Below are 257,704 nucleotides of genomic sequence, written 5' to 3' on the forward strand. Positions count from 1 at the left end.
CCATCTTCAACCAACTCACTTCATTTATTACACACTCCATCATCTCACTCCACCATTTCATTTCATTTATTGTACATTCCACCTCTCACTTCATTAGTTACACACTTCACCAATTCTTTAAAATCCGTGCCATAACTAAATGTGACTATAAATCTGGGACGGAGGAAGTAATTTCTTAAAACCCGCACCGGGTCAAATTGGGACAAGCTTTAAGGGCGAAGGGAGTAGTATTACCGGTACTAAAAATAAATACATGAAAGTACACAAATTTTAAGTTTTATACATATAAAACTAGCTCAAAAAAAATAAAATCAAATAAATACCCAATAAAAAAGCACAAACATCCAAATAAACATTAATTATTCCCCCCAAAAAAAGGAAAATTTCATTCAACCTTTTGTTCCACTAGGGACACAATCGCCATTTAAACCCACACACAAGGACAAAACAGTCCACCCACTCAAAAAGCAAGACCCACTTTCCCTATGGTCTTCCTACACCGCGTTTGCATCTAACAAGAATCCCCAAACTCTTTTATTTGACCTTTTACTATTATTTTATAAACATGAAAATTCTTAATAAATCATTAAAAGAATAAAATCAAGTTTTTAGTAATTTTTTCTGCATGTGGTCATATCTAAGAAAATTAAAAACGTGTGGCCGGTGAGATTGTTTCTTCATCATTTTATGCGTGTATCTATGTGTATATATACCACCATAAATGCAGAGAGAGAGAGAAAACACCATCGATTTCTTGAATCAAACCTCCAATTCTCGCTTCTCGAGCAAAAGGGTCACTCAAACAAGCATAAAGATTCAACCTTTTCGAATCAATGGCGCTAGCTAGGGAGCTCATGGGCTTGTCTCTGATGGAGAAATCGTCGTTCTTCGCTTCTGCTTCGTCGACGAGGCTGGTTCTGAAGCAGAATCGGAGCCGGTCTTTTCTGCCCCTGGAGGGGAGGAGAGTACAAGTGGTGATACGGAGGAGTACAACCACCACCCCTGTTGCGGCGATCAGTGAGGATTTGGATTTGGATTTGGTGAAAGTGCTGCCGGAAAAGGCTGTGAAATTCAAGGTTAGGGCGGTTGTGACTGTGAGGAACAAGAGCAAGGAGGATTTTAAGGAGACTTTGGTTAAGCATTTGGATGCTTTCACTGATAAGATTGGGAGGAATGTTGTTTTGGAGCTGATCAGCACTGATTTTGATCCCAGTAAGTTCCATGTGTTTGATGAAATGCCTCAATGAATACTTGCCTGAATTCATACCTTCACTTGATGATTAATTATTGTATTTATTGTGACATTGATTAGAAACAAAGGCTCCAAAGAAGAGCAAAGAAGCTGTGTTGAAGGACTGGTCCAAGAAATCAAACCTCAAGACTGAGAGAGTGAATTACACAGCAGAGTTTGAGGTGGATTCAAATTTTGGGACTCCTGGTGCAATTACAGTTAACAATAAACACCAAAAGGAATTCTTTCTGGAGAGTATCACAATTGAAGGATTTGCAAGTGGCCCTGTGCATTTTCCCTGCAATTCTTGGGTTCAGCCCAGGAAAGATCATCCTACAAAGAGAATTTTCTTCACTAATAAGGTATAAATTAGTTTATGCTTTTAATTAGTTGTTTTTGAATTTTCTGTTAGATTCTGGTGGTATGTGTTTAGATGAGTTAAAGTTGGTTTTAAAACTGTTGATTTGATGATTATTGTTATGATTATCTGCTGATTTTGCAAATTGAATGAAATGTGATGTTTTGCTTTCAACAGCCATATTTGCCACATGAAACACCTGAGGGACTAAAGGCTCTTAGAGAGAAGGAGCTGAGAGAATTGAGGGGTGATGGACAAGGAGAAAGAAAACTGTGTGATAGAGTGTATGACTTTGATGTGTACAATGATCTCGGAAATCCAGACAAGGGGATCGACTTTGCTCGACCGCTTCTTGGTGGCGACAAGATTCCTTATCCTAGGCGCTGTCGAACAGGGCGCGCTCCCATGGATACTGGTCAGTGATCAATCTCAGCGATATGTTTCCATTATATGCTCGTTTTCTGATTTGTGTGCCTGAAAATCAGATATGAAGTCTGAGAGCAGAGTAGAGAAGCCTCTGCCTACGTATGTGCCTAGAGACGAGCAATTTGAGGAGTCGAAGATGAATGCCTTTTCAACCGGGAGGCTGAAGGCGGTCCTTCATAACCTCATACCGTCTCTGATGGCTAGCATATCAGCGAATAACCAAGATTTCAAGGGATTCTCGGACATTGACAGCCTGTACAGTGAAGGCCTTCTCCTCAAACTCGGCCTCCACGACGAGATCATGAACAAGATCCAATTGCCTAAAGCTGTCACCACAATTCAAGAAGGTGGTCTGCTCAAATATGACCTTCCAAAGATTGTATCAAGTAAGTAGCTCTGTTCTCTTTTCTCGATTCAGAGACGTAGTGTAGTACACGTATGATAGCAATAGTCTCTGTTTGGTGGGAAACATGAGACTAGAAATACGGGTTTCGGGTATAGACATGAAGAAAATTCTGTTGGCTATCACTTTCGACTAGTGGGGGTCCCTCCCCTTAGTCGATATTTAGATTATTATCGACTGTCGTTTGGTTTAATTAGAACGCAATTTGTAGCTCTTAAAGATGTCGAAGTGCTAATGTGAACTGTGCTTGTGGCTTGCAGAGGACAAATATGCATGGTTGAGGGATGACGAGTTTGCTCGTCAAGCCATAGCCGGGGTGAACCCTGTCTCCATTGAGAGGCTTCAGTCGTTTCCCCCAGTGAGTAAACTTGACCCCGAAGTCTATGGACCTCTGGAATCAGCTCTCAAGGAAGAACACATTGCTGGACAACTCAATGGCATGACCATACAAGAGGTAGTTATTTGGGCCTTTTGGAAAGTACGAAAAATCAATGGGTGGTCGTAGTAGAATATGATATCTACCGTTCATCTAATGTAACTATTTTCACAGGCTTTGGATGCGAACAAGCTCTTTATCATTGATTACCATGACATTTACTTGCCATTCATCGACAAAATCAATGCCCTTGATGGCCGGAAATCATACGCAACACGAACTGTTTACTTCTTGACCGATGCTGGAACCCTCAAGCCCATAGCTATAGAGCTCAGTCTTGCGCCAAGCTCTACGAAGCCAAACCGTGTAGTCACACCGCCGGTGGATGCCACCACCTATTGGATGTGGCAGCTGGCTAAAGCCCATGTTTGCTCTAATGATGCCGGAGTTCATCAGCTTGTCCACCATTGGTACGTATTCCTCTGTTTCGTGAGCACGATGAATGTAGCTTGATCTTGAAGTGTCGTTTCTGATGGTTTAATGTTGGTTGTATAGGCTACGAACCCACGCAACACTGGAGCCGTTCATCTTGGCAGCGCATAGGCAGATGAGCGCTATGCACCCGATTTTTAAGCTCTTGGATCCTCACATGAGGTACACGCTGGAGATCAATGGGCTAGCTCGCCAAAGCTTGCTCAGTGTGGACGGTGTGATTGAGTCTTGCTTCACCCCCGGCCGTTACTGTATGGAGATGAGCGCGGCTGCCTATTCGAGCTTCTGGCGCTTTGATCAAGAAAGCCTCCCTGCCGATCTCATCAGAAGGTATATATCTATTGCCAAATATCAGTTTGAATTTTGAAACAAACAAATGTTGAATCAAATCTTGAAGTCTAATGGATTTTACTTGTTTCAATCATTTCAGAGGAATGGCCGTGCCGGACCCCACACAGCCGCACGGGCTGAAATTGGTTGTCGAAGACTATCCGTACGCGTCGGACGGGCTAATGATATGGGGCGCTATCGAGAATTGGGTCCGACATTACGTGAACCACTACTACCCCGACTCGGCCCGAGTCTGCAACGACAAGGAGTTGCAGGCTTGGTACGCCGAGTCCATCAATGTGGGCCACGCAGATCTACGTCACGCAGACTGGTGGCCCACATTGGCAACTCCTGAGGACTTGAGTTCGATTCTCACCACCTTAATATGGCTAGCATCGGCCCAACACGCGGCCCTAAACTTCGGCCAGTACCCCTACGGAGGGTATGTCCCGAACCGGCCGCCGCTCATGCGGCGGCTCATCCCCGACGAGAACGACCCGGAGTACGCCATTTTCCTCTCCGACCCGCAAAAGTACTTCTTTTGCGCGCTCCCGAGCTTGCTACAAGCCACGAAGTTCATGGCGGTGGTCGACACGTTGTCGACTCACTCGCCCGACGAGGAGTACCTCGGCGAGAGGCATCACCAGTCCATATGGTCCGGTGATGCCGAGGTCATCGAGGCGTTTTACGAGTTCTCGGCCGAGATAAGGCAGATCGAGAAGGAAATCGAGAAGAGAAACTCGGACCCGAGCCTTCGGAACCGGTGCGGCGCCGGAGTCTTGCCGTATGAGCTTCTCGTGCCGAGTTCGGAACCAGGAGTGACATGTAGAGGTGTACCTAATAGTGTGTCCATATAAGTTGACAATAATGCTAGAAAAGAGAGTTGGTAATTAGGTTTGTATGTATGTATTTATGTATATTTGTATCTAAGATTAATGTTGTAGTGCTCAAAAGTTCAACGTAGGCTTAAATATGTAATTTATAGAAATTAGCCTTTATAATTGCTGTTTTAAGTGCATAGATGAGTCAATGATATGCAAGATTAGGCTTGGAATCATTTTTCAATTATTGGGCCTCATAAAATACATTTCTCTACTTTTTGTTTATTTTTTTGCATTGAAATAAAAAAATTAGCCCATTTAAAAAAAGATCCAACTTTATGAAATAGAAAATCACTAGATGAAAATCTGCCTAACATAATGAGTTTGATTCAAATTAAGTGTGCCTGCACTTGGCACATTTTAGATCTCTAAATCTAAAAAATATCACCTTATATTTTTGAAAATATATTAATCGCATTTCAGACCCTTTTTTACGAGTCTTAGGCCTATTTTTCTTCCATTTATTCTCCTTAGGGGTTAAGGAGCAAATTCAAAGAAAAATAAGTCATATAGTGAAAATGATCTGAAAATGATCAATGTTTTTTCGAGAGATGTGATGTTATTTGTTTAACTTTAGAGACCTAAAATATATAAAATCATAGATTAAATTCGAAGTTAAATCTCGAAAAAACAATTGCAACAAGTAGTAATGGGGCAATAATGAATTTGTCTAGTTGGTGACACTGACGATACATATCATTCATATTTTACATTGCATCTTGATGATGATAAAATTTAAGTGAGCTCGTATGTTTTGATGGAAATATCAATATCGATCATATATTCAATTAATCAAGAGAATGTGACAGGTATGGGTATGGCCCTCTGCCTTTGCTTACTACTACTATAGAAGAATTTAGTTTTTTTATTTCAATTATTAGTATTCAATTATTATGAAGATTTTTTATTTTTTCATTTTGAGTTATATAAGCTGGAGATTTAGATTTCATAACACCTACATATGATGTCAAATTATCATGATCAATAAAATCCCAATTTATTCACACCCCCCTATCTATATACGAGTACTATCATTACTCCTCATGCTCACTGTAAGTTACATTACACATCCTAAAAAAATACTTGGCCCGAAACCATGGCCCGTGATAGGCAATCTCAACTTAATCAGGCCGCTCCCTCCACAACCTCTCCCAAAAATACGGCCTGGTAGTGCTCCTCAAATTTGGCTCATTTCTGGTGGTCGATGCAGCCAAGCCTTCCTTAAGTAGAGGCCATTGTCAAGGAAACTATGAGCTGAGGTTCAAATGGAGTTTGCAAGATGAACTGAAACCTGAAGAGTTGCATAAATATATCTTTTTTACTATATTTTTAAACTCGTGTCAAATCAAATGTTGCTAATTAATGGGGACAGAAGAAGGAGTACAATAAATTAAGCTTACATTATCATTATTATGTGAAATAGTTAAAATCTCATGTTATAAACAAGTCTATCTCAAAGAAAGTCTAGTTCACAGCTATAAATAATGAATAGTACAGCCATATTTGTATATGTTTTTTATTTGGATTTTGATGTTGAAATCCCAAGAAAGTGCCAAGAAAAGCTTGGGTTATTTTTTTTTAAGTCCAGTAAGCAGGCTAAAAAAAGTACTCCTACTTTGTCTAATCTTCTTGTCATAACATAACCCATCAGTATTCGACATAACCAATCTGTATAATTAACAAATATTATAAATACGGACGACTCATCAAAATTTGACTTTTCAGATTAAAATAAATATCCCCCGTCCCATAGTAATTATCACTCTTTTCCATTTCGATCCATCCCATAATATTGTCACACTTCATTTTCACCATAAATGTTAAGTAGATCTCACGTTCTACTAACTCACTTCACTGACATTTTATTATATGACTAATATAAAGAGTGGGTCCCACACTTATTTTTCCAATCAACTTTTCTTTACATTTCTTAAAACTCGGATCCACAATAAGAGTGACAATTATTATGAGACGGAGGGAGTAAAATACTACCTCCGTCCTGTATTAAATGTCACATTTACTTTTCTGCACTCGTTTTGTAAAAATTGCAGTTAATCTGGGACGGAGGTAGTATTATTGCTAATCATCATAGGCGTGCTACTCTCGACTTCGCAGCTTCGTAAGCATCACATTGTAAATGTGCAAAATGAACGACTTAATTATCCTAAACCACCACTTAATCCCAATTTATTCCAAACCTCCTATCTATATAAGTATACATAATACAGTAATACACCTAATCAACATTCGCTCCCTTTCATCAAAATATTCCCAATGGAAAACCAAATCATAGCAATATCATCACTCCTCATACTCACCTTACTAACATTACACATCCTAAAAAAAATATTCCCACAAAAAAAACTAAACCTCCCACCCGGCCCGAAACCATGGCCCGTGATAGGCAATCTCAACCTAATCGGGCCGCTCCCACACCGCTCCATCCACCAACTCTCCCTACAATACGGCCCGGTAATGCTCCTCAAACTCGGCTCGTTTCCCGTCGTCGTCGGCTCCTCGGCCGACGCCGCCAAGATCATCCTCAAAACAATGGACCTCACCTTCGCCTCGCGCCCCAAAACCTCCGCCGGAAAATACCTCACCTACAACTACACCGACGTAGTCTGGTCCGACTACGGCCCGTACTGGCGCCAGGCCCGAAAAATCTTCTTGATGGAGCTCTTCAGCGTGAGGCGGCTCGAGTCGTACGAGTACATTCGGGCCGAGGAAATGGGCTCTCTAGTGAAGGAGATTTTCGGGATTTCGGGCCGGCCGTTTGTGCTCAAGGACAGCTTGTCGACGATGAGCTTGAACGTGATATGCAGGATGGTTTTGGGGCGGCGGTATTTGGACGGCGGCGGCGGCGTGGCGGTGGAGGAGTTCAAGGAGATGTTGGATGAGCTTTTCCTTCTGACTGGGGTGTTGAATGTTGGGGATATGATTCCGTGGATTAATTTCTTGGATTTGCAAGGGTATGTGAAGAGGATGAAGGTGTTGAGAGAGAAATTTGATAGGTTTTTGGAGAATGTGCTCGACGAGCACGAGGCGAGGAGGCGGGAGACGGCGGGTTATGCGAGCCGGGACATGGTGGACGTGCTTCTCGAGCTCGCCGAAGATCCGATGCTAGATGTGAAGGTTCAGAGAGACGGCGTCAAAGCGTTTACTCTGGTATGTATGATCATTGTCGTAAAAATTCAATATTCCATCTTTAAATTAATTGATGATAAGTGGAGTAACACGTGAGCCTTAATATATTTATGAGTGGCGTGACATAGCATTTTGTTGTTAATTTAGGATTTGTTAGCGGGTGGGACCGAGAGTTCATCTGTGGTAGTGGAGTGGGCGATGTCAGAATTATTAAAAAAACCCGAAATTTTTAAAAAGGCGACAGAGGAGCTTGATCAAGTTATTGGCAAAAATAGGTGGGTGATGGAGAATGATATACCTAGCCTCCCCTATGTGAAGGCTATTGTGAAGGAAACCATGAGATTGCACCCAGTGGCGCCTATGTTGGCGCCACGTTTAGCGCGGGAAGACTGTAAGGTAGTACTCCCTCCATTCTATAGTAATTGAGTCATTTGGTTATTTTGGTACGTTTCATAGTAGTAGAATCATTTTCCTTTCTAATAAAAGTCAACATATTTCTTCTCACTTACTTTATTCTCTTTTCATCTCTCTATCTTTTCCCTTTCCTATTTTATTCTTCCTTTACTTAATTCATTTAACACAATTTTTATTAATCTTCGTATTGAAAAGAAATGTCTCCACTGCTATGGAACGGAGAGAGTAGTTAATAAATGCAAAACATACAATTGGTATTTAATTATAATAGTCCTTATATGTGCTTCATTATTAGTTATTCTTTTGACATCATTTGACTTAACACAAGTTCAGAAATATAGTGAAAAGTGGACAAAAAATGTAAGTGAAGTATGAATTCTTACCTTTATATACTCCGTAATAATATTATAAAATGTGATGTAATGAGTTAGTAAAATATGCCATCTCCATTACTAAAAGGAGTTAGTTAATTGAATATGTAGTCCATTACTAAAAGAAAAAAAAATAGTGATAGATAGTTAATTGGGAACAGATTGAAAAAGGAAAATTGATTAGAATTAATATAGAACTAAAAAGTATATTAAAAGCCAATAAATTTAAATTAAATTGACATATTTGCAGGTAGGTGAGTATGATATCAAGAAAGGCACCCAAGTTCTTATTAATACGTGGACAATCCATACAGATCCATTGTTATGGGAAAATCCCAATGAATTTAATCCAGACAGATTTATTGGAAAGGATATTGATGTCAAGGGACAAGATTTTGAGCTTTTGCCGTTCGGATCAGGCCGTAGAATGTGCCCGGGCTATACATTGGGTTTGAAGGTAATTCACTCAAGCTTAGCGAATCTATTGCACGGATTCAATTGGAGTTTACCCAGTGAAATGAATCCCGAAGAGTTGAATATGGATGAGATTTACGGGCTTTCAACGCCAAGAAAGTTCCCACTTGTTACTGTTGCCGAGCCCAGACTTCCACATAACCTCTATAATTCAATGATTTGAATAACCTCTATAATTCAATGATTTGAATGCATTATATTAGTGGGCCTGAATTAGCCAATATATTAAATGGGCTTAATCTAATTATGGTTATGTGTTGTCAATAATTTGATCGTCATTATCTGTCGAAAAAGAGATTTTCATTGTTTGTATATATTAATTTTAAGGTGTTTTATTATTGTAGATTGTCTTACTAGCTACTACTATTAAATACTCTATCGTTGAGTTTATACTAGTATTATTTAGGGTTTCCTTTAATGAATTGATTGCAATGTTCCTGTTTTTATTGTGGTGAATTGTTAGTGTGTTTATGACTTCTGGATGGTGAACTTTGATTTTTGTTTTGTTTTGGTTGGATGTGAAATTTAGCCACTTTGATTCAATACTACATATATAGATTATTAGATTTACAGTAATCAAGGAATCATGCAAATTGTCAAGTTGTCTTATACATTGTCACATACGCATGATTGATTTAAGAAATACTCCACTACACATTGTTACAAAAGATGCTTGCAACATCTAATGTAGTTAACAAAAACTACACATTCAAAATCACCATTCTTTGACTCTTAATTGCACATAGTTTATAAGTAGAAATCATTATCCAAAAATAATAAAATAATTAGCAGTGCAAATTCATATTTACTACTTGGTATTAATTTTTTTTTTAATTTAATCCTCTATTTGTATGTATATGTATAGTGGTTCGTAAATATAGTATTTATATGAGTTTATAGTAGTCCTCCAAATTAATATTTTTCTAACAACTTCTCCAAGTAAGTGGAAATTTACATTTTTATCAAGAGAAGTAACAACATGAGTCCCAATCTTTAAAAGCATCTAAAGAATGTGGTTTGGTCTTGGATTCAATTTCTTTAAATTTTATTTATTTGCCAATCAAAAATACTCCATATGAGTCTATTTTTAGCAATAATTTAGAGTTGAATTATTTTATTATTATATGGAGTGTTTCTTTTGAATTAGTAATAGGATATACGAACCACCAATGATTCAGTCAAAGTTTTACTTCTTGTAGACTAAAACAAAAATTATTTATCTCATCATTAAATATTAAACTACTATTTTCTTTAAATATTTTAATAGTAGTATAATATTTTACAATTATTCCAACCCTCCTATCTATATAAGTATACATAATACACCTAATCAACATTCTCTTTCATAAAATTATTCCCAATGGAAAACCAAATCATAGCAATATCCTTACTCCTCATACTCACCTTGCTAACATTACACATCCTAAAAAAATTATTCCCACAAAAAAAACTAAACCCACCGCCCGGCCCGAAACCATGGCCCGTGATAGGCAATCTCAACCTAATCGGGCCGCTCCCACACCGCTCCATCCACCAACTCTCCCTACAATACGGCCCGGTAATGCTCCTCAAATTCGGCTCCTTTCCGGTCGTCGTTGGCTCCTCAGTCGATGCAGCCAAGATCTTCCTCAAAACAATGGACCTCACCTTCGCCTCGCGCCCCAAAACCTCCGCCGGAAAATACCTCACCTACAACTACTCCGACATCACGTGGTCCGACTACGGCCCGCACTGGCGGCAGGCCCGAAAAATGTGCTTGATGGAGCTCTTCAGCGCGCGGCGGATCGACTCATACGAGTACATTCGGGCCGAAGAAACGGGCTCTCTCGTGAAGGAGATTTTCGGGCTTTCGGGCCGGGCTTTTTTGGTTAAGGATAGCTTGTCGACTCTGAGCTTGAACGTGATCAGCAGGATGGTTTTGGGGCGGCGCTATATGGACGGCAGGGAGAGCGCCGCCGTCTCGCCGGAGGAGTTCAAGAAGATGTTGGATGAGCTTTTCTTTCTTGGTGGGGTGTTTAATATTGGTGATATGATTCCGTATATCAATTTCTTGGATTTGCAAGGGTATGTGAAGAGGATGAAGGTGTTGAGCGAGAAATTCGACCGGTTTTTGGAGCGCGTGCTCAACGAGCACGAGGTGAGGAGGCAGGATGCGACGGATCACCCGAGCCGGGATATGGTCGACGTGCTTCTCGAGTTCGCTGAGGATCCGACGTTGGAGGTGAAGCTTGAGAGACACATGGTCAAAGCGTTTACTCAGGTATATATGATCATTGTCGTAGTAATTTATGAAATTCCATCTTAAAATCAATTGATGATAATTGTAGTAGTTCATTAAATAGGTGTCACTTTTGTTATTGTTATGAGTTGTGTGGTGCAACATTTTGTTTTGTTTTTTTTTTTATTTTTTATTTAGGATATGTTGGCCGGTGGGACTGAGAGTTCAGCTGTGACTGTGGAATGGGCAATGTCGGAATTGCTAAAAAAACATGAGTTTTTTAAGAAGGCGACTGAGGAGCTCGATCGAGTCATAGGTCAAAATAGGTGGGTGACGGAGAAAGATATACCTAGCCTCCCTTATGTGGAGGCCATTGTCAAGGAAATCATGAGACTGCACCCGGTGGCACCAATGTTGGTGCCCCGTCTAGCAAGGGAAGACTGTAAGGTATATTATTTATTTATTATTGTGTTTCATAAAATTGGCATTTAACTATAGTTAATGGTTGGTGTTGGTTAGTAATTATAGAAAATTCAATGAATTTGTTATTAAAATATCATATATGCAGGTGGGTGAGTATGATATCAAGAAGGGGACCCAAGTGTTTGTTAATACATGGACAATCCATAGAGATCCATCCATATGGGAAAATCCCAATGAATTTTATCCGGATAGATTTCTTCGAAAGAATATTGATGTTAAGGGACAAGATTTCGAGCTTTTGCCATTTGGATCGGGCCGAAGAATGTGCCCGGGCTATGCACTAGGCCTAAAGGTGATCCAATCAAGCTTGGCGAATCTATTGCATGGGTTCAATTGGAGTTTGCCGGGTGACATGAAGCCCGAAGAGTTGAACATGGAGGAGACTTTCGGACTTTCTACGCCAAAAAAATTCCCACTTATTACTATTGCTCAGCCTAGACTTCCACTTCACCTCTATAATTCCATGTAAATATTTGCTTCGCATTTCAGACTTATTGCAATGCATGGTGCTATAAGTTATGTGTTATAATAAAATGTTGCACTTAATTTTAATGATCCGTTTCAGGCAATTTTCCAACAACTTTCGATGACCAAAATTAGACACTATCCGAGGCAGTTTTCCGGCCCCACAGGCGCCCCGAGATGTGTGTTGACATGGTCGGCGAAAAATTGTCTTTCCATCGAGCCCATCTGGAGCTCGTTGACCATGTCGATCTATATCTTTGGGGGCCCGGGTGCCAGGCAATGAGCTCTTATATTGTGAATACGGGCTGGGTCCATTATGCTGAAAGGCCCAAATTCAGGCCCATCATCCAGATCCATTTGACAATATTTTGAAATCTTTTTGCTGCTTCATGCCAAAATTAAGAGCATGTAGTGTAGGGTCATCTTATCGACAAATCTTATCTTTGGGGTAATAAAGTGGAAAGGCATAAAAAAGCATTTCACAAATAATTGATCTCAATAATGCTGCACCTTTGGAAAGTTGTAAATCTCAATTGTGAAATCAGAATGGTTTATTTCATCTTTGAGTATTAATTAAACTGTGTAACAGATTCGTTGTATTTCTTTCATTGAAAGAGTTAAGCATGGCGGCTTACGGAGCTCTAGTTTCTCTTATGCATATCTTAGATACCCTTCACAAACATCCTTCTCCTCCCATTTCTATCGACACAAAACAAGTTGAATCTCTCACTCAAATTGTTACCTTCTTGCTGGAGTTTCTTGATGCTTATATTTCCCCTGTTGTTGTTGATGGCCGTGAAGCTGATCCATTGGAGTGTCGCATTGCTAATGCAGTTTATGCAGCTGAGGACGTTATCAAATCCCAGATTGTGGTTCAGATTGACAAACGATCACCAATCGTTGAGGGTCATGGCTTCTATCAAGATCTGCAGAAAGTGATAGAAGATATGAATTTGATCAAGAAAGAGGTGGAGAAGATTGCAGTGGAAGCTCATCTGCAACAAAAGCCAGTTGCTGCCTTGACGTCTTCTTCCACTGTGAAGGAAAACGTGATGGTGGGCTCTGAGGAAGTGTTTCTTGAAGTTTTGGATAAGCTCACTAGAGATCAACTCAACCGCCAAATCATCCTCATCACAGGGATAGGCGGAATTGGTAATTGATAGAATTTTGAATCCTATCGATCAGCAATAGAGCACTCGAACGATTACGAAGAACAAGATAAACCCTAGTTGAGGTGCGGGGGGCGATTTCCGCCAGAACCGGAGGAATGAGAACAAGTAATTAACTTTATTTCTCAATAAATGAAAATACGATAGAATTCTATTATATAGAATTCTAAACCTAACATATGTCTTGCTAATCAAGAAACATAATTAAAATAGAAGATTTCAAAAAGATATGGAAATTAAATAAAGATAACCAACACAAATAAAAGATACTAAAAAATATTGAAGATGATCTTGGGCGAGATTTGCTAGATCGAGGACCCTATCAACTCTCCCGCCGTTGAAAACCACCTTGCCCTCAAGGTGGGCCATGAGAATTAGAATAGCAATGGTCCACGTCATTGCCTTCCATGATATGAAAATGCGCCTTCTAATCCTTCTGTGATGGATTGTAATCACGAATACAAATATCCAAGCTTTTGTTGGCATGTACTCATATATCAACATCTTCCCTTCTTTCTCCATACAATCTCCCCTCAACTTAATTGAAATTATGGTTCGTAGTATGAAAATCACCAAGTGCTGCTCATAATTCGTGTACTTTTGAATTCTTTGTCCACATGCTACGGATAGCCTCTTCATCACTATTTCTTTTCCAAGAAAATTGTTGTCAAGAAACTGATATATGGCATTTGCAGCAGACTCAAACCCAAACAATGACAACTGGTGCATCTGACTGAGTACCATTTCAGCTGAATTTACAGAAAATATTTGCTCTGCTTTGAAGACTCTACTCCATTCTGAATTATCTCCTTGTTCCATTACCATCCAAGGCCAAGCAATGCATATCATAACAGATATGCGCACTGAACCAACCACCACTGAAATCATGGCATACCTCTCTGTTGGATCGTTGGCACTAGAATTTCTCTTTGTTTTTGATTGAGATAATGGTTGTATAGTCTCTGTTTTAGGAGTTGTTATGGAGGTGAGTTTTCAGGGAGAAAATGTGATACTTAGATAGATGAAAATGGTTCAACTTACAAAAGACTCTCCATCTCTACTAATTAAAGATGGAATACGAGACACCTTTTCTAGGAAATGAAAACACATACTAGAGAATTAATGACTAGTGTCATAATCAGCCAACCTACTAATGACACTCCAAACAAAAAGCATAATTAAACTTTTTCTGCTGCACATTAACTACAGTTCTCCCTCTTAATGTGCTGCTCCATGACACCAAGAAGTTCTCTGAACTTGAAAAACTTTTCCTTTGGAAGTGCTTTGGTGAAGATGTCTGCCACTTGATCTTCGGACTTGCAAAATGTGAGCTGAACTTCACCTTCTTCAATGGCTTCTCGGATGAAATGATATTTGATGTTGATGTGTCGAGTGCGGCTATGAAAAACAGGATTCTTGCTCATAGCAATTGCTGATTGGTTGTCGCAAAACAGCTCGGTAGCCTCCTTCTGCTTCATTCCAATATCGCCAAGAATCTTTCTCAGCCAATACACCTGTGATGTTGCCATAGCAGCTGCAACATATTCAGCTTCGGCAGTTGACTGTGCCACACTCTCCTGCTTCTTTGAACTCCAAGAAAACACACTTGAACCAAGAGAAAATGAGTAACCCGTAGTACTCTTCATATCATCCAAACATCCGGCCCAATCGCTATCGCAATAGCCTTGCAAATTAATTTGGGCACCTTTGACATACTTGATCCCAAAATTTGTTGTGCCTTTGATGTATCTAAGAACTCTCTTGGCTGCACCAATATGGATTTGACTTGGACTATTCATGAATCTTGACAACATACTAGAAGCAAACATAATGTCCGGTCTTGTCGCACAAAGATACAACAAACTTCCAACCATACTTCGATAGATAGAAGCATCAATCTTCTTTTCACCATCTTCTTTCTTCATTTTCTCATTCACCACCAATGGAATCAAAGTTGGGTTGCAATCACCCATTCCAAATTTTTTCAGAATATTATTTGCATACTTTATCTGACAAATAAACACCCCATCATTTTCTTGGTATATCTCCATACCCAAGAAATGATGTAGCAGCCCCATATCACTCATTTCATATCTCTTCATCATCTCAATTTTAAAATCATGTATCATCTTCTCATCATCCCCACAAAACAACAAATCATCAACATATAAAGCAACAATGAGAGTAGATGTACCCTGAGTCTTCACGTACAAAGTAGACTCACTTTTGCTCCTTTCAAATCCATGCTCAATGAAATATGCATCGATTTGGCTGTACCAAGCTCTTGATGCTTGCTTCAATCCGTACAATGCTTTCTTCAACCGATAAACTTTATCTTCGGCACCTTCGATTACAAAACCTTGAGGTTGCTCCACATAAATTTCATTGGTCAATTCTCCATTCAAGAAGGCTGATTTGATGTCAAGTTGGTATAATAACCACCCCTTTTGAGCTGCAAGAGCAATGAGCATCCGGATTGTATCCAAACGTGAAACCGGCGAAAATGTTTCGTCGTAGTCAATTCCGGGCTGTTGTGTGTAGCCTTTTGCTACAAGTCTTGCCTTGTTTCTTTGAAATGATCCATCTTCATTTACTTTAACTTTGTAGACCCATTTCACTCCAATGATTTCTTTTTCTCGTGGGCGTTCGACCAACTCCCATGTCTTGTTCTTTTCGATCACATCAATTTCTTCTTGCATAGCTTTTCTCCAAGCTTCTTGCTCCATTGCTTCATCAAAATTTTCAGGTTCTATGAGGCAAACATTGCATCTCTCATAGACATCTTGCAAGCTTTTCATTCTAGGAGCAGGACTTGATGATAATGTGGACGAACTTGGATCTGAATTGGAGCTTGAATCATTTGGGGATGAAAAGTCAGTACCTTCATCACCATCTCCCTCATCTTCGACAGTTGAAACTTGCTTTGTTTCATCAATGATTGATCCATTCTTCTGCACTTCATTTACTTCCCAATTCCAACTTGCATTTTCGTCGAATATCACATCTCGACTTGTGATAACACTTCTTGTCTTCAAGTTGTAAAGTCTATAGCCTTTGGACATGTTGCTATAGCCAACAAGTATACATTTCACACTTGTTTCATCAAGCTTTTGCCTTTTTTATTTTGGAATTTGGGCATAGCAGACTGACCCAAAAACTCTCAAATGCTTCACTGATGGCTTTCTTCCACTCCATGCTTCAGTTGGAGTTCTATCCATCACAGCTTTTGTTGGACATCGATTCAGCAAGTATACTGCTTAATGAACGGCATCTGCCCAAAAACTTTTAAGCAATCACTTGGCATGTATCATTGATTTTGCCATCTCCATCACCGTCCTATTCTTGCGTTCGGATACACCATTTTGTTGTGGTGTGTATCCAACACTTAGTTGTCTTCCAATGCCTTCTTCCTCGCAATACTTGGTGAATTGATTTGAAGTGTACTCCTTTCCATTGTCACTTCTAAGCACTTTGATGGTACGACCACTTTGATTCTCCACAAGGAGCTTGAATTTCCGAAAGACTTCAAACACTTCGGATTTTTGCTTCAAGAAGTAAACCCACGTCATACGAGTAAAATCATCAATGAAGAGAATGCAGTACCTGTTTCCACCATTAGAATTTATCGACATTGGTCCGCACACATCGGTGTGTACAAGCTCTAGAGGTTCCTTTGCTCTCCAAGCAACTCCTTTTGGAAACGGTAGTCGGTGATTCTTTCCAAGTGCGCAACCTTCACAGACATATTTTTGGCAGACCATGGACCATATTTTTGTTGTGCAGTAGCTTGAGACTATTGAAGTTCAAGTGGCCAAGTCTCAAATGCCATAACCATGATTCATCTATTACTTGAGCTTTCATTGCCATATTTTCAGCATACTTGAATGTGAGAGGAAAACTGCGACTCTTCTCCATTTGAATTTTTGCCACAATTTGCTTCGCCCCCTCTTTATCTAGTATGACACATGAATTTCCTTCGAAATGGACAGTGTATCCATGTTCAATAAGTTGTCCAACACTCAACAAATTCTGCCTCAAATCTGGTACAAGTAGCACATCACTTATGCGCTTCATCCCTTTCTTCGTGTCAATACTTATCGTCCCTTTTCCCTGGGCTTTGACAAGAGCACCATTTCCCATCTTAACTTGAGAATTTACAGATGTATCAATGCTCACAAAGATGGACTCATCGCCTGTCATGTGGTTACTACAGCCACTGTCAATGTACCACACAAATTCATCTTTTTGTTTTTTGCTTTGTGAAGCATAAAACATATATTCTTCACTCTGCCTTTCTTCCAAAAAATTTGCATACTGCTGCTGTTGTGGTTGATTGTTGGCGTAGCAATCCTTTTGAAGATGACCAAACCGACTACATTTGTGGCATTTCGGCTTGTCCTTGAACCAACAATCCTTGTACTCATGGTTACTCTTTCCACAGTGAGTACACTTCTTCCCATTTTCAGCTTTGTGAAAACCTCTACCACCATGTTTGGTTTTCTCTTGACCTCTTCCACCACCATAGGTTCCACTACGATTTTGTTGGCCACCACTAAACGAAGATTCACCAACACTTTTAACATTCAAATGCAGTTTTGATTGAAATGCACTCTCAATCGGCTTTTCCGATTGCCTTAACAGCCTTTCTTTATATGATTTCAAAGAACCTATCAACTCATGAATGCTCATTTGAGAAATGTCTTTAGTTTGCTCAATAACAGCAACTATAGCATTAAACCTTTTTGGAAGACATATCAAAATCTTTTCTATCATTCTCTGATCTGAAAGCTCTTCACCATACACTCTCATTTGATTTTTGAGCTCAATAAAACTTGAATGAAACTGATTTAAGGTTTCATTGTCTTTCATTTTTGTATTCTCAAAATCTCTTCGTAGAGTTTGGAGTTTAATGGCTCTAACCTTTTCATCTCCTCCAAATTCTTTTTGAAGAATCTCCCATGCCTCCTTTGATTTTTCAGCTCCCATGATTCGAGGGAAAATCGAATCGGCGACGGCTTGTTGGATCTTTGACAAAGCTGCAACATCTCTTTGCTTCGTCTTCTTTAACTCCTTTATTTGAGCCGCTGTAGGATTCTCGTTTGCTTCGTCGTCATAGCCTTCATCAACGAGCTCCCACAAGTCCAATGAGGCAAGTAGTGTCTTCATCTTCTTGCACCAAAACTCAAAGTTCTCTCCGGCAAAGATTGGTAGAGAAACATGTTGTGAGTTCTCCATTTTGTATGAGATACTCTACTGAAACTTGACAGCAACTATTGCTCTTCCTTTCACCTTCTTGAGGCTTTTTTTTGTTGGAGAAATCCTAGTATTTCAACTAGGCTCTGATGCCAAACTGTTGGATCGTTGGCACTAGAATTTCTCTTTGTTTTTGATTGAGATAATGGTTGTATAGTCTCTGTTTTAGGAGTTGTTATGGAGGTGAGTTTTCAGGGAGAAAATGTGATACTTAGATAGATGAAAATGATTCAACTTACAAAAGACTCTCCATCTCTACTAATTAAAGATGGAATACGAGACACCTTTTCTAGGAAATGAAAACACATGCTAGAGAATTAATGACTAGTGTCATAATCAGCCAACCTACTAATGACACTCTAAACAAAAAACATAATTAAACTTTTTCTGCTGCACATTAACTACACTCTCCTTGATATCGAAATTAGAAGACGACAAACAAATGTGAATATTGGCACCCACTCCTGAAAACCACCGCTTGTGAACACCAATGTTGTGAAACATAAAATGATTTTTATAGTAATCAGCATTCAAATAAGCTATGAAAGAATAGTTCCCCAAAAATCTGCCTCGGCACTCATCTACCCACCGAGAAGCGAACTGGTTTGCGAAATCCAGAACCTTTAGAGACAGAAGACTAATAACTTCCTCTCCCTGAGTTCCACCAGTAGCATATTGCAATATGTTCCCAGAATCCTCTTCTCCTTTGTCAACAAGCTCGAACACCTGCCACATATAGTTGAAGCCCGAATATCACAGTCCCCAAACGGTCTACAAGTCCCACAAGCATCACAACTCTGCTGCTCATCAGTCCCCCACTTCACCGTGCAATTCAAGAGCTTAAACTCCCCATCCACACCCATCACTAAGTCAATAGGTGGCTGCTTATATTCAAATGCCGTAATGGTAGTAATTTTTCTTGCTTTAGATGGTTCCTTGCTCCGATCAGCATCTTCACAAGAGGAGAGCATGGAATTACCGTGTTGAAGTCTGCTTGAGGTCTCACCGACGGAACCATCATCTGGCTCAAAAGCTCCTGGGTCAAATATGTGAACTCCATTGCCATCACCCAATTGAAGCGATGGACAGCTCCAATCAGCATCTATGTCACCGATAACGGGTTCGGTGCCGATAGTATCCACATTTGTGTTATATGTTTCCAAATTCGCATCAAACAAGACATCTTCGTCGATGCAAGAATCTGTGGCCACCTCTAGAACTGACGAATCCAAATGAATTGTTTTGTGTGTCTCATTGGGAACCTCAACATCATTGTAGACGACAAAATCGCTGGGAACACCATTATAACATCTCGGAATTTAGAACCCTAATTTTAGAGCCCTAAAATTTATTATTGATGACGTGGAGTCGAGAATGCATTTATTTCATGAGATGATATGGCCAAGTTGAGTCTAGGGTTTGCGTTGGAAGTTTGAAAAGTCAAACTTGTTTATTTTATGATGTGGCATGTGATTTATTAAATTATGAGATTATGTGGTAAATTGATTGTCTAAGTGTGAGTGAGAATATTAGAGAAAATTTCCATAAATACTAGCCTCCCAATTCTTGAGATTTTCGAACCCCCCTTGATTTTTAGAGGAGGAATTCTATTTTTCCGGATTCAATTTAATTCTTGGGATATTTATCCAAATTAAATCCAAGACCTATTTATTCCTTATTTTTTTAAAGAGGAAAATCGAGCCCCTTGTTGCCTTGGTGATTTTCGAAAATCACCTATTGTGGGAAGGAAAGAGTTATTTTATTTTAGTTAATCCCTTATTTGATTTCCTTCCATACCTAGAATTTAAATATTCTACCAAATCTTTCCATACCTCAAGAGATCTTGCCTTACCTTATTTTAGTTAATATTCAAAAATCCATACCTTATTTAAAAAGGCTACTACACGCCTCTTTTGACTCCAAGTGGGAGAATCCTTATTTTTATTTTTGCTCCGTGATATTTTATTCTACTCCGTAAAATATACCAAAACAAAGTCTTGGCTATTTTAGAAGCCTAATTTTCGAAAACTATGGGATTTGCCCTAGGATCTATTTTTGTTAATTCTTCTTCCCTACTCCACAATGTTTATTTATTTAATTGTGGAGAATAGAATCTTACCAAATATTCTAAAGATCTTATTGGACTCTATAAATAAGAGCCAAAACCCCTAACCCTAGCCCCCATATTTTCGCCCCCTACCCCATAATTTTCGCCCCCTCTCATCTTCCATTCTCCCTCAATTTTCTTCTACTATACTCCATTAATCCTTCATCCTTTGAGAAGAAATTGAAGTTTGATCCAAGAATTTTGAAGAAAAGAGTCTAATACTTAATTTCTACCGTTCGTTTTCTCTCTTAAGGTATTTCTATATTCATCTTCTTGATTCTACTCGATTCCTCTTCTTTCTAACGATTAATCGGTCTTCTTGAACCCTCATGCATCTTGGTTGAGTGAAATTGGGATAAAAGGGATGTGAGAATATGTATGTGTGTGTGTCGTGTATGTGTGTGTGGCGTGTGTGTATGTGCGATGTGTGTGTGTGTGTGTAGTGTTTGTGTAGTGTGTGTTTGATGGCTAAATATTCTTGTGTGATAAACATGATTTTGACTGATTAGTAATGATAAGATAAATCTATGGGAAAAAGGAAAAAAGTTTTGAGACATGCATGAGTAAGAGTAGTGTTGAACCTAATTTGTGATATGTGCCTATGTGATTAAAAGGTGAAACTTTGGTTGCGAAGCCGGATAACGGAAACGCGAAACTACTTGAAATCTAAGCAGTCGAGGTGGGCTTTACTCTTAAAACTCTCTTTTATGCCATGCCTATGTTTATTTATCTGTGATATTGTGCGCCTGATGCCTAGTTTGTGAGTTCGCTCCATTGGGCTATATGGTTATGGATATGATTATACGAATTCGGGTCTGAGTATGGGCCGCAAGCCCTACCAGGCTGTGTACACAAGGGGATCGGGAGCCGTCCTTGCTAGTCGGTCGGTCTCGTGGGCGAAAAGTGTGGCCACACTTTCGTCGCACCATGGAATGATTGTGATTGTTGGTTTTGTTGAGGAAAAATGGGGAGTTATTTTGACTGGCCAGTCTATGGAAAATATATTTTGTGATACTCGTGATATTCTCTTATAACTGCTTAAAACTCGAGTTCACTTGGTAAGGGTGGTATAACTTATAAATGTTTTGGCAATGAGCTCACTGAGTATTTCAAAATACTCAGCCCTGCATGTGTTTTCCTTATGTGCAGGTTGAACGATGACGAGCGGTGGCGGGTGTTGAGCATGATAATTAATTAAGATGGTTGTTATGAACTTTAAGCGTAGTTGTGTCTTCATACATAGCTATTCTTTCTCTTGGTCGCTTTTCGCTGAATTTTGATACACTTTAGGATTTGTTTTTGGGATATTTGCGTCTTGCCTTCGGTTTGAGGCCTTAGCCCTTTTCTTGTGACTTTTTTTATCTTGGATATTTTGTCGTACTCTTGAGACTCTGATCGTTATTTAAGATACCCCTTTCTCTTTCTTATTTAAGATTCTAGGTTAAGTTGTTGATTTAAATGCTCTGATGTTTCCTTTAAGTACCTTGGTCAACTCTCTTTAAATGAAACCCTAGCCTATGTTTACTTCTTTGGAATCCGTTTGGTAGCAGCCGCCGCATTTATTGTACCCTAGGAGGGCGGGCTGTTACAGTTGGTATCAGAACCTCAGTTTCTTTCCGCTCTGGACCCAAGAGTCTTTGTTCAAAATATAGGAATTTATCCTTGTACTCTTATACTAATGAACTAAATATGGAAGGCTCAACACCGCAACTCGTCCCGTTCAACCACGAAGAAAGAGGTACATTGTATTACTATGACTTATGATTGAAACTTTATGCTCTTGAAAATTTCGGTGGAAAATGTATTTCTTTGTGAAAAGCATGCCTTAGAAATTGGATACATGGTGTGATTGTGAAGCGATGCTTCCCGAATGGTGATCTGACAAGTATTGTATGCGAGTTTGTGAAATTGTGAGATGTGAAATGTGATTACTTGGCTGCTACGAAGCAACTCCTATGTGAAATATGAAGAAAATACTATGGCTTTTGGAAAATGTGATGAAGTTATGAAACAGGAGATATTATGCAGGCTAAATTCTATAAATGGGGAGTTCTACAAAAATGGTTCCACCAATAGGCTAGTTTTTTTTTTGTTTCTGCAAATGGGTGATACGTATTCTAAGAATGCGTATTTGAAATGCGCATTCCAAGAATGCGTAACTAAGGTGATTCGGCGGTCAAACCAAATAATCAGAAGTTCAAACTAAATACGCATTCTTAGAATGCGTATTTCACTTTATAAAGTTAGTCCTGAAACAGAATCGGGCAGAAGCATTCTGCCCTCTGCGGACTCCAGCCTCCTTGCCCGCGAATAGAGAGAGAGGTATACTTACCGTGGGTTGAGGGGGACCGGCGGCGGCGGCGGCAGCGGAGAGGCAGCGGCGCACGGAATTCGCAGGCAAAAAGGCTGTATTCTTCGCGCAGCTTCTGCCCGATTCTGTTCTGTTCATCAATTTATGAAGGTCAAAAACCCATTCTAAGAATGCATATCTCAAATACGCATTCTAAGAATGCGTATTTGGGATACGCATTCTTAGAATGCGTTTTTCCCCTCCCCTCCGCGTTTTCTTCTGTTTTTGGGAACAAAAAAGCGCGACTTAGATACGCATTCTTAGAATGCGTATCACCTATTTGCAGAAACAAAAAAAAAACTAGCCTATTGGTGGAACCATTTTTGTAGAACTCCCCATTTATAGAATTTAGCCATACTATGCAAATGTGTAATTGCTTTTGTTTAATAATGAGGCATGATGTATCACATATGGAGATATGATTGTGAACACGTGTTGCTTGATGTTGAGATTTGTTATTACATATTCAAACTGCAAGTTTAACTTGAAGGACGTACATGTTGATTACTTGGAAGGCGAAAATTTTAATGCATATTTGGTTGAAAATATATGATTTTGAAATTGTGAAGGCGAAGTATGACGCATGTGTAGTTGCAATTATGTGATTGTGAAATAGATGTAAATGAACTGCATGAAGTTGGAAATGCGATTTTGTGGATGATGCATTGACTAAGTGCTAATCTTTACATATATTAATATACGATGCTTGATATGCTATGGAACATCAAATGATTTATGTGGTGAAATATGTTATTCAAATAAACTTGTTAATTGTGCAATAGGATGAAGTTTGTGCGGTAATGGGGAACTTTTGAACTTTGTTGCGAATGTGATTACGTGAGATTTATGTTGAAATGTTGCGATGCTTAGATCTGGACTACTTGGAACCTAGCATGACTTAGTTATACGATCACAGCGCTTATATCAACAGTAGAAACACGGGATGACTAGTATAAGACTCCAAGCTATGCTTGAAATTATAGAGTGCCTAAGAAGTAGGCCAGATTGAACGTGCTAGAACTTAGTTGTAGGTTGACAACTGCAGTATCACTTTCCTGAGTGATAGAACCAACAAAGAAATAAGTATACTTCGAGCCTTGGTGTACCCTTACAATGGCGAGATCATACCCAAGATCTAATAAAACCATGCAGTCTTGCATGCCATGCCAAAGTGGCGACGCGACACAAATACGACGACGTTTACGACACATTAAGACCACGTGTATAATAGCAATCGAAAAGACTATGTGGCACGGCAAGAAGAAGACTTTGAAGATGCGACCATCAAATTTAGTTATTTTCGACGATACGATGAATCTCGACTTGGAATCCACGGATTCATAGAACGACGTTACCATGATCAGGCTCGGGAGAGATGTGCTAGGGAGTGCGACCTTCGTAGTTAGAATGACCGATATTTAAATCAACAGTACTTACTTGGATCCTAAGTTCTTTTCGGGACGTTTTGAATAACCATGAACCCTTATCTATTTAAACACCTCGTTTGACTCACAATTTTCAAGTGATACCCATTATTTCTTTTCCTATATCGAGTCATGACTCACTTGGCGTAAAATTTGTGTTTGTCCTCGTAACTTTGGACCTCTTGCTTGAGTAGTATTCTTCAAATTCATAAGAACGATATTTGATTTTATGAGCTTCCGTCATTGAACTTCATTCCTAAAGTTGTTTGTAGTTATGACCTTCAGTATGATCACATCTCCAGACCTGTTTTTCTTTAAAGGATGAAACATTCTTCTTGGAACTTTGGTTCACCCCTTTATTTTGTAACCATGTTTGTGGCAAGTTCTTTCTGGCAGAAGTGAAATTCTTTTTAGCTCGGTTTCACTACGTATATTGTTTCACACCCAATGATTTTTCTTTCTTCAGTACCAAGTTAAGGCTATCATGTTCTCTTCTTCCTTAATGGTTCTGAAAAGTTCCAATCACTTTAAGTTGCCCTCAACAAACCCGTTGAACCATTACTAGTGCAACTTTATGACATCTGTCTATATTCCTAAATTTTGACGCGACTGATTGTTTTAGGCCTTGACATGTTTGATCAATAACCGCTGTCCAAAATTTTTGCAAATTTTGATCGGGCAGTCTGGTATGGGATTTGAGATTTCTAAAGCTTTTATTCACCTTACCATTTTACTTTCGCATTTGCATTACTCTTTTTCGTTCGTTGTACTGAGACCCCTTTGAGACCACATTTTTGAGATTTATGGGAATTCGCACCTTCTTATTATCTTATCTTGCAATGAGTCATTTCCACTCTTTACTACCTTATTTCGTGAATGTACTTGCCCATTTTGTTTTCTCCAAGAACCTTTCATCTTGCTGTGCAACTGTCCCATGTCCTTTCTTGCGCAACTGCCTTCTTTCAATGCTACTGTATGATCATTCCTTGAACCCTACTTATAAGAAGAATCATAATTTTACAAGTACATCAGAATGGGTTTCACCCTATTTTCATGACCCATCCCATGTTCTTTCGAGCTCTCATCAGAATTATATTCTCAAGCTCTATGAGTTTTTTTCCTGATACCTCTAAACTTTTAATTCTCAGAATGGACGAGTTATGTTCAATGGAATTTAGTCCTCGCTCAGTTCAAACCAATTGTCAATGAGGAGATTTGAAAGTGTCGAGCTAGAGATGTTATTCTTGTTTCCTTGATAAAGTTTGGAGCCTTTCCGATGAAAGACATTTTGTGGTGCTTCTTCGAATTGAAATCGGCCCATATCCAAGTTAAGACTGTTTGATTAAAAGTTGAGTTCTTAATACATACTCTGAGTTCTTGATGCGACACGGCAAGGGAAGGCGAAAGCTTAAATCCTTTAAGATACACGTGGGAAATAAATTCTACAGACAGACACGCGCTGAAATGATACACCAACAAGAGGTGTAGACATGACCAATAGAACGAGACGAGAAATATTTCGCATTTACGAACTGCTTATATCGAGCAGCTAGGAAATCGAATGTCGTGTTATAGAAATTTCGCGAACTTGCTCGAACGTAGAAATCGTACTAGGAGAACTTAAGTTAGTCGCTTACGATCTGCGAGATATGGCTATAAGAGATGTCGACGTAATCTTAGGAATGGACTGGTTGACCGCGAACTTTGCGATGATTCGTTGTGACGAGAGGCAAATATCCCTACACGCCCCGAATAAGGAACCCATCGTATACCACAGAATCTCGATGAACCGGCGAACCGCCATAAACTCTGCGTTACAAGCCACCGCCATGATGAAGAAAGGACGCCCAGCCTACCTTGTCTATCTCCACGGAGAAGAGAAGGAGGAAAGGAGGCTTGAAGACGTTGCTGTTGTACGAGATTTTCCGGATGTTTTTCCCGAAGAGTTACCTAGACCGCCGCCAGATAGGCAGTTAGAGTTTACGATCGACCTTGAACCTGGAGCCGCACCTATATCGAAGGCACCGTACCGCATGGCGCCTAAGGAGTTAGAGGAACTAAAGATTCAGTTACAAGAGCTCATGGATTTAGGTTTCGTTAGGCCCAGTGTTTCTCCATGGGGCGCACCGGTGCTCTTCGTGAAGAAGAAAGACGGGTCAATGAGAATGTGTATTGACTATAGAGAGTTGAACAAATTGACCCTCAAGAACAAGTACCCATTGCCGAGGATAGACGACCTGTTCGATCAACTCCGAGGAGCCGACGTATTCTCTAAGATGGATCTGAAGTCCGGATACCATCAGCTGAAAGTGCGAAAGGAGGATATACCTAAGACCGCATTCCGTACCAGATATGGTCACTATGAGTTCGTTGTGATGCCGTTCGGTCTGACGAATGCCCCAGCAGTGTTTATGGACTTGATGAACCGAGTTTTCCACCCGTACCTAGATACGTTCGTCTTAGTGTTCATAGATGATATCTTAGTCTACTCGAAGGACGAGGAGGAGCACGCAGAACACCTACGAATCGCGCTGGAGACGTTGAGGACAGAAAAGCTGTACGCCAAATTCAACAAGTGCGAATTCTGGCTGAAGGAAGTCAACTTTTTAGGACACATCGTGTCGGCAGAAGGAATCCGAGTGGACCCCGCCAAGGTTGAGGCAGTGCAAGAGTGGAATTCGCCATCGACGCCGAACGAGATTCGGAGTTTCCTGGGTTTGGCAGGATACTGCCGAAGGTTCATAGAAGGATTCTCCAAGATAGCGAGACCGATGACCCAGCAACTGAAGAAAGGAATCAAGGTGAACTGGACACCGGATTGTGAAGCGAGTTTCCAACTTTTGAAGGAAAAGTTGACCACTGCCCCGTGTTAGCTGTGCCAGAGCTTGGAGTGAATTACGTAGTTTACACCGACGCTTTGAAGGTCGGATTAGGATGCGTGTTGATGCAGAACAACAAGGTGATCACCTACGCGTCACGACAATTGAAACCGCACGAATTGAACTACCCCACCCACGATTTAGAGTTAGCCGCAGTAGTGCATGCCCTAAAGATTTGGAGGCACCATCTCTACGGAGTTAGGTGTGAAATCTTTACGGATCATAAGAGTTTGAAGTACTTCTTCGAGCAGAAGGACCTGAACATGCGACAACGAAGGTGGCTCGAGCTAGTGAAGGACTACGATTGTGGCATCAACTATCACCCCGGCAAGGCAAACGTAGTAGCAGATGCTTTAAGCCGTAGAGACCATTCGCAACTCGCTGTTTTTCTGACAGAAGAGGAAAGTTTAGTACGAGAATTGAGTAAGCTGCGGATAGAAGTAGTTAGGACACCCGAAACCGTAGAGGGCCGAATCGCCGCGTTAGTAGTAGAACTTGAACTAAGGACGAGGATCGTTGCAACGGCTAGATGTGAGATTGGAGGAGATTCGAGTCAAAGTGAGAACCGGTGAATCCGAAAATTTTAGCGACGCTTCCGACAACGCTCTCACCTTTGAAGGGAGACTGTGCGTGGCGAACGACGAGGGACTTAGGAACGAGATCATGAGCTAAGCCCACGAAACCCCATACACTGCTCACCCCGGGAGTACAAAGATGTACCAGGATCTGAAGAAGTCCTTTTGGTGGAACGGCATGAAGAGGGATGTCGCAGCATTCGTGGAGCGCTGCTTAGCCTGCCAACAGGTGAAAGCCCTACAACAACGACCGTACGAGAAGCTACAACCGCTTGAGATACCCGAGTGGACTTCGTGACGGCGTTGCCGAGGACCCTAAAAGGGAACACTGCGATCTGGGTGATCATAGATCGACTTACCAAGAGTGCACACTTCATACCTATTCCCGTAACCCATGGATCGGATAGGCTAGCTCGGATCTACATCCAAGAGATCGTACGATTACATGGAGTCCCAGTGACGATTACGTCTGATCGTGACCCGAAGTTCACCTCGAAATTCTGGATTAGCTTACAACGCGAACTAGGAACCCGATTAAACTTTAGCACGACTTTTCACCCACAGTCCGATGGACAATCCGAAAGAACGATACAAACTCTCGAGGATATGCTAAGAGCCGTGGTTCTCGACCGAGGCGGAAGTTGGGAGACCGCACTCCCTTTGATCGAGTACGCCTACAACAACAGCTTCCAAGCAACGATCGGCATGGCGCCATATGAAGCACTTTATGGAAGAAAGTGTAGATCTCCGCTCTACTGGGATGAAGTTGGCGAACGAAGGACACTTGGAATTGACGCAATCGAAGAAATGGTCGAAATCGTTCGACAAATCCGCGCGCGAATGAAGGAAGCCCATGACAGACAGAAGTCGTACGCCGACGTTCGACGGACGGACTTACAATTCCACGCTGGTGATAAAGTTTTCCTCAAAGTATCCCCGTCGAAAGGGATAACGCGTTTTGGAGTTAAAGGGAAACTGAAACCACATTTCATCGGGCCGTACGAAATTTTAGAAGGAGTAGGACCCGTAGCTTATCGTTTAGCGCTGCCGCCCAGCCTTGGGAATGTGCACAACGTCTTTCATGTGTCGCAGTTGCGAAAATACGTGTTCGATCCGAAGCATGTGATTCGTTACGAGGATGTTGCCTTATACCCGGACCTGAGCTACGAAAGCAACCCCAGATGATCTTGGATCGAAAGGTCCAATCCTCGAGAAATAAATCCACTGCCTACGTGAAAATACAATGGAGAAACCACGGGCCAGAGGAAGCCACGTGGGAGCTCGAGGATAAGATGATGGAACTATACCCGGAACTCTTCCCCTAGAGGTACCAAATTTCGGGACGGAATTTCTTTTGGCAAAATCTCAGCAAAATTCAAATTCAAATATTATTAGCAGTGATTATGAATTTTGCTTGAAAATATTGAGGATGAGCTACATCTATTTGCCAAGCTATTTGAAGCCATGTTTTTTGTATATGGGTGTTTTTTATGAAGATCATAGTATCCGTGTGTTAATGCTAAAAAGGTTATGGATTTCTGAAGGATTTTTAAAACCGAGCCAAAAATGTTTGGAAACAACAGCACAAGAGTTCTTTCAAGAGTTGGTTGATTGAAATCTTATTTTAGTTGATAAGTTGGGATCTATTGGAAATGTTAAGTACTGTAGAGTTCATGATTTATTGAGAGATTTGTGTTTGAAAGAAGTTGAAAAGGAAAGGTTTTATCTAGTCTTAAGAGATGATCATCTACACAGAAGTAGTGAGCGTCGAATTGTTCTTAAAACTACAGGGTTGTTAATATGTGACATCTTGGGATCTTTGTCGCATGCTCATTCCATAATATGTGATTATGATGACGACAAAGAGGGGGATGAAGAAGTTCAATTGCCTAATTGTAGATTGTTGAGGACATTCAAAGCATATGATGCTTCTATTTCTTCTTGGAATTGTGCTTATTTCCTAGATAATGCGTTTGAATTTGTGAACTCACGGTATCTTGCTGTTAGAGTTCATGACGAGTCCAAATTCTATTCTTCAATTGATCTACTTTGGAATCTGCAGACATTGATCATTTATTGTCAGCATGTTCTTATTGCACCAATTGAAAATTGGAAATTGCATCAACTTCGACATCTAGAATGTTCATTCTTCCGATTGATTATACCGAATCCTCCTAGTGGCGACAATGACAATGTTATCATGGAGAATCTGCAATCACTCAAAGGAGTGAAGAATTTTATTTTGAATACGGAGGTGGTTAAACGAATTCCCAATGTGAAGAAATTACATCTAAGGTATGATGTGAAACAAATTGTCTCAGCTATCTATCTTCAGTGCTTGAGTAGATTGGAAAACTTTCATTGCTCCGCCATAAATGAGTGCGAGGACTATTTGCAGAGGATTCGGTTCCCAAAAGTTGGATGACATACTGTCAAAAATCGGTTCATTGTCCCTTCTTGAGAAGTGTAGGGTCTCGGTGGCGCACACCCGAACTCCACATTAGTATGATATTGTCCGCTTTGGGCAAAGCCCTCACGGTTTTGCTCTTGGGGTACTCCCCAAAAGGCCTCATACTAATGGAGTTGTGGTAGTCATTATATATGTTTGCAACTCTTGTTCATTCTCCGATGTGGGATATGGTTTGCTCCCTTTCAAGAAGTTTGCACTAAAAGGTGGCTGCTTCAAAACACGCAAATGGGAAACACTTGATGGCCAATTCCCAAGCCTCAAGTTTCTACAATTGGAGTACTGTAGTTTAATAGATTGGATTGTGTCACACAACTCTCACTTTCCACATCTCCAGATGCTTCATCTTCGTTATTTACGTCATCTGAAGGGGATCCCATCAGAAGTCGGAGAAATAGCAACACTCAAATCAATTATTGTAGAACGTTGCAGGGAATCAGTGGTGCTGTCAGCTAAAAAGATAGTAGAGGAAGAAGAGGATTTATATGGGGACCAACTAGACCTTCATGTTCAAGTTGAAGTCCGGCGGAATGAAGCAATGAAGAGCTTAGCAAGTGCCAACTTTGAAGTTCATTTTTATTAGAGTAGTGTTGGGCATAATTTCCTCTTCCTGTTCCAACTCATGTATAAAATGCCAAAAATCGTGAAGACCGAGCAAGCTCTATTGTAAAATGGACTCAATTTTTTTAATCACTAGTAATAAAGTTTGAATTGTATTCCTTGAATAATGTATGATCTTTCTAAACACATAAAAAAGACAAGTCTATACCATTCAAGATGCATCAAAAGATGATATACTCTAATTAAACTCAAACAATAGCATGAAATCATCGCATTATGAGCAAACGTAAGCATTCAAGCAAAGGGAAGCAAGCTTAAAGTAATTACTCTATGAGAGGAGTGAACTTGATTTCCTTCTTCAACACAGTTGCGAAAAACACGGTTCCACCAACTCATCTAACCAAGATTCGACCCTGCAAGCCACGTTTAAAGCAGAATTCAATTTCAGTCAGGACATCTACCAAACAGTTGGCGTGCAATAGTTTCCAGTGTTTCATCCAGCCAATATCTCCAAATTCTTCACCTGTTACGGCATTTTTTTTTTCCTTTTTCCAAACAAACAAGGCTTCCCAATCCTTCGTCGATCTCTGAAGAAAAAACCTCAAAAATGTCAAATTTATGTAGCTTGAATTTGATTTGATTTTATTTTTTCCGAGAATTACTAATCTTTCCATTACTCCATTCAAATTTCTTAGAAATGGACCTAAACTTATTGGGCCCCGTTGAAAAATGGACCTACACTTATTGGGCCCTCTTGTGTTAATGGGCTTAAGCGTATTGGGCCTTGCTGCGATTTTCTAGAATCAACTAAAATACCAAAAACTACGATATTGGGTAATTGTAACTCAATGATTAATCAATACGAGCTACTACTTAATTAAAAGCCCAAAAAACTTTTGGGTAAAATTAAACATCATTTGATTTACGAGCGTAGAACAAGAAGTGTATTGGGAAATTAAAAAAGATAGTACTTTCGGCCTTAATCCGCAAGCCCGGTCGAGCAGGATTAGTCGGATTCCGCCAAAAGGCGATTCAGTACACCTGTGGTTTAAAAAAAAAATAAAAGATAATAGTAGTAGTATGTATACAGAGAGTACAAGATCAATAAAAGGTTATAATTCAAACATAAATTATCCCAAGAATTTATGCCATTTAGAATAAAATAAAAGTTGAAGAATCGGTCAAAAGATCTGTTATGGAATTGGTTAGGCCCATTTGAAAAGGTCCAAAGCCCACCCTACATGAAAAAGGAATGGGCTGATTGCTGGAAACTAAGCCCATCATTCAGGTCTACTATAGTAGACAATTAATCCCTCGGTTCATCGTTAGGAGTTAGCAGCACGAGTTTTAAGATACCTTAAGAAAAGTGGATTGAGAAAAGTTAGTGGAATATATTGGTTTTAAATAAAATGTGAGTAAAATAAGTTAGTGGAAGGTGAGACCCTATTACCATTTATGGTAAAAAAAAAACAGGACTAAACGGGACTTTTATTCTATGACGGAGGGAGTAATGAAACTTTTTATAGTATTCAGTCCATCTCCCATTAAATGTTCAGTTTTATCATACTCATTATTATTTTACTATAAGTAGGTTTTACGTCCAAATAATTTATTTTACTTCTTGCCAAAATTTGGGCCGACATAGTGGAGGACAGTAGGATAGTACTTATTTTTGTTTAGAGCTTTCATTTCGGTCCGTCCCCAATTAAGAGTCATACTTCATTTTTACCATAAATAGTAAGTAGGTCCCACATTTCACTAACTCAATTCACTCACATTTTATTATAAAACCAATATAAAAAATGGGTCCCACATTCCACTAACTTTTTCAACCAACTTTTCTTTACATTTCTTAAAACCCGTGTCCGGTCAAAGAGTGACTCCTAATAGGGGACGGAGACGGAAAGAGTAGCTAAGTATAGCTGTCTTGCACATTGACCCAGATCTCATTATTTCCATTACCTCAATAATGCAGCACCATACTATGAAAAGTTGCAATTCTCATTTGTGAATTCAGAGTGGTTTACTTCATTCCTTCATAGAGTAGTTAATCATGGCAGCTTATGGAGCTCTGCTTTCTCTTATGCATATCATAGATACCCTCCAAAAACATCCTTCTCCTCCCATTTCTATCGACACAAAACAAGTTGAATCTCTCACTCAAATTTTGACCTTCTTGCTGGAGTTTCTTGATGCTTATATTTCCCCTGTTGTTGTTGATGGCCGTGAAGCTGATCCATTGGAGCGTCGCATTGCTGATGCAGTTTATGCAGCTGAGGACGTAATTGAATCCCAGATTGTGGTTCAAATCAACAAACGATCCCCAATCGTTGAGGGTCATGACTTCTATCAAGATCTGCAGAAAAAGATAGAAGAATTGAATTTGATCAAAATAGAAGTGGAGAAGATTGCAGTTGAAGCTCGGCCGCAGCAAAATTCCGTTCCTGGCTTGACTTCTTCTTCCACTGTGAAGGAAAACGTGATGGTGGGCTTTGAGGAAGTGTTTCTTGAAGTTTTGGATAAGCTCACTGGAGATCAACGCAACCGGCAAATCATCCCCATCGTGGGTATGGGCGGAATTGGTAAGACCACTCTTGCCCGAAATATATTTGAGAATGAACATGTTAAGGGCCATTTTTATATTCGTGCTTGGACTACAATTTCTCAAACTTTTAATGTTAGAGAAACACTTAGAGAAGTTCTTTCTCAGGCCAGTGGTGTGTCGAGTAGTGATCTGAGTGAGGAAGAATTGGGAGAAAAATTATACAAGTTTTTATATGATAGGAGGTATCTTGTGATAATGGATGATATGTGGAGTGTTGATGTGTGGAGGAAGATCAAATTTTTCTTTCCTGATAACAACAATCGAAGTCGAATAATCGTGACAACTAGGCAGTCAAACTTGAGTTCTAAGTTGAATGAGTCTTATAGAGTTGGTATGAGTTTTTTAGATGACGCTAGTGGTTGGGATTTGTTTTGTAAGACTGTATTTGGGAAAGAGAATTGTCCTCTTGAATTGGAGAAAATTGGAAAGGATATTGTAGCAAATTGTAAAGGGCTTCCTTTATCAATTGCTACCATAGGAGGTCTTTTGGCAAAATCTGAGCAAACAAGAGAATATTGGAAGCGTATAGAGCAAAATTTAAATTCAATTGTCATTAGCAATAATGATGAATTTTGCTTGAAAATATTGAGGATGAGCTATATCAATTTGCCAAACTATTTAAAGCCATGCTTTTTGTATATGGGTGTCTTTGAAGAAGATCGTAGTATCCGTGTGTCAATGCTCCAAAAGCAATGGGTTTCAGAAGGATTTTTAACAGCTAGGAGTGGAAAATGTTTTGAAACAGTCGCACAAGAGTACTTTAAGGAGTTGGTTGATAGAAATCTTATTTTAATTGACAAGTTGGGATCTATTGGAAATGTTAAATATTGCAAAATTCATGATTTGTTGAGAGATATGTGTTTGAAAGAAGTTATAAGGGATAGGTTATATCATGTCATAAGAGATGATCTTGACGAAGTGAATAACAAACGCCGGGTCATTTTCCCAAATGAAACATCGGCTGTGTTTATGCGTGAAGTCTTGGGATCCTTGTCGCATGCTCGCTCCATAATCTGTGATTATGACGAGCGTGGGAAAGCTCGAGTGCCTCACAATCTTAGATTGTTGAGGATATTCAAAGCATATGATAATTCTCTTGCTCCTTGGTTTGGTGGTGATTATTTGCTAGATAATGTGTTTGAATTGGTGAACTCACGGTACGTTGCAGTTAGGGTTCGTAAGAAGTCCCAATTCCCTACTTCAGTTGAACTACTATGGAATCTGCATACATTGGTTATTGATTGTTCAGATGATCTTATTGCACCGGTTGAAATTTGGAAACTTCATCAACTTCAGCATCTCGTGTTTGAGTCCAGAGAGGTGATTCTCCCAGATCCTCCTAGTGGCGACAATAACATTGTAATTATGAAGAATTTGGAAACACTCAAAGGAGTGAAGAATATGTTTCTGAGTGAGGAGGTGGTGAAAAGAATTCCCAATGTGAAGAAATTGTATCTGAAGTACCACTCAGTTAAAAAAATGGAAGGAGCAAATTGTCTCAGCTATCTTCAGCTTTTAAGTAAGTTGGAAACCTTCCGTTGTGATATTGAAGACGTACATGATGAGTATTTGCAGAGGATTAGGTTCCCACACTCCCTCAAGAAATTGTCTATTCTTGCCCCTTCGGATCTGGAGTTGGAAGACATAATGCCAAAAATCGGTTCATTGCCCCTTCTTGAGAAGTTTTTATTAGAATGTGGTTTCTTCAAAACAGGCAAGTGGGAAACAATTGAAGGCCAATTTCCAAGCCTCAAGTTTCTACAGCTAGAGTCCTGTGGTGGTCTAAGAGATTGGATTGTGAAGGAGGGCTCCCATTTTCCATGTCTCGAGAAGCTTCGTCTTTGTTATCTACGTAGACTGAAGGAGCTCCCATCTGCAATTGGAGAAATAAACACGCTGAAATCAATTGAATTGGAATACTGCAGTGAGTCAGCAGTGATGTCAGCCAAAAAGATGGTAATTGAACATGAGGAATTATATGGAGATCAACTGGAATTTCATGTTCGAGTTAATGTTGGGAAGAATGAAGCAGCATTGAAGAGTTTGACAAGTGCCAACTTTGAAGTTAATGTGGGAAATAGGTAGTCTCTCGGATATCAAGCAGCATGGAAGATGTCGAAAAGAGCGAACTTGACTGGTTGGAGTTGTGTTTTTCTTTTAAGTTTTGTTGCTTGTCGCTTGAGTACTCTAGTTTTTTCTGTTGTTACTTTTATTCTACTACTTGTGTTTCTGTATATTCTGACATGAGCATGTAATACCGACGCCATGGAGGAGGAGAGTACCGAAGGGGGAATGATCGAGGAAGAGAGAACCGAGAATAGTGAGGAGCAGCATGACGAGCCAACAGCTGAACAGGGGAGGCTCTCGCGTCCGAAATGCAAGACACAGCTAGCTTGGTTATTTTTATGTTGTCGTATTTAATTTTAATTTATTTCCTATGTAATAGGTAGAGAGTCGAGTGAAATTATAAACTCCTTTCCGGGTTTTCTTTGTTGGTTCTTTCCCGGATCACATGTCGAACCAACCCTAGGGTCCTAGAATATAAATAGGAGACTTTGTCATATCTTTCAACAGAAGAAATAACAAATCTCCTTTTTCATTGCTTGTCTTTTACGTTTGCGATGGACGACCACTGATCACTGAGCTTATCTGCCGCCGATCACCCTTGATACAAGTAACATCGTATCATTTTCTTTTTCTCATTTTTCCATTCAATAAACATTGGTGTAGAGAAGCAAGCTTCATCTTCACCTTGATGGCGATTTGGGGTCTCAAGTTTAAACAGAGGATGTGTTATGGAAGATTGGATTGTGTGTTGACTGTTGTGTAAAATAACTCTACTGCAAACTTCTCCAACAGCTTAGTTTCAGTTTTTCAGATAGAAATAGCAGCGTTGAATTATACAAGTGCAATAACCAAAAATCCTAATTAAAAATCATGTCTTGTTGCTTCTAGAGGCAGTTACACTTGCACATTAATTGTAGAGAAATGAGTACATCTTTCAGAGTTTTGTGTTTTTCCAACAATAAAATTCAGTCACCTTCAAAAGAAATGCACATGTACTACATCCAACATAGAAGTCCATGAATGAAAGACTATAAGATTTAGATTACATCCCAAACATGACATTAAAAAGAATATGTTTGAAGGAGACATGTTTTGTAAAAAGCAATCACAACATAAAAAAGGTAACCTTAAAAGTGATCAAAAATGAAAAATTCTTGATTTTTTCCGCAACCACAACGACCATGAAGAAACAGGACAATTTTCTACACAACACGCCTAAACGACCTAAATTTACATCAAAATCAACAAATAAAAATTATCTTAGTTCCCATGTTCATCTCCCTTCAATTCCTACACTGATCATCTCATTCTTGTAAGCTCTATGCAAATGAGTATCGGTGTAGACACCCGAGCCCTCATGGGATTCATCATATTTATTATTTCACGTGGGGAATTCATAATAAATTTGAATTAATTTATACATAAATTACATAGATTATGATTCAATTTTGGTTTATAACTAACTCAAAATATTGGATAAAATATAGTACTACTACAAGTTTTGAAGTATTGAAATTTTACATGGGCCTAAAGTTTGCTATCCGATGGAAAATCTGAGGGTACAATTAGAATTTCGTGATAATAACTTTCAAGTAATTTTCCAACAACTTTCAAAACCAATATTAGACACTATCACACAAAAATTGACTTGCCTAGTAGCCCAAGGCAGCTTTCTATCGAGCCTTTATGAAGCTTGTTCACCATGTCGATCGACTTCTTTGTGTACGACTTGCGCCTATGAGACCTTAATTATATTGTGAAAACGGGTTGGGCTGGGCCCATTATGCTGAAAGCCCAAATTCAGGTCCATCGTCAAAATCCAGTAGACAATTTTTGTATATTTTTTTTCTGCTTCATGCAAAGTTAAGAGCAAAGTGTAGGGTCACGGGTCACCTAATCACAAATCTTATCTGTAAGCATTTCACTAATTATTAATCTCAATAATGCTGCACCATTGAAAAGTTGCAATTCTCAATTGTGAAATCAGAGTGGTTTATTTCTATTTTTCAATATTAAACTCTGTGCAACAAATTTGTTGTTTTCTTTCATCGAAAGAGTTAAGCATGGCAGCTTATGGAGCTCTAGTTTCTCTTATGCATATCATAGATACCCTTGAAAAACATCCTTCTCCTCCCATTTCTATCGACACAAAACAAGTTGAATCTCTCACTCAAGTTGTTACCTACTTGCAGGAGTTTCTTGATGGTTATATTTCCCCTGTTGTTGTTGATGGCCGTGAAGCTGATCCATTGGAGCGTCGTATTGCTGATGCAGTTTATGCAGCTGAAGATGTTATCGAATCCCAGATTGTGGTTAAAATTGACAAACGATCCCCAATTGTTAAGGGTCATGACTTCTATCAAGATCTGCAGAAAGTGATTGAAGAATTGAATTTGATCAAGAATGAGGTGCATAAGATTGCAGTGGAAGCTCACCTGCAGCAAAAGCCCCCGTTGCTGTGTTAGCGTCTTCTTCCTCTGTGAAGGAAAACGTGATGGTGGGCTTTGGGGAAGTGTTTCGTGAAGTTTTGGATAAGCTCACTGGATATCAACGCAGCCGCGAAATCATCCCTATCACGGGGATGGGTGGAATTGGTAAGACCACTCTTGCCCGAAGTTTATTTGAGAATGCACTTGTTAAGGAGCATTTTGATATTCGTGCTTGGACTACAATTTCTCAAACTTTTAATGTTAGAGAAACACTTAGACAAGTTCTTTTCCAAGCTAGTGGTGATTCAAGTAGTGATCTGAGTGAGGAAGAATAGGGAGAAAAATTATACAAGTTTTTATATGGTAGGAGGTATCTTGTGATAATGGATGATACGTGGAGTGTTGATGTGTGGGAGAAGATCAAATTTTTCTTTCCTGATAATGGAAATGGAAGTCGGATAATCGTGACAACTAGGCTGTCAAACTTGAGTTCTAAGTTGAATGAGTCTTATAGAGTTGGTGTGAACTTTTTAGATGAAGCTAATAGTTGGGATTTGTTTTGTAAAACTGTATTTGGGAAAGAAGGTTGTCCTCTTGAGTTGGAGAATATTGGGAAGAATATTGTAGCAAATTGTAAAGGGCTTCCTTTATCAATTGCTACAATAGGAGGTCTTTGGCAAAGTCTGAGTTCAAAGAGAATATTGGGAGTTTATAGAGCAAAATTTGAATTCAATTGTTATTAACAATGATGATGAATATTGCTTAAATACATTGAGGATGAGCTATGTCTATCTGCCAAACTATTTGAAGCCATGTTTTTTGTATATGAGTGTTTTTAGGTTTGGGTCATACAAACGACTTTTTCAAAAGATAAGGAACGATTTATGAGATTTATAAATTTCAAAAAGTTTGAGGCATTAAGTATAGGACCACCCAATTGACACATGAAATATCTAAGCTGTCTAATAATAAATGTGGACAACTTGACTCAATTATTGGTTGTCTTTTTTCATTGAAAGAGTTACTCATGGCGGCTTATGGAGCTCTGGTTTCTCTGATGCATATCATAGATACCCTCCAAAAACATCCTTCCCCTCCCATCTCTATCCACAAACAACAAGTTGAATCTCTAACTCAAAGTGTAGCCTTCTTGCAAGAATTTCTTGATGCATATAGTTCCCCTGTTTCCGATAGCAATGAAGTTGATCCATTGGAGCGTCGCATTGCTAATGCAGTTTATGCAGCCGAGGATGTTATAGAATCCCATATTGTGGATCAAATTGACAGACAGCCCACAGTCGTCAAAGATCACGACTTCTACCAAAATCTACAGAAGGTGATAGAAGAAATGAATCTGATCACGAAAGAGGTGAAGGAGATTATAGTCGAAGCTCGGTTTCAGCAAAAGCCCATTGTTACCATGACGTCCACTTCCACTGTGAAGGACGACGTGATGGTCGGGTTTGATGAAGTGTTTCTTGAAGTCTTGCATAAGCTGACCGGAGACCAACTCAGCCGCCAAATAATCCCAATTATGGGGATGGGCGGAATTGGTAAGACCACTCTTGCCAGAAATCTATTTACTAATGCAGCTGTTAAGGAGCATTTTGATATACGTGCTTGGACTACAATTTCTCAAACTTATAATGTTATAGAAACACTTAGAGAAGTTTATATTCAAGCAATTGGGCACTCATGTGATCGGAATGAGAATGAAAAACTCGGTGATCTAAGTGAAATTCAATTGAGAGAAAAGTTATACAAGTTTTTATGTGGTAAGAGGTATCTTGTAATAATGGATGATATGTGGAGTGTCGAGGCGTGGGAGAAGATAAGATTTTTCTTTCCAAGCCAAAAATGTGGGAGTCGAATAATCATAACAACTAGGCTATCAAGCTTGAGCTCTCAGTTGAACGAATCTTATAGAGTTGATATCGAATTTCTAGATGAAGCTAGTAGTTGGGATTTGTTTTGTAAGACCGTGTTTGAAAAAGAAAGTTGTCCTCTTGAGTTAGAGAATATTGGGAAGGCTATTGTAGTAAAGTGTAAAGGACTTCCTTTATCAATTATTACAATAGGAGGACTTTTGGCAAAGTCTGACCGCACAAGAGAATATTGGGAGTTTATAGAGCAAGATTTAAATTCTGTTATTAAAAGTAATGATGAATCTTGCATGAAAATATTGTGGATGAGCTATATCTATCTGCCAAATTATTTGAAGCCGTGCTTTTTATATATGGCTAATTTTGAGGAAGATCGTAGTATTCGCGTGTCAATGCTCAAAAAGCTATGGATTTCTGAAGGATTTTTAAAACCAAGGAGTGGGAAAAGTTTGGAAATAATTGCGCAAGAATACTTTAAGGAGTTGGTTGATAGGAATCTCATTTTAGTTGATAGGTTGGGGTCTACTGGAAATGTTAAGCACTGTAAAATTCATGATTTGTACCGAAATTTGTGCCTGGAAGAAGTCGAAAAGGAAAGGTTTTATCATGTTATAAGAAACGATCCTCCACGCTTAAATAGCAGAAGTCGGGTTGCTCTTAAGACTTCAGTGGTGTTAATAAGCGAACTCTTAGAATCCTTGTCGCATGCTCGTTCCTTATTACGTGATGAGCTTCAAATCCCACACCATCTTAGATTGTTGAGGACATTCAAAGCATATGATGAAGATACTACGAGTGGTGCTTATTTCCTCGACAACGTGTTTGAATTGGTGAACTCGCGATACCTAGCTGTCAGAGTTCATAAAGAGTCTAAATTCCCTACTTCGATTGATCTACTATGGAATCTTCACACATTGATTATTCATTGTTGGCGTTACCTTATTGCACCAATCGAAATTTGGAAATTGCATCAACTTCGACATCTCGAGTTTCATGAGAAAGGATTGATTCTCCCTGATCATCCTAGTGGTGGCAATGGCATTGTTATCATGGAGAATTTGCACACACTCAAAGGAGTTCTGAATTTGTTTTTGAATGAGGAGGTGGTTAAGAGAATTCCCAATGTGAAGAAGTTGCATCTAATCTACAATGTGCAACAAATGGAGGGAGAAAACTGTCTTAGTTATCTTCAGTGTTTAAGTAAATTGGAAAACTTCCACTGCACCACTAGAAATGGATGCGATGACTATTTGCAGAGGGTTAGGTTCCCATCCTCCCTCAAAAAGTTGTTCGTCGATGCCTCTCCCGATCCTGAATTGGAAGACATGTTGCGAAAAATCGGTTCATTGCCCCTTCTCGAGAAGTTTGTATTACAAAATGGCTTCTTCAAAACAGGCAAGTGGGAGACAGTTGAAGGCCAATTCGCAAGCCTCAAGTTTCTACAATTGGAGGCTTGTGGTGGTCTAGACGATTGGATTGTGACGGATAAGTCTCACTTTCCAGTTCTTCAGAAGCTTCATCTTCGTAATTTAGGCCAACTAAAGGAGATTCCATCGGAAGTTGGAGAAATAGCAACATTGAAATCTATTTCATTAGAATATTGCAGTAAATTAGCAGTGGTGTCAGCGAAAAGGATAGTAGAGGAACAAGAGGATTTATTTGGAGACGAACTAGACCTTCATGTTCGAGCTCTAGTTTGGAAAAAAGAAAAAGCACTGAAGAGCTTGGCAAGTGTCAACTTCGAAGTTAATGTTTGTCTCATAGCTTCGAAGGCCCCAAGTCCTCTTCCCTTTCCAACTCATGGAGCAGATGCAGAAAAACAAGAAGACCTAGCTAGCTCATTAGAATAATGAAGTAAAGTTTTTCTTTTACCCTTTGAATAAAGTTTTCTTTTAGAATTTTCATACTAGCTACATAAGCTCCTATTTTGTAAATTCTAAGTTAAAGACTCTAGAAGCAATTCTATACCATTCAAGATGCATTAGAAAATGACATATAGTAACTAAATTCAAACAATGGCATGAAATCATAGCACTATGCTAAGAGTAATTTAATTAGTTTAACCACACGTTATCTAAATAATAAAAGTGATACTCCTAAGTTCCCAACAATGAATACCATATTAGCAAACGGAAGCTTACAATTATTACTCAGCCAAAGGAGTGAACAGTTGAGACAAACACTTTTCCAATAACTAGTCAAATAAAGATTCAAACCTGCAAGGAACGTTTAAAGCAGACTCCATTTTCTTTCAGGCAAATTCTCAAACAGTTAGCGTGCAATAGTGCATCCAGTTCAAGCCAGTATCTCCAATTTTGTAGCTTGAATTTGATTTTTTGCCAAAGAATTAAAATTAGCCCTAAAATTTATGCCATTTATTAGTGGGTCAACAGTTCAGTTGTGGAATGGGATAGGCCCATTTTTAAAAGGCTCGAAGCCACCCTACATGTAAAAAAAGGAATGGGCTGATTGCTGGAAACCAAAAAGCCCATTTTTCAGATCCAGTAGACAATTATATAAACTTTTTAAATTACTCCTTCCATCCTAGATTTATAGTCATATTTAGTTATGACACGGATTTTAAGGAATTGGTGGAGTATGTAATTAATAAAGTGAGAGATGGAGTGTGTAATTAATGAAATGAAACAGTGAAGTGAGATAATGAAGTGTATAATAAATGAAGCGAAATTTTTTATGCTAATTGAGAAATGAGATGCAATATCAGCCACTCATTTTTATTAAATGAGTGGTCCAGATTTTTCCACATGGAAAATAGCTTTAGATTAATTAATTATGAAAGGGCAGAATGATAATATCATAGTAAATTTTATTCAATGAATATTTTTTTTAATTTTTAATTTTAATTTTTTATTAATTTTTTTTAATTTTTTAAATTATTTTTAATTTTTTTAATTTTTTTTAATTTTTTTAATTTTTTTAATTTTTTTAATTTTTTTTCAACTGCATATACAATTCATGTCAACTACACACATATAATGTCAACTATGTGTATAATCCATGTCAACTATATATACAATTAATGTTAACTACACAATATAATGTCAACTACATGTACAATTCATGTCAAATAGTATTTATTGAATAAAGTTGTTGACATTTGATGTGTAGTTGACATGAATTGTATATGTAGTTGAAAAAAAAATTTAAAAAATAAAAAATAATAGAAAAACAAAAAAAAATTTAAAAAAAAATTAAAAAAACTTATAAAAAATTTAAAAATTTTAAAAAAAATTTAAAAAATTTAAAAAAATTAATAAAAAAAATTAATAAAATTACAATTATGCCCCTCTATTGACATAAACTACATGATGTTGATATTTCACAAATATTCTGGATGAGTGACCAAGATTGCATCTCAATTCTCAATTAGGTTGATAAATCTCAACCTAACAAGACCATATATATATATTTTTGGGTATAATTGAGAAATGAGATGCAATCTCAGCCACTAATTCACAAGATTAACTTAATGTCAACAATTATCACATTATGTCAACACAGAGGTATAATTGTCTTTTCATTAAATTGTATTTGAAATCAATTTATAAAATCCTCTCTAAAACTCTAGCTTCAAATCTTCAAATCTTTAACATTCAAATATTCAAATCTTCAACATTCAAATCTCCAAATCTTCAACATTCAAATCTTCAAATCTTCAACATTCAATAAAATAACACTTATTAAAATGTCAACAACTAAAAAAGAACACTTATAATTCACATATCAATACCGAGAATATCGAATGTCAACAACTCGTATTAAAATGTTAACAACTAAAAAGTAACACTTATAATTCACATATCAATATCGAGAATATCGAATGTCAACAACTCGCATTAAAATGTCAACAACTAACAAATAACACTTATAATTTTACATATCAATACCGAGAATATCGAATGTCAACAATTCGTATTAAAATGTCAACAACTAGCAAATAACACTTACAATTCACATATCAATACCGAGAATATCGAATGTCAACAACTCGTATTAAAATGTCAACAACTAACAAATAACACTTACTATTCACATATCAATACCGAGAATATCGAATGTCAACAACTCGTATTAAAATGTCAACAACTCGCGCGATGTCAACTATAGAGACATTATGTCAACTACGATGTCAACAGCAAACGTTATTTATGTCAACTACAATGTTAACAACAAACATTATTTATGTCAACTACGATGTCAACAACAAACTTTATTTATGTCAACAACAACATTTTACAAATAATCAATGTCAACAACAAATATTTTTCATGTCAACGACATATTATTTGTGTCAACGACAACGATTTACATATAATTTATGTCAACAACAAACGTTATTATGTCAACGAACTATATAATTCATGTCAACGACCTATATAATTAATGTCAACGAACTTGTGAAAATTGGAATTTCCTCCAATTTTCTCTCTTTCTCTCTCTCTCTAGACAACCTACAACCTATCGATTAATGGTAGACAGCAGAAAAAATCCAAATTTGTATTCCATAACAAAAAATCAAGTTTTGCATAACTTTGACAGCCATCAAATTAATGATTTTAGATAGCAAAAGGGGATCTCCAAGAAAGCAATACAAGTTCAACAAATGACAGCACAGTACCAGTTTCTATAGATATGAGTAACCAAGCCTTCAGTTTTGACCAAGCGGCAACGATCTACGGCTATACGTATCCTTGAAATCCTGCTTTTTCGATGAAGTGAAGAGCGACGCATAGATTTCCTTGGTGGCATGAGCAGGAGCCAATTCAACAACCTTGAACTTCTTACTCTCTGCTCTTGCTCTCTGACCATGAGCCTCGATGCCATGTTTCGTCCCAGTCAAGCACCGTTTAATTTCACCTTCTCCGATCAGCATTTCACCTTCTCCGATCCACGATTCAGTCATCAATTACTAAAAATCATCGTTTAATTTGAATCAGGTCACCGAGATCGATTCATTGCTAGATTGGACGATCAGCGGGTGGAATTGGAAGCGGAGCCCTAGGGAATAGGCGAATTTGGCGAGGCGATCGCCGTTGCGGCTGAGGATGTCAAGATCGGAGCCGGTGCCGGTGCCGGTGATTCGGAGCGTCAGGTGAGGGAACTGCCCCGCCACCACATGCATCAGCGGCGGCCACTGGACTCCGTGCTTGATGTCGAAGTCGAGGATGTGGATCGCCGGCTGCTCCTCGATCGCCTCCAGAATCGCCTGATTCGCCGTCAATATGAACGGAGTGATCTGGTTGAGAGAGAGGAATGATGATTGGATCGCCGCGGTGGCTGCACTGACGCCACCGCCGCCGGAGAAGCGGTTGAGGCGGAGGGTTAGGGCTTTGGTGAATTGGTGGACGAGTCACTTGGTGGCCATTTTCTTCACCCCTATTTAAAACATAAAATTACCATTGTACCCTTTCATAATAACTTAATCTAAAAATATTTTTGTATGGCAAAATCTGGACCACTCATTTAATAAAAATGAGTGGCTGATATTGCATCTCATTTCTCAATTACCCTAAAAAATTTCAATTGATCATGGACATATATATATATTATATAAATACTACTTAAAATACTCCAAACCCTAATTCTCTCCTTCAGCGTGTTCCGCCTCCTCTCCAGATCTACCTCCAAAGTTCACTCCGTCGCCTCCGTCCTCCACCCCGTCGCCTTTGTCCCATCTCCTCTGTCCTCCACCCATCACTTCTCCACTCCGTCACCTCCTTCCTCCACCTCGTCGCCTCCGTCCTCCACTCCGTCGCCTCCACCCTCCACCCATCTCTTCTCCATTCCGTCGCCCATCTCTTCTCCACCCCGTCGCCTCCTCTCCAGATGCATCTCCAAAGTTTTGTGATTTTTTAAATTCTGGTTATGGTTTTGTGATTTTTTTGTGATTTTTTTTTGTGATTCTGCTTATTTCGGTTTTGTGATGTTAATCATGTTATAGTTTTGTGATTTTTTTTTTTTAAAATTCTGGTTATTCTGTTTTTCAGTTTTGTCATACAATTTCTGTTTCTGGTTGACATTCTTATAATTTTGATTTTTCGGTTTAATTCGATTATTTTAGTTCGGTTTTTGGTTATTCGGTTATTCGGTTTGGTTCGGTTTCAAATTTTCAATAAATTCGGTTTTTCGGGTTTGGTTCGGTTTGTTCAAAAAACCGAACCAAAACCCGAATGCTCACCCCTACTTCCACTAAAGCAAAAATCATTATCTACTGCAAAATATTTGCAATTTCAGTTTGAGAAATTAGAGTGGTTTACTTCATATTGGCCGTCTTCATTCATTCAAAATTCAAAGAGTAGTTGATCATCATAGATACACTTGACAACCATCTTTCCCCTACCATCTCTATCCACAAAAATCAAGTTGAATCTCTCACTCAAATTGTTGCCTTCTTGCAAGAATTTCTTGATGCATATAGTTCCCCTGTTTCCGATAGCAATGAAGTTGATCCATTGGAGCGTCGCATTGCTAATGCAGTTTATGCAGCCGAGGACGTTATCGAATCCCAGATTGTGGTTCAAATCGACAAACGATCCACAATTAATGAGGGTCATGGCTTCTATCAAGATCTGCAGAAAGTGATTGAAGAAATGAATTTTATCAAAATAAAAGTGGAGAAGATTGCAGTGGAAGCGAAACTGCAGCAGAAACCCGTTGCTGCCTTGACGTCTTCATCCACTGTGAAGGAAAACATGATGGTGGGCTTTGATGAAGTGTTTCGCGAAGTCTTGGATAAGCTCACTGGATTTCAACTCAGCCGCGAAATCATCCCTATCACGGGGATGAGCGGAATTGGTAAGACCACTCTTGCCCGAAATTTATTCGAGAATTCACTTGTTAAGGAGCATTTTGACATTCGTGCTTGGACTACAATTTCTCAAACGTATAATGTTAAAGAAACACTTAGTGAAGTTCTCTTCCAAGCAAGTGGTGATTCAAGTAGTGATCTGAGTGGGGATGAATTGGGAGAAAAATTATATAAGTTTTTATATGGTAGAAGGTATCTCATAATATTAGATGATATGTGGAGTATAGAGGTGTGGGATAAGATCAAATTTTTCTTTCCTGAATATATAAATGGGAGTAGAATCATCGCAACAACTAGTTTGTCAAACTTGAGTTCTCGATTGAATGAGTCTTATGGAGTTGGTATGAAATTTCTAAATGAGGCTAGCAGTTGGGAATTATATTGTAAGACTGTGTTTGGGAAATAAAGTTGTCCTCTTGAATTGGAGATTATTGGAAAGAATATTGTAGCAAATTGTAATGGGCTTCCTTTATCAATTGCTAGGATAGGAGGTCTTTTGGCAAAATCAGAGTTCACAAGAGAATATTGGGAGCTTATAGAGAAGAATTTAATGCAATTGTTGTTAACAATAATGATGAATTTTGCTTAAAGACATTGAGGGTAAGCTACATCTATTTGCCAAGCTATTTGAAGCCATATTTTTTGTATGTGGGTGTTTTTGATGAAGATCATAGCATCGTGTGTCAATGCTAAAAAAGTTATGGATTTCTGAAGGATTTTTAAAACCGAGCCAGAAATGTTTGGAAACAACAGCACAAGAGTTCTTTCGGGAGTTGGTTGATAGAAATCTTATTTTAGTTGATAAGTTGGGATCTATTGGAATTGTTAAGTACTGTAGAGTTCATGATTTATTGAGAGATTTGTGTTTGAAAGAAGTTGAAAAAGAAAGGTTTTATCTAGTCAGAAGAGATGATCATCTACACAGAAGTAGTGAGCGTCGAATTGTTCACAAAACTACAGGATTGTTAATAAGTGACATCTTGAATTCTTTGTCACATGCTCGTTCAATTATGTGTGATTATGACGACGGTGAAGAGGAGGATGAAGAAGTTCAGTTGCCTCAAAATTGTAGATTGTTGAGGACATTCAAAGCATATGATACTTCTATTTCTTGGAATGGTGCTTATTTCCGAGATAATGTGTTTGAATCTGTGAACTTACGATACCTTGCTGTTAGAGTGCATGATGAGTCCAAATTATATTCTTCGATTCATCTACTCTGGAATCTGCAGACATCGATCATGTATTGCCAGCACATTCTTATTGCACCAATTGAAATTTGGAATTTGCATCAACTTCGACATCTGGATTGTCCATTCTTCCGACTGATTCTCCCGGATCCTCCTAGTGGCGACAATGGCAATGTTATCATGGAGAATCTCCAACCACTCAAAGGAGTGAAGAATTTGATTTTGAATACGGAGGTGGTTAAGCGAATTTCCAATGTGAAGAAACTACATCTAAGGTATGATGCGAAACAAATGGAGGGAGAAATGTCTCGGCTATCTTCAGTGCTTGAGTAAATTGGAAAACTTTCATTGCCCCTTTTGATATGGTGTTGGAAGACATAATGTCAAAAATCGGTTCATTGCTCCTTCTTGAGAAGTTTGTATTACAGAGTGGTTGCTTTAGAACAGGCAAGTGGGAAACAACTGAAGGCCAATTCCCTAGCCTCAAGTTTCTACGATTGTGCTACGGCAATGGTCTGAAAGATTGGATTGTGTCGGACAATTTCTCATTTTCCGATCCTCTAGAAGCTTCATCTTTGTTTCTTAGAAGAACTGAAGGAGATCCCATTAGAAGTGGGAGAAATAGCAACGTTGAAATCAATTAAATTGGATTATTGCAATGGATCAGCAGTGGTGTCAGCTAAAAAGATAGTAGAGGAACAAGAGAATTTATATGGGAGTAAAGGCCAAAACTGGTCCTGAACATATGGTCATTTTAAGATTTTGGTCATAAACTTTATCTTTTGGATTTTTGGTCTTGCACATTTCAAATCGGATCACAATTGGTCCTCCGTTAACAATTCCATTAATATTTAACAATCTACGGTATTAAATCCGATTTTGACCAGCTGCGGTCAGCCACCGTCAGCCCATCTTTCACTCTTCCCCCTCCGATTCTCCCCTTCTCTGTCACACCTCCGTCACTCTTTCTCGCTGCTGTTGCCGACATATCGTCGCCACTGCAGGCATCGCCGCCGCTGCACTCTTGGAGTTTCACCAGCCCGCTGCTGCTGTCCGCCAGTTGCGAGGCTGCTGATCGGAGTAGGAGTCGTCATCGTCCAGCCCCGCATCAACTTGGTTTGAAATCGAGATGGAATTGAGAATCCTCATTGCTGATTTTCAACTCACAGAACTCAACTCTCTGCTTTCACTCGGGGCTGAGGCTGGTCTCGATGCACCAGCAGCAGGGAATCGCGAGGCACCGAACAGCAGCCCGATTTCGAGCAGGAGACGGCGGGTGTTGGAGCGAATGGCGACCAAATCGCTGAGAAAAAGTTGGGTAAGGGGTTGTCTGACCAGGAAGGCCAATGACGACGATGCTGACGGAGTACTGTAGTCGCCGGTGACTTCGTCGCCGAGAGTGAAGGAAAGGAGAAGGAGAGGGCGACGAATTGGAGTGGTTAGCTGATTTGTGAAGGAGAAGGAGAGGGCGACGAGGAATCAGAATCAGGGCTGACAATTTTTGATACGACACGATAACACGGCACAGACCGGCACGAAATTAACACGACACGAACGCGCACGTTTAGGATTTCGGTCATTATAGGGTCGACCCAATAAGAACACGAAGATAACAGGTTGGGTCGGGTCGTGTTTGGGTCGGGTTTGGGTTACACGTTAAGAAAAAAAATAATTATTTTTTATTAGTTATAAAATTATTAAACTTTAATTTTTAGTTATTTTTGTTGATTAAATATATTATACTTTAATAATATTTAATTAAAAAATATTATAGTTTAATTATAATTAATTAAAAAACTATTATACTTCAATTTTAATTAATTAAAAAATATTATACTTTAATTTTATTAATTAAAAAATAATAATTAATTTTTTATGCTTAGATTTTATTAAAAATTATTTTTTTAGTTATTTAATTTATTATATAGATTTAATATTACTATACTTTAATTTTACTATTTTGATTAAGAAAATAATTATTTTAATTTGGTAATTTTTTATTTTATCGTGTAATATCATGTTTAAATGGTATAATAACATCATGTTTTAGTCGTTATAGCGTCGTGTCAAGCTAACTTACTATCATTAATAGAGAGTTTACTTTTTTTTGGGTACACGATAACACGCACGAACCCGACACGAACCCGTTGGGTCGGGACACGATAAGAACCCGATGATTTCGGGTTGGGTTGGGATACGATTGGGTTGGGTCGATAATAGGTTGACATGATAACGACCCAACATGCACGATTTGACAGCCCTAATCATAATTAGGGAATTAATTACTGTGTCAAAAATCATAATTAAAAGTCTAATTTGGTCAAAATTGGGTTAAACCCGTTGACTGTTATAAAATTAACGGAATTATTGACGGAGGACCAATTGTGATTCGATTGAAATGTGCAGGACCAAAAAATCGAAAAGATAAAATTTAGGACCAAAATCATTAAATGGTCATATGTCCAGGACTAGTTTTGGTATGGAGACCAACTGGACCTTCATGTTCGAGCTCTAGTTTGGGAGGAAGAAGAAGCACTGAAGAGCTTGGAAAATGCCAACTTTGAAGTCAAACTGGGAAGTTTAATCCTGGAGTATGCAAGAACTATTGAAATTATCCGGCCTATAAGTATGCATTGCGACCTCAATGCTACAGATTTTTATTCTACAACCTTCTATATGACGATTTTAATCAAAATATATTATTTCTTGTTATAGTTGTAATAAGTTATACTATCGATAGGCTAGTTTTCGTCACTCGAATTTGATCATTATTTGCACTATATGTTGAATATTTGCATGAAAAAGAAGCTATTTGGCAGGAACAGATCATTAAGTTCAGAAGCTGCTTAATGAAGGCATGAAGAGGGAAACATGCAAGAAAGAGGGCAAAATGACAAGGAATGGAAGAAAGTAAAGGAAGAAGGCAAAGAAGACCCAAACTGCCCAAACTGGTTTGAACCCAACGGGAAAATAGTTAAAGCCATTTCCACACACTTATCGAGGACAATTCTCACTTGCTGAACACGCCCATATCAGCCCTTGGGGAGTAAAAAAGAATGGGAAATATCTTTTATTGGATATATGTATTAAAAGTACTTAACTTTTCAAGAACGACTTGTCACTCATCACTTACTACAGTTTAGGAAACTTTTCTCTCCTCCTTAAAAAGAGAGATTTCAAACTCAAGACTACCAAGATCTTTTGTTCATCATGGGTAGAAGGAGTAGTAATTTAGAAGTAGTGTTTAATTTATCTAGTTGCTTGTTCTTAACCTTTGTAGTTCTTTTGCATCTTTCTTACTCTTAGTTATTGTTTTTGTTTTAAAAGTTCATCTCAAGTAGTAATTTATCTAAGTGTTTGTGTATTTAATATGCTTTAAAGTTTAGCTCTTGTTTGTTGTCTATTTTATCTTGTTATTGTTCTAGTGTTTGTTAAACCTTTCTTGCTTAGTAAAAATATTTCTAAAGTCTCTAGGTCAATTTTAATTACTTTAGTTTGTTAAACTTTCCCTTGATTCGAGCCGAAAATAGTATATCCGCCCCCTAATGTATTTGTTTTCAATAAAATGTCATATAAAATGTTGTACTCCAAGGGTTTGGTTGTCGGATTTTTAACTAAAAGGTCTAGTGTCTAACCCTCAACAAAAACATATTTTTTCCATTTTTAAATTTTTTATCTTATCAATTCATATTTCTTCTTATTATCAAAATTAAACATTTAAATACTTTATGAAATCTAAACTTTTACTAATTAGAATATATTATGTTGTTATATTTATTCTATAGTTAAAATTATTTTTTTTATCTTGTGTTCATGTTTTTTTGTCCTAAAATACTTATAAGTTGTAATCCATGCATTTTAACTATTCTCTATGTAAAAAGATAAATATTTTAAATATTTTTTAAATTTAAATATTTACTGTTATAGTTATATCACTCTTGTATATAATATTTATGATAATTTTCAAAGTACAAAATATTGACAATAATTTTATATTTTTAAATGAATAATACATATTTGCAAGCTCTAATGCATCTGCATATTATAATAATGAAGCTAGTGCTTACTTAAATATTTATATATCATTATTTATTTTATTATTAAATAACACCCCTGCCATTTTCGAGGTCTGGATCCACCACTGCCTTCAAGTAAGGTTTCGCCCAGTCCACGACGTTCTGCTCTCTGGGGAGGCCGCTTCTTATCCATGGCGCGCCTCCGAGTTAGCAACTCATCATTCATGACTGCTCCAAAGCTATATGTGTACGCTCTTTGTTGTCAAATGCCTTAAAATAAGACATAAACAATATTTTTTTTTGTGTAAGAATTGAGCTCATTATCTCCTTACAGATCGTACTATATTGAAGGCTTTATAAAGAAATAGTAAGCCCAACTACTTGATATATTGTAAAAGGCTTTACAAAGAATAGTAGGCCCGACTACACGATATATTGAAGCATAATTTATTCAGTATCAGAATTGGGCTTCTGACCTCCTTATACAGTTTTATAAAAGATATTGACATTTAAATATTTGTTTATTTATCAATAAAAAAAAGATATTGGGTCCAACAGTTTTATATTAATGAAGAGAGTAAAGTAAGAGAGAGAAAAGTAGAGAGAGTGATGTTTCCATTTTAGAAACTGTTTCATTTTTAATGGGACAACCCAAAAGGGAAAACGTTGCATTTCTAATAGGACAGAGGGAGTATATTGAAGCAATATTGTGAGATCGGGTTGGTCCCATTATGCTGGAAGGCCCAAATATAGGCCCATCATTCAAATCAGTAGACAATGTTTTAGATTTTTTTGCTGCTTCGAGCCAAAGTTGAGAGCATGAAGTGTAGGGTCAATCTTATCTTTGTGGCAATAAATGTGGAAGGGCATTGAAAGCATTTCACAAATTATTGATCTCAATAGGCTGCACCTCTGAAAAGTTGCAATTCTCAATTGTGAAATCAGAGTGGTTTATTTCATCTCTCAATAATAAATTCTGTGCAACAAATTGGTTGTTTTCTTTCTTTGAAAGAGTTTTAAGCATGGCGGCTTATGGAGCTCTACTTTCTCTTATGCAGATCATAGATACCCTCGAGAAACATCCTTCTCCTCCCATTTTTATCGACACAAAACAAGTTGAATCTCTCACTCAAATTGTTACCTTCTTGCTGGAGTTTCTTGATGTTTATATTTCCCCTGTTGTTGTCGATGGCCGTAGAGCTGATCCATTGGAACGTCGCATTGCTGATGCAGTTTATAAAGCTGAGGACGTTATCGAATCCCAGATTGTGCGTCAAATTGATAGCCATAAAGCCGATCCGTTGGAGAGTCGTATTGAATCTTCAATACGCGGGAAGAGAAGTAGTTTTCTCAACTTGTTTCGAGGTGTATGTGGATGCACAAGCGCAAGCCCAGCAAGCCCAGCTACCGAAGAAGAATACTTCTACAGCAGTATGCAAGAAGTGATAAAAGAAATGAATCTGATCAAGAAAGAAGTCATGGAGATTGAAGCCGTTGCTCAGCTGCGCAGACAGGCCTCTTCGATTCCTGTTGGCCCCTTAACGAATTCTTCCATTGTGAAGGACAACATGATGGTGGGCTTTGATGAAGTGTTTCTCGAGGTCTTGGATAAGCTCACTGGATATCAACTCAGCCGCGAAATCATCCCCATCACGGGGATGGGCGGAATTGGTAAGACCACTCTTGCCCGAAGTTTATTTCAGAATGCACTTGTTAAGGATCATTTTGATATTCGTGCTTGGACTACAATTTCTCAAACTTATAATGTTAGAGAAACACTTAGACAAGTTCTTTTCCATGCAAGTGGTGATTCAAGTGGTGATCTGAGTGAGGAAGAATTGGGAGAAAAATTATACAAGTTTTTATATCGTAGGAGGTATCTTGTGATAATGGATGATATATGGAGTGTTAATGTGTGGGAGAAGATCAAATTTTTCTTTCCTGATAATGGAAATGGGAGTCGAATAATCGTGACAACTAGGCTGTCAAACTTGAGTTTTAAGTTGAATGAGTCTTATAGAGTTGATATGAATTTTTTAGATGAAGCTAATAGTTGGGATTTGTTTTGCAAAACTGTATTTGGGAAAGAAGGTTGTCCTCTTGAGTTCGAGGAAATTGGGAAGAACATTGTAGCAAATTGTAAAGGGCTTCCTTTATCAGTTGTTATGATAGGACGCCTCTTGGCGAAATCTCAACGCACAAGAGAATATTGGATGCTTATAGAGCAGAATTTAAATTCAATTGTTATCAACACTAATGATAAATTTTGCTTGAAAACATTGAGGATGAGCTATATCTATCTGCCAAACTATTTGAAGCCATGTTTTTTATATATGGGTATTTTTAAAGAAGATAGTAGTATCCGTGTGTCAATGCTCGAGAAACTTTGGGCTTCTGAAGGATTTTTAAAACCAAGGAGTGGGAAAAGTTTGGAAACAATTGCGCAAGAAAACTTGAAGGAGTTGGTTGATAGAAATCTGGTTTTAGTTGATAAGTTGGGGTCTATTGGAAATGTCAAGTATTGTAAAATTCATGATTTATTGAGAGATTTATGTTTGAAAGAAGTTGGAAAGGAAATGTTTTATCATTTTTTTAACAGAGATAGTCTGATATCTTCACATGCTCGTCGGGTTGTTGTTGTTGACAATGGATATTTTTTACGCGATAGATTACCGAGCTCTCCTTCATGTGCTCGCTCCATAATATTTGAATATTATCGTACCAATGAATGCTGGCGTAGAAAAGCTCCACTGCCTCACAATTGTAGATTGTTGAGGACATTCAAAGCATACAACAATGATGGTGTTGCGAGTGATAATTATCTCCTAGATAATGTGTTTAAATTGGTGAATTTACGTTACCTTGCTGTTAAGGCTACTCAGAATTCCGAGATCCCCTCTTCAGTTCATTTGCTTTGGAATCTACACACACTGATTATTCATTGTCCGGATGATTTTATTGTACCAATTGAAAATTTGAAATTGCATCGACTACAGCATCTCGTGTTTTGTAATCGCAAGGTGATTCTCCCAGTCCTAGATCCTCGCATTGGGGACGACGATGACAGTGCTATTATGGAGAATCTACAGACAATCAGGGGAGTAAAGAATTTGTTTTTGGATGAGGAGGTGGTTAAAAGGATTCCCAACATGAAGAAATTGTGTCTAACGTACATACGACGATGTGAAACAAATGGAGGGAGATAACTGTCTCAGCCATCTTCAGTGTTTGAGTAAATTGGAAAACTTCCGCTGCTCCATCGGTGATGGATGCGGTAAGTATTTGCAGAGTATTAGGATTCCGCACTCGCTCAAGAAGTTATCGATTATATGCCGTTTTGATCTGGAGGTGGAAGACATAATATCCAAAATTGGTTCGTTGCCCCTTCTTGAGAAGTTTGAATTAAAGCGTGGTTGGTTCAGAACAGGTAAGTGGGAAACAACAGAAGGCCAATTCCCAAGCCTCAAGTTTCTACTATTGTTTTCTTGTGGTGGTCTAAAAGACTGGATTGTGTCGGACGATTCTCATTTTCCGATCCTCCAGAAGCTTCATCTTTATAACTTAAGTCACCTGAATGAGATCCCATCCGCCGTTGGAGAAATAGCAACGTTGAAATCAATTAAATTGGAATTTTGCAATGAATCAGCGGTGGTGTCAGCTAAAAAGATAGTAGAGGAACAAGAGGATTTATATGGAGACCAACTAGACCTTTATGTTCAAACAATAGTTTATGAGAAGCAAAAGGAACTGAAGAGCTTGGCAACTGCCAACTTTGAAGTGAATTGGTTTTAGAGTATTTTGCATCGCAGTCCGCCTACAACAAGTAAGAATTATGACCTTAATTAATGCTACAGATTTTTATTCTTTAAATTCTTATTTGATTAATTCTTTATGTTGATATTGTGGCTGTGGAGACTGAGAGCTAAAGGGAAGGATTGAAGAGACATATATAAAAAGCTGTTACAACTACTTTGCAACGGTCATGAAAGTTGTTTTCAGATTGGTGGATTATTCGATTTTGTTGAAGCAGTTATCGTGTGCAGGGTTGTATGTATATTCTTTCTTGTTATAGTTGTATCACCATCTTCTTTAGCTAGATAAGAGAAAAAGACAGGGATTCATCGTGCGGTTATGAGCTCATCTTGTTTGTAATTTGTGATTGATCGTTTGACAGTGAATAAAAACCACATCATGCTTAGAAATGGGTTCAATTAGGGGTCATATCCATTGTTCAGTTTCCGAGATACATTTCTGTCAAGCCCTTGAAGTTATCAAGGCCCGCACTATTCATATAAGAAATAGCCAAAAACAAATCTGTGGATGGAGGTGGTTTTTAAATCTTTGGCAATTAATTACTCCAAGAAATGGTGGCTTAGTTACAGCTCTACCCCTGAGGCCCTCACCATCAATTTTCCCCTCCTTTACCACATTCACAAATCAATTGAACTCTAGGCAAATCCACGCTTGCTCGATGGCGCTGTGGAGGAGCTGCTCGACGATGATGTGGAGAAGTGAGCAGAGAGATTAAGAAGAACGTTGGGTGCTGGGGGCGAGGCGGCGGCAGCCGCTAGACGCCGGCGAGGCGCCACGACAGACGAAGGAGAGTGAGATCTAGATGGAAGAGTGAGGAGTGGTAGACTGACGCAGCGGCGGCGGCGACGCAGCAGCAAGAGTTGGTGCAGGAGATGATAGCGATTGAATAGAAGAAGGAGAGGAGATGAGTCGGACAGCGATTCAAGCACTAACGGTGCTGAATCGAAGCCGAGTGAGCAGACCCGAGCGACTGGACGACGATGAGCAGGGGTGGCGCGGACGAGATGGCCACATCTGCTATTAGTTTGCTGTGAAATCTGGGTTTATAAGAGGTTCCACACCCCGCATGGAAGAAAATAACTTCCAGAAAGTTTACTGAAATTTGAAGGAGATCGGCAGAATTCAGCTCCGTCTCCGACGCGTTGTCGCCTGCCGTGCAGATTATCTTGTTTGATATTTGGGAATTTAAAATTTTAAGGTCATTTTCGTCAAAAGATATTAAATGTAATAAATTAATAAATTATTTGCAGGCAGAACTGAGTTTAAATCTTGCAAACTGAACCCTGTTTTCAGTCTCAAATATGTGGGCTCCACGCATATAAATCAGATCAAGATTTATTTCTATTTGTTCCGTACCAAAGAAACTGAACACGCCCTTGGGGTTTAGTATTTATGTGATTGATTCCGTTTCAAGTGTACACTAGTTGACGGAAAACATAGGCAACTGCTTCGTTTTAGTGACGGAATATTTTGTCATTATTTAGTGACCGACGCTTTTCAGTCATTTTTCGTTGTTTAGCTACCGGTGTCCGTCACTATCTAGCGCTTTTTTTAGTATGTGTTTAGTATTTCACGTGTAAGAACGTATGCATGTCAGTGTAAGAACGTATGCATGTCAGTGTGTAGATATGAATTGAAGTAATTAATTTTAAACTAATTGTGTCTATAAATACATAGATTAGGCCTGAATTTTGATCTTTGACTAACTCAAAAATCTGGATAAAATTATATGAAGTATTGAAATTTGACGTGAGCGATTCAAATTTTCACAGAGAAATAGATAAGAGTTTCGCGATAGTAATTCAGAGACAATTTTAGTAACCTTGATTTGCATAGCTAATATAATTAAATTTAGGGGAGTGATCAATTGCTAACTCATCCCTTAGTTGCTAACTAGACCATAAGATTTTAGAAACATTGTGGTCTACAATTTGCCATGTGTAATTTCGTTTTTCATTTTTTAATATTAAAAAGATAATAGCAAGTATCAAATTTAGGGTTTAGAAATATAATGTCAATACAGTGTATGAAATACATCAACACGAAGACATAATAATGTCAACACAATTTCATATTGACATTTTACAAGCATAATATTGACATATTATGTAAGGTGTATTGACATAAATCTGTACGTAAAAAATACGAAAATTCAAAAAAAAAATTAATTTTTTTTCAAATTTTGACGTCGGAACATATACATGTAGTATATCGTTGGAATCCTTATAAAATTATCTTTAATTTGATATATGTTATATGAATTTAAAGTTTTGGGATTTCTTTTAAAAGTTAGTTATAACTAACTTGACATTAATACCCCTATTGATATTTATTAGAATTAATCCTATAGCCTTATTGACGTTTTTGTTGATCGTATTGACATTTCGTGGTTGATGATCTAGGCCTTTAATTTGAATATCTAATGGCTATTATTGAGTTGTAGTTAGCAATTAAGAATTGAGTTAGCAATATAACACTCCCCATTAAATTTATATATACGCCAATAAGACTTATAACCCATTTGATATAGAAAATTATAATGGGCCAATGAAAGGCCCAAATACCACCCAACAAAACAGAAGTGGGTTAAGTTGGTGAAAAACAGGCCCAGTATTCAAATCGAGTAGAAATATTATTGTAAATACGCCCCAAGTTTCTTATATAGTACTATTCCTTCCATGTTCCATCCCACAATAAGAGTCACGGTTTGTGATTTCGGTCAGTCCCATAATAAAAATCACATTTTACTTTTACCATAAATGGTAAGTAGGTCAAGAGACGGAATCAAGAATGCTACATAGGTGGGGCAAAAATATACGTAAAGATATTTTAATACATTAAAAAGCAGCAAAAATAGGAATATCTAAAAAAGATTTAAATTAACTATTAAAAGTAACATACATAAATTTTTTCTAGATGGGGCATTTGCCCCTTGTGAATTCCTCAGTAGAGGTCTGTCAGGTGGATCAGGTTCCGGACGCAATGAAGGGAGCGTGGATGCTGCCCTACGCTCCTGCTCAAGCAATCAGGACTCAGTTCTGGCCAACCTAGTGAGAATATTCTCCTACGTTGCTGCTGTTGAAGTCAATTGCAAGCCTTCAGATGCTTGCGATATCTCCGACTATGAAGGAAGATTGACTTCAGCCATGAGTTCGAAAATGGAAGCACCAATTGTTAAGGATGAAGTTCCTTAACTCGGATAATTTGCGTCGAACGTCGCGGGAGCTGTTGCCCGACGATCACTCCGGCGTCAAATTTAATTTAAAGATAAAAGGTAGTCGCTGGAGCTTTGCCGGTCGATCAAACCAGGAATGATACGATAAAAGAGATAAAATAAAAGGATAAATGATATTTTTTGATTGAATAATGATAATAACAATACCCCTATTTATAATAGGGATACTAACTTAACGAGGAAGACAAAAGATCCTAAGAGATATATTGGAAAATAAGGGAAAGATATGTTAAATCAATAACTAACTAAATAATAGGGTAGAGGGAATATTCATAGAGATATCTCGTATCAACTTATCTCGTATCAATGACATTGTTGTCATGGAGAATTTGTACACACTCAAAGGAGTTCTGAATTTATTTTTAAATGAGGAGGTAGTTAAAAGAATTCCCAATGTGAAGAAATTGCATCTTATCTACAATGTGCAACAAATGGAAGGAGAAAACTGTTTTAGTTATCTTCAGTGTTTAAGTAAATTGGAAAACATCCACTGCACCACTAGAAATGGATTTGATGACTATTTGCAGAGGATTAGGTTCCCATTCTCCCTCAAAAAGTTGTTCATCGATGCCTCTCCCGATCCTGAATTGGAAGACATGTTGCGAAAAATCGGTTCATTGCCCCTTCTCTAGAAGTTTGTATTACAAAATGGCTTCTTCAAAACAGGCAAGTGGGAGACAGTTGAAGGCCAATTCGCAAGCCTCAAGTTTCTACCATTGGAGGCTTGTGGTGGTCTGGACGATTGGATTGTGTCGGATAATTCTCACTTTCCAGATCTTGAGAAGCTTCATCTTCGTAATTTAGGCCAACTAAAGGAGATCCCATCTAGAATGGATTAGGCCCATTTTTAAAAGGCTCAAAGCCCACCCTACATGAAAAAAGGAATGGGCTGATTGATGGAATCCAAGCCCATCATTCAGATCAAGAGTCAAATTTTATCAGACTTTTTATATTACTATATCCACAGCTGTCTTGCACTGATGCAGATCTCATTATCTCGATAGTAATTCACAGACAATTTTCCTACCGCTTTCGATGACCAAAATCAAGCACTATAACGAGTGTGAATATATATAATAATAAAGCAAGTGATTTTGTAATCTTAATTTGTACAGCAAATATAATTAAATTTATATTAACGCCAATACGACTTATAACCCATTTGATGTAGAAAATTATAATGGGCCAATGAATGGCCCAAATACCCCTAACAAAAAAAGGAGTAGGTTGGGTTGCTGAAAAACAGGCCCATTATTCAAATCCAGTAGACATATTATTGTAAATATGCTCAAGTTTCTAATATATGCACTAATAAAATAACATTTTATAATATGGAGTGCGGAGGTGTGGGAGAAGATAAGATTTTTCTTTCCAAAAGTGAAAAATGTGGGAGTCGAATAGTCATAATAACTAGGCTATCAAACTTGAGCTCTCAGTTGATCGAATTTTATAGAGTTGATATCGAATTTCTAGATGAAGCTAGTAATTGGGATTTGTAAAGAAATTATAATAACATTTTAGAGAATATTGGGAAGGCTATTGTAGTAAAGTGTAAAGGACATTCCTTTATCAATTATTACGATAGGAGGACTTTTGGTAAAGTCTGACCACACAAGAGAATATTGGGAGTGTATAAAGCAAGATTTAAATTCTGTTATTAAAAGTAATGATGAATCTTGCATGAAAATATTGTGTATGAGCTATGTCTATCTGCCAAATTATTTGAAGCCAGGCCTTTTATATATGGCTAGTTTTGAGGAAGATCGTAGTATTCGCGTGTCATTGCTCAAAAAGCTATGGATTTCTAAAGGATTTTTAAAACCAAGGAGTGCGAAAAGTTTGGAAATAATTATGCAAGAATACTTTAAGGAGTTGGTTGATAGGAGTCTCATTTTAGTTGATAGGTTGGGGTCTAATGGAAATGTTAAGCACTGTAAAATTCATGATTTGTACCGAAATTTGTGCTTGGAAGAAGTCGAAAAAGAAAGGTTTTACCATGTCATAAGAAACGATCCCCCACGCTTAAATAGCAGACGTCGGGTTGCTCTAAAAACTTCAGTGGTGTTAATAAGTGAACTCTTAGAATCTTTGTCGCATGCTCGTTCCATAAAACGTGATGAGCCTCAAATCCCTCACCATCTTAGATTGTTGAGGACATTCAAAGCATATGATGAAGATACTCTGAGTGGTGCTTATTTCCTCGACAACGTGTTTAAATTGGTGAACTCGCGATACCTTGCTGTTAGAGTTCATAAAGAGTCTAAATTCCCTACTAAGATTGATCTACTATGGAATCTTCACACATTGATTATTCATTGTTGGCGTTACCTTATTGCACCAATCGGAATTTGGAAATTGCATCAACTTTGACATCTCGAGTTTCACGAGAAAGGATTGATTCTCCCTGATCATCCTAGTGGTTGCAATGGCATTGTTATCATGGAGAATTTGACACACTTAAAGGAGTTTTGAGTTTGTTTTTAAATGAGGAGGTAATTAAGAGAATTCCCAATGTGAAGAAATTGCATCTAATCTACAATCTCCAACAAATGGAGGGAGAAAATTGTCTTTGTTATATTCAGTGTTTAAGTAAATTGGAAAACTTCCATTTTATAGAAACGTTTCATTTTTAATAAGACAATCCAAAAATGAAAATGTTTTATTTCTAATGAGACTAAGGAAGTAGTATTTTTATTATTGTTTTCGTATTTTGTGTAAAATAATATTTTTAATATTTACATATTTATTCGACCATTAAAATCAATCAAGCCCCCGAATAAACATTTTTTTTCACGTCCATCTTGGCTTTGAATCAATCAATCACCAGCAATCGGTTTGTTAAAAAAACATATAATTAGATAAAAGCAATCCAAATGGTGATATATATAAGCGACATGTTGAATCTAACAGTCGCTATCCGCCAACTGCAGGATATTTAATTAAATTATGCACATGGACTTCTTCAATTTTCTTATAAATAGTTTCATTCCATGTGCTGATCCTCATTAAACATCCAGTTGATGTAACAAGTTTTACCTCTATAATAAAAAATGAGAATATTTCTAGGTTTGTAGTGGTTGTACAAACATTTTAAAAGGCACATGGAAAGTCATGTATCCAACAACTCTATCATATGTTATTGCTTTCAATAATGGTTGCTACACATGACTTGTCATCTCTATCTTCAAGTAGGATTAAAAAATTGCAATTTTCAACTGTGAAATCATAATACCAGATTTGTTAATTGTGTGGTTAATCAAATTGCCAATCTTCTTTTTATCTCTGAGTGCCAAATTTTTTATCGTCCTTCTCTCTGAATATCATACATATTGGTTATCTTCTTTCATTCAAAGAGTAGTTAATCATGGCGGCTTATGCAGCTCTAGTTTCTGTTATGCATATCATAGATACCCTCGAGAAACATCCTACCCCTCCCATTTCTATCGACAAAACACAAGTTGAATCCCTCACTCAAAATGTTACCTTCTTGCAGGGATTTCTTGATGGTTATATTTCCTCTGTTGTAGCTCATGGCCATGAAGCTGATCCATTGGAGTGTCACATTGCTGATGCAGTCTATGCAGTTGAGGATGTTATCGAATCCCAAATTGTGCTTCAAATTCGCAAACGATCCACAGTTGTTGAAGATAATGACTTCTTTCATGATTTACATAAAGTGATAGATGAAATGAATCTAATCACGAAAGAGGTGAAGAAGATAGCAGTCGAAACTCAGCTGCAGCAAAAACCCACTATTGCTGTCTTGACGACTTCTTCCACCGTGAAGGAAAACATGATGGTGGGGTTTGAAGAAGTATTCCTTGAAGTTTTGGATAAGCTCACTGGGGATCACCTCAAACGCCAAATCATCCCGATCGTCGGGATGGGCGGCATCGGTAAGACCACTCTTGCCAGAAATCTATTTAGGAATGCACTTGTTAAGGAGCATTTTGATATTTGTGCTTGGACTTCAATCTCTCAAACTTATAATGTTAGAGACATACTAAGAGAAATTCTTTTTCAAGCAAGTGGAGAGTCGAGTTTTCTAAGCCAAAATGAATTCGGGGGTAAATTATACAAGTTTTTATATGGTAGGAGGTATCTAGTAATAATGGATGATATGTGGAGTGGAGAAGTGTGGGAGAAGATAAATTTTTTCTTTCCGGATAACAAAAACCAAAGTCGAATAATCGTAACAACTAGGTTGTCAAACTTGAGTTCTCAGTTGAACGAGTCTTATATAGTTGGTATGAAATTTCTAGACAAGGCTAGTAGTTGGGAATTGTTTTGCAAGACAGTGTTTGGAAAAGAAAATTGTCCTTTTGAGTTGGAGAATATTGGAAAGAATATTGTAGTGAATTGTAAAGGGCTTCCTTTATCAATTGCTACGATAGGAGGTCTTTTGGCAAAATCTGAGCCCACAAGAGTGTATTGGGAGCATATAGAGAAAAATTTAAATTCAATTGTTATTGACAGTAACAATGAATTTTGCTTGAAAATATTGAGGATGAGCTATATCTTTTTGCCAAACTATTTGAAACCATGTTTTTTGTATATGGGTGTTTTCGAGGATGATTGTAGGATCCGTGTGTCAACACTCAAGAAGCTATGGATTTCTGAAGGAATTTTAAAACCAAGGAGTGGGAAATGTTTGGAAACAATTGCGCACGAGTACTTTATGGAGTTGGTTAATAGGAATCTCATTTTAGTTGATGAGTTGGGGTCTATTAGAAGTGTTAAGTATCGTAAAATTCATGATTTGTTGAGAGATTTGTGTTTGAAAGAAGTTGAAAAGGAAAAGTTGTATCACGTTGTAAGAGATGATCCTCCAGCCAATAATAGTGAACGTCGGGTTGTTTTCCACTGTAAAACTACAATGATGTTAACAAGTGAAGTCTTTGGATCTTTATCTCATGCTCGTTCCATAATCTGTGACCATGGAAAGTGGGATGGAGAAGTTCAACTGCCTTACAATCTCAGATTGTTGAGGACTTTCAAAGCATATGAAAAATATAGTGTGAATGGCACTTATTTCCTAGATAATGTGTTTGAATTGGTGAACTTACGGTACCTAGCTGTTACGGTTTGTTATGAGTCCAATTTCCCTTGTTCGATTGATCTCCTTTGGACTCTACACACATTGATTATCCATTGTCAACAATATCTTATTGCGCCGATTGAAATTTGGAAACTGCATCAACTTCGACATCTAGTGTTTGAGGATGGCAAGGTGATTCTGCCGGATCCTCCTAGTGGTGACAATGACATTGTTATCATGGAGAATTTGCAACTCAATTTTATATTTTTATTTAAATTTTTTTTATCTGAGGGTACAATTAGAATTTCGTGATAATAACTTTCAAGTAATTTTCCAACAACTTTCATGACCAATATTAGACACTATCAGACGCAGTGTTCCAGCCCAATAGGTGCCCCGGAGATGTGGGTTGACATGGTCGGACAAAAATTAACTTGCCTAGTAGCCCGAGCCAGCTTTCTATTGAGCCCTTAAGAAGCTTGTTCACGGGTGCCTATGAGGTCTTAATTATATTGTGAAAACGGGTTGGGCCCATTATGCTGAAAGCCCAAATTCAGGTCCATCATCCAAATCCAGTAGACAATTTTAGAAAAAAAAATTCTGCTTCATGCCAAAGTTGAGAGAAGTGTAGGGTCACCTTATCACAAATCTTATCTGTAAGCATTTCATAAATTATTGACCTCAAAAGTGCTGCACCATCGAAAAGTTGCAATTCTCAATTGTGAAATCGGAGTGGTTTATTTCTATCTTTCAATATTAAAATGTGTAACAAATTTGTTGTTTTCTTTCATCGAAAGAGTTCAGCATGGCAGCTTATGGAGCTCTAGTTTCTCTTATGCATATCATAGATACCCTTCACAAACATCCTTCTCCTCCCATTTCTATCGACACAAAACAAGTTGAATCTCTCACTCAAGTTGTTACCTACTTGCAGGAGTTTCTTGATGGTTATATTTCCCCTGTTGTTGTCGATGGCCGTGAAGCTGATCCATTGGAGCGTCGTATTGCAGATGCAGTTTATGCAGCTGAGGACGTGATCGAATCCCAGATTGTGGTTCAAATTGATAGCCATAAAGCCGATCCATCGGACAGTCGTATTGAATCCTCAATACACGGGAAGAGAAGTAGTTTTATCAACTTTTTTCGAGGTGTACGTAAATTCACAAGCACAAGCCCAGCTGCCGAAAACGACTTCTATCGCAATATGCAAAAAGTGATAGAAGAAATGAATCTGATCAAGAATAAAGCCATGGAGATTGAAGCCGTTGCTCTGCTGCGAGGCAAGGCCTCTTCGATTCATGTTGGTTCCTTAACGAATTCTTCCATTGTTAAGGACAACATGATGGTGGGCTTTGATGAAGTGTTTCTCGAAGTCTTGGAAAAGCTGACTAGTTATCAACTCAGCCGCGAAATCATCCCCATCATGGGTATGGGTGGAATTGGTAAGACCACTCTTGCCAGAAATCTATTTGAGAATGACCTTGTGAAAGAGCACTTTGATATTCGTGCTTGGACTACAATTTCTCAAACTTATAATGTTAGAGAAACACTTAGAGAAGTCCTTTTCCAAGCAAGTGGTGATTCAAGTAGTGATCTGGGTGAGGAAGAATTGGGTGAAAAATTATACAAGTTTTTATATGGTAGGAGGTATCTTGTGATAATGGATGATATGTGGAGTGTTGATGTGTGGGAGAAGATCAAATTTTTCTTTCCTGATAATGGAGATGGAAGTCGAATAGTCGTAACAACTAGGCTGTCAAACTTGAGTTCTCAGTTGAATGAGTTTTATAGAGTTGGTATGAATTTCTTAGATGAAGCTAATAGTTGGGATTTGTTTTGTAAAATTGTATTTGGGAAAGAAAGTTGTCCTCTTGAGTTTGAGAAAATTGGGAAGAATATTGTAGCAAATTGTAAAGGGCTTCCTTTATCAATTGCTACGATAGGAGGCCTTTTGGCAAAATCCCAACACACAAGAGAATATTGGGAGCTTATAGAGCAAAATATAAATTCAACTGTTATCAACACTAATGATGAATTTTGCTTGAAAATATTGAGGATGAGTTATATCTATTTGCCAAACTATTTGAAGCCATGTTTTTTATATATGGGTGTTTTTGGGGAAGATCGCCGTATCCGTGTGTCAATGCTCGAGAAGCTTTGGATTTCTGAAGGATTTTTAAAACCAAGGAATGAGAAAAGTTTGGAAACAATTGCACAAGAAAACTTGGAAGAGTTGGTTAATAGAAATTTGGTTTTAGTTGATAAGTTGGGGTCTATTGGAAATATCAAGTACTGTAAAATGCATGATTTAGTGAGAGATTTATGTTTGAAAGAAGTTGAAAAGGAAAGGTTTTATCATGTCTTAAACGATGATCCTCTGATATCTTTGTCACATGCTCGTCGGGTGGTTCTTAATGATGGAGATTTGTTTCACAATGAATTATCAGGATCATTTTCACATGCTCGCTCCATAATATATGATTATTATCATAACTATGGATGGTTAGTTGGAAAAGTTCGACTGCCTCACAATCTTAGATTGTTGAGGACATTAAAAGCATACAAGGAAGATGTTTCGAGTGGTTCTTATCTCCTAGATAATGTGTTTGAATTGGTGAATTCACGTTACATTGCTGTTAACGTTCGTAAAAAGTCCAAATTCCCCTCTTCAGTTGATCTGCTTTGGAATCTACACACACTGATTATTCATGGTTCCGATGATTTCATGGCACCGATTGAAATTTGGAAATTGCATCAACTTCAACATCTCATGTTTGGTAAAAGCAAGGTGATTCTCCCAGTCCCAGATCCTCGCAGTGAGGACGACGATGACATTGTTATTATGGAGAATCTGCAGACACTCAAGGGAGTAAAGAATTTGTTTTTGGATGAGGAAGTAGTTAAAAGGATTCCGAATGTGAAGAAATTGTGTATTACATATGTTAAGGAGAAGAAACAAATGGAGGGAGAAAACTGCCTCAACTATCTTCAATGTTTGAATAAATTAGAAAACTTCATGTGCTCCACCAGTAATGGATGCGGTAAGTATTTGAAGAGTATTAGGATTCCACACTCACTCAAGAAGTTATCTATTTCCTCTATTGATACGGAGGTGGAAGACATAATGTCCAAAATCGGTTCATTGCCTCTTCTTGAGAAGTTTGTATTAGAGCGTGGTTGCTTTAGAACAGGCAAGTGGGAAACAACTGAAGGCCAATTCCCAAGCCTCAAGTTTCTACAATTGGATTACTGCAGTGGTCTAAAAGTTTGGATTGTGTCGGAAAATTCTCATTTTCCGACCCTCCAGAAGCTTCATCTTCATTACGTACGTGAATTGAATGAGATCCCATCCGCAGTTGGAGAAATAGCAACGTTGAAATCAATTAAATTGGATTATTGCAGTGAAGCAGTGGTGGAGTCAGCTAAAAAGATAGTAGAGGAACAAGAGGATTTATATGGAGACCGACAGCTTCATGTTCAAGTTAGTGTTTGGAAGAGGGAAGAAGCACTGAAGAAATTGGCAAGTGCCCACTTTGAAGTTAAAGTGGAAAGCTTTTAGAGTATCATTGAAGATTTATCGAAAAGTATTGCATCGCAGTCCGCCCACAACAAGTAAGCATTACGATCTTCATTAATGCTATAGATTTTTGTTCTGCAACCTCTTAGCTGATTAATTCTTTGTTTTCATATTGTGGCTGTGGAGACTGAGCTAAAGGGAAGGATTGAAGAGATATATACAAAGCTGTTACAACTACTTTGCAACGGTCATGAAAGTTTTTTTCAGATTGGTGGATTATTCGATTTTGTTGAAGCGGTTACCGTGTGCAGGGTTGTATATATATTCTCAATTCTCACTATACTAAAACTTTCAAAGATGTGTAGTAAGCTAAGCTATAATAGCATAGTTTCTAAACACATTTATACTATTTTCATGCTATCTATGCTCCTACTTTCTTAGTTGAAAGAGACATTCAAAAGAAGAAGTTTATCCTACTATTCAAGATGCATTACAAAATGACATAACTCAATTCAAACAATGGCATGAAACCATAGCACTAAAAACCACCCAACCATATGCTAGGAGTAATTTTATTAGTTTAACTACACATTATCGAAATAATCAAGTTGATACTCCCAACAATGAATACCATATTTTATTCTAAGTCATGCAGAAGAATATATAGCAAAGGCAAGCTTGCAATAATTATTCAATGAAAGGACTAAGGAGTGACCTTGATTCCAATAACTCCTCAAGTAAGATTCAAATCAGCAAGGAACGTTTAAAGCAGACTCCAATTTCCGTCAAGCAATCTATCAAACAGTTGGCGTGTAGCAGTTTCTAGTGTTCTCGTCCAGTCAATTTCTCCAAATTCTTCATAGCGCCATGTTTTTTTTTCTTTATTCCCAAGAAAGAAGACCTCCCAATCCTGCGTCAATCTCTGCAGATTCTCGGAGGTGCAACAAATTCGAAATTTTCTCATTATGATGATTGAATTTGATTTTTTCCCTATATTAATAACTAGTCTTGATGCCGATTTTTTTTCGGGTAGAATGACTGTGAGAATTCCATTTCTCCATTCAATAGGCTGAGAAATGGGCCTAAACATATTGGGCCTTCTGGCGAGAAAAAGAAATTTAAATGGGCTTTGTTTTCTAATAACAATTAATTATAAATAATTATACCTACACTAAAATTAATCCAAGTGGTGATACTCAGATGGGGGTGAACTTAAAGAATTTCTTTAATTTAATGGAATAATATAAAAGCTTGAATTATGGGTCAAAATTTCAGGACTTTATATTTTTAAGTGGCCTAAAACTATAAGGACCTCAATTGGATTAACCAAAATAAGATATTGGGCAATTGTAACTCAATGATTAATGAAAACGAACCACTATTCAATTAAAAGCGCAAGAAAACTTTAGATAAAAATGACACTATTTGATTTGCGTGTGTAGAACAAGAAGTATATTAGAAAATTAAAAAAAAACAGTACTAGCATTCATACAGAGAATACAAAATCAATAAAAGGTTACTATGATTCAAAACAAAATTATCCCAAGAATTTATGCCATTTTTTAGTACGAGTGTCAAATAAAAGCTTCAACGAATGGGTCAAAAGTTTTGTTGTGGAATGGGTTAGGTCCATTTACAGCTTTCAATATTAAACTCTGTGGAATGCAAAATTATCCCACTTTCCAGTTCTGATTCTTTCGATCAACTGAAGGAGATTCCATCAGACAAATCCCACTTTCTAGTTCTCCGGAAGCTTCGTCTTGTTGCTTTTGGTCAACTGAAGGAGATTCCATCAGAAGTGGGAGAAATAGCAACGTTGAAATCAATTGAATTGCGTTTTTGCAGTGATTCAGCGGTGGAGTCGGCTAAAAAGATAGTAGAGGAACAAGAGGATTTATATGGAGACCAACTAGAGCTTCATGTTTTGAGTCAAAGTTTGGAGGAAAGATGAAGCACTGAAGAACTTGGCAAGTGCCAACTTTGAAGTTGAAGTCATGCAGAAGATGCAAAAAAACGAGCTACTTATTTTAGAAGAAATGAAGAATGAACTATAGAGTTTGTTTAAGCTTACAATAAAGTTTGATCTTGTGTTGCTTGAATACTATTATTGACCTCTTTCTGTTGTTACTTATGTGCTTCTGTAAAGAGCATCTCAGTACTTGCGTTCACGAAATTGAACTAAATAAAGTTCAAACGAAACCATACAAAGAGAAACAAATGAGTTCCTAAAAACATTTCTATGACAAAATTTATTTTGTAATGGGCCTAAAACTATAAGGGCCTTAATTAGATATGCAACTACTTGAAATGCTTTCAAGTCTTCCCCAAAAATGATTCTTTACTTAGAGAAAATATCTACAACAAAAACCTTACTCTATTTTTCAACATGGATGACCAAGAGTCTTTCTTTCCTAGTGCTACAATTGTCAATTTAAGCTGATGAAGAAAAAATAAAATTAATTTTAAGTCTTCAGATTTTCTAGATGTGAGCCAAAGTTTTCCCACGTTGTTACAATCCCACCTTTGGAATCGTGAATTCATGTTTTTTATGATATACTATAAAATGCTCGAGCAAAAAAAAAAAGTTAACCAACATTTAAAATAGTACATAAACATGGAATATAACATCTAATTACCCTATATTTTATGTAAAAAATGTGATGAGATTAATGGGGTGAGTTTGGTTGGTGGAAGAGGAAAGTTGTGACATTGAATGCATTACATAAAGACTATAGTTTGAAGGAAACAGCATGTTTGTGAAAAACAAACACTTGCTAAAGATCAATCTCCATCTACAACAACATCAAAAAAGATAATCTTAAAAGTGATCAAAACTGAAATTTTTCTTTTTTTTTTCCACAACCAAAAAGGCCATGAAGAAATAGGAAATAAAATTTTCTACACAACAAAATCAACAAATAAAATTTATCTCAATTCCCACTTAATTTCATCTACCTTCAATTCCTACACTAATCATATCATTCTTGTAAGCTCTATACAAATGAGTATCGGTGTAGACGGCACGAGCCCTCATGGGATGCTTGTGTCTATACCCTTTCCTCCTCGACTTTCGCCCCGTCTCCTTCACCACCTTCTTGTCATCTTCGTCTACATCTTCCTTGTGCTCTTTGATCTTTGCATCCGCCTTGCCCTCTGCAGGCGCGATGTTGACAAAGGGCATGTCTCTGAGCTGCGCGATGAGCTCCAAGATCTTGACAAGCTGGCTTATGGTCGGCCTAGATTTCGGGGAGTGGTTAAGGCATTGGTGAGCCAATGCAGCTCCTTCGCTAAGGAGTGAACAGTTGAGAATACAAGATCAATAAAAAGTTACTATGATTTAAACAAAATTATCCCAAGAATTTATGCAATTAATTAGTAGGAGTATAAAATAAAAGCTTCAACGCATGGGTCAAAAGTTCTGTTGTGAAATGGGTTAGGCCCATTTTGAAAAGGCTTGAAGCCCACCCTACCAGAAAAAAGGAATGGGCTGATTGCTGGAAAACAAGCCCATCATTCAGATCCAGTAGATGTCCACATAAATGTCCACATATGTCAAATTGGCTCTACAAAATAACGTCCATATTTATATAAAAAATAATGTCCACATATATCAAATTGGTTTCTTTGTTACACTCACATTTAATATAAAATTAATATATAAAGTGGGATCCATATTTATCTTTTAGCTAACTTTTCTTCAAAATTTCGTAAAACTTGCAACGAGTTAAAGTAAAATTTTAAATCGTGCATGATTGAGTATATAATATTAAGCGGATATCAGAGCTGTCTTGCACTAATGCAGGTCTCTTTATCTCAATAATGCTGCACCTGAGTTCTTTATATTATCTTCTATAAAAAGTTGCAATTCTCAATTGTGAAATCAGAGTGGTTGATTTCATCTTTTCAATATTAAACTGTGTGTGACAAATTTGTTGTTTTCTTTCATAGTTTCATTGAAAGAGTTCTAATCATGGCGGCTTATGGAGCTCTAGTTTCTCTTATGCATATCATAGACACCCTTCACAAACATCCTTCTCCTCCCATTTCTATCGACACTGAACAAGTTGAATCTCTCACTCAAATTGTTACCTTCTTGCAAGAGTTTCTTGATGCTTATATTTCCCCTGTTGTTGTCGATGGCCGTGAAGCTGATCCATTGGAGCATCGCATTGCTAATGCAGTTTATGCAGCTGAGGATGTTATCGAATCTCATATTGTGCTAAATATTCATAAACCATTTACAATACATGGGAAGATGATTAGTTTCTTCAACTCGTTTCGAGGTGTACGTAAATGCAAAGATGCAACTGCAGCTATGGAACCTTCAAAACGCAGGAAGAGAGTCGGTTTTCTTAACTTGTTTCGAGGTGTATGTAGAAGCACAAGCGCAACTGCCAAAGAAGACTTCTATCGCAGTATGCAAAAAGTGATAAAAGAAATGAATCTGATCAAGAAAGAAGCCATGGAGATTGAAGCCGTTGCTCAGCTGCGCAGACAAGCCTCTTCGATTCCTGTTGGCTCCTTGACGTCTTCTTCCATTGTGAAGAAAAACATGATGGTGGGATTTGATGAGGTGTTTCTCGAGGTCTTGGATAAGCTCACCGGATATCAACTCAGCCGTGAAATCATCCCCATCATGGGGATGGGCGGTATTGGTAAGACCACTCTTGCCCGAAATCTATTTGAGAATGCACTTGTTAAGGAGCATTTTGATATTCGTGCTTGGACTACAATTTCTCAAACTTATAATGTTACAGAAACACTTAGACAAGTTCTTTTCCAAGCAAGTGGTGATTCAAGTAGTGATTTGAGTGAAGAAATATTGGGAGAAAAATTATACAAGTTTTTATATGGTAGGAGGTATGTTGTGATAATGGATGATATGTGGAGTGTTGATGCGTGGGAGAAGATCAAAATTTACTTTCCTGATAATGGAAATGGAAGTCGAATAATGGTAACGACTAGGCTGTCAAACCTGAGTTCTCAGTTGAATGAGTCTTATAGAGTTGGTATGAATTTTTTAGATGAAGCTAATAGTTGGGATTTGTTTTGTAAAACTGTATTTGGGAAAGAAGGTTGTCCTTTCGAGTTTGAGAAAATTGGGAAGAATATTGTAGAAAATTGTAAAGGGCTTCCTTTATCAATTATTACGATAGGAGGCCTTTTGGTGAAATCTCAACGCACAAGAGAATATTGGAAGCTTATAGAGCAAAAATTAAATTCAATTGTTATCAGCACTAATGATGAATTTTGCTTGAAAATATTGAGGATGAGTTATATCTATTTGCCTAATTATTTGAAGCCATGTTTTCTATATATGGGTGTCTTTGGGGAAGACCGTCGTATCCGTGTTTCAATGCTCGAGAAGCTTTGGGTTTCTGAGGGATTTTTAAAGCCAAGTAGTGGGAAAAGTTTGGAAATAATTGCACAAGAAAACCTGAAAGAGTTGGTTGATAGAAATCTGGTTTTAGTTGATAAGTTGGGGTCTATTGGAAATATCAAGTATTGTAAAATGCATGATTTATTGAGAGATTTATGTTTGAAAGAAGTTGAAAAGGAAAGGTTTTATCATGTCCTGAAACAAAGTCCTCTGATATCTTCAGTTTCTTTCCTTGCAACTAAAGGGTTGCTTATAAGTGATGTATTGGAATCTTTGTCACGTGCTCGTCGGGTTGTTCTTAATAATGGATATCTGTTTCACAATGAATTATGGGGAACTTTTTCACATGCCCGCTCCATAATATGTGATTATTATCATAGTTCGGGATGGTGGGTTGGAGAAGTTCGACTGCCTCGAAATCTTAGATTGTTGAGGACATTCAAAGCATACAATGAAGATGACGATGAGAATGATGCTTATCTCCTAGATAATGTGTTTGAATTGGTGAATTCGCGTTACTTTGATGTTAATATTAGTAAGAGGTCTGAATTCCCCTCTTCAGTTGATCTACTTTGGAATCTACACACACTGATTATTCATGGTTGGGGTGATTTTATGGTACCGATTGAAATTTGGAAATTGCATCAACTTCAACATCTCGTGTTTGGTGAAAGCAGAGTGATTCTCCCAGATCCTCCAATTGGGGACGACAATGACATTGTTATTATGGAGAATCTGCAGACACTCAAGGGAGTAAAGAATTTGATTTTGAATGAGGACATGGTTAAAAGGATTCCCAATGTGAAGAAATTGTATCTATCGTACGACCATGTGAAACAAATGGATGGAGAAAACTGTCTAAGCTATCTTCAGTGTTTGAGTAAACTGGAAAACTTCCGCTGCTCCACCGCTGATGGATGCCAAAAGTATTTGCAGAGTATTAAGATTCCGCACTCCCTCAAGAAGTTATCTATTTTTTCCTCTAATGATCTGGAAGTGGAATACATAATGTCCCAAATCGGTTCATTGCCCCTTCTTGAGAAGTTTGTATTAGAGCGTTGTCGCTTCAGAACACGCAAGTGGGAAACAATTGAAGGCCAGTTCCAGAGCCTCAAGTATCTACGATTGGATTACTGCGGTGGTCTAGAAGATTGGATTGTGTCGGATAATTCTCATTTTCCGAACCTCCAGAAGCTTCATCTTCATTACTTGCATCAACTGAATGGGATCCCATCAGAAATTGGAGAAATACCAACACTCAGATCAATTGAATTGGATCGGTGCAGTGAATCAGTGGTGGAGTCAGCTAAAAAGATAGTAGAGGAACAAGAGGATTTATATGGAGACCAACTAGACCTTCATGTCCTAGTTAAAGGTTACAAGATAGAAGCACTGAAGAGCTTGGCAAATGCCAACTTTGAAGTAGTGGAAAGGTTTTAGAGAACCAGATGATTTATCGAAAAGTAATGCATCGTAGTCCGCCTACAACAAGTGAGCATTACGACCTTAATTAATGCTACAGATTTTTTATTCTGCAAATTCTTATCTGCTTAATTCTTTATGTTGATATTGTGGCTGTGGAGACTGAGCTAAAGGGAAGGATTGAAGAGATATGTATACAAAGCTGTTACAACTACTTTGCAACAGTCAAGAAAGTTGTTTAGATCGGTGGATTATTCGATTTAGTTGAAGCAGTTACCGTGTGCAGGGTTGTATGTATATTCTTTCTTTAGCTAGATTAGAGAGCTAAAAGAGAGAAAGACAGGATGCAGTTATGAGCTCATTTTGTTTCTGCTTATAGTATTCGATTGTTCGTAATTTGTGATCGACCATTTGAGAGTGAATAAGAAACACATCATCCTTTATCCGTGGATGTAGATCATACGATCGAACCAAGTAATTCTTTCGTGTTCTAACATTTTTCGGGTGACTAAAAACAATTATCACTCTAGAAACAGTGAATATGTTAACTGTGGAAGTATGCCTAGCAGAACGCGTAGTGGATAACCATTTCTCAATTCTCATTATACTTAAACTTCCACATATGTGTATTAATCTATTATAGCATAGTTTCTAAACACATTTATACACATAAATGATAAATCCACCCTCCAACTTTTCTTTAAACAAGATAAAATTTTAGAGTTTTCATACTATCTGTGCTCCTATTTTCTTAGTTAAAGAGACATTTAAAAGAAGCAAGTTTATGCTATTCAAGATGCATTACAAAATGACATTACTAAATCCAAACAATGGCATGAAACAATAGCACTAAAAATCACCCAATCGATATAATAAAATTGATACTCCAATCAATGAATACCATCTTTTATTCGAAATAATGCAGAAAAATATATAGCAAAGGCAAGCCTGCATTAGTTACTCAATGAAAGGAGTGACCTTGATTCCAATAACTTCTCAAGTAAGATTCAAACCTGCAAGGAACTAGACATGGCCAAACCAAACCGGCCCACCGGTTAACCGCCGGTTTTGAACCGGCGGTTCGGAACCGGAACCGGACAACGGTTACAGTTCGACATACGGTTCGGTTACGGTTCAACAAAATTCGAAACCGTAACTGGCGGTTAACCGAAAATAAATGGTCATCGCCGGTAGGTTCGTAGGGTTGCAGGGTAGGGTCGGAAAAGGACGGTTAACCGCCGGTTTTCGGTCAGAAACCGCTGGTTTCCGACGGTTCGGGGGTAGGGTTGTAGGCGTAGGGCGTAGGGTTACAGCGTAGGCCTGAAAAGGTGTCGGAAACCGCCGGTTTTTGGTCAGAAACCGGCGGTTTTCTAACACGAACCGGCGGTAACGTCAGAAAACCGCCCTTTCTGACCAAAAACCGACGGTTCCGACCGTTTTCAAAATTTAAATTTAAGTTGAGCTCAAGTCCTTTTCCTTTTTTTTTCTTTTTTTTTTTCTAATTGTTTCAACTTTTCTAATTGTAATTTTGTATCTATATTTTAAATTCAAGTGTATAGTTGTATACTTGTATTGTAGTATTTTGTAACTTGTAAGTTGTAACTTGTAATTGTATTGTAGAAATTTACATTCAAAGTTTCAAATCAATAAAATTGCAATTCTTTATCGTTATCAATTTCTCTTTGGATTGTACTATAGAATTTAGAAGTAATAACTATAAGATTTAAAAAAAAAAATAATAATAATAATAATACAAACCGGAACTGAACCGGAACCGGCGCAAAACCGATGGTTATTAACCAGAACCGGAACCGCCGTGACCGCCGGTTAAACCGGAACCGGAACCGTCATAGCCGGGCCGGTTACGGTTCAAGCATGTCATGAACCGGAACCGGCGGTTTTACGAACCGTGGCCGCGTCTACAAGGAACGTTTAAAGCAGACTCCAATTTCTGTCAGGCTATCTATCAAACAGTTGGCGTGCAAAAATGTTTTTTTTTTTTTCTTTCATTCCCAAAAAAAAGAAGGCCTCCCAATCCTGCGTCAATCTCTGAAACTTTGGAGGTGCAACAACCCGATATTTTCTCAATATGATGCTTGAAATTGATTTTATTTTTTACGATAAATAACTTTTCTTGTTGCCGATTTGTTTTCGAGTAGATTGTCCATTTCTCCATTAAATTGGTTAAGAAATGGGCTTAAACTTATTGCGCCTTCTTGCGAGACAAAAACAATATTTACCCGGGCTTTGTTTTTCTGATAACAATTTTGACTAATTCTAGCTACACTATAAACCAAAATAATAGATTTGATCATTTGACAATTGTAGTTCAATTGTGAACTTAAATAATACTATCTCCGTCCCCCAAAATTTGCTACACATTGACCCGACACGGGTTTTAAGAAATGTAATGGAAAGTGAGTTGAAAAAGTTGGTGGGATGTGGGTCCTACTTTTAAAGTATTAGTTTTATAATAAAATGTGAGTAGGAATGAGTTAGTGGAATATGGGGTCCACTACCAAAAATGGTAAAAGTAAAGTGTATCAAATTTTCAGGGACACGGATCGAAATAGTAAAGTGTATCAAATTTTCAGGGATAGTATGAGTGTGAGTTGGCTTGCTGGTAGAGTGATTGATGTCTAAATCCAAATGTCTCAATATTGGAGTATACTGTAAGGCCTTAAATTTCTATTCATTTAACTATAAAAAATTTGCGAGCCACTAATCAATCAATATGAGAAACATATTGTAAAAGAAAACTAAGTACTCCTAGTAAACGTTTCTTACATAAATATAGTTTTACATTAGATTAATGCAATATTGGTATAAATTTTTTTGAGATATAGTATATTTTTAATGTGTACACCTATTCAACATATTTGTTTTCGTCCATCTCGGCTTCAATGCTCGCAAAAGTTAACGCTAAACATCAATAACCAGCAATTGGTTTGTTGTTACAGATGGAGGTGAACTCAAAGAATTTCTTAATTTTATTGGAATAAAATAAAAGATTCAATTATGGGTCAAAATTTCAAGACTTAACTTTTATTTATTTTTTAATTAGCCTGAAACTTTATGGACCAAAACTGAAGTTGCATATCTTCTTGTTAATCCTCCCCAAAAACGATTCTTTAGAAGTTTGAGAAAATATCTACAACAAAAACTTTTATTTCAACATAAGAGTCTTTTTTAGTCGTCGTCTTGACGACAATCTACCCGAGCAGTACTACATGCAGCATGCACGCATATTTGTTTTACTCCTACTAGGTTGTTTGATCCTCCCAGACACTTCGGGAAGAAAAATTCCCTTCCACCACATTCTATTACTAGATGATGAGAATCAGTGTTCAGAACATAGTTGGGGTGTAGCGCTTGCCACTTTATATCACTATCTTTGTGAAACTTCGTGTCAAAAGCAGAAAAATATCGGTGGACCATTGGCCCTTCTACTGATGTGGGCTTGGGAGAGGATACCCAATATTCGACCCGAGATTGTTGATAGGGTTGAGTATGATGGTACGATACCGTGTGGAATAATGTAAGTTACATCTTTATTCTTTGTCATTAAGCTATCTATATCGCGTGTTTATAATATTTTTGTATTGTTTTGGAATTATTAGTTGGAGAGGGCGATTGAATGTGGGTAGAGCTACGCTACATGTCCAAAGTTATTATAGGGAACAATTGGCTCATGACAATCAGGTGCCACTTTTAAAATATTTTGTAATCTTCTTTGTCGAATATTTTTCTTTTATTAAGCTTTTTTTTCAGTTTATTTGGGAGCCGTATTTGGATCATCGTCCTCTACCAGAGGAGTGCACGCGTGGGATGGATGTTTAGGGGTGCACTAACTACCCCGTTTGCTATCATATTGTAGAGCCGCATTTGGGTCATCGAGTTGCACGACGGTTTGGAAACCCCCAACATATTTTTTCTAATGAGACTCAATTCCACAATTATGAGAGATGAGAAAGTATAAGGCGAGGTAAGTCATCCGTAAACTGGCTAACTCATCATGCTTACTACGTTGAGTACTGGAGGAACCGGGGAGAAATAGAACAACAGGTGTATCCAGATGCCTCGAATACTGACTACATGAATTGGTTTCGGAAAATCACTGTCACTTACATTACTAGACCCGACATCCATGGCCAGCCAGGCATCCATGAGACTGCCTCTACACATATGATGATGATAATAATTTTTTTTTGGCCTTTTTTATAGAGCATTATCAGTAGAATAATGTCTTTGTTCTGTGCAGTTGGAGACGTTGGTCAATGTGTATCACTGCCTTAGCGGATCTGAGACGGCATATCATCAGGACATCCAACGTGCTCTGAACATGGTGTCGACTTGTATGACAATATGTGGGGAGACTGAACGTCTTGATTTTGTGCCTACCCAACGATCAGCGATTGACACTACAGGACCAATCATTCACAAAGCTAGGCACGAAGGACGGCCAGGTGTCCGTATTGGCGGTCCAGGGTATAGACGGGATGCAGGTTTATCGTAGATGGGCGGGGGATACAGTGACCCACCGCGTGCTTCTTGGCATGCTGGATCAAGTTCACAGATGATGGGTGACAAATGTTATTCTGACGTTAACCTTGATGAATATTTTTGAGTAAGATTACAAACACAGGAGGAGGATGAGGCTGAAGTGGATGATGATACTAAGGAGGATGAGGCACATGAGACAGTTTTGCGCAAGTCACGCACAAAGGCTCCTCATGAGTCTGGGGTGGCTTCTGGGGCAGCTTCTAGTTCTTCACTCTCCACTAAAAGATTGGCGCGGAATATAACAATATTCTTTACTAGGAGAACATCCTCGCGTACATCCAAAGGGGTAGCTGCAAACAAGTTTACACCAAGTACTTACAAGTAGTTTGTGGTTGTTCGGATAACTGTGGTCGAATCCCACAAGGATGGACACGTTCGGATAACTGTGGTGATATTCCTGGGTGTTTTTGGTTAGCTACCACGCTTTTGGGGTTGGGATTCTACCTAGGCGAGAAATAAAGACGGTACTCTACTGACTTGTAGGCGTGAAAATGACAGACATGTGGTTGTATTCGTGAAATAAGGGACAAGGTATCTCAGAGATATGTGAAAAGTAACAGTTACTAAAAGAGGAAACTTAGACAACAAGGTATATCTGGTGGCTGGGTGGCTCTCTGACAGGTCTAGAAGGTACAACTGAAAAGTAAGAGACAAAAGCAAAAGTAACTAAAAAGCAAAAAGTGGTGCAAGGCAAAAGTTGATTTTGACGTTTTCTTCTTCACCAAGTATTAACAGAATTCATATGAACTGAAAATCCATGACTAAACTCAAATTATTAATTCAAACTCAAGATCCATTAATTAAAATGTTCCTACTTAAGATGAACAATTGAAACTGCAGATTACTTCTACTGACTAACATGCAAGGTGGTAATAACAACGCAGAACAGGAAACTCATGCACGAAAACTTAAACTGAGACATAACTACAAATCTCGATCAACAACTTCAGATCTAGCCTACTCGAAGGAAAACACATGCACACACTTAGAAATTAAAATTGATAACTAAATCTAACTTCCCTAGGCAAAATGAAGCAAACTCAAACCAAAGAGACATACGAAATAAAAACTTCATAACTTAAATGTTTGGATCTTCACCAAGTACTTCAAAAGGCAACAAAGATAAAATGTTTGCAACAGATCCAACGAAGAAAACAGGTAAAGATTAAACTAGAAAGAAAATAACAATTGTTTTGCCACTTCGGGCGTGATACTGCCATACTACTACGGCAAACTGGCTGGAACGGTAGAAGGATGATTTCTCCGGCAGACTCTTGGACGTCAAGTGACCATAGCTGTGGCGAGGAACGAGAGACTGGATAATGTTGAAAGACTGATCTTCTAGAGAGAATTCTACTAAGTGTGAAGAGTGAACGACCCGAGTGTGTGTTTTCTCTCTCCAAGTGGCTTCTTTTATAGGGAGGCTTGCCCTTGCTTTTAGGGTAGACTTCCTTCTCGATTTTACTTTTCTGCCCTTGTTAATGATCATCCCAGCTATCCTTCTTCTCCATCTCGAGCCTTTTTTCTGGCATGCATCCTGGTCAGTATTGCACCATTGAACAACATTATATTCATTAATTAGCTATTTTATGCTTGCTTTAATCGTGGTGCTACTGTGTATGTATGTTTAAATCTCTTATTATCATAATCTATGTAATGATGGTTTAATTCTTCGGTATTTTGAAACAATCTCCATGATATATTTGTGCAGGCTGTATACATTCCTTGGATCACCTCTAACCTCTTTTCAATAGCATACGGGGCTGGTGAGTTCTCCTTTTCTTCGTCTTTTTTATTTGAAAATATTGTACATGAATTCTGATCTATTTATAATGCTGCTTTCAGTTGTGATTCATCCTCGAGTTCATAAATTGTTGGGGATATGATAGGGTTTAAGTTCCCTATCGAGAGGTTTGTAGAGCACACGAAGATTTAACGGAGCAAAAGAGATAATCCCTAGTTGAAGTTCTAGGGTTTTGGAACAAGAATGAGAAAAGAAGTATTTTATTTCTTAATTCTCAATGATTTAATTATCTATGGGATTCTAGTATTTATAGAATCCTCAACCCTAGACGGTTCGACCTTCCTAGTTCGTCTCGGGAAAGAACCGACAAGAAAACCCGAAGATATCCTAACCTAAACCCAACGATATCTTGCAAGGCAAGATATCAAAAAGATTACAAAATATTACGTGAATTAAATAAACAAAAATAAGTCTAACTATGGAAATTGAAATAAACTAAAGATACGCAAGGATTTGCATGGATCTTCACTTCTTTGGGCGTGAATGGGTCGTGATTGGGGCAAGCTCGGCGCGGTCGGGCTGCTCATTCATCGCCAGGTTTGCTGTAGGGTTCAAGTCCCTATCAACTCCCCCCTCCATAGCAATAGCCTTGTCCTCAAGGCTAAGGGACATAAAAGGACGCAACATCTCCGACTTCGACTTCCATGAAAGTGTCGTTGGAGCAGTTGACCATTGTATCATCCAATGGCATTGTGGAATACCATCTACCAAAACTGCCGGGGCCTTTGCTACGATAATCGGTGTATCCCCGGGTTGGTGTGAGTTCTCTGATTCGGAAAGAAAGAGCCTAATGGAAGCTACTACAGCAAATTTGGCATCAACTCCTCCAGATTTGCAGCCTTTGGAGAGAAATCCATCGAGCTCTTCGCAATCTTTGACACCACTATAGTCACAATCTTCACCACCACTTACGTAAACATAGGCAACTAGAACCACACATGCCATATTATTTTCTGCCTTCTCGAAGACGAACACCATTTTTTCAGTATTAACACATTCATGGAAATATCCTCTTTGTAGAAATCCACTATCACCGTCCAACCATCCCCCAGCTTCATGTCTCTCAGCACTCAAATTCACAACTCCATCAGCAACTATATTTCTTTCACTAGTCAAGCTTTGACCTTTATCAGCTTCACCGGCTCCATTTTCCCCACCCAAACTCACATTTTGACACCATTCTGTAGAGTCAGGGACGAAGGAATTAGTAGTCTTTAGGCGTAAGTAATCTCCATCAGCCTCTGATCCGTTTCCTTCTTTACCAAGAGGCAAAACAGTTGTATCACCCTGTCCAATCTCAAAAGTAGATAGTAATTGTGATGCCACTAAAGAAGCAAATCCAATTGATAATTGGAGAGTTAGGATGAAATCTATATGCCAGACAGTGCCGTGCGGAGCATAGAGGAGAATATAAGCCATCTGCTCGAAAATGTCAGCACCATCTATTGCTGAAACTCGAGAATCATCATATATGTACCATTCAGTGGAGTTCAAGTGAATGAATCTATAGAAATGACTAGCCTTCGATGTATCCCCTTTGTGCACTACAATAGAATAGAGCTCGGAGTTAAAATGCCACGCATCGCCTGCTCGTGAGCTTGGCAGGAAGGGGGCAGCTGACAGATATGTGGCGATACAGCCGTTTCATGTTCTCCCCCTGTTGCTTCGTCATCCAAGCCATAAACTGATCCAACAATATTTCCATCTCAACAATCATCGGATACAGGGGCGGAACTGACAAAATGTCAACAAGAGTGAGGAACTCCAGCCTGAGATGTAGCGCACTCAGAGCACTGCTACCATCACTTTTGAAAATCACACTTTCTATGGGATCATCACCCAAGGAACGAGGGGTAACCATACTCCCACCTGTGCTAAGGCATTCACCCGAACATGTCACATCGTTGCGCGGAGGGATCGAGCGGGCATCAGAGGCAAGTGCTTGTGTATGAGTGAACACGCCTCGAATTCCAACACCGGGAAAAATATGTGGCTCCAGGAAAGACTTCATATCACTACTAAATAATGGTTTCAAAGTTGCTGCAAATGTTGGATCTTTAATATAGTAAGCAGATTCAATGGAAAACGAAGCATTATCACCATCACTTGGTGCATCGAAGCCAGAGAATTTCTGCTTCTCAGGCAGACAAGGATGACCACTGTCACCTGCAATGATGGGAGCTTGTTGCACAATGTGAAGTGATATTCGGCTTATGAGATTATCATGATCAGACGCTATTGAGTCTGTTGAACCATCTCCACTGTCACCTGCAATTATGTTGCTGCCATTCATCTCCTTCAGTTTGTAGCCAGAGCAAGGTTTCCTTTCGTTAAGATGCTCAACATTCCCATCAATAATCTGGCTATCAAATAGTACCGTACCAACTCCGTCCGTAGGCTGGCTTGCACGAGCGGCAGTGGCGGCTGAGGGGATTTCTGCCGAAGGAGCCTCTGACCAAGTTAACATATCTGAAGTGGAAGTGTGAGGCTTCTGAACAGGAGTAGCTCTATGATACATCAATGACCAATCGTCAGTCTCTTCACCCATCCCAGAGGTAGCAGCTTGTTTGTCCAAGGTAATCGAGAGATCGGCGCCATCATCAGAAACGACATGTACAGTAGGCGTGTTTCGCAAGGTTGCTACTCGCCCTTCATATGGGTTGGGGTCAAATTGCTGCTTGACTGCTAATAGAAAATCGTCCCAACTCTCTTCGGCATGATTATATTTCCAACTTGTCATCCAGTCTGACGCCGGTTGATCGAACAAGTACTGAGTAAGGTATAGCCGATCAGATAAAGGAGTACAGTAGTGGTTGTAGTACCTCTGCATATTACAAATCCACTCGACAACGTTCGCACCATCGAAACGAGGAGCATCAAAACGAGGGCGAGATGAGGCACTGGGCACCATTCCTGTAGGTGGCTGTGTGAGCGACGGAGGCAATCTCCACCCGCTCGTGTCCGAAGGAAAAGCAGGTGAGTCAGGCAGTTCGATCGTAGTTTTGTTGCTTGCGTAACCTGTGAAACGAGGCGGCTCCATGCGGTGGCGGAGAATGGACTCCCGATCGATGGTCGTCGGAGCTGTAGTCCGAGACGGCGGTGGTCTCCACACATGCTTCGCCGTCGGTGTCTCCGTAACCGGGGGGTCTGGCGGTTCTTTATGTTTATCTGCTGTGGTGTTTCTGCCAGAAGCTAGGATTTCTAGCTTCCTAAACCTTGAATCAGAACCAAAAAACGTTGGCGAGGGAGGCGGCTTCGAAACCATTGAACCTGGTGCCATGGCTACCGTGTGTTGAGGGAGAAGAGTAGTCAATGGAAGCACCAATTGATAGGGTTTAAGTTCCCTATCGAGAGGTTTGTAGAGCACACGAAGATTTAACGGAGCAAAAGAGATAATCCCTAGTTGAAGTTCTAGGGTTTTGGAACAAGAATGAGAAAAGAAGTATTTTATTTCTTAATTCTCAATGATTTAATTATCTATGGGATTCTAGTATTTATAGAATCCTCAACCTAGACGGTTCGACCTTCCTAGTTCGTCTCGGGAAAGAACCGACAAGAAAACCCGAGGATATCCTAACCTAAACCCAACGATATCTTGCAAGGCAAGATATCAAAAAGATTACAAAATATTACGTGAATTAAATAAACAAAAATAAGTCTAACTATGGAAATTGAAATAAACTAAAGATACGCAAGGATTTGCATGGATCTTCACTTCTTTGGGCGTGAATGGGTCGTGATTGGGGCAAGCTCGGCGCGGTCGGGCTGCTCATTCATCGCCAGGTTTGCTGTAGGGTTCAAGTCCCTATCAGGATATCATTGGAGATACCACATTCCACTCGAAAATAGACATCATGAAGTTAGAGTGGCCAAAATAGCAGTAGTTTGAACTCTTTATTTTGTGTCTTCAATCAATAACCAAACATGGTGATGTACTATCACAAACTAACTAGGATTTCAGAGCGTTGGCTGCAGACATATTGCCCTTTTTGTGTTTCATCAATTTTGTCTAAATCGTCGGTGTTTAATTCATCTCTCACACTAATTAACAAACACATATACGATAGTAGTAGTAAGGAATAACATTTGGTTGCATGTTATCGGCGTATGTTAATCTATAAAAAAATATAGTCATAAGTCGAGAACACATGAAAGTTTTCTTTTATACTACTAGTATTTTATACTCTACTAACAACAAACAGAGCAAATTGGCAAAGTTTTTATGCTTCACAGTTAATAACAATTTCTGCAGAGCCTAAAAAAATTATGAGTAACAACTAGCAAAATATCTACTCCTTAGGAATTAGTAATTTTTTCATTTCCTTAGGAATTAAAGCTGGCACTCACAGTAGCGGTACATGCATATGTGATATGCGGTGTAATAATTTGAACAAATATTTGATTTACTATTTTGGTTGAGTCCTCTTGTTTTGAAACTGTCACAAAAATTAGTCTTTTTTTTATGAAATGAATTTTATTTTTTCCTAATAATATTTCAATTATATTTTTTAGGACGAGGTAGTATAAAATTTAATTTTTGTAAATAGTTATGAAAAGCTTAATCAATAATGAAACAAAATTGCTAAAAGAATATATTTTTAAAGTAAATTTAGAATATATAGGATGTTGAGAGGGCATTCGATGTGTTGCAATCCCACCTGGCAATTGTTAAATGTTGGGTGCAAGGGTGGTATCAATCGTGCATCGAAATGTGATGCACATCAGCACATGTAACACATTTATAATACTGCTTAACATGATGATCAGAGATGAATAAGCTACGACAACTGTTTGGGGAGAAGAAGACGGGTGGACCTAGTTTGGGAGTAGCCCACGATAGCCCGACTCAAGATGCACCGCCTCTTTTCCGATGGTATCTGTCAGGATGCAGGCTCACGACCAACTCCAACATGCTCTAGTCGAAGAAATTTGGGAGTGGGCACGTAATGCTTGAGGTTTTAATTTAGGAGTTCAAATTAACATAATTTTCAATATTTAATTTTTGCAATTTAATTTATTATTTTCACTTCAATTAATGTAGTTCTTTGAATTTAAATTTAATTGGTTTTATCTTGTATATTAATTTGTAGATATTTTTAGTTGTAACTAAAGATGAGACTAGTCTGTGTTGCAAGTATTGTGGTGAAATGAATTTTTTTTTATTTGATTGGCAGAAAAATGAAACTATAGCTAAAATGAAATTCATTATAAAGCCCTGCATTGTGATGCCCTTAGGATATATAATCATTAACGAGCTATGCTTTAATGTAACCAATAGCAACATTTAATATCCTAATTTGCATAATGTAAAGTGATTGACTTGAACATAATTGTAATGTAGTTCTGTTAAATACTCCAAAAAAATGGGTTTTTTCAAACACAAGAAATAGGTGAAAAGATAAAAACGAATCTAGTTTAATCTAAATTCTACAATTAATGACGTGTTCTTAAAGCTTGGGATTTCATAGCAAGTCCGACTCAACCTTGGACTTAAGCTTATCTATTTTCGCTAAAAAACAGTAACATATTTATAAAATATAATATGATATTATATACTAGGAGTATTAAGAAAGAAAACATAATAAAAAAGAAATTACTATATTAAGAAAGAAGAAAAAAATTATAGGAGTATTTTTTAAAGGGCTACTTTGACACCACATTCAGCTGGAAAATAGACATCTAGAAATTAGAGTGACAAAATATTACTCCTAGTATTTTGAAAAAGTTGTTTTTCCTCTTCAAACAATATGACCTAGTGGTTTTAACAATGTGTAACCCTACAATGGTGATGTACATTCACAAACTAACTATGATTTCGAAGCTTTCCCATGGATTCTCTTTTATGTTTCATCGATTTTGTTTTAATTGTCGTGTGTAGTTCATCTCTCACACGGACACATACAAATACGATATAATATGAAATTACATATGAGTTGCATGTTATCCTTGTATGATACTAATGTGTGTGATAAATATGTTTTTATATCACATGATTTGGAGCATTTCTTAGAGATGCGGAATTCAAAACCCTAGGTTCGAAAACCAGGATCTAGATACCAGTTTGTTATGACAAATAGGGCAACTGTGAATCGAGAAACAAAAGAACGTAAATAGACACAGAATTTACGTGGTTCACCAACGTTGTGTTGGCTACGTCCACGGGCAAAAATGGAGAACAAATTGTATTATGACTGCAGTTTTCAGATACAGATTATGTGCTCTACTCCCATATATATCGACACACATTAGACAAACTGGGCCTAGGAAACATAATCCTATCCCAATTAGGAAACCTAATCCTATACAAATTCAAGGCATACTAACACTAACACTATGTAATAATGGTTTAATTCTTTGGTATTTGAAAGGAAGGGATTTTTGCACGCGTGTCGTAGGCACGTGTCCCTTCCTATTCAACAATACTTATACGTTCCCACTTCCCAAAATACTATTAATTAGTACGTGGTAAGTCGGATGTCGATCCCACGAGGAACGGTCGTATCCGTTATGTATTTCAACACTTAAGAGTTTGGCGATGCCGCCACGCTTTAATTTAAAGAAGGAGGAAACTAAACTATAGAAATTAAACCATACTTACGAACATAGTGGGAACTAAAGTTTAAATAAAGTAACAATGCAAGCAAACTATGAACTTGAGACAAAACAAATAAACTGATACTTAAACTGGGCAAGTAAGTAAACTGGGCAGTTTAGCAGCAAAATCAGAACAGTGGCGAGAAAAATAACAACACTTTGTAAAATAACATTTTCGAGAATAAAAGGAACAAGGGGAAAGGAACCAGCTTTTGCCACAAAAATTACTAAGTAAAAGAAGCAAAAAGAACTAAGTAGAAAGCTGCTAACTAAATTCTAAATGTTCACACCTAATTGAAAGCTAGAGAAGCTAATTTACTAGGAAAGAGACACTTAAAAGGTAATTCTAAAAGCCTACTTAACTAGCTAGTTTGCAGACTTCCTAAGGTGACTAAACTGACATGAAAAGCATGAGAGAGAGAGTTTAAAACTGATTTTGGAGGCTCCATGTCAATGAGTGAAAAGGGATTGTACTAGTTGTTGCTTGCTATGGGCTATTATTCAATGGTCAAAAGTAATAGACAACTAAACTAAACAAAGGATAAAAGGATTAGCAATTTGAAATCAGATTTTTGGGTTCCTAAATACACTAAGGCACGAAAACTATGAGAAAAGAGAGACTAAAAGGCTGCTACACACTTAACTATGCTAAAGAAACACAAGATCAACCAGTTAACTACCTAATTATGCCTTGAAAACACCAAATAAAAAGTTGAAAATTAGCAACATGGAGAAGATGAACAAGCTTAAGAACATTCAACAATGGAGGATAGAAATAACTAAAGAAACTGCAGCAACTAAAACACATTAGCTAGCATACAAGAACAAAGCTACTAAGCAAGGGAAAATCACCAACAATTGCAACTTACATTACACAATCGTTTTCTCTTCTTTTTTTTTACTGATTTTCGAAATTAAAAAGATGGAAAAGAAGGATTAACTAGCTGACCTAAACACTTAGAAAAGATCAAAGAAATAAGATGCAAAAAGAGAAATCTAAACAAGTTAAGCAAGTAAAACTAAACTAGCAACAACCACTATTTCTTTTTTCTTTTCTTCAATCAAAAGCTTCAAGTAGAATCAGCCCCTGCAAGACCCTTTCAAAAGCATAAAAAACTTCAAATAAACAAGCAAAGGAATCAACAAGGACAAAGGCTAGCTAGAGAACGAAAATAGTAAAACCAAAGCAAGAGATTAACTAAATGCTCAAGAACACCAACAACCAACCATAAATGCTAAACACCTAGAGATTTAAATACACCAAAAGCTCTTTATGATCAGCCCAACAACCTTAACTAGAGAGTTAAGATGCTGGAAAATGAGTACAAACAAGGAATTAGATCATTCAAAGCATTAAAACACTACATAACAACAAGCTTCACCCCATGGTGAGCAAAAGTGGCAATGGCTGCCTATGGTTCGAAATTTACTTCAAGGATGAGAGAAAACTAAGCTTAGAGAGAGAAAATAAAACTAACTAAATCTAGCTAAAAAGTGGTGTCTCCAAAAGTTCGGCCAAAAGATAAGTTTTGTTGTTTCTTTGTTACACATCTTCCAACCAATCTGACGTGGAAGGCTTCTCCACTCCCAATGATGGTAGTTGGCTTCTTTTGCCTTCAAAAGTGTCTCTTGTGGCCATTGGTAGCACAAAGACTCGTCAATTTAACTTTGAAATGCGACTTTGAAGAGCTGTCAGCATTGCTCGGACACTGGCCAATCCATCAAACTGGGCAGTTTGTGTCTTGTGGATTCCTTACTTCTCCAAATACTGAATTTGTATCCAATTTGCCTCTACTTTTGCATGTAATCCAGAATCCATTCCATTAGCATGCTCGTCGGACCACTCCATTCATTTCCTGCCAAAACATGCATCTTTTTATGCAAATTTTCAACAATATAGCATGAAAAGTGACTCCAAAATGGTGATGAATGCTAGCCTATCAAACCCATTTGAAAGGTCGGGGTTTTGCACGCGTGTCGTAGGCGCGTGTCCCTTCCTATTCAACAATACTTATAAGTTCCCACTTTCCAAAATACTATTAATTAGTATATGGTAAGTCGGATGTCGATCCCATGAGGAACGGTAGCATCCGTTTTGTATTTCCACACTTAGAAAAGGTTTTGGCGATGCCGCCACGCTCTAAATTGGGGGTGGGAACTGAACTACGAAATATAAATAACACTTAAGCTAAGATTGGGAACTAAAAGTGCAAATAAAATGCAATTAGAAGAAAGCATATAAACTGGAACGCAGACTGGGCAAGTTGGTAAATTGGGCAGCTTAGCAGCAGCGAAAATTAGAACTATTTCGGAAATAAAACAAAGCAGCAACTAGCATGAGCATCCTAAGTTCAGAAAGCAAAAGGAACTAAGTTAAAAGACTAAGGAAAATAAACTAAGTGTTGGCTCCTAAAAGAAAGCTAGAAAACTAGGATTGTGACACTTAAAAGTGGCTAACCTAATTTAATCCTAAAAGCTAAACTAAATAAGATGTAAATGGAGGTTGAGTGCAGAAATTAACTAAGCTAAAAGGGCTGCCAAAAGTGAAAAGAAAGCATGTACTTGTTGTCACTTAAACCTTATTACCCAAGGTGTAAAACCAATAGATAAAAGCCTACAACTAATGGTCCTTTCACTTAACTTCTAAAAGCAGATATCTCTCCTAATTCTACATCATAAGGCACGAAAATATGGAGAAGAAAGAGAGTAGATGGCTGCTACATAATTAAAAATGCAAGAGAAACATAAAATCATCAATTAAACTACCTAAACATGCATTGGAAACACCAAATGAAAAGCTGAAAATTAAAGCACTTAAACATTATAGAAAGAAGCTTCAAGAACTCTTAAACATGGTGAAAAGAAAATGCTTGAGAAACTGATTTTAAAAGCTTAAAAGAAGTTTTAACTAAACAAGAACATAACCAACACTAGAACTAAACAACAAGCTAAACCGGAAATCAAACAAGAACTAAACTTTAAAACACATTCAATACATAAACACTAAGAGCAATTACTACTTGAAATGAGCATTTAAAACAAGTCCAACAATAACAACAACTAAGATTGAGAAAGGAGCAAAAGTACTACAAAGTTAAGAACAAGCTAACTAGAGAAAGCAAACACTACTACTAAATTACTACTACTTCAACCCATTGTGAATTAAAGATCTTGGCAGCCTTGTATTTGAAATCTCTCTTCTTAAGGAAGAGAGAAAAGTTTTCTAGAGAGAGAATAAACTAAAACTAAACTAAAGCTAAGTGATAAAGTGTTTAAGTCTTTTTAATACATATATCCAATAAAAGATATTTTCCCTCTTTTTTTTACTCTCCAATGGCTGATATAGGCGTGTGTAGAAAGTGAGAATTGTCCTTGACAAATGTGTGGAAGTGGCTTTAGTCATTTTCCCGTCAGGTTCAAACTGGCCAGTCCAACAACTTGGCCAGTTTGAGTCTTCTTTGCCTTCTTCCTTCACTTTCTTCCATTCCTTGTCATTTTACCCTCTTTCTTGCATGTTTTCCTCTCCATGCCTTCATTAAGCAGCTTTCCAACTTAATGCTCCATTCCCTGCCAAATAACATCTTTTTTCATGCAAATATTCAACATATAGTGCAAATAGTGATCAATTCAGAGTGACGAAAACTAGCCTATCAGTATTGTTAAAACTATTTCCATGAAATTAATAATTAGATTATGCATCTTTGTGCAGGCTTTTTATCTTTCTTGGATCACCACCCACCTCTTTCAGATGGCATATGGAACTGGTGAGTTCTCTTTTTTGTTTGAATCTGTTACATTACATGCATTTTAATCTGTTTATAATGCTGTTTTTTCAGTGGTAATCCACCCTTGAGTTCGGAAATTGTTAGGGATTTCATTGAAGATACCACATTCAGCTGGAAAATAGACATCTTGAAATTAGAGTGACAAAATATGACTCCTAGTATTTTGAAATTGTTGTTTTGTCTCTTCAATCAATATGGCCAAGTGGTTTAAACAATGTGTAACCCTGATGTGGATTTACAAACTAGGATATTGGAGCGTGAACTGCTTTCCTCGATTCCCTTTTATGTTTCATCGATTTTGTCTTAATGGTCGGTGTTTAGTTCATCTCTCGCACTAATTAACAGACACATAGTAGTAAGGATTAAGGAATAACATTTGGATTGCATTTTATCCTTGTACGATTATAATATGGGTGAAAATATGTTTGCATATCACATGATTTAGACCATTTGTACTAGAGATATATTTTGTGGGTTTAATTCATCACTCTTCGTTATGCAAATTATGAAATTAAATGGGAGGCCTTGGGAGATGGGCTTTTGGCAAAACAGTAGATTACAACTTTCTCTCTGCCACTGCGTTGCGTACCCTGATTGAACACCCCTCATAATTCTGTCGGGCCGAGATATGGAGGGACCTTTGGGGTTGGGGTTTCCAACTTTTTTTTTTTTGCAAGAAATTAAATGTTGCTATAGGATATAGCACGGCATTAGGGCTGGCAAATCATGCGGATTGGGTCGTTATCGGGTCAACCCGATAACGACCCAACCCAATAAGGCCAAACCCGAATCCAACCTGTTAAGGAAACCCCAAACCCGAACACGAACCCAACCCGCCACCTTCAAACCCGGACACGACCTGGACACGACCCGAACACGATAACGACACGAACCACTTTGGGTTGACCCGACACGATTAGAACACGATATCGGCCTGGACACGATAAGAACACGATATCGACCTGAACACGATACCTACACGAACCACTTTGGATTGACCCGACACGATAACAACACGACAACAACCTAAGCACGATAACAACACGATTACATATTGCTTCACAAAATGATCAAGACTTTAAAAAGCCATATAGCATGAAGATGTTCCATTTTAAACAACAAAACTCCAACAAAATCCAAAAACACCCAACAAAATACATAACTTTTGTTCCAAATGCATAACTTTTGTTCCAAAACCCAACAAAAAAATTTGAAACAAGATAAAAGAACTAAAGAAGTAAAAAGAACAAAACAAAAAAGAGTGAAAATACTAATAATTAAATTAAATTTATTAAATCAAAATAAAAAGAATATAATAGTAATAAATTATATTATAAAATTATTTGTTGATTAGTTTTGCTAGTACATAATATCTGAATTAACGTTTTGTATCTATAAGTATAAACTTACTTTTCATAAATTTATTCAAATTATCCTTTTATTCTAAACACAAATTGATTTAGTTTTATTTTTTACTTGGATCTCTCACGTACATTGTATTTTATTTCATTTCTTTCGACTACTTTAATTTTTGTAATTTGAAATATAATTTGAAGCTTGTAATTTCAAATATTTTCTATATATTATAACACATGAAGAAATATGCAAAGTAGGGTCATTACATGGTCATTTAATATTATTATCCAAAATTACATGAATGAAGACATAATTATATATTTTGAATATATTAACTAATATACTTGAAGTGTCACGCGCCTAAATGTTGATAGCCACAACCTTCTATCGTCGAACTAGCTCTTATGTATCATTTGATGCACTATAATATATAACAGATTATTAATCATAAATTCATTTTATAATATGGGTCTAAAATTTGCTGTGGTTTATCATAATATTTAAATATATCAATTTATATAGCAGTCATATAATTAAAGGATATGTTGGGTTCCACATGTTATCATCATACCATCTCTATTATGATATTATTACGCACTATGAAAATAATTATAAAAATAATATTAAAATAATATAGTAAATGAAATATTGAAAATATTGTGATTTATCATATAGTAATACTAATAATTTTTCATGATCTTATCAATTTATGGAGCAAGCGCTATACATTTGAATGTTGTATTACTATTATATGTGTTGAGTCCAACAATGTCTCATCATTGAATGACCCATATTATAATGTTAATAACTTTAGATAGAATAATCAACCAATATGTATAATATTATTTTCAAAATTAAAAGTTAGAATTATTGATAAAATATCAATGGTTTCAAAAATAATATGAGAGAATTTCCTAACAAAAAAGTGTTTTCCTAATTTATACTTTGTAAAAATAAAAGTAATTTATTTATCTTTATATCATTGTGATAGTTTAAATAAAATGAATAAAAAATTATTCCATTATTATTCTATTAAAATACTATGGATGGTTATTCTCTCTAAAATTTTATCTTTTAATAAGGGTCTTGGTACATATTGTACAACAATACAAATGAAAAATGAAAAATTATAAATAAGGTCAAATTAGTCACAAAAATATATAATTAATGATGCTATCTAATCAAAATAAATTAATATTATCCTTTTTAAAATTTGAAGGGCATTTTGTGTATACAATTTTTGCAAATTTATCTTTACTCAAAATAAAAATAATAATATTAATTTTTAACGGGTTACCCGACCCGACCCGCATCCAACCCGCATCCGACCCGATTTTTTCGTGTTCTTAGTGGGTCGATGTTACGATCTCCATATCTTAGGTTTCCCCAATTAATTAGTATATTTTGATTCACCATATCTTCCATATCTTTTTAGTTAGTTATCTTTTGATTCATAGTATCTTCCATATATTTGTTTCTTAGTCTAGTAGTATTCTCCTATTATAAATAGGAGAGATTATATCATTCTATCGTCAATCAATTAATGAAGAAATATTTTGCCCATATCATTCGTGCAATACACTTGAAAACCTAACTGCTGCCGACGGAGGAGATTTCCGCGCCAGCCATTGAATTTTCCCCGCCGACCTTGACATCAGAGGCGCCGGATTTGTGTGTTGAGAGTGACGTTGTCAGGAATTCTTCGTGAATCGAAGGGTGCTCGTAACAAACTGGTGCTTTCATTGAGAGTCAACCCCCATCTTTTTCACCCCATATCTCACCAATCAATTAAAAAAAAAGGAGATACCTTCTTCGCCAAATAAAAATACCACCGATCACCTCCCACCGCCGAGCTTCACCGCTGCCATTCAACTTCATCATGTCACGCAACTACAACAAAATGAGACGCTATGAACAATTGCTCGATCAATTGGATGCCGCTACTTCAAGGTTGGAATCACGTTTCGACGAAATCGAGTGACGTGTGACAAAATTGCAGGTATTAAAATCAACACATGGACAGCAGCGCTATGCAGGCTTCGAAGTGGGAGTTAATAATGCCGCCTGGTCACCACCACCACTTCCCAGGCGTCGTCGGACCAGCTGGGACCCACCACTATATACGCAGCCGCTCTACTCGTCTTTTCCCAGGGGTAACTCGTCCAACTACGAGACTGATTCCTATCAACAAGCTACTCGTCTTCGCCCCTGCCACGAACAGCCGCCCGGCTGGCCGCCACCGCAACGCTCACCCCCAAGTTGCTGGCTCGTCCAGCGGAGTCGGCACGCCTATGAGAAGCAGCAGCAGACACACGCAGCCCCAAGACGCCAACCCACGTGCTTGGATCCGCCTGAAAGGCCCATTCAGCAAGGATTTTCGGCTTACAACCCTCAACCCCCGACCGGTGGGCCTCTGCGACAACAACCATCATCGTTGCACCACCCCACCCGCTGGGACATGCCGGGACAGAAGGGATACCAGTCACATGAACAACCAGCGCGTATGGAGCCCCCTGACTGTATTTTCCGACCCCTGCCGCAGCCACCACAACTGCATTGCTCTCGGAATGCACTACATGAGGAAAGATGCCTTAGTGAAGTCATTACTCATTCACAATCGTCGAAGTACGCTTCGAATACGAATGAAATGGGGGAACAAGAGGAAGAAATGTTTGATTCACCGAGTTTGGATCCTCATATGGAATATTCATTTGATAATGCCAAAGATTTCAATTATTCTCCTAACAATGAGATGGTGGTGGAGCGTAGTGACAATCTGGGAAGTTCGTTTTTAATGGACTCTAGATTAGAAACAGAGGTGGACGAAGTAGATGATCATGGTACATCTAATTTAGATGTGGCTGGTGTATCGAATCCATCGATTGCCTTGCTTCACGGAGTAGAGGAGGATAGAGATGCGAGCCCTGAAGACCACCAAGTTTCATCCTCAGAGGATATATATCTTTCGTGCAGCTCTGATGAGATTAACGCCATAACAACAATGCCGCTGTTGCCTTCTTACATATCGAAGGGGATTTCAGGTTTTTTCTTCAAGAAAATGCGTGTGATGAGGAGGGTGTATACTTGAGAATTGGCAATCCTTTGGTGCAAGAATATATAGGGAAAAATTTGGTGTGTGTGGCGGAAGTGTGTGGCACGATAGGAGCCTATTATTCCTTTAGACCGAAGAGCATCACAAGGGGTAGAGTGAAGGATCAAGAATTTGATTATGAGGAAAACTTGGGACTTCTCCAACTCGCTTTACACGTTCCGTATGCAGAATTGTGCAAATGGAGACGTTCACCTTTTGACGACCACATTAGTCCGTCTTGGTTAATTTTTGATGGAGGTGATGAAGGGAGAAGTTCAGTTGTTCGGTATCCGTTTGATCCGTTTGATCCAGGAGGAGACGTCTCGCCAAAGCTTCTGATTTCAACTCCAAAGCTTCTGATTTCAACTCTCTTCGTTGCTTCGTGGTTCCCACCTTGAGGACAAGGTGGATTTCAATCGTGGGGGAGTTGTTACGATCTCCATATCTTAGGTTTCCCCAATTAATTAGTATATTTTGATTCACCATATCTTTCATATCTTTTTAAGTTAGTTATCTTTTGATTCATAGTATCTTCCATATATTTGTTTCTTAGTCTAGTAGTATTCTCCTATTATAAATAGGAGAGATTATATCATTCTATCGTCAATCAATTAATGAAGAAATATTTTGCCCATATCATTCGTGCAATACACTTGAAAACCTAACTGCTGCCGACGGAGGAGATTTCCGCGCCAGCCATTGAATTTTCCCCGCCGACCTCGACATCAGAGGCACCGGATTTGTGTGTTGAGAGTGACGTTGTCAGGAATTCTTCGTGAATCGAAGGGTGCTCCTAACAGTCGACCCAATAATGACCCGCATCCAATAAGACTTGATCCAAACCCAATAATTTCGTGCGGATTCGTGTCGGATTATCGTGTCGTGTCAAAAATTGCCAGCCCTACACGACATGCATAAAGGAATACAGTAACACAGATTCAAAAGCAAATTAATAGTCCAAGCTTTCCTAGTTTCCAACAATGTGTTTTGAAACTTTAAAATAAATCTATAAATTATTGAATTATTAATTTATTATCAGTTTATAATTAATCAAAATTTCAGCATTAATGTACATTGATGACTTGGTTAGGGCATATCCAGGATTTTTGATTCGGGGGCACAGAAAATAGTTCTCAAAGTTTAAAAATCCAAACAATCCTTATTGTTCTCTTAAATACAAATGTCTTATATATACATAAATTAGACTATAATTTGGAAATAAATTAATTTTTTTGACATGAAATATTTGAGTAAATTTTTAAATATTTTTTAATAGACAGTTTTTAGAACAAAACCTTGTGGATATAAATACTTTAAGCAAAATGTCAATTATTTTTTAAAAATTATGTATATTTTTTTGAGTTGTAAATGTTTTATATAGATTTGCACATAATTGCTGCAAAATAGATAAAATAGGTTTAAAGTAAATTTTTTGATTATTTGAGAATTTGATCAAGAAGTATATAAATTTAATTTTTCAATTATTTTAACAAATAAAAAAGATAATACATCTATTCTTTCAATTGTTTGAATAAAAGTAAACAACAAAAGTAAATTCATTATTCTAATAAAAAAGAAGTAAAAGGCTACAGAACTTTTAATTCTCTGAATATAATAAAACATGAAATAAGTAAATAAATTGGATTAACAAAACTAAAACAAAAAATAACTGAAATAAGTAATACTATATGATATACGGTAGAACTTTTATATGTAAGAATAAAACTAAACAAGAAAGGTAAAGAAATCAAAATAGCGCCAGGATTCGAACTCATAACCTCAGCAATGAAAACTGGTAGAAAAACAACTGGACCACAAAGGCCATATTGCGATATAATCACAAACATAGTATTAGTATTAGTATTATAAATATAATCACAATACATAGTATTGCGATATAAGCAGGTTGTTCTAAGGTGGATACGCCCTGCTTAGGTGATACTCTCGATTATACTAAAATAGATGATTTCATACGTGCGAGCTTAATTCCTGAAAAAGAAATGAAAAGGTTTGAAAATATAAGTACCAAAATAAACTAAGTCATTCACTAAAGTTGGATGCTTACATTTCGCATACCAACACGTAACCTATTTCCTTCTCCACCAAAACTTGATTCACTTCTCCTGATTTTCTCTCTTCGGATTCCAAAACCTAGTAAGATTTTTATTTTGAGTTTATGTAAAATGCATGCCATTAATTGTGTTATGGAGATCATATAATATGCTTGAAAATGTTCATTTTTTCCGTTTAGTTTTTATTTTTCTCATTCTAAGGAGGAATTTTTCGTTTCGCATTATATGTAAAAGGTATATATTTTTGTTGCTGTTACTCATAAGTTTGTGTTATGGTTAGTGGAAATTGTTATTAATTGTGAAGAAAGAAATTTTGCCAGTTTGCTCTGTTTCTTGTTAGAGGTGTGTAAAACTTTGATGTGTTTTTAAGCTTAATTATATTGTTTAGTTTATGGCTAACTGAATTTATTCAATTGTTTTCATCCGTTCCTTTTTGTTGTAGGACTCGGAAATAATGGCTTACAGACGTAGCATCATAGCCAGATCGAAGTTGTTCTGCGAACAACACCAGCAATTTTCGCCTTCACTTTCACACATTGGTGGCACCAACCGTGAACAATTGCCTGCTAAAAGGAATCCTGAGATGCTCAGCAATTTTCTGATGTCCGGAAATAATACTGGCAATTTTCCACTCATGCGTTCTGAGGTTCCCACGGGCTATGGACTGATTTTCCATAGAAATATGTCAAAGGTACCTTTGGACATTGAGGTTCCTACTGAAGATTTGAATGGCATGATTGGTATGGTGGCTGATAAGGCTGTTGAGGCAGCTCCGATGGTGAATGAAGTGGCCACTGCAGCAGTAGGTTCAACTGGTGACAATGGAATTTTTGATATTGTGCACATTGTCACTGGTTTGGAATGGTGAGGACGTTTCTGTGAACCCTAATTCTTCAGCTTCAATTGAACCTAACGGTTTGTTTTAAAGCTCAATGTTTTACTACTAGTAACTTGTTGATTGGATTGATTGTTTTGGCAAAGTCATGTCATTGGGATTTTTATTAGGTGGGCATCAATTGTAGCGGGAACTCTTTTTGTGCGTCTCATTTTTGCTCCTCTTCTTGTACGTAGGCTGCGAGATTTATCCCAAGATCACCATGAGTAAGTTCTTGACCCAAATTCTATGCACGTTTTGGGGACTTTCCATTTAAATTGTGTCTGGATGAATAAGAACTACAAGGTTACTATGTTGTGAATGTGAAATACCCTCAACATATGTATTTTTGTGATATGACTATCTTGGTAGATTTGTTCAATAAATGTGCCAAGAAATTGATGTTTTGGATGTAGTATCTGGTGCAACTCCTTATCTCATCACTATAAACAGTGTTGTACTGTTTTGGAAGCTGTGGCCATTTCCATAACCAAAGAAACAGTAAGGAGAAAGAATAGAAAATTGAACATATGAACTTTTCTTCCTTTTTTCCACTTGAAGATCTGTGTCCTTAGCTTTGATTTTTGGAGATGCATTAATCGGTGTAACTGAATATCATCTTGCAGCTCAAAGTTAGGGCTTTGGGTATTATGGTTGCTCATTGATTTGCGTATGATCTCTAGCGTAAGATCACATTCCCTTTAGTTATACAAAATTTCTTATTCTCCCTCTGTATTCTGTGGTTTTACATCAGCTTTCTAATCTGTTTGACAGCTACATCCATTTACTCTACTGCATAAAGGAGTCTATTAATCACTTTCCTTTCAGATTGTGGAATTGGTGGAGAATGTACCCTCGTTGAAAACAGGTGGAATACTATGGTTTACGGATTTAACAACTCCTAATCGGGTGGAACTTCCAATCCTCTGTGCATTGACATTTTGGGCTAGTATGAAAGTAAGCTAACTTTTCCCATCATATCCTTGTTGAGGTTTTCATTTGGAATATGTTCCTTTGAGATCTCACCCTCTAACTCACTTTAAAGCTTTGTCACTGAATTCCTCTTCAGTTGGATCCAGAACGATTTATTCAAGACGAGAAACCAGACGAGGATAATTCTTCCAAATATGTCGCCATAACATACTTTATCACTGCCGCTGCAGGATTCCCCCCGGTTTGTTGTTCATCACCTTCATTATGTGTTTGCAGTGATAATTTTATCCTCTTTAATATGTTCTAGCTCGCAAATTATTAGTACAATGTTTTTAGACACGAAGAGTTCATTTGATCAGAAATTGGCACCATACATCCAAAAACTGTTCTCACATCTCTATTCCAGACCTTATCATTCAATTAGATTATGCATCTTTGTGCAGGCCTTTTATCTCTCTTGGATCACCACCCACCTCTTTCAGATGGCATATGGAACTGGTGAGTTCTCTTTTTTTGTTCTTTTTAATTTGAATCTTTTATATGCATTTTGATCTCTTTATAATGCTGCTTTTTCAGTGGTGATCCACCCTCGAGTTCAGAAATTGTTGGGGATTTCATTGACGACACCACATTCAGCTGGAAAATAGACATCTTGAAATTAGAGTGACAAAATATTACTCCTAGTATTTTGAAAAAGTTGTTTTTCCTCTTCTAACAATATGACCTAGTGGTTTTAACAATGTGTAACCCTACAATGGTGATGTACATTCACAAACTAACTATGATTTCGAAGCTTTCCCCGATTCTCTTTTATGTTTCATCGATTTTGTTTTAATTGTCGGTGTGTAGTTCATCTCTCACACGGACACATACAAATACGATATAATATGAAATTACATATGAGTTGCATGTTATCCTTGTATGATACTAATGTGTGTGAAAAATATGTTTTTATATCACATGATTTGGAGGATTTCTTAGAGATATTTTTTGTTTCCATTTTTGTTTTTGTGTTTTTTACTATAAATTCTCTATTCAAATACTAAAAATATACTGTATCTTAAATTAAGAAGCGAAGTATGTGTTGGTGATATGAGACATGTAAATATTGTGAATATCCAATTTTAAGTAACTACTTAGTTCTTTTTGTTGGAGATGTGAGACAAAAAGAGCATGAATCAATGAACATCAAAACAAAATTAAAGTTATGAAGTGGCGTGGAGGGGGCTTGAGCCCCACACAAGCGATATTTGTTTTTTTTTTTTTTTTTGATAAAATCTTCAATATCACCCTTGTCTTCTAAAATATCACTTTGTCAAAAAAACAATAACTGGTTATGAGTTGCTAGCTACAAGATCAACGCCTCAAGGCAATGGTAGAAGGATGGATGAACAAATTGCGACAGTAACAGTAAAATTATGAGCAAACGCCTAAAGCTCATACGATGATGATAGGTATGGATTCCTTAAGTGAACGTGCATCGTTATATCGACTGCAAAACGGTACGAAACAATCGTGGTCACTAGACAAGGAGTTGCATCAAGATACTATATCCAAAACATCAATTTATTGGCATAATAATCTAGAAAGTATATTATAGTAAAATACATATGTTGAGGACATTCATATCCACAACATAGAAATCGGGTAGAGAACTTACCGTTTGGCATCGTGGGAAAAAAATTGAAGACGATGTACTTGAATTCACAGCTACAATTGATGCCCACCTAACAAAAATCCCAATGAGATGACTTTACCAATCACAATCAATCGAATAAACAATTTACTATAACATATGAGCTTTAAAATAAGAAGTTAGGTTCATGTAAAGCAGATGATTTTGTCTTAGAGAAACATCATCACCATTCTAAACCAGTGCAAGAGTGCATAAACCAATTATGTTCATATTACTGACTGAACCTGCTGCTGCATTGGCCAGTTCATTCATCACTGGAGCTGCCTCAACAGCCTTATCAGCCACCACACCGATCACTCCATTCAAATTTTTAGTAGGACCCTCAACGTGGAAAGGCACCTTTGACATATTTCTACGGGCTATAGGCTGATTAGGAAATGTATCTCGACTTATGCATTCTGATTTTCCATAGAAATATGTCAAAGGTTCCTTTGGACATTGAAGTTCCTACTGAAGATTTGAATGACATGATTGGTATGGTGGCTGATTTGGAATGGTGAGGACGTTTCTATGAACCCAAATTGAAATGCGGAAATGTAAAATACTAAAATTAAAGAACATCTAAGAATTTTGATAGATGGCTTGATTTTTTTCTTCAATAATATAAACCCTTATATAGGTATTACAAAACTTGTGCTCCAAGTATTCTTGGGCACCAAGTTAATGCATCTTTGTGCAGGCTTTTTATCTTTCTTGGATCACCACCCACCTCTTTCTTTCAGATGGCATATGGAACTGGTGAATTCTCTTTTTGTCCTTTTTAATTTGAATCTTTCACTTGCATTTTGATCTGTTTATAATGCTGCTTTTTCAGTGGTGATCCACCCTCGAGTTCAGAAATTGTTGGGGATTTCATTGACGACACCACATTCAGCTAGAAAATAGACATCTTGGAATTAGAGTCACTAAAAATATTACTCCTACTATTTTGAAAAAAGTTGTTTTTTCTCTTCAAACAATATGAGCAAGTGGTTTAAACAGTGTGTAAACTATGATTTTGAAGCGTGAACTGCTTTCCCCGATTCCCTTTTATGTTTCATCGATTTTGTTTTAATTGTTGGTGTTTAGTTCATCTCTCACACTGACACATACAAATACGATATAATATGAAGTAACATATGAGTTGGATGTTATCCTTGTATGATAATAATGTGTGTGAAAATATGTTTTTATATCACATGATTTAGACCATTTCTACTATAGATATTTTTGTGGGTTTAATTCATCACTCTACGTTATGCAAAATAATAAATTAAATGTTGCTATATGTTATAAAGCAAGGCATACATTAAAAAGAGCATGAATCAAGGAACATCAAAACAAAATAAAAGTTATGAAGTGATGTGGAGGGGGCTTGAGCCCCACACAACCGATATTTGTTTTTTTTTTTAAGGAATCTTCAAATTAAGTTGAATTTTAGCTAAAAATGCTTCATCAATAAATAAAAATTGCCTGAAAATAAATTCTTATAGAAATTCTACAATTTTTTTGTTGGTTTAAGATAAAACTTAGTTTGGAGTGTTGGATCATACTTCATATACTAGTATTTTTTTCACTTCATATTTTCAATATTCACGTGAATATATTTCAAGAAGGGTTAATTCCTAGTCCTACACACAGGACAAGAGCCGTTGAGCTTAAGCCACTCGTCTACACATTCTGCATGGAAATAGTGGTTGCATTCCGGAATACTCTTTATAGAGTCTCCTTTGGTTGGTAATCAGACAAGCAAATCGGACAACAAACATCGCTCGCTTTGGGAAGCCTACGGCTCTCTCCTAGGACCATCGTTGGGTACGACTGTATGGTGGGCCCGTCCCGGCCGCTCGCCGACCTTATCACCGGCCTTTGGTCGGAGATTGTCATCGGGAGTTCAGACTCGAGGCGGTACCGGAGGTTGGAAGGCTGAATCAAGCCGCACGCATAGCATGTGATCCCCATAATACATAGCAGTCCTGGTATTCCAAGTCCAAGTATGATTCCATATTTCTTACTTGTTGAAAGAGCTGACCAAACATACCATAGTTATAACTTTAGTTTTAGTTGTGAACCAACCACTCTCTCTATAATAATAATAATCTACTATTATTTTTTTATGGTTAAATGAACATAAATTTAAAAATAAATTTAAAAAAGAGAGACAGAGTGGGGATCATACTTTAGGGAGTACTACAAATTAGGCATATCTCCGCAACATTAGATTATTGGAAAGGGTCAACAAATACGATATAATATGAAATTACATATGAGATGCATGTTATCCTTGTATGATAATAATGTGTGTGAAAAATATGTTTTTATATCACATGATTTTGAGCATTTCTTAGAGATATTTTTGGTTTCCAATTTTTTTTTTTTTTTGAATTTTTTACCATAAATTCTCTATTCAAATACTAAAAATATACTGTATCTTAAATTAAGAAGCGAAGTATGTTTGGTGATATGAGACATGTAAATATTGTGAATATCCAATTTTAAGTAACTACTTAGTTCTTTTTGTTGTAGTCTTGGAGATGTGAGACAAAAAAAGGATGAACCAATGAACATCAAAGCAAAATTAAAGTTATGAAGTGGCGTGGAAGGGGCTTGAGCCCCACACAAGCGATATTTGTTTTTCTTTTTTTTTTTTTAATAAAATCTTCAATATCACCCTTGTCTTCTAAAATATCACTCTGTCAAAAAAACAATAACTGGTTATGAGTTGCTAGCTACAAGATCAACGCCTCAAGGCAATGGTAGAAGGATGGATGAACAAATTGCGACAGTAACAGTAAAATTATGAGCAAACGCCTAAAGCTCATACGATGATGATAGGTATGGATTCCTTAACTGAACGTGCTTCGTTGTATCGACTGCAAAACGGTACGAAACAATTGTGGTCACGAGACAAGTAGTTGCATCAAGATACTATATCCAAAACATCAATTTATTGGCATAATAATCTAGAAATATTATAGTAATATACATATGTTGAGGATATTCATATTCACAACATAGAAATCGGGTAGAGAACTTACCGTTTGGCATCGTGGGAAAAATATTGAAGACGATGTACTTGAAGTCACCGCTACAATTGATGCCCACCTAACAAAAATCCCAATGAGATTGACTTTACCAATCACAATCAACAATTTACTATAACATTGAGCTTTAAAATAAGAAGTTAGGTTCATGTAAAGCAGATGATTTTGTCTTAGAGAAACATCCTCACCATTCTAAACCAGTGCAAGAGTGCATATATCCAATTATGTTCATATTACTGACTGAACCTGCTGCTGCATTGGCCAGTTCATTCATCACTGGAGCTGCCTCAACAGCCTTATCAGCCACCACACCGATCACTCCATTCAAATTTTTAGTAGGACCCTCAACGTGGAAAGGCACCTTTGACATATTTCTACGGGCTATAGGCTGATTAGGAAATGTATCTCGACTTATGCATTCTGATTTTCCATAGAAATATGTCAAAGGTTCCTTTGGACATTGAAGTTCCTACTGAAGATTTGAATGACATGATTGGTATGGTGGCTGATTTGGAATGGTGAGGACGTTTCTATGAACCCAAATTGAAATGCGGAAATGTAAATACTAAAATTAAAGAACATCGAAGAATTTTGATAGATGGGCTTGATTTTTTTCTTCAATAATATAACACCCTTATATAGGTATTACAAAACTTGTGCTCCAAGTATTCTTGGGCACCAAGTTAATGCATCTTTGTGCAGGCTTTTTATCTTTGTAGGCACAGCAGTTTGGCACCAAGACCAAGAGCAATTATAAGAGAGAAATACTAGTACAAATCAACCTTCTACATTACAGTTATACTGATAAATATGTAAAAATAATACAGTACATAAGGATTTCTATGTTAATAATCATGTTTGACCACACCACAGAAATAAAACAGCCTCACTTGATAAATTGAATGCTGAAGGTTTGTTTGAGATGTTATCAAATTGCAATTCAGCAGAAGGTTTCTAAAGCCGTCCATTCATAGAATTTTACAGCTTATTACATAATTATGCAATATTTGAAGGGCCTTCATGCAACTGACACAAATTGAGTGGTGAAATTGTAATTTATACGAGTTTGATAGTCAGAGTGCAATTTAGTAACATTTGCAGTGCACTAGAGGTGATTATGATATTGAGGATAAGGATTAAGGTAGACTATACATTTAATAGAAATAATTTATTAACTTCATAAAAGTTGAAGAGCTAAATGATATGCTAAACTCAAATCAAAATAGGACCTTGCATCGATCAAAATTCCCAATTGCAGTCAAAATTGCATGAAAAGCTATCTCTAACCCCAGTCACTAACCCGTCGCCGGCGACATTGCAACTCCGGCTATCGTAGTCTGAATCGGAGCCACGGCCATACTCCTCTCGATTCTGTCAACAAAACCCCTCAATCAATTTCTCGATCCAGCGTCGATTTGATACCAGAATTCGAATCAAACACTGCAGAACCCTAGCTCCGCCGCGCCACCTTTCCACTTCAATTCCGCCTCCGCCGGCCTTCTGATGGGCAATTTGACACCACGAGCTCAGACCACGAGCTCCGGCGGTTCAATCCCCTCAGTCAATTCAGCGATCCCGCGCCGATTGCCGGAATCGCAAAGCAAATCTTTCCCTTCACTCAATCGCACTCGCTTATGCATACATGCAACCTAGCACTCGAACTTAGCTACTACACATCAATTACTATTACTACCAAATAATTGCATGATTAAATAATTTAAATGGAACGAGAAGAGCGCTTACCTTAATTATAAATCATTTGCAGAAAATGGAAACTAAGCCTGAACTATCTATAAATAAGAAAATAAACGTAGGTACAAAATATAGTACCGGCAGCCGGCAGCATACAAATAAAACAAGAAATATTTAAATCAATCCAAAATGAGACAAAACTACATTCTCAATTTTATAGTTAATAAAATAGAATATTACTTTCTCTGTCAAATAAAAAATAGAAAGATAAAATATTATTATATTATTAATAAAGAAAGATGCTCATTCTATTATAGAGACATGCTTGTACGAATCAAGCATACCAAACCTAGACGCAACCAAATCTAAGACCAGTTTGACTTATGTTTGGAAATGCTATTATGAATTTGGCGTATTCAAATCAGCAACATATAATGAAACCATTGGTTGGAATTATATTATGTAACGATTTTTAAGTGGTAAGTTCTGTACAATAGTGGAATTATATTGGTTGGAATTATATTATGTAACGATTTTTAAGTGGTAAGTTCTGTACACTAATACTATTGGTTGGAATTATATTAATGTTTGTTTTGTGAAAGTCAAGGTTATCAGCCTTATTCTAATTACCCAAGTCTTTTGGTTTTGAATTACAGAGACGTTTCAGTAATTTATGAATGTGGAGAAAATTTTCTATTGAAATACCATACTAATAACGAATTAGGAGGTAGTGGGATTGAATTGTACAAACTAATAGGGAGTTATATGTGGTTAATTATGTCCTTAATAATAATCCTTCTTCTAATTTAAATTTATCTTAAAATTTTCTTTTACTTAAACAATCTTGTTATCTAAAAATATTATTTAAATCTAGATGTTATGCATAGTTATGTACTAGTAGATATGGAATCATATAGAATTCTCTAGATATCAATATTATGTAAGAGTAATAAAATATCTAAATGTGTAGAATAAAAAATAATACAGTAGAAAATTTTAGAAAATAGGAAGAATGCCTATATATATATATAAGTGGGTTGTATTACTTTGGACAATTTGAGAAGTAGAAAAGTTAGACTTTGCTTGTCTAAATTAAACCATCTAAATCATTTCACACACTCAGAATTCATTATAAATACACTAGGCAAGAAACAAAGAAAAACTTAAGAATACTACAAATTACAATTTATTTTCATTGAATACCCTAATTTTAATTTTGAAAGAGAACTGATTGAAACCAATAATTAAGTAAATGGAAAACACTTTTGCTTCATAAATAACCGCTCAATCTCAATTTCTATGAAAAAAAAGAAACTAATTGTTCAATCTTCACTCTTATCATCATTGGACCCATTGATTAACGTAGTGTATAGCCACTGATCCAAAGTGACACTAATATCCTCCACTAGCCCACCAGATGTAGCCTCGTCGAAATATTTAATCTCCAAGGTATTCCACTTGTCTACATCGGAGAATTCCTTATGACGCCTATAATCTCTCTCCACCAATGCAAGCAACTCAAACTCTTTAGATTTCCGAGAATATTAATGATGATTTTGTAGAAAGATCTGCACTTATCTTGCTCTTAACGAATTTTGTAACTCCGCTCTCGATGTTGCGGCTATTTTATCAAAGCATCACTAGGCTTGTATACCATTTTAAATTTCTAATTCATGAAATACTATAGCTTACGTATCTATATATCTATATATAAGTAACGAAGTCATAGCAAGTTTCCTTATCCAGTAGCAAGTTTCCTTGTTTAAATTTTCTTTCCTTTTTCAAAGCTAGAGTAGCCGTTTTTATTTCCTTTTCTGAATATTGAGTTTGAATATAAGTTAATTACATTATATTCCCATCCCACCGCACTTCTCTTTCCATTTAATTATGCAAAATTATGGCAGTAATGGTAATTCATGTGTAGTAGCTAAGTTGAGTGCGAGTGTAGACGACGACACCACAGGTAGGGTTTATAGGTGGTGGCGCCACCGTCATACATGGCTTTTCCTTGATGCTGATGTTCCGTGTGTGACCGTAGGTTGCATGTACGTAGAAGCGAGTGTTTAGTAGTGTTTGAGCGCACCAGAATTCCGGCAGGGTATGGCGAGGGTTCCCGCCAGCTCCGTCGCGGGATTTCCGAAGGTGTCATGTCATCAATTGAGGTGACCAAATAGTTAGGACGAGTGCGATTGATTGAAGGGTGAGATTTGTATTTGCAATTCCGGCAATCGACACGAGATCGCTGAATTGATTGAGGGGATTCGACCGCCGGAGCACGGGGTCTAAGCTAGTGGTGTCAAATTGTTCATCAGATGGCTGGCGGAGGAAGAATTGAAGTGGAATTCTGGTATCAAATCGATGCTGGATCGAGAAATTGATTGAGGGATTTTGTTGACGGAAGGGAGAGGAGTATGGTCGTTGCTCCGATTCGGACTACGATAGACGAAGCACTCACCCCACCAAGTAGCTTTCTATGGTTTTGAGCTTATTCGAGTCTTCTACACTGGATGGCAAGCTGATGCTTTCTTGTTCTTCTTGCATAAGTGAATGTGTTATACAAAGCTATGTGGTTATACATGTACATCTTGTTATGCATGATTTATTTGACATGATAGTTAAAGTGTTAAACATAACAAAACTTATGACAAATGTTTATTTTTGGTACAAGGCTTGCTAATGAAACCTTGCTTGGGATTGCAACAAAAATCCCTTTCTAGTAATTACTCCACTTTAGAACCATGCACCAACAGACGACTTTATAGGATTACAATTCACTTTGGCATTCCTCTGTAGACAAATGTAGGATACTTTTGTTTATGTCGAGATTGATGTGACACTGTCTTGCTTTTACTATCTTCCCTTTTGTATGTGATACTTTTGTATTTTTTTTCTCAAATTCTTAGGATTATACTAAACAGATCACATGGCCTTGTGTTTATTTTATTTTACTGCAGGTACCGTACTACAATGAAAACTCGTTCAAGCATGTATAAATCATTTATTAAACATTTTCATATAACCATGTTATAAAGGTATCTATGTACCGATTACAACAGATTGGGGAACGTCGAATACATTGTGTCTCGAGATGAAAAGGGCATGCTGCATGCTTTCCACAATGTGTGCCGCCATCATGCATCTATACTTGTTGCATAAGCAGGGAAAACATATTGTTTTGCATGTCCATATCATGTGAGTTTCCCGGGGTACAAAGGTTAATTGTGACTTAAAAGGAATTGGCCAAGGATCTGTTTAGGATATCTACATATACTTCATATGCAGTATGCTCTAATAAATAACATAACCGATTATTTTCATTTCCTTAGTTCTCATTCTTTTATCTTCTAGGGTTGGATGGAGCGCTTCTAAAGCCAACAAATATAACTGAAATCGAGACCTTCAAGGCCGATGTAATATGCAACATGAACCTCTTTTTTTATTCACTTCATTCCATAATCTTGTTTTTTGTTATGACCTGATTCGGAGGGTGTACGCAGTGAATGGCTAGGCGATGCAGCAGAGCAACTGAGTGCCAATGGAGTTGATATGTCATTGAAATATGTTTGCCGATGTACATACACGCTTGACTGCAATTGTAAGGTATGGTAGCACATTCTATATAGATTTATCCGAGTTATGTCAAGATCTATATTTATCCTGTGTAATTTTGTTACCACGTAAGAAAAACAATATTGTGTCATTTCTTCTACAGGTTTTCTGCGACAACTATTTAGATGGTGGTTATCACGTGCCATATGCACATAAAGGTCTTGCATCTGGTCTCCAGCTTGACTCATATTCTACCAAAGTACGTCAAATCAACAAAACCATTTCATGTAATCTATGAATTTCTCTTTTATATGTTCACCTATATCATGAATTTGGATTTTAAGGCCATTGATCTTCTCAATATCGCTCTAAAATTTCAAATCTTGCCCTTCCTTGAAATCCTTTTAACAAACAAAATAATCATATCGTCAGGATCAAGTTTAATTTACCTTTTACGCTATTCATTTGTGCCTCTATCATTCATTCATGGACGCTCTCCTCTATCATCAAGATGTATGAAAAAGTCAGCGCCCAAAGTTGTGTCGGCATTACCAAGGACTCGCAAGAAGAAAATGAAAGATTGGGGAAAAAGCTTTTTATGCATTTGTTTATCCAAACTTCATGATTAATAGGTTAACTATTTCATTATTTTTTGTTGGAATTGATTGGTAAATGCATGTGATCATTGTCAATAATCTTTTGTGTGTTAGTTAAATTAATCATTAGTCTCGTCTAAAACTCAGGTATGGGGCTTGGATGTACACTAATCTCGTACTACCATTGAGGCCTCGGAAATGCCAAGTGATTTTCGACTACTTCTTAGATGCTTCTCTTGCGGTATGTAGTACTTGTTATATTTAAACTGGATCAACCATGCATTAGATTGAACAAACTATTACTATTAGATTAAGATCTTGTTATTTAGCAGCATATGTAAGCTTCTATACTATTATACTATGGTATTTAGGGTGATAACGCTTTCGTCGAAGAGAGCTTACGAGACACAGTGAAAGAGTGCAGGTACGCTGCTTTTTTAGCAACAACTCATATTAGAATGTTGGATTCTATTTTTTCATCTTCGTTTTATTTCTTTCATTTTTGTTGAGAGAAAGGGTTGATAAAAAGTGACGATGATGATGATGATGACGATGATGCAGGACGAAGACATAACACTATGCAGCGGTGTCCAACAAGGGCTGGAGTCTCCGGCATACGCCACGGGGTGATATAGTCCATCTACTGAGATGGCTATGCACCACTTCCATTGTCTACTGCATCAAAATCTCTCCATACATAATAATAGTTATTACGTGTAGAAATATTGATGATAGTATTATACCTCTATTGATATCATGTGTACCATGCAGTTTATCTAGAAACCTAGTTTGCCAATTTTCTCCATCGCATCATTGTTTTGCTCAACGAATCAGAATTCGGAATATTTTTTGCTGCACTCGTTCACCCTAATCAACACTCACAAAGGCATCTTTAACAATGGTGCGGGCATGTTCGTACTCGCCTCTATAAAGTACCCAATGCATCGCCATCAAGAACTTTACCATCTTTTCATCATCCCATAATATCATTGGATTTAAATCCCATTGTGCACGTCGAGAGTTAAGATTCATATTATTTGAAACCCTATCTTGCAGTTAACGTAGAGATAATTCAAGTATCTTAGACGTGACGTAATTTTGAACCCCGGACTCTAATTAGAAGGAAGTTGCTAGATCAAACGGATATCGTAATGCCTTCCGAATTAACTTAATGAGATTACTGACGTCGTTTCTCCGTGCCGATTGTGCAAATTTATGCTCTTCCATTTTGAACAACCGCCCCTTCGCGGACTTTGCATTTTTGCTGATAACAATTCCTTCATTTAGATTCCCATGATAGTGAAGTGATTTGACACCTTCATTGATTGAACCGAAAATACTTTTAAAATCTGCCTCGATATGATCAAACCATTTTTTGAGATTTTTCAAATAGTACAAAATACAATCTTCCCACTTATCATCATTGGACCCCGTGATTAAGTGTATTTAATCTGTATTCCACTTGTCTGCATCGGTGAATTCCATATGACGCCTATAATCTCTCTCCACCATAGGCAAACAACTCAAACTCCTTAGATTTCCGAGAGTATTAATGATGACTTTGTAGAAAGATCTGCGCTTATCTTGCTCTTGACGAATTTCGTAACTCCACTCTCGATGTTGCGGTTGTTTTATCAAAGCATCACTAGGCTTTTACTCCATTTTAAATTTCTAATTCATGAAAGACTATAGCTTACATATCTATATATAGTTAACGAAGTCATAGCAAGTTTCATTGGTTAAATTTTCTTTCCTTTTCCTAAAGCTAGAGTAGTCGTTTTTATTTCCTTTTTTTATGATTGAGTTTGAATATAAGTTAATTACCTTATATTCTCATCCCACCACGCTTATCTTTCCATTTAACTATGCAAAAATTTAGCAGTAATAGTAATTGATGTGTAGTAGCAAAGTTGAGTAAAAAAAAGGCTTGAAATTCGCACGGTACCTGATCTACGGCAAATTGGTCGGGTACCGTGCAAATTTCAAGTCATATTTTACTAATGGGCGGAATAGCCGTAATGAGAAAATTACGCATATTTTATAAGTTCACGACTTTCTGTGCTACGTTTGAAGTTAATGGGAAATATTGAAAAAGTGGCAAAGTTCATGATTTTTCCGGTAAATTGGCCTAAGTTAATTTTAACTAGTCAGCAGTCACTCAATAACCACGCAAGATTTTATAGACACGTCATCTTACCTACTAATGTCATCACAATACAACACATGAATAATTAGCTTGTTTGATCAGTGGTAAAGATGACAAAATAATTGAGAATCTTCATTTGTATGAATTTTTCAATTGATAAAAAAGAAAAAAAATCTTCTCATACCCAACGTAATTATCTCAACAAATCTAAAATTAGTTGAGCCATAAGTTGGTTGGAATAATTTCCTCGTTGCGAGAGGTGTGCAGAAAACCGTACGTCATTTCCTCTGTGCGTATCGCCCTCCCCTTGTCCGTCCCCTTGTCATCAAGTAGGATCGTGTGCAGGATAGACATATATTGCCTCTTAATGTGCTGATTGATGCGTATTTTAGAGTATTCGATTCAGTTCACACAAGATATCAAGTTTAATTAATTAACTCTAATAATACTACGATACTGCAAGATTACAACGTCGTTAGTAGTATTTCAAGTGTCGATCCACAGGGAGGTAGAAGATTGTTTAAAACTTATGAAGTTAAAAAGATGAAACATAAGGATTTGATTTTTTTGGTTTTGAAAGATTCAGACAAACGAAAATAAAAGATTAACAAAAGATGGATTTCTCAAACGGAAAAGCATGTCACTCCAAGTTGCTCAATAGACTTGCATATTTCTACATCTATCAAAAGCACAAATTTTGGGATTAATTCATCAACCTAATCGCTTGCACTGAACATGTTTGCGACGTATAGTTCACAGTCAGCTGAACACTTGTTCCATGAACTAATTTTCAATGTTTATAAACTCCTGCGGAAGCGCGGAAGACATAAACATCTACTATATAAACTTACCTAATCCGTTTTCAAATTATCCTCTGAACAATTCAAATTCAACAACACATCAATTGATTAGTCCATCCAAGTCTATGTTAAAGAGACGATAAACAAGGATTAAACATCTATAACGATAGAGGCCTCTAAAGTGATAGAATCTAACATTAAACACATCAACGATGTCAAAATGTGAATTCAAAGGTGTAGATACATTCACACAAGCCTAAATTACAACTTGGAGCAACATTGAGAGTTTAGCCTAAACACATGATAAACATCACGATGAAAACCATAGGAAGCATGCTCTCGTTGAGTGGAATTGAGATTTGGAGACGGATAGTCGGAATGTTGGCTGGAATTTCTTCCTTCTCTTCTTCCTCCTCTCTTTCTCTCTTTTCCCCTCTCACTTTTCGTCCCAGGAAGTCTCTCTCAATCCTCCAAAACCGCCCAAGAAACCAATTTGAAACCTAAAATTCGGCAGTTTTCGAGAAACACGCCCGACCGGGCAAAATGGTGCCAACCCGGGCGTTTTTGATGCTCACCCGGGCGTTTTCACTGTCCCCGGGCGTTTTTGCCGGTTTTGACTGCTTCGCGCAACCTTCGTCAAATGCCCATAACTTCTTCATCCGAACTCCGATTGAGGCGTGCATATACCCACGTGAAGCTATTTCAAAGACGAAGATAATGGTGGTACGATAAAAGAATTTGGACACCATCTTGATAGGCAACGAACAGTTTCAATCAGGCCCTACTCCACATGTACATCTATCAACTAATATATAATAATCAAACATTAATGATCAATTGATAGATGATTTAAATATACAAAATAGGAGAAAACTTGGAGTATAATTAGTATCATTTGATTCACATCACTAATCGGTAGTAGTAAAACCTATGGTAGTAAACAACCAAGGGACTACATCGAGCTCATGTTTCGCTCTACGTTTGTAGAAAGACATTCTAAGAACATCTGTATTACTCGGGATAGTACACAGTCTACGAATCACACTGCAACCTCTGCCGCTTCCAGTTCATTACGACTTTGACATAGATCCATGAGGTGCTCAATGGCACCACATTTTCCAATGAGTCGGTTGGCGGAGTCGAGTGTGGCCAATTCCCCAAGCACTTTAACAGCGACCATCCTAAACCCTAAACCCTAAACCATCCTCAGCTCCCGACTCCCAGATCCACTTCTAGTGGCATCGACAAGCAGCTCAATTGCATCGCTACTCTTTCCAACATACTTCTTTATGCTATCATAACGACATATTCTCTCGATAATGTCATTAATGTTCTTACGCAATTCTATGTCTTCGTGTTTGGCTTCTCTTAGAGCACAAGAGCTTTCGCAGAATCTAGGGACTCAAAACAAGCTGCAATTCGTAAATTCAGCAGTTTCTCCACATATCCCGGTTGTTCCTGATAAACACTCAAATACAACAAAATAAATTAACCATTTACTTGAAAAACATTAAAATTAGGATTCAAAATTTAAAGCAAACATAAATAATAAACGATAAAATTGATGATTTAAGTTGTGACCGAAAAATAAGACGGATCTTATTACATACTATTAGTTGATGATTTAGCAAGAAAAAATGAATTGTGGCTAAAAATAAGAGAAATTTTTCGTCCCCTGTTACCGATACCCTAATAATTAAGTAGTGGTGATTGCAGTAGAATATTATATTTATGTACACTTTGAGGTTATAAAAATATACTCCTATATTATTGTTAAAACTTGAAATTGTTTGGAATTTATTTTTTTTATTTTCCTTTTTGCATAATCCATTTGTTAAATCGAAATCATATTAATATGATCGCCATTCGCCCACATATATATTATAGTTTAGCATCAGATCTATGAATTAAATCCAACTGTTCATACTTTTTTCTGAAATGCACTCCTCTGATTTCACTGAATTATTAAAATTAAAATTCTTGGTAAATAAGTAAAGTCAATGAAGCCAACAAATTGAGCTTCAAAATATACAAGAACAAAGACCCAACAAAAACATATAAAAACTGGCCATTAAAAAAAGAGGTACAACAAAATCATATACTACTATCTTGTGGGTTTGAAAATCAAAATTCATAGGGAACCAAATACCAACAAAACAAAGAAATGACATATTTTGTTGTTGTTTCAAATTTTTCTATATATAGCCAAATCATCAGCACTCATTAAACAAGATTAAAACTAATGAATATCTTGAACTTTTTTTTTACTTAAAAAAAGGAGCATGTCACGTGTGTAAACTTGATTTTAGTGGATGACGACGATATCACCATTCACCGCGGACGAAGCCACAATGAGGCCTGGGGGGCCAATGGGCCCCTCACGATTTACACTTATTATTGTATGTATGCTATGAACGATGGTATGGAGCTAGCTAGTGCAGGTGGTTACTTGTAATGTCTTCCATCGTCATCCTGTTCACTCAATTTCAGCTGGTGGTAAATCTGCTCAATCCGTATGATTTTCATTATAATTTGATATATTATGCTCACCTCCTCCGCTCGAAAACATGCATCTGCTGTAGATATCTACTCTTGTTATTTGAATTAAGCTTTTCCTTGTTATTTGAATTAGGCTTTCCCTTTCCCTTGTCATTCACGGGTTGCGGGTTACATTAACATCTAATTCGATATACTGTAGAATTAAGGATTTCTATATCTGACAATTTATATTTTAAATAAGTTTTATAATTTATAAAAGCTTCCAGGTGATATGTAAGAATGTTCTCTATTTTTAGTACTCACAATTATGTACTTTCTAAACATGCAAGTTTGTTATGTTGATATTGAGACATGTTGCATAGGGATGTCAATTGGGCTAACCCACTCGGGTTCGGGCCAATCCACTCGGGTTGTCGGGCTATTTGGGTGCGGGTTATTCGGGCTATGAATTTTCGGCCCTAACCCTAAATCTTCGGGTTTCGAGCTAACCCACGGGCTATTCGGGTCAATAGTAATCTTATATGTTACTACTTTCTATCTAATCCGAAATTCTAAATTATTAAAACGCAGATTGTCGCAAATAGTAAAATAATATCAAAGTGATTAAGAGAAAGAAAATAATAGCAATTGAAAATTGAAATAACATAGATAAACATATCGTTTAATTAATAACACACATGAATCTGACTACAATTAAATGGAAATCATGCAATTCATATAACCCTAACTTTCAATTTGAGAGAGAAGACATAATAATTACTCTATATTCTTCGTATCAATGTTGTATTTAATATTGATATTACCAAATATACTTCATATAAGTATATAATCCAAAAATTTTAATTATATTTTTATATTAATGCTCAACCCGTGGGCTAACCCGCAACCCACCCGGGCCAGCCCACATAACCCGCTGACCCGAACGGGTTAGCCCGTGTAGCCCGCTTCTGAATATGGGTTGCAATTATTGTTCCACATGGGTTTTGTAATCTATGGAAATAAATAATAAAGATAATAAAATCTAATGGAACTAAAGAAGTATAAAAAAAATAATTATGTAAGTATTAGTACTATATCAGAAACGATTGATCAGAAAGTTAGTTGATCGCAGTTATCTAGGTAAACGTTAAATATACGACGAACACTTTTGCATATAAATTTATACTCTTATAAAAGAGTTGGCATATTTGGTTTGAGGATCAACGGAATTTGTTTGAGTAAATTACAAATTTTATAGTGAGTTTTGGAAAATTTGTGATAACTTCTTCCCTCGATGCTAAAACTTGAGCATCATTGTTTTATACTACTATGTTACTTCCCTCAATCCAAGTGAACTTAGTAATATGAGAAGTTTAACCTTTTTCAACCTTTTAATAAAATAAGAGTTTGTAATTAAGTTTAAAAGGGAGAAAAGGATATTCGCTTTGCTTTTAAAAAAAAAATAACATTCTTCTATCATACTTATTAAAGTGAGTCAGCAATAAATACCAATGATAAAAAATTGAAGTATTGGGAGGAAATATTGTGCCCTAAAATTCATCACATGTAAACAAAGAAGATGAAGATACATATCCCACTTTCCAGTTCTTCAAGAGCTTTGTCTTGATTGTTTCAATCAACTGAAGGAGATCCCATTAGAAGTGGGAGAAATAGCATCGTTGAAATCAATTGAATTGGGTTTTTGCAGTGAATCAGTGGTGGAGTCGGCTAAAAAGATAGTAGAGGAACAAGAGGATTTATGTGGAGATCAACTAGACCTTCATGTTCGAGTGATAGTTTGAAAGTTAAAGTGAATAGTGTTTAGAGTATCATCGAAGATTTTATTGAAAAACATTCCATCTCAGTCCGCCCACAACAAGTAAGATTACGACCTTAATTAATGCTATATAATTTTTTATTCTGCAACTTCTTATCTGATTAATTCTTTATGTTGATATTGTGGCAGGATTGAAGAGATATATACAAAGCTGTTTTGCAACGGTCAAGAAAGTTGTTTTCAGATCGGTGGATTATTCGATTTAGTTGAAGCAGTTATCGTGTGCTGGGTTGTATGCATATTCTTTCTTGTTATAGTTGTATCACCATCTTCTCTATATATCCATGTGAATTTTTGCCTCTCGATTTTAGACTTGCAATATACTGTGGTGTTATAAGTTGAATTTTTTTCATAAAATGTTGCACTTAATTCTGGTGATTCGTTCTCAAAATATTGTGTGTGCTACATTTGTGATGAGTAATAACATGCACGTGTGGTGAAATTGAGAAAATTTATGTAATTGATTCTTTTTCAAGTCTATTTTGTATTTCATCCTTCCAAATTAATTTAGTATTTCACGTGTAATAACTAATAACTTATGCATGTTGTTATGAATTGAGGGATTCTTGATATTTCATGGTGGTAATTAATTTTAAACTAATTATGTCTGTAAATAAATACTCCCTCCGTCCCATTGAAGATGACCCACTTTCCTTTTTTGTTTGTCCCAATCAAGATGACCCATTACTTAAAATGGAAATCCTTTTATCTCTACTTTATTCCCTCTCTCTTACTTTACTCTCTCCACTTAACACACAAAATAAAGTTGCATAAAATCCCGTGCCGCCCAAGGAAGGGGTCATCTTCCTTGGGACGGAGGGAGTGGATTAGGACTGAAAACCTTTTAGACTCAATACTCAACACAATTATAATGGGCTTAAAATATAATTGTACGGCAGCCCAAACCTTTTAGACTCCATACTCAACACGATTATAATGAAGAAACCTTTTAAACCAACTCAGCTGCCAAATAATCCCAATTATGGGGATGGGTGGAATTGGTAAGACCACTCTAGCCATAAATGTATTAACAATGCAGCTGTTAAGGAGCATTTTGATATCTGTGCTTGGACTACAATTTCTCAAACTTATAATGTTATAGAAACACTTAGAGAAATTTATATTCAAGCAATTGGGCACTCGTGATCAGAATGAGAATGAAAAACTCAGTGATCTAAGTGAATATCAATTGAGAGAAAAGTTGCACAAGTTTTTATGTGGTAAGAGGTGTATCTTGTAATAATTGATGATATGTGGAGTGCAGAGGTGTGGGAGAAAGATAAGATTTTTCTTTCCCAGTCATAAATGTGGGAGTCGAATAATCATAACAGCTAGGCTATCAAGCTTGAGCTCTCAGTTGAACGAATCTTATAGAGTTGATATCGAATTTCTAGATGAAGCTAGTAGTTGGGATTTGCTTTGTAAGACTGTGTTTGAAAAAGAAAGTTGTCCTCTTGAGTTAGAGAATGTTGGGAAGGCTATTGTAGTAAAGTGTAAAGGACTTCCTTTATCAATTATTACGATAGGAGGACTTTTGGCAAAGTCTGACCGCACAAGAGAATACTCTGTATAGAGCAGGATTTAAATTCAGTTATTAAAAGTAATGATGAATCTTGCATGAAAATATTGTGGATGAGTTATATCTATCTGTCAAATTATTTGAAGCCATGCTTTTTATATATGGCTAATTTTGAGGAAGATCGTAGTATTCGCGTGTCAATGCTCAAAAAGCTATGGATTTCTGAATGAATTTTAAAACCAAGTAGTGGGAAAAGTTTGGAAATAATTGCGCAAGAATACTTTAAGGAGTTGGTTGATAGGAATCTCATTTTAGTTGATAGGTTGGGATCTACTGGAAATGTTAGGCACTATAAAATTCATGATTTGTACCGAAATTTGTGCTTGGAAGAAGTCGAAAAGGAAAGGTTTTATCATGTCATAAGAAACGATCCTCCATGCTTAAATAGCAGAAGTCGGGTTGCTCTTAACTTCAGTGGTGTTAATAAGTGAACTCTTGGAATCCTTGTCGCATGCTCATTCCTTATTACGTGATGAACTTCAAATCCCACACCATCTTAGATTGTTGAGGAAGCATATGATGAAGATACTCTGAGTGGTGCTTATTTCCTCGACAACGTGTTTGAAATGGTGAACTCGCGATACCTTGCTTTTAGAGTTCATAAAGAGATTCCCTACTTCGATTGATCTACTATGGAATCTTCACACGTTGATTACTCATTGTTGGCGTTACCTTATTGCACCAATCGAAATTTGGAAATTGCATCAACTTCGACATCTCGAGTTTCATGAGAAAGGATTGATTCTCCCTGATCCTCCAAGTGATGGCAATGGCATTGTTATCATGGAGAATTTGCACACACTCAAAGGAGTTCTAAATTTGTTTTTTGAATGAGGAGGTGGTTAAAAGAATTCCCAATGTGAAGAAATTGCATCTAATCTACAATGTGCAACAAATGCAGGGAGAAAACTGTAACAGCCCGCTCTCCTAGGGTACAATAAATGCGGCAACTGCTACCAACCAGACTCGAAGAAATGAACAAGGCTAGGGTTTCATTTAAAGAATTTTGACCAAGAGATTTAAAAGAACTATCAGAGTATTTAAAGCGACAACTTAGCCTAAAAGCTTGAATGAGAAAGAGAAAGGGGTATCATAAATAACGATCAAATTCTCAAGAGTACGACATAATGTTTAAGATAGAATCACAAGAAAAAAAGTCTATGGCCTCAAATCGAAGGAAAGATGTAAATATCCAAAAACGACGAACTCTAAGGTGCATCAGAACTCAGCGGCAAACGACCAAGAGAAAGAATAGCCATGTATGAAGACACAACTACGCTTGAAATTCATAACATCCATCTTAATTAATTATCATGCTCAACACCCGCCACCGCTCGTCGTCATTCAACCTGCACATAAGGAAAACACATGCAGGGCTGAGTATTTTGAAATACTCAGTGAGCTCGTTGCCAAAACATTTTATAAGTTATGCCACCCTTACCAAGTGAACTCGAGTTTTACAATTTATCAAAATAAAATATCATCGAGTGTCACAAAATATTTTCATAGATTGGCCAATCAAATATCTCCCATTTTCTCATCAAATTCCACAATCACAATCATATCCAAGGTGCGACGAAAGTGTGGCCACACTTTTCGCCCACGAGACCGGCCGACTAGCAAGGACGGCTCACGATCCCCTCGTGTACACAGCCTGGTAGGGTTTGCGGCCCGTACTCAGACCCGAATTCGTATAACATATCCAAAACCTTGGCCCAATGGAGCGAACTCACAAACTAGGCTTCAGGCACAATATCGCAATAAAACAAATATAGGCATGGCATAACAGTTAAACCACCCTTATGACACCAATCAATATTTTGCAAGAAATAAAAGAGTTTAAGAATAAAGCCCACCTCGACTGCTTAGATTTCAAGTAAGTTTCTCTTTTCCTTTATCTGACCTTGCAACCGGGGTTTCACCTTTTAAATCACATAGGTACATACAAATCAAATTCACAATTCAAAACCTAATTCATGCCTGTCTCGACGTTTTTCCCTTTTCCCAACGACTTAACTTAATATGACCAAACATAAACATGTTCACTATATATAGTTTACTCGCATATTAAATCTAGATCTAGCATTAATATATATCGTGCATGAGTATTTCACCAACACACAACACACACACATATTCGACACACGCACACATAACACACACGCATAACACACACACCACATGCATACATATTTTCTATGTCCCTTTTATCCCACTCTCGCTTAATTAATATGCATGAGGGTTCAAGAGTACCGATTAATCGGTTAGAAAGAAGATGAATCAAGTAGAAGAAGAAGATAATTATAAGAATACCTTTTTGAGAAAAACGATCGGTAGAAAGTAAGTAAAGACTTGGTTCTTCAAGAATTCTTGGATCAAACTTCAATTTCTTCTCAAGGGATGCAAGATTAATGGAGTAAAGTAGAAGAAAATTGAGAGAGTATGAAGAAGAAGAGAGGGGGACGAAAATATGAGGGGGGGGGGGGCGAAAATAATGAACTAGGGTTGGGGTCTTGGCTCTTATTTATAGAGTCCAATAAGATCTTTAGAATATTTGGTAAGATTCTATTCTCCACAATTAAATAAATAAATATTATGGAGTAGGGAAGAAGAATTAACAAAAATAGACTAGGTCACAAGGCATGAAGTTTTCGAAAATTAGGCTATTTAATTAGCCAAGATTTCGTTTGGTATTTTTCCGGAGTAGAATAAAATATCACGGAGCAAAATAAATAAAATAAAAATCTCTCAACTTGAGATTGGTATTAGGCGTGTAGTATGCCTATTTAAACAAGGCATGGGTTTGTTTAATTAAAATAAGATATGGCATAATCTTTTGAGCTATGGAAAGATTTGGTAGAATATTTAAATTCTAGGTATGGAAAGAAATCAAATAAGAAGTCAAATAAAATAACTCCTTTCCTTCTACATGTGATTTTCGAAAATCACAAAATAATAGTGGCTAGTATTTTTGGAAATTTTCTCTAATATTCTCACTCACCCTCAATCAAATAATTCATCTCATAAATTAATTAATCACATATGCCACATCATAATGGTCAACAAATTTGACTTTTCAAAATTCTCAATCAAATAAACTCATGTAATAAATTCACTTATCAAATAATTCACATCTTCCACGGCATCAAAAATAAATTCTAGGGCTCTAAAATTAGGGTTCGGAAATTCGGGGTGTTACAAAAACTGTCTCAGTTATCTTCAGTGTTTAAGTAAATTGGAAAACTTCCACTGCACCACCAGAAATGGATGTGATGACTATTTGCAGAGGATTAGGTTGCCACTCTCCCTCAAAAAGTTGTTCGTCGATGCCTCTCCCGATACTGAATTGGAAGACATGTTGCAAAAAATCGGTTCATTGCCCCTTCTCGAGAAGTTTGTATTGCAAAATGGCTTCTTTAAAACAGGCAAGTGGGAGACAGTTGAAGGTCAATTCGCAAGCCTCATGTTTCTACGATTGGAGGATTGCGGTGGTCTAGACGATTGGATAGTGTCGGATAAGTCTTACTTTCCATTTCTTCAGAAGCTTCATCTTCGTAATTTAGGCCAACTAAATGAGATCCCATCAGAAGTTGGAGAAATAGCAACTTTGAAATCTATTTCTTTGGAATATTGCAGTGAATCGGCAATGGTGTCAGCGAAAAGGCTAGTAGAGGAACAAGAGGGTTTATATGGAGATCAACTAGACCTTCATGTTCGAGCTCTAGTTCGGAAGAAAGAAAAAGCTCTGAAGAACATGGCAAGCGCCAACTTTGAAGTTAATGTTTGTCTTATAGCATCGAAGGCCTCACTTCCTCTTCCTTTTCCAACTCATGCCGAAAGACATGATCCCCTAGTTAGCTCATTAGAATAATGAACTAAAGTTTTCTTTTAGTAACATGATTTATAAGAAAAAGATCTTCCCTTTAATGTCTATCACAACTCACAAGAAGGAAGCATGCTGAGCTTCTATTTTTATTATTGTTTTTATAGAGTATTTTTTCGATTAAACTTCCACAGATGCGTAGTAAACACACTTAGTTATACACATAAATCCACCCTCCAACTTCTCTCCCAACAAGATAAAATTTTAGAATTTTCATACTACTCTAGAAGCAAGTTTACACCATTCAAGATGCATTACAAAATGAAATAACTAAATTCATACAATGACCATGAAATCATACCACTAAAAACCACCCTACTATATAGGAATAATTTAATTAGTTTAGCTACACATTATCGAAATAATTCAATTGATACTCTCAAGTTCTAATAAGCAAAGGGGAAGCTTACAAGTATTACTCAATTATCAAGTCCTGTTGTTGTTGTTGAATGGGTTAGGCTCATTTTAAAATGGCTCGAAGCCCACCCTATATGAAAAAAGGAATGGACTGATTGATGGAATCCAAGCCCATCATTCAGATCAAGTAGACAATTATATGATTATTATTATATCAGACTTTTTATATTACTATATCAACAGCTGTCTTGCACTAATGCAGATCTCATTATCTCGATAATGCTGCACCTGAGTTCTTTATATTATCGTCCACTATAAGAAATTGCAATTCTCAATTGTAAAATTAATCATATTGGCCTGTCTTCATTCATTCAAAATTCAAAGAGCAGTTAATCATGGCAGCTTATGGAGCTCTGGTTTCTCTTATGAATATCTTAGATACACTTAAGAACCATCCTTCCCCTCCCATTTTTATCCACAAACAACAAATTGAATCTCTCACCCAAAATGTTACCTTCTTGCTGGAGTTTCTTGATGCTTATACTTCCCCTGTTGTTATTGATGGCCGTGAAGCTGATCCATTGGAGCGTCGCATTGCAGATGCAGTTTATGCAGCTGAGGATGTTATCGAATCCCAGATTGTGGTTCAAATTGACAAACGATCCCCAATTGTTGAGGGTCATGACTTCTATCAAGATCTGCAGAAAGTGATTGAAGAAATGAATTTGATCAAAATTGAAGTGGAGAAGATTGCAGTGGAAGCTAATCTGCAGCAGAAGCCCGTTGCTGCGTTGACGTCTTCTTCCTCTGTGAAGGATAACGTGATGGTGGGCTTTGAGGAAGTGTTTCTTGAAGTTTTGGATAAGCTCACCGGAGATCAACTCAGCCGCCAAATCATCCCTATCACGGGGATGGGCGGAATTGGTAAGACCACTCTTGCCCGAAGTTTATTTGAGAATGCACTTGTTAAGGAGCATTTTGATATTCGTGCTTGGACTACAATTTCTCAAACTTATAATGTTAGAGAAACACTTAGAGAAGTTCTTTTCCAAGCTAGTGGTGATTCAAGTAGTGATCTAAGTGGGGATGAATTGGGAGATAAATTATACAAGTATTTATACGGTAGAAGGTATCTCATAATATTGGATGATATGTGGAGTATAGAGGTGTGGGATAAGATCAAATTTTTCTTTCATGATAATGGAAATGGGAGCCGAATCATCGTGACAACTAGGCTGTCAAACTTGAGTTCTCACTTGAATGGGTCTTATAGAGTTGGTATGAATTTTTTAGGTGAAGCTAATAGTTGGGATTTGTTTTGCAAAACTGTATTTGGGAAAGAAAGTTGTCCTCTTGAATTGGAGAAAATTGGGAAGAATATTGTAGCGAATTGTAAAGGGCTTCCTTTATCAATTGCTACGATAGGAGGTCTTTTGGCGAAGTCTGAGTTCACAAGAGAATATTGGGAGCTTATAGAGCATAATTTAAACTCAATTGTTATTAACAATAATGATGAATTTTGCTTAAAAACATTGAGGATGAGCTATGTCTATCTGCCAAACTATTTGAAGCCATGTTTTTTGTATATGGGTATTTTTGAGGAAGATCGTAGGATCCGTGTGTCAATGCTCAAGAAGCTGTGGATTTCTGAGGGATTTTTGAAACCAAGTAATGGGAAATGTTTGGAAACAGTTGCGCATGAGTACTTTAAGGAGTTGGTTGATAGAAATCTCATTTTAGTTGATCTATTGGGGTCTATTGGAAATGTTTACTATTGTAAAATTCATGATTTGTTGAGAGATTTGTGTTTGAAAGAAGTCGAAAAGGAATGTTTTTATCATGTCGTAAGAGATGAGCCTCCGGCCAATAATAGCGAACGTCGTGTTGTTTTTTTGGGTAAAACAGCACGGTTGTTAACAAATGAAATCTTGGGATATTTGTCACATGTTCGTTCCATAATATGTGATGACATCCGTAGATTGTGGAAAGAAGTTCAACTGCCTCACAACCTTAGATTGTTGAGGACACTCCATGTATATGAAGAAGAAACTGCGGGTGGGGATTATTTGCTAGATAATGTGTTTGAATTGGTGAACTCACGGTACCTTTTGGTTAACCTTCATGTGAATTCCAAATTCCCTACTTCGATTGATCTGCTTTGGAATCTATACACATTGATTATTAGGTGTTCGGATCGTCTTATTATCCCGATTGAAATTTGGAAATTGCATCAACTTCGACACCTCATATTCGATGAAGATTCATCCTTAGGATTGATTCTCCCGAATCCTCCGAGTGGCGACAATGAATTTGTTATCATGGAGAATCTGCAAACACTCAAAGGAGTGAAGAATTTGATTTTGAATGAGGAGGTGGTTAAGAGAATTCCCAATGTGAAGAAATTGCAGTTAAGTTATGATAAGAAACAAATGGAGGGAGAAAACTGTCTCAGCTATCTTCAGTGTTTGAGTAAATTGGAAAACTTGGTCTGCAATTCCACAAATGAAAGTGATGAATATTTTCAGAGGATTAGGTTCCCACACTCCCTCAAGAAGTTGTTTATTATTGCCTCTTCTGATATGGTGTTGGAAGACATAATGCCAAAAATCGGTTCACTGCCCCTTCTTAAGAAGTTTGTTCTATTACACGGTGTCTTCAAAACAGGCAAGTGGGAAACAATTGAAGGCCAATTTCCAAGCCTCATGTTTCTACTATTGCACAATTGTAAAGGTCTAGAAGATTGGATTGTATCAGACAAATCCCACTTTCCAGTTCTCCAGAAGCTTCGTCTTGATTCTTTCGATCAACTGAAGGAGATCCCATCAGAAGTGGGAGAAATAGCAACGTTGAAATCAATTGAATTGCGTTATTGCAGTGAATCAGCGTTGGAGTCGGCTAAAAAGATAGTAGAGGAACAAGAGGATTTATATGGTGACCAACTAGACCTTCATGTTCAAGTTGTAGTCTCAAAGAAACAAGAAGCACTGAAGAGCTTGGCAAGTGCCAACTTTGAAGTGAAAGTGGATAGGTTTTAGAGTATGATCGAAGATTTATTGAAAAGTATTGCATCGCAATCCGCCTACAACAAGTAAACATTACGACCTTAATTAATGCTACAGATTTTTATTCTGCAACTTCTTATCTGATTAATTCTTTATGTTGATATTGTGGCTGTGGAGACTGAACTAAAGGGAAGGATTGAAGAGAGATACATACAAAGCTGTTACAACTACTTTGCAGCGGTCAAGAAAGTTGTTTTCAGATCGGTGGATTATTCGATTTAGTTGAAGCAGTTATCGTGTGCAGGGTTGTATGTATATTCTTTCTTGTTATAGTTGTATCACCATCTTCGCCAGCTAGATAAGAGAGAAAGACATGATTCATCACACGGTTATGAGCTCATCTTGTTTCTGCTTGTAGTTCGATTGGTTGTAATTTGTGATCGATCGTTTGAGAGTGAATAAGAACCACATCATCCTTTATCCGTGGATGTAGGTCTTATGTTCGAACCAAGTAATTCTTTCGTGTTCCTGCATTGCTTGTCGCATTCTTTTCAATCCGTGTTTATCAGCTTATATAACAATTTATGTCTCTTATTAGGTGTGAGTGCAAAATTTGATATGCTATATATCACCTCTATAAATCCATATATGGTGTTATAAGTTGAGTTTTTTTCATAAAATATAACGTTGCACTTAATTTTGGTGATCCGTTCTCAAAATATTGTGTGTGCTACATTCGTGATGAGTAATAAAATGCACGTGTGGTGAAATTGAGAAAATTTATGTAATTGATTCTTTTTCAAGTCTATTTAGTATTTCACGTGATCATTCCTTCCAAGTTAATTTAGTATTTCACGTGTAAGTGTAACTTATGCATGTAGATAACATGAATTGAGGGATTTTTTATATTTCTCGTGGTAATTAATTTTAAAATAATTATGTCTATTAATAAATAGATTAGGACTGAATTTTGATCTCTAAATAATTTGGATAAAACCATATAAAATTTTGAAGCAATGAATTTTGACGTGAGCAAGGATTCAAATTTTCACAAAGAATTTTCCGAGAGTAATTCACAGACAATTTTCCAACAGCTTTCGATGGCCAAAATCAAACACTATAATGAGTGTTAATATATATAAATAATAATAAAGCAAGTGATTTAGTAACCCTAATTTGTATAGCAAATATAATTAAATTTAGTTAACGCCAAATCCGACTTGTAACCCATTTGACGTAGGAAACTATAATGGGCCAATGAAAGGCCCAAATACCTCCCAACAAAACAGGAGTATGTTGAGTTGTTGAAAAGCAGGCCCATTATTCAAATCGAGGAGATATATTAATGTAAATATGCTCAAGTTTCTAATATATGCACAAATAAAAATAACACTTTAAAATATGGTTTCCTACTCAAATCTATGGCCGTCGTAGGGATCAGATTAGTCTAGATTCACTAATTACCGAGACCTCTTTGTTCTTGTACAAGAGAGCTCAGCCAAACTCTCACCCACGCGGCTGATATTACAACTCGAACCAAAGTATTATAGATTAAGTACAAGAAACTAGGAACCCTAGCTATTACAAGATCTTGAATAGATTAAGCTATTATCCTTGCTAGCTCCATAATCTGCTCACTTAACAAAACAGTTAGTAATAACAAGAAGGATCCTCTCGGATCTAAACACAGATTACTAACTAAGAACAATGAGAATGACAATAGATCAAAGATTCTTGGCTCATAACCCGCCACAACAACACTGATCTATTCTACCAGAACAAGATCCAAGAGAGCACAGATGGATTGGTTAGAATTAACCCTCGGACCACCAATACCTCCACCAGAAAGTCCCCTCACACCAGATCAGGTTCCACCGAACAAATCTCAGCACAGAGCCTCCGAGTCTCACAAACCCTAATTCTTCTCCAGCAACAAGCAATCGAAGAGATTGCCTCACACCAGCACTCACAAAAGATCTACCACTCAAAGAACCGTGAGAGATCACCAAGAGATGGCCGGAAACTCATCGGAGAAGAAGAGAGAGAAGAGAGAATACACTAAATCGAGTGTAGAGAGAGAGAGATTAGAGAGTGAATGAGAACGGCGCATAGCCTTTTCTCAATAACAAACACAACCCTAAATCCAACGGCTGTGGAGCAGGATCCATGTGAGGGGGCACGTGGCAGCATCTGGTGCAAGGGGACTTGTAATTGGGCTCAGCCCAATTAATCACATCCGGACTAACATAATAACACAGCCCAAATAAAAGTCCACCCAATAAATCCAACATACTCCACCTTGGACTTTATTCTGGGAAACCAATCAAGTGTTACAGGCTAAGGCATTTTCATCATAACCTACAAGGCAGATCCCTCAGCACCAAAGGACTAAGTCCACAAGCATTTTGGGAACCACCAGGTTGCCTTTAGACACCAGAGGGGCTGACACCCATTAGTTTAAAAGGACTTCGTGCCTCCAGCCACCTACCACCCTTACCACAGCTGATAAGGTGGCTGAGGTCTTTCCCCCGGGACATGCAACTTATCATAGGTCAAAGTGGACAATATCATACTAATGTGGAGTTTGGGTGTGCACCACCAAGACCCAACAGCTGCCTTCGACGACAAGAGCTTCATCACCAAGGAAAATAACAGCCGATGTCAAACTTGGGATTTTCACTATATTTTTGGATACATTATTTAATGAAAGTGCATACCTATGTATAGGCAAAAATAATGAAATCTAAGCCTAGCCAAGATAGGATTCAAATGGGCCTAAATATAATTGAACAGCAGCCCAAACCTTTTAGACTCTATACACAACACGATTATAATGCAGAAAATTTTTAGACCAACTCAGCCGCCAAATAATCACAATTGGATGAGCGGAATTGGTAAAACCACTCTAGCCAGAAATCTATTTAACAATGCAGTTGTTAAGGAGCATTTTGATATTCGTACTTGGACTACAATTTCTCAAACTTCAGTGTTAGAGAAACACTTAGAGGAGTTTATATTCAAGCAATTAGGCACTCGTGCGATAGGAATGAGAATGAAAAACTCAGTGATCTAAGTGAAAATCAATTGAGAGAAAAGTTGTACAAGTTTTTATATGGTAAGAGGTATCTTGTAATAATGGATGATATGTGGAGTGAAGAGGCGTGGGAGAAGATAAGATTTTTCTTTCCAGTAAAAAATGTGGGAGTCGAATAATCATAATAACTAGGCTATCAAGCTTGAGCTCTCAGTTGAAGAATCTTATAGAGTTGATATCGAATTTCTAGATGAAGCTAGTAGTTGGGATTTGTTTTGTAAGGCTGTGTTTGAAAAAGAAAGTTGTCCTCTTGAGTTAGAGAATATTGGGAAGGCTATTGTAGTAAAGTGTAAAATAGTATTACAATAGGAGGACTTTTGGCAAAGTCTGATCGCACAAGAGAATATTGGGATTTTTTAGAGCAAGATTTGAATTCTGCTATTAAAAGTAATGATGAATATTGCATGAAAATATTGTGGATGAGCTATATCTATCTGCCAAATTATTTGAAGACGTGCCTTTTATATATGGCTAATTTTGAGGGAGATCGTAGTATTCGCGGTTCAATGCTCAAAAAGCTATAGATTTCTGAAGGATTTTTAAAACCCAGGAGTGGGAAAAGTTTGGATATAATTGCGCAAGAATACTTTAAGGAGTTGGTTGATAGGAATCTCATTTTAGTTGATAGGTTTGGGTCTACTGGAAATGTTAAGCACGGTAAAATTCATGATTTGTACTAAAATGTGTGCTTGGAAGAAGTCGAAAAGGAAAGGTTTTATCATGTCATAAGAAACGATCCTCCACGCTTAAACAGCACAAGCCGAGTTGCTCTAAAAACTTCAGTGGTGTTATTAAGTGAACTCTTAGAATCTTTGTCGCATGCTCGTTCCATAAAACGTGATGAGCCTCAAATCCTTCACCATCTTAGATTGTTGAGGACATTCAAAGCATATGATGAAGATACTCTGAGTGGTGCTTATTTCCTCGACAACGTGTTTGAAATGGTGAACTCGCGATACCTTGCTGTTAGAGTTCATAAAGAGATTCCCTACTTCGATTGATCTACTATGGAATCTTCACACGTTGATTACTCATTGTTGGCGTTACCTTATTGCACCAATCGAAATTTGGAAATTGCATCAACTTCGACATCTCGAGTTTCATGAGAAAGGATTGATTCTCCCTGATCATCCAAGTGGTGGCAATGGCATTGTTATCATGGAGAATTTGCACACACTCAAAGGAGTTCCGAATTTGTTTTTTGAATGAGGAGGTGGTTAAAAGAATTCCCAATGTGAAGAAATTGCATCTAATATACAATGTGCAACAAATGGAGGGAGAAAACTGTCTCAATTATCTTCAGTGTTTAAGTAAAATGGAAAACTTCCACTGCACCACCAGAAATGGATGTGATGACTATTTGCAGAGGATTAGGTTGCCACTCTCCCTCAAAAATTTGTTCGTCGATGCCTCTCCCGATCCTGAATTGGAAGACATGTTGCAAAAAATCGGTTCATTGCCCCTTCTCGAGAAGTTTGTATTGCAAAATGGCTTCTTTAAAACAGGCAAGTGGGAGACAGTTGAAGGTCAATTCGCAAGCCTCATGTTTCTACGATTGGAGGATTGTGGTGGTCTAGACGATTGGATTGTGTCGGATAAGTCTCACTTTCCATTTCTTCAAAAGCTTTATCTTCGTAATTTAAGCCAACTAAATGAGATTCCATTAGAAGTTTGAGAAATAGCAACTTTGAAATCCATTTCTTTGGAATATTGCAGTGAATTGGCGGTGGTGTCAGCGAAAAGGATAGTAGAGGAACAAGAGGATTTATATGGAGACGAACTAGAGCTTCATGTCCGAGCTCTAGTTCGGAAGAAAGAAAAAGCTCTGAAGAACTTGGCAAGCTCCAAATTTGAAGTTAATGTTTGTGTAATAGCATCGAAGGCCTCACTTCCTCTTCCCTTTCCAACTCAAGCCGAAAGACAAGAACACCGAGCTAGCTCATTAGAATAATGAACTAAAGTTTTCTTTTAGTAACATGATTTATAAGAAAAAGATCTTCCCTTTAATGTCTATCACAACTCACAAAAAGGAAGCATGCTGAGCTTCTATTTTTATTATTGTTTTTATAGAGTATTTTTATAGAGTATTTTTCGATTAAACTCACAAGAAGGAATGGGCTGATTGATGGGATCCAAGCCCATCATTCAGATCTTGCACTAATGCAAATATATCATACTTTTAATTGGGGAAGGAAGGATCCCCTGCTGTGGTGGGAATACAGCAGGGGGCTGTTGTGCCAACTAAACGGCAGCGTTTGGAGTCAATTACTGCACCTCTTTCCATTATCTATTTAATTCGTTACTGTACTTACTTTTTCATTTACTAACTTTAGCAACTTTACTCTTCCCAAATAGCTGCTTCAACATATTTTAGGTGGTTTACTGTACTTAACTTCACTTGCTGCATGATTTATGTGATCAATGGTTTAAGTTAATATTGCACTACTATATTGCCCACACAGGCGGTTAAATCATAATTATTTTATAATACTATATTGAATATTGATTTTACTTATATAGGAGTAATCATACTTTGTTGAATATTAACTGTTAGTAAATAAATTTTATCACTTAAAATTATTTTAACTTATATCGAGTATTATGTAAATGTAATATCTATATATTGAATACTGCTTTTACAATTCTAATATATTTTTGACTAAAAATTTATCAAATTTGAAAACTCATTTTATTTTTGAATTTAGGGATAAATATTATTAAATCATAATTTTTCATTGAATTTTTTGCCATTTCCATAATTTTGGAACTCGAATAATCCAATATAACATTTCAATTTTCTCCATTGTTCCATAATGGTGAAATTGGAACTAATATTTATATATTAAAAAAGTATGATATGAAAAAAAAATCATAATATCATTTTTAATACATCATGTTTTAATTAACACTCCAAATATAATAACATCACTCTATCAAGAGACAATGCTATATTGTCGTTTTATCATATTTGATACTCCCTCTGTCCGCGAATAGGAGTCCCGTTTTTCCATTTTAGTCCGTCCGCGAATAGGAGTCCCGGTTCACTTTTACCATAAATGGTAATAGGGTCCCACCTTCCACTAACTCATTCCACTCACATTTTATTTAAAACTAATATATACAAGTGGGACCCCTATTCCACTATCTTTTTTCCACCCACTTTTCTTAACTTTTCTTAAAACCCGTGCCCCCACAAATGGGACTCCTAATGGCGGACGGAGGGAGTATTTTTTTTCATGTTAATTTTTCTTTTTAGCAATGTGAGACAACTAAGAAAAATTAAAATATTACTATAATTTTATATTTCAATTTATAAAATCAATAAGAAGTCCAAAAAAATACCTTATGCTATTAACTCTCAACAATATTACACTAAAAATAAGTTAAGGAATAATACAATAAGTGATTTAGATTAATAAAATTTAATATAAATGACTTTTCGAATTTGGTAACCTCCAATTGCTATCACGTACAACTCTAAACTATTAAATAATAATTTATTAATATTACATTAATTTATCATAATATTAATAGTTAATACATAAAGTTTAAATGATCATGCAACTGAATAGAAAATTATGAAATTATAAATAATAAATTAAATAATTCATAGTAAATTGTAATGAACAGTTCTAATTAATCGTTATTTGAAGAAAATTATTATCCAACGTAAACCACCTAAAATATGTTGAAGCTATTTGGGAAGAATAAAGTTGCAACTTGTGTAATTGATTTAAATAAGCATACTGGAGTAAAAAATTTGACAATGAAAAGGGGTGTACTAAAAGTAAGTACCGTAACTAATTAAATAGATAATGGAAAGGGGTGTAGTAATTGACTCCAAATGCTGCCGTTTAGTTGGCACAGCAGCCCCTGTTGTGTTCCCACCACAGCAGGGGATCCTCCCCCTATATCCACAGCTCTCTTGCACTAATGCAGATCTCATTATCTCGATAATGCTGGACCTGAGTTCTTTATATTATCTGTCACTATAAAAAAATTGCAATTCTCAATTGTATATTAGTGTCATATTGGCCGTCTTCATTCATTCAAAATTCAAAGAGTAGTTAATCATGGCAGCTTATGGAGCTCTGGTTTCTCTTATGAATATCTTGGATACACTTGAGAACCATCCTTCCCCTCCCATTTTTATCCACAAACAACAAATTGAGTCTCTCACTCAAATTGTTACCTTCTTGCTGGTGTTTCTTGATGCTTATACTTCCCCTGTTGTTGTTGATGGCCGTGAAGCTGATCCATTGGAGCGTCGCATTGCTGATGCAGTTTATGCAGCTGAGGATGTTATCGAATCCCAGATTGTAGTTCGAATTGACAAACGATCCCCAATCGTTGAGGGTCATGGATTTTATCAAGATCTGCAGAAAGTGATTGAAAAATTGAATTTGATCAAAATTGAAGTGGAGAAGATTGCAGTGGAAGCGAATCTGCAGCAGAAGTCCGTTGCTGCCTTGACATCTTCTTCTACTGTGAAGGAAAACGTGATGGTGGGCTTTGAGGAAGTGTTTCTTGATGTTTTGGATAAGCTCACCGGAGATCAACTCAGCCGCCAAATCATCCCCATCACGGGGATGGGCGGAATTGGTAAGACCACTCTTGCCCGAAGTTTATTTGAGAATGCACTTGTTAAGGAGCATTTTGATATTCGTGCTTGGACTACAATTTCTCAAACTTATAATGTTAGAGAAACACTTAGAGAAGTTCTTTTCCAAGCTAGTGGTGATTCAAGTAGTGATCTGAGTGAGAAAGAATTGGGAGAAAAATTACACAAGTTTTTACATGGTAGAAGGTATCTTGTGATAATGGATGATATGTGGAGTGTAGATGTGTGGGAGAAGATAAGATTTTTCTTTCCTGATATTGGAAATGGGAGTCGGATAATAGTGACAACTAGGTTGTCAAACTTGAGTTCTCAATTGAATAAGTCGTATAGAGTTGGTATGAATTTTTTAGATGAAGCTAATAGTTGGGATTTGTTTTGCAAAACTGTATTTGGGAAAGAAAGTTGTCCTCTAGTGTTGGAGAAAATTGGGAAGAATATTGTAGTAAATTGTAAAGGACTTCCTTTATCAATTGCTACAATAGGAGGTCTTTTGGCAAAGTCTGAGTTCACAAGACAATATTGGGAGTTTATAGAGCAAAATTTGAATTCAATTGTTATTAACAATGATGATGAATTTTGCTTAAAAACATTGAGGATGAGCTATGTCTATCTACCAAACTATTTGAAGCCATGTTTTTTGTATATGGGTGTTTTTAAGGAAGATCGTAGTATCCGTGTGTCAATGCTCAAGAAGCTGTGGATTTCTGAAGGATTTTTGAAACCAAGCAGGGGGAAATGTTTGGAAACAATTGCGCATGAGTACTTTAAGGAGTTGGTTGATAGAAATCTTGTTTTAGTTGATCTATTGGGGTCTATTGGAAATGTTTACTATTGTAAAATTCATGATTTGTTGAGAGATTTGTGTTTGAAAGAAGTTGAAAGGGAAAGTTTTTATCATGTCGTAAGAGATGGTCCTCCGACCAATAATAGTGAACGTCGGGTTGTTTTTCCACCTAAAACTGTGTGGTTGTCAACAAATGAAGTCTTGGGACTTTTGTCACATGTTCGTTCCATAATATGTGATGACATCCATGGAATGTGGAAGGCAGAGGGGGGTGGAGAAGTTCAACTGCCTCAAAATCTCAGATTGTTGAGGACACTCCATGCATATGAAGATTGTTGGGATTATTTTCTAGATAATGTGTTTGAATTGGTGAACTCACGGTACCTTTCGGTTAGCCTTCATGAGAATTCCAAATTCCCTACTTCGATTGATCAGCTTTGGAATCTATACACATTGATTATTAGTTGTTCGGATCATCTTATTATACCGATTGAAATTTGGAAATTGCATCAACTTCGTCACCTAATATTCGTTGACTCATCCTCCGGATTGATTCTCCCGAATCCTCCCAGTGGCGACAATGAAATTTTTATCATGGAGAATCTGCAAACACTCAAAGGAGTGAAGAATTTGATTTTGAATGAGGAGGTGGTTAAAACAATTCCCAATGTGAAGAAATTGAAATTAAGTTATGATAAGAAACAAATGGAGGGAGAAAACTCTCAGCTATCTTCAGTGCTTGAGTAAGTTGGAAAACTTGGACTGCAATTCCAGAATTGAAAGTGATGTATATTTTCAGAGGATTAGGTTCCCACACTCCCTCAAGAAGTTGTCTATTATTGCCTCTCCTGATATGGTGTTAGAAGACATAATGCCAAAAATCGGTTCATTGCCCCTTCTTGAGAAGTTTGTACTATTCAATGGTTTCTTCAAAACAGGCAAGTGGGAAACAATTGAAGGCCAATTTCCAAGCCTCACGTTTCTACAATTGCGCAGTTGTGATGGTCTAGAAGATTGGATTGTATCAGACAAATCCCACTTTCCAGTTCTCCAGAAGCTTCGTCTTTATTCTTTCGATCAACTGAAGGAGATCCCATCAGAAGTGGGAGAAATAGCAACGTTGAAATCGATTGAATTGGGCTTTTGCAGTGAATCAGCGGTGGAGTCGGCTAAAAAGATAGTAGAGGAACAAGAGGATTTATATGGAGACCAACTGGACCTTCATGTTCGAGTTAAAGTTTTCAAAAGAGAAGCACTGAAGAGCTTGGCAAGTGCTAACTTTGAAGTTGACGTCTTCACTTTCTGACGTAGCATCGAAGTGTAGAGTTTGGTCTCAGTTCCTCTTCCCATTCCAACTCATGTAGAAGATGCAGAAAATCGTGAAGACCGAGTTTGTTTTCATAAGCTTGTAATGGAGTTTGATCTTGTGTTGCTTGAATACTATAACCTCTTTCTGTTGTTACTTATGTGCTTCTGTAAAGAGCAAGCAAAAGCTAGCATCTCAGTACTTGCGATTCTATATAATTATATTACAGTTATAGGGTCATTTACGAAAATGAACTAAATAAAGTTCAAAGGAAACCATACAAAGAGACAAACAAATGAATTCCTAAAAACTTTTCCATGACATAATTTACTTTGAGAAAATATCTACAACAAGGAGCTTAATTAGATATGCAACTTCTTGAAATGCTTTCAAATCTTCCCCAAAGATGACTCTTTACTTTGAGAAAATAGTACATAAAGATGATTCCAAGCCTCCAAAAGGTCTAGAAGATTGGATTGTATCAGACAAATCCCACTTTCAAGTTCTCCAAAAGCTTTGTCTTGAATATTTCTATTAACTGAAGGAGATCCCATCAGAAGTGGGAGAAATAGCAACGTTGAAATCAATTGAATTGCATTTTTGCAGTGATTCAGCGGTGGAGTCGGCTAAAAAGATAGTAGAGGAACAAGAGGATTTATATGGAGACCAACTAGAGCTTCATGTTTTGAGTCAAAGTTTGGAGGAAAGATGAAGCACTGAAGAACTTGGCAAGTGCCAACTTTGAAGTTGAAGTCATGTAGAAGATGCAGAAAAACGATCTACTTATTTTAGAAGAAATGAAGAATGAACTATAGAGTTTGTTTAAGCTTACAATAAAGTTTGATCATGTGTTGCTTGAATACTATTATTACCTCTTTCTGTTGTTACTTATGTGCTTCTGTAAAGAGCATCTCAGTACTTGCGTTCACGAAAATGAACTAAATAAAGTTCAAACGAAACCATACAAAGAGACAAACAAATGAGTTCCTAAAAACATTTCTATGACAAAATTTATTTTGTAATGGGCCTAAAACTATAAGGGCCTTAATTAGATATGCAACTACTTGAAATGCTTTCAAGTCTTCCCCAAAAATGATTCTTTACTTAGAGATAATATCTACAACAAAAACCTTACTCTATTTTTCAACATGGATGACCAAGAGTCTTTCTATTGTTACTTATGTTGTGTTGCTTGAATACTATAATCTCTTTCTATTGTTACTTATGTTCTTCTGTAAAAAGCAAGCAAAATTGTGTTTCTATATAATTTTACAGTTATAGGGTCATTTACGAAATTGAACTAAATACAGTTCAAAGGAAATCATACAAAGAGACAAACAAATGAATTCCTAAAAACTTTTCCATGGCATAATTTACTTAGAGAAAATATCTACAACAAAAACCTTATTTTCAACATGGATGACCAGGAGTCTTTCTTTCCTAGTGCTACAATTGCCAATTTAAGCTGATGAAGAAAAAATAAAATTAATTTTAAGTCTTCAGATTTTCTAGATGTGAGCCAACTTGTTTTCCCACGTTGTTACAATCCCACCTTTGGAATCGTGAATTCATGTTTTTTATGATATACTATAAAATGCTCGAGCCAAAAAAAATAAAAAAAAGTTAACCAACAGTTAAAATAGTACATAAACATGGAATATAACATCTAATTACCCTATATTTTATGTAAAAAATGTGATGAGATTAATGGGGTGAGTTTGGTTGGTGGAAGAGGAAAGTTGTGACATTGAATGCATTACATAAACACTATAGTTTGAGGGAAACAGCGTGTTTGTGAAAAACAAACACTTGCTAAAGATCAATCTACAACTACAACAACATCAAAAAAGATAACCTTAAAAGTGATCAAAAATGAAAATTTTCTTTTTTTTTCCACAACCAAAAAGGCCATGAAGAAATAGGAAATAAAATTTCCTACACAACACAACTAAACAACCAAAATTTACGTCAATTATTGAGTCGAGCTTATGATGATCCTTCGAGTAAGGCTTCGCCCAGTCCACGAGTAAGTTTAGATGCACAGACTAAGAATTTTTAACACATTGACTTTTAGATTGTAAATTAATTAAACAAAATTAGAAATAATAATATTATATTCAAAATAACAATTATAAACAAAATATGTACTGTATATAATAACTACAAATTATACAACTTCAACGTATTAAAATTGAAATGACTAACAAATTATAAATATTTGGATAGCTCTGATACACAATGCATGTGTGGGAATCATTTAAAACAACAACATTTGATTAAATTCTGAGAAGAAAAAATGTTCACATATAAAATAAGGTTCCATTTATAATTGTTACAACACTAATTTAATGCTCAAACAAACTTATCAAATATTTAAAAATATTACTCCATTCTTTCACAAAGAATAGTCATATTTTTGTCATTTTAGAATGTGAAAAAAAAAAATAGTACTACCGTTTAAAAAATAGAACTCATATTTTATCCATTTTTTCTCCTTCGTTTCTTACTTTTTTCGGAGGGAGTATATTAGAGGCGAAAATATAATATCTCATGAAATATTTTCTATATAAAAATTTTATACTGTAAATAAACAGGTTTTAAATCAATGCAACAAATTTTGGTTTTGACTGATTAGACATTGGTTTTGACTTCATGAGCGGTAGTTTCATAAAATGAATGCAACAAATTTTGTACATCACCGAACCTATCGTGTAAAATTGACGGAACCTCAAAATAACAAATCACACAGTCAACACTCTAAACTAATAGATATTGGTTTTGACTTCATGAGCAGTAGTTTCATAAAATGAATGCAACGAATTTTAATAACCGAATAAATTATGAAAGGCTCTAGATCATTGAGCGAGGTATGAAATGGTTTAGTGCTTTCAACCTTTCTTCCTATGATTAGAAATTTAGAATAAAAATATTAAACTTGAGTTGTTATAACCGAATAAAGGCTCCAGATCAATTAGCAAGGTGTGGAACCTTTCTTCTTATGATGATGAGAATAAAAATACCAAGCTTGAGAAATGAGAATGTGTGGATAGTAAGTTTTCAAATATCATATTTATAGGGGAAAAAAAATAGTCACGAGACTCTTACAAAACTAAAATTGCGACTAACGGCTGATTGCCATTATTTTGAATTAATTTGATCACATTAAGAATCATTCATTGCAATAATTTCTTGAAAGTTTGAAACATTTGCAATGATAATATAAATTGTATGCTTGAAAGTGAAACATTTACAATTATATAAAAGCTGAATGTTCATAATGATTAAATAAAATTAAATATTATTAATGAATATGTAGTGTCACCAATTGGTATATAGGGGGAGTGTTATATTGCTAACTCAATACTTAATTGCTAACTACAACTCAATAATAGCCATTAGATATTCAAATTAAAGGCCTAGATCATCAACCACGAAATATCAATACGATCAACAAAAACGTCAATAAGGCTATAGGATTAATTCTAATAAATATCAATAGGGGTATTAATGTCAAGTTAGTTATAACAAACTTTTAAAAGAAATCTCAAAACTTTAAATTCATATAACATATATCAAATTAAAGATAATTTTATAAGGATTCCAACGATATACTACATGCATATGTTCCGACGTCAAAATTTGAAAAAATTTAATTTTTTTTTTGAATTTTCGTAAATTTTATGTACAGATTTATGTCAATACACCTTATATAATATGTCAATATTATGCTTGTAAAATGTCAATATGAAATTGTGTTGACATTATTATGTCTTCGTGTTGATGTATTTCATACACTGTATTGACATTATATTTCTAAACCCTAAATTTGATACTTGCTATTATCTTTTTAATATTAAAAAATGAAAAACGAAATTACACATGGCAAATTGTAGACCACAAGATTTCTAAAATCTTATGGTCTTAAATGAGTTATAGTTAGCAACTTAGGGATGAGTTAGCAATTGATCACCCCCTTGGTATATAAATATTAAATATACGTAAATGTCATTATGAATAGTATAAATATAACAACCCTTCATTTTCTATGTAATAAAGACATATTTTATAAATATTAAAATTTATACCATAACTTGTAAATATTTCAATATAAGGCTAAAACTAGTCTTTGTCTTTTATATATGCATGTATAGATAGATGACAAAATCTAAATTGCCTATATTTGTAAAATATATAATTGGACATAAATGGGGCATTAATTTAGGTTGATGGAAGTGGAAACTGGTGACATTGAATGTACTACATAACACTATATGTTTAAAGGAGACATGTTTGTATTAAAAAGGTAATCTCAAAAGTGATCAAAAATTAAAATTCCATGATATTTTCCATCGAACCCTTATGAAGCTTGTTGACAATGTCGATAGACTTCTTTGTGGGCGCCAGACGCCCAGACGCCTATAAGGTCTTAATCATATTGTGAAAACGGGTTGGGCCCTTTTATGCTGAAAGCCCAAATTCAAGTCCATCATCCAAATCCAGTACACAATTTTTGAAAAAGAAATTCTGCTTCATGCCAAAGATGAGAGCATAAAGTGTACCTTATCACAAATCTTATCTGTAAGCATTTCACAAATTATTGGTCTCATTAATGCTGCACCTTTGAAAAGTTTCAATTCTCAGTTGTGAAATAAATCAGAGTGGTTTATTTCACCTTTCAATATTAAACTCTGTGTAACAAACTTTCTTTGAAAGTGTTTTAAGCATGGCGGCTTATGGAGTTCTAGTTTCTTTTATGCATATCATAGATACCCTTCAAAAGCATCCTTCTCCTCCCATTTCTATCGACACGGAACAAGTTGAAACCCTCACTCAAATTGTTACCTTCTTGAAGGTGTTTCTTGATGCTTATATTTCCCCTGTTGTTGTTGATGGCCAAGAAGCTGATCGATTGGAGCGTCGCATTGCTGATGCAATTTATGCAGCTGAGGACGTTATCGAATCCCAGATTGTGCTTCAAATCGACAAGCGATCCCCAATTGTTGAGGGCCATGACTTCTATCAAGATCTGCAGAAAGTGATAGAAGAAATGAATTTGATCAAACTTGAAGTGGAGAAGGTTGCAGATGAAGCTCGGCCGCAGCAAAAGCCTGTTCCTGCCTTGACGTCTTCTTCTACTGTGAAGGAAAACGTGATGGTGGGCTCTGATGAAGTGTTTCTTGAAGTTTTGGATAAGCTCACTGGATATCAACTCGGCCGCGAAATCATCCCCATCACGGGGATGGGCGGAATTGGTAAGACCACTCTTGCCCGAAGTTTATTTGAAAATGCACTTGTTAAGGGGTATTTTGATATTCGTGCTTGGACTACAATTTCTCAAACATATAATGTTAGAGAAACACTTAGAGAAGTTGTTTTCCAAGCAAGTGGTGATTCAAGTAGTGATGTGAGTGAGAAAGAATTGGGAGAAAAACTATACAAGTTTTTATATGGTAGGAGGTATCTTGTGATAATGGATGATATGTGGAGTGTTGATGTGTGGGAGAAGATCAAATTTTTCTTTCCTGATAATGAAAATGGAAGTCGGATAATTGTAACAACTAGGCTGTCAAACTTGAGTCAGTTGAATGAGACTTCTAGAGTTGATATGGATTTTTTAGATGAAGCTAATAGTTGGGATTTGTTTTGTAAAACTGTATTTGGAAAAGAAAGTTGTCCTCTGGAGTTCGAGAATATTGGGAAGAATATTGTAGCAACTTGTAAAGGGCTCCCTTTATCAATTGCTACGATAGGAGGTCTTTTGGCAAAATCTGAGTTCACGAGAGAATATTGGGAGCTTATAGAGCATAATTTAAATTCAATTGTTATTAGCAATAATGATGAATTTTGCTTAAAGACATTGAGGATGAGCTATATCTATTTGCCAAACTATTTGAAGTCATGTTTTTTGTATATGGGTGTTTTTAAGGAAGATAAGAGGATCCGTGTGTCAATGCTCAAGAAGCTGTGGATTTCTGAAAGATTTTTGAAACCAAGTAGAGGGAAAAGTTTGGAAACAATTGCGCAAGAGTACTTTAAGGAGTTGGTTGGTAGAAATCTGGTTTTAGTTGATAAGTTGGGGTCGATTGGAAATGTTAAGTATTGTAAAATACATGATTTGGTGAGAGATATGTGCTTGAAAGAAGTTGAAAAGGAAAGGTTTTATCATGTCTTAAGAGATGATCGTCCAACCATAACTAGCAAACGTCGGGTTGTACTTGGAAGTGAACGGTTGTTAACAAGTGACGTCTTGAGATCTTTGTCGCATGCTCGATCCATAATATGTAATTATGACTCTAATGAAGAGGAGAGTGATTGTGACGAAGATGAAGAGGGGAGTGATCGGGATGATAATGAAGAGAGGAGTGGAGAAGTTCAACTGCCTCACAATCTTAGATTGTTGAGGACACTCCATGCATATGAAGATGGTACTGCGGGTAGGGCTTATATGCTAGATAATGTGTTTGAATTGGTGAACTTACGATACCTTTCGGTTAGCCTTCATGAGAATTTCAAATTTCCTACTTCGATTGATCTGCTTTGGAATCTATACACATTGATTATTTGCTGTTCGGATCCTCTCCCGATTGAAATTTGGAAATTGCATCAACTTCGGCATCTCATATTTAATCCTTCATTCTTCGGATTGACTCTCCAGAATCCTTCCAGTGCCGACAATGACATTGTTGTCATGGAGAATCTGCAAACACTCAAAGGTGTAAAGAATTTGATTTTGAATGAGGAGGTGGTTAAAAGAATTCCTAATGTGAAGAAATTGCATTTAAGTTATGATAAGAAACAAATGGAGGGAGAAAACTGTCTCAACAATCTTCAGTGTTTTAGTAAATTGGAAAACTTGACCTGCATTTTCAGAAATGAAATTGCTGAATATTTTAGGATTAGGTTCCCACTCTCCCTTAAGAAGTTGTCTATTCTTGCCTCTGACGGTATGGTGTTGGAAGACTTAATGCCAAAAATCGGTTCATTGCCCCTTCTTGAGAAGTTTGAAATAGAATGTGGTTTCTTCAAAACAGGCAAGTGGGAAACAATTGAAGACCAATTTCCAAGCCTCAAGTTTCTACGATTGGACGGTTGTGCTGGTCTAGAAGATTGGATTATATCAGACAAATCCCACTTTCCAGTTCTCCAGAAGCTTCATCTTGTTTTTTTCAATCGACTGAAAGAGATCCCATCAGAAATGGGAGAAATAGCAACGTTGAAATCAATTGAATTGCGTTTTTGCAATGAATCAGCGGTGAAGTCGGCTAAAAAGATAGTAGAGGAACAAGAGGATTTATATGGAGACCAACTAGACCTTCATGTTCGAGTTGTAGTTTCGAAGGCTCGAGACGCACTAAGGAGCTTGGCAAGTGCCAACTTTGAAGTTGAAGTCTTCTCTATGTAGAGTTTTTTTTAAGCTTACAATAATATTTGATCTTGTGTTGCTTGAATACTAAAAGTTAATATAGTTCAAACGAAACCATACAAAGAGACAAACAAATGAATTTCTAAAAACATTTCTAGTAAATAATTTATTTTGTAATCGGCCCAAAATTAAAGGGCCTTAATTAGATATGCAACTTCTTGAAATGCTTTCAAGTCTTCCCCAAAAATGATTCTTTACTTTGAAAAAATATCTACAACAAAAACCTTACTCCATTTTTCCACATGGTGACCAAGAGTCTTTCTTTCCTAGTGCCTACAATTGTCAATTTAAGCTGATGATAGCTAGACTAATGAAGAAAAATCAAATTAATTTTAAGTCTGCAGATTTCTAGATGTGAGAAAACTTGTTTCCACATTCTCAAAGATGGTAATCGAGAGAGGTGTAGGAAGATTGGTTAGGCATATTGAAAGTAGAAGTAGCTAGAGAAAAATATTTCTTGTATATTTTCTGGTGTATTTGAGATGTCTTATTCCCCTTGTATTTATAGGGAAATATGAGACAATCCAACCACACCAATAAATAAATTTTTGGAACTTTATAATACTAGGCACTCTATCATAATAAATAAGTTCTACGAACTCCAAAAACAACAAATAGTGGGCGGCCATTAATTACTTGTTTTTCCAACACACATGAAACCCAAAGTTTTCCCAAGTTGTTACAGTCCCACTTTTGGTGTGTTGAAATTCATGTTTTTTTATGGTATATAAAACGGTCAGAAGAAAAAAGGATTGCGAACCAATAGTGTAACATCCCACTTTTTCGAACACTAATTTTTGAGACGTGAAAACTTTTGCATTAAATGCTTTTAATGCTATGATATATATGGATTAAATGATGTGGAGTTGAATAGTTAAACTTGGAATTGAATAGTCAAACTTGTTGAATATATGACGTGGCTATTGAATAGTCAAGATTTTGGAAAATATGACGTGGTCGTGGAATGGTCAAAGTCGTTGAAAATGCGACGTGGCGGTGAAATTAGAATGGTGGATTTGTGATGTGAATATATGAATATTTTGATGCGGGGTGAAATAATATTGTGGTGAATTATTTTCCTAAGGGATGAGTAAGAATTAAATAGGAGCATTATTTATTTTATTGGAGTTTTCGACCCCTCCTATTTATTGAAGGAGAAATTCTATTTTCTTGGATTTAATTGTTGCTTGGGATAATTATCCAAATTAAATCCAAAGTCCGAATATTCCTTATTTCTCCATGAAAATTTCGATCCCTATATTTATCTAAGGAGATTTTCGAAAATCTCTTATTATGGGAGAAGGGATATTTTTATTATATTATTTGATCCCTTGTTTATTCTCTTCCATAAATAAATTCAAATATCCTAGCATATCTTGCCATATCTAGGAAGATCTTGTCATATCCTATTTAAATTAGGATTTTAATTTGAATCCTTGTGTAGAGATTCAAAAAGTCACGCCTATTTCATATGGATCGGGGAGTTTATTATTTTTATTCTGCTCCGTGATATTTTATCCTACTCCGTGAAATATTCAAATTAAACCATAGGCTAAATAAATAGCCTAAAAATTCGAATTCCCTATTTTTCCTCTTCAAATTTTCGCCTACTACAACTACCATATCTCCTCAAATCTTTTATTTATTTAATTGTTGGATTAAATCTTGCACTCTATAAATATAAGAGTGCTAGCAGAATCAGATCTTGTCTTATCACTCAGTTGTTCTTCAGATTTACAATTGACATTTCTGGATGTACTAATACATAGGAATAGACTTAGCATTGTCATAAAAAATTTTGTATTTTTAAGTTTTCTTCTTTTGATTTTTTCTCTTATATTTTCACAGACATGGTGAAACGCTGTCAAGTAGGTCTAGCTTTATCTGCCACTCACAAAAACTTTAGTTAAGCCTTAAACTTGTCCCATCCAATTTGTTCTTTGGTATCTGTTTCTATTAGTTTCAATGAAAGGTTGGCTCTATTTACTCATTGGTTTGAGTGATCTGAGTAATAACTTTATTAGATCCATCAAGCTATTTTAAGTTTTAGAGTCTGATATTGAAGGAGGGTCGATTTCATCAGAATTTTGGTTTGATGAAATATGGAGGTATCTGCCTCCATTATTCTACTATTGTAAAAAGTAAAGTTGTGATTAATCGGCAAATATGAGTAAATGCATATTGCCAAACTATATATGAAGCAGTCATGTTTTAATGGCAGACAACACGAGATATGACCTTCGATTCTTGTATAAATACGCCTTAAGCGTTCCAAATTTTATACTGAATATAGGGTTTTTCGCCGCCGCTGCTTCTATTGCATTTACATACAGAAGAGGAGGTAAAAATTTCCCCCATATTTCCATCCCTTTCCATTTCTTTCCATTACAATTAGTTTTTTGATCTTCGTATTGAAATAACTGGTCATCTATTTTATGGCTTCTATTTTTGGATTAAAGCATTCAAGCACGGGATCTTGTAATCGGAGATTTCGTTCACTTATTACCAAGAGGTTTCTTTAAATTCTCAATATTAATTTCTTGCACTCGACTGTAATAATAGATCTATGTAATATTAACATTGCTACTGTGCATCTTAGTTAGATCTGGCAATTCATGATGTCGCGTTTATTTTGTATCATCTTTTCATGTTTTCTGTTATCCATTCTGTGCCCTTTCATAATCTCCTTCCTCTTTATTCATGTTTGATATTGTCTTGTTTTGATCTTGCTATCATGATCTCTTGTTGAGGATTGTCTGTGTCTTTAACTTAATTTCTGGTTTGGGATGTTTATTTGACTGTTACGAAGCCAACTTAGTCGAATTCATGTCTAGTTTGTCATGTACTAGTTCTTGCTATCGTGCCTGCACAAAAAGGCCAACTTAGTACCCAAATAATGCACAATTCATGCACGATTCGCGCCGTCTAATGTTATAATAAACTTAATTAGTACCCAATGAAGCACAATCCATACCCAATTCATGCACATTAATGCACAATTCATGCACAATTCGCGCTGTCTAATGTGTTTTTTTCCAGTTGAAATGTCACTGTATTATTGCCTCCATCCTTACATTCATTACATGGGTATGTATTTAAGCCATGTTAGATTGTTGAGATTTTGACCTTGCAATCTATCCTTTTAGGCCGTTATTTGAAAAATGAAACAAGCGAAAATGGAAGAAGGAAATGGGGTCGATCACTTTGCTTGCATCCCGGAGGAACTACTCTTGTTGATATTAAGCCGGATTGATGACCTAAAGCATCTGTGCAGATACTCCCTTGTCTCGAAGCGTTTTGCTTTGGCTATTTATGAATTGAGATCTGTTCATTTGACTCTTCCAAGTACAATACGGTCTACCGAATCAGCAGATGAAATCTGTGAACTTCTCCCTAAGCTGGCAGGCTTTACCAGAGAAGAAATGATTGAGTTCATCAAGTCCTCACTGATTAAGGAGTTGGGGTTCTTCTCATTCCTTCGGAACTTCAGGGAACTCAGATCTATTTCGTTGGACTTGACATGTCCTCGTAGCATCTGCAGTTCCTCATATTGGAAAGTGAGGGTGAAATTCAGCAATGGTGGAGCCTTGGTGGATCTTTTTCTGGAACTACCAGCTTATGTTTCCGGGCAGGCTTCTTCATCTTCATCTGACGAGGCTTATTCATCTGATGAGACTTCTTCATCTGATGAGTCTTCATCCGATGACGACGTTGCACCAGCAGACGAAGGAATGCGCAACAACACATTGTTTCTCTTTAGATGTTGCAGTATTTGGTTACTTGTGCTATGTTTGCTCATCAAATATAACCCTTCGCTTGTGAGTGTCACCATCACAAATCGCAAGAAAGCAGGGAGAGTATTTGTGAGCAATGTAAATCTTCTTGCACGGAGAAACAAGTTGAAAGAAGCACAACTAGGCTCATTGGATCAGACAATTGCTTGGATGTGCGACTCGAAAATCCTGGAATCAGGATACATGGTGAAAGTAGTGAATTATGGGACCTTGGATGAACTAGATCATGATTCCGGCATGTTAGATGTCGGTGATGTAGTGACTTGGGAGTATACTGGGGACGAAAAGGACTTACGAGATCTGTTGTTGGAGTTTGTAGGTAAATATAAAGAATCATTTCCTTAAAACTGATCCAAGTTTAACTATGCCGGCATCAAAATGACTCTTCTCTCGTTTAGTTTAATGTTAATGTTAATTTGGGACTAAGTTTGATATTTATCTTCATCTAGGAATGTTTCTATCTTGGTTTTGTACATTGCTTTCTATTTTCAGATGGATGTTTCATGTTTGTATAATAATATCTCTATCGTGCTTTTGCACTATTTTCGCACTATTTTGCACTATTTGCACAGTTTTAGCACTATTTTCATTCTTATTTCGTACTATTTTTGCACTAATTTGGCACCATTTTACTCTTTTATTTTATGACTTTTTTGTCATTTTAATCTTTATATTTTATTTTTCTCTCTGATTCCTTGTGTCTTCCCCCATTTTCCCTCTCATCTCTCGCTATTTTCCATTTTTCTTAATTTCATTTATTTCAAAGTACAAATATTCTATGTACTCATAACAATAACTTTAATTTGATATACATTAGTTTTAAATAATTTAGTAATAAAAGATTATAAATATTGAAAACATGTTAATTAAAGACAGTTTTATATAAAAATGGTGTATTTAATGGGGGACGAGGACTCATACGTTGCACAAACAGACCAAGACACATTGTCTCTCTTTGGTTACTTGTGCTATGTGTGAATGTAAAATGTGATTAGGAAGGATTTAATTATAATGTTAGCATAAATTGGTCATATTTTCATTTTGCTGGCTGATTCAGTTTTTTTTTAAACCAAGTATATATGATAATAATTGCATGAAAATGATTATTTTAAGTTGGCTTGAAAATTTTAAATATAAGCATAATCTGAATTGTCTGTAATGGACAATCTTCACTTCCTTATATGCGGATCAGGGAGGTGTTTGCGCGCCTCTGCTGCATAATTCCCTCGGCTGCTTCAGCGAGTGATGGGTGGTTGTGGTGGCGGTGTTGGCCACGTTGTCTGTGTTGGCACTTGTTGAAGGTGGTTTGTGGTGGTGGTGCATTCGGAACAACACTAAGTACTGCGACACGGGAATTTCCTCGTTGTTGACATCGAGATGAAGTCAGCTGGTTTTAGTATATGGGCAGTTCAAGTATTTTTTGTTAGAAATGATTATCTTATTGTTAGACATAAGCCATTGTTTAAGGGACATAAATAGCCACATGACTTACTTGAAACCTTAGACACGGACACAACTCCTATAACACATGTACACAAAAATGTAGATTAATATAATGAAATAAAGTGAGATAACATTCTCAAATCCAAAACTCTCTGGCGAGAAAAAGCTAGGAGTGAAAATCATAGCATGAGTAAAGTAATGCTCTCCAGCTGCATCCTTACACATATCAACTGGTTGAATAGTTCTTGTCTTGTTGGAATGGTAGATGAGCTTCTTCTCGTCCAGCAACATAAAAATGTCTCCTTTTTTGAAAGCTTTGATGGGATGAAAAAATGGCAATTTAATCTGATCAAAATAAATAGTACTAAACCTATATTCTATAGTCCAAGATTCTTCGACTTGGTACTTCTTCATTAATTAGATGACAATTTCATTGCCACCCATGTGCAATAGCTAAAACAAAGGTAGTCCCTCCAAACAAACAACTCCCTAGTTCGGTTGATATTAAGCGAGCTAGGACGGGTGGGGTTTTGATTTTGGAAAGATGAAATTTGACGAAATCATCGGACTGGGCCATGCTTTGCAAACGCACTTGCTGATTGCACGGCTTTGGAGAGAGAGCCGTGAGAGGACGCCGGTCGTGATTTCTGGTGGTAGATTCGTGAAGCAAACTCCCTACATCAAAGAAGAAGAATTAGGGCTTTTAATGATCACTTATTTAATTTTCAAGTAGATTTTTAATTTAAATTGTTATATATGTGAAAATGCCAAGTTTATTTTAATATTGTTAATTAGTGCAGCCCAATGACATCACCTAGCCCAGCCCATGCAGTCCAAATCCAAACTACAGCTATTTTATTGAAATTTTTTATTGAATTTTGTTTGAAAGTGTTAAATATTGGATTTAATCTAAACCTAATATTATATTCTTAATAATTGGTACTTGGTTGGTTTTGATTTTGATTGGGATTGTGATTTTTATTCAAAGTGTTCCACCACCACTATATATTTATTTATTTATTTTTATCTAAATCCTAATTATAGTTATCAAATTTGAAAATGAGAGTATGATTTCCAAATTCTTCTGGTTTTCTCAATAATTAAACTTTTAGAGTGAACTTTAGAATTAGTCCATAATGCATTTTATTTTACCCTTCCGGGGTCTGAATTAGAAAAAATATCCCCAGAAAATATATATTAATAGACTTTCATGAGCATTAGATTTTACTTCCTCCGTCCTAAACAAATAGAATAGTTTTATTATTTTGGGTCATCCCCCAAAATTAGATAAAGTCTAAATATGAAAAGTTTTTAATTAATTACATACCACTAATAATGTGGATCCCACAATCCACCAACACTACTTACACTACCTTTTTCATTTGTTCTTTCTACTTTTTATCATCTATTTCTTACTTTGTCAATTGCACATTAAAATACATATCATATGCAAGTTTGTTTATTTTTTGAGGACCCTCGGAGTATTACAATTAGTAATTAGGATAGTATAAATTTTCTTCTATAATCAAGTTATTATTATTATTTAGTAGATTTAAAATTTCTGGCTACATTAGTTCTTTTTGCTTAGAAAACTGATGATTTGGATAGCTATGTATTAACTATAATCTACCAAGCATCTGCTCTTGAAGGATACATTCCTCCTAGTATCTGGAAATGCAAAAAACTTGAGATCTTGGGGTTAAGTTTCAACGATCTCAGTGGCAATATCATCCGTGCAATTGGAAATATGAGCATGCTTCAAAAGTTGTACATGGATCATAATCATTTCACAGGTATTATCATCACTATGGAAATTTGCACGATCGTTAAAGTTCGTGATTTATCCGACCAACTTTAAAGGTAGTGAGAAATATCGAATTTCGGCAATTGTTCATGGTATTTCTGACCAATTACCATTTCATTTATTGACTGTTACCAGCCACCTCTTTTATGTCAATAAATTTTTAGGTGAATTACCACAAGAGATTGGCACTCTGCCAAAACTCGAGATTTTCACCGTGTTCGGTTGTTCATTAAATGGATCCATCCCATCTTCCATATTCAACATATCAACGTTGAGGGCTTTAGACCTTACATATAATGAGTTTTCTGGTACTCTTCCATCATATTTAGGGAATTCACTAGTCAATCTTGAAGGGCTTTCTACGTCTTATAACAGACTCACTGGCCCAATTCCAACCTCTATCACCAGTGCTTCTAAACTTACCATCTTGCCAATGGCTGCCAACTCATTTAGTGGCTCTATACCCTACTTTCGTAAATTGAATCTCCTTGAGGGAATCTTCCTTTGGAGAAATAATTTGAGTGGAGCAGAATTCCCAACTCAGGAATTGACATTTCTCTCTTCGTTAACTAATTGTCGACATTGGCAGTACTTGGATATATATAGCAATCCACTTCACTTGGAAATTTTTCCTCTTCTTTAGAGATTTTTGAAGCATCATACTGCAACATTAAGCTGAGTGGTTTGCTATATTTGGGTTTGTCTAGAAATCAGCTGAGTGGACTCGTGCCACCAACAATTGGGAAACTGAAGGAACTCCAAAGACTAAATATTAGTGGCAATCAATTGGTAGGGTATATCCCTAATGATCTTTGCCGAACGAACCATTTGGGGGAGTTAAGCCTTGAAGAGAACTTGTTTGTGGGGCCAATACCAGAATGCTTGGGTGAAGTTAAATCTTTGAGAGTGATCAACTTAAGCTCCAACCAATTGAATTCAACCATCCCGTGGATTCTCACAGACCTTAAATATTTAAATTTGTCTACCAATTATTTTAGGGGTCAATTGTCACCTCAACTAGGAAACCTAAAGTTGATCAACTCTTTGGATTTGTCTTGTAATCAATTTTCAGGCTTATTCTTCAAGAGGAAGAATAGAAACTGTCGTGAATTGCTATAAAGGAAAGAACAATGCTTCAAAAGGGGAAAAAGAGAGATGTGCGTGGGATTTTGTGACAGAGGGAGAATAAATCAATGAAGCACCAGTTGATAGATCCTTGACCTATCGAGCATGAGCACCACGATTTGAACGAACAAATAGAGAAAAAGATAAACCCTAGTTGAACAAATAGAGAAAAAGATAAACCCTAGTTGAGGTGCTAGGGGTGGCGTTCACGCCGAGAACAGGAATGAGAATAACGTTTAGTTTATTTCTCAATGCTTTGATGCTAAACAATCTCCTATATTTATAGGAGAAAATACTTGAAATAATATTACATGAATAATTGAGAAATAATAGAAGATATGGAATATCTTAAATTGATATGCTAATCAATCTATCTTCCCTCCTATGCGGCTGATATAGTATCTAGGTTTTGCTTCCATGATGAGTTGGGCTTGAGAAGACTTCGGGCTGCCGCTGCGAGGGACGGCATAGAGCTGTGGTTGGCTGCACGCTGATGTCTTGGAAAGTAGAGACTCGTATCAGAGTTGAAGTCCCTATCATATTCCGACCTTAATTGACGGTTGCCAAAAATTAGATTTTCTTAACCTATCAAATAATTTTCTTAGCGGATCCGTTCCTCAGTCATTAGGAAATATTAAAGGTTTGATAACATTGGATTTATCTTTCAATAATTTATCTGGATCAATACCCAAGTCCTTAGAAGACCTTATCTTTCTTGAAAATTTTAATGTTTCTTACAACAAACTGAATGGAAAAATTCCAGATGGAGGTCATTTCCCTAACTTCAGTGCTGCGTCTTTTTTCCACAACTTAGCTCTTTGTGGTTCAATAGCATATCAAGTTCCACCATGCCGCAAAAATCATCATATATCATGGTCAAAGAAACTCACAGAAAAAGTTAGCACTGAATGCAGAAGAATTTCTTACAATAAACTTGAAAGAGGAACAAGTTCATTTAGTGAAACTAACCTACTTGGAAGAGGTAGCTTTGGTTCTGTATTCGAAGCAACACTTTCGAATGGGTTGAAAGTTGCAGTAAAAGTTTTCAACTTGGAACTACAAGGAGCAGCAAGGAGCTTTGATGTTGAAACTTCTATATTGAGCAGCATTCCACACAGAAATTTAGTTCGGATTATTGGATATTGTTGTAATATGAAGTTTAAAGCATTGATTTTCACATACATGCCAAGTGGGAGCTTGGATAAATGGTTGCAGTCCAACAATTATAGTCTGGATCTTATACAGAGGTTGAAAATAGCAATAGACGTTGCAGCCGCCTTGGAATATCGTCACCATGGCCATACATTCCCAATTGTTCACTGTGATATAAAGCCAAGCAATGTGTTGCTTGATCAAGACATGGTTGCCCATCTTGCTGATTTTGATATTTCCCAGCTTTTCGATGGAGGTGAAACTATCATTCAAACACAAACATTGGCAACCATCGGTTATGCAGCTCCAGGTATGCATGATGATGAGCTTACCAACTTAAACTTCATCATATATTAATATTTTACCTAATCCTAACAAAAATTTGAATGCATGTGATACTATTAGAGTTTGGAATGGAAGGGAAAGTGTCAATAAATGGAGATGTATATAGTTTTGGAATACTGCTGCTGGATGATATGTTCGGTGAAGAAAGAAGCTTAAAACAGTGGGTAAGTGAAGCATTAGAGCAAAATACCGCAACTCAAGTGATAGCATCTGCTTTGTTGTCAATGGAAGACCAACATTATGTTGAAAATGGTCTCTGCACATGCTATCGACATTTCCATTTTGCAATGAATAAAGAGGGTAATGAGCTAGAATGCTTTGATTGAAATTTCAGTCAGGAAAAACTTAATTACAAACTACTATTGCATCGGTTTATATCATATGTAAAAGAAGCTCCTAGAACACTAGCTAAAACCTAGCTCAACTACAGACAATATTGAATAACTGATTTTCTGCTTTTCATTAACTCATTAATGTACAAAGAACAGCTGTTTGCAGATGCTCATCAAGAGCCTTTGACCAAGCAATCTTTCCACGTCGGATAGGTGAGCTGAGAGCTCGTGGCTACATTGCATAATGTGTCTTCCTTTACCGTTGCTCTAGGATGACTCACATGCTCGGTCAGTTGCACTTCTTTCTTATCCAACGTGGACTCTGAGCTTTGGATGATCTCGCTAACACCTCCCCTCAATTCGATCGTCGACAAGGGACAAATATTCATCCAGTTGCGAAGGCGCGAGAAGAATTGGTACCCCAACGGTTTAGTCAGCACATCTGCTATTTGATCTGTTGTAGGCACATACCTCAGCTCTATTTTCTTCGCTTTTACCTTATCTCTCACGAAGTGAACATCAAGCTCTATGTGCTTGGTTCGAGCATGCAATACAGGGTTGCTTGCAAGAGATATGGTACTCACATTATCAATCCAGATCACTGGTGTCTCTCGAAGTGTCACTCCCAACTCCTCAAGGAGATATGTTATCCAGCTTATCTCACAAGTGGCTTGAGCCAAGCTTCGATATTCGGCCTCTGTACTCGATCTTGACACCACAGGTTGCTTTTTTGAACACTATAACACAAGATTCTTGCCAAAATACACACAATACCCTGTAACCGACCTCCTATCATCAAGGTCCGCTGCCCAATCAGAATCTGAAAACGCTATGAGCTTAAAGTCAGACTTCTGAACATGTATTCCATAATCATGCGATCCAGATAAATATCTGAGAATTCTTTTCACCGCTTTCCAGTGTGTATCTAAGGGAGAAGCCATGAACTGACTCACCTTGTTGACACTGAAACTAATCTCAGGGCGAGTTATAGTAGCATACTGTAGGGCTCCTACTTTGCTTCTATACAGTTTTCCATCAATGAATGGATCTCCTTCACCTTTTGAGAGTTTGAGGTTAGTTAACATAGGTGTTGGATAAGGTTTGCAGTCAAGCATTTGCACTTTATTAAGGAGCTCTTTGATATAACCTCCCTGGCTCAAATGTAAGCCTTGAGCAGTGCGATTCACCTCAACTCCTAGAAAGTGTTTCACCTCCCCTAGATCCTTCAATGAAAACTGCTCGCTCAACTGAGAAATGACTTTCTTGATGGTAGAAGAGCATGAACCAGTGATGAGCATGTCATCAACATAGATGAGAAGATAAGTGACTTCCTTGCCAGAAACTCTGAAAAACAAAGAAGTATCAGCCCTTGACTGATTGAATCCCAAGGCAAGAAGAGCTGACTGGATGGTAATGAACCATGATCTGGAAGCTTGTTGTAAACCGTAGATAGCCTTGTTCAGTTTGCAAACAAGAGTTGGATCACCTTGCTCAAAACCAATTGGTTGTCGCATATATATCTCTTCCTGTAAATCTCCATGGAGGAATGCATTGTTGACATCCAAATGAGTGATGCTCCAAGAGGAAGAAACAGCAATAGATAAGATCAACCGTATGGTTGTCGGCTTGACTACAGGACTGAAGGTTTCAGTAAAATCGAAACCAGGCTCTTGAGAAAAGCCTTGAGCTACTAACCTGGCCTCGTGCCTTACTACACTCCCATCAGCATGTTTTTTTAGTTTAAAAACCCAGTGTTTCCAATTAGATTCTTCCCAGGAGGCAGTCTTGTCAAGATCCAAGTTTTGTTTCTTAACAAAGCTAAGAACTCTTCAAGCATGGCAGTTTTCCAAAGTGGAATGAGAATGGCCTCTAGGGCTGATCTGGGAATGCAATGCAGTGAAACGCTGAAAGCTTTTGGTTTAAAGATCCCAGCTTTAGACCGAGTAACCATTTGATGAGATGGTTTGGAAGGAGGAGGATCAGGATCTTGTTGGGCTGGAGAAGATGGAGAGTTTGAGGAGGCAGACACATTGATGCCAGGAGAGTCAGGAGCAGGGCAGGCTGTAGCAGAAGATGATGTAGGTGGTGAAGTATCTGCAAAGACTTGTGAAGGATCATGAGGAGATGATGAGTGTGAAGTTGATGAAGGCACGGGTATGAAAGGAGAAAGAGTGGAAGTTATAGGAGCAGATGCTGGAAAAAGTGAAGTAGGAGAGGGTATTGTAGTTAAAGGAGGAGTTTTATGTGGAAAGAAAGATTCATCGAAGATCACATCACGAGTAATAATCACTTTTCCAGTAGGAAGAAGAGTCTTGTATCCTTTGTGAGAAGTGCTATACCCAAGAAAAGTAGAGGGAGAGGATCTGAAGTCTAGCTTATGCTTAGAATATGGTCTGGTAAATGGATAACATAGCCACCCAAATGTTTTGAGTTCTAGATAATTGGGTTTACATTTGTACAGCAACTCAAAAGGAGAAAGAAAGTTTAATGTGGCAGTAGGAAGTCTATTAATGAGGAAAGAGGCTGTGACAAATGCATCATCCCAAAAGCATTGAGCTAGACCAGATTGTGCTAAAAGAGCTAGTCCCATTTCAATGATGTGTCTATGTTTCCGTTCAGCCAACCCATTTTGCTGAGGAGTGTAAGGACATGAGACTCTATGAAGGATACCAGACTCTTGTAAAAAGGTAGATAGCCCCTGATACTCACCACCCCAATCACTTTGTAGAGCTTTGACTTTAAAATTGAATTGGTTTTCAGCCATGGCTTTGAATTGTCTAAATGCAGTGTTAACCTCACTCTTGCTTTTAAGAAGATATAACCAAGTAAACCTAGTGAAGTGATCAACAAAGGTAACATAATATCTGAATCCATTTCTAGAAGTAATGGGTGATGGTCCCCACAAATCACTGTGCACCAATTCAAGAGGAAAAGAGTGTTGAGAAACAGAATCAGTGTAAGGTAGTCTATGACTTTTGGAGACAGCACAAGGATCAAAAGAGTGGAATTTTTATTTGATGAAAATGATATATTACAATGTTCAAGAGCTTTCTTAACCATGTCTAAAGCACAATGACCAAGTCGTTTATGCCACAAATCTAGACTAGAAGAAGCTGAAACGGAATTGGAAAGAGCTGGATGAACAACAGAATTCAAGCATGATGAACTAGAAACAGGAACACTGATCTTGCTCTTATTTGAGGTGACTGAACTGGAAAGGCTGGATTTCTTGAAGCTTGGAAGTGATGAAGATTTATGCAGAAGGAAGCGGTACAGACCATGGTCAAGTGTGCCTTTGAGGATGGTTTCCTTGGACACCTGATCTTTCACAAAACAGTAGGAAGGATGGAATTCAAAAAAGACATTATTATCTCTAGCAAATTGAGATACACTTAAAAGATTTTTGGAAATATTAGGAACATGGAGAAGATTATATAGATAAAGAGTTCTAGAGGAGGAATCAGTAGCAGATTTAAAGGAAGAATCACCAATGTGTGCTATACTTATACCATTTCCATCACCAAGGTGGAGAAGGTTACCTCCATTGTATTCGGTTGCCACATTCAAGTTTAAGAAGTCATTTGAGATGTGGTTTGTTGCACCAGAGTCGGGGTACCACGAAGTGGTTGAATTATCAACACTGAACTCGGATGGTGGATGAGCAGGATGGTAGTTGTGTTGCGGCCTAGTCTGCACAATGTGGGCAGAGGGGGGGTGATAGTTGCTGCCATGAGTTGATTGAGCAGGTCTTGCTTGAGGAGCAGTGGGCAGCACAAAATCTTGTTCAAAACGATGCCAGCATTTTCCTGCAACATGGCCTGGTTTTTGGCACAGCTGACAAATCAGTTTAGGGCCACCAGCTGATCTTCCCCCTCGTGCTCCTCTTCCACCTCTTCCTCTGAAGTTGTAGGACCTTCCTCCATCACCGTGATGGTTAAATGATCTGTTTCCCTCTTCTCTGTAAGATGATTCCTTTCTCTGACCAACAGATTGTGCTAAATTCACAGAGGGAAGAGAGCCATCGCTGTTAATGGAGCTCGTGCTTCCACCTTCCAGCATGGTCTCAAAGCTCGTCAATATAGAAGAGGCTTCCTGAAGAGAGCATGGTTCTGCTCTCGAAGTAATAGCCACAATAACAGGGTGATACTCAGTACCTAGACCTGAGAGAATGTGCATAATATGGTCCTCTTGTAGGATCCTGCAGCCTGCTGATCCCAGTAGATCACAGTAATTCTTGATTTTGTTGAGATAGGCTCTCATAGGTAACCCATCTTTCTTGGCTGTCTGAAGCTGAAACTTATACTGCATAACCTTTGCCTTAGATTTGCTAGCAAAGCTTGCTTCCAAAGCTTCCCAGATATCTTGACTCGAGCTCAGCCCCACTACTATCACCATAGTACTTTCTGAAAGAGAGGACTGGAGCCAATGAGACAAACGTTGGTCCTGTCTTGTCCAGCTGATGAAATCTGGGTTCGCTCTAGTTTCTTCCGAACCTGCTTGAGTTACCATTCGAGGGGGAGGTGGATCTTCTCCAGTAAGAAAACCCTCCAAACCATATCCTCGAACAGAAGCTAGCACATGTTGCTTCCAAATGAGATAGTTATCCTCACTTAACTTAATAAGCATAGGATGATTTTGTGGAAAGATTTGATATGGTGCAACATAGGATCCAGTGCCTTGTTGCCCAATAGTCTCTGAGATGTCACTTTCAGCCATGGATTAAAGATAAAGGTAGGTGAAAATGGCAAGGGAAAGAAAATAGGATAAAAGGAGAGAGGGGAGCCTAGGATCAGATCCTAGGCTCTGATACCATGTTGAAAATGGTCTCTGCACATGCTATCGACATTTCCATTTTGCAATGAATAAAGAGGGTAATGAGCTAGAATGCTTTGATTGAAATTTCAGTCAGGAAAAACTTAATTACAAACTACTATTGCATCGGTTTATATCATATGTAAAAGAAGCTCCTAGAACACTAGCTAAAACCTAGCTCAACTACAGACAATATTGAATAACTGATTTTCTGCTTTTCATTAACTCATTAATGTACAAAGAACAGCTGTTTGCAGATGCTCATCAAGAGCCTTTGACCAAGCAATCTTTCCACGTCGGATAGGTGAGCTGAGAGCTCGTGGCTACATTGCATAATGTGTCTTCCTTTACCGTTGCTCTAGGATGACTCACATGCTCGGTCAGTTGCACTTCTTTCTTATCCAACGTGGACTCTGAGCTTTGGATGATCTCGCTAACACATTACTCTGCCAAGGAGAAATGCATCATATCAACATTTGAATTGGCAATGAAATGTTTAGCTGTTTCAACAGACGAAAGGATCAATATGATTGAAGCAGCAGCTGCTCTGCACAAGATTTATGCAACTTTTGTAGCAGGAACTCAATGGCGTTGTCTGTGAAAATTTCCCGCCAAATCTCCACCTCATTCAGCGTCATTCTGTAGCCGCAATCAGCCCATGCCTTCACCGGTGATTCGCCTACCTCTAGGCTCTGGCCACATGCCACGCCGAGAGGTAGATCTTCATCCTTTTGGTGATTCGATTTGAATTTGTGTTGTACTACCTCCGTCCCCCAAAATTTGCTACACTTTGACCCGACACGGGTTTTAAGAAATGTAATGGAAAATGAGTTGAAAAAGTTGGTGGGATGTGGGTCCTACTTTTAAAGTATTAGTTTTATAATAAAATGTGAGTAGGAATGAGTTAGTGGAATATGATTCGAGGAATAAAATATGGACTTTTTTTAGTTTTGACATTGAAACAAAATATTTTAACATTTTCTCTTACCCTCATACGGGAGATATGTCGGGGAGTTTATCTATTTTAAGGGACTGCCTATGTTATTCTTACTATGCATGCAATAATGAAATTGTCATCTGGATGATAAAGGAATACCAAGTCGATGAATCTTGGACCATAGAGTACAAGATGAGCACTGCTTGTTTAGATTTATCTAATTTTGATATGCGATATATACATGTCGCTGCAATTAAACTTTTTAAAGATGGTGATGTTTTGATGATGCTAGACCATTCTATTTTAGTCTACTACTCCAACAAAACAAGAACTCTCCGACGAGTCAATATGTTGAAGGATGCAGACGCTAAGAGGGGTTATGCCCTGATTTTCAATCCTAGCCTTCTCTCACTGAAGAGTTTGGGATTCGAGAATGTGATCTCGTCCATAATCTTAGTCTATATTTATGTGTTTTTGTCGAATGTTTGTTTGTCTTTTAGTATTGGGGTTTTGGCCTTGTCGTGTCGAATCGCAATTGTAGTTTAAAGTTTTCATTCGAATGAATTGTATGGAGCAGTAAACTTAGGTATGCTCTCTTGTGAAGTATTCTTTTAAAGTACTATTTTAAACTGTTGACTTCGATATGTAGATGACTAGTTAACTATACTATACCATCTTTTGTGATGTTCACAGCCCTTGGCAATTGCTTCTGTGACTGGATGTATGCAACAAGGGTATGTGGAGATGCTGAATGCCACAATTTGATATCCCCTACAAAGCTCAGTTGCAATGGTGGTGATGGGAAGGAACTCTCTACCATCCAGTCTCTGAACTTTGTAAGAAATTCAAAATTGTCAATGTTGTGATTGAAATCCGGAGAATGACTCTTGATGACTAGTTAGCTATACATCTCTTGTGAGGAACACAGCCTGCTGTGAATGGTTCTTGGTGTGAAGGGCATTTGGAGGTGCAGAAGGCTCAAAATCTATTGTCTCAGTAGCAATGGTAAAGGGAAGGAACTGTCTTCCAATGTAACTCTTGCTGTTCAGACCCTAATTAGGTGTCTCCAATTTTCAGGCGAACTTTGTGCTCGTAATAGGCAAATATTTTTGTAGTGAATGTTCAAAAAATTGCAACTTACTCATCAATTGTTAGGTAACTTATAGATCTTGGTCATCCAATCGTTTCAAGCATGTTAACTAATCTTCTATATTGTATTTTCTATACGTAATTTTTCATGACATATGGTATCATTGTCATAATTGAGTATGGTATCCGCAAAGCTCATTCATAGAACGTGGGGCCTTTAAATGATTTTCCAGTAATATGATGTGATATATATGACAATTTTAATCGCAAAAACATCGTTAGCTTTAAGCTTTAATATTTCCGTTTTCATTATTTGCATACGAACGATAAGAATAAATAAATCCAAATCTACAACTAAGTATTGAGCATTGATCATTGAGCTATTACTTGGTGCAAGATGCTCGATCGTGCTCAATCAAGCGTTTAATCACCGAATGAACTTTGTGCGTTTTTTGATGCATTATGCTCGATTGTTTGTTTAGTCAATAATAATGTTTGTTTAGTCCTTAATATCGCAACTAGTGAATTCATTGCGATATTACACACATACTATTTGTTAAAATACTGGAATTATCAGACTTCTAATTTCATTTTTATAAGTAAATTATGCATATATGCTCACTAAAGAGCTTCGGATTCGAGAATGTGATCTTGTTTTAGTCCATAATATTAGTCTACATTTATGTGTTTTTGTCAAATGTTTGTTTGTCTTGTAGTATTCGGTTTGGCCTTGTCGTGTCGAATAGAAATTGTAGTTTAAAGTTTTCATTTGAATGAATTTATTGTGATATTATTTATGAAACTTCTAATTTATTTTTATGAGTATTATAAAACAAAACAGTAGGAATAATAAATGACGAAATCACTGTAGCAGAAGAATCCCTAATTCTTACTTATTTAGTACTCCACAAAATGAACGCCGCTGCTTCTTCTTATTCTTCTTCAACCATTAAAATGGAGCGTAATTTCTTCAGAAATCTGCCATCTGAAATCACCACCGAAATCCTCTCACGCCTCCCTCTCCGAAGCATTGCATTAAGCAAGTGCGTTTGCAAACGATGGCTCAATCTGCTCGATTCCGATGATTTTGAATTCAAAACCCCACCCGCCCTTGCTCTCTTCCAGCAAATGAACTCAATTCGGTGCTCAATTTTCGAAATTGAAGACGAAGATGAAACCGATGAGGAGAAGAGCCATGATCTTCACTACATTCCGCTCACCGATTTCGATATCCCTTACGAAAACTCAGAACCACTGGCAGGTATGGCTGCAAACGGGTTGCTTCTTCTATACTCACGGTTAGGGTGTCCTCAAATTCCGCTTTTTCTATGCAATCCGATCACTCGTCAATATATCGAGCTCTGGTGCCCTCATGTATACATCTTAGATGATGATGATGATGATGATGATGATGATGATGATGATGGTGTTTATGTGGTGTTCAGCATTGGATTTGGAATGAGCAAAATAAGCGGGCAATATAAGGTGGTCTGTATCATTGTGGACACCGACTCACATTACGTATACACCCTCGGAATAGGAACATGGAGGCGCGTTGAAGCCGGTGCTGCTTCTGGTCTCGGAATCTATTCAGCTGGTCACATTGTTTGTAATGGCAACATCCATTGGATAGGAGTATATCATTCGGCTAATATCTTACGGATTTGTGCTTTTGATCTTGAAAATGATAGTTTTAGCGTCTTCTCTCCTCCTCCTCCTCTTCCTGTAGGACGTAGGCGTCTAATCGGGAAGTTGTCGGCTTTGAGGGACTGCCTGTGTTATTCATACACATGGGAAGATGAAATTGTCATCTGGTGGATGAAGGAATACCAGGTCGAGGAATCTTGGACCATATTGTACAAGATAAGTAATAATGGTTTTGATTTTGATCGGGCTTCTGGTATTGCTTGGAATTACATGTTTGTTAAACTAATTAAAATTTTTAAAGATGGTGACGTTTTGATGCTACTGGAAAAAAAGCAGCTCATCTACTACACCAATAAGACAAGAACTATTCAACAAGTCGGTATGTTTAAGGATGCAGTTGCGAAGGATTACGACATTGTTAGTGCCGTGATTTTCACTCCTAGCCTTTTCTCACTCAAGAATTTCGGATTCGAGAATGTGATCTTGTTTTAGTTAGTCTACAATTGTGTGTTTGTGTGGAAGGTTTGTTTGTGGTGTAGTTTTTTGGTTATAAGTCTTCTTTGTCATTTACAGTACGGGTTTGGCCTTATCGTGTCGACCCGATACACACTACATATATTTGGGATGTTGTATGTAATATTAATTGTTGTCGCTACTGCACCAATAATATTTTTTTCAATTTTGGAATAAAGTGAACCAATTAGCCCCAAATTGTACCTTAAATGGTTAGTGGCTAATTTTGTTAATTACCTATGATATTGAGAGCCTTTCATGGGCTTTGTAGTATAATAACAGGTTTGGGATAACTCTTTATGATATCATTCTAAATGGCAATGTCAATCTACATCGTGTTCATGTTCATTTTTGATGTTATCTTATCATGTGTTGTTCGAGTTTGGCATTATCATGTCGTTGAGTTTATATATATTGTCGGATAGTATCTATAAATAAAAATGGACTTATTTTAGTGGACGTAACAAAAATGAACTACTGTGGCATTTGTTTATAATAATCTCATTCTTGTTCATGATGTTAATCTAGATTTTTCGTTGCCGTTATCCAATCGTGTAAACATGATATCATTTCGTCATCGTGTGTACAAAACATGTTCGTTTTATATGCTTTTTTTTTTAATTATTAAGTGGTGTTTATGGTTGATCTTATTATTATGAGTTGTTTCATGTCAGACTATTTTATAATAGTAATTAAAATAAATTATTTTTCAAGAATGAGGAACTGTATAAAGAAACACTTATGTTTGTGAACCTAGTGTTTAAAAATTTGATCGGCTTACAACTGGTTCAATGCATTGTTGAATACTTAAGTCGTCTTGAACCGAATAATTTGGCCTCTCAAATATAATTTTAGATTGTGGCTAACAGTATTTGATCTCTTACAAGAATGATTGGGTACTGAGCTGGATTAACATATCTGATGAGATCTTGGCAGAGAGGCCGGTTGCGATTTCCAGGTTGAAGAAGCGCGGGTTCATGCCTGGTTGCTGTGAATTGCAATTTGACGCAAATAATTATATGTAGAAATTAATTATTGTTTGCCACTGCCTCTCTTCTCCTTTCACCATTGATAGTAACAGAATTTGGTTTTGCAGAACAAACACTCTTTTTCCCACACATCTGCATTTTCAGTATACTATTGAAGTACCTGCTAACCGATTCTCTCGACTACGTGAAATTAGTTTTTATTGTACGATTCTTCTGATGTACATAAAATTGCAACTCAGTTTCAATTGTTAGTTTACTTATAGATCTTCCATATGTGTATTTATCCATACATAAATTTTCATGACATATGGTATCATTGTCCTAATTGAGTATGTAAATTTACCGCGATCGGCAAAGCTCATTCATAGAACATCATTAGCTATAAGCTTTAATGTTTCCATTTTCTTTATTTGCATACGAACGATAAGAATAAATAATTCCAAATTTACAACTAAGTAACTTTGAGAGGTCGAGTATGCTCAATCATCGAATTAACTTTGTGCGTTTTTTAATGCATTATGCTGGATTGTGTGCTTGCTTAGCATTTTGAGGTTGAGCATCGTGCTTACAAGCATTGCCCGGTTAAGCATAACGTAAGCAGCATTAGTGTCTACAGCGGCGACATGTTCGGGTTAGGCCCAAACAAGACATAAGGAGCTCAATTACCCATCATCTCGTCGCTTGCCTTTACCCTTTTGGCACCCTAAATTTTTCTGCTTTTTTCAGAATTTAAATAACGATGTCGCCTTAAAATTTAGAGTACAAAATATATCTTAACTTTGAAAATTAAAATAAAAAACAGTAGAAATTAAATTAATGAGAAGAAGACCTAATTCTATTATATGAAACATCTAATTACATTTTTAACAAAACAGTAAGAGTAATAAATGACGAAATCACTATAGCAGAAGAATCCCTAATTCTTATTTAGAACAGAATGTACGCCGCTGCTTCTTCTTATTCTTCTTCAACTATTCCATTTCAACCATTATAATGGAGCGTATTTTCTTCAGAAATCTGCCATCTGAAATCATCACCGAAATCCTCTCACGCCTCCCTCTCCGAAGCATTGCATTGAGCAAGTGCGTTTGCAAACGATGGCTCAATCTGCTCGATTCCGACGATTTCGAATTCAAAATCCCACCCGCTCTAGCTCTTTTGCAGCAGATGAGCTCAACTCGGTGCTCAATTTTCGAAATTGAAGACGAAGAAGAAGCCGATCTAGAAATCCGCGATCTTCACTACATTCAGCTCATACATTTCGAAATTAGAGACGAAAAATCAGAACCACTGGCAGGTATGGCTGCAAATGGATTGCTTCATATATACTCACAGTTAGGGAGTCCTCAAATTCCTCTTTTTATATGCAATCCAATCACTCGTCAATATATCGAGCTCTGGTGCCCTGAGGAATACATTTTAGATGATGACGATGACGATATGCTAAGTTTTGGATATGGAATGAGCTAAATTAGCGGGCAATATAAGGTGCTTGTAGATGTGGGATCCGATTCTTGTCGTCATGTATACACCCTTAGAACAGGAACATGGAGGCGCGTTGAAGCCGGCGCTACTCCTCGTCTCGGATTCTATTCAGCTGGATACATTGTTTTTAATGGCATCCTTCATTGGATAGGAGGAGAACATGAATTGGCTCATACCTTATGGGTTATTGGTTTTGATCTTGAAACGAATGTTTTGACATCTTCTCTCCTCCGCTTCCTCCTGTAGATGGACGTGACTATGTAATCGGGGAGTTATCTGCTTTGATGGACTGCCTGTGTTATTCATACACATGGGAAGATGAAATTGTCATATGGTTGATGAAGGAATACCATGTCGAGGAGTCTTGGACCATATTGTACAAGATAGGTAGTAATGGTTTTGATTTAGATTGGCCTTCTGGTTTTGATTGGAATTATATGTGTGTTAAACCAATTAAACTTTTTAAAGATGGTGACGTTTTGATGCTGCTGTACGAAAAGTGGCTCATCTACTACTCCAACAAGACAAGAACTATTCAACAAGTCGGTATGTTTAAGGATGCAACTGCGAAGGATAAAGTTAGTGCCATGATTTTCACTCCTAGCCTTTTCTCCCTCAAGAATTTTGTATTCGAGAATGTGATCTCATTTTAGTTAGTCCACATTTGTGTGTTTGTGTGTGGAAGGTTTGTTTGTGGTGTATTTTTTGGGTTATAAGTCGTCTTTGTCATTTACTGTTCGGGTTTTGGCCTTATCATGTCGATCGACACCGGACACAATATACATCATTGCACGCTCAATATACTTCAATGATATGGAAAACAATTCACTATAATCAATATTTACTTCACTATAAAGCATATTTACTTTCCTATAGAGCATATTCAAATGTTTACCAAAAAATTTTTAAGGATCGTGTTTGTAACTATAAAGCAGTTTTACATCACTCTACATTAGAGTTACTACAATATATAGTATTTCAACTTCACGGTAAGTATATATTCACTATAAATGAACCAAAACATGTAATAAGTGAACTAAAGACTTGTAAGCAGTGAAACAAACACATATTGCTATGTTTATGATCCATGCTTATATTGCTCTGTTTTCATTTCAGAGAAGTAAAACGTACTTAGAGTGAAGTATTTCATGGTTAGAGTGAAGTGTTTGTGATGCATGCTTATAGTGCTCTGTTTTTTAATTTTAGTGAAGTACAACGTGCTTAGAGTGAATTATTTCATGATTAGAGTGAAGTGTTTGTGATGCATGCTTATAGTGCATTGTTTTTTATCTCAGTGAAGTAAAAACGTGCTTAGAGTAAAGTGTTTGTGATCCATGCTTATAGAGCATTGTTTTTTTTTATTTCAGTGAAGTAAAACGTGCAAAGAGTGAAGTATTTCATGGTTAGAGTGATGTTTTTGCGATGCATGCTTATAGTGCACTATTTTATAATTTCAGTGAAGTAAGCAGTAATATATACATATCAATTATGATGTTGGGCTTGTAAGCAGTAAAATGAACACATATAAAGTGATGTATGTATATTGTGCTTATAGTGAAGTATATTATGCATGTTTTATAATGTATAATGAGTATATAGTGATGTATGTTGTGCATATAGTGAAGTAAATTTTGCATGTCTTATAGTCTAATATTTTTTCATTTCTGTGAAGTATATTGAACATATAGTGATCCATATAATATTTATAGTGAAATGCTGTTTATATTGAATTAAATATGATGTTTGATATTTTAGTGAAGTACAATGAACTATTTCTATCTTAAAGTGAACCGTCTTTGATCATCTGATAATTCAATTCATGAGATGGTGAATTCAACTATTGTGATGAGATATTGAATTAGTAGATCTTGGAATCGACAATTGACGATGGAGAAAAGAGATGATATACAGATATAGTAGATTGCGAAATCCACAAGTGAGATGGAGAAATCAGCTCTTGTAATGAAGATTTTGCAATTAACAATGGACATTGCTGAGCGTAAGCGTAAACGATGAAGATTGCAACAAATCAGCATGAGTCTTGCTACGTCTTGTTGACGCGATGGAATTTCTCGAGGAAGAGAGGAGTTCTACTGTTGTTACAACGCAGCTCCAGATCGACGGTGTCGGAGACCTCTTAGTGGCTGGCGGTGATGGATGAGAGGGATATGAAGTTGCAGGAGGCGGAAGAGGAGCAGGAGGAGGCGAAGGCACGGGCATGGAGGTCTGCCGGTGCTGCGAGCGGTGGCGGAGCGGAGAAGGGTGTCGCCAAGTTTGATTTTGCGTGAGCAATTCTGGGTGAGATTGAATGATTCCACCATAAAATTTGGTTTCAAATAATGCCCTTATTCTTTTTGTTAATTAAATATGAAAGGTTTGTTGCCTTTATTTTTGGCCTTTGGATTGGCATATTGTATGGTTGAGATTTATTCTTTGTTATACACTTAAAATTAGTTAGACATTGATCACTCCTCTCATTCCATATACACAGTAACCTAATATTGCAAAATAAATTTCGACGCCGCCGTGTACTTTTAATAGGAAACATAAAATTCAATTCCAGGTTTTGTATTACTGGAATTAATAAAACAATCCAGAACAGAATATTCAACCAGATCCATAAAATACGAAAACTAAATTTTATGGATTTAATACACAATAAGAGCGTAAAACTTAATTCCCCTTTTCCAATTCTTAGAGAATCATCAATCGAGTGGCTCTGATACCATTTGTTGGAATAATTGAATGTACAATTACATAAAGCTCTCTATGATGATTAACCGAGAATAACGAAGAAGGAGTATAAACTATAGAGCGGAATCGTACATTGATCCATAACGAATTGAACGGCGGAATTACTTTGCAGGGCTATGGATCTTCCAAACGATCAGAGACATTCTTTGCAATAGTCCGCCGAGAGAATACAGACATATCGAATGTTCTTCTGAAGTCTGGGCCATAACCATAGCTTATATTTATATTAAATATAAACGCTTTTATTTTCTATTCGGTCCCTCGTCAAATAGAAAATCACTTCATGGTATCTACACTTATTTCCATAACAATGAAATATACTTTAGCCCAAACCTTAATCTTTATTGAATCACTTTAATTGGGCAACTGAAAGATAACCATACACATTAAATTAGTCATGCGGAAGCCCAAAATTCCAACAATATTCGGTTTGAAGCCACAACGAACCATCTCTTTGAACAGCCTTGCAGTCCACGAAACAATCAAAAGCACGTCGCGCCTCTCCCATATCCCCCATCTCAACATACATGTCCAGCATCGTCGTCCCCGAAAAAGCATCCTTCACTTCCATCATATCAAACGTCTTCCTCGTAAATTCAACGTGTCCCTCAAAACCAAGCTTCAGAATTAACCCCAAAACACTCATCCCCAATCCAAAATCCCCCAATTTGAAACACCCCTTCACCACAGAAGTAAGAGTAATATCGATAGGCAAAACACTAGCTAAAATAATTTCCTTAAACATCACCATTCCTCGAAAACTCAGCTGATTACGAACAAGCCCGCTAATCACCGCAGTCCTAAAAACACATCCGAAAACGGGTTCTTTTTAAAGTAATACTACTGAGTTACAAGATCTAGCATCTTCATACTGGAGCTTATGGATACCCCAATTGAAGAGCAACAGATTTTTCAGAGAGTTACCTGTAATATGGCTGCTTCAGAAGATGAAATAACAGAGCCTGGCATGCTTTCTTTCTGCTGACTTTATTAATCATATGTTATATCTTGCTCGAATTTGTAAGCTGAAGTTTCTACCTTTCAAACTGGTTGTAAAATCCGCAAAATATCTATTAGGATATTCGTGCTGGAATAGCTGAAGCAGAGTAGCTCAACATTTGGAAGAAAATGACCGTTGGAGGATTAGGTGTCGCTAGCCGTTGGAAGATATTTTGTGGCGGTTAGTTAGTTAGAGGTAAGCGAGTGTTAGCTGTGGTGAGCATGCGAATAAGCGTGAGTCTTAGTAGTTTTAGCTAGAGCATAAATACAGATTGTAGATAAATATCCTATGCTTTGTTTGGTATCTTTGTTTGTATATGTTTGGTTTATCAGTTTTTACAAGTCGAATGGAAACATTTAATTTCTTCTGTATCTGAGTGTGGCAGCTTCTCGAGTTGGAATTTAATATCGAATTTGTAAGGCGTTTATGTTAATTGATGCATGCAGGCTTGGGTTCATGTTCTTAATTATGAAGTAAGATTAGGGAAACTATTGTATATTTTTAGCGAATGTTGTTTATGAGGATACTATTTTACGAAATCTCCCAAGTGTATGTGTGCTGTTTATGAGTTTAGCTGTATCAAGTGCAGAGGTTTTAGCTAGTAATGGTGTATTTTGTATGAGTATGTGTATATATCTCACTCTGTATGAATCAGAACTGTGTAATCAAATAGTTTTTTGATATGATCATGTGCAACTAGAGATCCTGTGAGGAGTTAGAGAACGAATGATTACACTTTTTTCCATTTAAACTTTCTATTTGCTCCAGGGACTTGTTAGTTGAGTGCTCTTGTAGGTTCTTCAGTTCATGTGAAGGGCTTCGTAAGTTGCTCTGAGGAATTACATTCTTGGTGATTTATAAGTTATAACCTGGCCTTTGGTCAGAAGAGGAGAGGAATTACACTCTCACTCTTGATCACATCAGCAAATACTATTTCCTGATTTCACTAGAGGATGCTTATTCTTCTTCTTTCCTTGGAAACTTGGATGAGTTCATGACTAGCCACTCCTGTTTGGAGCAATAGTGCATTATTTCTTGTATTCTATTTCTGCATATATCTTTAGAAGTCATTTCGTTTTGACATTGACAGAGGACTTTGTGTTGGCATGAGATTTTGCTTTCCTTTTGGGGTTTCTTCATTGATTGTATATGTGAATGTTGTGATTTTTCCTTATTTATCTGCTTCATGCTGAATCAGCTGCCATTTGTTTATTTAATAACAGTGTGTATATGGGGGTGCACCAAAAGGGCCTCAGTTTAAAGACTTAGACAGAGGTGTTGATATTGTGGTGGCTACGCCTGATGAGCATAGTTTTCTTAAATATACAGCATAATTTTCTCCTGTTTGGCTGCATATCAATTCTGAATTAACTTGATTTTTGTCCTAATGTAACAGCATATTGAAGTTATTGATTATCTGAAGCATATATGTGGCACTCAATTCAACATCGTCTTCGTGTTCTCGCAGGTAAGGTTCTGGATCATTCGGTCACGACTCAAACGCTACTGGAAGCTTTCATCTGAAGAGCTTTCACGAGAGCATGATGGAATCTCCCTCAGCCGCCGCCGACTCCCTCCACCGCGCCACCAATCTCAGTCCATTCTCCCTCTTCTCCGTCCCTCGTGGCTCCGGCCTCACTCAGCTCCACAATGAGAGCAAGCAAACAACACTGACAGAAATATGAGCTCATATGTATGTTTATCAAATGCAAAAAAGATTGAAAACAAATTACATAAATGCATGTTTATTACCTCTTTTGCAGTCTAATGTTTACCAAATATGATCCACACGAAGGTCTAATTGCTCTCCATATAGATCCTCACGTTCTTCTACTATCTTTTTCGCTGACGCCACAGCTGCTTCACTGCACCTAATCAATGAAATCGATTTCAGCGTTGCTATTTCTCCAACTTCAGATGGGATTTCCTCGAGTTCGGATAAATGATCGAGACTAAGCTTGTGGAGAAGTGGAAAGTGGGAGCTGTCTGACACAATCCAATTTACTAGACCTTCACAATACGACAACTTAAGAAACTTGAGCTTCTGGAACTGGCCTTCAATTGTTTCCCATTTGCCGGTTCTGAAGACACCATTTCTTAATATGAGCTTCTCAAGAAGAGGTAACGAACCTATTTTAGGCAATGTGTCTTCCGACTTTGTGCCAGAAAGGTTTGCAACAACCAATTTCTTGATGGAGTTGGGAAAATTAATCCTCAGCAAAAAGTCACCAGTTTGCATAAAGGTGCAGCAATATAAGTTTTCCAATTTACTGAAGCATTGAAGATAGCTCAGGCAGCTTTCACCCTCCATTTCATCCGAATAGTATGTTAAATGCAATTTCTTCACATTGGGAATTCTTTTAACCACCTCCTCATTCAATAACAAATCCAAAACTCCTTTGAGTGTTTGCAGATTCTCCATAATGACAATGTCACTATCGTCACTAGGAGGATTTGGGAGAATCAATTCGTTCTCCACAAATTCAAGATGCCGAAGTTGATGCAGTTTCCAAATTTCATTTGGTACATGACAATATTTCAAATAAGATGAATAAATAATCAATGTCTGCAGATTCCAAAGGAGATCAATTGAACTAGAGAATCTGGACTCACTATGAGCACAAATAGCAAGGTACCGTGAGTTCACCAATTCAAGCACATTTTCTAGGAAATAAGCATTATTCTTATACAAATGCCCCCTAGAAACATCTGCCCTGAATGTCCTCAACAATCTAAGATCGCGAGATGGCAGAACTTTCTCATCATCACTTGCTCTTTTGTCATAATCACATATTATGGAACGAGTATGTGACAAAGATCCAAACAACCATCCTGTTTTAAGAACGACTCGACGTTCGCTAATGGCTGGTGGACCATCTGTTATGAAATAATAAATGGCCGGAGGACCATCTCTTATGAAATGGTAAAATCTTCCCCTTTCAGCTTCTTTTAAACACAAATCTCTCAACAAATCATGAATTTTACAAAACTTAACGTTTCCAGTAGACCCCAATTCATCAACTAAAACAAGATTTCGATCAACCAACTCCATAAAATACTCTCGTGCAAGTGTTTCCAAACATTTTCCACTCCTTGGTTTTAAAAATCCTTCAGAAACCCATAACTTCTCAAGCATTGACACACGAATACGGTAATCTTCCTTAAAAACACCCATATACAAAAAACATGGCTTTAAATAGTTCGGCAGAAAGATATAACTCATCCACAATATTTTCAAGCAAAATCCATCATTACTGTTAATAACAATTGAATTTAAATTTTGCTCTATACGCTCCCAACATTCTTTTGTGCGTTCAGATTTTGCCAAAAGACCTCCTATTGTAGCAATTGATAAAGGAAGTCCTTTACAATTTGCTACAACATTCTTTCCAATCTTCTCCAACTCAATTGGACAACTTTCTTTCCCGAACACGGTCTTACAAAATAAATCCCAACTACTAGCCTTATCTAGAAATTTCATGGCAACTATACAAGACTCGTTCAACTGAGAACTCAAGTCCGACAGCCTAGTTGTTACGATTATTCGACTCCCATTTTGGTTATCAGGAAAGAAAAATTTTATCTTCTCCCACACCTTTATGCTCCACATATCATCCATTATTATGAGATACCTCCTACCGAACAAAAACTGGTATAAATTTTGTCCCAATTTATCCTCACTCAAATCACTACTTGAATCTCGTCCACTTGCTCGAAAAAGAACTTCTCTAAGTGTTTCTCTAACATTATAAGTTTGAGAAATTGTAGTCCAAGCACGAATATTAAACCGTTCCTTAACAAGTGCATTCTCAAATAGATTCATGGCAAGAGTGGTCTTACCAATGCCACCCATCCCTGTGATGGGGATGATTTGGAGGTTGAGTTGATTTCCAGCGAGCTTATCTAGAACTTCAAAAAACACTTCTTCAGAGCCCACGATCACGTTTTCTTTCACAGTGGGAGAAGATGCCGACAAGGCAGCAACGGGCTTCTGCTTGGTCTGAGCTTCAACTGCAATGCTCTTCACCTCTTTGTTAATCAAATCCATTTCTTCTATCACTTTCTGTAGATTGTGATAGAATTCATGATCTGCAACGATTGTGGATCCACTGTGAATTTGATCCACAATATGGGATTCGATAACATCCTCAGCCGCGTAAACTGCATCAGCAATGCGACGCTCCAATGGATACGCTTTGTGGCTATCAGCAAAAGGGGAAATATAGCCATCAAGAAACTCCTGCAAGAAGGTAATGTTTTGAGTGAGAGTTTGAACTTGTTTTTCGTTGATAGAAATGGGAGGGGAAGGATGTTTCTCGAGGGTATCTATGATATTCATAAGAGAAACCAGAGCTCCATAAGCAGACATGATTAACAAGTGAATGAAAATAAGGTAACAACCAATCGTGTATTGGACGAAGAACGCGTGTGCAGCGTTCTTAAAATCAACAAAAGATGCTATATTTGTCGGATACACATGTACACTAATTTTTTATAGGTTAAAGTTACTTTAATTATTAGGTTAAAGTTACTTTAATTACTAGTCCAACTATTGATATGCGAACCTAGTGTGGCTAGCATTATAATTATAGGTTAAAGTTACTTTAATTATATGTGTGCACATGATAATGTTAGAAAATGATTCACCTAACATTTTATAATATCAATGTTATTCTAATATTATCATTTGTGATTTACCTAACATTTTTTTGAAATTCCTCCATAAAAGGCGTGCTCTCCCGGGTCACGTACCCCAGCGCGGAATGAGCTAAGAAATATTAAACGAAGCATCCTCTCCTTGCACCCCTGTTTGAAGACCATGCGGGTTGACCAGATGATGATGAAGCACAATTTATTTCGTAAGACGTTTTCCCTCCAATCGATAAATCGGAAGTTCAAGTGGAATCTTTAAGTCTTTAAAATCCCACCGCTAATATATTTCATACGTCCAAAAAGTAGTCTACTTTTTTCATTTTGGTCCGTCTCTTGAAATTAGTCAATTTCTTTTTCCGAAAACTTTTTCATCATAGATTACACTACCAACAATACTTTAATTATTTTCTCTTTATATGTCACAACTGTACTTTGCTATGGACAGCAAAGCCAGAAACCGTGACTAGGGGTGGGAAATAAGAAGAGGGGAACAGAAAGGGGATAACCAAGGACTGAATATTCACTTAGAAATGAAGGGGCAAACAATTTTGAAACTAATTCTTAATCACCATTGAATGGAATTCTTACTTCTCAATAAATAATTATTATAGTATAGGAGAACAGTCGATGTTATCTAGAACTTTAGTACGCAGCGGAATAAATACTATAGAGACATACTCCTTTGGGAGCCTCTACTTAAAATAAGAAGAAAATCATAAACTCTACCCCAGCATTCACCACCATCACCTCTCAACCTACACATTTAGAAATATATGCAGTGTTGAGTACAAAGATACTCGGTGAATAAATTGTCGAAATATACACATATACGTTAAAAATATTGTCATGCCGTCATAGTAATACTCGAGAGTTTTCTCTTAAAAGGCCCGAGCTTACTAAATTCTCTTTGAGCTAAAGTTCGACGGATCAGTCTAAGTTCTTTCTGTATTTCTGTCGTATCTGAACACCAAGTGCCGTGGAGATGGTGCCCTCCCACGGTCACCTACATCTTTCTCCACCCGCCCTCCACTACTTCATCTTTGTGTCGTGAAAGGTGGCCACCTTCCACGGTTATTTGTGTACACTAATCCGAGTAGGAACACCATCCTCACTCATACCAGAATTCGATTCTTAAGTTCCAACCAAACAAATAGGCTTCATACACATAAAACAAATCATATATGACAACACAACATCATTTGCAAAACTAAATATCACCTCAAAATATTTGACATTTTATCCATATTAGTAAGTAGGATAGAAAAGTTCACCTCGTGCGTTTAAAATCCTTAACTCGGATTTCCATACTCCGACTATAACTTGCTCGTCAATATAACCTTTTGAAAACAATAAAATATACTTATTCATACTCAAGAAAACATCTACTTTAAATGCATGCATCCTACATATGTTTTCGTTTTATTCTTCGTTGTTTCTTAGGGATATTATAAAATTCTTTTAGAGTAATTAAATTAGAGCTTTGCTAAGTACTTACTTTTTCTTTCAATTTTTACTTTTTCTTTCAATTTGTGTCATCTGGCGTCGGGCGTCCACAAAATCCTACGCCCTCGGCCCCATTACACTCATGGCTAAAGTCACAATTAATTACATCTTGGGATTTAATTAAGCGCGCTATCTAATCAATACTTTAATTTATTAATAAAAGTAATTAGAGTAAAGATCAAATTAGTAATATAAACAAAGGGATGTGATCAGATCAATGTCAAAAATCAATGCAAAGAAGATAGAATTAGTCAAATTGAGGAATTTCAAGTATAATGATTTCACTGACTCTTTAGTTATTCTAATTAGTTCTACGTTCATCCGACTCAAGTTTTACCACGATCTCTCCCTATCATGCATCAATACTCATGTCACAATTATTGTATGAACATATAAGATAAACCAATCAAAGCTATCACCGATCAAAGATTGACAATAATCAAGGTAACGGCCAATTAGTCGAACAAAAGTTTAAGAAAAATCAAGTGGAAACGAGTTCTGAACATTAAACATAAAAAGAACTACATAAAAGTCAAATACTATCAAACCTCAAAATTCTATTGTTTAGCATTCCATAGACAGATGAACTAAAACAATAATTAAAGTACGAGACATGAAATAAACAAACAAAACCCAAGGATGAATCTTGAAGTCTCCATGCTCCTCTTGCCTTGCTTCAATCTCCAAGAATGGTGATGGAATGATGGATGAAGGAATTAGGGTTGTAGAATGGAGAGGGAGGAGCCATGAAGGCTCCCCTTTTGGGGGTTATGGATGGGTTGGATTCTATGAATGAGGTTATGGGGTATATATAAGCTTGAGAAAGATTTAAATTTGGTACTCCCTCCGTTCCGGATAATTCGGGTCACTTTGACCGGGCACGGGTTTTAAGAATTGTAATGAAAAGTGGGTTGAAAAAGTTAGTGGAATGTGGGTCCTACCTTTATAAATTAATTTTATAATAAAATGTGAGCATGAATGAGTTAGTGGAATATGGGGCCCACTACCAAAAATGGTAAAAGTGAAGTGGGACAAATTATGTGGGACGGGCCGAAATGGAAAATTGGGACGAATTATCCGGGACGGAGGGAGTAATAAGTTTCCTCCAAGCATTAGGAAAAATGTAATTTTCGTTTCCCATAGTAGAAGGAAAAGATTTGGCTTCGTTATCACAATCATCTAATCTATTGATTCAAGGGTTGAGATTTGCTTTGATTCTTGACAGGATTTCATTTATTGACCATAGTGCAAATCCGCAATCTTGGCCTAGCAAAATTAATTAGATTCTGCCAAAGGCGGATTCGAAACACCTATGATCAACCAAAAAATAATTGCGTTATTAGTATTTTACAAATACATTAACTATTCACCTCACCGGTTTGGAAGAAAAATAAAATTTGGGTACTCAAATACTCCCTCCGTCCACGAATAGGAGTCCCGTATTTTTATTTTAGTCCGTCTGCGAATAGGAGTCCCGGTTCACTTTAACCATAAATGGTACTCCCTCCATCCCGCTTAAGATGACACGTTTTCTTTTTCTGTTTGTCCCAACTAAGATGACACATTTCCTTTTTAGTAACTTTCTTTCTTCAATTAATACACTCAACCACTTTTTCTCACTCCTATTAAAATACCCATCTTTCTTTATCTCTCTACTTTAATCAATAACTCCTAAAATCCCGTGTCGGCTAAGCAATGTGTCATCTTAGCCGGGACGAAGGAAGTAATAGGATCCCACATTCCAATAACTCATTCCACTCACATTTTATTTAAAACTAATATATATATAAGTGAGACCCTTATTCCACTAATTTTTTTCCACTTACTTTTTTTTAACATTTCTTAAATTTAGTGTCGCCCATGAACGAGACTCCTAATGACAAGACTCATAATGGCAGACGGAGGGAGTATATAATTAAAACGAAAGAATATTTAAAAGGTTATGAAAAGCCCCAAATCCATGTCTACCCTACTGTCTTCATCTTCTTCAGTGTGATTGAGTCCAAATATGAGTACATTAATGGAGTGTGATTTCTTCGGAGATCTACCGTCAGAAATCACCCCCAACGTCCTCTCACGTCTCTCCATCCGAAGCCTCTTAATCAGCAAGTCCGTGTCAGTCCGGGTTTGATTCTAAAACATTTCGTTTCCAAGCCGGATTTGTGGAAATCGTCGAAACAAGCTCTGCCCTTCTTCTTCATCTTCTTCATTCATGTAAGCGTCAGTGTGCTTGAATACAGGAATGGAGCGTGATTTCTTCGAATATTTACCATCAGAAATCACGATCAACATCCTCTCACGCCTCTCCATCCGAAGCCTCGCAATCAACAAGTTCGTTTACAAACCATGGCTCAATTTAATCGATTTCCACAAATCCGATATCATAAACCCCACCCGCCCTAGCCCTGTTGACAGAGAAGACGATGGATTCAACTTGGTGCACGATTTTCGAAATTGAAGATGAAGATGAGAAGAGCCATGATTTTCACCACATTCCGCTCATGGATTTGGAAATCCCTCACGGAAACAGAGCATCAATGCAAGGTATCACTGCTAATGGATTACTTCTTCTCTACCCACTATCAAATAAAGGTATTCCTGTTTATATATGCAATCTGATTGCTCGTGAATATACGGAGCTCTGTTTCCTGCGGACTACATCCCGGGTCATTGGTTGGAATTTGGATTCGGTGTGAGCAAAATAAGTGGGCGATATAAGGTCGTCTGCATCAATAACGGCACCAACTCTTGTTATGTATACACCTCGGAACAGGAACATGGAGGCGTGTTGAAGCCGGGGCTGCTCCTGGTTTCGACTTTTGTGGTCTAAGCGATGAATGTAATGGAAACATTTATTGGAGTGTGTATGATTTGTGTGGTGAAATGTGGATACACACACGAAAGTGAAATTGTCATATGGAAGATAAAGGAATACCAAGTTGAGGATTCTTGGACCATGGAGTACAAGTTGAGTTTTATGGGTTTTGATTTTAATTTGGATGATATGTATCTTTATTCGATTAAACATTTTAAAGATGGTGATATTTTGATGTTTCTGGCGGGACATGATCTCATCTACTACACCAGCAAGGCAAGAACTTTTCAACAAGTCGGTATGTTTAAGGATGGATCTGCAGCAGGTTTCTATTTCACCCATATTTTCACTCCTAGCCTTTTCTCACTCAAGAATTTCAGATTCGAGAATGTGATCTCGTTTTAGTTTATAATATTAGTCTACATTTGTGTTCAGATTCTAATGTTTGTCTATTGTGTAGTGTTCGGAATCTAAGGTTTGTTTGTCATGTAATGTTCGGGTTCTAAGGTTTCATTGTCGTGTAGTGTTCGTGTTTGGTCTTATCGTGTCCATCCCGACATACACCCTATGTGCTAGGCCTAGCTAGCATATATTTTGGATGTTGTCTATAATATTTTGTGTTTTGTCGTTATCTAGTCGTATTCGTGTAGAAGGCTTCTTTATCGTGTGTTCTATGTGTTCGGGTACACTAGGCCCGAATGATATGTCAATCCAGCATGTGTATATATTGTGGGTTGTTGCCTGAATCTCATTTTAGTTAATAGTATTAATCTACACTTTGCAACAGAGTCGTATAAATACATCAAATCACATTGTTATTGTGTTTGTTCGTGTTCGATAAAGTTGTCATCTGGTTGATGAAGGAATACTGAGTAACGGAATCTTGGACCGTGGAGTACCAGTTTAGTACTGATTGTGGTTTTGGTTGTGGTTTCAGTTTTGATTTTTGAATCTTATGGATATTTGTCCCATCAAAGTTTTAGAAAATGGCGATGTTTTGGTGTTTATGTTTAGGAATTGCCTCGTTTGCTTCTCAAGCAAGACGAGAACTCTTCAATACCTCAGTATGCTTATGGATGGAACTTCAGATGATGGCATTGCCTCTGCCATGATCTTCACTCCTAGCCAGATCTTTGAGTATTGCCTGATATTCTTGGGTATCATGATACATCACCGAATAGCTTATTAGTCACAAATTGTCGGGATCATCCAGAAGCAGACATCTTCATCACAAATCATCATGGAGGCTAGTAACTATCACGTCTCATAACTCACAGGATCATAATTGCCATCATAATAATGAATATGACTTCAAAGTTTCCATTGATTAGGTGGGTAAATTCGACCCCATTGGCCATTACCCGTGAAACACTACATCCATCTCAGTTGGTGCCCAATTTGGCCATAAAAGAAGCTGTGAGAGCATACCTGGAGGTGCATGGCCGGGCCTATGAGATGGATTGAAGCTGTTCTGGGATCTTGTATTTGTTCATGTAAGTATATGTTGCGTCTCTCCAGCAGAATGAGGATGACAGATCCATAATTATTGTTGAGCACGTAAGAACATCCTAAGGTCTATTGAACAGTGTGTCCATTGCATAACATATATGCCTGATTTCATTAGTAGCAGATTAGAAGATCATATAGTCCATAATTTCATATGTATAGTCTCCAGAACCAAACTTGTACAGTGTTTATCACAGACTTTTGCTGGGAGACGAAAATCTTGTTTTGTATTCTTACTCTCAGATGGTCTTCTGTTTGTGGCTAAAGTTTGAACTGGAAATCTTGCATCTAATCTTGAATTTTGCCATTTTGATGTCTTTTCAATCTAGTTTGGCTGTTATTTATGGCTGCTCTCTAGCTAGCTCGACTTTGAGTTTAAGGCATTGGTTGGATACGAACTTGGAACTTTCAGGTGGAGCCACTCCTACATCCAGAAAGTTGTTCAATTCTGTTATCTGTCTCAATTTTGATCAGAAATATTCCATCTAATCTCGAATTAGGCTATTACATAAGCTATTATATGAGCCTACTTAATTTCATTAAAATTTGCGTGAGACCGTCTCATCATTATAAAACATGGTAAAATCCGGATCTAAGTCCATTTTTCTATGGAAATTTGTATGTTGTGGGTGATTGTAGTTACAAATGTCATTGAATATGAGTTTGGATATGTAACTTGGCATGTCTAAGTGAGACATACGCTAGAAATTTTCTGAGTTATTGGATCATAAGTTTTAATGTAAAATTTGTAAAGTAAGATAGAGGTAGAGAGAAAAAGTAATTAAAAAGTATTGTTAGTGGAGAACGGGTCTCACCTTGTTAGAAAGAAAAGACTTTCTAAAATTAGAAAATGCATATTCTTGTGGGATGGACTATAAAAGAAAGAGTGCATAACCTTATGGGACGGAGGGACTACGACTTAGTTTCCAACTTTAAATTAGTGTTACTACTTTCATCCACTACTCATAGTCTGGTTAGCTGATTATAAAAGTTCAATGCAAAACTTAGTAAAAAAAATCATTAGGCAGCTTAATTTCAGGATGATTTTGATTTTGGTCATATATACGAAGATAAATACTCCCTCCGTCCTCAAAGAGTATGGACTTTGGATTCGGCATGAGTTTTAATAAATAAGGGGAAAAGTAAGAGCGAGAAAGGATAGTGGAAATAATGTTAGTGAAGAGTGGAGTCCACATTATTATAATGGTCCATTATAAGTGTTAATGGTAATGGTTTAAGTTGCTAATAATATGATGTGTATGGGTAGTATGTGTATGGGTACAAGTTAATTTTTTTTGTAGTAATATTTCTAATTTTGGTTAAAATAATCAAAGTTTGGTTTGTGAATTAAGAATAAACTTATTATATACTCCCTCTGTTCCCAAGGTAGTTGGAGTATTTCTTTTGGGCACGGAACTTAAGAAATTGGTTTGTTTAAGGTTAAAGTAGAGAGAGTAAAGGAATAAAGTTTTTACCAAAATAGGAAATGACTCAACTAACTTGGAACAAACCAATTAAAAATACGACTCAATTATCTTGGGACAGAGGGAGTATATTATTACAAAATTGTACTCCATCCGTTCCATAGTAGTGAGGGCATTTTTTCCGGCACGAAGATTAAGAAAAATTGTGTTAAGCGAGTTAAATAAAAGAAGAATAAAGTAGGAAATGAAAAAGGTAGAGAAATGAAGAAAGAATAAAGTTAGAGAGAGTAAAGTAAGTGAGAAAAAATATGCTGACTTTTACTAAAGAAAATGACTCTACTATTGTGGGACGTACCAAAATAGCAAAATGTCTCTACTACTATAGAACAGAGGGAGTAGTAATACTATATTTTTGGCATAGAATATCATTCGATTTATTAATTAGGCATAGTATATTAGTTTAATATAGGTATATGTTTTGCTGATGTATATTCTTTTTTAATAATTGTGATAAATGTATATATATTTTTTTATACGCATGCATATATGTATTTTTCATAATGTCGGAAGCCGAAGATTTCGAGTTCGAATCCACCATCAGTCGAGCTTTAAATTTGTTTCATTTGCATATCAAAAAAATATAAACCAAAAGTAAAGTGGTCCTGTTGAAAATTACAAAAGCAAAATATTCGTATCAATTTCTTAAGATGGCAGCTTGCAGCAAGAATTGTTTCACTGTTGACTGTTGTGTACTTTTTACGGCAATCGCTCATTTCACTTTTATAAAGTCAATTAATATTCGATATTGACAATGCTATTGATAGGATGCTAGTCCTATCTCAGTCTCCGAGCACACGTATCAATGGAATTTTTGTGAACTAGAACCAAGAATCCAACCCTAACATGAGGCTAGGGTTTGAGAACGCCAAAGATAGAGAAAAAGTGCTTTTATTACTTTAATTCTCAATGACTCGATCTATGGGAATTCTACAATATATAGAATTCCCCCTACTTGATTCGGACTTACGATTCAGGAAAGAATCAAGAAGAAAACCCGAAAAGATTTGACTCTATCTTGAAAAGTAAATAGTTCCGTAAATAAGGAAATAAATAAAAAACAAATCAAAACAATTCAAAACAAATCTATTTCTAATGCTGGACGAAATAGTGATACTTCGCCGGACGAGGTGCATTCCTCGTTGGTCACTCCTTCACCGCGGTGCTCAGATCTCTGCCTCTCGCCTCCGGCTCCACGACCACGCTCTGCCCCGATGTATCAGGCTGCATGGGCTCATGCAGCTCCTTCTCGTCGTCTAGCCCAGCATTGTTGAGTAGGGTCGTATCAGATATGCATTTAATTAAACATGTTAAGACCAGGTTTTAATTAAACATGTTATACTGCGTTCCCCTTAGAATTAAGTTGATAATAAAAAGATTATGTGTGTCGTATATGAAGATATTTATATATGGTACAGTATAATCTTCACTAGAAGTCTAAAAATGCATTCTACCCCAATATTTCGTTACATGATATAAATATATAGATAACGAACACTACAAAATAAACAGTGTTTACCGAGCGCCAAAGTGCCCAATATAAGGCCAAAAGTGCTCGGAAAAATGGGAAATACCGAGCACTTTCCAAGCAATTCAAGTGCACGGTATTTGCTTCGTCGTTATCCGAGCAACGATAGTGCTCACCAAACTTGTAACAGCCCGCTCTCCTAGGGTACAATAAATGCGGCAACTGCTACCAAACGGACTCGAAGAAATGAACAAGGCTAGGGTTTCATTTAAAGAATTTTGACCAAAAGATTTAAAAGAACTATCACAGTATTTAAAAAAACAACTTAGCCTAAAAGCTTGAATGAGAAAGAGAAAGGGGTATCATAAATAACGATCAAATTCTCAAGAGTACGACATAATATTTAAGATAAAATCACAAGAAAAAGTTTAAGGCCTCAAATCGAAGGAAAGATGTAAATATTCAAAAACGACGAACTCTAAGGTGCATCAAAACTCAGCGAAAAACGACCAAGAGAAAGAATAGTCATGTATGAAGACACAACTACGCTTGAAGTTCATAACATCCATCTTAATTAATTATCATGCTCAACACCTGCCACCGCTCGTCGTCATTCAACCTGCACATAAGGAAAACACATGCAGGGCTGAGTATTTTGAAATACTCAGTGAGCTCATTGCCAAAACATTTTATAAGTTATGCCACCCTTACCAAGTGAACTCGAGTTTTACAATTTGTCAAATAAAATATCATCGAGTATCACAAAATATTTTCATAGATTGGCCAATCAAATAATCTCCCATTTTCTCATCAATTTCCACAATCACAATCTCAATCTTTCCATGGTTCGACGAAAGCGTGGCCACGTTTTTAGCCCACGAGACCGGCCGACTAGCTAGGACGGCTCCCGATCCCCTCGTGTACACAGCCTGGTAGGGTTTGCGGCCCATACTCAGACCCGAATTCGTATAATCATATTCATAGCCCTATAGCCTAATGGAGCGAACTCACAAACTAGGCATCAGGCACACAATCTCACAATAAAACAAACATAGGCATAGCATAGCAGTTAAACCACCCTTATAACTCCAATCAATATTTTTGACAAAAATAAAAGAGAGTTTTAAGAGTAAAGCCCACCTCGACTGCTTAAGTTTCAAGTAGTTTCGCTTTTCCGTTATCTGGCTTCGCAACCGAGGTTTCACCTTTTTATTCACATAGGCACATATTCACAAATCAGATTCAATCACAACTCTTAACTCATGCATGTCTCAACACTTTCCCTTTTTCCCATCGATTCTCTTATTATCACAAATCAAAGATCATGTTCCTCATATGACTTTCATTCACATCTCAATCCTAGTTCTAACATCAACATATATCACACAAGAATATTTAGCCATCAAGCACACCACACAACACAACACACACACACACACGACACACACTCACGCCACACTCACACACGCACGCACACACACACATGTTCCAAATTCCCTTTCCCTTTTCATCCCAATCTCACTCAAAGAAGATGCATGAGGGTTCAAGAAAACCGATTAATCGGTTGGAAAGGAGAAAAAGATGGAGAAGAAGAAAAGAACACTTATATATAAACAAAATACCTTTTTAGAGGAAAACGATCGGTAGAAACAAAGTAGAGACTTGGTTCTTCAAGAATTCTTGGATTAAACTTCAATTCTTCTCCAAAAGATAGCAAAATATTGGAGAGTAGAAGAAGAAAAATTTGAGAGAGTGAGAGGATGGGGGGGGGACAAAAATAATGGGGTTTAGGGTTAGGGGTTCTCTTATTTATAGTGCTCAACAAGATCTTTAGGTAATTAGAATAGAATATTTGGTAAGATCTTATTCTCCACAATTAATAAAATAAATATTATGAAGTAGGGAAGAAGAATTAACAAAAATAGACTCTAAGGCAATATTCCATGTAATTTTTTGAAAACTAGGCTTTTTAATTAGCCAAGATTTTGTTTTGGTATATTTTACGGAGTAGAATAAAATATCACGGAGCAAAATAAAAATTCTCCCCCATTGGCCTAGAAATAGGCGTGTATTTTGAGCCTAATTAAGGCATGGATTTTTTTGAATATTAATTAAAATAAGGTATGGTAAGGATCTCTTGAAGTATGGAAAGATTTGATAGAATATTTAAATTCTAGGTATGGAAAGAAATTAAATAAGAGGTCAAATAAAATAAAACAATTCCTTTCCTTCTACATGTGATTTTCGAAAATCACAAAGAAATAGTGCCTAGTATTTATGGAAATTTTCTCTAATATTCTCACTCACCCTTAATCAAGTAATTCATCTCATAAATTAATTAATCACATATGCCACATCATAATAGTCAACAAATTTGACTTTTCAAACTTCTCAATCAAATAAACTCATGTAATAAATTCACTTATCAAATAATTCACATCTTCCACGTCATCGATAATAAATTTTAGGGCTCTAAGGTTAGGGTTCTAAATTCCGGGATGTTACAAAACTGGTCAACACAACCTTGTGCGATCATTTCAAGCACCTTGTTGTGCTCGGAATACTTGTGCTGAATAATGCGAGCACCTACTTGTGTTTGGATGTTGCGAGCACTTTGCGTATGCTCGGAAATTCACGAGTACATGCATATGCTCGGAATTTTCGAGCCGATGATAACGAATTGTTACAATTGATCAAATTATTCATTAATATCTTCTACAAAAGTACACCGTGACAAAGCGAGGTGAGGTCAAATGGGTCAATAGGCCCTGCAGTCATCCCATAAAAGTCGAAAAAACTCCATTAAATTCAACTTTTGAAATTGTCATTGATCCCACAGTGCAACAATTGTATCAACAATTGTATCAATGTATGTATAGATAGAATTCATTTCAAAATAGACTAAAATAGAATTGCTCAACGTTCTTCACATTGTCCGGCCTCACAAGTTTCATTTTCCAAACTTCCCATTACTAGTATAAGTTACTTTATCCAATCTAGGACACATGTAGTTTATCCTTTTCTATATCTCTTTTTAGATATATTGACAGCCGGGATATGATAAGATAGTTCAAATTCATAATAATTATTCCAATTATAGGATCATTTTCTACAAACAGACAAGCCATGATCATTATTACTTGCCTTTTTTCTTTACAAAGATCTTTTTTTTTTCATTTTCTTTTACTCAAGCATCTAATTCGAGACAAAGTTAAGTGGCAATTGGATAAGGGAAAATTTATTCTATTTACTTGAGAAAGTGATATATCAAACGATAGGTTCATAAGCAGCTAGGGGTTCGATGATGTGCTACTCGACAATGGTTAGCACTTAACATAAAGAATAAAGTTAAATCAAGGCATATCATTGACTTTGACGATAAATTGCTGATGTTTGTTTTAATTGAACTCTATCAAATTCTATTGTTGAATTCACCATTAATAGAATTAATGGCCATCTAATCTGATTTAATAAAAAAAAGAGTTAGAGTTTAAACACAAAGTAAGCAAGAGTCTTCAACAAACAAACCTCTCATCAAAAATGAGAAAACAAACCCAAATAAAGACTAAATGCCCCTGAGGGTTGTGTTATATTGCTAATTTTTTAAGTTGCTAACTCTGCTAATTCATCAATACAGTGTATTAAAAACGTTGATGATATTAAAATGTCAACACATAATGTCAACACTTTATATTGAAATATGTCAACAAAATTATTTGTTGACATTTTTAATTCACTATGTTGATTAATATTTAGCAATGATCACACCCCACGGCCCTAATCTAACGAGCGAAAAATCAGAAGAGTAGTATCTCCAAAAAAGCACGGGAACAGTAGTATCTCCACAGAAGCAAAGGGTCGCACATACCCAATGCAAACAATAAAATTGTAAAAATAACACCAAAGAAAAGAGAAATGAAGCAACAAAAGACATGTTTTTAGCCTCCAAATCCAATCTAGTTTCGGATAGCTCAATTTTTCCGTCGATGAAATAACTGATAGTATCTTCTAATCTAATACTCTCTCCGTCCCAAAAAAATATGCACTTTTTAATTTTAGAAACTCTTTTTTCTATTAAGGTTGGATTCATTCTTCACTAACAATACTTTAATTATTTTTTCTCTCTACCTCTCTCTTACCTTACCAATTTTGCATTAAAACCCGTGTCAAACCCAAAGTGCATATTCTGGAAGTGGGGAGAGTATGATGTACGAACAATTGCAGATACGATAGTTCTATTGAAAACACACGTTGAGTTTAATTGCTTAATACTCCCTCCGTCCCACAACAGTTGAAAAAGTTTGTGGAATATGTGACCTATTTTTTTATATTGGTTTTATAATAAAATATAAGTGCACTGAATTAGTGGAATGTGAGACCTAATTATCATTCATGGTAAATGTGAAATGTGACTCTTATCGTGGGACAATTTAAAATGACAAAATGTGATTCTTATTGTTGTACGAAGAGAGTATATAATATAGGTTATTAAAAAAGGTTGATGCAAGTGTAAGGGCATGGTTGAAATCAAGCCCAATAATTATGTTATAGACCTCCAGGGTTCAATCCCCTTTAGTCTCAAATTTTAAACAAGCATTTTAAACATAAAAACCGGTTTTCGGTTCAACCGGTCTGACCGGCCGGTACCAGCGGTCCAAAGCGGCGTAACATACTAACGGTTTTTAAGGTCGAACCGGACCAGCTGCTAGTTCGCGGTCCGACCGGTCGAATCGGTCGGTCCAGTCTGATTTTTAAAACACTGGAGAGAACTTTGAATAAAGAATTAAAAATAATTTGATATTATGTGGCAATATATACTTTCCATAATATATTTTTTTTTATGTAACGTTAAAACAAAATGGAAGCTGTATCGTACAATCTTTATCTGTTACTAGACATGAATTTTGATAATATACTTCCTGTATCCCATTAAAAATGAAACGTTTTTCTTTTTTGGTTGTCCCATTAAAATTGAAACGTTTTCTAAAATAAAAATAATTTTATCTTTACTTTTTCATCTCTCTTACCTTACTATCTCTCTTCATTAACTCATAGAACAACACTACATAAAATCTTGTGCCGATTCTAAAATGTTTCATTTTAAGTGGGACGGAGGGAATATTTTTATTACGTACGTAAAATGATTTTTCACTATACTAGTTAATACTCCCTCCGTCTCATAAAAATATGAGCATATGATATGGCACGAAAGTTAAGACAAAATTGGTAAAGTACACCCTCTGTCCGCGAATAGGAGTCCCGTTTTTCTACGTTAGTCCGTCCGTGAATAGGAGTCCCGGTTAACTTTTACCATAAATGATAATAGGGTCTCACCTCCCACTAACTCATTCCACTCACATTTTATTTAAAACTAATATATACAAGTGAAACTCATATTCCATTAACATTTTTTCACCCATTTTTTTTAACATTTCTTAAAACTCGTGCCGTCAATAAATGGGACTCCTAATGGCGGACGGAGGAAGTAAGAGATAGACGGAAAAGAATAGTTAAAGTAGTAGTAATGGATAGTCAAACCCTCATTATTATTAGTATCTTTATAATAATATATAAGTTATAAATAACTTAATGTATAGGGCTAATAGTGATTTTTTTTTTTATCAATTATCACTACAAAGTACAAAGTACTCCATCTTATCAAATTAGCTACCCAGCGTTGATTCATTTTTTCAACTGTAGTGCCTTTCAAAGTTTTCATTTTGGATATACAAAAGTATAGTGTTTATGATATGGTAAGTCGAGGTCCAGTTCATACTCGGGACTCGTATCAAAGCTCATGAACTACCCAGAAAATACTTAAAAGTTAAAACTACTGTTATCAACCAACAATTGCAAAGCAGTTTCGTCAATACAGTATCTTTGCGCGTATGATTAAATGATTTATGTTCTGACAAAAAACTGATTTCTACCATTGTCCATCTTTATCCATATAAAGGCAACAAAGGGCCATGGTCCCTCGTCAACTTTAACTTTAAACATACCCTTTTCAGGGCAACTGCTTATATATTTTGTATTGTTTCATTTGTTAATTTGTTTGGTTTTATTATTTTCAAATTTGTCACGGAGTTATGTATTCTCTCCATTCCAAAAAGAATATGTACTTTGGATACGACATAAATTTTAATGCAAAATTAATATAGTATGAGAGAGGTGGAGAGAAAAAGTAAATAAAGTAATGTTAGTAGAAAATAATTCACATCCCATCAGTAAGAAAAGAGTTTCTAAAATTAGAAAATGCATATTCTCGTAAGATAGACGATAAAAGGAGAGAAGTTTCATGTTCGGTTCGTCCGCAAGTAGGAGCTCCTACTCATTTGTACTCTAAGGAGGTGTTTGGTAAGGGTAGATAAGGCAAGAAGTTAATTTATCAACTTTAAATGGGCATCTGATAGCTTAAATAAAATATAAGTGTGACCCGTGTTAAATAATCGGTCCGATCAAAGCAAGCATAAAATAATTATTTCATTATGACAAATAATCAAAGAAAGAAAAGATGTGATTGTGTATTTATCTACTCAAATTTTATGTTCTTGAAAATAATAACCCTTCCTCAAATTTTGATAGTCTATTCCCTCCCCCCCCCTCTCTCTCCAACTATTCCTCTCTCTCTACCCCGCTCTCCCTTCCCCCTCCACCCTACCCCTCTCTCTCTCTCTCCCCTCTCCCACCCCCCCTTACTGCGACTCTCCCCCCTGGGCCCCACCCCATCCATCCCATCCCTCTACTTCCATTCCCCCCCCCCTAAAAAAAAAACCAATCCCTCTCTTCCTTCCCCCTGCTGCTATTCCCCCATCTTTCCTTCTAAATGGTACTTCTACCGTCTTCGAAAATTTGTAACTTATTATTATTATTATTATTTTCGTTCTGTCTTTAAAAATTTGTTATCTTTCACTTTTATTATTTTTTGTAGTGAATCTTACGTTCCATCAACTCATTCTAATCATGCGGGAGAGAAATAGACTCGTATTAAAGAAGAAGGATTAATAACTTCTTATATTCTTAAATTCTTCAGGTGTAATTGCAATTGAAGAATAAAAAATAGAGTACTAACTTTTTAGTTCTATAGATGGGTAGATATTTCATACGCTTATTTAAAATATCAATAAATTTTGATTCGAAGACCTATCTTATATTTTTAAATAATTTTTTTAATTAATTGTAGCATACGTGATACTCCCTCTGTCCACGAATAAGAGTCCCGTTTTTCCATTTTTGTCCGTCCACGAATAAGAGTCCCGGTTCATAATTACCATAAATGGTAAAGAGATCTCACATTCCACTAACTCATTCCAGTCACATATCATTTAAAACTAATATATACAAGTGGGACCCTTGTTCCACTAACTTTCTTCTACCCACTTTTCTTAACATTTCCTAAAGCTCGCGCCATTTAGAAATGGGACTCTTAATCATGGACGGAGGGAGTATTATTTACATTGACTTTCATAGTGGAATTCTTTAATAAAAAAAATAACTAAAACAATTAGTAAAACAATTACTAACATATGTAAAGAGCCAAGAAAATGGGTACTCGATTCGTCGAGTTTGGATATCCGAAGTGAGTATTTGGGTACGCAAAATTTTATATCCAATTGGGTATCAGGTAGGTATTTCACAATGTTTTCGGATTTAGGTACCTGATTTTTTTCGGATCAAATACCCATAGGTACCCGTATTCCCAGCCCTCATACTACATACATACACATACATAGTAAATAGGAGTATTAGTAGTACTATTAACTGACGAGAGTCAATTATGGTAGTACCCAAACTCCACAATTCCACGAAACTTGTCGGAATATTATGTTGCTAAGCCTATAAAGTTACCCCACAACACAAAGCCCCTCGATCTACAATTAATATCCTACTCCTTGAAAAAAGAAAGCAAACATACTCCTACATCTTACAATACTCGTAATCGTTAATGACGACCACGGACGAGTCCTGGATGCAAAAGAAGCTCGAAGCGCCGATGCCATTGATCGGCATGTACGTCGCCGTCGCCTCACTCGCCTGCTCCCTCGCAATCGCCGCCGACCTCATCCACGCCATCCGGTCCCAGAAGCTCTGGTTCCCCTCCAACTACTTCTCCCTCAACGCCACCATCCTCGCTCTCCTCTCCGTCGCGCTCAAGCTCCCCGTCGACCTCACCACCAGCATGACCGCCGCCATCGACCGCCTCGCCAAGATCAGCAGCCTCGCCCTCACCTCCACCGCCGTCGCCAACTTCGTCCCCTCGCTCGGCTCCATGACCGACCGAGACATCCTGGTCAACGTCGCTGCGTTGACCATCCTGATCTTGACCGTCCTCGCCGACTTCTTCATACAGATCTCCGGAACGTGGTCGTGCCTCGGCCACCGCCTCCTCTTGCCCGAGGAGATCCTCGCCCTCGGCCTCATGCTCCTCCTCGTCCTCGTCCTCGTCTCCACGGCCGCCATGGCGCCCACCGCGAAAAAATGCCTCGAGACGAAATATCAGGAGAATCACAACCGATCCGCGAGCGATGAATATTCCGATAATGAGGAGCTGAGGAAACTGATGGAAAAGTATTGGGTGATGGCGGAGACGAGCAGCCCGCAGTTTGTGATTGCGCGCTACTCCGCCTGCGCTTCCGCAGGCGTCATCTGCCTCGGAAGCGCGCTTATCCTGGCTGAGGCTATTGTGCGCACTGCGGTGGCGCATAATAGCCTCAGCCAGACCCGCTCCAGCTACGGCTGCTCCACGGAATGGATTCTACTAGTGCAGACCATCGGAGTGATTTTCGGCACGATTTTGACTTCACTCCGATGGTTCACGGCCGTCCGATTCGGATGCTCTGATCATAGAAGCTTCAGGATCCAATTCACAGTCGAGGATTACTGGATTCGGAAGCTTCTAGACTGCCAGGATTCTCCAATTCATCCACTGATTAAGCACCAAAGAAGCAGAAGATTTCTCTACAACTTGAGAAAATTCATTGTATGTGTAGTTATCAAAGCTCAGATCTCCATTGTTCTGTTCAACAAGCTGGTTTTAGTAATCTCACGCTGCGTTATCCAGAAGATGACGGCGGTTTCCGTCTGCGAATATTTACCGAACGTGAGGCCTCATTTTCTCCGCCTCGAGGGGGAGGCGGATTTGCCGGACTACATGCTTCGGAGCATCCCGAAGCAGGTGGATAAAGTTCTAGAAGCTTCTAGAAAGAAGAAGCCTACGAAGCTAATCGAATTTACTCGCGATTCGACCTTCAGAGGCGTGGCGGAATTCGACAGCCTTGACGTTGAAAGCATACACGGGAAGGACCCGAAGTACTGCTGGTCTCTTGCTGTGTTCACGCTGGCATCCATTGCTGTCGCGCTGCCTCGTGTCGAAAAAAGCAAGGTCGATCAGATCGTGAAAGTTGTAAGCGATGGCCTTCTCTTGGTGAAGAGCGTGGAAGAGAGCTTTTACAGCGGCGAAGAGTGGAAGAATGCAAGGAAAGCTGCTGACTTGTGGCTGAGAGTCGATCTGTTTCGAAAATGGCAAGAAATCGACCTAGCTGAGATCGGTGCAAACAGTTCAACCAGTAAACACGCGCTGGAGAGGCTAGCGCGTGAGGGCAAAACGGTGGCGTCTGTTTTGAAAACAGACGTGCCGGAATGCCCTATGTTCAACCCTGCGAACTGGGAGCCGAGCATCATCGCGGCGAACTCGATGTACAGGATCAGCAGCACCGCGATTTTGAACGGCTGGGATGGGGAGGAGTTGTTTGATCGGTTGAGTAGGATGATCGCGGACATTTTGGCGGCGTGTTTCACCAATTTAGGGCGGGTGATAGAGAGCAAGTGTCACCAGAAAGGGATTGAGGAGAGAGAGAGGAGCGTGCGGCAGGCTGCTATTCTGTTGGGGAGAAGTGAAGAGATTCTCACTAGTTCAGCCAATCGCGGTCTGCCAGCTGGATTGAATGCGGCTGCTGCTGCGTATGTTGAGGAATGGCGGAGCGTGATGCTGCAGGAGATAGGTGATGAGTCCGGGCGCAGTGCAGATGGAGATGGAGATGGAGGAGACGAGTTTGGAGGCGATCACGAATGCAGTGTTGGCTGCGGCTCGAGTAAGGACGAGCATCGGATCTCTATCTATAGTCCCTAAAATCACCAACTTATTTGCATGAACTTAAATAGTGGATAGAAATGTCAATAGGTCATGGACTTCTCCAATAGTAGTCGATTTCCTATGATTTGAAATTAGGTTAAGTGAAATTTGGTGGTAGGATTGAGTTATTTCTTGGCATTATAGATTGATCAAATGGATCTTTTGCTTTTATATTATCGATTTTTTACGTAGTTTCTATTGGTTTTTGTCATGATCCGGCGGACTTTTTGTTTATAGTAGTACTCCTTTTCATAAATCCTTACCTATCACTTTATTTTGGTACGGACTTAGTCATGTTGGTCGATATCTGTCAAATAAATGAGCTGTACGAGTTCCTATCCGCTCATCACATTTTACATAACTTTGAAATAAATGCTTCATAATGTAGCATTGGCCCTGGCCCCTAATGATGTCAACATGCTATTCCGGCTTTTAAATCAATGGTCTCACCATCAACAACAGTCTTATGTCATCTTTATTTAAGATTTCAAACTTTGTAAAATTTAGCATGGATTACTTATTGATTATGAGGTTGCGAAATAGGCTTATAGGACACATTTAGATATATAAATTGACAACTTTTAAATAGTTGTTTTTATAATTTGGTAGTACTATGTTACAAAAGGTAGTCTCTTTTTATTTTTGGCTTATAGGACACATTTAGGCTTATAGGACACATTTAGATATAAATAGTTGTTTTTTAATTTGGTAGTACTATGTTACAAAAGGTAGTCTCTTTTTTATTTTTGGCAAATTTCTCTCTGTAATAAGGTAATCTCATTCCCAATTAATTATTTTAACCATTTGGAATTTGTTCGACGAGTTTGTTTCGAATTGGACAGAAGCTGCGTTCGCAATCGACGGAATCCGGCGAGATCAAACGTTTCCTTCTCTTGATTCATTCTCGATGTTAGTATGCCTTGAATCTGTATAGGATTGTGTTTCCTAATTGGAATAGGATTATATTTCCGAATTAGGATAGGATTTTACGTGTGCCTATTTATATGGGAGTAGGGCACATAATTATGTGATCTGACTGATCCAATCCGTAGCCATTATCTGAAAACCGTAGTCATAATACAATTTGTTCTCCGTTCTTGCCCGTGGACGTAGCCAACACAACGTTGGTGAACCACGTAAATTCTATGTCTATTTACGTGTTCTTTTGTTTCTCGATTCACAATTGCTCTATTTATCACAACACACGAAATGCATTTAATTGAGGTTCACATTTGGATATGATGCTTTTAATTTAAGCCATAGCTGCTGAAAACAAAATTGAACTAGATTATATAGATGAACCAGTGTTGACGGAAATGCGATTGTCCCGTAAATAAGGATCGTCCTGATCTTCCGATCCGATCAATGTTCGCCATTCTTTTAGTTAAATTGAGGCTAACATTTTGATATGATGCTTTTGGTTTCTGCTAAAACCAAATTGATGTAGATTAGATTACATAGATAGAGTTGTTTTTACTAATCCTCAATGTTGATGGAAATGCAATTCCCCTGTTTATATGGATTGTTCCTGTCTTCCAGTCCGATTACTGCTCGCCATTCTTCGATGTAGGCTGCCTCGAGGATAGGAAATTCGCGTTGCTGTAGTAGTTCAATGATCTCCTCCGTTTCACCTAGATATTTAGCTGCTTTTCGCGCACCCTTCTCCCTCTCCTCAATGGCATTTGATGGTGATTGCTCGTGGTAGATTCGTGAGGCAAGCGGCCAGTATGTCCGCGATCATGATGGATATTGCCTCGAACAGTTGCTCATGAGTTTTGTCGCCTCCGTGGTTGAGCAGAATTGTTTTGCTCATCCTTGTACGTTGAGTTGTCTGCAATGGCCTCCGGGGTCCAGTATGCTCGGTTTTGCACTAGGCAGTATTTGGAATTAGTAACGAACTTCTCGACTTTTGCTTTAGAATCTTGATGGAACTGTTTTAGTATTTCTTCTGCATTCCTCCCTCTCAATGATTTCTCACTGAGATCCTTGTTCTGCCACCTGCTGCGAAACTCACCGTCTATGCTCACTGCGTCTGCTGCTGCTCTTATCTTCGCTAACTGGCTTTTACTATGTATTAGTTTGTCTACGAACTTCACATAGCGGAGCCCTTCAATGACTCTGCGAATCAGGCTTTCGGATTTCTCCCTTTCAACATTCGGGAGGACAGTGTGGCAACGGGCAGAGACCAGCAATAAGGGAGTTGTTGAGGATGCAGAGGCGGAATGATACGAGAATATCTCCACAAATATCTCCCATATCTCTATTATTATATTATCATATATTTCCATATATTTGCAATCTTGTTCACTAAGTTAGGTTATTAGTAGGATTATCATATATAGGAGTTATTGTTATCTTTTGGATGCAATCAAGAAATATCATTTATCCTTCTATTTTATTTTTACGCATTTATCGTATCATTCTTGGTTTGATCGACCGGCAAAGCTCCGGCGACTGCCTTTTATCGTGTTAAGGGAACTTCACCCTTAACAATTGGTGCTTCCATTTTCGAACTCATGGCTGAAGTCAATCTTCCTTCATGGTCGGAGATATCGCAAGCATCTGAAAGCTTGCAATTGACTTCAACAGCAGCAACTTGGGAGAATATTCTCGCTAGGTTGGCAAGAATCGAGTCCCGATTGCTTGAGCATGAGCGCAGGGTAGCAGCAACGCTTCCTCCGTTGCAACCCGAACCTGATCCACCCGACCGAACCCGGCGGTACACCTCAGCACAACCACCTTACCCGCCTTACCAGCCACCATATCAGCCAGATCCTAGTTCTCATCGGTACACACCACAAAGGCGAGAGCAGCCCGGATATCAGCACTACTTCCACAATCAGCCGACGCCGTCAAACGACCACTACCAGTCGCTGCAACAATCCTACCGGCAGCCACCGTTTGTAACTGCAGCCTTACCCCACCAAAATTACCCACAGCTTCCTCCTTTGAAACCCTACCAACCGCAGCCATTGACATCACCAGCTGCCGCCACCAGCCCACTCCACCAAAACCACCCGTCGCAGCCTCCATACGCCCACCAGCCACCATCCCCCTACCAGCAACAACTGCTCAGCCAGCCACCGCAGCAGTCGCCGCGTAAAGCCTTTAACGCGGAGGATCAGTTCGTTAATATGCCCTACCGGATGGCTACAACGTGGGACTTGCCGGGGACACACATCGTGCTGGAACCACAAGCAATCGAACAGACGACGTGCTGGGTTCATAAGGCACTTCGTTCTCACCAAGGATACCATTCCTATGAACAACCTACTGTTGTGCAGCAGCCCCTTCCCCAGCGCTTGCCCTACTGTTGGAATCCACTGAGTCACCATTGCTCACCGACGGCGGAGCTGCCTGCAGTTGTTGCTGCCCCACCTCTTGCCGATGATTCCCGACAGCCCTTGTGTCTCCATGTCACGAGCGCAATGAGAACGATAATGGTGGACGAAGAGCAACTGGGATGAACCATCAAGAGTGCCTTCAATGAACTCTATTTTTGAGACGGAAGCAAAGGAAGTCGTAGATTGTGATGTTGCTACTTTTGATATAGGAGATGTATCGAATCCAACCATTTGCTTGCCAAGTGATACTCATGGAATTGGGGAAAGTAGAGATGGATGTCATGAAGACCAACAAGTTTCATCAATTGAGGAAATGTTTTCGCCGTGCAGCCCCATTCTATGTGGGGAGGAAACGTCTATGTTAGACGATGAGGAGGAAAAAGGATTTTTGGTGTATTCGAGGTCCTCTCGAGTGAAAGGGGAGGAGTGCAGTTATAATGAGAAGGTTGATCAGATTGAGTCGTTGTGTGCTCCTTGTTTCAACATTGTGACATTGAACGAGTTAGTTACGCATTCACCTCCTATAGGGGGATTTTCGAAGGATGATCATCTAGATGAGAAGGAGCTCATCTCGGAGAAGATTTTCTTCAGATACTCTGACGTTGAAGGGAGGAAGATGTTGTTACTTGAGCAAGATAGAGATGACGATGGACAAGTTACCTTAAATGATCTCGAAATCGCTATCGCAATAAAAAACGTGCGTACAAGGCCTGCAGAGAAGTTCTTGAAGCATAGATCTACAAAGAAGTTCTTGAAGCGTACTAGGAGTTATCACGAATTGTTATCTGTGATCGCATTTGATCTGGGAGGGAAAACCTCATGGCTTCGATTATCATTGCCTCTCGTTGTGGCTTGGTCTCAATTTTTTAGTGGTGAGAAAGTTGTTGGAGTGATTGTTGCTTCACCACATAAGGAAGTTAGGGAGGCGAAATCAATGGTTAATTTGAGTGAGTTGTTTGCTACTTTTGCTAATGATGTGATTTGCATAGTGGCTTTGGGAAGGAATTATGGTAAAGGCCAGGAGTTCAAGAAGGTTACGGAAGAATTAGATAAAGAATTAGATGTTTTGTTGGGCATTTTTGATGAGGGGAAGTGTGTGCCTTGGCTTTGCTGGATTAAGTTTGTGAATGGGATAAGTGGGAAAATTAGGAGAGTTGCTAGAAAAATTAATGAGTTTTTGGAGTTTGTGGTAAGAGAGCATGTTGGTGAGAGAAAGGAAGGAGAGAAGGATTACGTGGATGTTTGGCTTGAGGTGCCGAGGAATGAGAGATGTGGCTTTGTGCTTGATGATATATCTATTAAAGCTCTCATTATGGACATGTTTGCGACACTAATTGAGTGGATGTTGTCCGAGCTACGACACAAGAAAGCTAAGAATGAGTTATTTTTCATGGTGGATGTTTTTACACTTCATCAGCTTTGTGCAAGTCGGGAACACTATACATTTGATCCAGGAGGAGATAACTTGCCAAAGCTTCGACTTTCAACATTCTTCGTTGCTTCGTGGTTCGCACCTTGAGGACAAGGTGGATTTTAACCATGGGGGAGTTGATACGAGAATATCTCCACAAATATGTCCCATATCTCTATTATTATATTATCATATATTTTCCATATATTTGCAATCTTGTTCACTATGTTAGGTTATTAGTAGGATTATCATATATAGGAGCTATTGTTATCTTTTGGATGCAATCAAGAAATATCATTTATCCTTCTATTTTATTTTTACGCATTTATCGTATCATTCTTGGTTTGATCGACCGGCAAAGCTCCGGCGACTGCCTTTTATCGTGTTAAGGGAACTTCACCCTTAACACGGAACTTGATGGCTGTCGAATTCCGTCGTCCCTTTGAAGTTGCAAGATTTGGACAGAAGATTCAGTAGGTTTCTTGTTTTCCTCTTCTGACCTCTCTTGATGTTTAAATCCACCTCTTTGAGGATGTTGCTCAGTGTTTCTGCTGGCAGCTCTGCCTCTCCATCGAGCTGAATAACGTAGCGCCTGAGGTCAACCTCGTTGTGATGTAGTCGAGGCAGAATTTGATTGGCTTTATCACGCAGGTGGAGACAGCAAGGACTAGTTTTCTTGCCCGAACAATTTAGGGAAGGCGGAATTTAGGGAAGTATTTGGATGGGAAGCAGTATTTCCTGCTCCGGAGTCCGTGGAAGATGTCGGCAGAGCGTTGACGCCACGGCTGCATACGCTCCTATCCACGGCATTGGCCCCTCGAGCTGCTTCACCAACTTCGTGTCTTCAAGTGGCATTTTCTAATACAGTCAGATGATGAGGATGTGAGTTTATGTGAGGATTCTTGATAAAGGGTGAACTTTGAAGGGATTGGTTGCAACTTGCAAGAATACCTATGATTTATATAGAGAGCTGGGATGAGTACGAAGATAAGACTTTTCATGGGAACAAAAACAAGTCATCTTTCATTCTATGACTATTGTTACGGAATTTGTCTGTGTTGCACTAATATACGGAGAGAGAGATGATGCTAATTTCATTTCATATTTTTGGAATGTGTCTCTTTTTCTACCTCAGGCCATTTTTATAATTGATACGTGCATTGACTTATAGTATAAGTCTTCTATAAGACGAACATATATACACGGACGCATGAAAACATATCTTAAATTATTTAAATAAAATAATAATATAGAATATTTAATAAAGAGGTACTCCCTCCGTCCGCCATTAGAGCATCCACAATAGGGTGGACACTTTGGCTGGACACTTTTACGTTTTTTGTCCATAGCCATTTTTTATTTGTCCACGGCTACAAAAAAAAGTTTCTGCAGCAATAGTGGACACTTTTTTTAGCCACATTTCACTTTATTTTATTTGTTGTATATTTTAATTCAATTACAATTAAAATTATCGGACTAAAAATAATTAGATAAAAACGACTAATAAAACAAATTAAAATTGAAAACTAAATTTTCGTCGGATTAAAGTAAGGGGAAAATTACAACGAAAATTTGATCTACGGAAAATCACACATGTTCTTCACGCTACGCCGCCTCCCCTACGTGCCCAGACCTCTTCAATCAAATCGACCTGGAGTTGGTCATGTGTTGTGCTCCTGCGTATATCAGCGAAACGTTTAATCAGATATTTATTACTACGTGGTACACCCATCTGTATCGGCGCGGAGGCAACGCCGTGACTTGTACTTGCACCATCTTCCGGTGCCCAACGTTCTGTAGCAAATCCTTCATCTTCTATTATCGTATTGTGCAATATGATACTCCCCCCGTTCCATAGTAACAGGGGCGTTTTTCTATTTCCGTCCGTTCCATAGTAATAGAGTCATTTTCCTTTTCAGTAAAAGTCAACACATTTTTTCACACCTACTTTACTCTCTCTTACTTTTTTCTCTCTTCATCTCTCTACCTTTTTCATTTTCTACTTTATTCTCTCTTTACTTAACTCATCTAACACAACTTTCTTAATCTCCGTGCCGAAAAGTTTTGCCTTCATTACTATGGAACGGAGGGAGTACATGCTAACATAATATTCGCGATATCATCTTCGTGCCAAACTCGTGCCGGGCAGCGTATAATAGCCCATCGCGCTTGGAGCACACCAAAAGCTCGCTCAACATCTTTTCTAGTGGCCTCTTGTTTTCGCGCAAAATATTGTCTCCTCGCTCCAGCCGGTTGGCGAAGTGTCTTGACGAATACGGGCCAACGAGGGTATATTCCATCTGCCAAATAGTATCCCCTGCGATACTGCGTGCCGTTTGCTACGAAACTGATCTCTGGACCCTCTCCCCGGCACTCATCATTGAAGATAGGCGATGACTGCAGAACGTTGATGTCGTTGTTCGAACCTGCAACACCGAAATACGCATGCCAGATCCGCAAACGGTAGGCAGCAACGGCTTCCAGGATCATCGAAGGATGTTTGCTTTTGAAACAGTAGTGAACTGGCCTTTCCACGCCACCGGGCAGTTTTTCCACTCCCAATGCATGCAATCAATGCTGCCCATCATCCCTGGGAACTGTGCACCGCACCGTGCATATCTAGCAGTCTCTGGCACTCATCAAGGGTTGGCTTTCGTAGGAACTCCAAACCAAAGACTTCACACATGCCCTTACAAAACTGTCGGAGCACCTCTGGACTAGTCGTCTCACCCATCTGTAGGTATTCGTCGAACATATCAGTCGGTCCGGCATAGGCAAGCTGCCTTATTGCAGAGGTGCATTTCTAAAAAGTAGACAGTCCGATCCGGCCAGTGTAATCACTCCGGAGGTTGAAGCATTCGTACCGGTCCGCCAATGTCGTCGCTATATGGGTGAAGAGCGGTCGCGACATTCTGAAACGCCGACGGAAAATCTCAGCTGGGTAACGGGGGTTAGCGCTAAAGTAGTCTGCCATAAGCCGCTCAGCCGCTCCGACATGGTCTCGTGGGACTGTCCGACGATGACGAATCTCACAAGGGATCTCCGCCGCCGCTGCCTCATCCTCCTCGTCGGCTTCCCTCTGCACCTCTTCCTCTTGAATCAAATAATCTCATGCTTCATTCCACAAATCATCCATAAATAGCAATGGAAATCCACAAATTTTTAGAGATAGAAAGATTGGATAGAAAGTGAAATGGGTGTGAAGATGTGTGTGGAGAGAAGATGAAAATGGGAGGAATATTTATAATAAAAACAATTAAAAATTCGAAATTTTTAAAAAAAAATGGAAATCAGCGACCGCCGCGGTGGTTTCACCGTGCAATAGATAGCCGCCGCGGCCGCCGCGTTTCTCTCTCCTCCGGCTCGTCCTCGGCGCATTCGGGGCGAAAGCCCTTCCGCCCACAAAAGTCGTCCGCCTCCGGGGCGGCCTCTTCCGCCACACTAGACAGGCGCGGCTTAGCCGCGATCGGGGCGCCCGCCGTGGCGCCCCTACTATGGATGGTCTTAGGAGTCTCATTTCTTGGTGACACGGGTTTTAAGAAATGTTAACAGAAGTGAGTGGAATAAAGTTAGTGGAACATGGGTCTCATATGTATATATAAGTTTTAAATGAAATGTAAGTGAAATGAGTTATTGGAAGGTGAGACCATATTACCATTTATGGTAAAAGTGAACCGAGACTCGTATTCGCGGACGGATTAAAATGGAAAAATAGGACTCCTAATTCGCGGACAGAGGGAGTATCTAACAAAACTGGTCACAAGAATACTTGTTATGGGCTTGACCAATAGAATTATTTCATTTGATTTTCAGGCTTTTCATAATATCATTTTCATGGTTAATTACATTTTTATTGTATTAGCAATCAATGCATTAGATTTCAGATTGTCAAAACAACTTTTTATAAGCATCCTGGAACTATTGGATCATGAGTAATAAGTCAATCTGCTTAGTCGGGTTGTTGAACTATTGGATTATGAGTAATTTGTGATATATACCCTTCTTGAAAAGTTAACCTTTATTTTTAGTTTGTCTCAACCTCAGCATATTCGTTCTTAAAAATAAATTTCTCTTTTCTATCTTCTTAAAATATTCAAATTTTGTTTACTCTGTATTTTATTTACATTCAATAATTCCACCTAAATCCTGGAACCATTTAAGAAATTGGCTATCATAAATGGGTCACTAAAAAAACACACATTTTTGGGTCAGCTATAGCCTATATGGAGGTTGGATTAATTTCGAGTCAACCATGTTACATTGCAGAATAAAATCATTTTATTTTCAAAATAAAATAATTATATAGGTCCCTAGCCCGCCTATCGGTTAACCCCTTTGGGAATACATCTTATGAACAATTTCTATTCTATAAATTTATAAAATTTTGAAATTAAAATGGCTAGTAATCTATAAAGGCATAGACTTCCAACAAATTGCTGTACTACATGATTGGGCCATAACCATATTTCTCTCTGATAATATATTAATTTTACAGCGAAGCCAAACTGTATTTTATCTTTCACACAATAATTCAAGTGAAGAATTAGATCCAAATTATTGTACTCCATAATAATTGATATTAGTATTAGTTACAGTAGTGTTAGACACTAATATGAACCCATATACTCTATAAAAGAATGATAATTGGGTCTATATAATAGTGCAACAAAAGTGAATTGTCTGAGATAAAGTTATAGGGCCTTTGAGTGCTCATGTGTCCAGCCCAATAAAGTTTAATGAGCCCAAGTAAATCATCATAACAATTGTGATTGGTCATATTGTCGATAAATTCATAAATTTTAGTCAAATCCTAGTTTATAATGCAATTTTTAAAATCAGTCGTGAGACTCATCAATTTTCTTCTGAATTTTCTTCTCTGCTTTCCTAACAAAAAAAATTAATTTCCTATTTGTAATGTATGTTATTGATTTGACAAAAACATATTCCAAATACTCCATATGACATAATTGAGTTATTCGTTAATTGCGTTTCAAAAATAATACTCCCTCCGTACCACAGAAGATGTCACACTTTCCTTTTTAGTTTGTCCCACAAAATATGTTACATTTCCCTTTTTGGAAAAAGTTCTCTCTCACATGAATATATAAATTATATTTTCTATCTCCATTTAACACACAAAACAAAATCTCATAAAATCTCATGCCGTTCCACAAGTGTGACATCTTTTGTGGGACGGAGGGAATAGTAAAGGAAAATAAATGTATTGTATTGTATAAAAAATGAAAAGACTAGCTATAATTGTACGGTCTAAAATGAAATAATATGACATAAAGGAAGGGGAATACATCACAATAATTTTTATAGTGGTCACCTTATTGACATTAAATTATCATAATGGAATCGACCTCACTGAAGTTGTACTTTAAAAAGGCGTTCGATTTGCAAGATTATATTTTGAATTAAATTTGTAATGTGTTTGGTTCATGAGATTCAATCCCACAATTCAATCTTAAATGAATTATAACTAAAATAATCTCACAACTCAATCATAGATTGTATCTTGGTACTATTTTATCTAGGAAACTGAACACCACCTATGTGTATATTTCGGTTATTACTTGTTAGTATTTGGCTGAGCAATCTTCTACAACTAGTCGGTGAATAAAGTTAGTTATAACCGTTTTTTGTTGCTTAACTACATTGAGCCATTTTCATCGTTTGGAGCCGTTTGTATTCATCGATAATCGAGCTAGATCTTGAAGCTACAAATATTGCTTGTAAACTGCTAGATAAGCATTCTGGAGAGATAAGGAGGTTAGTTAACCAACTGTGTGACCAAAGAGAGAACATTAATTTTGGATTGAGGATTTCAGTCATGATAGTTGAAGTTTTATTAGCATGCATTCTTTTCCACTAAACCTTGCATTTTTTGTTTGGTTTACAATTATCTGGCTTGTACATATGATGTTTGGCGGAATTCCGCATAACATCATGATTTTGAGTCTGTTCGATGTTGAGTCAAAATGGAATCGAAGCCTGTAATATGCTTGTATCTTCAAGCACACCAACTGTTTGAGGAAATGCCTCAACTACTAATTTCTCTTGTTCGAATTAAAACCTGTGCGCAATCTGTTTGATTTTAATGCCACTGGATTACTTTTTGGTTTGTAGTATAAATTGAAAAATAAGAAATTTCCCCTTAGTGTTCGAAACATGAATAAATATTCATATGTATTTTTACCATTTGGAAACTGTTCGATAAAAGGTCGAAGTGATATGCTATTTGTTCCAGCCCAAAATGTTGTACACAAAAGGTGATCAACGTTTTTCCTGGCAAGATGTTATTCCTAAATATTTCCAAACATTTATTTGATGCATGAGAACTGTTTGATAAAATGCTAATTTCTTTGCCTCTTCAATTTTACTTATAGATTATTTCCCCTCAACATTACTTATTTCCCCAAATCTGTTTACATTTTTCTCAAAGAATTAAATTATTCAAATTTATCAATGGAAGCAACCGCTCAGGCGGCGGACAAGGACGAAACGATCGAGAGGCTCCTCGAGGCGCCGATGATGTGGATTGGCACCTACGTCGCCGCCGACACTCTCCGAGGACTATGGAAGAAGCAGCGCTGGTTTCCATCGAAGTATTTCCCTCTAAATGCAACTTCCCTCACACTCCTCGCTGTGGCTGGCGCCGCGTCTGGTTTTGCATTCTGTTTCAATGCTTACATTGTATGCAAGGGAAACCCCCATTGGACATTATTTGATTCCGCTCATGTCTTATGGATTTGTGCTTTTGACCTCGAAACAAAATGTTTTAGCATCTTCTCTGCTCCTGCCGAAGATGGATTTGCTGAACTTAGACTTGTTGTGGATGTGAAGTTGGATGTTTTGAGGGACTGCCTTTGTTTGTCTTACAAATTGGGCGATAAAGTTGTCATCTGGTTGATGAAGGAATACCGAGTCAAGGAATCTTGGACCATGGTGTACGAGTTTAGTATTGATTTCTGGTTTTGGTTTATGGTTTTAGTTTTGATTATTGGAATCTTATGGATATTTGTCCCATCAAACTTTTCAAAAATGGCGATGTTTTGATGTTTATGTTTGAGAATAGCGACGTCTGCTTCTCCAACAAGATGAGAACTATTCAACAACTCAGTATGCTTACGTATGGAGATTCAGAGGATGACGTTGCCTTTGCCATGATTTACACTCCTAGCCTTTTCTCACTCAAGAATTTTGGAGTAGAGAATGTGATCTCGTTCTTGTTCATAATGTTTGTCTACCTATGTGTTTTGTTGTTGTATGGTCGTGTCGTCAAAGATTTTTTTATCGTGCAGTGCATTTTGTCGACCAAGTCGCCATATATACGTGTTGACAATGCATGGGTGTATTTTGTTGTATAATGAATAGCTAAATTGTTACCATGCCCTATAACATGTATTAGGTGTGAATCATGTGCTAATTTAATGAATTCTTCGGTTATTATGTATTTCAATTCTTGTCAATGGGTTGAATTTCTATAAACCATTGTAGATGCATCTGTAATGTGTTACTAGTGTTTGTCATCAAACTCGAATGCCTCTTTTATTTGGACTATTAAATGTTTTTTATTAGAACTTGGGACTTTTGTTTATTGCCCTCTTCGTGCTCTTCACTGAAGACAGCCAGTTAGCCAGACTCTGGTAGCCTATCTCCGGGAAACACGGGAAACGGTGAACTTCATCATTCTTGTTGATGTCGGAGATGTATTGAGCTGATTATAGTACCTTATAAACAGAGAGAAGCGTTTTCCTTTCATTAGGTCAAACTCCCATTAAAATTTTCAAAGATGGTAACGTTTTGATCTTGTTGGAAAATGGACTCGTCTACCAATCCAACAAGACAAGAACTACTCAGGAAGTCAATATCTTCAATGATAGTGATGGGATGGTTTACTCTACCGATGTCAAGATTTTCACTCCTAGCCTTTTCTCACTCTAGAGTTTTGGAATTGAAAAGGTGATCCTGTTTTAGTTCTACATTTTTGTGTTTCTTAGAGTTTTTCTTAGATGTGTAGTGATCGGGCGTTAAGGTTTCTTTGTTGTGTAGTGTTCGCTTTGGCCTTATCAAGTAGACCTGATGTGATGTGCACTATCTGTAATCTTGTAAATTAGCTAATAGTGTTAGTTTACATGGGTGTTTTGCCATTATCATCTTGTTGTGTATGTGTCGAAGTTTTCTTTATCGTGTTGTATTTGTGTTTGCCTTATCGCGTTGGTCCGGCACACACTATATGTTAACCTGCATCTTAGTTAGATCTGGCAATTTCGCATTTAAATTTATATCAACTTTTCATGTTTTGTGTTATCCATTTCGTGCCTTGTCATAATCTCTTATCTCCGTATTCATGTTTGATACTATCTTGTTTAGATCTTGCTATCATGGAGTCGTGTCGAGGATTGTATGTGTCTTGAACTTATTTTTTATGGCTTGGGAAGTTTATTTGACTGTAAGGAATTCATGTCTGGAATGTCTTGTATAGTTTGTAATTTATGCACAATTCATGCACGATTCGCGTTGTCTAATGTATTATTGCCTAAGTCCTTACATTACATGGGTATGTATTTATGACATGTTAGATTGTTAGGATTTTGACCTTGAAAAAAATGAAACAAGCGAAAATGGAAGAAGGAAATGGGTCGATCACTTTGCTTGCATTCCGGAGGAACTACTCTTGTTGATATTAAGCCGGATTGAAGACCTAAAGCATCTGTGTAGATACTCCCTTGTCTCGAAGCGTTTTGCTTTGGCTATTTATGAATTGAGATCTGTTCATTTGACTCTTCCAAGTACACTACGCTCTACTGAATCAGCGGATGAAATCTGTGAATTTCTCCCTAAGCTGGCAGGCTTTACCAGTGAAGAAATGATTGAATTCATCAAGTCATCGCCGATTAAGGAGTTGGGGTTCTTCTCATTCCTTCAGAACTTCAAGGAACTCAGATCTATTTCGATGGACTTGACATGTCCTCGTAGCATCTGCAGTTCCTCGCATTGGAAAGTGAGGGTGAAATTCAGCAATGGTGGAGCCTTGGTGGAACTTTTTCTGGAACTACCAGCTTATGTTCCCGGGCAGGCTTCTTCATCTTCATCTGATGAGTCTTCATCCGATGGCGACGTTGCACCAGCAGACGAAGGAATGCGCAAAAACACATTGTTTCTCTTTAGATGTTGCAGTATTTGGTTACTTGTGCTATGTTTGCTCATCAAATGTAACCCTTCGCTTGCGAGTGTCACCATCACGAATCACAAGAAAGTGGGGAGGCTATTTGTGTGACTAGCCTCATTGAATCAGACAATTGCTTGGATGTGTGACTCGAAAATCCCGAAAGCAGGACACATGGTGAAAGTGGTGAATTATGGGACGTTGGATGAACTAAATCACGATTCCGGCATGTTAGATGGCGGTGATGACGTGATGTAGTGACTTGGGAGTATACTTGGGACGGAAAGGACTTGCGAGATCTGTTGTCGGAGTTTGTAGGTAAATATAAAGAATCATATCCTTACTACTGATCAGATCAGGTTTAACTATGCCGGCATCAAAAGACTCTTCTCTCTTTTAGTTTAATGTTAATTTGGGGCTTAGTTTTATATTTATCTTCATCTAGGAATGTTTCTATCTATCGTGCTTTTGCACTATTTTCGCACTATTTTGCCCCATTTTGCACTATTTGCACTATTTTCGCACTATTTTTTATTCTTATTTCGTACTCCCTCCGTCCCAAGATAAGTGACTTGTATTCCTTTTTGGGGTGTCCCACTATAAGTGACCTATTTCCATTTTTAGTAAAAAGTCATCACTCTTACTTTATTCTCCACCTACTTTATTCTCTCTCCTCTCTCATACTTTACTCTCTCCACTTTAACTTATTTAAATACAATTCCTTAAATCCCGTGCCCAAAAGAAGTAGGTCACTTATCTTGGGACGGAGGGAGTACTATTTTTGCACTAATTTGGCACCATTTTACTCTTTTATTTTATGATTTTTTTGTCATTTTAATCTTTATATTTTATTTTCTCTCTGATTCCTTCTGTCTTCCCCCATTTCCCCTCTCATCTCTTGCTATTTTCCGTTTTTCTTAATTTCATTTATTTCAAAATATAAATATTCTATTTACTCATAAAAGCTATAACTTTAATTTGATATACATTATATTAAAAATAATTGAGTAATAAAAGATTATAAACATTGAAAACATGTTAATTAAAGACAGTTTTATATAAAATTGGTGTATGTAATGGGGGACGAGGACTCATATGTTGAACAAACAGACCAAGACACATTGCTTTGGATGTTGCAGTATTTGGTTACTTGTGCTATGTGTGAATGTAAAATGTGATTAGGAAGGATTTATTTATAATGTTAGCATAAATTGGTCATATTTCTCATTTTGCTGGCTGATTCAGTTTTTTCTTGAAAACGAGTATATATGATAATAATTGCATGAAAATGATTTTTCTAAGTTGGCTTGAAAAGTTAAATACTTTGAACTGGCTTTAATTTAAGCATAATTTGAATTGTCTGTAATGGGCAATCTTCACTTCCTTATCTGTGCGGATAAGGGCAGTGTTTGCGCGCCTCTGCTGCATAATTCCCTCGGCTGCTTCAGCGAGTGATGGGGTTGAGAGCACGGGTGGTTGTGGTGGCGGTGTTGACCACGTTGTCTGTGTTGGCACTTGTTGAAGGTGGTGCATTCGGAACAACACTAAGCACTATTTGGGCAGTTGAAGTATTTTTTTGTTGGAAATTAAATGCTTTTCTTATTGTTAGACATTAGCCAATATTTAAGGAACATGAATAGCCATGAGCTACTTGAAACCTTAGACACGGACACAACTCGTATAATATATGAACACAAAAATGTAAATTAATATTATGAACTCGTATAACATATGAACACAAAAATGTAGATTAATAATATGAACTAGAACGAGATAACATTCTCAGACCCAAAACTCTCTAGCAAGACAAAGCTAGGAGTGAAAATCTTAGCATAAGTAAAGTAATGCTCTCGAGCTGCATCCTTACACATATCGACTGGTTGAATAGTTCTTGTCTTGTTGGAATGGTAGATGAGTGTCTTCTCGTCCAACATCAAAATGTCTTATTTTTGAAAGCTTTGATGGGATGAAGAAACGACAATTTAATCGGATCAAAATAAATAGTACTAAACCTATATTCTATAGTCCAAGATTCTTCGACTTGGTACTTCTTCATTAACCAGATGACAATTTCATCGTCACCCCATGTGCAATAGCTAAAACAAAGGCGGTCCCTAACTCCAACCATCACAGGAGGAAGGGAGTATAATATTTAATTTTTTTATTGAATTTGGCTTGAAAGTGTAAAATTTGAGTTATATATTGGATATAATTTAAGCATAATATTTTATTCATATTAATTGTTCCTTGGTTGGTTTTGATTTTGATTGGGATTGTGATTTTTAATCAAAGTTTTTAAACAATGTAATTGTTCCATCTCCACAATTTATTTATTTATTTTTGTGTAAATCATAAGTAATCACTCCCTTTGTCCCACTCTGTGTGGAGGATTTATGTTCTAATATAATATTTTATTTAGTGTTATTTTGTAAATGAAATCGAGATGGTAAAATAAAAGAGATGGAAAAATAAAGAAAATGATATTTTTATATTTAGAAATATATAATTTAAAATATATTTTTTGAAAAGAAAAATGATTTACTTAGAGTAAAACATGAGTAGTTTTTAAATTAGAATATAAAGAGTATGATTTCCAAATCCTTCTGATTTTATCACTGAGTGAACATTAAAATTAGTCCATAATGTACTATTTTATTTTTACCCTTCTAGGGACCTGAATTAGAAAAAATATAATATATATAAAAAAATGGAAAACATCAAAATAACTACTCATTTTCCAATGAACTTAAATAAACAAAGGAAAAATAATTGCGTTACTATTACTTTATAAATACATAAAATATTCACCAAAGCCTTCATTTCCATTTTATAGCCCCAATTCCCAGCTCTGCATCTTCTTCCGTAATGGAGCGTGATTTCTTCGGAGATCTACCGTCAGAAATCACGACTAACATCCTCTCACGTCTGCCCATCCGAAGCCTCGCAATCAGCAAGTCCGTTTGCAAACCATGGCTCAATTTTATCGATTCCCACACATCCGAAATCAAAACCCCACCCGCCCTAGCTCTCCTGAAGCTGAAGGAGAATGAGAGGGACTCAACTCAGTGCTCGATTTTCGAAATTGAAGACGAAGAAGAAGACGAAGACGAAGTCGATGCGGAGAAGAGCCATGATCGTCACTACATTCCGCTCACGGATTTCGATCTCCCTCGCCGAAACAGTGGAACAACAGAAGGTATGACTGCTAATGGATTGACTCTTCTCAACGAACTATCAAGAGAATGTAATCCTCTTTACATATGCAATCCGATAACTCGTGAATATACGGAGCTCTGTTGCCCCGAGGACTACAGCCTGGATCATTCGTTGCGTTTTGGATTTGGTGTGAGCAAAATAAGTGGGCAATATAAGGTCGTCTGCATCATTAAGGGCACCGACTCCCGTTATGTATACACCCTCGGAACAGGAACATGGAGGCGTGTTGAAGCTGGGGCTGCTTCTGGTTTCAACTTTTTTTGTGATCTAACCGTTGAATGTAATGGAAACATTTACTGGAAAGTATATGATTTGTGTGATAACATGTGGATTTGCGGTTTTGATGTTGAAACAGAATGTTTTAGAATCTTCTCCATTCCTCCCATGAGAGATCGATATCGAGATTGGTTTTTGTGTGTTTTAAGGGACCGCCTCTGTTATTGTATCCCATATGAGAATGACATTGTCCTCTGGATGATGAAGGAATACCAAGTCGAGGATTCTTGGACCATAGAGTACAAGTTGAGTACTATGGGTTTTGATTTTGATTGGGAATTGGATTTTGATTATGACTATGTTTTCCCGATTAAACTTTTTAAAGATGGTGATATTTTGATGTTGCTGAACGATAAACGTCTCATCTACTACTCCAACAAGACAAGAACGTTTCAACAAGTTGGTATGTTTAGGGATAGATCTGTGCTTCAACTCAACGCCCTGATTTTCACTCCTAGACTTTTCTCACTCAAGAATTTCGGATTCGAGAATGTGATCTCGTTTTAGTTCATAATATTAGTCTACATTTGTTTGTTCGGGTTCGAAGGTTTGTTTGCTGTGTAGTGTTCGGAATCTAAGGTTTGTTTGTCATGTATTGTTCGGGTTCTAAGGTTTCTTTATCGTGTAGTGTTCGTGTTTGGTCTTATCGTGTCAATACCGACATACACACTATGTTAGGCCTAGCTAGCATATATATTTTGGATGTTGACATATTGCTCTAGTTCATGATGTAAGTCTACATTTGTGTTTTGTCGTTATCCAGTTGTATTCGTGTAGAAGTTTTCTTTATCGTGTGGTCTATGTGTTTAGGTATACTAGGCACGCCTGGTATGTCAAGCCCAGCATGTGTATATATTGTTGGTTGTTGCCTATGATCTTATTCTAGTTGTTGCCTATAATCTCATTCTAGTTCATAATATTAATCAACATTTTGCTATGGAGTCGAACCAACACATATCAAATCACATTATTATTGCGTTTGTTCGTGTTTGTGTTGAAGGATTTCTTATCGTGTCGTGTTTGGGTTCTACTTTTTTTTGTTGTGTTGTTATCCTGTCGGTCTCGTACATATATTGTGGGTTATTGTCTATGAATAGAAATGGGCGTACATAAGAATATAATTAGAAACATAACTTTGCTACAACGAGTTTAAGTTTTGGCGTTTCACACATACCTAGTGTTTAAAAAACCAGACTACACATTCTCTAGTCCTCATGTGCATGTGGTAGTTGGTGAGGGTGGTGTGACTGTTTTGAGGGACCGTCTATATTATCCTTACATGACTTGTGACAAAGCATTTGTCATGTGGATGATGAAGGAATACCAAGTCGAGGAGTCTGGGACCATAGAGTACAAGATAAGTATTAGATTTTTATTTTAATCGTATTCTTGATCCAATTAAAATTTTCAATGATGGAAACATGTTGATGTTGTCGAATGGAAATCGGTACATAGCAAGATTGCATAGGCTCATGTACTACTCCAACAAGACAAGAACTATACAACACGTCGGTATGTTTAAGGATGCAGTTGCGAGTTACTTTACTGCCTTGATCTTCACACCTAGCTTTTTCTCACTCGAGAATTTTGGATTCGAGAATGTGATCTCATTTTAGTTCTTAAAATTTTAGTCTACATTTGTGTGTTTGTGCTGATACATGTTTGTGTCTAAGGGTTGTTTGTCGTGTAGTTTTTGGGTTCTAAGGTATCGTTGACATCTAGTGTTTGGTTTTTCACTTATTCTATCCACCCGATGTCCATACACTAGTATATGCAGTTTTGGAGGTTGTCTATAATCTCATTGTATTTCATAAACGTAATCTAAATGAACATGAAAAAATGAAGAAACGAAGAAAGAAAAATGATGTAACTGTTGAAGGATCTAAATTGATAATTTCTTCATAAAGGCTATGAAAAGATGATTTCAGATACCTGCTTCCCTGTAAGATTAAATTTTGAATATGGTTCCTAAATTCAAATGAAATTTAGAAAATTCAAGAGCTATTTCTCCGTTATCGAAAATTAAATACTTCATTGTTTTTTGAATTTCTTTTGTCTATGTTAGATGGTACATAGAAGATTGAATTTGCTAGCAAGATATAATATCAAGAATCCATTTGGCTATAAATGCAATATTCAATTCTAACCATTTTCATATAGTAAAAGGTGATTACATCTATTTAGATATAAATGTGAAAAATAAATTTTGATGAAGGAATACCGCGTCAAGGACTTGAACCATCAAAGTTTTCGAAAATGGCGATATTCTGATGTTTATGGAAGAGAAGTGCATCATCTACTTCACCAACAAGACTATGCTTACGGATGGAACTTCAGAGGATGACATTGCCTCTTCAATGATTCATACTCCTAGCCTTTTCTTACTTAAGAATTTTGGAGTTGAGAATGTGATCTCTTTCTAATTCATAATGTTTGTCTACATCATGTGTTTTATCGCTATATGGTTGTCTGTGCCAAAGGTTTATTTATCGTGAGTGCATTGTGTTGACACATCAAGAGCTAATTTGATGAATTCTTCAGTTATTATGTACTCAATGGGTTAAATTTCTGTAAACCGTTGTAGATGATTTGGTTCAAGTTTCAATCCTCCATATATTTGGTTGGGGTTTTGATATTTGAGCGACTTTCTTACACATGGGAATATGAATTTCTCATCATTTGGTTGATGAAGGAATATCAAGTCGAGGAATTTTGGACAATAAATAGAATGCAAGTTGAGTGCTTTGTCCATGATTTTGGTTTGAAATGTCATTTGAATTCAAATTTAAAAATACAAAAATTAAAAAATACATATTAAAAAAAAAAAGTGAAGAGAAGAAGCCCAAATTCTTATTCACACAACGCAGCAGCTACTTCTTCCATCTCCACCATTAATATATCGAGCTCATCAAACTAATGGATTGCTTCTTCTATACTGATCGGTGGTGCGTCATAGTCACATGTGCAATCCGATCACTCGTGAATATATCGAGCTTTGATGCCCTGTTAAATTGATCTCAGCTTATGTGATGTGTTTTGGATTTGGTGTAAGCAAAATAGGTGCGTCATTTTCAGTTACAGGAACGTGGAGGCGCGTTGATCCCGGCCCTACTTCTGCATGCACATTCTATTTGCATGTATACATGGCAACCTCCACTGGACAGTATATGATTCCGCCCGAATCTTTCGGATTTGTGCTTTTGATCTCGAAACAGAATGTTTTAGCCTCTTCTCTGCTCCAGCATTAGATCAACTTGCTGTGGATGTGCAGTTGAATGTTTGGAGGGACTGCCTCTGTTTGTCTTATAGATTGGACGATAAAGTTGTCATCTGGTTGATGAAAGAATACCAAATCGAGGAATCTTGGATCATAAAATACCAAATTAGTATTGATTTTGATTATGGTTCTGGTGTTAATATGATTTGTGTTTATCCAATCAAAATTTTGAAAAATGGCGATGTTTTCCTTATATGGAAGAGACGTGCTTCATCTACTACTCCAACAAGACGAGAACTATTCAACTATTCAGTTTGCTTGCGGATGCAACTTCGGAGGATGACATTGCCTCTTTCACGATTTACATCTGTTGTGGATTATGGTCATGCACAGCACCTGATGGTGCATGGGAGCAAGGTGGAGCTGCAGCATATGGAATCAAGACTTAGGCTCACTTTTGAGCTGGCATCTAGCCGTTAGTAGTTAGTTGCTCTAGTTTGTTGTAACTGATTGAGTGTAGCTCTCATACACTCTTGTTTTGCTAGAGTATAAGTAGTGTAAATAGCTTTGTGCAGAAGCAGTTCCGCAGTTGTAACTTCATTCTCGTTCACTCAATAAGAAGTTCACTTACTCTGCAACATCTCTTCTTCTTCAACCTTACTTTCACACTTAGCTCAGCTTTCATGTTCGATTGCTTCTCTGATTTCAACAACATCCCTAGCCTTTTCTCACTCAAGAATTTTGGAGTCGAGAATGTGATCTCGTTCTAGTTCATAATGTTCGTCTAAATGTGTTTTGTCGTTATATGGTTGTGTCTGTGTTGAAGTATCTTTATTGTGATGTGTGTTGTGTCGACCCGGCCAGCCTAGCTACTACCTAGTATATGTATCTAATTCATTACCCTTTACCCACTGTTAAGAGCAATGTAGATTTTCAGTTAAAATGTCTAATTATGAATTGTGCCTCCATTTGTGTGATTCTTCGATTTCTTTAGGATCATGGCCATCGAACGGCCCCTGGCACCTAGGGCTGACGCGGAGGGATCTGTTAGTAAACTGATTTTAGTGTCTTGTAGATTAACTACGGAGGAAAACAGAGAAAAACATTAAACATGTCTTCCTTTGATTAGGTCGTAAAACAGATTAGACATTTGTATCTTACTTTTTTCTCTTTTATTGTCATAATTTGTTGATTTTAGTTTATGTTTTTAATGAAATAGGGGTGGAAAAAGGTAAATTTGAAATGGGAAGAGAGCCCGGATGGTTAAATGGGAAGCCCCCAGATCAAGGATGGATCAAACTCAACACTGAATTAAGTGGAGGTGGATTAATCTGAGGTCGTGATGGTGCTCTCACAATGAAATATAGGATCCATTTACTAAAAATGGAAAGTTTTTCTATTCTTGAATATTCCCTCGTCTCAGATTTGTAGTAACATTTTGCCATAAAAGTTCATCCCACATTTGGAGTAACATTTAGAATTTACCATATTTGCACATAAAATTTTACCCCATTATTCACTAAAATTACACCGAAATGTCATTATCTATATTAAAATAAATTAAAACAAAAATAAAAAACCAAAAAGTCAAAGAGGGACTCACCTTCAACCAACTCACTTCATTTATTACACACTCTATCATCTCACTTCATTTATTACACACTCCATCATCTCACCCCACCATCTTATTTCATTTATTACACACTTCACCTCTCACTTCATTAATTACACATTCTACCAATTCCTTAAAACCCTTGGGACGGATGGAGTAACAAATTAATAAGTAAAAGTTTCTACTCCCTTCGTCCCTAAAATTTTGTCACTTATTTCCTTTTTTGTCCGTCGCTAAAAATTTGTCACCTTTCACTTCTAACATTTTTGGCAGTAGATCCCATATTCCACTAACTTATTTCCACTCACATTTTATTATAAAACTAATATATAAAAGTAGGACTCATATGCCACAACTTTTCAACCCACTTTCTACTACATTTATTAAAACTCGTGCCGGGTCAAATGGGGATAAATTATGGGGGACGGAGTGAGTGTTTCTTAGGAAATGAAGAAAGTATTTAAGTCCAAATTTGTCATGTACATTTCGTGAAAAAAGTTGCTTTATTAGTTGAGACATGCATTAACTATTTTCCGCACTGTACTCATTTAACATAAACTTTATGAGAAAATATTTAAATATTTAAGTAAAACTAAACCTTATGAAAAGCCCCAAATTGCTGCTCTGCCCTCTTTTCTTTCTTCTTCTTCATCAGTGTGATTGATGAGTCCATTAATGGAGCGTGATTTCTTCGGTGATCTGCCGTCAGAAATCACCACCAACATCCTCTCACGTCTGCCCATCCGAAGCCTCGCAATCAGCAAGTCCATTTGCAAACTATGGCTCAATCTAATCGATTCCGACGATTTCCACAAATCCGAAATCAAAACCCCACCCGCCCTAGCTCTCCTGATGCCTAATAAAGACTCAAAGCGGTGCACGATTTTCGAAATTGAAGACGATGCGGAGAAGAGCCATGATCTTCACTACATTCCGCTCATGGATTTGGAGATCCTTCACGGAAATAGAGAAAATATGGAAGGTATCACTGATGGTGGATTGCTTCTTCTGAACTCACCATCCACAAAGGGTATTTCTGTTTACATATGCAATCCGATAACTCGTGAATATACGGAGCTCTGTTGCCCCGAGGACTACAGCCCGGATCATGTGTTCAATTTTGGATTTGGTGCGAGCAAAATAAGTGGGCAATATAAGGTGCTCGGTATCAATACGCTCCGTGGCTCCGACTCTGAACATCGCGTGTACACCCTCGGAACAGGAATATGGAGGCATGTTGAAGCCGGCGTTGCTTCTGGTTTCGGATTTCATGGTCGAAACGTGGTATGTAATGGCAACCTCCATTGGATAGTATGTGATTGGAGTTATAACATGTCGATTTGTGGTTTTGATGTTGAAACAGAATGTTTTAGAATCTTCTCTGTTCCTCCGGGAGGAAATAATCTGTCTGTTTTGAGGGATTGCCTCTGTTGTTCTTACACACGCGACAATGAACTTGTCATCTGGATGATGAAGGAATACCAAGCCGAAGATTCTTGGACCATAGAGTACAAGTTGAGTACTATTGTTTCTGATTTTGATAGGGATTTGATGTGTGTTGATCCAATTATACATTTCAAAGATGGTGACTTTTTGATGTTGCTGAACGAAGATCGTCTCATCTACTACTCTAACAACACAAGAACTTTTCAACAAGTCGCTATGTTTAGGGATGCAGCTGCGAAGGATTACATTCGTGCGCTAATTTTCACTCCTAGCCTTTTCTCAATCAAGAATTTTGGATTTGAGAATGTGATCTCGTTTTAGTTCGTAGTATTGGTCTACATTTGTGTGTTTGGGTTCTAAGATTTGTTTGTTGTGTAGTGTTCGGAACCTAAGGTTTGTTTGTCATGTAGTGTTCGGGTTCTAAGGTTTCTTTGTCGTGTGGTGTTCGTGTTTGGTCTTATCGTGTCGACCCAACATACAGACTATATGCTAGGCCTAGCTACTATACATATTTTGGGATGTTGTCTATATATTGTGTATGGTTCTAAAGATGTCTATTATGAAGATATAGATTCAATGATTATGAGGATAATATCAAGAAACTATTTTACTATAAATACAATATTCAATTCTAACCATTTTCATATAGTAAAAAATGATTACGTTTAAGTAGATATAAATGAGAAAAATAAATTTTGACTACATATTTCAAACTAATGCTTTATCAGATGGAGCCGGTCTATCTCTCACTACCATCAGCACATAGTGATCGATATTCCTTAGGGAAACTCAGAATCAATGGCTAATGGATTGCTTCTTCTGTACTTAGAATTAGCTTATTTTGAAATGCTATGTATGCAATCCTCTCTCTCGTGTCTCGTCAATATAAGATGGTCTGTATCAATCGGTCCAATCGATCTAACTCTGGTTATCATGTACACCCTCGGAACAGGAACATTGAGGCGCCTTCAAGCTGGTACTGCTTCTGGTTACAGATTATGTTTAGGTGGATTCATTGTATGTGTTGGATAAAAGGATCGGTAAAGAGGTTCTGTATACATTGTACATGGAGTACTATTATATAGGACTAGGGATTGCTCTACAAGGTAAACCTAATTAACATAATTACAAAGATTGCATATCTCTTATACTTGGTAAAGAAATAATCTGCGCATATCTTCCTCCTGATACGGTGTAATCTTCTCCAACAGTTGGCAACCTCCATTGGATGACGGTATATGATTTGATTCGGAGATGTGGTTTTGATCTTGAAATGGAATGTTTTAGCATCTTTTCTACTCATCCTGTGGAAATTTGAGTAGAGAAGTTGAAAGTTTTGATGGGTTGCTTGTGTATGTCCAAAAAATTTATACCAGTCATACTTTATGATCAAAACATTTATTTCTAAATTATTTGATATCTTGTTTAATCATTATATTTGTGTCTATACAACATGTTCATAACTAAGAGGATTAAAGAGATTGTTAGAATTTTCAACCGTAAGACTATTAATCATATCTCTGAATCGAAAATCCTAAATCTGCCACTGCTACTAGTTCGTTAATCTACATAATGTTTGTGTCCAAAATTATCTTATTGTGTAGTGTTTGTGTTTGGCCTTATCATGATTTGTTGTAAGCTGTGACCATATTATACGATATTCCTTAATTTAATGGATTTCTATATTATACGTACGGATTTCCTAAATTTTAGTGATTAATTTTTCTTAATTTAAGGAATTTGGTCTTTTATATTTTCAACGTAATTTCTTTATATTTTTCTTAATTTAAGGAATTTGGTTTTTTATATTTCCTAAACAGACTACAAAATTGTATTTTGCTCTTTTCTTCTATTGTGATTTGTGAAAATTTCTTAATTTATTTTGTGTTCGTGATAGAATAGAATGAAAAGGGTTGGTAAAAGGACATTTGAAAAAAGAAGCGCCATTAATCGTATTGTTGAACATGACATGAGTCAATGTTATTATTATTTTGAGACAGTGAAAGGAAGAGAATTTATAGTCATTGCTTACTTGCGAAAGCAAGTTAATTCAAGAAAACAAATGTATAAAATAGACTAATATTATGAACTAAAACGAGATAACATTCTCAATTCCGAAACTCTTGAATGAGAAAAGACTAGGAGTGAAAATCATGGCATAGGTAAAGTATTCCTCTATAGCTGCATCCTTTAACATACCGACTTGTTTAATAGTTCTTGTCTTGTTGGAATAGTAGATGAGCCTACTCTTGTTCAACATCAATATGTCACCATCTTTGAAACTTTGATAGGATGAACTATCGGCCTATTACTCGGAGGAATATCACTAATACTTAACGTGTATTCTATAGTCCAAAATTCTTCGACTCGGTATTTCTTAATCAACCAAATGACAATTTTATCGGGATATGTGTAACAAATACAGAGGCAGTCCCTCAAAACAGACAACATCTCAACACACAAGTTCTCATGTTCAGCTATCATAGGAGCAGTCAAGATACTGAAACATTCGGTTTCAATATCAAAACCACAAATTCTTACGGGATGAATCGAATTATTTTCAATCCAATGGAGATTTCCATTACATATAATGCATCCACTGCGACATAATTAGAAACCAGAAGCAGATCTTGTAAAATGAAAATATATAAATTTTAAGTATTATTTAAACTCCATAATTCGAAATTTTATTAATGGCCTAAATCTTGTACGCTACTCTACCGCTTGTACTAAAAGGAAAGATTTAAACTTAGGAAAGATACCCATAAGAAAAGATCCTATGTATCAAGCTAGAAAATCACTCTTTTTAATTTAGCTCTTGTTTTATATTTTTGCAATTTTATAAAGGAAAAATAGATTCTTTAACAAAAAAAATGTTATCATCATTAAAAGATATATTAAAGCCCTAATCTATGTATAATCTATACAATATATAAAATGAGAATTTTGGGGGTGTTTAGGGACATAAGAGGAAATTTAGGGATATTTAGTCAAATGGCCATTTAAAATAGATATTAAATGAATTAAAAATATATAAAACGTGTGATTAAGTGTTAGTTGATTATTTAATTTCCATAGTTAGTGATTAGTTGTATAGTTAGTGGTAATGTTGCACTTAATACGTTCTCTTTAATAAAAAGAGGAGTTACATTCCAATTATGCCATTTTAATTCTTTCAATGGTCTGTCTTATAACTTCCACCATCTTAATTTTGTAATTTATGTCGTGTTAATTCCATGACTCCTTATGTTCTCATTTTGTGACTATAAATGACATAGAATTGTAGATGAAACTACACAACTACAAAAGTATTTTCCCTTTTCTCAAACTCTCTACATTTTTAGTGTGTATTTTTAGGAGTAGGACTTATGTATAATGTCTTTATACTTCTTGAAAACAAAACCTAATTGGTTTTCTAACTCTTAAATATATTTCATGCTTTATAATGATGCAGGATTTCAAGATTGGAGGGTTACAATTTATACTCTTCAGCTGTGCTCCCAAACACAGTTTTGAGTACTAGAGTGCTAGAGAAAGAACAAATAATTTCGTACTTTATAGCAGGCGGGGTGACCCTCTTTGCTGCGGCCGTGCATGAACACGGCTTTTCAAATTCTTCTTTGTTCTCTTTGCAGGTCTTTATGGTGGAAGTGATTTATGTTTTGAAGTGTCGAGTTTAATTATGTATTTTTTTTTTCCTTTTCTTCATGTACTATTGTGAAGTGTCGAATGTATAATTTTTTCATGTAGCGCTCCATATGAATATTAGGTTCATGGCAACTCTTATTCATTTGTCTTTCCTGGACGTGGTATGGGTGGTAGCAGCTATACGGGAAGTAGGCGATGGGGGAATAATATTAGGGTATGCAACCATTTTTTTTTCCGGCTAAATGCATGCATATCGGTTGTATATTCCATGCTATTTTGCTGTATTTTTATTGATGATTTTGATCTGTATTTTTGTTGATGATTTTGATCGATTTGGCTATCTTCTAATATATATTTATACATTATTTTTACATGTGTTCGTGATTAATTTTTTGTAGTATAGAACTAAAAGTGATTTAAATGATATGTGATTTGTGTGCAATTTTTAGTTTATAAAACTTACTTGGTTATATGAGTTTAGAATTTAAAATAATAATATTGTTTCTCATTCGGTATATGTGTTATTTTTATTTCTTTGTTTGATTTTACATTTTTTTAATATTTTTTTTATTATATATTTATGATTTCAGAATTCATGCAATGATATTTTTATGAATTTATAAAATTATTTTACAGTATAAAATAAGTTTAAATAAAATAGAATGGGTCGTGCATCACACGTGGGTGATACTAGTAATCTATACATATAAAGGGGAGTTTTGGAAATATTTACAAGAATGTCATTTTAAAGGAAAATTATAATTGAAATAAAATTATTTTTTATTACACAATTTATACGTCTTTAACAACCGGTTTGTAATTAACTGCTCAAATAAGATTATAATACATTTAATGAAATTAAAACCGTAAATTCCCATTATTATTTATTACAATTATTTTTTACTCCTAATGAATTTGTAACAGCAGGCAGTTTTGCACAATGGCTTTTCATATTTTGCATTAAATTAGGTTTCAGCAATGCAATGAATGATTTGTTAAGGGAAGTTCAAAGATTACGAAAAAAGGAAATGAAAAGGTTTTGAAAGATGTTCACGACACTCTATTTGAAATATAAATATGGATTATAACATATGGATACCATAATTCGAAGTGGAGGCACACCCGTCAAAAGAAATGGTCTACTTCAAATTTAGAAAGCCTCTCATGGTCTGAATTTGCACAGATCTCTGTCCACTTTTATTGGGTTTCAACAGAAAGTTTGATGATCGACACACTGTCTTAGCTCCAGCTCAATCTACCGTGATTGGTCCAGCACATCAAATGAATCCTAGTTGGAGAGGTGACGTGGAATGTGCTACATAATGCTATGGAGCGGTTTGTCACGTCGCATCAGTTTGTCACGGTGCAACACGTTCATACCACTTACCCACTTCATGTAACTGATTGTTTAGTGCATAGCTAGACCTGTTCTAGATTCTATATATATCTCTGTAAAGATTTGGGTTAATTCATGGAATGAAAAACAAATTATCTCTATCAAGTTTTGTTATGACTTATTTTCCATATTTCAATTTCTGCTCATTTTCTCACAATCCGAACATCACACAATCCACAAGAATCTAGAGATGACCTTCGAGGAAAGTACTAGACCAGTCATGAATAGGATGAGTTAGACGTCGGATACCTCTTTCCAGGGGCGGATGGAGGGTGGGGCCAGGGGGCCCCATGATCCCCCCACTAATTTTTTTAAAAACCTAGGGGTATTTTAGTAATTTCACACTAATTATAATTATAACATATATAATATTAAAGATAGATTTCAGCAAAATTATACTCCATAAATCGTTTCCTCTTAATTAGTTTTCTCCTTCTGCCGCAGTTCTACTCCTTCTGCAGCGTAATCTGAAATCTAGTTATCTAAAACTAGGTATGTTTTGAAACTCAAATATAATTCAATTGATTTTTCTATATATGTTGTTTTTAGTTTGGAATAGCTATGTAAATTGAGACCTAAATAATCACATTCAAGCTCTAAATTGGTACACATAAATTTCAAATGGCGAGAAAGAAGATAGCTTATGTAATTCAATGGCTACGGCGGTTCTGTGTTGAAATTCTTTAACCCCTATTCTTAATTTGATGTGTATGTATTAATAGTTTTACACTATTTGATTTGTGACAGCAACATTTTAGATTTGAGCATATTGTATATTTTGTTTACTCTTATATTCTTTTAGTTGTGAAGCATAAGATGAACTTTATCTTTTTTTGTGTATGATTTATATTTTGCAAACTTAATCAGTGTTGACTATTTTTGTAGGTATATGGATCGTTATTTCAAGAAACTTTCTTCCGTTGATTCTTCATCAGTTGAATGGTTGCTTAGTTCCTTATATGGAAAAGGATGTGTTTGTTAAAGTTACCAATGAAACAATTATTTAGCGATTTCAGAAAATGAAGAATAGAAGACAAATATTATAATGTGATTACATTTAACTTTTATATTTTGAACCTTATAATTTAATTTATGTATTGTAATTTTTTTTAAGTTTAAATTTGGACCCCCATGATGAAATTTCTGGCTCCGCCACTGCCTCTTTCCATCGGCTGAAACAGAAATAAGAGCGATGATCGGAACCAGCGAGCCCCGTTTAGTCCTAAAATTTCGTGTATATAATGAAAAGGGAAAGAGAAGAGAGATATTTACCTTGAACAAATGCAGTAGAATTCTTAGCGCATTATTTTAAAAATGATTTTGTTAATGAATTTCATGATTTAAAAATGATTTTGTTAATGAATTTCATGATTTACGGCAGTTATGTATATGGAGGAATCAATGAAAGGGTTGGCAGTAACATATACGAATGATATTAAAGGATTGTGTGTCAATACATTTAGTGGGTTAGGGGACAGATTAGAGAAGAGAGAGGGAAACAAATATCATTGGGCAAGAATAAGTAGACATTGTTTGGCAAAAAATTGGTCTAATGAAATGATAGTGATAGCTTCCCAAAGAAGATCACTTACACACCATTGAATCTGCATTCTTTTGGTACTGCTTTCTGACATTAATTGGATTTTGATTGCAGCAGCTCTTGAAATCCGGCGACAGCTCCGACGACGGACAACGTGCGTGGCGAGGCTGAGGGAGGAGGGGTGGTGGCGGCAAGGCGGCGGCTGGCCGAGAAAAAATGAGGGGTCCAGTGCGAGAGAGATGGGGACGAAAGGTGAGAAGAGGAAGTAGAGAGAGATGTACTGCAACGGTCTCCCTTTTATGGCATCTCTAACCGCCACTTCAAAGATCCGATCTTTACCGACGGTAACGGCAGCATGGCGGCATATGCGTGAAACGAGAGACAGGGCACCCGGGTGAGGCGGGTAAGGCAGAGCAGCGCCGCGGGTGAGGAAGGCGCAGCAGGACGAGCGGCGAGGCGGTGTGGAAGGAGAGCCGGCGAAGAAGAAGTAGCGGTGTTCTGGCAGGAGATGATTTCCACCGCCGATTGGGAGGAGGGAGGAAGAGACTTTGAGAGAGATGGAGGCATGTATGTTGCTTTAGGGTTTGATTAATTCGATGTATATTGTTTGGGCTTTAGTTTAATATTTAGTGGGGCTTTTAGTATTTTTTTTTTTACTCAATATAATCTGGATTTTAAGTAATGAATTATGCACTAAATTTTTAGTACTGGACAGCCTTTTTAATTAAATAGAATTTTACTTGAAGGGAGAGGAAGAGAGGAGGCGTGAGACAGAGAATACAGGAGACGCCTTTTTCATTAGGGTTTCTAGGGCCCATTATGTGTTATTTGGAATTTATATTTTATTTTATTAATTTATGAATTTCAACAATGGGAGGAGAGAGGATGAGGCGTTTTTCATGTAGTGTTTATATAGTGTAATTCATGTGTTATTTGAGATTTATATTTTACTTTCATTAATTTATTGATTAGTTAATTGTTAGTATACCAATTTACTATACTAAATTATTTGGATCCAAAAAATTCAGAATCTTATACTGAATTCGTATTGTAAAATTTTATTTAATTATATATATATAAAATTGTATAAATGATAAAAAAAATAATTAAAAGATTTCGAATTGAACATAGCACGTAATTATTTTTTTCAACTAATAATAATTTGAATAGAAGAAAATATATAGTACAAAAATCTATAATTAATTTTTTTTAAAAATTTGAATAGAGTTCTAAAAATGAGAGCTATATTATTATGTTTTAAAAACAAGGTTTAATATGGACTACTAATTTATTGTTCTTTGTATAATATATATTGTCCAAATTATTATTTTTAATTAAGTAATTAAATTTATATATTAATTAATTTTTCTTTAATTTGATTTATTCTACTACTAGATAAGATATTTTTGTTTATGACTTTGAGTTTCATTTCTTTTTTATAATTTTCAAAATATTATCATGTACTGTTGAATTTAATTTTGATGAAAATGCATTTATTAATTATGATTTTATTTTATTCGTTTTATCATGTCTACTTCTAAAAAAATATATTTTTAGTTATAAACAATTATGTTGCAATTCCAAAACTAATGAAGTACTGGTTTGTTATTGTTTTTCTTATTTTTTGTTTGCATTTATGAATACTTATGTTTTGATAATCGAAACTGATGAACTATTTATACGTTCAAATAGTTTGCTTTTTTTTCATTTGTAAATAGTAGTATTACATTTTTCTTTATTTGTATGTCTTATTCTATTTCATCCACACATCTATCTCCTCTTTAGTTATTTCTTTTATTTTATGTACTACATTCATATCAAATATTAAAATAGTACTCACTTCGTTCCACAGTAGTAGAGTCATTTTGTCATTTTGATACGTTCCATAGTAATTGAGTCATTTCCTTTTTTTAGTAAAGTCAACATATTCTTCTCTCTTACTTTATTTTCCCTTCATCTCTCTACCTTTTTCATTTCTTACTTTATCCTTCATTTACTTAGCCCACTTAACACAATTTTTCTTAGAATGCGTGCCAAAAAGAAACGCCTCAATTACTATGAAACATAGAGAGTATACAATCATATGCTAAAATATGAAATGTTTCATTGAAAGTGGGTTGAGAGAAGTACAAATATCTTTATGTTGTTTGTTATTTATAATATTACAAATACTTAATTTTATTAGTTCTTATCTCTAAATATATTTTTATACTTATAGATGAATGATATGCTACATACCTTATGTAGGCTCCTAATGTGAGCACCACTCTCATTTGACACACTTTTAGCATTGTTCGTTTCGATTTATCTATTTAGTTTGATTCTAATACATTAAAAAATGTTATTGCAATTTTTAATTTCACAAAATTCATAAAAATCAAAGCTCGATTTGCTTGTTTTCTCTATAATTTCAAATAAATGAATAAAATAATAAATCAAGCTTTGATTTTTATGAATTTTGTGAAATTAAAAATTGGAATAACATTTTTTAATATATTAGAATCAAACTAAATAGAAAATCAAAACAAAAAAATGTTAAAAATGGGTCAAACGAGAGCGGTGCTCACATAAAGAGCCCACATAAGGTATGTAGCATATCATTTCTCTATATTTATATACTCTATAGTCTTTATTTTAAGTTAATATATCTTCATTATTTAAAAATCTTTGCACACTATGCAAACTTCACACTTTTTATAACAATATCAAACAACGAAGAAATAATTTATATGAATGGTGTAATTATCCCCTCAATTTTCTTGTTTGATGATAGTGATAGTATTGGTTTTCTATTAGAAGTAAGTCAGTCTATCATCAATTTCTGAACTTGTGGAAACATGGTGGTGCTGACACATAAGCAAAGGGCATGATGCATCTTGTTATAATGTTATTACAAAACATTTGCGCCAAAAATCTGTGCATATTATTACACAAAAACTTGATTACCATTTAGAGAAGAAACGAGAGAGGTTGGGATCGTCCGACTTCAATGATTCCAACAATTCTGAGTTCAACCGTATCTTATAGTGTCGAGGCACAGCCAAATCCACATCCACAAGAAGTTTCTTCATCAATCTTGGGCACTCTGTTATGGAGATAATTTGAATGGAGTTGCAAATAATGGTTGTTCCCTTGCATAGGCTCTTCAGTTTCGGAAGCTCCCTCAAGTACAAGCGTACAAATTTGGGAAGGGTTAGGCTACAACTTCCTTCATCATCAAACACATCTTCTATTTCTCCACACTTTGTCATATAAATACTTTCTAGGTTGGGAGCTCCTGATAGTGGTATCCCCACCTTCCTCAGTCTTGGCAGCCCATGTAACATTAAGGATTTTAATTTAGGAAGGGTGAGGGAACTTGTTCCTTCATCATCAAACACATCTTCTATTTCTCCACACTTTCTCACATAAATCTGTTCAAGGTTGGGAACTCCTGATAGTAGTATCCCCACTTTCCTCAGTCTTGGCAGCTTATCTAACCATACTTCTTTTAATTTAGGGAGGGTGAGGGAACCTGTTCCTTCATCTTCGAATATCTCTTCTATTTCTTCACACTCGCTGATATGAATAACTTCAAGGTTGGGAACTCCAGATAGTGGGATCCTCATCTTGTTACACTTTTCAATTCTTAGATCTGTCAGAGAGGAAAACACAGGTTGTGCCAGTGCAGCTGATGCTCCCATTTCCCCCTTTTCGATCAACTCCTTCATATCATCCAACTCATACAGTTCAATTTTTTCAAGAGCAAATATTTGAGATGATAATCTTGCCCCACTCCTCCAAATGTACTCTATTCCTCCACAACTTTTTATTCTCAATCTCTTCAATCCATCAACAGAGTATATGCTCGGACCCACACATTTACATTTACTGAGTGTTAGCTGCACAATTCCCTCTGCAAATACTCTCTCATCTTCAAGGTTGCATTTAGATAGGATCAACTCTTTATTATAACCTACATTCCAAAAGAAACGTTTACAAGATGATCCCACTCCTATTGTGTAGCAAGTGTCAGGCACCCGACTTTCCCAACTTGTTATAAAAGAATTAAATTCATTCACATTTTTCACTCTTCCACTAAACTCCTCTAGCAGTTTCAGATTCTCAATTTCTTCAATCACTACTTGTATATGGAGTGGTAATTCTAAGTGCTGAAGTTTCCCAAGTTTAAGAAACAATCCTCTTGGAAGCATCTCCAATTTATGCGCATCCAATGCGAGGAATTTGAGATTGAATAATTCCCCAACTCCACGAGGGACTTCCTTGATGCCTGTATGCGAGAAGTTTAACTCCCTGAGTTCTTTCATCTCTCCCAAGTATGGCACATTTTCTAGCATAAAACACGAATAAAGGAGCAATACCTTGAGGCTCTTCATGGAACAGACTGATTTTGGCATCATTCTTATCTTAGTCAAGCTCAAATCAAGAGTGCATAGTCCTTGCATTTTAGAAAAGAATGAATCTGAGATAAACTCCAACCAACGATTATTGCATAAAAGCAATGTTGAGAGCTTAGGACAATCGGGAGACATTCCTTCTTCAATTCTCCTTATGCCACTATTCATAAAGGACACCTTCTCCAGATCCTTTGCCCATTCTGCTTCTTTGGGAATTTCCTTCAAAGACAAATCACCTGCTCTTACCATATATTTCCCCTCACATATCTTCAATGCCATACTTCTTACAAGATCATGCATCTTCACGCATTCCGTAGAACCACGAAAGTCATTGGGAATAACACACCCTTCCAATAAGCACACATTCACTAATTTATCCAATATGGAATGTCCTTGCTCAATGTGCGCTCTCCTCGTCTTTCTTTCATCCACCAAGCCTCCTGAAATGAACTCTCTAACCAAATGCTCTCTCTTTATTTCTTTATCTTCGGGATATAATGCGCAATGCAGGAAACAATGTTGCAATGTATTGAACTCATTACTCTGACTATGATGATTCCTATTCAACCGATCAAAACTATATTTCAATACTTTATAAACATCACCGTCTCCCATGCCATCATTCCCCGAGACACGTTCGGTTAGTTCTTGATAAGAATTTCTCCATGTATGAATGGCTCTCTCGCCCCTCATGCTTCCAGCCACCGTAACAATTGCTAGAGGCAGACCACCACACAGTTTTGCCACAGATCTGGCAATTTCTTGTGCCGAAGAATCAAGTTCTATCTCATTCCTTAGAGTTTCCTTGAACAATTCCCATGCCTCATGATGATTTAAATTTTTCACTTGAATCTTTTTTTGGCAACAAATTTGACGACACACTTCTAAGGAGCGAGTAGTTATAATCAGCCTACAACACTCAACAGAAATGGGACATCCAACCTTTAATAGATCAATGTTTTCCCACACATCATCTAATATTAGCACTGATTTCTTTATCTGAGACAAAGTTTTATGTAGTCTCGACGCCCTTATGTCTTCATTATCCACACCCAAAAGGTCCACACCTATAAAACGTGCTATTTTATCTTGTAAAGTCGTAATACTAAATTCTTGAGAGACTGTAACCCAAATCACACGTCCCTGAGAGTGTTGGAGGAGTCGATTGTGAATGTGCTTTGCCAGTGTCGTTTTGCCCACACCACTCATACCATAAACACCAATGCTCGACACTTGCCCACTCTCCAAGAGTTTCAAAATCATTTCCAAATTTTCATTAAAAGCTTCACCAACCATCCCATCTGTCAACAACTTATCTCCCCTACTTCCACAAACATCAAAGACAAGTTCACCAAAATTCCGACTTTGCTCAACAAGTGTGTCAACCTCTTCAATTAGTTTAGCTGGTAACCCTCCATCCATCAATCTCATAAAAAATCCTTCGGATTCCACTTGAGTCCCCAAATCAACAACTTGCTTTTCAATGGACCTGACTTCTTCCAACCACTCCTCAACTTCCCGTTTCCTTTTCTTTCGACCAGAAAGTTCCGAGTTCTTGATTTCCTCCTCAACATCAGATGCCTTAGCACCCAATGATTTCAACTTTTTTTGCAGAGCTTTTAGATTGAGCTCAAATTCCTTTATACTCTTCACATTATTGTGTGCATTATCAGCAATTAGTTCCACCACCTTTGACAAAAATGACTCAAAAATCTGGCTTAACATTTTCGCCATCTTTGCTCTTCCCAGAGAAAACATAAACCAAATACAAGATTTACTTGACGAGAAAAAAAGCTACAATCTCATTTTTCTAGCAATCATTTATCCAGTCCGAAAATAAATTTGCAAGTAATGAACGAAGTAGAAATCCAATATATGTTGAATATGTGAACATGATGCTATAGGTAAAAGAGGAAACGCTAGCAATCTACAAGCAAGATTGATTATTCAAAATTTTCCTTCATTTTAAATGTACAAGAAATTAAAACATTCATTTCCCGAAGCCTTGTTGTAATATTAGGAAAATCATGAAAAATTCTAAACAAACAAATAAAAGCATGGATGTAAATTAGTATGAGAATTGTTACCTGAGAGATGTGAAAGCTGAGCAGAGATTGAATAGATTTGTAGATCAAGACAGATCTCGGACTCTGTGTTGCAGTTTTCCGAATGTCCAATAGATATCGCCTTTTACCTCCTCCTACCTCTCCGCCGTTGCGCCTCGCGATTTTCGAAGAGTATGGCCTTTTTCTCTTTGAACTTCTTCTTCCGATTAGACTCAGACATCATAGAGCTGGGATTTTGCTTCGACATTATCGCTTTTTGGGTTTTTCTGTTGTCCATATCGATTCAATTATACTTTGACGCTTGATTCGATGATTGATTAGGGGGCCTTCGTGACCTTTTACAGTTTCCAATGCAGCAAATAATCACGTCCCTTCCATTTAATTAAAAAATGTGAAATGAGATGAGATAAGAATTAAGACAAAATTAGTAAAAGAAAATGACGTGGTAAATTAAAAGAAAGAATGAAAATGATATTGGACAGTGGACTTACATTATTAAATTAATATAAAATAAAATTTACATATATTTGTGGAACAGATATAAATGGAAATTACATACTCCCTCTGTCCAAAAAAAATGGGACTGTGAATGATACTGATTTTAATGTGAAATTGGAAAAATATGAAAGAAGGGAAAAAAATTAAGAGAGAAGTTATGTTAGTAGAAGGTGGGGTCTATATTATTAGTAAAAGAGAAGGAAAAAAACTAAGAAAGAAGTTGAAAATTTTTCTTTTTTAAATGTGCTCTATTTTTCATGGACAATTAAATATGGCAAATGTGCTCTATTTTTCGTCGATAAAAGGAGTATATTTTTATGGAACGGAGAGAGTATATTTTTATGGAACCGAGGGGGTCAATTCGTATTCACAAAGCATACATACATCCGCTGCTTCCACTTGTTTTTTCTTCTTTGGTGTGTTTGAGAAGTGCTTAGTCTAGATCTTTCCATTAATGGCACGTAAATTCTTCAAATATATGTCATCAGAAATCACCACCAACATCCTCTCAACGCTCCCTATCAACAGCGTTGCCATCAGCAAATGCGTTTGCTAACCATGGCTAGCAAATGCGTTTGCTAACCATGGCTCAATCTGTTCGAGTATGTTGATTTCGTCAAATCCCATCTCTCCCAAATGAAATCCCCAATCGCCCTAGCTTGGTTGATGCCAATGGAGATGAAGTCAACTCAGTGCACAATTTTGGAATTTGCAGACGAAGACGAAGCCGATGTGGAGCAACATGTTCTTCACTACCATCCGCTCACATCATATGTTATCCCTCAGACCCTCACAACTCATCAATGAGAGGTATCCCTTCTCATGGATTGCTTCTTCTACGCTCATATGACGATCCTATTAAGATATGTTGAGGATGTGAAATTGGATGTTTTGGGGGATTGCCTGTGTTAGTCCTACACATGTCAAGATAGAATAGTCATTTGTCTGATGAAGGAATACCTAGTCTAGGAATCTTGGACCGTAGTGTGTCAGATTAGTACAGAGTTTGATTATGATTTTAATTTTCATTTTGAATGGGTTATGTTACTATTTATTCAATCAAACTTTTCAAAAATGGTGACGTTTTGATGTTGTTTGGAGGGAAGTGTCTCATCTACTACTCCAACATGACAAGGACTACCCACAAAGCCGGTATGCTCACGCAGGCAACTTCAGATGATTACATTGTCAGTGCCATGGTTTACACTCTTAGCCTTTTCACATTCAAAAATCTCGGATTCAAGAAAGTGATGTCGTTCTAGTGCATAATATTAGAATATATTTCTATTTTGTTGTAATCTGGTCTTTGTTTGTATAAAATATTTCTCTATGCATGGTGTTCGATGTCAACCCGCCACACACTATATGTACGGCCTAGCTAGTATGTATATTGTGGCTCATGTTTAAAATCTCGTTTTAGTGCATAAAGTTTCTACATTTGTTTTTTGTTGCATAATATTAGTCTATATTTCTGTTGTGTAATAATCTGGTCGTGTTTGTATCAAATGTTTCTTTATTGTGTGGTGTTCGATGTCGACCAGCTGCACACTATATGTAAAGCCTAGCTAGTACTACCTCCGTCCCCGAAAATTTGCTACACTTTGACCCGACACGGGTTTTAAGAAATGTAATGGAAAGTGAGTTGAAAAAGTTAGTGGGATGTGGGTCATACTTTTAAAGTTAGTTTTATAATAAAATGTGAGTAGGAATGAGTTAGTGGAATATGGGGTCCACTACCAAAAATGGTAAAAGTGAAGTGTATCAAATTTTCAGGGACGGACCAAAATAGGAAACGGTATCAAATTTTCAGGGACGGAGGTAGTACTATATATTGTGGCTGTTGTTTAAAATATGGTTCAAATGCATAATGTTAATCTCATTTGTTTTTTGGTGCATAATATTAGTCTGGTTTTCTCTTTTTGTTTAAATCTGGTCATATTGGTATCAAATGTAGAGCTGCCCAAGGTTTACCGACCGGCGGTTAAAACCGAAACCATAACCGGCGATTACGGTTCCGAACCGAAACCGTAACCGGCGGTTACGGTTCCGAACCGAAACCGCGAAAAATATGCCAAATCGAAACCGTGAATTTTAGAACCGTGGTTCGGTTCAGGTTCCAAATTTTTCGAACCGAAACCGCGACCGAACCGCCGGTTCCGGACGGTTCCGAACCGGCGATTTCACGGTTCCAAACCGCCAACGCAATGATAAATTTAAACATAGTTAATCCTTACATTAAAACTATACTCCATTAAATAAAACATTGCTGAATGATCCGGTTTATGAGTTTTATACTCTTATATAAATAACTTTCATTTTTAGATTTGGTAATATCCGTAGAAACAATAATGTGGGACAAAATTTTGTAGCAAAAATAACTTTATAATACTATTTGGTAAAATTGGATGGTAATTTGAAAAACATAAGATAAAAGATAATAAAATAAAAATAACTAAATTACAAGATGGAGTCTATGTTGTATGGTTTATGGTAATAACTTTATAATACTATTTCTGATTTTATTAATTAACATATTTTTTTACGTATGGAATCTATGGAGTATGGATAATTATTAATAAATATTTATCCAACATTTTTTAATAAACTTAGAAGAATTGATTACTTTAAATAAAGTATAATAAATTAACATTGGTTAATGTCGTAGTCTTCAAAATTGATTAGTTGAGTCTTCAAAATTGATTGGTTGACGGTGGGCGATGACTGCACTATTCAAAATTGATTGCACAAAACACCATTTCTTTTATTTATTTATTTATTTATTTATTCTTAAATGTTGATTTTAAATTCAAATTGGATCTCATTTCTCTCTATTTTTATCTATATTAAATACTCCTCTCTATCCTTACTTACACTCACCTTATTTTAGTGTTAACAAGAATTTCTCTCTTCAATCTCTCAATTTAAACTATCCATTTCCTTGTTCCAATTTATTTTATAATTTCAAACTATATGGCAAAAAAAATTAACGGAAAAAACCGTGAAACCGCGAAACCGAACCTAAACCGCTACGAACCGTCCGAAAACCGGCGGTTCCGAACTGAAACCGAAACCGCCGGTTTTCGAACCGAAACCAAAACCGTGAAACAGCCTCACGGTTCGGTGTCGGTTCCATATTTCCCAAAACCGGAACCGGCGGTTCCGAACCGAAACCGCCGGTTCATGAACCGTGGGCAGGTCTAATCAAATGTATCATATTGGTCATATTGATTGATCATAATAATAAAAAGAGAGACCCCACGAGATGACACGGGATTTTTCGGCTGCAATGTCTAGCTCGATGTCATCTCGTCTCGGCGAGAGTAGCTCGAGATGGGCAACGAGCTGAGTTGCTAATGATCTAAATATAAATGACTTGGATTTTACTAAAAAGAGAAAAGAATGGATTATATAAATGTATTTTATGTCTATGTAATATATTTAAATGTATTTTAATTTATATTTAATGTAGATTAATTTTCAAAGTCAAGTTAAAACCTTAATTAATTCTTAATCACACTCTAATTTCTTCTTCTTCTTCATCATCGAGTTTAAGCAGTTATTCTGTCCAAATCTGCGTCCATTAATGGAGGTTGATTACTTCACATATATACCATCAGAAATCACAACCAACATCTTGGCACGCCTCTCTATCCGAACTTTGCAATCCGTTTACAAAGCATGGCGCGGTCTGTTCGATTTCGTAAAATACAAAATCGAAACCCCACCCGCCCTTGTTCGATTTAATGACTAGGGGGATAACTCAGCTCGGTGCAAGATTATCGAAATTGAAGACGAATGCGAAGCTGATCTGGAAAGCCACGATCTTCACTACCATCCGCTCACAGATTTGGTGATCCCTCACGGAAACACAAGACCAATGGTAGGCATGACTGCTAATGCATTGCTTCTTCTCTTCTTACAAACAACAAAGGTATTCCTATTTACATATGCAATCTGATCACTCGTGAATATACCGAGCTCTATTACCCTGTGAGAGCAAATCATGAGATGCGATTTGGATTTGGTGTCAGCAAAATAAGCGAGCAGTATAAGGTGATTTGTATTACTCCCTCCGTCCCGCTTTAGCAGTCCCATTGACTTTTTTGCCATTTTTTTGTAAAAATGATAAAAAATAGTTAAGGTGGAGAAATGGTAAAGTAAGAGAGACGACAATATAGAGAAGAGTCTTATCTACATTATTATCTCTTTTACTTTATCATTTCTCGACTTTAACTATTTTTTATCATTTTTACAAAAAGATGGTAGAAAAGTCAATGGGACTGCTAAAGCGGGACGGAGGGAGTAATACATTCCTTAAATCCAACCCTCATTATTTATAAACCCTTGGAACAGGGACATGGAGGCGCCTTGAAGCTGGCATGGTTTCTGGTTTCTAATTCAATTCAGTTCGGTGCATAGTATGTAATGGCAACCTCCATTGGATAGTAGTTGATTCGAGTCATGTCGAATGGATTGTAGTATTGACCTTGAAACAAAATGTTTTAGCTTATTCTCCCCTCCTCTTGTGGGAATTGGAATTGTGGAATTATCTGTTTTGATGGACTGCTTGTGTTATTATCATCTGGATGACGAAGGAATACCAAGTCAATGAATCTTGGACCATAGAGTACACGATAAGTACTAATGGTTATGATTTATCTTTTCGTATGCGTTATACATTTGTTGAAGCAATTAAACTTTTGTATAGATGGTGATGTTTTGATGTTGCTGGACCATTCTATTCTAGTCTACTACTCCAACAAGACTAGAACTCTCCAACAAGACTGGACCATTTTATCGACGATCCATGAGAAAACGACCATATAATCTAGACCAGATTGGGTAGTTTTTCCCGTTCAACTTGAACGGGATGGTGACATTCTTGTTGTTCCTTAATCTCGTTGGATTTTTCAGATCGTTCTTGGTGTCTTCTTCACTGTCTGACATTGTTTCTGATGTAGGATTTGGTTTCTGTGGTTGATTTGGCTATATGGGTCGAGAATTGGTATATTGTGGCTATGATGATTTTGTTCTGAGCCAAGATCGTTCCTGCTCTGAGGCCATGATAAAAGGATGGATAAAGAGGTTCTGTTTAATTATTTTCTGATAATTACATTGTACATGGAGTACTATTATATAGGACTAGAGATTGCTCTACAAGGTAAACCTAATTAACATAATTACAAAGATTGCATATCTCCTATAATTGGTAAAGAAATAATCTACGCATATCTTCCTTCTGATACAGTGTAATCTTCTCCAACAGTTGAAACCTCCATTGGATGACGGTATATGATTTGATTCGGATATGTGGGTTTGATCTTGAAATGGAATGTTTTAGCATCTTTTCTACTCATACCGTGGGAATTTGAGTTGAGAAGTTGAAAGTTTTGAGGGCTTGCTTGTGTATGTCCAAAAAATTTATACCAGTCATACTTTATGATCAAGACATTTATTTCTAAATTACACCTATTTGATGTCTATACAACATGTTCATAACTAAGAGGATTAAAGAGATTGTTAGAATTTTCAACCGTAGGACTATTAATCATATCTCTGAATCGAAAATCTTAAATCTGCCACTGTTACTAGTTCATTAATCAACATAATGTTTGTGTCCAAAATTATCTTATTGTCTAATGTTTGTGTTTGGCCTTATCATGATTTGTTGTAAGCTGTGACCATATTATACGATATTCCTTAATTTAATGGATTTCTATATTATACGTACGGATTTCCTCAATTTTAGTGATTAATTTTTCTTAATTTAAGGAATTTGGTTTTTTATATTTCCAACGTAAGTGGTTATTAGAATTAGTTTAGATTCAACTAATTCAAGGGGGAAAAAAAGGAATTAAACAAAAATGTGTGCGTTTTATTCATATTATTATGAATCATGCCAACATACACTACATAACTGATCAATTTTTGGAATATTTAATCAATTAAAATCCTTGTAAAGATTACATCCGAAAATTACGCCATATAATATAATTAGCAGCTTCATTAATCAACACGTTTTTTTCATTGAATATTGGAGTATTATATATTTGCAATTAGGAGATTCACTGTTGAACTGACAAAGTATACTCTGCAAATGCTTTGCTTTGACTATTGTCTTCTAAACATGGATGGCCGTCGCCGTGATTTCTTTAAAATTCTACCATCGGAAATCACCAGACTATCCTCTCCCGCCTCCCCGATCTCCGCACCGTTTCAATCAGCAAATGCGTTTGCAAACCGTGGCGCAATCTCCTCGAATCCGACGATTTCCCCAAATCCAAAATCAAATCCCCACCCGCCCTAGCCCGATTGACCTCAACGAAGGGGAACAACTCAACTCGCTGCTCGATTTTCGAAATTGAAGACAAAGACGAAGCCGATTTGGGGAAAGATCCACGATCTTCACTACCATCCGCTCACTAATTTGGATATCCCTCACGGAAATAGACAATCAATGGAAGGTATTTCCGCTAATGGATTGCTTCTTCTCCACCCGGAAAATGGCGATCCCGAAGAGCCTTTTTACGTATGCAATCCGATCACTCGTGAATATATCGTGCTCTCCCGCCCTAAGAAATACATCTCACTTAGATATTTGTTATGTTACGGATTCGGTGTGAGCGAAATAAGTGGGCAATATAAGGTTATCTGTATAAGTCGCGGCGGTGGAGTCAACTGCTTCCACGTGTACACCCTCGGGACGCGTAAATGGAGGCTCGTTAAAGGTGGGGCCGGCTCTCGTTTAAAATTCTTTTCGTACGGACACACTGTATGCAACGGCAACCTCCATTGGATGGTGTCGAATTTTCGTCAGCCTTTACAGATTTGTGGTTTTGATGTTGTGACAGAACGTTTTAGCATCTTCTACGCGCCTCCAGTGGAGGAGTGTTTTGTCTTTACTCTTCCTTTGGGGACGCCCTTCGGGAAGTTGTCCGTTTTGAAGGAGAAATTGTGCTTTTGTTACTCGTGGGACTTTGAGATTGTCGTCTGGGTGATGAAGGAATACGGAGATGCTGGCTCGTGGACGAAGGAGTACACGATGGGGACGTATACCTTTGATTTTGATGACTATTTTTGTATGGATTGGACGAAAATGAAGTGTGTTTTTCCGATTGAAATCTTCAAAGATGGCGATGTTTTGATTTTGATGGAGAAGATGCGGCTTATCTACTATAGCAAGAAGACGAGGAAGACTCAACAAGTCGGTTTATTTAAGAATGCGGTTGCTAAGAAGGATTACTTTACCTTTGCCACGATTTTCACTCCTAGCCTTCTGTCACTCAAGAGTTTCGAAGTTGAGAATGTTGTCACGTTCTAGTTCGTGTCTTAGTTTGGGGTTATCATGTCAACCCGAAACACACTATCTCATTTTAGTTCATAACGTTTGTCTAACTTGTGTTTTATTGTTATCTGGTTGTGTTCTTGTCAAGATTTCTTTATCATGTGGTGTTCTGGTTCGGCTTTATCGTGTCGACTGGCATTGATATGTCATGCCGCGTGGTGTTTGGGTTCGTAATGTTAATTTACAATTTGACGTTATCGAGTCATGGCAACAACAATTCAATCACATTGTTATCATGTTCGTGTTGTTTAAGGTTTTCTTATCGTGTCGGAAAACACATAAACATCTTCATTCCATTGATTAGGTAAAACAGAGTACAAAACTGTATCTTGCTTTTTTCTTCTAATATGATTTATTAAGATTTCTTGATTTTATTATGTGTTCGTGATAGAATAGAATGATAAGGGTTGGTAAAAGGAGATTTGGAAAAAGAAGCGCCATTAATCGTATTGTTGAACATGACATGAGTCAATGTTATTATTATTTTGAGACAGTGAATGGAAGAGAATTTATAGTCATTGCTTACTTGTGAAAGCAAGTTAATTCAAGAAAACAAATGTAGATAAAGTAGACTAATATTATGAACTAAAACGAGATAACATTCTCAATTCCGAAACTCTTGAATGAGAAAAGACTAGGAGTGAAAATCATGGCATAGGTAAAGTATTCCTCTATAGCTGCATCCTTAAACATACCGACTTGTTTAGTAGTTCTTGTCTTGTTGGAATAGTAGATGAGCATATTCTTGTTCAACAACATCAATATGTCATCATCTTTGAAAGCTTTGATAGGATGAACTATCGGCCTATTACTCAGACGAATATCGCTAATTCTTAACGCGTATTCTATGGTCCAAGATTCTTCGACTTGGCATTTCTTCATCGACCAAATGACAATTTTATCGGGATATGTGTAACAAATACAGAGGCGGTCCCTCAAAACAGACAACATCCCAACACACATGTTCTCATGTTCAACCAAAAAAAAAAGTTCTCATGTTCAACTATCATAGGAGCAGTGAAGATACTAAAACATTCGGTTTCAATATCAAAACCACAAATTCTTACGGGATGAATCGAATTATTTACAATCCAATGGAGATTTCCATTACATATAATTCGAAATTTTATTAATGGCCTAAATCTTTTACGCTACTCTACCGCTTTTACTAAAAGGAAAGATTTAAACTTAGGAAAGATACACAAAAGAAAAGATCCAATGTATCAAGCTAGAAAATCACTCTTTTTAATTTAGCTCTTGTTTTATATTTTTGCAATTTTATAAAGGAAAAAATAGATTCTTAACAAAATAAAAGTTATAATCTTATTAACGCGATACAACGCAGCTGCTAATTCATCTTCCTCTTCCTCTTCCTCGTTTGAACAGCAGAAATGGTGCAAGATTTCTTCACAAATCTACCAACAGAAATCACAACCGACATCCTCTCACGCCTCTCTATCCGAAGCTATGCAATCAGCAAGTCCGTTTGCAAAGCATGACTCAATCTGCTCGATTCCGACGATTTTGACAAATCCAAACTCAAAACCCTGCCCGACCTAGTTCTCTTTACTTATACGAGGAGGAACTCAACTCACCATCAATACAATTTATTCCTCCTGTTTGCATATGCAATCTCCTGTTTGCATATACATTCCGTATCGATTGATACAAGTTGGATTTGGTGTGAGCAAAATAAGTGGGCAATATAAGGTGGTTTGGATCAATCCGAACATGGGTTCCAGCTTTCATTACGTATACACCCTTGGAACAGAAACATGGAGGCCCGTTCAAGCCGGAGCTGCTTATGGTTTCAGATTCTTGGGTCAACCCATTTTATGTAATGGCAACCTCCATTGGAAAGTACTCCTATATGATTCGACGAATTACTTATGGGCTTTTTGTGGTTTTGACGTTGAAACGGAATGTTTTAGCATCTTCCCTTTCCCCTTTCTTATGGGAGATGGATTGGGGAATTTATCTGTTTTGAGTTACTGTCTTTGTTATGTTTACTACGCAAGCAATGATGATATTGTCAACGGTGAAATTGTCATCTGGATGATGAAGGAATACCAAGTCGTTGAATCTTGGACCATAGAATGCAAGATAAGTAATTTTGAATTAGATTTATCGATGATTTGTAGGCATTATATATCTGTTGAAACAATTAAACTTTTTAGAGATGGTGATATTTTGATGTTGTTGGACGGTTCTATTCTAGTCTACTACTCCAATAAGACAAGAACTCTTCAACAACTCGATATGTATCAGGATGCAGATGCGAAGGTTTATTTTACTGCATGGATTTTTTATCCTAGCCTTCTCCCACTCAAGAGTTTCGGATTCGAGAATGTGATCTCGTTTTAGTCTACATTTTTAGGTTCATTTCAAAGGTTTGTGTTCAGGTTTGGTCTTGTCATGTTGAATAGAAAATGTAGTTTAATTTATTCATTCGAATGAACCATTGCGATTTTAAACACAGAGTTGTTACAATAGTGGAACTATCAACTTCTAATATCATTTTTATGTGTCGTTATGAGTATGTTATCTATGACCATGAAATCATTAACCATACACATACAAATTACTATAAAACATAAAAGGGTCAATAGCCATTTAAACAGTATTTTAAAAACTGGACCGGACTGGCTGAACCAATTAAGCCGGGCAAACACATCTTTTATGAACAATGTACCAAAAAATAGTCTCATTGATCGATCCGATTCGGAGATATAAATCACCTTATAATTGAGCCTACCTGAATCTCTAAAATAAGCATGTTCGGTGTGTTAGTGTTTAATGCTTGAGCTTCAAGCTATGGTCAGGTGGCAAGATACCTTGTGATTTGTGAAGATTTCTTGATTAGGTATAACAGAGTACAAAGATGTACCATTAATGATATTATTTTTCGTTTAACATAAGCCAATGTACATGTAACTATTATTTTGGACAGAATGGAAGAGGAAATGTCACTGCTTACTTGTGAAAGCAAGTTAAATCAAGAAAATCAAAAACACCAAAAAACCTTGGACACAACTACACCTCCTATAAACAAAAACACATAAATGTAGACTAATAGTTTATTATGAACTAGAACGAGATAACTTTCTCAATTCCGATATTCTTGAATGAGAAAAGGCTAGGAGTGAACATCAAAAGATAGAAAGTGTCTTCCTCTACAGCTACATCCTTAAACATACCGACCTGTTTAGTAGTTCTCGTCTTGTTGGAATAGTAGATGATCCTCTTGTAGTCCAGCAACATCAAAATGTCACCATTTTCAAAAGCTTTGATAGGATGAACAAACGGCATTTCATTCCAATCAAAATCAATACTACTCAACCTCTATTCTATGGCCCATGATACTTAAACATGGTATTCCTTCATCAACCCGATGACAATTTCATCGCCACATGTGTAACAAAAACACAAGTAGTCCCTCAAAACAGACAACTCCCCTAAAGTCAACTCAAGTCCAACTATCCAAGGAGTAGAGAAGAAAGGAGGAGCAGAGACTAAAACATTCAGTTTCAACATCAAAATCACATAAGGAGGGTTTAATCATATCATTTACCATCCAATGAAGATTGCCATTACATATGGTGCATCCGATGCCGAAATAGAATCTGAAACCTGAAGCAGCACCGGCTTCAACGCGCCTCCATGTTTGTGTTCCAAGGGTGTATACATAATGAGAGTCGGATCCAGGATCCTCATTGAAGCATACCACCTTATATTGTCTACTTAATTTGCTCAAGCATATCCAAAACGCAAACTAAAATATTTTAAGATGTATTCCTCATGGCAGGAGAGCTGGATATATTGACGAGTGATCGGATTGCATATGCAAAAAGGAATATTAGCAAGCCCTGCCTTTGTGTATAGAAGAAACAATCCATTAATGGACATGCCTGCCATTAACGGACATGCCTGCCTTTGTATTATTTATTATTTAATTTTTTATTTTCAAATACACTTAATTTTATGTCTCAAATGTAAATATACTAAGTTTACTTATCCCTATATTTTTTATGCCCCGCTTAATGATCCGTACATTTTTGTATGGATTTGACTAAAATGAAGTGTGTTTTTCGGGTCAAAATTTTCAAAGATTGTGATGTTTTAATGTTAATGGAAAAGATGCGGCTCATCTAAGGATGCGGTTGCTGCAGAGGATTACTTCACCTTTTCCATGATTTTCTCTCCTAGCCTTTTCTCACTCAGGAGTTTCGGAAGTGAGAATGTCGTCTCATTTTAGCTTCGTGTCTAAGGTTTCTTAGTCGGGTGCTGTCCTGGCTTGGGGTTATGATGTCAACCCGAAACACACTATCTTGTTTTAGTTCATAATGTTAGTCTAATTTGTGTTTTATCATTATCTGGTTTTGTTCGTGTTGAACATTTCTTTATCGTTTACTGTTCGGATTTGGCTTTATCGTGTCGACTGGCATTGATATGCCTTGCCTAGTGCTGTTTGGGTTCATACTGATACTGTTAATCTTCAATTTGTCTTCGTGTCGTGTTGAAGGTTTTCTTATCGTGTCTGTGTTTAACCTTATCATGTCGTTTTGTTATCGTATCAGAATGTATATAGTGGGGTACTGTCTGTAAATGGGAAAAGACTTATTTTTTTTGATGTACCAAAATGGAAAAAAAAAAAAAAAAAAAAATTGGAGTACTTGTTATGAATAAAGTATATATTCCGGTATTCCCTCCGTTTGTGCGTGGCTTTCATTGGCCACATTGTTTGTTGACACTTGTTGAAGGTGGTTTGTGGTGGTGGTGCATTCGGAGCAACACTAAGTACTGCGACAAGGGAACTACGTCATCGTTGTTGACATCGGAGATGAAGTCAGCTGGTTTTAGTAGCTTGTAGATGCCTACGGAGGGTAAAACAGAGAGAGGTCTTCTTTCCTTTGATTAGGTAAAATAGAGTTCAAATTTGCAGAAGCCAAGCTAGGGTATTGATATGTCACAATGTATATGACACATTGACTTTTACGACCGTCGAAGTAATATGTACTCCCCGACGTCCCATAAAAATAAAAAAATTTCGGATGACACAGGTTTTAGTTCAAACTTTAAAACTTCATTCACAAATCACGATAAACTAGAACGTTGACCCTTAGAAGGGAGTCGATTATTACGAACTTCTGTACAATAATAAGCAATTAATGAAATCAAACAAATTTCTATCATATTATATTAATTACACATTTTATTAAAGTAGGTAACAATCATATCATTTTGATTTTTTTTTTGTTAGGAAACTTTTATTGGAACCCAATTGATGAAGAATCCAATAAGCTGGTTTCCTTATAATATATTTGTTGAGCTTCTGCAGATGTTAATGGATCTATGAGGACTTGAAATATTTGTAAATTGCAATGGTATGGGCCATGTATGGAAACACCAATTGCAAGAGTTTAATTGGTTGGGTTTCAAAACAATAATATTTCACAAAACATATAATTACCATAATAATTTGAGAAAACAAAGACAATCATACATATAAGTATATTGCCAAAATAACTTCTATACAAATGATTTACATAGTGCAATTGATCATATGTTTTATCAAACCAGGAATATGAATTTCCTCAAAGTACTTCTTCCACTCTATATTTCTCGCATCCACTTCAAAGCTAACTCTTTCCTCCTTTGACATTGCTTCAATTAACTTCTCTGTGTTCGATGTGTCAAACCTGAACAATAGTATATTTTTAAATATATTTTTTTATTTGTACAAATTCTCTAAGAAATCCAGACCCGATGTTAATCAAGATATTGTACCTTGCACTGAAAAATCCTATGAACTCATACAGCTTGCAAAGTTTGTTGGCATATGCAGCTTGGGCTTTAGCTTGATTTTGGGATTTTAGAGTCATCTTCTCATCTCCATTGATTGTATTTCTTGTGTATTCAGAGAAATCTTGGAAATTGTCAAAATATTTAATTCTTGAAATTTTTTGAGATGGGGTGAGAGGAGCTGAGTTGAAGTAATGGAAAACGTAATCAAAAAAGTCAGAATATAATAGAGGATTTGTAGCACTAGATGCAACATGGTAAACCCTAGGTTGTGGCTGTGGCTTATACATGTTTCCCTCCTTTGCAATAGCTGCAATTGTTGTATTTGCTACCATATCTACTGGTATCTGATTAGGATAAAAAAGAATTAGTACTATTTCTTAATGAAACTATTGACCAAAAAAATTACTCCCTCCGTCCCATTAAATATGCAACATTTGGAAATCGGTACGAGTTTTTATTTAGTGTTGTTTTGTGAGTTAATAAAGAGAGAGTAAAGTAAGAGAGATAAAAAAGTAGAGATAGAAATGTTTCCATTTTATGAAACATTTCATTTTTAGTGGGACAAACTAAAAAGGAAAACGTTTCATTTCTAATGGGACATAAGGAGTAATTCTTAATTAATTCCATTTAATAATCACTTGAACTTACAACATCCATGATCACTTGAGAGTTTCCAAAAAACCCTGGAAGTTGTCCTTTCCCATAGGCCATAATGACAGGATCAAACATCCTAAATTCAAATCATGATTAAAAATGATGCAAAATAAATGTTGGAAATGAAATTAGGTAGCTAGATAAATACCTATTTCCTTGTATCCATCCAGGGAAAGGGTCTTTATAGGTGCTCTCAATAACAGTGGGCCTTATAATAAGTAAAGGCACATCTCCTCTTATTTCATCAAGAACCATTTCTCCCATAGCTTTAGTCATGTGATATGAATTGTGCCATCCAAAACATGTTGCCCTGATACACGATGTTTATCGAGATTTATTGGATATATGATGAAGTTCTTCTAGTGGATAATAATGACCTGAAATTCGCAATGGGCTTCTGACCAAGGAATCAAAGTCATCACTATACCATGATGTACAATGAATTTGCATTCCTTATGAGTTCCTATGGTTTTTCAAACCACTTATAAATAGCAGTTTAGTTGTTTTGCAATTAATTTTAGATTATTGACACATTTTGAATTCAAGAAACTGGGGTTTTTTTGTTTTATCAATCAGTTCAATAATTCTTTTATGACACGTTTGCATCAGTAGTAAGTATAAGAATAAATGAATTATAGTATACCTCTCTTGGGCAAGCCTTATAAGATTTTTGGTAAGATCATGTTGGGTAGAGGAAGAAGATGATGATTTGAGAATCAAGTTATTCTCCTCAACTATGTCAAGTAGGGCTGATTCATTACAATGTTCCTCCTTTCTTCCATTCCCTCCCATTATTAATGGCTTTTCCATGATCAACCCTTCTCTTTTTCCACTAACATACGCTATCAATTCAATTTCAAATTAATACTATAGTAAATTTGTGAGAGACCAAATACGAGAATATTTTCCAAAGACAAGTGTGTTAAGAGAGAATTGCGTACCAGTAGAAATATGGGCAAAGAGAGTGAGATTATCGCATGTCTTGGCAAGCCTCATCAATCGTTGAGGGGCACTCATGTTCGCATCCACCAACAAGTCATACCTATTATCAAAATAAATAGACATGTTTATTTCATTCTTCAAAATACGTGTGATTTTTCTTCATCTTTTAAAGCAATAGTTCTAGTTTCATCGTATACACATCTTTTAAATCTATATCTTAATCCTAAAATGAAAACAATTACAAATCAACCAAATTAACAAACCTATAGATCAAGATTAATTTTTATTTTAAGGAAAAATGTGATGGGTTATGCCTATGGGGGAGTGATCAATTGCTAACTCATCATTTAATTGCTAACTACAACTAATTTAAGGTCATAGGATTTTAGAAAACGTGTGGTCTACAATTTGCCACGTGTAATTTTCGTTTTTATTAATAAAATAAAAAAATATAAAAAAAAACGTCAAATTAAGGTTTTAGATGAAAATATCAATATAGTGTTTCGGAAATATCAACACAATGCTTTGAGAATGTCAACACGATGCTTTAAGAATGTTAACCCATTGCTTATATTGACATTCTACATGTATTATATTGACATATTTTATACAGTATGTTGACATTTCTGCTTTACGAAAAAATTGACAAAAAATCGTTTTTTTTTTCAAATTTTGACGTCGGAACATATGCATATATAATATCGTTGGAATCCTTATAAAATTATCTTTAATTTGATATATGTTATATGAATTTAAAGTTTTGGGATTTCTTTTAAAAGTTAGTTATAACTAAACATGTAGTTAATTGACATTAATACCCCTATTGATATTTTATGAAATTAATCGTATGACTTTATTGACGTTTTTTGTTGATCGTATTGATATTTCTTGGTTGATGATTTAGGCCCTTAATTTGAATATCTAATAACTATTATTTAGTTGTAGTTAGCAATTAGGTATTGAGTTAGCAATATAACACTCCCCTGTGCCTATGTTACCAAAACTAAAATGGACTAATTTTTGTGATAGATTATATGAATTATCGTTCGTATTTGTGATGATTCTCTCCAACAAGAAACGAGAAATGAACCAAACGAACCTATCGTTCAAGACTGTTGAAGCTGCAGATTGGATTATGACATCGACATCTTTTCGAACTCGAGCAATAGATTGAGAATCCATTCCGAGATTCGGCTCACAGATATTTCCGGCAATAGGTATCAGCTTCTCTCTTATCATGGCTTCGTAGGAATCCCCAAGTTCTTCCATCAGAGTTTTGAATAAGTCCGAGTTTGTTATCTAAAAAAATTCAAAGGAATTATTTTAAGTAGGAGTAGTATATAAATATTATTACAAGCATTTTGAAATTGGAAAGAACTCACTTCATTTGTTAATCTGGTAAATGCAGCCTCTTTGTCCTTGGCCTTGATCAGTAAGTAGATTTTGCCCACAGACATTGATCTTAATATCTTCTCCACCAGAACTAATTAAATTAAACAAATATATATATGTAAGATATATGTTGTTTGTGTATAGTACTAACATAAATATCAAAAAATAAATTAAATATTTTTTGACCATTTACTATAATTGACCATGTACTAACATCTTCACCGGTTCACTTATAGGTCTTGTTTTTTAAAATATTGACATTTTCTCTAAAACGGTACAAAACTTTTAATTCTACATATTCTTGATTTAATTTATTTTTCACAAACATAGTACTCCTATATTAAAAGTGAGTTTACAAGGATTCTGATGTCATCCTTATTGCATATGTTTGGATTAAGAAATTTGATGGAGTAAAATTTTTTGGATGTTCATATATTTTGAAAATCGTTAATATCTCAATATATACTCCATCGATCCTATAGAAATAGGCCCTTTAGGGTTGACACGGGTTTTAATGCGTAATTCGGTAAAGTAAGAGACAAGGAGAAAAGATAGTTGAAATTGGGTAGTGGATGGTGGGGCCCATAAATGATAAAGTAAAAGAGAAGGAGAAAAAGGTTACCATAAATGGATATGACTATTTCTATGGGACGGACGTAAAAGGAAATATGGCATATTTATATGGGACAGAGGGAGTATATAATATTATATCTTGTAATACCTGTACAAATATCAATATAAGCATGAATATATACATCGAAATATCACACACAATATTAATAAAAATATACTCCCTCCGTCCCAAGATAAGTGACTTGTATTCCTTTTTGGGGTGTCCCACTATAAGTGACCTATTTCCATTTTTAGCAAAAAGTCATCTCTTTTACTTTATTCTCCACCTACTTTATTCTCTCTCTCTCCTCTACTTTTCCCTCTCTCATACTTTACTCTCTCCACTTTAACTTATTTAAATATCATTCCTTAAATCCTGTGCCCAAAAGAAGTAGGTCACTTATCTTGGGACGGAGGGAGTACCTTTTCCAAGAAGGCCGGTAGCACCGGTAAGAAGGATGTTTTTCCCTTGGAAAAAAGGAAGAATTCCTATCCCAGTATCTGCTGCTTCATTGAATTCTTGATGATGCAGTTCTGCTTCAAGAGGGTGACAAGGAGAGTTGAAGTAGGTGTACCCATCATATAGAACTTTCATTTTTCCACTTGACAAAACCTTCTTATTTCCAACAATATTGATATTGGAAAAGGGGAAGTGGTTATGATCAATAGTTTTGGGGAACTTTGCCAAGGGAACCTTGATATTGCTTAGCAACATTCTCACTCTATTTGTGTGTGTGTGTGTGTATCTGTGTGTATATATGTGTGTTTTGAGAAGTGTGATTTTGTTATGGAATAGAATTGATGTATTTATAGCCACAATTGAAGAAGGGAAATATGGTGATCTACAATGCATGAAAAAACTAAGCTATTTGTAGCTAGGTAGATATTATTTGTTGTGAATTAAGATGTTTCCTTAACTTCAATTGATAAATTTGTTATTATAAATAAAATAATAAATTTCTTGTGAAAAATGCGAGCTTATAATAATTAAATTTCGCCTCATGTAAAGCTCACGAACTCATTTATAAAACCTATGAATTTATCATAAATTTTCACAATTCAAATACTGCAATTATTCTTATTTTATATATTCAAACTTATACTATTTGTTTGGTAGAATAACTGTTTTGAGATTCAAATCAGGAAGTTATTTTTTTTCAATTATTAATTTAGCTTATATATAATTCTTTGTGAGATTGTTTTTTCATAATTGGTCTTTAGACTTTATTAGTATATTGTAAGATTTCATATCACCTGCATTGTCGTATCGAATTAATTGATGACATATAAAACCAAATTAATTAATTTTATGTAACATGACTGTCAATAAACATATACTATAACAATTCTCATGATGCGAAGACTATAATAGTATGACAATTCAATTGAATTTAAATTTTAAATTGAAATACTATATGTGACCATATAGTAGCTAGTTACAAAAGTATAAAAAGATAGTTTACTTTTGTATCTAAATGGTTGTTTAAGTTTATATTAATTAATTTATTCCTTTTACAAAACATTAATAATCTATTTAATAAAATATTATATTATGGATTTTAATTAAAGCATTCAGAATGTTAGTAATTTTTGTTGTTTAAATAATTATACAGATTTTACGACTAAAATCATTTATAAGAATATTGCGATTAAGTAAATTGCAACTATTTTGATAGAACTATGGAGCATATGGTTAAGTGTAATATTAATATTTTAAACATAATACATATGAAAACTTTTCTTCCAACTTCTAAGCTAGACATCATGGAATAAAACATGAAATTCAAATAGAATAAAATAATGGGAATAATCATGATTTTAATGTTTATTTTGTTGGACCATGATCTCTTAGCTATATGGAGTATGTTCGTAGTTTAGGGGACTAAATTGGATAAAAATATGTACTGGTTTAGTTCCAATTTTATTCACATGTTTACTTTTTGTGTCCAACATCCATGTACCATTTTAATCTTATTTTCATTAGTAGTAGTACTATATTTTAGTTGAACTTTGTATTTGTTATCGAGAGTTTATTGGACCAAATTAACGTCTCTGCAAATATATTTTCCGAAAGTTGATAAATTCGAAAGTTTGGTGAACAATTAGTATATAAAGAGTATTATGGTACTCCCTTCATACACAAGTAAATAATTTAATTTAAATTAATAGGTTACTTGGAATGAATAGATAAATTATTAAAATGTAATAAAATAAAATGACCACGACCATAAATTAATTAATCCACCTATAAATAGAAGATTAATTTGAAAATTTTTATCTATTCCTCCTTATCCCCAAATTGGATTGAAAATGGTGTTAAGATCTATCAAATCACACATACAAGTTGAATTATTAATTTCTTTGTGAATTTCTATGCTTGGTCATCATAATTTTCATGGCCTATCTTAGCTAAATTGTTTATTTTCCGGATCCAACAAAATACTCCAGGTTTTCAAATTAAATTAAAATTCAATATTTACTTGTTAATTTGAGCCTCAAAATCCTTCTATTGAGCCTCAATATCCTTCAAGTTTTCAATTGTTAATGCATTGCTAATTATACATGCAAGCAGCAGCAGCGATTGGATACTTAATCCATCCGAGATAAGTGATTCATATTTCTTATCATGGCTTCTCTTCTAGCTCTTTCGATAAAAATACTTCCTCTATCTCATATATAAAGTATATTTTTTTTCGCCTGTCTTATAAAAATAGTTCATATATATTTATCACACTCTTTTTCTCCTTTCTTTCTATGTAATTATTTATGGGTTTCATTATCCACTACACAATTTCAACTATTTTTTCTCATTCTCTCTAACTTTATTAATTACGCATTAAAACATATGTCAACCCTAAATGGCCTATTTTATGTGATGGAGGGAGTATAGCACTAATTCTTTTAAATTTTTATATTTCATTTTCTCTTTTTATTTATTTATTCTATTTTTAATTTTTTTTATATTATTTCCATTTAATTCATTAAACATTACTTTATTAAAAGTCATGTCCGAACTAATTTTCAGACAAATTTCTACCTATTACATGGGTGTTACAATAATGCACACACGTTAATGGCAAGTGGAAAAGGACCGTGTGAAACGTGGGGGCCCTTTTGATTCAAAATATTTAGCGACATTGCTATATATAGTGTCGATGAAAAATAGTACTACTTGTAATTATGTACTTTGAAATTTTCCTATACCATAAATGTAAATAACAAATTGAAGTTACACTCAGCCCTAACTTAAAATATAGTGAATTTATTGAACAGTTTTGTTATTTGGAAGAAAAACTCTAAACAAGAAGTTGACGAACTAAAGAAAAGCACGCAAAAACAAGAGAAATAAAAAAAACACTCACTGGCAAAAGCTTTAAATACAAGAGCGTAATTTGCACAATTAAGTTTGTCAATTAATGCATGTCACACGAACAAAATTATTGTTAACTGAAGAAGAACCAATGTATATTTAATATTTATCCTTCAATAATCTTACTGAAGTTACAAGATCATATCGTATAACTAAGCAAACGTCAAAAGTTGATAATTTATGTCTTATCTCAATTTATGACAATTTAAATCTTATCTCAAAGAGCAAATAGCATTGGTGTCCAACCTAGACAAATTAGAAATGGATTATTGTCACACCTAAAGATAAAGTCTTTCCCTAATAATAACAGCTGCTCAATCAAATTGTAAACTGATATAAAATTCATTTTGGACTAATCTATCTATGTCTTGAGGGTATTTAAGGAAATGTCCTTTTAAATTTTGGGGATATTTAAGGAAATGCACTTTCAAAATAAATATTATTATTTAAATAAAATTGTTTTTTTTTTACTGAATTGTGTGCAAATTATAGACGACCATTTTAGTAACCGCTGCCCCACTAATTTAGTTTACTGTCACACATATTTTGCAAGCCTATATGGAGTGAGTGAGAGAGTGGGAGGTTTTACATTTCATTTTTTCTTTAATTATCCAATTTTAACACAATTGTCACGGCAACAATGGGAAAGCTCTACTTCCATATTCTATTCCTTATTCTCTCTAATTCCTTTATAGCCAGTAATGTTGAGGTAAATCATACCAAATTCTAGTCAATTACTTTGATTTAGCAAATTTATATGGATTTATTTTAAATTTTTGATTTCAGAAGTGTATTCATTTATGTTACAATGCATTATATATAGTATATATTTTTAATTCTCATATTAACTAAAGTTTTATTACTTATTTTTTTTCATTGTTATTACATTGTATATTTTTTATTTACAATTTTAATATAATAATGTTGATTCTAATTTTATTATTTTCATTTACGATCTCATATGCTACTTGTTATAATAATTTATGAGATTATTGGCTTACTGTTTGCATTTCACATCTAACAATTTCTCGGATCTATAATTTTAAAAAAATATATTTATTGGGTTCAATCGATGCATGATTTTTGTTGATCATGTCAAGACGAAGTTCTTAACATAAAACTCAAAAAGTTTTTATTTTATACTGATGATGAATTTTACCATAAATGTAGATCGTGAGGTCCACGTTATTAGTAGTATTTTGTTTTCTAACATCCATCTATTAATGGTGTTGTATATGCTCAAAAAAATTTGAACAGAGTCCAAGTTTGTGATTACCTTTGGTGTTGCTGGACTTTCTAAAACCTATCTTGTGTAAATTGTTTGCTTATGTAACTCTTTACCTTCTAACTGTCTGTTCTCTCATTATTTTAAAGTGTGGAGATTGTGGAAGAGAATGAAACGTAGATATCGTTGGGTTTAATTGAAATTGATTTCTTGATTGTCCAAAATTTATTGCAAATAGTCGATTATTCCATAAGTGTGCTCAACAAAACAAAATGGGTGAGGAATTCTTATGTTAATTTTTACTAGGCCCGAGAATATTATTTTTTACTATTATCTTTTATAAGGCCCAAGTATGTTATATTTTTGTACTCTGATTTCTTTTGTGCCTTTAGGCCTAAAAATTTCTTTAAATATAGATAGTTCGAATATGTACTTTATTTTTTTTACGCCCTCTCGTCCCTCAAAAATATTAACATTTAGTTTGACACCAGTTTTAGTGCATAATTAAAAAAATATTAAGAAAGATATAAAAAAGAAAAAGCTTTTAAGTATTTTTGTGGAGAATGGATCTCATCTCATTAGAGAGGAAGAAGTTTTCAAACTTCAACAGTTTATATTTTCAGGAATGGATTCAAAAGGAAATAGTTCATGTTTTTCAAAGACGGAGAGAGTAGTTTTTAATTTCTTCTATTTGCATAGAAAAGACAAATTATTTTTATTTGTCTTATCTTGTTGTTATTCTAAGTAATAAACGTAATTTTGAAACTCATCTTAACTGATCAAGCATATACTATAATCTTTCAATCGTCGAAACAAAACAAAGGCAAAATAATTCGGCTAAAAGATCGACGTTCTTCCAAGAATAGTGTCACAATATAATAAAATGTGAGTGAGATGAAGTTAGTGAAATGTAAGGTCTATTATTAATAATAAAAAACAAATGGAATATTTATCACGAAAATGACAAAACGAAACTATTATTGTTTGACGTAGCTAAGGAGTAAGTAAGTGCTAGATATAACATATGTATCCGGTTATATTATTAAATAATTTTCAATCATTTCATCCGGACGTTACTTGGATGTTGATGATCATATGTATCCAGTTATATTATGTTTCATGTTATACAATTAAAAGTGTTTACGTCTTTATTTTGTTGCGATGACAATCAACTTTCTACTTTGTACTAATATCAAGTGACATGTGTTAGAAATTTGTAAGTGATAATTATAAATGTAACATCGTTAATAGCTATTAGAACGATGATATACAAACGCGTACGAAAAAAAATTGATAGGGTTTTCTTAAACTTATAGAAACTTTTGTATATTAATTGAAAAAAATTTGGATAATAATAAGCTTGGGACTTGGATTGAAATTGTCATTTGGTTGGTGAAGGAATACTAAGTCGGACCAACCTTGGACCATGGACTACAAGATCTTTTTTATTTTTTATTTTTTTATTTTGATAGGTGCATAAGATGCACCAAAATGCTCAAACCCTCAACGAGAGGCGAGCGAAAGGTACAAAACAAAAACAAAGAAAATAAAACAACATACCACAATCACTTGGAGCACTACGCACACCAAGCAAAGACAGCGAAGACAAAGAAACAACTCGACTACAAGCTGAATGGGTAATTATGCTTTTGATTTTGATCATCATCAAAATATGGATTGGACTAAAATGAAGTGTATTTTTCCTCTCAAAATTTACAAATATGGTGATGTTTTGATGTCGATGGAAAAGATGCGCTCATCTACGACGACAAGAAAGACTAAACAAGTAGGTATATATATTTAAGGACGCAATAACTACTTTACCTTTGCCACGATTTTCAATCCTAGCCTTTTTTTCAATCAAGAGTTTCTTCTCATTCTAGTTTGTGTCCAGGGACGGAGATAGAATAGGCCAAGCCACTGCTGCAGCGGGGGCTTGGCCGATGCCGTCCTCTTAGAATCGGATGTAGTGTTTACAGAGATAGAATAGCTTGAGAGAGAAGATAATGAAGAAATAAAGAAGAGAGGGAAGAGAAACACGTTGTTGAATAAATAGGAGTAGACGAGTCATATAAATTATGATCTCTGTAACAGACAGCATTTAAATCCTATTTCTTGTTTTGTGTGTTTAGGAATATATTACTATATTTGTTCTTTTGAAAAATGTTTTAATATCAATCTGTACAATTTAAAATTTTATAATTTTTATTTATATCAGAACAGTATTATATGAATCCATTTATTTATTAATATTTTGTAATTTTATTATTTTTATTTGTATAATAACATTATTGATTAGTATTTTTTAAGCAATTATTCATCTCATATTTTATTTTTGGTCTATATGCCTATACATATTCATTTACTATTTTTCATTAATTTTAATAAATAAATTTCACATTCTACTCATTAATTACTCCTGTTTATAAAATTACTTATATAGAAGACACATATTTGTCTAATATTTTTCTTTTTTACTATATTTTTAATACTATTACAAACGAGTCAAAGTAATCGTAAATGAACAATACGAGGCATCGCGCACTTTGGTGTATTTATAGTGAAATTTCAGCACCGGCTTATTTCAATTTCTAGTTCCGTCCCTGTTTGTGTCTATGATTTCTTTTTCGCCTGGTGTCCAGGTTTGGGCTTATCGTGTCAACCCGACTCATACTATATCGTTATTTGGTTATATTTATGTCAAAAATTTCTTTATCGTGTGGTGTTCGGGTTTGGCCTTAAAAGCCCCAATAACACTAAGACATTTTATACGTAAATTTCGATCAATCAAAGTTCCTTCATCATTTACAATATTTGAGCTTGTTTGAGACCGTGCATTTTACCAACAAAGTCGATAAATAGGCATTCATAAAATAAAACATTAGCAGGATACATAACATACACAATATCAATTTCACGTAAAAACGTGCTTGAAAACATCATTTGTATTTTGGCCTTAAACCCAAAATAATACGTTAGATAGAAAAGTTCACCTTGTTTGCTTGATTTCCTTAACTTGTTAGAGGTAAACTTTTTTAAAATAAATTAACATAACTAATTATTAGACTAATCATATCATCTAATTAAATTAGAATACATGCATCTTAAATAAATTCTTTTTGGATTTAATTATCTGTGTGGAATTACTCCCTTCTCTTTCAAATTTCACGGGCGACAATTCAGGCCCACGTTCCCTCACAGCCCTTTCTCTTTCTTTGGGAAATTCCTAAAGTTTCGCATATCTATATCTATCTATCTATACATATATACAAGTCGAATGTTGATCTTATTTTGAATGTTTATATGTTTTGGATGTGATTTTGAATATTTATTATTTTGAGCCATGATTAAAAGAAAACCATGTTTTGTAACCGCCTCTCATAGAGAAAATGTCCGTTAATAGCATGTATTAGAAACGGTCAATATTTAAATTAGTAATTTGAGTGTGATGAATCAATGGTAATGGTGAAATCGTTAAACTCATCCTACAATTATCTAAATTTATGATGGACAGTTACATTCATACAATATAAAAACATAAATTGAATTTAAATGGCATTCTTATACGGCTCTGCATGCATGCCCATTTAAAGATATTAAAAATGACATTCACTATTGTTGTATCATAAAAATTAATAAGTACCCATTCAAAATTTTCAACATAAATTAAATTTAAGGATGCAATCATGTTATAATTGCATCAATTCCAATTTCAATGTACACTTTTTTATCTATAAATATGTGTAATTGGATAGCTTATAATTTACTTCTCACCTTATCCTATTGCATTATGAATTCTCTGCAAAATGAAAAAAAAAATTACTGTATGGTTATATTAATCTTTACCAATAGTAGTATATTCATATTAGTCTATTGTATGCATTTTTTTTATGATTATTATGTTCCAAATATTGTGATCTTCCTAGAGGAAAAAAAATTGAAGCCACACAATTCACATTCCTTCATGATCTAAAGCGTAGCAATACTAAATCAGTCATCAGGGTGTGTGAGTATTTTTGAAATGACATGGAGACAAAACAAATGACATTACCATGGAATGTATTTTCCAAGGCCGAATAGTCTGGGTGTTGTTTCTTATCTTATTACGTTTTTTTCGTTATATATCTTAAACCATTAATCGTTATTCTTTTCCATGAGGGGCAATAGAAGGAACATTTCCCGACACTTTATAAAAAATTGTTTCCTTAACAAATTAGGGATGAATAAATTGTTTCTGTTTCTCATGTTTTGTGAGAAGAGCCCCCTATTACAAATCATGATCTTACAATTATCATGTTCTCCAAAACACAAATATATGAAGTCACGAACCACAAATTCTCAAAATTAAAATTCTGCTTTAAATATTTGAGCTAATCAAGCAGATAAGAAAATGTTGCTTGGGCTTTTAGATAATTTGTATTATTAATTTTATTATTGTTATTATTATTATTATTTGATTATTAATATTATATCGGCTTCTATTTTGTACTAGAATCATTGGTTTATCGTTGACCACAACAAGGTTATTACACAATCATTTTGTTTTTATTTCCTACTTAAATGTTTATTTAAATATTTTTCTTGCAGACATAACATAATTTGTTGTACATTGTGGGAAAAATATTGTAGATAGTTACTTATCATTAAAATCCAACAAAATTTTGTATGATATGATAAAAGCCCAACGAAACTTTTCACTTCCTCAAATTTATAACATTAATATCGGTTATTTGTCCCTTTATTAAAGAAGGGTTATGTATCATTGACATTTTAAAATTTACTCCCTCTGTCTCATTAGAAATAAAACATTTTCCCTTTTGGTTTGTCCTATTAAAAATAAAACGTTTTTAAATATGGAAATAACACTCTCTCTACCTTTTCTTCTTTCTTACTTTACTCTCTCTTCATTAACTCACAAAACAACACTACATAAAATCTCGTGCCAAAAAGCAAATGTTGCATATTTAATGGGACGGAGGGAGTATATAATTGTGGGGATGTGATCAAATGCAAACTATAAATATTGTACAAACTCCAAACTTTGATCTATACCGTTAGAAAATATCAACAGATGACAAAATAGTAGCAACAGAAAATGTCAACACAGTGTCAACGATTGATGTTGTGTTGATATTGTGTTGACACTGTGTTCACATTTTCTATTGCTACTATTTTGTCATCTGTTAATAATTTTTATCGGTCCAGATCATAGTTTGGAGTTTGTACAATATTTGAGTTTGCATTTTATCACTATTCAATTGTATTTATATACATAAAATTACATATCCTTTTAGTTATCCATTAATTAATTGATATAGCATTGATATTGTAGCAAATAAGTCGTCAATTGTAATGTGAGAAACTTGACATAAACATTAATTTCAGCGAATTAGCAAATTAAGAACGTTATTTGGTCAATTTAGTTTTACAGCTTTGCATTAATTATGGTTAATAATGTACCAAAATTATTATATGAATTTAAATTAGTTACAATGATATAAATAGAAGAAATTATATAATTTCAAGTATTAGTGATTGCTATCATACTTTATATCTTTAAGCAATTAATTCAAAATATAAATTTACTATGATAAAATTAAACGGATGTATGCATCGGTATCGCAGGTGTGTGATACTAGTATTAACTATAATCATAAGATTTAATAAATTGCATTAATTAATTCAAAAATAATAAGTTATTTGAATTAATTACTCAGAAAATTAAATCGTTGTGGCGGAGATTAGCCAATCAGTACGGGAATTAACTAATCAGCTCCAACAATTAATTGACTGGCCCAAACATTAAAAGGATTCAGCAGCCCATCAATTTCGTCCAATCTCCCGTAGCAAGAGGAAAGCATCCATAAGAGCATCCACAATGGGTCGTCCGAGTGTCTGCCTTTCCAAATCAGCATTTCTTAGTCCGGCCCTTGTTTCTGCAGCAGTTCCGCCCTAGAATCCATCCTATCAATTCATTTTCCATTTAATTTTTAATATTATTTATTTTATGTTTTCACACATTATATATAGAAAAATTAAAAAATAAATTACTTAATTTTTTAAAAAAAGTTACAACGTGGTTCATTGGCGAAGTAGTCTTCGAACAGGCGTTGATGAGCTAGGCCATGCTCTCGGCAGATGGATGTTCGGTGGTGGATGGGCTTCGGGGTCTGCTCTTCGGCCTGCTCTTGCTCTTGTATTGCACGAATACCCGCGAGAATCTGGTCTCCTAAAGTAAACATTATGTGCTCCATAGCCAGATTTGGATCCTCGTCGAGAAACATTTTGGAAGAATGAGTGAGTGAGAGAGAGATGTTTGAGAGATGTTGTGTGAGAGTGTGTGAGAAATGAGTGCAAATGAGGTGTATTTATAGATTGAAAAATTAAAAAAATATAAAAAAAAAATAAAAATAGAAAATGTGTCGCTCGTCCTCGTATCCGTGTGCCTGCAATGGGCGGACGACGCGCCGAGCGACCGAACTTTCAGTTGGCCCACTCGTCCGGATGATGGTTGAACGAGGATGATCTCGGGAGATTGTCCAGATGGATGATGGATTCTCTAAGGCTTCGATCATCAAGTTAAAGACTTGACTGCACGATTCTTTTATGTGACTTTTATCCTCACCCATTCAAGTCTACCAGCGCCCTAGCTTTTCCCATAATTCATAATTCAAGAATTTAATGCTATTAATTGTATTGATAAAGGGTTATTTTGTAAAATGATATAAACATTAAATAAAGTTTAATTTATTATTTGTGTCTGACGTATTATATGACCATGTATATAGTGTGGCTGCATTGATTTATTCAAGAACAACTTTATTGAATAAAGTATGTATTCTACGTACAATTTTGATTTTGATGAATATAAAGCAAGTGTTCATTTTAATTTTCCACTGTTCTTCCACACTTGAACATTAATCAATTTTATATTTTGATTTTGATGAATATAAAGCAAGTGTTCATTTTAATTTTCCACTGTTCTTCCACACTTGAACATTAATCAATTTTATTTGCTATCAGCTAACACGTATTAGACTTTTTAATGCAAAATTGGTAAAATAAGAAAGAGTAGAAAAAAAAAGTAATTAAAGTATTATTTGTGGAGAATGATCCCATCTC

General features: G+C 36.5%; 23 protein-coding genes, 3 long non-coding RNA genes and 6 pseudogenes across 31 annotated transcripts; 26 read left to right on the top strand and 6 right to left on the bottom strand.

Annotated features, from left to right (window-relative positions):
* Window positions 1–682: 682 nt before the first annotated feature.
* On the top strand, window positions 683–4,681 carry LOC125207364 (linoleate 13S-lipoxygenase 3-1, chloroplastic-like). Its single transcript, XM_048106665.2, has 8 exons — window positions 683–1,212; window positions 1,313–1,593; window positions 1,767–2,004; window positions 2,075–2,401; window positions 2,679–2,872; window positions 2,969–3,264; window positions 3,350–3,616; window positions 3,717–4,681. Exons 1-8 carry the CDS (start codon window positions 834–836, stop codon window positions 4,471–4,473), a joined length of 2,739 nt encoding a protein of 912 aa, XP_047962622.1. The 5' UTR covers window positions 683–833; the 3' UTR covers window positions 4,474–4,681.
* Window positions 4,682–6,726: 2,045 nt separating this feature from the next.
* LOC125204249 (trimethyltridecatetraene synthase-like) lies at window positions 6,727–9,349 on the top strand. Its single transcript, XM_048102850.2, has 3 exons — window positions 6,727–7,665; window positions 7,792–8,040; window positions 8,680–9,349. Exons 1-3 carry the CDS (start codon window positions 6,772–6,774, stop codon window positions 9,064–9,066), a joined length of 1,530 nt encoding a protein of 509 aa, XP_047958807.1. The 5' UTR covers window positions 6,727–6,771; the 3' UTR covers window positions 9,067–9,349.
* An 882-nt stretch (window positions 9,350–10,231) lies between these two features.
* On the top strand, window positions 10,232–12,156 carry LOC125205296 (trimethyltridecatetraene synthase-like). Its single transcript, XM_048104136.2, has 3 exons — window positions 10,232–11,163; window positions 11,320–11,568; window positions 11,690–12,156. The coding sequence occupies exons 1-3, from the start codon at window positions 10,264–10,266 to the stop codon at window positions 12,071–12,073; spliced, it is 1,533 nt and encodes a 510-aa protein (XP_047960093.1). The 5' UTR covers window positions 10,232–10,263; the 3' UTR covers window positions 12,074–12,156.
* A 113-nt stretch (window positions 12,157–12,269) lies between these two features.
* LOC148922991 (uncharacterized) lies at window positions 12,270–13,517 on the top strand. Its single transcript, XM_089059924.1, has one exon. The coding sequence runs from the start codon at window positions 12,693–12,695 to the stop codon at window positions 13,227–13,229; it is 537 nt and encodes a 178-aa protein (XP_088916050.1). The 5' UTR covers window positions 12,270–12,692; the 3' UTR covers window positions 13,230–13,517.
* Window positions 13,518–16,899: 3,382 nt separating this feature from the next.
* On the bottom strand, window positions 16,900–18,473 carry LOC148922992 (uncharacterized). The gene is made up of 2 exons (XM_089060817.1): window positions 17,088–18,473; window positions 16,900–17,031 (listed from the first exon to the last, which is right to left on the bottom strand). The coding sequence occupies exons 1-2, from the start codon at window positions 18,471–18,473 to the stop codon at window positions 16,900–16,902; spliced, it is 1,518 nt and encodes a 505-aa protein (XP_088916943.1).
* Window positions 18,474–32,812: 14,339 nt separating this feature from the next.
* On the top strand, window positions 32,813–36,058 carry LOC125205105 (putative late blight resistance protein homolog R1C-3). The gene has a single exon (XM_048103921.2). It carries the CDS (start codon window positions 32,908–32,910, stop codon window positions 35,542–35,544), a length of 2,637 nt encoding a protein of 878 aa, XP_047959878.1. The 5' UTR covers window positions 32,813–32,907; the 3' UTR covers window positions 35,545–36,058.
* A 1,929-nt stretch (window positions 36,059–37,987) lies between these two features.
* LOC125203947 (putative late blight resistance protein homolog R1A-10) lies at window positions 37,988–41,808 on the top strand. Its single transcript, XM_048102474.2, has 2 exons — window positions 37,988–38,120; window positions 39,191–41,808. Exons 1-2 carry the CDS (start codon window positions 38,021–38,023, stop codon window positions 41,686–41,688), a joined length of 2,598 nt encoding a protein of 865 aa, XP_047958431.1. The 5' UTR covers window positions 37,988–38,020; the 3' UTR covers window positions 41,689–41,808.
* A 2,658-nt stretch (window positions 41,809–44,466) lies between these two features.
* Window positions 44,467–48,715, top strand: LOC148922993 (putative late blight resistance protein homolog R1A-10; annotated as a pseudogene).
* Window positions 48,716–52,828: 4,113 nt separating this feature from the next.
* On the top strand, window positions 52,829–56,087 carry LOC125204339 (putative late blight resistance protein homolog R1A-3; annotated as a pseudogene). Its single transcript, XR_016133044.1, has 2 exons — window positions 52,829–55,696; window positions 55,788–56,087. The product of XR_016133044.1 is annotated as a putative late blight resistance protein homolog R1A-3 (transcript).
* Window positions 56,088–62,025: 5,938 nt separating this feature from the next.
* On the top strand, window positions 62,026–63,721 carry LOC125205023 (uncharacterized). Its single transcript, XM_048103820.2, has 2 exons — window positions 62,026–62,817; window positions 63,503–63,721. The coding sequence occupies exons 1-2, from the start codon at window positions 62,286–62,288 to the stop codon at window positions 63,550–63,552; spliced, it is 582 nt and encodes a 193-aa protein (XP_047959777.1). The 5' UTR covers window positions 62,026–62,285; the 3' UTR covers window positions 63,553–63,721.
* Window positions 63,722–64,668: 947 nt separating this feature from the next.
* On the top strand, window positions 64,669–67,885 carry LOC125207895 (putative late blight resistance protein homolog R1A-3). Its single transcript, XM_048107404.2, has 2 exons — window positions 64,669–67,571; window positions 67,663–67,885. The coding sequence occupies exon 1, from the start codon at window positions 64,765–64,767 to the stop codon at window positions 67,516–67,518; it is 2,754 nt and encodes a 917-aa protein (XP_047963361.1). The 5' UTR covers window positions 64,669–64,764; the 3' UTR covers window positions 67,519–67,571; window positions 67,663–67,885.
* A 3,485-nt stretch (window positions 67,886–71,370) lies between these two features.
* Window positions 71,371–74,752, top strand: LOC125204551 (putative late blight resistance protein homolog R1A-3). The gene is made up of 2 exons (XM_048103241.2): window positions 71,371–74,347; window positions 74,440–74,752. Exon 1 carries the CDS (start codon window positions 71,447–71,449, stop codon window positions 74,294–74,296), a length of 2,850 nt encoding a protein of 949 aa, XP_047959198.1. The 5' UTR covers window positions 71,371–71,446; the 3' UTR covers window positions 74,297–74,347; window positions 74,440–74,752.
* A 23,159-nt stretch (window positions 74,753–97,911) lies between these two features.
* On the top strand, window positions 97,912–100,148 carry LOC148922994 (mitochondrial inner membrane protein OXA1-like). The gene is made up of 7 exons (XM_089060020.1): window positions 97,912–98,407; window positions 98,549–98,644; window positions 99,044–99,101; window positions 99,246–99,374; window positions 99,487–99,591; window positions 99,794–99,848; window positions 99,927–100,148. Exons 1-7 carry the CDS (start codon window positions 97,998–98,000, stop codon window positions 99,995–99,997), a joined length of 924 nt encoding a protein of 307 aa, XP_088916146.1. The 5' UTR covers window positions 97,912–97,997; the 3' UTR covers window positions 99,998–100,148.
* Window positions 100,149–100,549: 401 nt separating this feature from the next.
* Window positions 100,550–101,581, bottom strand: LOC148922995 (uncharacterized). The gene is made up of 2 exons (XR_016132297.1): window positions 101,271–101,581; window positions 100,550–101,077 (listed from the first exon to the last, which is right to left on the bottom strand). It is a non-coding gene; the product is annotated as an uncharacterized LOC148922995 (long non-coding RNA).
* A 1,997-nt stretch (window positions 101,582–103,578) lies between these two features.
* On the bottom strand, window positions 103,579–105,956 carry LOC125204913 (uncharacterized). Of its 4 annotated transcripts, none has more exons than XR_007173664.2 (4): window positions 105,813–105,956; window positions 105,370–105,735; window positions 104,064–104,130; window positions 103,699–103,898 (listed from the first exon to the last, which is right to left on the bottom strand). It is a non-coding gene; the product is annotated as an uncharacterized LOC125204913 (long non-coding RNA). The 4 variants fall into 4 exon arrangements; XR_007173662.2 differs by having other exon boundaries at window positions 105,370–105,738; window positions 105,813–105,945; XR_016132546.1 differs by lacking the exon at window positions 105,813–105,956 and having other exon boundaries at window positions 103,579–103,898; window positions 104,258–105,806.
* Window positions 105,957–107,648: 1,692 nt separating this feature from the next.
* LOC125205107 (choline monooxygenase, chloroplastic-like) lies at window positions 107,649–110,626 on the top strand (annotated as a pseudogene).
* A 12,642-nt stretch (window positions 110,627–123,268) lies between these two features.
* LOC125204414 (putative late blight resistance protein homolog R1A-10) lies at window positions 123,269–126,530 on the top strand. Its single transcript, XM_089061992.1, has 2 exons — window positions 123,269–126,074; window positions 126,166–126,530. Exon 1 carries the CDS (start codon window positions 123,382–123,384, stop codon window positions 126,019–126,021), a length of 2,640 nt encoding a protein of 879 aa, XP_088918118.1. The 5' UTR covers window positions 123,269–123,381; the 3' UTR covers window positions 126,022–126,074; window positions 126,166–126,530.
* A 1,257-nt stretch (window positions 126,531–127,787) lies between these two features.
* On the top strand, window positions 127,788–131,033 carry LOC148922996 (putative late blight resistance protein homolog R1A-10; annotated as a pseudogene).
* A 1,924-nt stretch (window positions 131,034–132,957) lies between these two features.
* On the top strand, window positions 132,958–135,895 carry LOC125205083 (putative late blight resistance protein homolog R1A-10; annotated as a pseudogene).
* Window positions 135,896–140,405: 4,510 nt separating this feature from the next.
* On the top strand, window positions 140,406–143,234 carry LOC125205111 (putative late blight resistance protein homolog R1A-3). Its single transcript, XM_048103926.2, has one exon. It carries the CDS (start codon window positions 140,517–140,519, stop codon window positions 143,193–143,195), a length of 2,679 nt encoding a protein of 892 aa, XP_047959883.2. The 5' UTR covers window positions 140,406–140,516; the 3' UTR covers window positions 143,196–143,234.
* A 2,415-nt stretch (window positions 143,235–145,649) lies between these two features.
* LOC125204744 (uncharacterized) lies at window positions 145,650–147,563 on the top strand. The gene is made up of 2 exons (XM_048103466.2): window positions 145,650–145,728; window positions 146,363–147,563. The coding sequence occupies exon 2, from the start codon at window positions 146,378–146,380 to the stop codon at window positions 147,353–147,355; it is 978 nt and encodes a 325-aa protein (XP_047959423.1). The 5' UTR covers window positions 145,650–145,728; window positions 146,363–146,377; the 3' UTR covers window positions 147,356–147,563.
* A 2,637-nt stretch (window positions 147,564–150,200) lies between these two features.
* LOC148922997 (putative receptor-like protein kinase At3g47110) lies at window positions 150,201–159,960 on the top strand. Its single transcript, XM_089060856.1, has 9 exons — window positions 150,201–150,246; window positions 150,422–150,565; window positions 150,901–151,163; window positions 151,330–151,414; window positions 151,957–152,844; window positions 152,940–153,116; window positions 158,464–158,616; window positions 159,654–159,796; window positions 159,889–159,960. Exons 1-9 carry the CDS (start codon window positions 150,201–150,203, stop codon window positions 159,958–159,960), a joined length of 1,971 nt encoding a protein of 656 aa, XP_088916982.1.
* A 1,043-nt stretch (window positions 159,961–161,003) lies between these two features.
* On the top strand, window positions 161,004–162,188 carry LOC125205112 (putative F-box protein At1g14315). Its single transcript, XM_089060217.1, has 2 exons — window positions 161,004–161,310; window positions 161,590–162,188. The coding sequence occupies exons 1-2, from the start codon at window positions 161,004–161,006 to the stop codon at window positions 162,186–162,188; spliced, it is 906 nt and encodes a 301-aa protein (XP_088916343.1).
* A 2,003-nt stretch (window positions 162,189–164,191) lies between these two features.
* On the top strand, window positions 164,192–165,336 carry LOC125205113 (uncharacterized; annotated as a pseudogene).
* Window positions 165,337–169,674: 4,338 nt separating this feature from the next.
* On the bottom strand, window positions 169,675–172,871 carry LOC125203973 (putative late blight resistance protein homolog R1B-16). The gene is made up of 2 exons (XM_048102505.2): window positions 170,190–172,871; window positions 169,675–170,107 (listed from the first exon to the last, which is right to left on the bottom strand). Exon 1 carries the CDS (start codon window positions 172,804–172,806, stop codon window positions 170,209–170,211), a length of 2,598 nt encoding a protein of 865 aa, XP_047958462.1. The 5' UTR covers window positions 172,807–172,871; the 3' UTR covers window positions 169,675–170,107; window positions 170,190–170,208.
* A 3,696-nt stretch (window positions 172,872–176,567) lies between these two features.
* On the top strand, window positions 176,568–179,206 carry LOC148922998 (uncharacterized). Its single transcript, XR_016132634.1, has 2 exons — window positions 176,568–178,654; window positions 178,740–179,206. It is a non-coding gene; the product is annotated as an uncharacterized LOC148922998 (long non-coding RNA).
* A 10,602-nt stretch (window positions 179,207–189,808) lies between these two features.
* Window positions 189,809–191,992, top strand: LOC125205116 (uncharacterized). Its single transcript, XM_048103933.1, has one exon. It carries the CDS (start codon window positions 189,809–189,811, stop codon window positions 191,990–191,992), a length of 2,184 nt encoding a protein of 727 aa, XP_047959890.1.
* Window positions 191,993–208,767: 16,775 nt separating this feature from the next.
* On the top strand, window positions 208,768–209,926 carry LOC148922999 (putative F-box protein At1g14315). The gene is made up of 2 exons (XM_089060125.1): window positions 208,768–209,121; window positions 209,353–209,926. Exons 1-2 carry the CDS (start codon window positions 208,791–208,793, stop codon window positions 209,922–209,924), a joined length of 903 nt encoding a protein of 300 aa, XP_088916251.1. The 5' UTR covers window positions 208,768–208,790; the 3' UTR covers window positions 209,925–209,926.
* Window positions 209,927–214,856: 4,930 nt separating this feature from the next.
* On the top strand, window positions 214,857–216,630 carry LOC148923000 (putative F-box protein At1g46984). 2 transcript variants are annotated; one of them, XM_089059900.1, is made up of 2 exons: window positions 214,857–215,530; window positions 215,610–215,787. In XM_089059900.1, the coding sequence occupies exons 1-2, from the start codon at window positions 214,910–214,912 to the stop codon at window positions 215,661–215,663; spliced, it is 675 nt and encodes a 224-aa protein (XP_088916026.1). In that variant the 5' UTR covers window positions 214,857–214,909; the 3' UTR covers window positions 215,664–215,787. The 2 variants fall into 2 exon arrangements, with proteins under 2 accessions (XP_088916026.1, XP_088916025.1); XM_089059899.1 differs by having other exon boundaries at window positions 214,857–216,630.
* An 8,588-nt stretch (window positions 216,631–225,218) lies between these two features.
* On the bottom strand, window positions 225,219–228,523 carry LOC125205147 (putative disease resistance protein At1g61300). The gene has a single exon (XM_089060859.1). The coding sequence runs from the start codon at window positions 228,429–228,431 to the stop codon at window positions 225,219–225,221; it is 3,213 nt and encodes a 1,070-aa protein (XP_088916985.1). The 5' UTR covers window positions 228,432–228,523.
* A 7,171-nt stretch (window positions 228,524–235,694) lies between these two features.
* Window positions 235,695–236,558, top strand: LOC125205148 (F-box/kelch-repeat protein At3g06240-like). Its single transcript, XM_048103968.1, has one exon. The coding sequence runs from the start codon at window positions 235,695–235,697 to the stop codon at window positions 236,556–236,558; it is 864 nt and encodes a 287-aa protein (XP_047959925.1).
* A 5,496-nt stretch (window positions 236,559–242,054) lies between these two features.
* On the bottom strand, window positions 242,055–246,734 carry LOC125205151 (fatty acyl-CoA reductase 2, chloroplastic-like). Its single transcript, XM_089062005.1, has 9 exons — window positions 246,411–246,734; window positions 245,366–245,466; window positions 245,083–245,282; window positions 243,983–244,083; window positions 243,685–243,883; window positions 243,190–243,351; window positions 243,036–243,117; window positions 242,370–242,731; window positions 242,055–242,281 (listed from the first exon to the last, which is right to left on the bottom strand). Exons 1-9 carry the CDS (start codon window positions 246,700–246,702, stop codon window positions 242,125–242,127), a joined length of 1,656 nt encoding a protein of 551 aa, XP_088918131.1. The 5' UTR covers window positions 246,703–246,734; the 3' UTR covers window positions 242,055–242,124.
* Between the last annotated feature and the right edge of the window lie 10,970 nt (window positions 246,735–257,704).

This window comes from Salvia hispanica, chromosome 6 (assembly GCF_029641045.1).
Source record: "Salvia hispanica isolate PSC_SH4W2 chromosome 6, Shi_PSC_v1, whole genome shotgun sequence".
Lineage (NCBI taxonomy): Eukaryota > Viridiplantae > Streptophyta > Magnoliopsida > Lamiales > Lamiaceae > Salvia > Salvia hispanica.

Excerpts from the sequence above, each read along its gene's own strand:
- LOC125207364 (XM_048106665.2), top strand. The coding sequence starts at position 834 with ATGGCGCTAGCTAGGGAGCTCATGGGCTTGTCTCTGATGGAGAAATCG. Across the intron at positions 1,213-1,312 it reads CAGCACTGATTTTGATCCCA|AAACAAAGGCTCCAAAGAAG; the intron begins GTAAGTTCCATG and ends GACATTGATTAG. Across the intron at positions 2,005-2,074 it reads GCGCGCTCCCATGGATACTG|ATATGAAGTCTGAGAGCAGA; the intron begins GTCAGTGATCAA and ends CCTGAAAATCAG.
- LOC125204249 (XM_048102850.2), top strand. The coding sequence starts at position 6,772 with ATGGAAAACCAAATCATAGCAATATCATCACTCCTCATACTCACCTTA. Across the intron at positions 7,666-7,791 it reads GCGTCAAAGCGTTTACTCTG|GATTTGTTAGCGGGTGGGAC; the intron begins GTATGTATGATC and ends TTGTTAATTTAG. Across the intron at positions 8,041-8,679 it reads TAGCGCGGGAAGACTGTAAG|GTAGGTGAGTATGATATCAA; the intron begins GTAGTACTCCCT and ends ACATATTTGCAG.
- LOC125205296 (XM_048104136.2), top strand. The coding sequence starts at position 10,264 with ATGGAAAACCAAATCATAGCAATATCCTTACTCCTCATACTCACCTTG. Across the intron at positions 11,164-11,319 it reads TGGTCAAAGCGTTTACTCAG|GATATGTTGGCCGGTGGGAC; the intron begins GTATATATGATC and ends TTTTTTATTTAG. Across the intron at positions 11,569-11,689 it reads TAGCAAGGGAAGACTGTAAG|GTGGGTGAGTATGATATCAA; the intron begins GTATATTATTTA and ends TCATATATGCAG.
- LOC148922991 (XM_089059924.1), top strand. The coding sequence starts at position 12,693 with ATGGCGGCTTACGGAGCTCTAGTTTCTCTTATGCATATCTTAGATACC.
- LOC148922992 (XM_089060817.1), bottom strand. The coding sequence starts at position 18,473 with ATGGAGAACTCACAACATGTTTCTCTACCAATCTTTGCCGGAGAGAAC. Across the intron at positions 17,032-17,087 it reads ATATGGCAATGAAAGCTCAA|TCTCAAGCTACTGCACAACA; the intron begins GTAATAGATGAA and ends GAACTTCAATAG.
- LOC125205105 (XM_048103921.2), top strand. The coding sequence starts at position 32,908 with ATGGCAGCTTATGGAGCTCTGCTTTCTCTTATGCATATCATAGATACC.
- LOC125203947 (XM_048102474.2), top strand. The coding sequence starts at position 38,021 with ATGGTGGGCTTTGGGGAAGTGTTTCGTGAAGTTTTGGATAAGCTCACT. Across the intron at positions 38,121-39,190 it reads CACGGGGATGGGTGGAATTG|TTTATGCAGCCGAGGATGTT; the intron begins GTAAGACCACTC and ends TTGCTAATGCAG.
- LOC125205023 (XM_048103820.2), top strand. The coding sequence starts at position 62,286 with ATGGCGGCTTATGCAGCTCTAGTTTCTGTTATGCATATCATAGATACC. Across the intron at positions 62,818-63,502 it reads CGTCGGGATGGGCGGCATCG|GATCCGTGTGTCAACACTCA; the intron begins GTAAGACCACTC and ends GGATGATTGTAG.
- LOC125207895 (XM_048107404.2), top strand. The coding sequence starts at position 64,765 with ATGGCAGCTTATGGAGCTCTAGTTTCTCTTATGCATATCATAGATACC.
- LOC125204551 (XM_048103241.2), top strand. The coding sequence starts at position 71,447 with ATGGCGGCTTATGGAGCTCTAGTTTCTCTTATGCATATCATAGACACC.
- LOC148922994 (XM_089060020.1), top strand. The coding sequence starts at position 97,998 with ATGGCTTACAGACGTAGCATCATAGCCAGATCGAAGTTGTTCTGCGAA. Across the intron at positions 99,102-99,245 it reads ATTTGCGTATGATCTCTAGC|ATTGTGGAATTGGTGGAGAA; the intron begins GTAAGATCACAT and ends CTTTCCTTTCAG. Across the intron at positions 99,592-99,793 it reads CCGCTGCAGGATTCCCCCCG|GCCTTTTATCTCTCTTGGAT; the intron begins GTTTGTTGTTCA and ends ATCTTTGTGCAG.
- LOC125204414 (XM_089061992.1), top strand. The coding sequence starts at position 123,382 with ATGGCAGCTTATGGAGCTCTGGTTTCTCTTATGAATATCTTAGATACA.
- LOC125205111 (XM_048103926.2), top strand. The coding sequence starts at position 140,517 with ATGGCGGCTTATGGAGTTCTAGTTTCTTTTATGCATATCATAGATACC.
- LOC125204744 (XM_048103466.2), top strand. The coding sequence starts at position 146,378 with ATGAAACAAGCGAAAATGGAAGAAGGAAATGGGGTCGATCACTTTGCT.
- LOC148922997 (XM_089060856.1), top strand. The coding sequence starts at position 150,201 with ATGAGCATGCTTCAAAAGTTGTACATGGATCATAATCATTTCACAG. Across the intron at positions 151,415-151,956 it reads AAAAGGGGAAAAAGAGAGAT|ATTTTCTTAACCTATCAAAT; the intron begins GTGCGTGGGATT and ends GCCAAAAATTAG. Across the intron at positions 158,617-159,653 it reads AGCAGGAACTCAATGGCGTT|CCCTTGGCAATTGCTTCTGT; the intron begins GTCTGTGAAAAT and ends TGATGTTCACAG.
- LOC125205112 (XM_089060217.1), top strand. The coding sequence starts at position 161,004 with ATGGAGCGTAATTTCTTCAGAAATCTGCCATCTGAAATCACCACCGAA. Across the intron at positions 161,311-161,589 it reads AAACTCAGAACCACTGGCAG|GAACATGGAGGCGCGTTGAA; the intron begins GTATGGCTGCAA and ends CCCTCGGAATAG.
- LOC125203973 (XM_048102505.2), bottom strand. The coding sequence starts at position 172,806 with ATGTCTGCTTATGGAGCTCTGGTTTCTCTTATGAATATCATAGATACC.
- LOC125205116 (XM_048103933.1), top strand. The coding sequence starts at position 189,809 with ATGACGACCACGGACGAGTCCTGGATGCAAAAGAAGCTCGAAGCGCCG.
- LOC148922999 (XM_089060125.1), top strand. The coding sequence starts at position 208,791 with ATGGAGCGTGATTTCTTCGGAGATCTACCGTCAGAAATCACGACTAAC. Across the intron at positions 209,122-209,352 it reads AAACAGTGGAACAACAGAAG|GAACATGGAGGCGTGTTGAA; the intron begins GTATGACTGCTA and ends CCCTCGGAACAG.
- LOC148923000 (XM_089059899.1), top strand. The coding sequence starts at position 214,910 with ATGAGTCCATTAATGGAGCGTGATTTCTTCGGTGATCTGCCGTCAGAA.
- LOC125205147 (XM_089060859.1), bottom strand. The coding sequence starts at position 228,431 with ATGTTTTCTCTGGGAAGAGCAAAGATGGCGAAAATGTTAAGCCAGATT.
- LOC125205148 (XM_048103968.1), top strand. The coding sequence starts at position 235,695 with ATGGAAGGTATTTCCGCTAATGGATTGCTTCTTCTCCACCCGGAAAAT.
- LOC125205151 (XM_089062005.1), bottom strand. The coding sequence starts at position 246,702 with ATGTTGCTAAGCAATATCAAGGTTCCCTTGGCAAAGTTCCCCAAAACT. Across the intron at positions 244,084-245,082 it reads TCAACAGTCTTGAACGATAG|GTATGACTTGTTGGTGGATG; the intron begins GTTCGTTTGGTT and ends TTTTGATAATAG. Across the intron at positions 243,884-243,982 it reads CTTTGCCCATATTTCTACTG|CGTATGTTAGTGGAAAAAGA; the intron begins GTACGCAATTCT and ends TTGAATTGATAG.